This window comes from Bubalus bubalis, chromosome 23 (genome assembly GCF_019923935.1).
Source record: "Bubalus bubalis isolate 160015118507 breed Murrah chromosome 23, NDDB_SH_1, whole genome shotgun sequence".
NCBI classification, from domain to species: Eukaryota; Metazoa; Chordata; class Mammalia; order Artiodactyla; family Bovidae; genus Bubalus; species Bubalus bubalis.
In genome coordinates, this window is record NC_059179.1 from 3320622 (window position 1) to 3608979 (window position 288358).

Genomic DNA, 288358 nt, shown 5'->3' on the forward strand with positions numbered 1-288358 from the left:
TCATGCTAATCTTTTCTGTATCCTTCCAATTTTAGCATTTGTGCTGCTGAAGTAAACACAGGAAATGTTGAAATGTTTCTTTTGAGCACTAATAAGGACACCCACTGACCACAGGCAGAGGTCAGTCCTGGTCCAGGTGAGTGGCATGTAGGTTTTCCAGGAAGGCAAACAGAGCTCAGTTAGAGCCCACAAAGTGTGCTGTGTGGCTTTGGGTTGTGGGGAGGGTTAATTATGTGTCCTGATGGAGGGGTGGGATGAAGATGGGCTTAGATGCACAGAGCCATCAGGAGCTCAGAGAATTCCAGAAGAACCAGGTGCTATGAGCTGCTTCACAATCATTCATCCCAAAGGACGCTGAATCTCACGGGATTTGGGGAATTCTAGGTGCACGCCAAATAAGGGGAGGAGTAACAGGCAAATTTGGGGAAGGAAATGGCAACCCACTCCAGTGTTCTTGCCTGGAGAATTCCAGGGACGGGAGAGCCTGGTGGGCTGCCCTCTATGGGGTCATATAGAGTCGGACACGACTGAAGCGACTTAGCAGCAGCAGCAGCAACAGGCAAATTTGGCCTTGGAATGCAGAATGAATCAAGGCAAAGACTAATAGAATTTTGCCAAGAAACTGCACTGGTGATAGCAAACACCCTCTTCCAACAACACAAGAGAAGACTCTACACATGGACATCACCAGATGGTCAACACTGAAATCAGACTGATTATATTCTTTGCAGCCAAAGATGGAGAAGCTCTATACAGTGAAGAAAAACAAGACCAGGAGCTGACTGTGGCTCAGATCATGAACTCCTGATTACCAAATTCAGACTTAAAATGAAGAAAGTAGGGAAAACGACTAGACCATACAGGTATGGCCTAAATCAAATCCCTTATGATTATATAGTGGAAGTGAGAAATAGATTTAAGAGACTGGATCTGATAGATAGAGTGCCTGATGAATTATGGAATGAGGTTCGTGACATTGTACAGGAGACAGAGATCAAGACCATCCCCATGGAAAAGAAATGCAAAAAAGAAAAATGGCTGTCTGGGGAGGTCTTACATATAGCTGTAAAAAGAAGTGAAGTGAAAAGCAAAGGAGAAAAGGAAAGATATAAACATCTGAATGCAGAGTTCCAAAGAATAGTAAGAAGAGATAAGAAAGCCTTCCTCAACGATCAATGCAAAGAAATAGAGGAAAACAGCACAATGGGAAAGACTAGAGATCTCTTCAAGAAAATTAGAGATACCAAGGGAAAATTTCATGCAAAGATGGACTCGAAAAAGGACAGAAATGGTATGGACCTAACAGAAGCAGAAGATATTAAGAAGAGGTGGCAGGAATATACAGAACTGTACAAAAAAGATCTTCACCACTAAGATAATCACGATGGTGTGATCACTGATCTAGAGCCAGACATCCTGGAATGTGAAGTCAAGTGGGCCTTAGAAAGCATCACTACGAACAAAGCTAGTGGAGGTGATGGAATTCCAGTGGAGCTATTTCAAATCCTGAAAGATGATGCTGTGAAAGTTCTACACTCAATATGCCAGCAAATCTGGAAAACTCAGCAGTGGCCACAGGACTGGAAAAGGTCAGTTTTCATTCCAATCTCAAAGAAAGGCAATGCCAAGGAATGCTCAAACTACCGCACAACTGCACTCATCTCACACGCTAGTAAAGTAATGCTCAAAATTCTCCAAGCCAGGCTTCAGCAATACGTGAACCGTGAACTTCCAGATGTTCAAGCTGGTTTTAGTAAAGGCAGAGGAACCAGAGATCAAATTGCCAACATCTGCTGGATCATGGAAAAAGCAAGAGAGTTCCAGAAAAAAACATCTATTTCTGCCTTATTGACTATGCCAAAGGCTTTGACTGTGTGGATCACAATAAAGTGGGGAAAATTCTGAAAGAGATGGGCATACCAGACCACCTGACCTGCCTCTTGAGAAATCTGTATGCAGGTCAGGAAGCAACAGTTAGAACCAGACATGGAACAAATGGTTCCAACTAGGAAAAGGAGTATGCCAAGGCTGTATATTGTCACCCTGCTTATTTAACTTATATGCAGAGTACATCAGGAGAAGCACTGGATTGGAAGAAGCACAAGCTGGAATCAAGACTGCCAGGAGAAATATCAATAGCCTCAGATATGCAGATGACACCACCCTTATGGCAGAAAGTGAAGAGGAACTAAAAAGCCTCTTGATGAAAGTGTTAGTGGAGGGTGAAAAAGTTGGCTTAAAGCTCAACATTTGGAAAATGAAGATCATGGCATCCGGTCCCATCACTTCATGGGAAATAAATGGGGAAACAGTGGAAACAGTGTCAGACTTTATTTTTCTGGGGTCCAAAATCACTGCAAATGGTGACTGCAGCCATGAGATTAAAAGACACTTATTCCTTGGTAGGAAAGTTATGACCAACCTAGATAGCATATTCAAAAGCAGAGACATTACTTTGCCAACAAAGGTCCGTCTAGTCAAGGCTATGGTTTTTCCTGTGGTCATGTATGGATGTGAGATTTGGACTGTGAAGAAGGCTGAGCACCAAAGAATTGATGCTTTTGAACTGTGGGGTTGGAAAGACTCTTGAGAGTCCCTTGGACTGCAAGGAGATCCAACCAGTCCATTCTGAAAGAGATCTGTCCTTGGATTTCTTTGGAGGGAATGATGCTAAAGCTGAAACTCCAGTACTTTGGCCACCTCATGCGAAGAGTTGACTCATTGGAAAAGACTCTGATGCTGGGAGGGACTGGGGGCAAGAGGAGAAGGGGACGACAGAGGATGAGATGGCTGGATGGCATCACTGACTCGATGGACGTGAGTCTGAGTGAACTCCAGGAGTTGGTGATGGACAGGGAGGCCTGGAATGCTGCGTTTCATGGGGTCGCAAAGAGTCGGACACGACTGAGCGCCTGAACTGAACTGAACTGAACTGAGGTGAAAAACGTCCATAAGTTCCAGAGGCCTTCCTCCAAGACTCACCTGTAAGGAGTCTGGTTCACACCACCCATAAAACAAACCCCGATCCTCATGGAAGTTTTCCCCGACCTGCAGAGTCTTAGTGGGGCAGAGCCCCCTCAGACGTGCCTGGAGAGGTGAGAATAGGCCGTGTAGCTGCCAGACCAGTGGCCATTTTCCGGAGCAGGAGAGTGAATGGGTCATGCCTAGGACCCAAATCTTTAGCTTTTCAGGCCAGGACAGTGGAGTCCCAATTTTTTATTAGCCAAGTCCAAGGTGAAGTCCAAGGCCAGGACACCCCGGACTGTGCCATTCCACTGCACACCCTTGGTTCAGTTGTTTCTCCTGGCTGCTGAGAGGTATCTAGGATTTGTGTGGGAGGCCATGGTCGCCTCTCCTCCTAACAGCAGCCTCAAGTCATTAATTTCTGTTTCTGACCCAGCTGAGTTGCCAGTAGTCTGCTGGGGATCTAGACTCTTCACCTAGGCTCCTCCATCAGGACATGTGCTCCTTTGAGTGTCATGTGAGATGCCGATGTACTGAGGCCAAAGTCTAATACAGGTGAGTGGAGTGTGGGGTTTCCCAAGAAGGCAAAGGGCGCAGTTAGCTCCTGAAGAGTGTGTTATACAACTTTTTGTTTGTGACGGGCTTAGGTGAGGGTCTCGGGATGGGGAGGATGGGCAGAGATGCACTGTGTCCGATAGGAAGAGGCAAATAGGAAGTAAAGGACAGTTATTGAGAAGTGAATAGATTTCTTCGAGTGTTCCAGGCTACTGTTTGGAAAAGAATTCTAGACTGTATTAGGCAAAATGAGGACCCAAATAGAACATGGAAATCGCACTGAGTTGGAGAAGTAGAGACTGAAGTTCCAGAAGTCAAAGCAGTTGGAATTTGTGAGACAGGGAAGAAGTTCAGTTCAGTTCAGTTCAGCCACTCAGTGGTGTCGGACTCTTTGTGACCCCATGAATCGCAGCACGCCAGGCCTCCCTGTTCATCAACAACTCCCGGAGTTCACTCAGACTCATGTCCATCGAGTCAGTGATGCCATCCAGCCATCTCATCCTCTGTCGTCCCCTTCTCCTCCTGCCCCCCAGTCCCTCCCAGCATCAGAGTCTTTTCCAATGAGTCAACTCTTCGCATGAGGTGGCCAAAATACTGGAGTTTCAGCTTTAGCATCATTCCTTCCAAAGAAGTCCCAGGGCTGATCTCCTTCAGAATGGACTGGTTGGATCTCCTTGCAGTACAAGGGACTCTCAAGAGTCTTCTCCAACACCACAGTTCAAAAGCATCAATTCTTTGGCACTCAGCTTTCTTTATAGTCCAACTCTCACATCCATACATGACCACTGGAGAAAACATAGCCTTGACTAGACGGACCTTTGTTGGAAGTTATTTCTCTGATTTTCAATATGTTATCTAGATTGGTCATTGGAAAAGGCAATGGCACCCCACTCCAGAACTCTTTCCTGGTAAATCCCAAGGACGGAGGAGCCTGGTAGGCAGCAGTCCATGGGGTCGCTAAGAGTCGGACATGACTGAGCGACTTCACTTTCACTTTTCACTTTCATGCATTGGAGAAGGAATGGCAGCCCACTCCAGTGTTCTTGCCTGGAGAATCCCAGGGATGGGGGAGCCTGGTGGGCTGCCGTCTAAGGGGTTACACAGAGTTGGGCAGGACTGAAGTGACTTAGCAGCAGGTTGGTCATAACTTTCCTTCCAAGGAGTAAGCTTCTTTTAATTTCATGGCTGCAGTCACCATCTGCAGTGATTTTGGAGCCCCCCAAAATAATGTCTGACACTGTTTCCACTGTTTCCCCATCTATTTCCCATGAAGTGATGGGACCAGATGCCATGGCCTTCGTTTTCTGAATGTTGAGCTTTGAGCCAACTTTTTCACTGTCCTCTTTCACTTTCATCAAGAGGCTTTTTAGTTCGTCTTCACTTTCTGCCATAAGGGTGGTGTCATCTGCATATCTGAGGCTATTGATATTTCTCCTGGCAGTCTTGATTCCAGCTTGTGCTTCTTCCAGCCCAGTGTTTCGTATGATGTATTCTGCATATAAGTTAAATAATCAGGGTGACAATATATAGCCATGACATACTCCTTTTCCTATTTGGATCCAGTCTGTTGTTCCATGTCCAGTTCTAACTGCTGCTTCCTGACCTGTGTATAGGTTTCTCAAGAGGCAAGTCAGGTGGTCTGGTATTCCCATCTCTTTCAGAATTTTCCCCAGTTTATTGTGATCCACACAGTCAAAGCCTTTGGCATAGTCAATAAAGCAGAAATAGAGTTCCAGTTTTTCTGGAACTCTCTTGCTTTTTCCATGATCCAGCAGATGATGGAAATTTGATGTCTGGTTCCTCTGCCTTTTCTAAAACCAGCTTGAACATCTGGAAGTTCACAGTTCATGTATTGCTGAAGCCTGGCTTGGAGAATTTTGAGCATTACTTTACTAGCATGTGAGATGAGTGCAGTTGTGCATAGTTTAAGCATTCTTTGGCATTGCCTTTCTTTGGGATTGGAATGAAACTGACCTTTTCCAGTCCTGTGGCCACTGCTGAGTTTTCCAGATTTGCTGGCATATTGAGTGTAGAACTTTCACAGCATCATCTTTCAGGATTTGAAATAGCTCCACTGGAATTCCATCACCTCCACTAGCTTTGTCCGTAGTGATGCTTTCTAAGGCCCACTTGACTTCACATTCTAGATGTCTGGCTCTAGGTGAATGGTCACACCATCGTGATTATCTTGGTGGTGAAGATCTTTTTTGTACAGTTCTTCTGTGTATTCTTTCCACCTCTTCTTAGTATCTTCTGTTCTGTTAGGTCCATACCATTACTGTCCTTTATCGAGCCCATCTTTGCATGAAATGTTCCCTTGTTATCCCTAATTTTCCTGAAGAGATCTCTAGTCTTTCCCATTATGTTGTTTTCCTCTATTTCTTTGAATTGACCGCTGCAGAAGGCTTTCTTATCTCTTCTTGCTATTCTTTGGAACTCTGCATTCAGATGTTTATATCTTTCCTTTTCTCCTTTGCTTTTCACTTCTCTTCTTTTTACAGCTATTTGTAAGGCCTCCTAAGACAGCCATTTAGCTTTTTTGCATTTCTTTTCCATGGACCTTTTAGAACTAACACCCAAAAAAGATGTCCTTTTCATTATAGGGGACTGGAATGCAAAAGTAGGAAGTCAAGAAACACCTGGAGTAACAGGCAAATTTGGTCTTGGAATATGGAATGAAGCAGGGCAAAAGCTAATAAAATTTTGCCAAGAAAACGCACTGGTCATAGCAAACACCGTCTTCCAACAACACAAGAGAAGACTCTACACATGGACATCACCAGATGGTCAGCACCAAAATCAGATTGATTATATTCTTTGCAGCCAAAGATGGAGAAGCTCTATACAATCAACTAAACCAAGACCAGGAGCTGACTGTGGCTCAGATCATGAACTCCTTATTGCCAGATTCAGACTTAAATTGAAGAAGGTAGGGAAAACCACTAGACCATTCAGGTATGACCTAAATCAAATCTCTTATGATTATACAGTGGAATGAGAAATAGATTTAAGGGACTAGATCTGATAGATAGAGTGCCTGATGAATTATGGATGGAGGTTCATGACATTTTACAGGAGACAGGAATCAAGACCATCCCCATGGGGCGTAGTGGGGGGAGCAGAAAGAAAGGGAAGGAAGTGGCACACAAAGAACTCTGGTGGTTGCAGAGGGATTCTCTGATGATATTAGCTGAATACTATCCATGCAGTGGTTTCAGGAAACTACCAATGCCAGGAAAGAATCAGAGAAAGGAATAGTTAATCTTTGTATATCAAGTACACTCAAAATTTGCTGATATCCCATTGATTATAATGCAAAGCCCTCCTAGATATGGAACAGCTGTGCTGTGGAGTGAATTGTATACCTCATAAATTTCTGCTGAAGCCCTAACCTCTGTTTCTGTGAAAGTGAACTTACTTGGACATGGGGTCTTTTTAGATTTATTAAGATATAAAATGAAGTTATACTGGATTGGTGTCCTTATAAGAAGAGAAGAGACACAGAGACAAACACACATAAAGAAGAGAATCTCCTGTGAGGACAGAGACACACTGAGGGAAAAACTTCCATGGGACAATGAAGGGAGATATCGGAGTTTGTAGCTGAATGCTAAGGAATGGTAGGGATTGCCAGCAATTATGAAACTATAGCCCTTATGACACCTGATTCTTTAATTTTAGCCTCCAGAATTGTGAGGAACTATATCTCTGTTGTTTTAAGCCACCTAGTTTGTGAGAGTTATTTTGTAGCATCTCTCAGAAAGTTTTATAGACTGGTAGAGTCCTTAAGAAAATACCAAATTAGCCATAGAATAAAGACTGTTCTAGTACCACTCTGATATAATTTAGTCCACAACTAATCAAGTTGAAAGTTAAAAACAAGAATTCACAGGATCAGAATAATCCAATGAACTGAACTATATCCCAGAAGAGGACCCAAATAAAATTAAAATATTTTAAAAAACTCCACAAAACTTGAAATTCATACTGTCATGCCATCAAACATGTCCAGGTATGCAAGAAGCAGAAAATATAACATAACCAGGAAAAAGGTCAATCAGAACTAGAAAGCCCAGAGCTGATAAATTTTTAAAATAAAGATATTGAAATGGTTTTATAAATATACTTCACATATTCAAGATGAGAGATAAAAGCATTAATATGATGAAAGAGCTGCAGGATATGAAAACAATTCAGATAGAAATGAAAAATACACCACCTTTGAAGATCCCTGGAGAAGGGAATGGCTACCCACTCCAGTATTCTGGCCTGGAGAAGTCCATGGGGCCACAAAGAGCTGGACATGACTGAGTGACTTACACTTAATGAATATACATTGTATAGGATTAAAAACAAATTAGTTTAAATTTTTTTAAAAAACATGAAACTTGCAGCTATAACATTAGACACTATTCAAAATAAAACAAAGATAGAAAAAATAGTAAGAAAAAATGAAGAGTATCAGTGAGCCTCAGGAAAGCAGCAAGTGTTTTAATATCTCTGTAGTTGAGTTCTAAGGAAAGGGGTAGAGATGGAGGTGAAGAAAAATCATTTAAAGAGATAATGACTGAGTAATACTCCATTGTGGTATGAGGAGGGAGGTGGGAGGGGGGTTCAGGATTGGGAACACATGTACACCCATGGCAGATGCATGTTGATGTATGGCAAAACCAATACAATATTGTAAAGTAAAAATAAATAAATAAATAAAAATTTAAAAAAAGGAAAAAAATAAAGAGATAATGACCATAGAACTATGCAATATTATGAAAATTGTAAACCCACAAATACAAAAGACTTTGTCTTTTAAGTATTGAAAGAAAAGGAAATCATTTTCCTGTTTTCAAAAATGAAGACTCACATAATTCAGAAATAGAAAAATGGAAAGAATTTTTTTCAGTGGATCAACAATAAAGAATTTTAAAGGAAGTCCTTCAGACAGAATGAACATGATACCAGGTGAAAATTTAGTTTTATACAAATGAGGGAAATAGCAGAAATATACATATGAATGAAAATATGTTTTATTTTCATATTTTTAATTGTTTTAGATTAAGTGTAGAACTTTTCTGTCATTCCAAAGAGTTTCGTAATCCCCTTTCAGTCAGTTCTCTCCTTCTGGTTCTTGGTTTCTATTACTTCAGTTTCACCCTTCTTAAAATTTACATAAATGCAACCAAAGCTGTATTTAGTAGCTATACCTGGATTTCTTCACTTAGCGTAACGTTTTGGAGATGCATCTCTTTTGTTCCATGTATCAGTGCATTCACTATCTGATGGATATTTGCATTATTTCATGTTTTGGGCTTTTATTAATAAAATTATATTGATATTTATGTATCTGTCATATCTTCTTGATGGGAGAGTGGATAGGATAAGAAGTCAGTGTATATTTGCCATTATAAGAAACTGCAAAATTATGTTCTGAAGTGGCTGTGCCTGTACCCTGTGCTCAGTCACTCAGTTCTGTCTGATTCTTTGCGACCTTATGGGTTGCAGTCACCAGGATCCAATGTCTATGAGATTTCCCAGGGAAGAATACTAGCATGGCTTGCCATTTTCTCCTCTAGGGGATCTTTCTGGCCCAGGGTGTCAAAACCATGTCTCCTGTGTTCCTGCATTGGCAGGCAGATTCTTCACTTCTGAGCCACCAGGGAAGTCCAAAGTGGCTATACCACTCTCGGTTCCCAAAAGCAATGTATGGAAGTTTCCATCACTAAATATCCTTGCCAATATTTGGCATTTTGAGTCTGTTAAATTTTAGCCATTATAGCGATGTCCCATTGTAGATTTAATAGCCATTTTTCTAATGATTAGAGATGTTAAAAATATTTTCACCTACATATTTCCAGTCCACATGTAATTTTTGGTGAATGATTCATTTAAATTCATTGCCTTTTAAATAAAAAATTCTATTTTTCTTATCATGGAATTGAAAGTGTTCTTTATATATCTGTAAATAAGACCTCTATGTGTGGTAATCATTTTCTATGTGTATATGGGTAGTCACTTTATTTTCTTAACATGTCTTTTTTTTAAAAAGTAGAGTTAATCAATTTTTCTTTCATGCTTTTATTTTTATGAAACACTTTCTTAACTCAAAGTCATTGCATTTACATTTTTTCTTCCAGGTTTTTACAGTTTTTAATTCTGTCACTTAGGTCTATGACCCACTTAGAGTTAGCTTTTTAATGTGGCGTGAGCTCTGAGTCTAAATAGGTGGGTTTTTTGCTTTTGTTGTTTAGTTTTCATATGATATACATTTTTTCATCCCTACTTGTTGAAAAGGTTATTGTTTACTCTTTGATTTCTCTTTTTATCTTTGTAAAAAATATGAATGATTCCATATGTATAATTCTAATTCTTAGATTTTATTCTAGTGCATTAGTTTATGCACTCTTCTTAAGTCATTAGCATGAAGTCTTAATTATTGTACCTTTATAATAAACAGTGTACTAAGATAGCTTAAGCCTTCCAAGTTTGGTCTCATTTTTCAAAATTGTTTGTGTCATACTATATTCTTTGAAGTTCTACATCACAGGTATATGCAGTAGTCAAAACTCATTCAATTGTAAATTTAAAATAGGTGATTTTTAAATTTCATGTTAATTATACTTTTAAAATGTTAGCAAAGAAGTCTGTGAACTATAATTTTCCTTCTAGATGCACCCCATATCTTGCTTCTTTGCTTTGTACAGCATATTGGCTGATTTAAAGAATGTGTGCTGCCAAACTATATATGGAGTGTGCCTTTCATCAAAGGACTACTCAGTTAAAGCATGGGAGGACTTACTATTATGCTGTGATCAAATGGAAATAAATCAATGTTTTCAATTATGCCTTTACTTAAATGTGGAAAGTTCTAATTTCACATTTGACATTTTGAGGGAAATAAGAGAATAGATGACAATTTTAAGGAAGTTTTTATAAGATGTCATTCCAAAATAGATGCTGATATGACACTGTTTAACTAATTCACTTCCTCTTTCATCATTGTTACTTGATTTAGGAACTGATAAATGTTACCTACTAACATTATCCAGTAATATGAGGGAATTTCTGGGAAAACAAAACCCAAAATAGAAACTGAAAAGCAAAGGTTACTGTAAAGTATAAATAAAGAAAAATAACACAAATATCAATTAGATTCTACAAATTGTATAAACCCCATGAAGCAGTAAGCTCCCATGAACACTGAGTTTATGTACTTGTGTTGATTATTGACAAGGCAAATACAACTGAGACGTTTCAGTCTGGAAAACAAAAAGCTGTAAACCTTCACACTGACCCTTATGGAAGCAGTTTTTAAATGTTCTTCCATAGCAGAAATTGTAGGAAAGAAAATGTGGTATTGAAATTCTGTCAGGCACTATGCCAAAAATTAGTGATACGAAAAGTAATTTTTGCCTCCACTGTCACATGGCTTTTCCCCCTCATGTACTTTAACTCTGTGTTTCTTTGCCTCCTCTTACAAGGACACCAGTCATATTAAGTTAGGAGGCAATCTTACTCCAGCATGACCTCATCTTAATTTAACTAATTTCATATGCAATGGCCTTATTTCCAAATAAGGTCATATTATAAGGTACTGGGAATTAGGATATTAAAATATTTTTTGTGAGGAGACACAATTCAACCAATAACAATCAGCTTCTATGGTCATTCATAATGTTTTTTATTGACATCTTAAATAATCGCCTTCACATAACATTAGTTTGTGTGCTCTATGAAAGTTGAAATTACTCATTTTTGTATCACTAGTCCTTGGAATAGTCCCTGACACCCAGTGAAAGCTCAGAAATTCAAAGACATTTACATAACGTCCAGCTATAGCAGTATGAAGTCCAAATAGGGTGACATCATATTTCACCTTTTACTAGTGTTTTCTTGTCTTTTCATACTTCATAAATATGATAGTGCATATAAAGGGTTTACCAAGTTGTGTAGTATACAGGAAGCACCCAATAAATAACCAAACTAGTATGATTATAACTCTATTTTTATTTATTTTTCATTTCTCTACTTTCAATACCCAAGTTCTCCCTACTTCAATTACACAGATATCTTAGTTTAGGAAATGATAGTAGGTGAAATTACAATTTAAAAATAATGGATGCATGTTTAAATAGAATTAATAAAAAATCATAAGGAACCAGATGTCCTCTAAGGACATCACTTTTCCATAAAATATCCTGCCTGCTAGCTGGTATGCTCTTAAGTTTAGTTCAGTTCAGTTGAGTCACGCAGTCGTGTCTGATTCTGCGACCCCATGAATTGAAGCACACCAGGACTCCCTGTCCATCACCAACTCCCGGAGTAAACTTAGACTCACGTCCATCAAGTCAGTGATGCCATCCAGCCATCTCATCCTCTGTCATCCCCTTTTCCTCTTGCCCCCATTCCCTCCTGCCCCCATTCCCTCCCAGCATCAGAGTCTTTTCCAATGAGTCAACTCTTCGCATGTGGGGGCCAAAGTACTGGAGTTTCAGCTTTAGCATCATTCCCTCCAAAGAAATCCCAGGGCTGATCTCCTTCAGAATGGACTGGTTGGATCTCCTTGCAGTCCAAGGGACTCTCATTAGTCTTCTCCAACACCACAGTTCAAAAGCATCAATTCTTTGGCACTCAGCTTTCTTCACAGTCCAACTCTGCAAAAACCATAGCCTTGACTAGATGGACCTTTATTGGCAAAGTAATGTCTGCTTTTCAATATGCTGTCTATGTTGGTCATAACTTTCCTTCCAAGGAGTAAGTGTCTTTTAATTTCATGGCTGAAGTCACCATCTGCAGTGATTTTGTAGCCCCCCAAAATAAAGTCTGACACTGTTTCCCCATCTATTTGCCATGAAGTGATAGGACCAGATGCCATGGTCTTAGTTTTCTGAATGTTGAGCTTTAAGCCAATCTTTTCACTCTCCTATTTCACTTTCATCAAGAGGCTTTTTAGTTCCTCTTCACTTTCTGCCATAAGGGTGGTGTCATCTGCATATCTGAGGCTATTTATATTTCTCCCGGCAATCTTGATTCCAGCTTGTGCTTCTTCCAATCCAGCGCTTCTCATGATGTACTCTGCATAGACGTTAAATAAGCAGAGTGACAATATACAGCCTTGATATACTCCTTTTCCTATTTGGAACCAGTCTGTTGCTCTATGTCCAGTTCTAACTGTTGCTCCCTGACCTGCATATAGGTTTCTCAAAAGGCAGATCAGGTGGTCTGGTATTCCCATCTCTTTCAGAATTTTCCCCAGTTTATTGTGATCCACACAGTCAAAGCCTTTGGCATAGTCAATAAAGCAGAAATAGATGTTTTTTTCTGGAACTCTCTTGTTTTTCCCATGATCCAGTGGATGTTGGCAATTTGATCTCCGGTTCCTCTGCCTTTACTAAAACCAGCTTGAACATCTGGAAGTTCATGGTTCACGTATTGCTGAAGCCTGGCTTGGAGAATTTTGAGCATTACTTTACTAGCATGTGAGATGAGTGCAATTGTGCATAGTTTGAACATTCTTTGGCATTGCCTTTCTTTGGGATTGGAATGAAACTGACATTTTCCAGTCCTGTGGCCACAGCTGAGTTTTCCAAATTTGCTGGCATATTGAGTGCATCACTTTCACAGCATCATCTTTCAGGATTTGGAATAGCTCAACTGGAATTCCATCACCTCCACTAGCTTTGTTCATAGTAATGTTTTCTAAGGCCCACTTGACTTCACATTCCAGGATGTCTGGCTCCAGGTAAGTGATCATACCATCATGATTATCTTGGTGGTGAAGATCTTTTTTGTACAGTTTTTCTGTGTATCCTTTCCACCTCCTCTTAATAGCTTCTGTTAGGTCCATACTATTACTGTCCTTTATCGAGCCCATCTTTGCATGAAATGTTCCTTTGGTATCTCTAATTTTCTTGAAGAGATCTCTAGTCTTTCCCATTCTGTTGTTTTCCTCTATTTCTTTGCATTGATTGCTGAGGAAGGCTTTGTTATCTCTTCTTGATATTCTTTGGAACTCTGCATTCAGATGCTATATCTTTCCTTTTCTCCTTTGCTTTTCGCTTCTCTTTTTTTCACAGCTATTTGTAAGTATGCTCTTCAGATCAGATCCGATCAGATCAATCACTCAGTCGTGTCTGACTCTTTGTGACCCCATGAATCGCAGCACGCCAGGCCTCCCTGTCCATCACCAACTCCCAGAGTTCACTCAGACTCATGTCCATTGAGTCAGTGATGCCATCCAGCCATCTCATCCTCTGTCGTCCCCTTCTCCTCCTGCCCCCAATCCCTCCCAGCATCAGAGTCTTTTCCAATGAGTCAACTCTTCGCATGAGGTGGCCAAAATACTGGAGTTTCAGCTTTAGTATAATTCCTTCCTAAGAAATCCCAGGGCTGATCTCCTTCAGGATGGACTAGTTGGATTTCCTTGCAGTCCAAGGGACTCTCAAGAGTCTTCTCCAACACCACAGTTCAAAATAATCAATTCTTCGGCTCTCAGCCTTCTTCACAGTCCAATTCTCACATCCATACATGACCACAGGAAAATCTATAGCCTTGGCTAAACGAACCTTTGTTGGCAAAGTAATGTCTCTGCTTTGGAATATGCTATCTAGGTTGGCCATAACTTTCCTTCCAAGGCGTAAGCGTCTTTTAATCTCATGGCTGCAATCACCATCTGTAGTGGTTTTGGAGCCCAGAAAAATAAAGTCTGACACTGTTTCCACTGTTTCCCCATCTATTTCCCATGAAGTGATGGGACCGGATGCCATGATCTTCGTTTTCTGAATGTTGAGCTTTAAGCCAACTTTTTCACTCTCCACTTTCACTTTCATCAAGAGGCTTTTGAGTTCCTCTTCACTTTCTGCCATAAGGGTGGTGTCATCTGCATATCTGAGGTTATTGACATTTCTCCCGTCAATCTTGATTCCAGCTTGTGTTTTTTCCAGTCCAGCGTTTCTCATGATGTACTCTGCATATAAGTTAAATAAACAGGGTGACAATATACAGCCTTGATGTACTCCTTTTCCTATTTGGAACCAGTCTGTTGTTCCATGTCCAGTTCTAACTGTTGCTTCCTGTCCTGCATACAAATTTCTCAAGAGGCAGATCAGGTGTTCTGGTATTCCCATCTCTTTCAGAATTTTCCCCAGTTTATTGTGATCCACACAGTCAAAGGCTTTGGCATAGTCAATACTAAAAGAGACTTATACCTTTGTGGTACTTTTAATGAAAAAGATAAATATAAACTGCTACAAAAAGACCCCTGGAGTAGGGCATGGCACTCCAGTATTCTTGCCTGGAGAAACTCATTCACAGAGAAGCCTGATGGGCTATAGTCCATAGAGTTGAAAAGTTGAACACAACTGAAGCCACTTAGCCTGCATGCATAAAAAGACATTTTAAAAAGTCAATTAATTCAAAAGGAGGGATGAAAATGAAGGCATCACAAGATTACATTTCAGTTAACCCTTTAAATATGAAGGGACAAGTGGGACAGTGATATTTCAGAACAAGAGTACAAAGGCGTGAAAGCTCTAGTTAGAGAATCATGAGTAAGCATGAGGGACCAAAACATGGGATTAATTAAGGGCATCGTATGGAGAGATGCTCCTGCCAAAGATGATAAAGACCATGTTGCAGTTATGCCAATTTCTATACTGAGAATTTTCTTTGAAGTATCAAAGGCTACTTGATGAGATCTAACTTGAGAAAGATAATTTGTGGGAAGAACTGATTTCAATGGAGGAGCATGTTTTCAGAGCTGTTGAATAATGCAACAATGAAATAAGTAAGGCTAGAATCAGAATAATTGCAGGGGGATTGAAAACAGAAATGACAGAATTTAGTGCTATTTTCCTGGTGGTTCAGACAGTGAAGAATCTGCCTTCAAGGTGAGAGATGCAGATTCGATCCCTGGGTAGGGAAGACCTGTTGGAGAAGCAAATGGCTACCTACTTCAGTATTCTTGCCTGGAGAATTCCATGGACAGAGGAGCCTAGTGGGCTACAGTCCATGGGGTTGCAGAGTCAGACATGACTGAGTGACTAACACTTTCACTTTTCCTAGGTAATGTCTATAGAACACAATTTTAATTACATGTGTTGGTGGATAGTATTTAACAGTAATAACATAAATTCAGTAGGGTTGAAGTCAAAATCTCATATAATGGTTATTATCAACCTGACTTTTGACAAATATTGAAGTCTGTATATTTTTGGGGTATTTCCAGTGTATTTTAACACATTATAAGAATTCCTTAAAGCTAAAAGAAAAACTAGTTAAGTGCTTTTATCCAGAATTTCCAAATTTGTTTGGTCAAGGAGCCCTTTTTTTCATGTAATACCTACCTAAGTAAAAATATTCCAAATAAAAAGTGGATGTTGTTAAAACATAAAATTTCTATATTACTATAAACACTATGCAATGCACAGCTCTAGAGTGAATGTATTCTGGGCTGAAGATGAGACTACAGACACAATTCTGTCCTATTAGTTTAGAATTAAAACCAAATGCGGTTACATAAAACAATAACAGGGCTTCCCTAGTGGCTCAGTGGTAAAAGTATCCTCCTGTCAATGAAGGAGACACAGGGTCCTTCACTGGGTTGGTAATATTCCTTGGAGCAGAAAATGGTAACCCACTCCAGTCTTCTTGCCTGAGAAATCCCATGGATGGAAGAGCCTTGTGGGCTACAGTCCATGGGATTGCAAAGAATTGGACACAACTTAGTGACTATACAGCAACAAAACAGTAACACTGTAAGTACATATTTATCACTGGAGAACTCATTTCAACTTTAAGATCAGATCAGATCAGATTAGTCACTCAGTCGTGTCCAACTCTTTGCAACCCCATGAATAGCAGCATGCCAGGCCTCCCTGTCCATCACCAACTCCCGGAGTTCACTCAGACTCACGTCCATCGAGTCAGCGATGCCATCCAGCCATCTCATCCTCTGTTGTCCCCTTCTCTTCCTGCCCACAATCCCTCCCAGCATCAGAGTCTTTTCCAATGAGTCAACTCTTCGCATAACAAAAACAGTGAAAAATTATAACTTTTGAGTATAATTGCTAGCTTAAAAGTTAAATTAATTGCTTTATCACATCTATGAAGAGACATAAAATTGTGTAATTAACATCCCTTAGGACTAGTGTATTGTTAATAATAATGTTGCATCTTCTAGTGCACCAAGATTTAATGTTGTAAAACAAATTCACTTACCTATAATACATATGTTAACAGACTTTATCAATTATTGACTATAAAAATTTTCTCCCTCAAGAAAAATTCCTGAAATTCAAAGACTCATTTAAATATGTCTACTCCATTATTAATTTTGTAAAATTAGAGATTGCATTACATTGTCAGTATAATACTTAACTAACAGGCTTATTTCTAAATTGTTAAAGCAATAACACTTGAGAAACAGTAAGAAAATGAGAAATAGCAATACCATTGTATTATAAAAATGCAAAGTTTGTTTATATTGTCAAAAATCTACCACTCAGGTTTTTCTCTTGGCTGGTTATTTTCCCCTTTCTCTTCAACTTCACTGCCTTAGATAATAAGTTTTTATACAAAAGCAAGCATGATAATTGATCAAATTCTTATAGTGCTGTGAAAGGAGCAATCATAGTTCACTAAAGTACAAAGTAAGGCCATTTTTTTAAATATTGTTTACCACTGATTATCCTTCACCAGGCAAATCTTTCCTGATTGCCTGAGGAGATTTCTATTGTGGTCACATAATATTTATTATCTTTTTTTGATGTTGCTTGAAAATTCTATAGATTTTAATTATTATGAAGGCAGTATAATTCCTTGCCCTATGTTCTGTGACTCAGAAGGTAAAGAATCTGCCTGCAATGCAGGTAACATGGAGACACAGAATATGTGGGTTCAATCCCTGGGTCAGGAAGATCTCCTGGAAAAGGAAATAGCTACCTGATCCAGTATTCTTGCCTGGAGAATTCCATGGACAGAGGAGCCTGAAGGGCTATGGGGTCACAAAGAATTAGATACACTAAGCAACTAACATGCACACACATGGAATATAGAAAGATAGTGTCAACGATGCTATGTGCAGGACAGTAAAGGAGATACAGACATAAATAACAGATTTTTAGACACAGTGGAGAAGGAGAGGGTGAGATGATTTGAGAGAATAACATTGAAATATATACATTACCATATGTAAAATAGGTAACAAGTGGGAGTTTGATGTATGACACAGGGAACCCAAAGCCAGTGCTCTGTGATAACCTAGAGGGATGGGGTGATGAAAGAGGTGGAAGGGGGATTTAAGAGGGAGGTGACACATGTATACCTATGGTTGATTCATGTTGATGTATAGCAAAAAAATCACAATATTGTAAAGTAATTATTCCCCAATTAAGAATATATATATATATGTGTGTGTGTGTGTGTGTGTGTGTGTATATATATATATAAATGTACACACACACATATATATATATATATATATATGATGAAAAGTAGAATCTTGCCTAATGGATATCTGACTCTAGCTAGAAATTATATTTAAAGCAATTTCATTGTTTTTTCTCCTGCCTCCCTCCTTTCATTTTTCCTTTTTTTTTTTTTAAACACATAAGCAACTATTTTTCTGAGCACATAATAAAATAGGAATCTTCATATTTTTTTCTGGAAAGCAAATGGTAATGCGAATCCAGAGTTTCACAATTTCATAGATTTAATGTAACAATATCAATTCTGTAAATGCACCTGTTTGTTAAAGCTGCCTAAACAACTAAGCCAGACTAGTGTAACTTGGTATTTAGTCTCTAAATTGTATCTGACTCTTTTGCAACCCCATGGACTGTAGCCTGTATGGCTCCTCTATCCATAGGATTTTTGCAGACAAGAATACTGGAGTGGGTTGCCCTTCCCTTCTCCAGGGGATCTTCCTGATCCAGAGGTCGAACCCATGTTCCCTGCATTGCAGCCGTATTCTTTTACCACTGAGCCACCAGGGAAGCCCCAATGTGGCTTAAACAATGGAAATTTGTTTTTTTCACAGTTTAAAAGGCTGGATGGCAGTGATTTTCATTTCCGCTGAGCCTTTTCTCCTTGAATTGTAGATATCTCCTTTTTTGTGTGTCCTCACATGGCTTTTCCTCTATGTGCATCCATCTTTGGTGGTTATTTTTTATGTGTTCCAATTTCTTCTTATAAAGACATCAGTAACAGTGGTTTTGGTTTCATCCAAAGGGCCTCACTTTATCTTTATCACCTTGAAAGCCTTCTCTCCAAATACCCTGACATCCTAAGGTACTGGCTGTTAGGGTTTTGACATGGAATTTTGAGGGAGTGTAATGCAACTGATTGGAGAAGGCAGTGGCAACCCACTTCAGTACTCTTGCTTGGGAAACCCCATGGATGGAGAGCCTGGTAGGCTGCCCTCTATGAGGTCGCACAGAGTCGGATACGACTGAAGTGACTTAGCAGCAGCAATGCAACTGATTCTAGAACTCTAAAGTTCTACATAAATAAAATTGGGTAAAATTTATGTAAATAAAATTTCTTGCAGCATTATTACTTTTTTAATTTGATTTTTTTTTTATAGCCCTTGAAGGTTCACAGCAAATTAGGGAAGAAGGTACAGAGAGCTCTCATTAGCTTGCTGCTCCACACATAATGCTTTCTCTTCCATTCTTAACATACCCCTCCAGATTTGTACATGTTAGAATCAATGAACCTACACTGACACATCCTGCTGCTGCTAAGTCACTTCAGTCGTGTCCGACTCTGTGCGACCCCATAGAAGGCAGTCCACCAGCCTCCCCCGTCCCTGGGATTCTCCTAATCATCCAAAATTCACAATTTGTATTATGATTTTCCCTTGGTGTTTTATACTGTATTGGTTTGGGAAAATGTATACCATTCATCCATCATTGTTGTATCTTGCAGTGCATTTTTACTGCCTGAACCTCTGTGTTCTGTCTGTTTTGTCTCTCTCCGCCTCTACCAACCACTGATCTTTTTACTGCCTTCATAGTCTTGCCTTTCTAGAATGTCATGTAGTTGGAATAATAAAATATGTAGCCTTTCCAGATTGGCTTTTTTCACGTAGTAATAGTCCGTCTAGTCAAGGCTATGGTTTTTCCAGTGGTCATGTATGGATGTGGGAGTTGGACTGTGAAGACAGCTGAGCCCCGAATAATTGATGCTTTTGAACTGTGGTGTTGGAGAAGACTCTTGAGAGTCCCTTGGACTGCAAGGAGGTCCAACCAGCCCATTCTGAAGGAGATCAGTCTTGGGTATTCTTTGGAAGGACTGATGGTAAAGCTGAGACTCCAATACTTTGGCCACCTCATGCGAAGAGTTGACTCATTGGAAAAGACTCTGATGCTGGGAGGGATTGGGGGCAGGAGGAGAAGGGGACGACAGAGGATGAGATGGCTGGATGGCATCACTGAGTCGATGGACGTGAGTCTCAGTGAACTCCGGGAGTTGGTGATGGACAGGGAGGCCTGGTGTGCTGAGATTCATGGGGTCGCAAAGAGTCGGACACGACTGAGTGACTGATCTGATCTGATCTGATCTGATGTTGAGGTAGGTTCCTTCTATGCCCACTTTTTGAAGAGTTTTAATCAGAAATAGGTGCTGAATTTTGTCAAAGGCTTTTTCTGCATCTATTATCTTTCAATTTGTTAATATGGTGTATCACATTGATTGATTTACATATACTGAAGATTTCTTGCACTCCTGGAATAAACCCAACTTGATCACGGTGTACAAGCTTTTTGATGTGTTGCTGAATTCTGTTTGCTAAAATTTTGTTGAGAAATTTTGCATCTATGTTCATCAGTGATATCAGCCTGTAGTTTTCTTTTTCTGTGTTGTCTTTGTCTGGTTTTGGTATCAGGGTGATGGTGGCCTCATAGAATGAATTTGGAAGTGTTCCTTCCTCTGCAATTTTTTGAAAGAGTTTTAGAAGGATAGGGATTAGCTCTTCTCCAAATGTTTGATAGAATTCTCCTTTGAAGCCATCTGGTCCTGGGCTTTTATTTTTGGGGAGATTTTTGATCACAGCTTCAATTTCAGTGCTTGTAATTGCGCTGTTCATAATTTCTATTTCTTCCGGGTTCAGTCTTGCAAGACTGAACTTTTCTAAGAATCTATCCATTTCTTCCAGGTTTTCTATTTTATTGCCATATAGTTGTTCATAATAGTCTCTTATAATCCTTTAAATTTCTGCATTGTCTGTTGTAACCTCTCCTTTTTCATTTCTAATTTTTTGATTTGATTCTTCTCTCTCTCTCTCTTTTTTTTTTTCCCTTGATGAGTCTGGCTAAGGGGTTGTCAATTTTGTTTATCTTCTCAAATAACCAGCTTTTAGTTTTATTAATCTTTACTATTGTTTCTTTCATTTCTTTTTCATTTCTTTTTGCTTGGATCCTTATGATTTCTTTCCTTCTACTAATTTTTTTTTTCCTCCTCTTTTTCCAGTTTCTTTAGTTGGAAAGTTAGGCTGTTTATTCTATGTTTTTCTTGTTTTTTGAGGTAGGATTGTATTGCAATAAACTTCCCTCTTAGAAGTGCTTTTGCTGCATCCCTTAGGTTTTGAGTTGTTGTGTTCTCATTGCCATTTGTTTCTAGAAATTTTTTTGATTTACATTTTGATTTCTTCAGTAACCTGTTGGTTATTTAGAAATGTGTTGTTTAATCTCCATGTGTTTGTGTTTCTTACAGTTTTTTTCTTGTAATTAATATCTAGTTTCATAGCATTGTGGTCAGAGAAGATGCTTGATATGATTTCAAATTTCTAAAATTTACTGAGGTTTGATCCACGGAGAGAGATGTACTCCATGTCCACCTACTCCTCTGACATCTTGTTCTCTCCTGCTTCCAAGTTTTGACCATTATGGATATATGTATATGTGTGGATATGCATTTTCAACTCTTTAAGGTAAATACAAAGAGCACAATTGCTAGATAATAAGGTAAGAGAATGTTTAATTTTGTAAGAAACTGCCAAAGTGTCTTCAAAAATGACTGTACCATTTTGCATTCCCATCAGCAGCGGATGAAATTTCCTGTTGCTCCACATCCTCACTGATATTTGCTGTTACCAATGTTCAGAATTTTGGCCATCCTAATAGGTGTATAGTGTTATTTCATTGTTGTTTTAATTTGCATTTCACTGATAACATATGTGAAGAGCAAATTGACACATTGGAAAAGACCCTGATGCTGGGAGGGACTGGGGGCAGGAGGAGAAGGGTCGCAGAGGATGAGATGGCTGGATGGCATCACCGACTCAATGGGCATGAGTTTGAGTAAACTCTGGGAGTTGGTGATGGACAGGGAGGCCTGGCGTGCTGCAATTCATGGGGTCGCAAAGAGTTGGACACGACTGAGCGACTGAACTGAACTGAACTGAACTGATAACATAGGATGTAGAATTTCTCCTTTGATAGTGTATTTTAAGGTCTTTTATCCATTTTTTAAAAAAAAAAAAACTGGGTTGTTTATTTACTTACTGTTGAGTTTTAAGAGTTGTTTGAATATTTTGATAATAGTACCTTATCAGATGTTTACTTTGCAAATATTTTCTCCCAGCTCGTGTCTTGTTTCCTCATTTTCTTAACATTGTCTTGCAGACCATAAGTTTTGAATTTTAATGAAATTCTGCTTATCAGTTATTTGTTTCATGGATTATGCTGTGTTATTGTAGCTAGATATGAAAGGTTGTTGCTGAACCACGAAAAGACGCCGGGATTCTTGGCCTCCAGAGGAGAAGAATTCAATCCGAGGCCAGAGACAAGCTTGATTGCTCAGAGCTTTTGTATAATAAAGTTTTACTAAAGTATAAAGGAGATAGAGAAAGCTTCTGACATAGGCATCAGAAGGGGGCAGAAAGAGTACCCCCTTGCTAGTGTTAACACTGGAGTTATATATTCTCGAATGAATCAAAAGAACGTCTGAAGGTTGTAAAGACCTCACCAGACCTACTCCCATAATTTACATTTTAAGATAACAGGATTAGCCAGAAGGTTTAATCCAGAGACTGTCCTCAGGCAGGATACATTATTGTTATATAATCCTAAGGAATGTAAAGGAAGAAAAAAAAAGTGTGTCTTTTCTTCCTCCTTGAGAATTCCAGACCCTTCTCTCCTTGGAAACCCCTAGACTTCTTATCAACCTGCCTAGGAAATGACTCAGTCAGTTGCCATACTAAAGTCATCTAGATTTTCTCCTATGTTATCTTCTAGGAGTATTATATGTTTACATTTCACATATATATCTTTCATCCATTTTGAGCAGTCTTGTGAATTCAGTAAATCTATTCTATATTCTTTCTTTCTTTCTTTCTTTTTTTCGCATGTTGGATGTCAGATGTCAATTGTTGAGTGCCATTTGTTGAAAACACCTAATTGTCTTGCCTCTGCCCCTTTGTCAAATATCATTTAGCTTATTTATGGGAGGCTAATTATGAGCTTTCTATTCTTTTCTATTGATCTGTTTGTCTCTTCTTTAACCAGTATCACTTGATTACTGTAGCCTTATAGTAAAACCAAAGTCAGATAGCATTAGTCCTCTGATTTCATTCTTATCAATATTTGTGCTGATTATTCTGGGCCTTTTGCCTCTCTAACATACTTTAGAACCAATTTGCTGATATCCACAAAATAACTTGCTGGAATTTTGGTTGAATTGTACTGAATCAAGCTGGGAAGTACTGATGTCTTGACAGCATTGAGTCTTCCTATCCATGAACATGGAAGCACTCTTCCTTCATTTTGTTCTTTAATTTCATCCATCAGAGCTTTGTAGATTTTTGTATACAGGTCTTGTACATATCTTATTAGAGGCATACCTAAATATTTTGGGTGTTTTTGCTGCTAATTTAAATGATATTGTGGTTTTAATTTGAATTACTTTTGTTTATTGTTGGTACATAGGAATGTGAATGACTTGTATGTTAAACTTATATCCTGCAATCTGCCATATTGCTTACTAGTTCTCAATATTGTGGGGGCCCTTCTATCATTGAGTCCCTTGGGAGTTTTAAACTTTAAGACTTCTCTTCACTGAATCCGCAGCAATTCGTCTTTTATAGTTCAAATTTGTCTCCCCTGGCTTTGGTTCCATTTGTACTTTCTGCTTTTGAGGCTATGCTCTATTAATCCTATCTTGACTCCATGTATTCACCTGTCTGTCTCTCTACTCTTTGGAGTAATGGTTTGCTTTGTGCCCTCCCCTCTCTTAGAGATCTAAGAATTTTTATAGATTTTTTTTTTTTTTGGTTTAGTTTTCTTTTTTTTCTTTCTTTCTTTCTTTTTTTTTTTTTTTTTTTTTGCCTATTGCTAAGCAAGTGTGTCCCTCAGGGATAAGTTAGCAAACTAGACTCCAGTCAGCAATATTTGACTGGGTAGCTTTAAACTTAGAATAGATTCATGGATTTTCTTGGCAACCTTGGCTTTCTCAAGAGACAAAGTCAGAATGTCTTTGTAAAATATTTAATTCATTATCATAAATGTATAGATATCAGTAGAAGCAGCTTTTATGTTCAGATTTTAAAAAACTTGTCTAGGAATAATTTTAGATTTACCAAAAAGTTGCAAAGATAGTATAGAGGCTTCTCAGATACACTTTATCCCTAATGTTAACTAAGGCGCCAACATTGGTTGGTTTTATTAATGCAACTCTAGACTTTATTTGGCGGAGAAGGCAATGGCACCCCACTCCAGTACTCTTGCCTGGAAAATCCCATGGACGGAGGAGCCTGGTAGGCTGCAGTCCATGGGGTGGCTGAGGGTTGGACATGACTGAGCGACTTAACTTTCACTTTTCACTTTCATGCACTGGAGAAGGAAATGGCAACCCACTCCAGTGTTCTTCCCTGGAGAATCCCAGGGATGGGGGATCCTGGTGGGCTGCTGTCTATGGGGTTGCACAGAGTTGGACACGACTGAAGTGACTTAGCAGTAGCAGGATCAAGTGGTGACTTCCAAGTTCCTTACGTGAGGAACCAGAAACTGAAAGTTGCAGCATTATTCTTTTAAGGTAGAAACTTGAGAATAGACTAGACCCTAACATTGCCTAGAAATAGATGATACTTACAAAAATTATGTTACATACACATAAATTTAATATTAGTCACTAAAACAAGGTTCAGAAACTATTTTAATTATATGAGAATACAATAGTTTGCTATATAAAAATTTCAAAAATGTATATTCAATATGTTTCAACTTTTGTCACATATACAAATAGAAAAAATATTTCAAAAATTAAAAATTATCATAATTTTCAGTTAGGATGTTTATAAGCAAGATTTTTTTCCTTATATTTTGTTCTATCATTTTAAAGCATTATACCATTTAAAATGAAAATATATTTTGAAATATACTCTTGCTTTCATTAAATTCAAGTTTCAAATTAATGAGAATATAAATTAAAATTTCTATATGCCTAAATATAAAAACATTATTTTAATAAACTATCAGTCTCATAAAATATTGTTTATCCCTTTAAGACTTATTTAATCACAATGTTAAAATATAAATAAGAATAACTCAATATAAAATACATAATTCAGCTGACTTTAGGTAAATTAACAATCTTTAAGTGTCAAAACTATGTTTTAAAACCCTGGTCATTGCACATGTAAGCCTGTTTTATTTTCATACCACACTTCTTTAAGATATTACAAATGTCAGCAATGGCCTTAGAGGAAGACTGCCAGAGAAGAGAAGTTCAGTTCAATTCAATTCAGCCACTCAGTCGTGTCCGACTCTTTGCGACCCCATGAATCAAAGTACACCAGGCATCCCTGTCCATCACCAACTCCTGGAGTTCACTCAAACTCACGTCCGTCGAGTCGGTGATGCCATCCAGCCATCTCATCCTCTGTCGTCCCCTTTTCCCCCTGCCCCCAGTCCTTCCCAACATCAGAGTCAAACCTTCGCATGAGGTGGCCAAAGTACTGGAGTTTCAGCTTTAGCATCTTTCCCGCCAAAGAACACCCAGGACTGAAGAGCAGCGGCTGCACTTTGCTGGAGCAGCCATGAAGAGATACCCCACGTCCAAGGTAAGAGAAACCCAAGTAAGATGGTAGGTTGTTGAAGAGGGCATCAGAGAGCAGACACACTGAAACCATAATCACAGAAAACTAGTCAATCTAATCACACTAGGACCACAGCCTTGTCTAACGCAATGAAACCAAGCTATGCCCTGTGGGGTCACCCACGATGGGCAGGTCATGGTGGAGAGGTCTGACAGAATGTGGTTCACTGGAGAAGGGAATGGAAAACCACTTCAGTATTCTTGCCTTAAGAACCCCATGAACAGTATGAAAAGAGAAGAGAAAGGTAGTTAAAAAGTGAAACTGTCTTAGCTTCTGGTATTTAGTAGGAATTATATTACAGTATATTAGTCTGGCCTTGAGAAAATAGAAAAAGAACAGAGATATCAGGCAGAGGATACCACAGAGCTTAGTCAACATCTCTTAGTTCTTAGAAAGAGCTGTTTAAGAAAGTTCCAAGGAAATGTAACCTGTGGGTCTGGGTTTATTGTTTTTTTTTTTTTTTTTTTTTTTTTTTTCCCCCTAAGGTTATTTAGGCCAGAGGTTTGCAAATCTTTTTTGAAATAAGAGTATCAGAACTATCCTAAGTCTTTACACCATAAATCAAGATTTTTTTAAAAAAATTGAAGTTGTATCATGCTTCAGTTGTGGCCATAGGTGAAGAGAAGGGCAGGATTTATATCCATACACTTGCCTTTAATTGCTAGACTATCTTTCTTTTACTTTGGTGTTTTTTTTTGTTTGTTTTTTTTTGTTTTTGTTTTTTTTTGCTATTGATTCTTTAAGAATGATAAAAGTAATCATTTCTCTACCAGTCAAACCACACAGTGCTTTATATGTCACAAATATATAGCTGGACCATAAAGGGTGAAAGCATAGGTTATAGTCTTTAATATTTTTACAGACTAAATATTTTTCTGGGCTATAGTTTGGTATAGCCACCCTTGTTCTTGAACTGATGGATGCATTATAGTGGTATTCTTATAAAATTAAAAGGATCTCATGAACAATGGAAAGAAAAATCAATACATTACATCATGGAACAGGGACTTAAAATCAAAGCTTTCTATTGAAAGATATAGGTTTCTGTACATGCTTTAGAAATTTCTCTTTATATAGTACTGCCTAATATTGCTATTGATTTTCTAAAAAGAGGCTTAGAAACACAAGGTGCTTGGAGTATACTTCTCCAATTTTCCTAAGCTTGTGAAAGATTTCATTTTGTGTTTTCTAACCAAAACTTAAAATTATAGAATGTTTACATTCCATTCTGTACTTATAGCCACTTTATGAAGGAGGATTGACCTTGCAGAACTAAGAAGCAGAACAACACCTTATGGAGTAGTCTCTACTGTTTGCTATGCTTATTCAGCAATTCAGTAGACTGAAGACTGAGTAATTTCTATCGTATTTCAGACCATGTGAAATACGAGACTGACAGGAGGTAATTGAGCTAACAAAGATCCACAATATGGCTTGTTTTCTTTACTATGTTCAATCAGTTGAAGAGATAACATTTCTTTATTATACCTCAGAATTTCTTAAGAAAACAGCCTCCACAATTTTTATTTACAGTTGTGTTCATCCCCTGAGATATAATCTTCTGTTCCTCACATTTCTTCACAAACTTTTGTCAAGACAGTTAACAAAGGATATGATTGCTATTCTACCTATGATCAGTTAATAACTACTCTTTAATTAATTGAACTATTATATCATTATATTATCATTAACATGTGAAAGAAACAATCTGGAAAAACTGTGCTTATTTCAGTCTTGAGGCCACAAGTGCAATTTAGTTCTATCTGCCAATAACCAATGCAAAATTTTCTTCTTTATTACATTAATTTGAATAAATCAACCACTTTTAAAATACATTCAAATACTGCATCCATCAGTTTTCTTACATCTTCCATAGTCTTTTTACCAAATAAAATTATATGTATATAGAAGTATTTTATAATATAAATCTATTATTTTATCATTAGTCAAATAAATTGCCTCATTTATATTTTTAAAATCCCATTAGAAGCAACCTCAGGTGTAACTGAAATGCAGGAACCATTTGTCAATGGAGAACAGAAGTATTTTGTCAATTTTGTACATCCTTTCCCATTCTTTTTAAACAGAATCAAATTCTAAATTTATCTTCTTTCTGTAGAAACCCTACTTTTAAAACGTACCCTTACAATTTCTTACCTAGATCAAGATGTAGTCCTTTATCTCTACTTCAGAGTGTTTGTTTTGAATATAATACTGTCAGTTTTGTCCTCTATTTTCTAAAACTTCAGCTAGGTTTTAGTTAACTTATTCAAGTGAAGTGTAAAGACTAAGGTAAATACAACAACTTCATTAACATCTTAATTCCTTCAAATTATTATCTACATAATCACTTGGGATAAGTTCAGCTCAGTTCAGTCGGTCAGTTGTGTCTGACTCTTTGCGACCCCATGAATTGCAGCACACCAGGCCTCCCTGTCCAGCACCAACTCCCAGAGTTCACGCAAACTCACGTCCATCAAGTTGGTGATGCCATCCAGCCATCTCATCCTCTGTCGTCCCCTTCTCCTCCTGCCCCCATCCCTCCCAGCATCAGAGTCTTTTCCAATGAGTCAACTCTTCTCATGAGGTGGCCAAAGTACTGGAGTTTCAGCTTTAGCATCATTCCTTCCAAAGAACATCCAGGGCTGATCTCCTTTAGAATGGACTGGTTGGATCTCCTTGTAGTCCAAGGGGCTCTCAAGAGTCTTCTCCAACACCACAGTTCAAAAGCATCAATTCTTCGGGGCTCAGCTGTCTTCACAGTCCAACTCTCACATCCATACATGACCACTGAAAAAACCATAGCCTTGACTAGACGGACCTTTGTTGGCAAAGTAGTGTCTCTACTTGGGATAAGAGAAAAGAATTCAATCCTAAAACTGAAAACCTGAATAATAAATGTTTAAACCATAAACTTCCATCAGAATGACAGTCTTGATTGTTATGGACATCATGTCCATTCCTCACATGGTATGATGTTAGGGATATCCCATCCAGTATGTCACATTACACTTAGTTATCATGTCCCCTAATGCTCATTTTTTTCTGTGACAGTTTCTTAGACTTTCCTGGATTTTGATCACCTTGATGTTTTTGAGGATTCCTGTCCAGATAATTTGTAGATGTCCCTCAGCTGATATAAGTCTGATATATTCTCATAACTATAATGGGGTTGTGTATTTTAGGGAGGAAGATAATAGAGATAGGTTGTCATCACATCATATCAAATGTATATACTATCAATATGATGTATTGAGGTAAAACTTGAAATCTTACTCACTTGTCAGATTTCTCTTCTTACTGTTGTCCCCTATGGCAACAGTAAGTCATACCAGGAATCTAGCCTGGGGAGGATAGTCTGATAGGTCAGTTCAGTTCAGTTCAGTCACTCAGTTGTGTCCGACTCTTTGCGACCACATAAATTGCAGCATGCCAGGCCTCCCTGTCCATCATCAACTCCTGGAGTTTACCCAAATCCATGTCCATTGAGTTGGTGATGCCATCCAGCCATCTCATCCTCTCTTGTCCCAATCTCCTCCTGCCCCCAGTCTCGCCCAATATCAAGGTCTTTTCCAATGAGTCAACTGTTCACATGAGGTGGCCAAACTATTGGAGTTTCAGCTTCAGCATCAGTCCTTCCAATGAACACCCAGGACTGATATCCTTTAGGCTGCACTGGTTGGATCTTCTTGTAGTCCAAGGGATTCTCAAGAGTCTTCTCCAACACCACAGTTCAAAAGCATCAATTCTTCAGTGCTCAGCTTTCTTCAGAGTCCAAATCATGCATTCATGACCAATAGAAAAACCATAGCCTTGACTAGACAGACCTTTGTTGGCAAAGTCAAGTCTCTGCTTTTATGATCCTAGTTTTCTGAATGCTGAGCATTAAGTCAACTTTTTCACTCTCCTCTTTCACTTTCATCAAGAGGCTTTTTAGTTTCTCTTCTCTTCCTGCCATAACGGTGATGTCATCTGCATGTCTGAGGTTATTGATATTTCTCCCAGCAATCTTGATTCAAGCTTTTGCTTCTTCCAGCGCAGTGTTTTTCATGATGTACACTAAATATAAGTTAAATAAGCAGGGTGACAACATACAGCCTTGATGTACTCATTTCCTATTTGGAACCAGTCTGTTGCTCCATGTTCAGTTCTAACTATTGCTTCCTGACCTGCATATAGATTTCTCAAGAGGCAGGTCAACTGGTCTGGTATTCCCATCTCTTTAAGAATTTTCCACAGTTTATGGTGATGCACACAGTCAAAGGCTTTGGCAGTCAATAAAGCAAAAAGAGATGGCATTTTTGGAACTCTCTTGCTTTTTTGATGATCCAGTGGATGTTGGCAATTTGATCCCTGGTTCCCCTGCCTTTTCTAAAACCAGCTTGAACATTCGGAAGTTCATGGTTCACGTATTGCTGAAGCCTGGCTTGGAGAATTTTGAGCATTACTTGACTAGTATGTGACATGAGTGCAATTGTGTGGTACTTTGAGAATTCTTTAGCATTGCCTTTCTTTGGGATTAGAATGAAACTGACCTTTTCCAGTCCTGTGTCCACTGCTGAGTTTTCCAAATTTGCTGGCATATTGAGTGCAGCACTTTCACAGCATCATCTTTCAGAATTTGAAATAGCTCAACTGGAATTCCATCACCTCCACTAGCTTTGTTCATAGTGATGCTTTCTAAGGCTCACTTGACTTCACATTCCAGGATGTCTGGCTCTAGGTGAGTGATCATACCATCGTGATTATCTTGGTCATGAAGATCTTTTTCGTACAGTTCTTCTGTGTATTCTTGCCACCTCTTCTTAATATCTTCTGCTTCTGTTAGGTCTATACCATTTCTGCTCTTTATTGAGCCCATCTTTGCATGAAATGTTCCCTTGATATCTCTAATTTTCTTGAAGAGATCTCTAGACTTCCCTATTCTGTTGTTTTCCTATATTTCGTTGCATTGGTCGCTGAGGAAGACTTTCTTATGTCTCCTTGCTATTCTTTGGGACTCTGCATTCGGATGCTTATATCTTTCCTTTTCTCCTTTGCTTTTCACTTCTCTTCTTTTCACAGCTATTTGTAAGGCCTCCCCAGACAGCCATTTTGTTTTTTTGCATTTCTTTTCCATGGGAATGGTCTTGATCCCTGTCTCCTGTACAATGTCATGAACCTCCGTCCATAGTTCATCTTTCTATCAGATCTAGTCCCTTAAATCTATTTCTCACTTCCACTGTATAATCATAAGGGATTTGATTTAGGTCATACCTGAATGGTCTAGTGGTTTTACCTACTTTCTTCAATTTAAATCTGAATTTGGCAATAAGGAGTTCATGATCTGAGCCACAGTCAGCTCCCAGTCTTGTTTTTGCTGACTGTATAGAGCTTCTCCATCTTTGGCTGCAAAGAATATAATCAATCTGATTTCAGTGTTGACCATCTGATGATGTCCATGTGTAGAGTCTTCTCTTGTGTTGTTGGAAGAGGGTGTTTGCTATGACCAATGCATTCTCTTTGCAAAACTCTATTAGCCTTTACCCTGCTTCATTCCATACTCCAAGGCCAAATTTGCCTGTTACTCCAGGTGTTTCTTGACGTCCTACTTTTGCATTCCAGTCCCCTATAATGAAAAGGACATCTTTGTTTGGTGTTAATTCTAAAAGGTCTTGGAGGTTCATAAAAGCGTTCAACTTCAGCTTCTTCAGCATTACTGGTTGGGGCATAGGATTGGATTACTGTGATATTGAATGGTTTGCCTTGGAAACGAAAGGAGATCTTTCTGTCATTTTTGAGATTGCATCCAAATACTGCATTTTGGACTCTTTTGTTGACCATGATGGCTACTCCATTTCTTCTAAGGGATTCCTACCCACAGTAGTAGATATAATGGTCATCTGAATTACATTCTCCCATTCCAGTCTGTTTTAGTTCGCTGATTCCTAGAATGCCAATGTTCACGGTTGCCCTCTCCTGTTTGACCACTTCCAATTTGCCTTGATTCATGGACCTAACATTCCAAGTTCCTATGCAATGTTGCTTTTTACAGCATTGGATATTGCTTCTATCACCAGTCACATCCACAGCTGGGGATTGTTTTTGCTTTGGCTCCATCCCTCCATTCTTTCTGGAGTTATTTCTCCACTGATCTCCAGTAGCATATTGGGCACTTTCCCACCTGGGGAGTTTCTCTTTCAGTATCCTATCATTTTGGCTTTTCTTACTGTTTATGGGGTTCTCAAGGCAAGAATACTGAAGTGGTTTGCCATTCCCTTCTCCAGTGGACCACATTCTGTCAGACCTCTCCACCATGACCCGTATGTCTTGGCTGGCTCCACAGGGCATGGCTTAGTTTCACTGAGTTAGCCAAGGCTGTGGTCCATGTGATCAGATTGGCTAGTGTTCTGTGATTATGCTATCAGTGTGTCTGCCCTCTGATGCCCTCTCACAACACAGACCATCTTACTTGACTTTCTCTTATCTTGGATGTGGAGTATCTCTTCACGGCTGCTCCAGCAAAGTGCAGCCGCTGCTCCTTACCTTGGACGAGGTTGCCCCTCCTGACTTTGAACGTGGAGTAGCTCATCTCAGCCCTCCTGTGCCTGTGCAGCTGCTGCTCTTTGGGCATGGGTTTGCTCCTCTCGGCTGCCGCCCCTGTCCTAGGAAGTGGGGTAGCTCCTCTCATCCGCTGCCCCTGACCTCGGATGTGGGGTAGCTCCTCTCGGCTGCTACTGCACTATCGCAGCCTGGTACTCTTAGTCACTGCTGGTCTCGAGAAGAGTCTGCTAGGTAGGTAAGTTTAAAATTCCACAATGTTCTTGTAATAAAATTTAATGTTTCTTTCTTCGTTAAACTTCCTTATTGCTGTAATTTCTTGATTAGGTTCTAGAGTCCTGAAAATTTGTTTCTGAGTTTAAAACAGTTATTACTAGTTTAATCATGGCTTTAGTGGATAGATGGAATTTTGGAGTTCCCTATTCCACTCCTTTCAGGTTGTTATACCAAAATGAGCATTATAGTATAGGGATAAGGGGGGAAACATTATAGATGTTCAGTAAATATTAGAGAATTGGCACTGCAATTCCTAAACCATGAATGAAGGGATATCATAAACAAGAAAGACTTTCAGTCTTGAACTATTCTGGAAAATGTTGGGGAAGGATAGGTTAGTTGTAAGGTCTTTGGTGTCACTCTGTGGATTTATCCCATGAAATGCATAGCATGACTCTCATTCTCTATCATGGGACTGAGCAATATCTTCTAGTTGTATAATATTACCCCCTCTGCAGCAAAAAATTAGAAAAAATTATTTTCAGACAATAAGTCGGCTCCCCAGTTACTAGCTCCTCTATATTCAGTTCAGTACAGTTCAGTCACGCAGTCAAGTCCAACTCTTTGCAACCCCATGAATTGCAGCATGCCAGGCCTCTGTCCATCACCATCTCCCAGAGTTCACCAAAACTCATGTCCATCAAGTCGGTGATGCTATCCAGCCATCTCATCCTCTGTCGTCCCCTTCTCCTCCTACCCCCAATCCCTCCCAGCATCAGAGTCTTTTCCAATGAGTCAACTCTTCTCATGAGGTGGCCAAAGTACTGGAGCTTCAGCCTTAGCATCATTCCTTCCAAAGAAATCCCAGGGCTGATCTCCTTCAGAATGGACTGGTTGGATCTCCTTGCAGTCCAAGGGACTCTCAAGAGTCTTCTCCAACACCACAGTTCAAAAGCATTAATTCTTTGGTGCTCAGCCTTCTTCACAGTCCAACTCTCACCTTCATACATGACCACAGTAAAAACCATAGCCTTGACTAGACGAACCTTTGTTGGCAAAGTAATGTCTCTGCTTTTCAATATGCTATCTAGGTTGGTCATAACTTTTCTTCCAAGGAGTAAGCGTCTTTTAATTTCATGGCTGCAGTCACCATCTGTAGTGATTTTGGAGCCCAGAAAAATAAAGTCTGGCACTATTTCCAATGTTTCCCCATCTCTTTCCCATGAAGTGATGGGATTGGATGCCATGATCTTCGTTTTCTGAATGTTGAGCTTTAAGCCAACTTTTTCACTCTCCACTTTCACTTTCATCAAGAGGCTTTTGAGTTCCTCTTCACTTTCTGCCATAAGGGTGGTGTCATCTGCATATCTGAGGTTATTGACATTTCTCCCGGCAATCTTGATTCCAGCTTGTGTTTCTTCCAGTCCAGCATTTCTCATGATGTACTCTGCATATAAGTTAAATAAACAGGGTGACAATATACAGCCTTGACGAACTCCTTTTCCTATTTGGAACCAGTCTGTTGTTCCATGTACAGTTCTAACTGTTGCTTCCTGACCTGCATACAAATTTCTCAAGAGGCAGATCAGGTGGTCTTGTATTCCCATCTCTTTCAGACTTTTCCACAATTTATTGTGATCCACACAGTCAAAGGCTTTGGGGCAGCAGAGGGCAAACACACTGAAACCATAATCACAGAAAACTAGTCAATCTAATCACACTAGGACCACAGTCTTGTCTAACTCAGTGAAACTAAGCCATGTCTGTGGGGCAACCCAAGACGGGCGGGTCATGTTGGAGAGATTTGTCAGAATGTGGTCCACTGGAGAAGGGAATAGCAAACCACTTCAGTATTCTTGCCTTGAGAACCCCATGGACAGTATGAAAAGGCAAAATGATAGGTTACTGAAAGAGAAACTCCCCAGGTCAGTAGGTGCCCAATATGCTACTGGAGATCAGTGGATAAATAACTCCAGAAAGAATGAAGGGATGGAACCAAATCAAAACAATCCCCAGCTGTGGATGTGACTGGTGATAGAAGCAAGGTCCGATGCTGTAAAGAGCAATATTGCATAGGAACCTGGAATGTCAGGTCCATGAATCAAGGGAAATTGAAAGTGGTCAAACAAAAGATGTCAAGAGTGAATGTCGACATTCTAGGAATCAGCGAACTAAAATGGACTGGAATGGGTGAATTTAACTCAGATGACCATCATATCTACTACTGTGGGCAGGAATCCCTCAGAAGAATTGGAGTGGCCATCATGGTCAACAAAAGAGTCTGAAATGCAGTACTTGGATGCAATCTCAAAACGACAAAATGATCTCTGTTCGTTTCCAAGGCAAACCATTCAATATCACAGGAATCCAAGTCTATGCCCCAACCCGTAACGCTAAAGAAGCTTAAGTTGAACGGTTCTATGAAGACCTACAAGACCTTTTAGAACTAACACCCAAAAAAGATGTCCCCACGCTCAAGGTAAGAGAAATCCAGGCACCTATAGACATTGTTTAATAGAAAAAATGAAATGACTTCTTCAAATTACTGAACACTATCACTTTTCTAAACCAAGACTGAGTTTGAATCTAGAAGAGAATATAGTATCCAAGTTTCCAATTCTCTTGCTTATTATCTCTGAAACTTGTTATACCTGTGTTTGTGAATATTTAAATTACCCTGTCTCAATATGCCATAATGATTTGTTTGTGCATACATATCCCAATCTATTTTTCTGAATCATACAAAGGACATTACATACATTTATGATAATGTAATTCCAGAAATGACAATCAACCACAATACCACTTCTTTTCACTGCTTTATGCCATTCATTAACAAATTAACTCAGGCCTGGTAATGAATATTAGGATTCACCTCCGTTACTTGTTGCATTCCTTATCTCCCTGATTTTATGTTTAGTTGTTACTCCATTGAATTGTTTCCTTTGAAATACAATGCATTAAATTCCATAAATCTTAATCATATTAAGATTATTCTAAAAATGAATTAAAATGATGTGAAAATGACTGCTTCTATCAGACATCATGGTACAGTGAAAAAAGTAGTAAGTGCACTATTTTGTGGATTCTAACATAATCCACAGAGGATTAACTCAAAGTACAGCAAACAATAGTTGTTTAGTTGCTAACTCATGTCTGACTATTTGCCACCCATGGACTGTAACCTGCCAGGCTCCTTTGTTCATGGGACTTTTCAGGCAAAAATAGTGGAGTAAGTTGCCTGTTCGTTCTCCAGGGGATCGACCCATCCCAGGGATAGAACCTGTATCTCCTGCATGCATTTCTTGCATTGCAGATGGATTCTTTTACCACTGAGCCACAGGGAAGCAAAACAATAGTTACTGACCATTTAATAAAAGATATCCACAGATACCTAAATAAAATTATTATTCATATAATGCATTTTGGTAGCACTATGGTAATTTCAAAACTGAATATCTGTGATAAGAATATTTCTATATTTGAAATTCCAATAGCTCTATGAATTATGAGTCTTTTAGAAGTGACTCATTTAGAGATTGAATTATTAGTGCCAGTACATATTTTAAAATTGTATTCCAAGTTACCTGGATGCTCTAAGAATATTGGTCTAATACTGCTACATGAGAATTTTATGTACCTCTGAAAATGTTCCTAGACCCAAAACCCAAAAGTAATTTCTCCCATGGCTACTAGTTACATTTAGTCATCTACTTTAAAAATATTTTCTTGTATATATCTCTCTTCCCCTCAAAAAATGAGCTAACTCCATTCTTTTATTATGCTTGCTTCATATTTCTATTGCAAGTTTCTAACTTGTTGTCTATTATATTTCTATCAATCAGTAAATATTTTGAATGGATTCATCAAGAGATGATTTCACTATTTTCTCATTTATTTTATTGTACCACTTCTCTCATTGGAGAACATCTCTCAATTATTCTTCACTTGAAATGTGTTCAAAGGCTAATATCATGATAAATACTTACTAATAAGAATCACTTGAAGGGTCAGAATATTTAGATATCACCAGACTGAAGCCTGATGATTACTCAAAGAATTATATAAAATATTATTTTGATGCTGAAAAATGCAGAAGAGATTATAAATATAATTTACTTATTTTTATATAGCATATATAATATATAAAAGTATATATAATGTCTATGATTTTTTTTTACAATGGAAAACTTGTCCTGGAATAAAAATGAAAATATTAGCACATATGTAGTGCATTACATATTAACAGATATGTAGTACAGAAGCTAAAACTATTGAGAATTGAAGTTTCCCTCAGATTATGAAATAAAATGTGGAGGAATATGTTTGGATATTATTAAACACATCAACAGCAATCTAAAATTATACCATGGTCAAGGAGCTTTCATTGCCCAAAAATAGTAGTTAGGTTAAGGAAGTTGCATTTGTCCAGGAAGGCAAAACATTTGCAAAAGAGCAAACTACCTGAGAGTTTTGTGATAACAGGGTGGGAAGAGGAAAAAATAAAATGTAAGATAACGTTGCTGTAAATCTGTTCCATGCTCTGTCTTATCTGTGAAAGTAATTAATTTAAGGATGTACTTCCAGGAGGAAAACAAAAATATGTCATGTTTTTTGGCTAAAGTTGCTGATTCAGTGAATTTTAACAATGTGGATGCAGTTTTATTTTTTATTTTTTAAATTGGTGTATTGACCTTAAAGATTTGTGGATTGCCTACGCCAACTTTCAGAAGGATAAAAAATAGTTCATCAACCTAGTGGTAGATTTATAGAAAGAGAAAAATATTTTGTTCAGTCAGACTGATGTGAGAAGGACAGTTGGCTCAGCTGTTTTTGAAAAAGGGGCTATATCTAAGATATAATTCTACAGTATTAGAAAATGTAAGGACACTTCTGTGAAAATATAAGTTTCTAACTCTACATTTATGGCTTCCCCAAATAGTCCCCACTTTTAATCGCACTTTAGGGTGTGACTTTTCCATTTACTGACTATTTTTTCTGTTTTTATTTTGTTTACTTATTTTCAAAGAATATATAAAAGCAATGTATGCACCTTTGGAAGCTATAACAAAATTTGACATACTTTTTTCCTTTTAGTATTTAATGAGATTATAGCCCAGTTGTTTAGCATTTATTTTTTCCCCTATATTGTGGATAAACAGCCATTTTATGAGCCTATGTTTCTCTGCCTCCAAGTGAAATAGGTAGGTACTGTTTTTTAGGTTGTGATTGTTGCATTTCTCATGCTGAAGGCTTTTTCTTCCACCTAAATGTTATTTTAATAAGAACAGCACTTGAACTCTCTGAGCCCCTATTACATTCTTCCTTTCAACAAGTGAATTAAATAATAAACAAAAATGAACTTGTTTTGCTTTTTCCATCATAAATGAAAGAACAGAACTGCTGCTGGGGCAGAAGGTGATTTTGAAGTTTAAGGCAATTCTTTACAGTGTTTTCCCTGGAGTCTTGCTATATGAACTTGTTCAAGTTCAGGACATTTGACGGTTTACTGTTAAGCTTTTGGGAAGTTCTGATTCCACCTGTAAGTAATAGCCACTAATAGCAAATAATTCAACCTAGATTTAAACATGTCTAGTTTCTGTTGTATGGAATACCTTTAGTCTTCCCTGTTTACCAGCTTACTACTAAGAGCTCTCAAAGGGGCTATTTCTTGGGGAAACACTAACTAATTTGATTCTTGAAGAAAAAAACACACACACAAACAAAACTCTCCTCTTGTGTGTTTGTGTGTGTGTGTGTGTGTGTGTGAAACTAAGAACATATTGTTTAAACTTACCTAGTACTCCTCTTGGAGAAGGCACTGGCGACCCACTCCATTACTCTTGCCTGGAAACTCCCATGGACGGAGGAGCCTGGTAGGCTGCAGTCCATGGGGTCGTGAAGAGTCAGACACGACTGAGTGACTTCACTTTCACTTTTCACTTTCATGCATTGGAGAAAGAAATAGCAACCCACTCCAGTATTCTTGTCTGGAGAATCCCAGGGATGGGGGAGCCTGGTGGGCTGCCGTCTAAGGGGTCACACAGAGTCGTACACGACTGACGTGACTTAGCAGTAGCAGTAGCAGTACTCCTCTAAATTCTCAAAGAAAGCATTCACTTTGTTCCTAAGCTCACCTCACAGTTAAAAATCAGAAAAATTTTGAGGAATATATATATTTTCAAGCATTGAGGTAATGCACTTTTAAGAATGAGAATGTGAAACTTCAGTTCTGTTCAGTTCAGTTCAGTCGCTCAGTCGTGTCCAACTCTTTGTGACCCCATGAATCGCAGCACGCCAGGCCTCCCTGTCCATCACCAACTCCCAGATTTCACTCAGACTCACGTCCATCTAGTCAGTGATGCCATCCAGCCATCTCATCCTCTGTCGTCCCCTACTCCTCCTGCCCACAATCCCTCCCAACATCAGAGTCTTTTCCAAAGAGTTAACTCTTCACATGAGGTGGCCAAAGTACTGGAGTTTCAGCTTTAGCATCATTCCTTCCAAAGAAATCCCAGGGCTGATCTCCTTCAGAATGGACTGGTTGGATCTCCTTGCAGTCCAAGGGACTCTCAAGAGTCTTCTCCAACACCACAGTTCAAAAGCATCAATTCTTTGGCGCTCAGCTTTCTTCACAGTCCAACTCTCACATCCATACATGATCACAGGAAAAACCATAACCTTGGCTAGACGGACCTTTGTTGGAAAAGTAATGTCTCTGCTTTTCAATATGCTATCTAGGTTGGTCATAACTTTTCTTCCAAGGAGTAAGCGTCTTTTAATTTCATTGCTGCAGCCACCATCTGCAGTGATTTTTGGAGCCCAGAAAAATAAAGTCTGACACTGTTTCCACTGTTTCCCCATCTCTTTCCCATGAAGTGATGGGATCGGATGCCATGATCTTCGTTTTCTGAATTTTGAGCTTTAAGCCAACTTTTTCACTCTCCACTTTCACTTTCATCAAGAGGCTTTTGAGTTCCTCTTCACTTTCTGCCATAAGGGTGGTGTCATCTGCATATCTGAGGTTATTGACATTTCTCCCAGCAATCTTGATTCCAGCTTGTGCTTCTTCCAGCCCAGCGTTTCTCATGATGTACTCTGCATGTAAGTTAAATAAACAGGGTGACAATATACAGCCTTGAGGTACTCCTTTTCTTATTTGGAACAAGTCTGTTGTTCCATGTACAGTTCTAACTGTTGCTTCCTGACCTGCATACAGATTTCTCAAGAGGCAGGTCAGGTGGTCTGGTATTCCCATCTCTTTCAGAATTTTCCAGTTTATGGTGAACCACACAGTCAAAGGCTTTGGCATAGTCAATAAAGCAGAAATAGATGTTTTTCTGGAACTCTCTTGCTTTTTCCATGATCCAGCAGATGTTGGCAATTTGATCTCTGGTTCCTCTGCCTTTTCTAAAACCAGCTTGAACATATGGAAGTTCACGTATTGCTGAAGCCTGGCTTGGAGAATTTTGAGCATTACTTGACTAGCATGTGAGATGAGTGCAATTGTGTGGTAGTTTGAGCATTCTTTGGCATTGCCTTTCTTTGGGATTGGAATGAAACTGACCTTTTCCAGTCCTGTGGCCACTGCTGAGTTTTCCAAATTTGCTGGCATATTGAGTGCAGCACTTTCACAGCATCATCTTTCAGGATTTGAAATAGCTCAACTGAAATTCCATTACCTCCTCTAGCTTTGTTCATAGTGATGCTTTCTAAGGCCCACTTGACTTCACATTCCAGGATGTTTGGCTCTAGGTCAATGATTACATCATTGAGATTATCTGGGTCACGAAGATCTTTTTTGTACAGTTCTTCTGTGTACAGAAGGTCTTTTTTGTACAGTTCTTGCCACCTCTTCTTAATATCTTCTGCTTCTCTTAAGTCCATACCATTTCTGTCCTTTATCGAGCCCATCTTTGCATGAAATGTTCCCTTGGTATCTCTAATTTTCTTGAATAGATCTCTAGTCTTTCCCATTCTGTGGTTTTCCTCTATTTCTTTGCATTGATTGCTGAGGAAGGCTTTCTTATCTCTTCTTGCTATTCTTTGGAACTCTGCATTCAGATGCTTATATCTTTCCTTTTCTCCTTTGCTTTTCTCTTCTCTACTTTTCACAGCTATTTGTAAGGCCTCCCCAGACAGCCATTTTGCTTTTTTGCATTTCTTTTCCATGGGAATGGTCTTGATCCCTGTCTCCTGTACAATGTCACGAACCTCATTCCATAGTTCATCAGGCACTCTATCTATCAGATCTAGTCCCTTAAATCTATTTCTCACTTCCACTGTATAATCATAAGGGGTTTGATTTAGGTCATACCTAATCAAGTTTTCCATACTTTCTTCAATTTAAGTCTGAATTTGGTACTAAAGGATAATGGAATTGTAAAATAGCACTGATATAAATTTTTATTTTTAAGAAAATAGAATATTGATATAAGGCCCCAAATTATTCATTGAAGAAATCACTTTAATACCATTCTATGATGTCCTTAGGGTCAAGAAGTATTAAGATCAATAACATTAAATATTCCTAGAATTGATGTCCCTATGTATACTGTTCTTCCCAGGTGGTTCAAGTGGTAAAGAATCCACCTGCCAATGCAGAAGATGCAAATCCCCTGGAGAAGGACGTGGCAAACTAATTTAGTATTCTTGCTTGGGAAATACCATGGACAGAGGGGCCTGACAGGCCCATGGGGTTGCAAAAGAGTCAGACATGACTTAGTGAGAAGGCTTCCCTGATCGCTCAGTTGGTAAAGAATCTGCCTGCAATGCAGGAGACCCTGGTTCAATTCCTGGATTGAGAAGATCCCCTGGAGAAGGGATAGGCTACCCACTCCAGTATTCTTGGGCTTCCCTTGTTATTGAGCTGGTAAAGAATCTGCCTGCATGTGGGAGACCTGAGTTTGATCCCTGGGTTGGGAAGATTCCCCCGGAGAAGGAAATGTTATTCACTCAAGTATTCTGGCTTGGAGAATTCCATGTGCTGTGTAGTCCATGAGGTCACAAAGAGTTGTACATGATTGATAGACTTTCACTTTCCTAAAACATGTAGAATTAGTGAATCATTATTTTGGATTCAAATTATTGATGTAAATCAGTATATAGAAAATGCTATGTGCTACCATTTTTAAGAGTGATGATAATACTATATGAGATAAAATTTCTGCTATTAATGAATATGTTACATAGTTGTAAACATTGGCTATATACCTAAGAGAAAAAGGTGACTAATAATAATAACTCCATTCTTTTTACCCATACTAAGTATGTGACAGGTACTATTAACACACACATATATGTGTGTATATATAATTCCCACAAAAATTAAGTGACATGATCCACAGTTTTCAGGTAAGAAAACAGCAATAGTGTGGTGTTAAGTAATTTACTTAAAGCTTCACAACCCGTAAGTGTGAAGCTGAGATTTTTAACCTCATTATTACAGCTTTGCAATTAGTGTTCAAAACTACAAGGCTATTCAGTGTCTGAACATTTCACTCTTTTATCAAGAAATCATACAGAAACTATTGTTTTTCTCCATTTTACAGATGAGAGAACTGAGGCTTTGAGTATTTCGGTATTTGCATGAGATCATATACATAGTATACGTATATTCTGAGTTGTATCCTCTCTTAACCTGTTTTGCCATAGGTTATGGTAGAAGATTAACAAAAAGAGTTATAAATCTGATTACTGTTGCTACTTTATATTACATGATAAACATTTTCAGATTTGTATTAGTATAAAAATGTAGGAATTCAGTTGGGAAAAATGAGACTTGAGTCAATCATATATGAACATATGATGTAAATTACTTTTTGATAAAATAATTTAACTTTGAAAAATCATTATATAAACACTATGGCAGTTCAGTTCAGTTCAGTCACCCAGTCGTTTCTGACTCTTTGTGACCCCATGAATCACAGCATGCCAGGCCTCCCTGTACATCACCAACTCCCGGAGTTTACCCAAACTCATGTCCTGCTGCTGCTAAGTCACTTCCATTGAGTCAATAATGCCATCCAACCATCTCATCCACTGCCGTCCCCTTCTCCTCCTGCCCTCAATCTTGCCCAGCATCAGGATCTTTTCAAATGAGTCAGTTCTTTACATCAGGTGGCCAAAGTACTGGAGTTTCAGCTTCAACATCAGTCCTCTCAATGAACACCTAGGACTGATCTCCTTTAGGATGGACTGGTTGGATCTCCTTGCAGTCCAAGGGACTCTCAAGAGTCTTCTCCAAACACAACAGTTCAAAAGCATCAATTCTTCGGTGCTCAGCTTTCTTCACAGTCCAACTCTCACATCCATACATGACCACTGGAAAAACCATGGCCTTGACTGGACGGACCTTTGTTGGCAAAGTAATGTCTCTGCTTTTGAATATGCTATCTAGGTTGGTCATAACTTTCCTTCCAAGGAGTAAGCGTCTTTTAATTTATGGCTGCAATCACCCTCTGCAGGGACTTTGGAGACCAAAAAAATAGTCAGCCACTGTTTCCATTGTTTTCCCATCTATTTGCCATGAAGTGATGGGACCAGATGCCATGATCTTCGTTTTCTTAATGTTGAGCTTTTAGCCAACTTTTTCACTCTCCTCTTTCACTTTCATCAAGAGGCTCTTTGGTTCTTCTTCACTTTCTGCTATAAGGGTTTTGTCATCTGCATATCTGAGGTTATTGATATTTCTCCCAGCAATCTTGATTCCAGCTTGTGCTTCTTCCAGCCCAGCGTTTCTCATGATGTACTCTGCATATATGTTAAATAAGCAGGGTGACAATATACAGCCTTGACGTACTCCCTTTGCTATTTGGAACCAATCTGTTGTTTCATGTCCAGTTTTAACTGTTTCCTTCGTGACATGCATATAGCTTTCTCAAGAGGCAGATCAGGTGGTCTGGTATTCCCATCTCCTTCAGAATTTTCCACAGTTTATTGTGATCCACACAGTCAAAGGCTTTGGCATAGTCAATAAAGCAGAAAGAGATGTTTTTCTTGAACTTTCTTGCTGTATTGATGATCCAGGAGATGTTGGCAATTTGATCTCTGATTCCTCTGCTTTTTCTAAAACCAGCTTAAACACAGTCTAACTCCACTAAATTTCCACTAAAACCTCAAGCAGATTCAGTACCTCTGAACTGCTATGTCCCATGAATTGAAAATAATTGAGTTTATTTGTTCATGTGACTGCAAAGTGACTCAGAATAAGAAAAAAAAAAAAACAAAAAAAACAAAAAATTAAGTTGTTATATACTTCTTTAGGTTTATAATTTTATGATATTTTCTGATTTTCCTTATTTTTCATTTCTCTAGCTTCCCTTTTCTGCCTTCTTTTTGATTATTTGACTAAGATACCATCATCAAAGTGAAACAGCAAACTACTGAATGGGAGAATAATTTGCAAATCATGTATCTGATAAGGGGTCAATATTTAGAATATATAAAGAACTCATACCACTAAATATCAGAAAAAAACTAACAAACCAATTAAAAATAACAGAGGACCTGAATAGACCTTTTTCCAAAGAAAACGTATAGATGACCAATAGGTACATGAAAAATTGTTCACTATCACTAATCATCATGGAAATATGAATGAAATCCACAATGAGATCACCTCACACATGTCAGAATGACTATTATGTAAAAGATAAGGAATAACAAATGTTGGGGAAGATTTGCAGAAAATGGAATTTTTTTGGTGCACTGTTGATGGGAATGTAAATTGGTACAGCCACTATGGAAAACATGGAGGTTCAACAAAAAATTTTAAATGGAGCTATCATATGACTCAGCTATTTCACTTCTGAATATTTATCCAAATAAAAAGAAAACATTAATTTGAAAAGATTTATGTACCTCTTTGTTTATTGCAGCATTATTTATGATAGCTAAGATATAGAAACACCAAAGTATTCACTGGTGGATGGATGAATATAGAAGAAGTCACTCACACACACACACACACACACACACACAAAATGGAATACTGCTAGCCATGAAGGGAATGTACTCCTGTCATTAGCAGCAATAGGAATGGACCTCAGGTGAATTTTGGTCAGTGAGATAAGTGAGGTGGAGAAAGACAAATACCATGTGATTTCACTTGTATTTTGAATCTAAACAAAAGAACAAACAATATAAACAAAAACAAACTTACAAATGCGCAGATACAGAGAACAGGTTAGTGGTTACCACAAGAGAAGGGGAAGGAGCTTGGGAGTAGGTGAAAAGAGCAAAGGGGGTCAATTGTATGGTGATGGATGGTAATAAGACTTGTAGGGCTAAGCACTCTATGGTATATACAGCTGTTGAACTTTAATATTGTATACCTGAAACATTTTATTTTTTAAGAAGTAAATTGTTGATACTTCCAAAAAACTATTAAACATAGTTTGATCTTTTAAAGTACAACTATAAAATAAACCTTCACAAAGTGAAATTTTAACTGAAGAACAAGATTATCATAACATTGTATCCAGGTTCCTGCTCCACATCTATTTCCTTCTCTTTCCATTGCTTAAATGGATAACAATTGTCTTGAGTTTTATGATTAGAATTCCCCTTGTTACTTGTATAAATTTATTACATATGATTATTTATATTATGTTGATTAGGTTTTTATCTTTATAAATAGTACCCTACTTTATGTAGCCATTTGGGAATTTTATATTCACTTAACATTGTTTTTCTAAGCCTTACTTGTGATGCATAGATCCATATTTCATTCACTTTAATTGGTGTATAACATGTTAACTTATTCAATCTTCTGTTCATTATTTGTTTTACAGGAATTCTGTTTTGATTGCAAATTAATAATATGTATTTTATAAAAGCAAAGAAGAAGTTATAATATCTCATAGACCTTGAAGGAGATTACTATGAATCACATGATTTTGTATTCTTATTATTATCTATTTTTGGCTTTTATATGTATCCCAACATATTTTTAATGGAGTTTATATGCTAAGGTATATTGGAAGGACGACCCAGAGGGATGGAATGGGGAGGGAGGAGGGAGGAGGGTTCAGGATGGGAAACACATGTATACCTGTGGCGGATTCATTTTGATATTTGGTATAACTAATACAGTTATGTAAAGTTTAAAAATAAAATAAAATTTAAAAAACAAAAACAAACAAACAAACAAAAAAAGTACTTTTATATCATAGAATATATTTCTGCTTGAAAGCATTTTGGAGTCATATATCCAATACCCTCATGTAACAGTTGAGAAAACTCATGTCAGGAGAAGTGAAGTTACTTGGTGAAGGTTACATAGCTTGTCAGCAAGTTTTCCAGCTAAGTAGCTTAATGTTTTAAACTGTAATGGAAACATCACAAATCCATTCCTAGTGGAGCACAGTTCAGTAAGGAACATTTATCTTGGAAATCATCTAGTGGTTTTGTTTATACATCTACCAGTAGAAATATATAGATTGCATGTGAGTATATATATATATACATATATATGCACACACACACAGAAACAAACACACACATATATATAATATATATATATATACTACTGCATACCCAGAAGTTATTTACAAAATCTGGAAACATTATATAATTCAGAGATTCTTTTAAGGACAATGTAGATTTAAATCTTGTCTTTCCCAACTATCATATCCATATATACTATAATTTTGTAAAACCAACAATATGCATCATTTATCTGTAAGATTTCCTTTTGAGAAACAAAATAATATACTTAAAAGTAAATAAGAAAATACATGATTTTTTCCTATCAAATTTTCAAAGATTAAAAGAAATGATAGAATGCGTGCATAAGAATTTGAGAAAAATGTTTATTCCCTGAGGCACTATAAAATAAAACAATATTTCTTCCTGGAATTTGGTAGTATGTATCTATTTCTGCTTTATTGACTATGCCAAAGCCTTTGACTGTGTGGATCACAATAAACTGTGGAAAATTCTGAAAGAGATGGGAATACCAGACCGCCTGACCTGCCTCTTGAGAAACCTGTATTCAGGTTAGGAAGCAACAGTTAGAACTGGACATGGAACAACAGACTGGTTCCAAATAGGAAAAGGAGGACATCAAGGCTGTATATTGTCTCCCTGTTTATTTAACTTCTATGCAGAGTACATCATGAGACACACGGCTGTAAGAAGCACAAGCTGGAATCAAGGTTGCTGGGAGAAATATCAATAACGTCAGATATGCAGATGATACCATCCTTATGGCAGAAAGTAAAGAGGAACTAAAAAGCCTCTTGATGAAAGTGGAAGAGGAGAGTGAAAAAGTTGGCTTAAAGATCAACATTCAGAAAAGATGAAATTAGTACTTGTATTTCTTTTGGGAACCATTTATTATATCAACAGCTTCATATCAAGGGCTTCTTTTTTTAGCCAAGTGCCAAGCGCAAAACTGTGTATTCCAATGATGTGTACAAAAGCTTTATAAATGTTAGTTAAATAAACAGCTTATTCATTGCATCATATCCTATTCATAACACAAGACATGGCACAAAAATATTTCAGTTTAGATTTATGATTTTTTTTTTCAATTATAATGGAGAACAAAATCTAATGGCATATCACACTCAAACTGCCCAGGGGAAGGAAGCTTTTTTAATGGATACATTGAGAGTAGCTATGAGGGGTTGCTTGTATTATTATCAATTGTTTATTCCAGTTCTTAATATCAAATGCTTATTATCTATTTCTATAATATTTCTTTAAACATTTCGGGCCCTTGCCTGAATAAATGTGGCAGAAGGATCACTGTGTTTTGCAGAAAAAAGCTCATGAGTATTCTGATCAATTCAGAATACCTAAATTGATTACTCTTGGGACAAGTTGTGTTGGAATCATCATTTTAAGTCTTTGACATCATCATGTAGCTCCAGATTAGTATATAAAATAGTTTACAAAGGTCAAACTAAAACAGAAATGTTTGTGATTACAATTATAGCCAATGTTTTGAAGCTGATTGCATGATAAAAACTCTGATTAACACATTGCACTACTAAGGTAATCAGCTTGTTCCAGTTGGCCCAAGACTCCTGGTTTTAGCACCAGAAATCCTCTGAACTGGGAATCTCGGTCCAGGCAACCTGGGTTAGTTGGTTATCTACAGGACAGTGTTATTTCAACACTGGTGACTTAATTCTGGGCAACTCTTAGTTTTGAAGTATTTGGTGTAAATACAGCCTTTGTCTATGTTTAAATATTCTGACAAGAGTCTGTAGTTGTATTAAAGTGTTCATAAGAAATGATTATTGTATTCTCTGATCACAGATATGTAAATAAATTTATATTAGTTTTACGCATAAGAATACATTGGTTGGCTCAATGAAGGTTCACCTTTGTTACAATACTATTTCTGCAGCCTATTATAGCAAAACATTTTGTTAAAACAAAAACTTAGCTATGGTGATTTTTAAAATTGATAGAATTGGCTTTTATTTATTAATACATCCTCTAGATAACAAAAAAAAGCCATATACTTGCTTTTATAGATTGTATTTTTAAGACATCCTTTTAATATATATATATATAGATTATAAGGAAATAGTTCTCTTTCCAAAGTGCTCTGGTGAAATACTTAGGTCAGGTTGTCTTTTTCTCTCTGGAAGTATATTTTACCTGAAAATCTGCTTGTTGAAAATCCTGGATTTTAAGATGTGATGTGGGTGGTGTTCCTTGAGAGAAATATTTAAGATAAAAGAGGTGTCCGAATTTGACTTGAGAGATATATTTGTCATGCTAAGTGAACCAATGGTGCTCTGGCCTTGATTAACCTCTTTATAAAGAACTCATCTCTTGCTAAGTGAAGTTGGTTGGACCGTATATAAGAAAAACATCCTTAGTAGGTTCACATTGTTCGTGCTGTCTCCAGAACTGTTCTCATTTCCTTACCTCTCACTCTTTCCAGTCCCTTGTAATTATGCCCCATTATCCATCCACCTGTTTTACTATTTTCCCATTTATTCTCTATTCTTGATTTTGTTTACACCCTTCTTCTAATGTTGCATAAATTTTCTAGTGCTCTAACTCAGATTTTTCCTTTGCTCTATCTCAAGTCTTCATCAAAGACTGACAATTTAAAAACAAACATTTTTTCATTAATCAAATTGTCAGGTGCTAAAAGATATGTATTCTCTTTTAATGGTCATTAATGATAAGTTGGTGATGGACAGGGAGACCTGGCATGCTGTGATTCATGGGGTCGCAAAGAGTCAGACATGAATGAGCGACTGAACTGAACAGACTGAACTGAATGATAAGTCACCAGGCAAACTACCTTTTCTCCCCTATTCCACAAAAACACTATGACAAGTAGAGAGGTAACATATTACATAAAAATAAAACATTAAGGAATGATATTATAGAATAAAACATTTATTTAAGTTCATGCAAGATCATTTATATTAACAGGTTTATTAGCTAGTGTCTAGCAGCAAAATTGTCATTCTCATAAAAGCAACAATAGTATTAATAAAAATATTGCAGATTTGTAAAACAACGTGATTTTGCATAAATTTTTCATATAGCCCTTATGAACCCTCTTGATATATATATATATACAGGTGAGTACTATCTTTTAATTCTTTATGGGGAAAATTACATGAGGATCAAGAGGTTTTCAATCCACATTTTCTAACTTCAGACCAATGAACTTTACTAAGGAAATTCTACAAGTGAATTCAGAAGGCTGCCTCTAGAACCTTCTAAGAATTGATAAATTACTCTCTTTGAATAATCTTGGCTTGAGCTGACTTTTAGTTCTTAATCTTAATCAAAATAAAATGCAATCCAATGCTAAAATAAACCATGGCATAAAGTTCTGCTATGACATCTGTTCTCTTGGAAATCACAGTTTGGTTCTGTTGCTGTTGGCTATGGACTTTACTCCCAGTTCAGGTCCCAGAGACCAAGACTGGCCCATCTTCCTGTTTACAAATATTGACAGTAATGTGGAGTCCATAGCTACCAGATCTAATATTTTGGGTATTGGCATCAACCTATATTATGCATAAACATGTCCTACTGCTCACTTCTTTGGGGAATATAGCTATTCTGAGGACAGTCAGTTCCTCTAGCCCTCGTCCTGGTCCTGATTTATTCTAATGCATACTTCTGCCAAGAAAACTCACTTTTACCTCACAGTTAACTCCGTGACTTATATAGAAATGCATATTTAATATCTACTTGTTTATTACTTCTATATAAAATAAATTCTGGATAAATATATTAATTACTGTGTCCTCTTCAAAGAATAATATAAAGCAGTTTTTAAAATATATTTAAATGCTATTTGAGAAATTTATGTGAAAATAATCTATTAGTGTAATGATAGGGGCCTTAGTAGCCTAAAATTATTTTCTATGTCAGATAATTACACCTGAATTTACCTCTTGACTGCAGGGGAAAATTGGCTGTTTTGGTATCTATGTATTTATTTTTAGATAGAAATTTTGTTTAATCTAGAAAGTACTCATGTTTAAATGGAATATTCTTGATTTAGCCTTCTTTATTAACATGTTGTCATTTACCTGAGTCATTAGTTATGTCTGGCTCAAATGTTCCTTCATATTATACCTAGTTATGGAAAACTTGGGCTATTTGCATGTGAATATAGAATCAAATTATTTAACTGATGGCTATCATACTAAAACAAAACCTGTTATGTTTTTCCAAGGATGTGAGAGAATATATGTTGCATAAAGAAAACTGAGATGAAGAAGTTTGCCATAAACCAAGAGAAGTATACTGTTTTTACCTTAACCTCAAAATACATCTAGCATGACTGTGTAAAAACATGAAACGTTCTTTTAAAAGGATTTTTCCCAAATTGATTTTCATGGGTTTGAAACTTGTATTATATTATGTATTTCAAGATCAAATGAACCAGTTTACGCATAGTGAAATTCAGTGAAAATTAATGAGAGTTTTCTTCTTTGAGACCTAAATTGTTCCTACCTAGATTAAGTTACATACATATTTGCATTAACTTATTTTTTTGCTTTATTGAAATCTTACATTTCTGGATTTGGCTCTCTCAGGGTTTTTATGTTTCACCATAGAACTTTGTTCCCTTCACTTCAGTTGTTAAACAAAATTTTATTATGCTGAATTCTTTGATTTTAGTAATTAAAGAAAATTATAAGATATACTAATTTTATTTTTTCTGGGTCATTATAAAATGTCTAATTTTTTCTTTGTATGCAATTATTAGGAGAATTTTTGGTAAAATAAGCTTTTTTTAAATAAAAATATATAGCTTTCCCCCAGTTTTCTTAAAATATAATTTATATGCAGCCATTGTTATTATTCATAATTTTTATGTTCTTAATGATATTTTTGTTAAATATATCTGAAATAAAATGAATTACTTAGGGAAAAATTATATTGGAAGATTGATCCTTTCTCTGATCCTGTGCTGTGCTGTGCTCAGTCGCTTCAGTCATGTCTGACTCTGTGATCCGCCGGATTCCTCTCTCCATGGGGTTCTCCAGGAAAGAATACTGGATCCCCTGGAGAAGGGAATGGTTACCCACTCCAGTATCCTGGCAGGGAGAATTCCATGAACTGTATATGGGGTCTCAAAGGGTCAGACAAAATTGAGCAACTTACACTTTCACTCCTCTTTCAAGTAAATATAAGATACAACTAACTTCAGTTTTGTTTTTTTTGTTTGTTTTTTTTTTTTTTTTGTATTGTGCCCTTTTGTGACTGGCTGATTCCAGTTAGTATAATGTCCTTGAGGTTCATCTACATGATAGTACATTATAGGATATTCTTAATTTTTTTTTTTAAATTGTAGAATAATTGCTTTACAATGTTGTCTTGGTTTCTGCTGTACAACAATGTGAATTAGTCATAAGTATACATGTATATCCCCTCCTCCTTAACCCTCCTTCCCAATTCTCACTTTTGCGAAGCACTGGTGAATTTCTGAAGGAAGCAAGTGGAAGGTAAAATGAATGTGCAGAAGGAGAGCAGAGACCGAGTAAACTCACTTAGAATTAAAAATAGTAACTGGTGCACTGGGATGACCCAGAGGGATGGTACGGGGAGGGAGGAGGGAGGAGGGTTCAGGATGGGGAACACATGTATAGCTGTGGCAGATTCATTTTGATATATGTCAAAACCAATACAAGATTGTAAAGTTAAATAAAATTTAAAAAAAATTTATAGATTGGCAGAAACAATTATGCAGCCCCTGAAGCTGGTATGTTAAGGTAACATCATTAATGCTACATATGATGATTTTTTAGTAGTTATTTGACATAACCTTTACTGCTTTCCCTAGAATATATCAGTAATTTTATAATAATTTGTCTGTAAGCAGAACATTGAATTTATTAACCACAGAGTGATTCATTTAATTCTATTTTCATGTAAGTGTATAACTTAAGTGAGATCTAAAATGTTGTCTACCCAAACTCTAAAGCAAAAACAAAAATGTACAAAATAAAAATCAGTATTCTAATAAATACATGTGAATTAAAAAAAATAAAATAAAAAAAATAGTAACTGGGAAAAGTGGAATGGCTTTTTCTGTCCACTAATTGTCTAAGGGATCAGTTTCTAATTTTGTTTTGTTTTTCTAAGCTTGCATTATAAGGCTTCATATTATTATTTTTTTCTTTTTCTTCTTTAGCGATTAGATCAGGTAAGAGACATATAGTTGTTGCTGTCAAGTGCTTTTCTGGAAGATGACCTTCATTTATACTCTACTTGTAGGGTTCTTGACTAGCTGAGCAAACTGATACTGCTGTATGATTATTAACTAGATTATATCTAGATATTTTTAGTAAGAGCCTAATTTTAAATTTTATTTTACTCCTTTTCAATGTTTTCTGTAGTACTTACAACACAGAGTCTATGATTTACCTCTGTACCGCGCATATGTGAATGTTCTGACCCAAGGGTCAGATGCAGAACATTATTTAAATATGTTCTGTCATGCAGTAATGCATAAGGATTACGAATGAGCAAAGATCCTACTCAGTAAAAAGGAATAACATTTACATTGAAAAGATTAATAAATTCTTAAAATTTCAGCCACACAAAAATGATAAAATACAATGGGATTTTCAAATGTTAAATAAAACATCTGTGCTCAATAGACCATTGCTCCGAGCTAAAGCAATCTTTCTGTGGAAATCAAAGGTAATAGTAAAAGAATGCAAATGGTCCAAAACACAGCTGCTATTGCTGGAAAAAGTTATTAAAAGTCCTCTGAACTTGGCGTTTTAAGGAGTGTGGCATATTACCTATCACCACGCAATTTACTCTTAGGTGTAATATTGATCTATCATGTGCACATTGAGTAGTGGATGTGTAATTTAGACATATCTAACTTTCATCAATACAGACACCTGAGAATCATTCTTGATACCTCCTCCTTCCTCAAACTTGGGCATTCCAGTAATCATCATATCCTGCTACTTCTGCCTCCTATATAAAAAATCAGATTTCTATTTCCACTTACCAAAAAAATGTTCAAACAACACATCTGAGTTTTGAAATTTCTCTTTCAAATTTCACTATTTGAAAGAGAAAGTGTTAGTTAGTCAGTTGTGTCCAACTCTGAGATCTCATGGACTGTATCCTGCCATGTTCCTCTGTCCAAGGAATTCTCCAGGCAAGAATACTAAAGTGGGTAGCCTTTCACTTCTTTAGGGGATCTTCCCGAATCAGGGATTGAACCTAGGTCTCCTATATTGCAGGCAGATTTCTTAACCATCAGAGCCACCAAGGAATCTAGACTAGTTTTAAGTTGATGATTCTCAAAGCAGAGTGACATATGTGATCCCACTTGGAAAATGTGCCAATTTTTTGATTTAGTTCTATTTACTTATTAACAGAGGTATGTTATACATTAACTTTTTAGGGTTGCCATAAAAAATTTGTGATAAAATTGATAGTTTAAAATATCAGAAATGTATTCTCTGGAGTCAGAAGTCTATACTTCCTTCTTGCCTCTTCTAGCTTCTCGTGGACAAAGATGTTCCTTGGCTTGTGTCAGCATCACATCAATCTATGCCCCTCTGTTAATGAGGTCTCCTCCTTTGTGTGTTTTCTCTCATTTTCTTCTCTATAAGAAAACATGTCGTTGGTTTTAGGGCACACCCTAATCTAGGATGATTTCATCTCAAGATTCTTAATACATGTGCAAAAACCCTTTTTTCAAACAAAGTCACAATCCAAGGTTCAAGGGTCATACCATTTTCATAGATTCAGTAGCTAATTAAGTGGTGATAACTTTCATCTTTGTTTTCAAGTTTGGCTTTCTGACATTAGGATGATTGAAATACTGCTTATGCTGGGATTTAAATCCTACCAAAATTTAAGTCTTGCCTACTCTTGGGTTTAAATTCTCACCACAAAGGTCTCACAGATACACATGCAGTATAGTCAGAAAAACAAACAAATTATGACAAAAGGAGTATATCACTATTGCTCTCATAAGAAGATACAGAGTATTGAAAAGAGCTTTATGAACTCTGGACACATTGCAAGATGATGAAATACGGAGGGTGGAGAGTTGAATAATTGTTCCATGGAAAGGTGACAGGAGTGATGAATAAATGAAGTTTATCTTTTTTTCATTTGTTTTCTGACTTTATGCCTTCATTAAAACGTGTCTAAATGCCTCCATCAATATTTTTAAATATTTTGAAGAGACACAAACCCATTATAAGTAATAGATAGTGATTTCAGGTTAATCCCAACCATCAAAGATCATTTGTAGATTTTTTTCCTAGAAGTATGATTCCAACCTGGATTGATAATACTTTCCCATTTTGCTTTTCTTTTTCTCTCCCCAAATATCTTCTTAAGGATTTTTAAAAAATCTCATGTAGACACTTGTATCAATTACAGTTTACCTTTACCTGGTTCACTATAACTTATTTCTTACTAAAGAATTATATGGAAAACAAGATTTCACCAAATACTCCATTGTTTCTAAATATTATATGCTAGGATTTTCTTATTCTTTAAAAGACATTAAGCAACACTAACTTATGAAATATATAATATAAAAAAGATTAGTGAAATATGGGTAAATAGCTTATCATAGGGAGAATGAACCTATACTGTGATGGTCATTCATATGTTTAACATTTTAATTTATTTTCCTTGAGTAGAAAAGATATATAGGCTAATAACTGTGAAAATAACAAACACATAAATTTTACTGATGTGATAGAAAAATACTAAAATGAAAACACATCTTTTTCTACTAATTTAGTGTACTTCCCAGAAATAAACCATCACAAGTCCTTTATAGAATCAAGGCTATAGCTTAGCTTGTGAACTATGCTTGCCCATTACAAAGGGAACTAATGCATTTTCCCAAAGTATGGATTCTGTTTTCTGTTGTGCATCAGCAGCAGTTTTTTTCTTTTTCTTTATGTGGCAATGTGTAGAAAAACTCAATTTAAATTCAGTTCTTTGGTTGATTTTTGCCATACTTGTTCAATGCAGTTTAGTCACTTGGTTGTGTCCAACTCTTTGCGACCCCATGAACTGCAGCACGCCAGGCCTCCATGTCCATCACCAACTCCTGGAGCTTACCCAAACTCATGTCCATTGAGTTGGTGATGCCATCCAACCATCTTATCCTCTGTCGTCCAAATCTCCTCCTGCCCTCAATCTTTCCCAACAGCAAGGTCTTTTCAAAAGAGTCAACTCTTCGCATCAGGTGGCTAAAATATTGGAGTTTCAGCTTCGACATTAGTCCTTCCAATGAACACGCAGGACTGATCACCTTTAGAATGGACTGGTTGGATCTCCTTGCACTCCAAGGGACTCTAAAGAGTCTTCTCCAACAGCACAGTTCAAAAGCATCAGTTCTTCGGCACTTAGCTTTCTTTATAGTCCAAATCTCACATCCATACATGATCACTGGAAAAACTATAGCCTTGACCAGACAGACCTTTGTTGACAAAGTAATGTCTCTTCTTTAGGATATGCTGTCTAGTTTGGTCATAACTTGCCTTTCAAGGAGCAAGATGGCTCCAATCACCATCTGCAGTGATTTTGGAGACCCCCAAAATAAAGTCATCCACTGTTTCCATTGTTTCCCCATCTATTTGCCATGAAGTGATGGAACTAAATGTCGTGATCTTAGTTTTCTGAATGTTGAGTTTTAAGCCAACTTTTTTACTCTCCTCATTCACTTTCATCAAGAGGCTTTTTAGTTTTTCTTCACTTTCTGCCATAAGGGTGGTGTCATATGCATATCTGAGGTTATTGATATTTCTCCCGGCAATCATGATTCCAGCTTGTGTTTCTTCCAGACCAGCGTTTCTCATCATGTACTCTTCATATATGTTAAATAAGCAGGGTGACAATATACAGCCTTTTCCTATTTGGAACCAGTCTGTTGTTCCATGTCCAGTTCTAACTGTTGCTTCCTGACCTGCATACAGGTTTCTCAAGAGGCAGGTCAGGTGGTCTGGTATTCCCATCTCTTTCAGAATTTTCCACAGTTTATTGTGATCCACACAGTCCAAGGCTTTGACATAGTCAATAAAGCAGAAATAGATGGTTTTCTGGAACTCTCTTGCTTTTTTGATGATCCAGCTGATATTGGCAATTTGATCTCTGGTTTCCTCTGCCTTTTCTAAAACCAGCTTGAACATCTGGAAGTTCACGGTTCACATATTGCTGAAGCCTGGCTTGGAAAATTTTGAGCATTATTTACTAGCATGTTAGATGAGTGCAATTATGTGGTAGTTTGAGCATTCTTTGGCATTGCCTTTCTTTGGGATTGAAATGAATACTGACCTTTTCCAGTCTTGTGGCCACTGCTGAATTTTCCAAATTTGTTGGCATATTGAGTGCAGCACTTTCACAACATCATCTTTTAGGATTTGAATTAGCTCAACTGGAATTCCCTCACCTCCACTAGCTTTGTTTGTAGTAATGCTTCCTAAGGCCCTCGTGACTTCACATTCCAGGATGTCTGGCTCTAGGTGAGTGACCACACCATCATGATTATCTGATGAATCACCATGAAGATCTTTTTGTAAAGTTCTTCTGTGTATTCTTGCCAGCTCTTCTTAATATCTTCTGCTTCTCTTAGGCCCATACAATTTCTGCCCTTTATTGAGCCCATCTTTGCATGAAATGTTCCCTTGGTATCTCTAATTTTCTTGGAGAGATCTCTAGTCTTTCTCATTCTATTGTTTTCCTCTCTTTCTTTGCATTGATCACTGAGGAATACTTTCTTTTCTCTACTTGCTATTCTTTAGAACTCTGATTTCAAATGGGTATTTCTTTCCTTTTCCTCTTTGCTTTTCACTTCTCTTCTTTTCACAGCTATGTAAGACCTCCTCAGACAGCCATTTTGCTTTTTTGCATTTCTTTTCCATGGGGATGGTGTTGATCCCTGTCTCCTGTACAATGTCACAAACCTCCATCCATAGTTCATGAGGCACTCTATCAGATCTAGTCCCTTAAATGTATTGCTCACTTCCACTGTATAGTCATACTTGTATGGTATTTCATTATAAGACATACTTGTGGGGTATTTCATTATTATATTTTCAAACTACATTTCTATCTTAAAATTGAAAATATTCAATAGCATCAACCAACTGTCAGGGAGTGGAATGGAGAGAGGATGAGGAAAAAATAGGAAGTGGTAAATCACTAAAAATAGGAAGTGTGTTAGTATTGAGCCCTAGAATTTGTAGTGTTTTTAAATAAGTGTGGAAAGATATTCAGATATTTAATTTCTTATTTATATTTGAACAAGCTACTTTTGCTCTCTTTTCCATAGTTTCTTCACTGAAGACTACTACATATATTCAATATTGTTTCCCAGAGTTTTGATAGTGTGCTTGAAGGCTTATTTTTAAATCCTTGTCTCTCCAGTATGCAATTTAATCCTAAGTTTAAAAATTAAACATTTAGAAAAAAGTAAGATAATAGTATGTATTAAGATCATGTGCTATAAATATCTTTCATTAATGATGATTCCAGGATAGGTTGTTATTTTCAAGCTGTAATCTCAAAATGATTTGTAGGGAGTGATTTTAGTAAAATGATTTTGATTTAATTTTACAGTAAGTAAGTCACATGAGTCTTATATAGGAAGATTATTAGATAGTGTAATTAATGGCTTCTAAAGCTCAGTCGTGTCTGACTTTTTGTGACCCATGGACTATAGCACACCAAACTCCTCCGTCCATGGGATTCTCCAGGCAAGAATACTGGAGTGGGTTGCCGTTTCCTTCTCCAAAATGCCCAGTTGCATAAGGTTTTAATGGTTTGTAAAAATGTTCAATTTCACATCATAATTTTTCATTGTCTATAGGAAACAGTCTTTGTGAGGTAATGCTTGTGTATCCTCATTGATTTAAAAATTAGATGCTAAAAAATTATATGCTTTCTGTGGAGAATGCTTTTAGTAATGGAACATGGAATTACTATATATGAAGAAGAGCAAAATTCAGTAAGTTTCATAAATGAAATATAGCAAAAAAGGGCAATTTTTTAGTGTTTGTGTGAGGGACCTGAATAAATCATCGGGATAGCTTATGGATGTCAAAACTAGGAGCAGAGAGTAGTACAAAGTAGGAAAATGGAGATGCAAGTTATCCTTCCACAAGTATACACATGCATAATATATTTTGGAATAATCAGTCATTGTTATACTGCCTAAGTCCAGTAACTTAGTTGTCTGTTTCCTGCATTCCCTGAGTCAGGTCAACCTTCAGGTTGCATATCACGTGGAGAGACTCCTGGCTACATAAGTTTGGAAAGGAGCCATTGGTCCTTAAAGCTGCTATGATTATTTACTCTGTCATTAGTCAAATGGCTCTGAACCTTTAAGAACTGATCCAAGGACCAGGAAAACAGTTGGCGTGATGCATAAAAGTAATATCCCAGAAGATTTTGAAATTCAGTATTCATGGAATTACCAGATATATTCAGTTTTACTTGTGTGAAACTTATTGCATCTCTTCTTTATTTTCCCACTTTCTCATTGTTCTGTTTCTTTTGTTTTATGCACTGATGTGTTATCTGTCCAGCTTTGACATTTCTGTTTATAAAAATAAACATTTTTATTTAAATAAGGATTAATGGTCTACAAGTCTCAAGTCATCAGTCAAAGATCCTGAATTACAATGTAGCTATGCAGACCTAGGCCTCTTCCCTATCTTCACTCTTTTTCATTGTAATACTTTCTGGGTTCCTGTAGTTAAGATAGAGACCACTGTTCATCAAAATTTCCTAGTATTTGATTGACCACAAAGTGTCCACCATGCTATGGTAGTCCAGTAAAGTGAAGTCACTCAGTTGTGCCTGACTTTTTGTGACCCCATAGCTTACCAGCCTCCTCCATCCATGGGATTTTCCAGGCATGGGATTTTCACAGGCATTCCAGTGAGTTGCCATTTCCTTCTCCAGGGGATCTTCCTGAGCCAGGGATCGAACCCCCATCTCCCAAATTGCAGGCAGACACTTTACTGTCTGTGCCACCAGGGAAGTCCAGTACAGTAAGGTCTGTATCAAAATTGACCTAGAGAGGATTTTTACTGATTTTGCAAAACCTAACATCAGTATAACTCCTAATGTTCCTATCATTATTTATTTATTTTTCCTTGCAAACAAACAGAGTTGGCCTCTGGAAATGTGTTCGTATGTTTAGTAGAGATAGGAGGAACTGAAAGCACCTTTCTTAGCAAGGCACATCTTGTTGCTAAATCTTCAATTCTTTGTCCTAAGAAAGCCTATCTCTCTTGCAAGCTGTGATTTGGTGACCTTCAAGAGTTGCTTATGAACAGTGATTTTACTGGTACACATAAGGCTTCAGGCCAACCTTCAAAATATTGAAAATGTATATCCTTCAACTTTTATGCTTATAATTTTGGGGGGGGAGGCTTTTTTTTACTTGGAAGCATATTTCTTTAACAGAAGCTGCTTTCATTTCTAGAAAAGTATTATACTAACATTAAGCCACTTCCAGGTTTGAAAGTCTTTGGCCTTTCAAACTACTCAGATTTGTGCTTATTACATTTCAATAACCAATTTCTATATTATAGTTCATATTTAAATCGTTACTAACTTTTGCATCAAAAACCAGATTATTAACTAGTGATCCATGATTCATTCAGTGTGTGCTACTCTAATTTGCTTCACTCTTGTCTGATCCTTTTTGACCCCAAGAACTGCAGCCTACCGGGCCCCTCTGAAGAATCATGAGATTCTCTAGACAAGAATACTGGAGTGGGTTGCCATTCCTTCTCCAGGGGAACTTCCCAATCCAGGGATCGAAACTGAGTCTCTTATATCTCCTGCATTTGGCAGACAGGTTCTTTACCACTAGCGTATGCCTCCTTTCCTGCTGTCTTTCATCTATGTTGCTTTTAAAAGATATACATCTTGTGTGTGACCTTACCCTGTATAAATTTCTAAAAATTAATAAGCACTGGATAGACATTGTCACAAATGGATTTGAGGGTTTTCCTCTTCCCATGTTTTTAGAGAGCTGGCAAGTAAATCTCCTTTATTTTTTGAATATTTTATTTACTTAGAACTATTCAGAAAATGAGTTTCTTGAAAGATTACACATTTGTTGGAAATAGTTTCTTGTGTGGATTAAAAGTAAATTTGGTGTTTGAATGATCAATTGTATTATATGTATATAGTAGAAGAGAAGTGAAAGGCAGGGGAGAAAGGAAGATGTACCCAAGTGAATGCAGATTTCTGGAGAATAGCTAGGAGAGATAAGAAAGGCTTATTAAATGAACTATCCAAAGAAATAAAGGAAATCAACAGAATAGGAAAGACTAGAGATCTTTTCGAGAAAATTGGAGATATCAAGGGAATACTTCTTGCAAGAATGGGCATGATAAAGGACAGAAATGGTAAGGCTGTAACAGAAGCAGAAGAGATTAAGAAGCGGTGCAAAGAATACACAGAACTATACAAAAAAAGTCTTAATGACCCGGATAACCATGATAGTGTGGTCACTCACTTAGAGTCAGACATCCTGGAATGTGAAGTCAAGCAGGCCTTAGCAAGCATTACTATAAACAAGGTGAGTGGAGGAACAGAATTCCAGCTGAGCTATTTAAAATCCTAAAAGATGATGCTGAAAAAGTGTTTCACTCGATATGCCAGCAAATTTGGAAAACTCAACAGTGACCACAGGACTGGAAAGGTTCAGTTTTCATTCCAATCTCAAAGAAAGGCAATACCAGGGAGTGTTCAAACTACTACACAATGCATTCATTTCACATGATAGCAAGGTCAAGATCAAAATCATTCAAGTTAGGTTTCAGCAGCACGGAACTGAGAATTTCAGATGTATAAACAGGGTTTAGAAAAGGCAGAGGAAGGAGAGATTAAATTGCCAACATCTGTTGGATCATAGAGAAAGCAAGGGGGTTCCAGGAAAACATCTACTTCTTCTTCATTGACTGTGTTAAAGCCTTTGAGTGGATCATAACAAATTGTGGAAAATTCTTAAAGAGATGGGAATACCAGACCACCTTACCTGTCTCCTGAGAAATCTGTATGCAGGTCAAGAAGCAACAGTTAGAACTGGACATGGAAAAAAAGACTGGTTCAAAATTATAAAAAGGAGTACATCAAGGCTATATATTGTAACCCTGCTTATGTAACTTCTATGCAGAGTACATCTTGTGAATGCCATGTTGGATGAATCAGACACTGGGATCAAGATTCATGGGAGAAATATCAGCATCCTCAGATATTCAGATGATACCACTCTAGTGGCAGAAAGTGAAGAGAGGTTAAAGAGCCTCTTGATGAAGGTAAAATAGGAGAGTGAAAAGCTGGTTTAAAACTCAACATTCAAAAAACTAAGATCATGACATCCAGTCCCATCACTTCATAGCAAATAGAAGGGGAAAAAGTGGAAGCTGTGACAGATTTTCTTTTCTTAGTCCCCAGAATTACTGCAGATGGTGACTGCTGCTGCTGCTGCTAAGTCACTTCAGTCATGTTCAACTCTGTGTGACCCCATAGACGGCAGCCCACCAGGCTCCCCCGTCCCTGGGATTCTCCAGGCAAGAACACTGGAGTTGGTTGCCATTTCCTTCTCCAATCCATGAAAGTGAAAAGGGGAAAAAAAAGCCTACTAGGCTCCTCATCCATAGGATTTTCCAGGCAAGAGTACTGGAGTGGGGTGCCATTGCCTTCTCTGGTGGCCCGGAAATTAAGAGACACTTAGCATGCTGCAGTCCATGGGGTTACAAAGAACTGGACAAGACTGAGTGACTGAACAACAACAACTCCTTGGAAGGAAAGGTATGACAAACCTAAACAGTGTATTAAAAAGCAGAGCTATCACTTTGCTGACAAGTGTCCATATAGTTGAAGCTATGCTTTTTCCTGTAGTCATATACAGATGTGAGGGTTAGACCATAAAGAAAGCTGAACACCAAGGAACTGATGTTTTCAAATTGTGGTGTTGGAGAAGACTCTTGAGAATCTCTCGGATGGCAAGGAGATCAAACCAGTCAACCCTAAAAGAAATCAACCCTGAATATTCATTGGAAGGACTCTTACTGAAGCTCTAATACTTTGATCACCTGATGTGAAAAGCTGACTCATGGAAAAGCTCCTAAAGTTGGGAAAGACTGAAGGCGAAAGGAGAAGGGGACAGCGGAGAATGATATGGTTAGATAGCATCACCGACTCAGTGGACATACATTGAACATTCTCCAGAAGATAGTGAAGAACAGAGAAGCCTGGTGTGATATAACATAGCCCATGGTGTTAAGGATCAGACATGACTTAGTACCTGAACAACAAGAACAAATCGACTAGCTATGAAATAGCAAAAATAAATATAAGATAAAGGGTTTGACAACCCACTCCAGTATTCTTGCCTGGAGAATCCCATGGTCAGAGGAGCATGGCAGGCTACAGCCCATGAGATTGCAAAGAGCTGGACATGATTGAAGTGACAAGCAAGCAAAGACTTTGAGGTCAATATACTATTCTGCCTTGCTTTCCAGCTGCCTTTATAAAGACTTGATTTCATTGGGATTATCCAGATATCATTTTGAAATAATCGTACCAGAAGTTTTATTTCCAGGTTATTATGATCAGATTTGGTGAACAAAATCAAGAGTCCATTACATTATATGGGATGGTGATAAATCTTGTCGGAATTTGTTATTTTGCTTTATAAATTAAGTGCTTACTTGATCTGATAAGTGGACAAAGCCTCCATAAAGATAATAATACAGCCTTAGTTTTGTGAAAATATTAACACTCTAAGAACTGCTACATTACTTCGAATTGAGGAACAATACCAGGTTACAGTTTTTGTCCAGAAGTTAAAGAATGGGTGAATATTCATTAGGGAAACCATCACAAAGAAATAGTTTCCAAAAACAGAACGAAATCAATGAAAGGATACTGAGGCCAATGATGAATGTAATATTTATAATTTATTTAGACAGGTTACATTTTATTATCTTAGCCAAATCCTTGTAAACTTGCAGTCTAGGGTGTTCTGATATTATTTTCATCAGATGTCTTCACAGCAGAGGAAAATAAATGATTACTATATTTGGAGGTAAATCCCAGAGTTAAAAGTCTAGAGAGCTAAATTTAACCTAATATGACAAAATACTAGTTTGTTCTGAAATGTTAGGGTTTCATAGAATATGCAGTGTCAAAAATGTATGAATACAGGGACATTTCATCTAGAAGTAGAATGTAGTAGCAGAAATACATTTATCCTAGGAAAACAAAAAATAAAAATCATATATTTAAACACCAAACAAATATATCAGAAGCTGTAATGTGCAAGTTACTTTCCCAGGTGATGTATGTTCAGTCGCCCAGTTGTGTCTGATTCTTTGTGGCCCCATGGACTGTAGCCAGGCTCCTCTGTTCTTGGTATTATTTCAGCAAGAATACTGGAGTGAGTTGCCCTTTCCTCCTCCAGTGCATCTTCTCTACCCAAGTGTTGAACTCACAGTCACCTGCGGCCCCTGCATTAGCAGACAGCTTCTTTACCACTTAATCACACAGAAAGCCCGTCTAGGTGGTAGGGGAGATTTAAATAAAGAAAAAATCTTGAAAGCCTATAAACTTTAGGATAGTTGGTTTAGAGATTAAAAACACAAATATATGAAAACTAAATATAAGTAAATGTTCATCAGAAGGTACTACATAGAAATTATCTTGACTTCATAAAAGAAAAACTCAGATGCTCACATACAAGGGAAAGCAAAGTGTTACACTAAAGGAAAAATGTTTTTGGCATCAACATTACAAGAGAAAATGGGCAGTTGAATAACTTCATCAGGTATCTAATATATGTGTCTACAATCCTCCTGCTAACAGCTATCATTTTAGACAATTTAACTGTAATCAACTTGTTTTTATTTTTTCACAATATTCTCAGACTTTAACAAAAAACAGCTTTACAATAGCATGTCACCCTTCTGCATTATATGACATTCATCTTCCTTAATAAAACTTTGTTCTATTCATATTCATATTTCAGTGATGAAACTAGCTATTCTTGTAAATTAAATACTTTTATTTAAATTGTCATCTAGAAGCTAATCTGTTTTAATGAATATTATCATAGAATGTCCTTTCCTGTCCTCTCCACAATGAAATTGTAAGAGAAAGAAAAATAAACTGGAAATTCAGAGACACAGATTTCAGCTTTCCCCTGAAAACTGGTTTGCAGCTGGGGATTTTAAATGCCAGATAAAAACACCACAGAGAATGAAGACAACATGTGAGAAAATATCTAAAAAGAAGTATAAGGTTGGTATATCAAATGACAGAAAGCAAAAGGTTCTTTTCTTTCTATTTGGCTTGGGGACAACTTGTAGCATTAGTTTCCCAAGGAAAAGAATCTAGATGAAAAGCAGTTCAGCAAGGAATACTGAGAACTATATACTGAGGTGTAGAGGTGCCTTGGAACTGCTGCGTTTAGCAGCGAGCAGTTGTTTTGAAACAGTATCTTGACCACATTCAAACTTTGTGATTTCTAAATTCCAAGATATTGCCTAGTCCTAGTTCAGTTCAGTTCAGTCACTCAGTCGTGTCCGACTCTTTGCGACCACATGAATTGCAACACGCCAGGCCTCTCTGGCCATCACCAACTCCCGGAGTTCACCCAGACTCATGTCCATGGAGTCAGTGATGGCATCCAGCCATCTCATCCTCTGTCGTCCCCTTCTCCTTCTGCCCCCAATCCCTCCCAGCATCAGAGTCCTTTCCAATGAGTCAACTCTTCGCATGAGGTGGCCAAAGTACTGGAGCTTCAGCCTTAGCATCATTCCTTCCAAAGAAATCCCAGGGCTGATCTCCTTCAGAATGGACTGGTTGGATCTCTTTGCAGTCCAAGGGACTCTCAAGAGTCTTCTCCAACACCACAGTTCAAAAGCATCAATTCTTCGGCTCTCAGCCTTCTTCCCAGTCCAACTCTCACATCCATACATGACCACAGGAAAAACCAGAGCCTTGACTAGACGAACCTTTGTTGGCAAAGTAATGTCTCTGCTTTTGAATATGCTATCTATGTTGGTCATAACTTTCCTTCCAAGGAGTAAGCGTCTTTTAATTTTGTGGCTGCAGTCCCCATCTGCAGTGATTTTGGAGCCCAAAAAAATAAAGTCTGACACTGTTTCCACTGTTTCCCCATCTATTTCCCATGAAGTGATGGGACCGGATGCCATGATCTTCGTTTTCTGAATGTTGAGCTTTAAGCAATCTCAAATTTCTACTAAGCTGAAAAGAAGTTATGGAGTTCTAAATTCTTAATACTCTTGATCACACTGTTTCTCTGGACTTTATGTGCTTGAGAAGATGTCAGTCTTTGGCAGATGTTTATGGTGATTTGTAGTAACTAAGTCTTAAATTTCACTTTTAATCTGAGCCCATCCCACCAAAGGTTCATTCCTAAATTTGTTAGTAGCATACATGTATGAAAAGAAATTAACATGGATCACTTCAATCTAGGAAAACAGGTCTTTCATCCCTAAAATACAAAGCAAGAGAGTCCTCAGGCAATAACAGAACAACTGTTCTCATGGACATCTCATTCTAGAATGGTTTTAATAAGCCTCTGCATTGCCCCTTCTATATCAAGTCTGATATATATCTGCATTCTCCCCACATTGGGTTAAAAAATGAAATATCAAAAAGTTATTCATCAAAAATGGAATATCACTAAATATTGTGCACATACAAAGCAAGAGCTTGCTCTGTAAAGCTGGAGATTTTCAATGATTATATGTTTCAGATTTGTCGTTCTAAGAAGAGGTTATCACTTTGGTTTGAGTGTCTGACCTCTCGTATCACTCTGAGCTCACAGCTCTGAACTTGTCTTTTTGTACCTCTAAAATAGATCTAAAAACATTTTCTACCCTCTGGAAAAATAATATCCTTCTACCAGAAGGACAAGGAGTATCTGGTTTCTAATATTTCTGCCCCTCTGAAGTTTACTAATGCCAGTGGTCACAGTTAAACATTTCTTCTCAAATATTTGTGTGTGTCTTATGTTGTTGTTATTTTAGAAAACAAGGGCCAGCATAGTAAAATAGCCATTAAGCCAATATGGTTGTTTTTCTTTTAATTAGTAGGAGATATTTTGTAACAAAAGATAATAAAGTCAAGTAATGAAGTCAGGTTTTATATTTTTTTCTTTTTCTGCACTGTGGCTAATATTCAGTCATAATATAATTAACTCTGTCTAGCTGTTTTACCTATTTGTGGTATTAAAAAAAAAAAAGAAAGAAAGAAAAAACAAACCCTTGATTTCAAGAAGCAAAGTAGGGACTTCCCTGGTGGTCCAGTGGTTAAGACTCCAGGAACATAGATTAGATCCTTGGTTGAGGAACTACGATCTCGCATGCCCCACAGCACCCCACCCCCCTAAATAAAAACAAAGCAAATGTTCTCCATTTTAAGCTCTTTCTGATCATCCTTAACCTGATGTTTCCAAAAAAGCATTAATAAATCCAGTATTTACAATATCTTTCAGAGGTAATGTCCTCAGTGACACTGATTCCAAATGAATATAAATGATAAGTACTTCAAATTGAAATTGAAGATAACTTTTGGGGCTTGGCAAATTCACCATATTTTGTTTAACTGTCCAAAGCTCATCTTTATGAGGTGAGATAAAAGTCTTCTAAAAGTATAATGATTATTAATTGTTTTTCTTTGAGCATCCTTCATTTCAAGGCAGTCTATCACTTCATGGCAAGCCTGCCTCATTTGTTCATAGGTACAAATAAAAGATAAAGGTCTTCATACAGTCCATTCCTTATTTTCATGATGTTTTCTTTCACTCTATTATTTTGTCACACCATTTCAGGTCTGTTTGATTTGTCTGTACAGAAGCAGTGTTTATAATCCATTTTATTTAGCTGTTTATTTGTGCAGTGTGTTTTGTATGAATAACATTTTATGAGTGTGGCATAAGTCACCTTGGCCTAATAAATGTTTTATTGAACAGAGTTCTATCACACATAATTCTATTTAGAAAATACCACTTTTGAGATTAGGCGTTAAAGGATAATTTCACCACTATAGTTGTCTTGTATTTTGTTTTGCTTTTTTCCAGTTTCTTAATTATAAAATTCAGGTACAGTCTGTTTTGTTTTTTTTTTTTAACTGAAGTAGAGGTACTTATACTTTCCAATGTAAAGAGTGAGAGAAAGAGAAAGAGAGAAGGAGACAGAGAGAGATTAAAAAAACAAACACACACATAATCAGGATGTGTATCCTTAGAATAGCAGTTGATAATGAAACCTCAAAATCTTAAGAATGAAAGCCTTGGACTTAGACTGTCCAGATTAATATCATGACTCCATCACTCAATATCTCTGCTATTTTCACAAAGTCAAATAATTTCTGTTATTTTAGGTTTTCTCTTCTGTAAACAGGAATATCTCTCTCATAATCTTCTTAGGAGTAAAACTTGGTATAATCCATGAGATTATTTGGTAAAATACTTGAAAGAGTAAATTCTCCCCAAGTTAGTTATTGTTAATATAAAGCAAGGAAGAGAATACTGGCATTTTTAGGTCCACATGAACTTCTTTCTTTTGATGGTGGACGTGAAAGAAGTACAATAATGATGAAACTTTATTGCCAACAATAGGAATACACTTTTGTTACATTCCAGCTCTATAATTAAATGTAAGCTGAAGTAAAATTATTTAATCTCTTGGGCACCAACATCCCTCATTGGTAGATGCTTCATGGTCAATGTGTTGGTAAGGATTGTGTCACTGAACAGGAGTCTAACAAGAACCACTGCAGAGATGGATTAACAGTGTCTGTCATGGCAAAGCATGATAAGTTGCAATACAAGTTCAGTGTGTTTGATCACTTTGTTTCAAACATGGTTGTTTCTCTTGCAGTTTCTTTTCCATTCCAGGCCACTTTGATGGAAAAAAGAAATATGAACAGTTGCTCACTAATTATAGATGTTCTTTAGCATTCTTCTTGGAGAGGAAGCAAAAACAAAACAGAGGAAAAATATACAACCTTGCTTCTTGTTGTTATTGCTATTCAGTCACTAAGTTGTATCCTACTCTTTGTGACTCCATGGACTATAGGATACCAAGTTTCCCTGTCCTTCACTATCTCACAGAGTTTGATCAAATTCATGTCCACTGAGTTGGTGATGTTATCTAACCATTTCATCCTCTGCCATACTCTTCTCCTTTTGCCTTCAGTCTTTCCCAGCATCAGGGTCTTCTCCAGTGAGTCAGCTCTTCACACCAGGTGACCAAAGTACTGGAGCTTCAGCTTCATAATTGGTCCTTCCAATGAATATTCAGGATTGATTTCCTTTAGGATGGACTGGTTGAATCTCCTTCCTGTCCAAGGGACTCTTAAGAGTCTTCTCCAACACCACAGTTCAAAAGCATCAATTCTTCAGCACTCAGTGCTATTTATAGTCCAACTTTCACATCCACACATGATTAATAGTAAAACCAGAGCTTTGACTAGATGGATCTTTGTTGGCAAAGTAATGTCTCTGCTTTTTAATATGCTGTCTGGGTTGGTCATGACTTTTCTTCCAAGGAACAATCGTCTTTTAATTTCATGGCTGCAGTCACCATCTGCAGTGATTTTGCTGCTGCTGCTGCTAAGTCACTTCAGTCATGTCCAACTCTGTGTGACCCCATAGACGGCAGCCCACCAGGTTCCCCGTCCCTGGGATTCTCCAGGCAAGAATACTGGAGTGGGTTTCCATTTCCTTCTTCAATGCATGAAAGTGAAAATTGAAAGTGAAGTCATTCAGTCATATCCGACTCTTAGCGACCCCATGGATTGCAGCCTACCAGGCTCCTCAGTCCATAGGGTTTTCCAGGCAAGAGTACTGGAGTGGGGTGCCATTGCCTTCTCCGCAGTGATTTTGGAGCTCCCAAAATAAAGTCTATCACTGTTTCCATTGTTTCCCCATCTATTTGCCATGAAGTGATGTGACTGGATGCCATGATCTTAGTTTTCTGAATGTTGAGCTATAAGCCAACTTTTCACTTTCCTCTTTCACTTTCATCAAGAGGCTTTTTAGTTCTTCTTTGCTTTCTGCCATAAGTGTGGTGTCATTTGCATATCTGAGGTTATTGATATTTCTCCAAGCAATATTGATTCTAGTTTGTGCTTCATCCAGTACAGCATTTCTCATGATGTACTCTGTGTATAAGTTAAATAAGCAGGCTGACAATATACAGCCTTGACGTATTCTTTTTCCTATTTTGAACCAGTCTGTAGTTCCATGTCCAGTTCTAACTGTTGCTTCCTGACCTGCATACAGATTTCTCAGGAAACAGGTCAGGTGGTCTGGTATTGCCATCTCTTTAAGAATTTTCGTTTGTTGTGAGCCACACAGTCAAAGTTTGGCATAGTTAATAAAGCAGAAGTAGATGTTTTTCTGGAACTCTCTTGCTTTTTCCTTTTTTTTTTTTTAAACTTTACAATATTGTATTGGTTCTGCCATATATCAAAATGAATCCACCACAGGCATACATGTGTTCCCCATCCTGAACCCTCCTCCCTCCTCCCTCCCCATACCATCTGTCTGGGTCGTCCCAGTGCACCAGCCCCAAGCATCCAGTATCGTGCATCGAACCTGGACTGGTGACTCGTTTCATATATGATATTATACATGTTTCAATGCCATTCTCCCAAATCATCCCACCTTCTCCCTCTCCCACCGAGTCCAAAAGACTGTTCTATACATCAGTGTCTCTTTTGCTGTCTCATATACAGGGGTATCGTTACCATCTTTCTAAATTCCATATATATGCATTAGTATACTGTATTGGTGTTTTTCTTTCTGGCTTACTTCACTCTGTATAATTGGCTCCAGTTTCATCCACCTCATTAGAACTGATTCAAATGTATTCTTTTTAATGGCTGAGTAATACTCCATTGTGTATATGTACCACTGCTTTCTTATCCATTCATCTGCTGATGGACATCTAGGTTGCTTCCATGTCCTAGCTATTATAAACAGTGCTGCGATGAACATTGGGGTACACATGTCTCTTTCAATTCTGGTTTCTTCAGTGTGTATGCCCAGCAGTGGGATTTCTGTATCATAAGGCAGTTCTATTTCCAGTTTTTTAAGGAATCTCCACACTGTTCTCCATAGTGGCTGTACTAGTTTGCATTCCCACCAACAGTGTAAAAAGCTTCCCTTTTCTCCACACCCTCTCCAGCATTTATTGCTTGTAGACTTTTGGATCGCAGCCAATCTGATTGGCATGAAATGGTACCTCATAGTGGTTTATCTTATATTAAATTCCATCCATTTTGGTCAAAATCACTGAATTCTGTTCTATTTTCTTTGGTAATAGACTTTTTTTTTTTTTAAGACATCCTTTTTGAAGTGTTTCAGTAACTTTAAAACCATTTTTCTTTTTAAGGGAAAGTAAATTCTTTTAGTATTATGTTCTTAAAGTTACAACTAAAATGTGAAATTCATAAAGCTGTATGTTAGACAAGTTAATTTCTGATGAGTTTAAAATGTTCTTAGAATGAATTGAAATTTTTAAGACATATAAATATTGGTATGTATATCTGTATATGTTAATATCTAAATATGTGTGTATATATATGTGTGTGTGTATATGTATAAATATAGATATATGGATTTCAGAATATATGAATTATCAAATAATTATGTGATATTTTAATAAATCTATACTGACCTATGTTTCCTTCCTTTACTCTTTTCTTTGCCCCAGAAAGAATCATTTTCAAATCTCATGGCTTATTTTTGCATCCCTTCATATCTTTGAACAATATTCTTACATTTCTAGAGTCCCTTGGACTGCAAGGAGATCTAACCAGTCCATCCAAAAGGAGATCAGTCCTGGGTGTTCATTGGAAGGACTGATGCTAAAGCTGAATACTTTGGCCACCTGATGTGAAGAGCTCACTCATTGGAAAAGACCCTGATGCTGGGAAAGATTGAGGGCAGAAGGAGAAGGGGAGGACAGAGGATAAGATGGTTGGATGGCATCATTGACTCAATGGACATGGGTTTGGGTGGACTCTGGGAGTTGGTGATGGACAGGGAGGCCTGGTGTGCTGCGCTTCATGGGGTCACAAAGAGTTGGACACGACTGAGCCACTGAACTGAACTGAACTTATCTTTAACTTATAAATATTAGATATTGATTTTTTTTTTATCCTGTGGAAGATTAAGATTTAGCATTCCTTAACTACTTACACACACTCTCCTATACTCATCTTCCCTCTATCACTGTATCATGAATTTAATCACTATACAGTTTCATTATGCTATTTCCAAAGAAAAAATTATACAGGTCTGTGCCATGCAGTATCCTATGATTGCTGGGGCTTCCCCTGTTGCTCAGCTGGTAAAGAATCCACCTGCAATGCGAGAGACCTGGGTTCGATCCCTGGTTTGGGAATATCCCCTGGAGAAGGGAAAGGCTACAGTCCAGTCTTCTGGCCTGGAGAATTCCATGGACTGTATAGTCCTTGGGGTCACAAAGAATCAGACAGGAATGAGTGACTTTCATTTCCCTTACAGCATTTTGTGTCTTGGTTACAATGGTCTTTTATGTTTCCACATACGTAGTTTTTTGTGTCCATATCTTAAATTTAATCCATGTCTAGATAGAAATGTCTATCTCAGTTTTGTTAAACTTCCTTTAATATGTGCTGATAAATTAGATAATTCATTATTTATTTATTTATTTTTAAGACGTTTATCCCAGAGCCCTCTGATCATTTGAACCTTACACAGTGGCTTCCTACGCAGATACAGAGTTGTCATATAGATGTTTCTTCAAGCTTATTCTGGAAATTGTTCTTTTCTGTTTTCTATCTGAGTTGCCTGTTTTCTGAAGCCCAAGACTTCTTTATTCTCAATTATTTCTTTATTATGATGTAAAACATTCTCTAATATGATGCTATGACAAGGTCATTGGGTGGCAAATTTCTGAGAATTTATATATTTGAAAATAACTCTACATACCCTCCCCAAACACACAACATTATTTGTTGATATTGTATATGTTAAACATATAAAGGGAGATTGGTTGAATATTAAAATGTAAGGCTGGAAACAGTGTTCCCATGGAATACTGAAGGCATAGTCCATTATGTTCCAGCTTTTAATACTGCTGTTACTTCATTGCCATTCTGATTCATGATACTTTGTATGAAATTATATAATTGGAATGTATTTTTTTTGTCCTAAGTTCTGAAATTTCATATTGATGAAATATTGTGTTAGGTTAATTTTCATTCAATTTGAGAAGAACTCAGATTACCAATGGCTCAGTGGTAAGAAATCTGCCAGCAATGTAAGAGGCATGGCAGAAGCAGGTTCAATCCCTGCGTCAGGAAGATCCCCTGGAAGAGGGCATGGCACCACTCCAGTATTCTTGCCTGGAAAATATCATGAACAGAGAAGCCTGGAGGGCTACAATTTATGGGGTCACAAGGAGTCAGACATGACTGAAGTGTCTGAGCATGAGCACAGATTGCCATCATAATCTAAAAGTGTCTGTCTTTTAAATCTGTGAAATATATTTGAATTATTATGATTTTAATTTTTAACTGAATTTATTTGAAAAAAAAAAGTATAATCACATGCAGAGTGTACTATAATGTCACAACCAGGATTTTGTGATTAAATGTTGTTGTTCAGTCACTCAATAATGTCTGACTGTTTATGACCTCATGGACTGTAGCATGCCAGGCTTCCCTATTCTTCCCCATCCCCTGGAGCTTGCTCAAACTCTTGTCAATTGAGTCGGTGATGCCATCCAACCATCTCGTCCTCTGTCGTCCCCTCCTCCTCCTGCCTTTAACTTTTTCCAGCATCAGGGTCTTTTTTAACGAGTCAGCTTTTTGAATCAGGTGGCCAAAATATTGGAGCTTCAGCTTCAGCATCCGTCCTTCCAATGAACACCCAGGACTGATCTCCTTTAGGATGGACTGGTTGGATCTCTTTGCAGTCCAAGGGACTCTTAAGAGTCTTCTCCAACACCATATTTCAAAAGCATCAGTTCTTCACTGCTCAGCTTTCTTTATGTCCAATTCTCACACCCATTCATGACTACTGGAAAAACCATAGCTTTGACTAGACAGACTTTTGTTGGCAAAGTAACATCTCTACTTTTTAATATGCTGTTTAGATTTGTCACAACTTTCTTCCAAGGAGTAAGCATCTTTAAATTTCATTGCTGCAGTCACCATCTGCAGAGCTTTTGGAGATGCAGAAAATAAAGCCTGTCACTGTTTCCATGTTTCCCCTTCTATTTACCATGAACTGATGGGACCAGATGCCATGATCTTAGTTTTTGAATGTTGAGTTTTAAGTCAGCTTTTTCACTCTCCTCTTTCACCTTCCTCAAGGGGCTCTTTAGTTTCTATTTGCTTTATTCCGTAAGGGTGGTGTCATCTGCATATCTGAGGTTATTAATATTTCTCCCAGCAATCTTGATCCCAGCTTGTGCTTCATAGAGCCTAGCATTTCTCATGATGTACTCTGCATATAAGTTAAATAAGCAGCATCACTATATACAATCTTGATGCACTCCTTTCTTAATTTTGTCATTGATATAATCAAATAATTTTATGCAGATTTTCTAAGTTTTACTTGTATACAAAATGTGTGTGTGTAGTTCTATACAATATATTCATCATTATAGTCAAGATATTAACAGTTCCATCACCACAAGTGTTTCTTGAGTTTTCCTTTTATGAAGTCGTCAACTTCTCTCCTATATCTCTTTCATCTCCAACTCCTAACAACAAAAAAATATGCTCTTTACAAATGGTGTCATTAATCGTTTATAAGTGGAATCAAAGAGTATGTAAGCTTTTGACGTTGACTTTTTTTTCACTTCGTATAATTCCCTAGAGATTTATCCAAACTCTTGCACATATCAGTAGTTTGTTCTTTTTTATTGCTGAGTAGCACTCCATGGTATGGATGCTCTGCTGCTTGAATAAAAATTCACCTGCTGAGGACTTGTGATTTGTTTCCTGTTTTTGGTTATTAAAAACAAAGCTACTCTGAACGTTCATGCATAAATGTTTGTGTGAGCATAAATTTCCTTTTATCTGGGATGAATGCCAAAGAATGCATTTGCTGGGTAATATGGTAATTGCATTATCAGTTACATAAGCAACTGCCAAACTACCAAGGCAACAGTAGTACTTTATATTCCCACTAGTAATGTAGAAGTGATTCAGTCACCAATTGCTCACCAGCATGTGGTATTACCATACATTTTAGTTTTAGCCATTCTGATAGGTGTACAGTGAGATCTCATTGTGGTCATTTATATTTTGTTATTGTTGTTTAGTTGTAAAGTTATATCCAATTCTTTGTGACCCCATGGAATACAGCAAACCAGGCTCCAGTGTCCTCCATTATGTCCTGGAGTTTGATCAAGATTGTGTCCATTGAGTTGGTGATGCTATTTAACATCTCATCCACTCTGCCCCCTTTTCCTTTTGCTTTCAATCTTTCCCAGCATCAAGATCTTTTCTAATGAGTCAGCTCTTCCCATAAGGTTGAAAGTATTGGAGCTATAGCTTTAACATCAGTCCTTTCAATGAATATTCAGAGTTGGTTTCTTTTAGGATTGACTAGTTTGATCTTCTTGCAGTCCAAGAGACTCTCGAGAGTCTTCTCAAGCACCATAGTTTGAAAGCATCAGTTCTTTTTTTTTTTTTTTTTGAAAGCATCAGTTCTTGAGCGCTGACCCTTCTTTTATGGTCCAACTCTCCTGAATGTAAATGACCACTGGAAAACCGTAGCTTTGACTATATAGACCTTTTTGTCTCTTTTTAAAAATGTTCCTTAGATTTGTCCAAGGAGCAAACATCTTTGAATGTCATGGCTGTAGTTACCATCTACAATGATTTTAGAGCCCAGGAAATTATAATCTGCCACTGCTTCCACTTTTTTTCCCCTCCTATTTGTCATGAAGTGATGGGACTGGAGGTCATCATCTTAATTTTTTGAAGGTTAAGGTTTACACCAGCTTTTTCACTCTCCTTTTTGACCCTCATCAAGAAGCTTTTTAGCTCCTCTTCACTTTCTACCATTTGGATGATATCATTTGCATATCTAAGGTCCTTGGTATTTCTTCTAGCAATCTTTATTCCAGCTTGTGATTCATCCAGCCCAGCATTTCACATCATGTACTATGCATATGGGGGCTTCCCTAGTGGCTCAGTGGTCAAGAATCTGCCTGCAATGCACGAGCCACAGAAGATGCAGGTTTGATCTCTGGGTTGGGAAGAACTCTTGGAAGAGGGCATGACAACTCACTCTAGTATTCTTGCTTGGAGAATCCCATGGACAGAGGAGCGTGGTGGGCTGCAGTCCATAGGGTCACAAAGAGTTGGATAGGACTGAAGCAACTTTTCATGCACTTGCACTCTGCTTATGAATTAAATAAGAATGGTGACAATATACAGCCTTATTGTACTCTTTTCCCAATTTTGAACCAGTCAGTTGTTCCATGCCCATTTCCAACTGTTGGTTCTTGATGCACATACATGTTTCTTGGGAGACAGGTAAGATGATCTGGTACTCTTATCTCTTGAGGAATTTTCCACAGTTTTCTGTGATCCACACAGTATCAAAGGCTTTAGCATTGTTTATGAAGCAGAAGCATTGTCAATGCAGCAGAAGTAGATGCTGAACGTAGTTTTCCTGGAACTCTGTTACTTACTCCATGATTCAACAAATGTTGGCAGTTTGATTTCTGATCCTCTGCTTCTTTGAAATCCAGCTTTTACATCTGGAAGTTCTCGGTTCATATATTTCTGAAGCCTAGCTTGGATGATTTTGAGCATAACCTTGCTAGCATGTGAAATGAATACGATTGTATGGTAGTCTGAACATTCTTTAGCATTGCCCTTCCTTGAGATTGGAATGAAAACTTTTACAGTCCTGTGGCCACTGCTGAGTTTTCCAATTTTGATGACATATTGAGCATAGTACTTTAACAGCATCATCTTTTAGGGTTTGAAATAGCTCAACTAGAATTCTGTCACCTCCACTATCTTTTTTTGTAATAATGCTTCTATAAGGCTCACTTGGCTTCACACTCTAGGATATCCAGCTCCAAATGAATGACGACACCATTGTGGTTATCTTGGTCATTAAGACCTTTATTTGTATAGTTTTGTGTGTATTCTTGCTATCTCTTCTTAACCTCTTCTGCTTCTATTAATTCCTTACCATTTCTTTCTTTTATTATGTCCAACCTCACGTGAAATATTCCCTTAATATCTCCAGTTTTCTTGAAGAGATCTCTAGCCTTTTTCATTGTACTGATTACCTTTATTTCTTGCATGTTCATTTAAGAAGGCCTTCTTATCTTTCTTTGCTGTTCTCTGGAACTTTGCATTCAGTTGAATATATATTTCCCTTTCTTCCTTGCCTTTTGCTTCTCTTCTTTACTCAGTTATTTGAAAAGCCTCTTCAGATAACCACTTTGCCTTTTTTCTTTTCTTTTTTTGGGGGGATGGTTTTGGTCACTGTCTCCTGAAAAATGTTATAAACTTCTGTCCACAGTTCTTCTGTTAACAGTTCTCTCTACCAAATCTAATCCCTTGAATCTATTTGTTACCTCCACTGTATAATCATAAGGGATTGATTAGGTCATAGCTGGATGACCTAGTTGTTTTCCCTACTGTCTTCAATTTAAACCTGAATTTTCCAATAAGGAGCTCATGATCTGAGCCACAATCAACTCCAGTTCTTATTTTTGCTGACTCTATAGAGCTTCTCCATTTTCTACAGCAAAGAACACGATCAATCTGGTTTCAGAATTGACCATCTGGTGATGTTCACGTGTAGAGCTGTCTCTTGAGTTGTTGGAAAGGGTGTTTACTATGACCATTGTGTTATCTTGGCAAAACTCTGTTAGCCTTCATCCTTCTTCATTTTGTATCCCAAGACTATTCTTGCCTGTTATTCTAGGTATCTCTTGAATTCCTACTTTTGCGTTCCAGTCCCCTATGATAAAAAGGACTTTTTGTTTTTGTGTTTTAGTATTAACTCTAGAAGGCATCATTCTTTTCATAGAACTGCTCAACTTCAGCTTCTTTGGCATCAGTGATTGGGGCATAGACTTGGATTACTGTGATGTTGTATGGTTTACTTGTTAATTAATGATCTTGAACCACTTTTTATATATATAGCGACTATCTTTGTATTCTTGTCAGTGAGTTATCTGTCTCCAGTTTTAACAATGAAATAAAACTTAAAGTTTTGCTTTGAGTTATCTCTTGTTTATTGTAGTGGTGTATTGCTTAAGTTTATACTCAGTCTAAAACTCTGTAGAAAGCCCTGTTATAGCTTCTGAATCATCTGAACCTTGTTACAGAAACAGATACAGAACCTTGTTACAGAAACAGATTTCATATCTTTTCCCTTCTCTCCACCCTAAAATCTCTGGCTTCTCATCAATGAGCCAAAATATGGTTTCATATTCAGGACAGCAGGGTGTTGGGACTCATAGTAGAATAATGAATCATTTTCTTTAATATTTCATCAATATATGTTTACCTTGAGTATTGCTCTCTTTAGTTTCAGTTTTTATATAGGAAAGAGAATATCAATGCCAACCCTTTATTGATATACCAGGCATTCTGAGGTGTATTCACAATGTAGGTGACCTCTACGCAGCTATTCACTAGAGTATATTCACATTTTTCTTCCAATAATACAGAATAAACAAAAATACTTTAGCTTAGAAACAACAAACCAAGTAAGCCAAAATAGTTATTATCAGTGGTTTTATAATTAATCTGGCTTTAGGAGAACATTTTCTAGCCATCAAATGTAATTTATAGACAGCTATTGCAAATGTGGTTTCTTGTGCTCTTACTATAAATCTGTTTAATCATAGTTTCTGAGGACAGACCCTGTGAAATCATACTGCTCTAACTTCTAGCGATAGTGTTCTTGATATAAAATCAACTTTTTTTATTTTTAAAGATCAGACTGTTTGTGGAAGTAAATGAATTCTCATTGGTTATGGGAGTAAATGAGTCTTATGAGATGGAAATGATTTCTTGGCTACTTTAAGGCTTTATTGACCAAAGGGTAACTGAAAAAATGTTCGGGATGCAAGTGATGACTTCAGTTGAAATAACTGGATTTCATCCCTCTAGAAATTGCCAGGAGGCGACAATATTTGCTGAGATGGTGGTACAGTGGTCTCATACCTCTCAAGAGCTTTTGAGTATAGCGGAAGGTTTTATATCTTGAAATCAATGTGAAAAAATTCTATTAGAAGTTATTTTTTTATATATTCTACTCTTTCCACAGTAATCTATATGAAAAGACACTTAGAGTAGAAATCATGCCAATTTTAAATAGACAAGCAAGACAATAGTACATGTAATTGGTGCAGGGGTTAGTAGTCAACAGCCTGTTGCTCTGGCTAAGCCACGAGAAAATCACCATGGGAAAACTATAAAAGCAAAATATAGCAATACAGCATAACCCAAATAAAAGTACATTGGGTTGATCAGTTGGGGTTGTCACGCCCTGCTAAGCTAAGGAAAAACATAATGTGGACCTTGGAATGCCAGGTCAGTGCAAGTTCAGACCACTGCTTGTGCACACACTATGATCTCTAGCTAGGTGATAGGCCTTGTACAAGAAAATAACAAAGATAGTTTAAAGTAATCAATAAAGTGGGAGATGTGACAGGGGACACAGGAGGCTGACTTCATCGTAACACAACAGATACTTTCTGCTTGGCAGGACACTAAATAAAAGTGATGTGGTTCCAAGGAACAGGGCTCTTGACCCAAGAGGTCTTAAGTTCCCCGGTCTTATATATAATATAATTATATTATTTATAATATAATATAATTATATATTAATTATATTATAAATTATAATTATTGTTAATATAATATTAATGTTATTTATTATATTAATTACAATATTAATACATTACAATAATTATATGATTATAATATTAATATATTATATTAACTACATATTAATTATTATTAATATATTATTAATATGTATAATATATACTCATATATAGTATATCAGTATATATATATTATAAATAATATATATTATAATATATAACATATTATATAATATACATAATAATAATATATATTATAATATATATTATATATAGTATATATAAAATTATATAATATATAACATAATAATAATTATATATATTATATTATAATATATTATATTATATAATATTATATATTTAATATATATTATATATAAGATATATATTAATATAATATATTATAATAATATATTATATATAATTAATATAATATTATATATCATATATTATATTACATAATTCTATAAATAATATATATATAATAATATATTATATTATAATATAATTTTTATTATATACATTATATAATATATTATAATATATATTGTATATTATGATATATAATTATATAAAATGATAATATTATATTATATATAATAGTGTATATTATACATTATATTAATAATATGTAGTATTAATATATATTGATATATTATATTAACATTATAATTATATATATTTATTATGTATTATATATAATTATTATATATATATAATTATCACATATAATTATATAATTATAATGTATTATATAATAATTATAATCAAATAATTATAATCAATAAAAATTGATATTAATATTATATTAAGTATAATTAATATATAATTATAATTATTATATTATATATTATAATACATGCTATATATTACATTATAAAATATTATAATATATATTATGCAAATTATGTATTATAGATTATGTATTATATTATATAATATATATTATATTATATATAATTATACCCACTCCAGTGTTCTTGCCTGGAGAATCCCAGGGACGGAGGAGCCTGGTGGGCTACCATCTATGGGGTCGCACAGAGTCGGACACGACTGAAGTGACTTAGCATAGCATAGCATAGCATATATAATTATATATATAATATGTATTTAGAATATATATATTATACATAATATATTGTATTATAATTATATATTATGTATTATATTATATATTATATATAAGATATATACATATTTATATATTATATGTTATATGTTATATATTATATATATAGAAAGTACACATATATAATATATATTATTATATATTATATATATAAATTGCACATATATATTATATATTATATAATATAAATTACATTATATAATATATTTGTATCTATTATATATAACATATATATTATTATATATAATTATTATAATATATATAATATATTATATAGTATATAATATATATTATATTATATATCATATTATAATATATAATTATGATGTATAATATAATATAATATGTATAGTAATATATAATATATAATATTATAATATATAATATTATATATTTGCAATTTATATATATATAATATGTAATATATATAATATATATATAAAGTGCACATACACATAGGCAGTTATACCTGAGTGTATTCCTGTTTCATCAGTGCTGGAGAAAATACAATATGAATCTTTAAACTGTCATATTCTGCCCTCAAATATGCTACTACATGATCCATGTAAAGACATTTACTTATAAAATGCTATTTATTCCCTACCCCCATGTTTCGGTTGTCTTAAGTTTTACTTATATATATGTCACAAAACATATATATTGTTTTGCATTTAACAGCCAATGTTCTTGTTCATGTTTGCCTAGATATTTAATATTTTGCATTCTTTCCTACAGATCCCAAACTCCATCAACCATCATTTCTCTTCATTGTGAAGAACTTTTGTGTGCATATCCTGAGGAGGAAGTGTGAAAACGCATTATCTCATTGTCTGTTTGAAGATATCATTATTTTGTTTTCCTCATTTTAAAGATAATTTTATTGGATATAGAACTTTTGGTTGGACAGATTTTTTCATTCCTCATGTATCATGTGATAGTTTTACTCCTGATACTTCTATTTACAACTGTTTTATAGTTTTCCTCTTTGGCTGAAAGTTAATATTTCTGGACAAGTTTTTTATGTCTTTATTACAACTATTTTATACTTTCTCTTACCATTCCAATATCTGAATAATTTCTTATGCTGATTCTGTTGATTTTTAGTCTCTTAAACAATTGCTACATTTTTTCCTATGTATTATAATCTTCATTTATGCCACTATATATATATATATACACATATATATATATGTATGTATGTATATATATATATATATATATATATAGCACTGTTTTCTGCCAGGCAGCTAGAATGAGATCTGAGTCAATCTCATATGCAGTTGATGAGGACCCAGGCTTTGTTGCAGTTTTACTTTGGTGCAATTCTCTTCAAATGTTTGAAAGAGGAATCAGGTCTGTCCCTTTGATTAGATAAAAAATTAAGCAGTAGTAAAATACTGGAGGGGCTTTCACAATGGCTTTAGTAGTAAACAATCTGCCTTCAGTGCAGGAGATGCAAGAGATATGGGTTGATCTTCCTATCTCTTGATAGGAAGAACCCCTGGAGGAGGAAATGGCAGTTCACCCCAGTATTCTTGCCTGAAAAAAATTTCATGGACAGAGGAGCCTGGTGGGCTACCATCCAAAGAATAGGACACGATTGAGTGACTGAGCATGAGCAAGAACAAAATATTGGAGATTCTTCTAGGTATTTTTCACAGCTGAGATGCTCACTTCCAGAGCTGAAGGAGGTGTCTTTCCGCTTTATAGCCCAGTTAGCAGATTTTTTGGTCACTGGAAGTTACTTTTACTCTCTTCTTCCTTCTTTTTTCTTCTTCTTAGGAATCTCCTTCAGTTCTCACGTTCCTCTCTTAGTATTGCAAAGGCTTTGGTCATGTATTCTTGAAAAAATATGTAACATATTGAAGGATTCTCCAGCCTCATTGTCAGTTACAGTTATTTCAAGTTGGAAGGGCCTCTGATGAATTATACTCAGCTTTTTTTTTACCTTGCTTCTGCCTTCTGATGGAGTAGTATGCTTGTGAAAAGCTTGTGCAGCCTCATAGGGATATCTCTCAGCTGTTATTTTTAAAGTTGGCAGGAGGATACAAGCATGTTTTATTAGTCAAGTTCCTTGGAAGTCTAATCTATCATGGTGGTTTGTGATAGTTTAGAATCAAAGATTAAGTTCAAAGTTCCTTAACAATCTGGGTGATTTTGCCATGGCTTGTTCAATGCAGATTTCTCTTCCTCACAAAAGTTAACTTAAAAAAAAAAAAAGTCAAAACCTTAAAGTTGAGAGTTGTATTTTATTTTCATATTATAAAGCAGGAAAAATGGGGAACATGGATGCTAAATGGAGATAGCAAACAGCTAGGATTTGAACTAAGGGTTTTCTGATTAAAAATCCCAAGTTATTAAGTACTAAAATTCTGTGCTTCTTCTCTTATCCTTCTCAGGAAAAAAAAAAAAATGTGTTTGTGTGTGTTTCTGTGCTTTTTTTTTTTTTTTGCAAGAGAAAGTAGGACTCCAGGTCAGTAATTCATAATTCAATTTCTAATAATGTATAACAATAACAATATACTTCTGCTCAGAGGTTAAAGCGTCTGCCTCCAATGTGGGAGACCTGTGTTCGATCCCTGGGTTGGGAAGATCCCTTGGAGAAGGAAATGGTAACCCACTCCAGTATTCTTGCCTGAAGAATCCCATGGACGGAGAAGCCTGGTAGGCTACAGTCCACGGGGTCGCAAAGAGTCGGACACGACTGAACGACTTCACTTCATTTTCTGCCTTCTGTGTACCAAGAAGATCTCCTGGAGAAGGAAATGGCTCTTTAAAGCAATCATATGGCATCATTGAGACTGAAGACTGACAACCAAAATATTCTAAAACTCTTGATGGGTCAAATTGAAATCATAATCTGGGAATCTGTAATCATTGTAATTGTATTTTAATGCAGTAACTCCCCTTTCCTCCACAAAATGAGACAAAAGAAACTAGACAAATATAACAAAATGAAGACTGAACTTCTGTAGATTTCAGCTTCAATATTTAGAATTTCATAAAGTAAAATAAAATGGTAAGAGCATGCTTGAAAGGACTTGTTGAAGATTATCTTTCTCCATTCTCTTTATGATTCTATTGAGTCAGAAAGGTAGAGGAGGTAGCAGTAGATTTAACCAGCTTCCAGCAAAAAACACTTAGTTGTAGTAGATGGATTTTATTACCTCTTAACTGAATAAAATCTTTTTTTTTTTCTTTTCTTTTGGTAATATAAGGGGAGAGGAAATCGTATGAGGGAAATACATGACATTTTTGCTAATTTGGAATGGAAAAATAGAGGATTTTCATCTAACATTGTAAACGCTCCTGATCCATAATGAAGTTCTATTTTTTTTTATAGCTCTTGTCTCTACCTTATTTGTCACTATTTTAGAATAAATATATCTTTCTCAACCTGATTATAAACAGCTTAAAGAAGCAAGCTTGTCTTTTGTGTTCATCTTTGTATCTTGCATATGATAGATATTCAAAATTGATTGCTGAATGAATGATGAGTACAAATGACTTAGTGTATTACTTTGCACATAATTATAATGTTAAGTAAATTTAAATAATGTTAAATTATTTTCCTTGTAATAGCAAAAGATTACCTTTGGAATGTAAACTCTCAGTAATCAATTCAAAAGCATAGCATGCTGAGAATGGAGGGGTTTATGGCTTGAAAATTTTAATTTAGTGTACAAAAATAAGTCCATGGTAAGAAGGAGGAGCCATTGAGATTGTTTATTGTTGGTTGTTTCAATTAATTAATTTGTGGGGGGAAAAGAGCAAAAGCCCAATTATAAAATTCTCAGTGTAGAATTTTGCTTTACATACCTATTTCCTATCAAAACCTAGGACTGTGTCTGAAATAGAGAAGGTACTTAGTGAATGTTTACAGAGTGAGGAACTGCAGGTGTGTATTCAGTCTATGCACAAATGGTTGTGGTAGGTAACATAAAGATCAGGAAGCAATTTGAACACAGTTATCATGAAATCTAAGTGTCATTATCTGTAGTTATATTCCTAAAAGGGAGAGAGAATCTCTTAAATTATCATAAGCATCTTTCATTGTCATACCCTAGGCCCCACCCAACCTTCTAACATCACCCTGTTGGTATCCTTAAAGTCAGTAAATCATCAAAAATGGATTTGAGGATGCAGTCTAATTTGGGGCATTTCACTGTACTTATGAGTCTGAAACAAACAAGACACCGATACCAAATGTTTACAACATCCAGAAAATCACTATGCACTTCATTTAAGATTCACTTTTACTCTGGATGTTTAATCTGGAGGTTAAAATTGACAATGTGTACTTCTGCTAATTGATACACCAGAGATTTGCAAATCTCAGACAGTATCATTAATAATTTCCTGCCAGCAGCTCATGGCATGATCATTAGTAACGATGGACTTCACACTGGTGAGCTCTGACAGCAGTCGTCAGATTGTGCCAGCATTTCCATTCAGAATCCCTTGTCTCCTGTTGAGTGTGCAGAGTTGGACAGAATGCAAGAAGAAGGTGTCCATGTTCAAGTGATACCACTGGGCAGTATGTCAACTGATGGCATTTTCTCTGCCTACACTGAAAGAGCTCAGTGGGAGATTGAGTCCACATAATACCAAAAGCAATTAAGATAACAGACAATTATTGTGTTTCCTGTTTTTTTCACCTGTATCAAGTTAGAACAGGCATGCTTTAAAAAAAAAAAAAGCCTACAAGCAGTCTGCATTGCTCTGTACACTTGGGGAGACTGTGTGAAAGCTTCTTGGAAGAGTTTTAGTTAGTCAATTTTTTTCATTCTTAAGGAACAGAGTTATTCAATTAGAATATTTATAAATAGAAGCAATTCTACAGTTAGAGATATTGACCAGTCGTTAAAGATCTTCCTTGGCTGGTAGTTTATGAGATATTTTTTGAAATACAGTTTGGTTTTTATGTGAAGTACTCATTTAGCTAAAATTTTATCTCAGCTTCTCAATCTTGCAATTATTAATATGAACAACTACAAATCTTGACCATTCTGCTCCATGTTCATTTGATTTGCCCAGTGTTCTGCAGATTAGGGGGAAAAAATTCCTCAATCCAAATGAATGTACGGATGTGGAGGCACTGGCTGATAAGAGCCATATTTTTCTTCCAATAACATTTACTTACACTTTGTTTTTATTCCTTTAAAATGCAAATGCTTTAACATGTCATTTTCTAATTCATACTGATACTGAATTCATGAAAAAAGAGCTATGTGAAAGTCCTTTCTATTACATATGGAAAACATTTAAGTATGTAAAACTTGGCTTTATTGTTTTCAAAATTATGTAGGTTGTGCATTCTTCGTGGCTATCCTTCAATTTCTTATTCTGAATATTTCTTATTCTAACTATATGCTATGCTAAGTCACTTCAGTCGTGTCCGACTCTGTGTGACCCCATAGATGGCAGCCACCAGGCTCCCCCCTCCCTGGGATTCTCCAGGCAAGAACACTGGAGTGGGTTGCCATTTCCTTCTCCAATGCATGAAAGTGAAAAGTGAAAGTGAAGTCGCTCAGTCGTGTCCGACTCTTAGCGACCCCATGGACTGCAGCCTACCAGGCTCCTCCATCCATGGGATTTTCCAGGCAAGAGTACTGGAGTGGGGTGCCATTGCCTTCTAACTATAGTCATCTTTATTTGAATACAAGTCCTTCTTGTTTGCTTTTCTTTTTTTTTTTTTCTTTTTTATCTCCATCAGTCTCTACAGAGCTCCATGGTTCTGAAATACAAGCCACAGTGCACTTAAATAGAGGAATATATGGTTGGGGGAAAGTTGTTTATATGGCTTGTCCAGACTATCTCGCTGAGTCCAATTTCACAAGCTATTAACATTTTGAAAGGAAGCAATTAATTTGGCTGTCATATTCTAGAAAGGGGGACAAAATGTTAGAAAATACTGTTCAGTTGCTTTGGAAGAGACAGCTTGGTATAAGATGCATTTATATTATTATAAATTGAGGAAATACATTCCAAGAAAGAGGTGAAACATTATCTTTAAAGTTATTATATTTATTAATTTCAGGAACTTCCTTTTTGTCCTTGGGGAAGTACCAGGACAAATTAGAGAAAGCAACGTAGACAGCATAGAGAGCATTATAAAACTCAGCAATAAATAAGAACATGTAGGACATGTGGAATGAGATGCATGTAACTAGGGAGACTATAAAGCATTATAGAATTAGTATCAGGGATTCTAAAACATAGAAGGATATTCTGTTGGACGCGTTCAAAGACCACAAGTTGAACTTTAAATGTAACAACTGTTGTAGGAAGGGGGACCCCTTCCAGGGCCTGAAACTGGGCTCTTGCCTAACACTTGGAAATGAATTGTTCCAGGAGACACATGTGCTGACAAAGCAAGAGATTTTATTGAGAAAGGGCACCCAGGTGGAGAGCAGTAGGGTAAGGGAATCCAGGAGAAACTGCGTGGCTCACAGTCTCAGGTTTTATGGCGATGGGATTAGTTTCCAGGTGGTCATTGGCCAATCATTCTAATTCAGAGTCTTTCCTGGTGGTGCACGCATTGCTCAGCCAAAATGGATGCTAGCGAGAGGGATTCTGGGGAGTGGACGGACACCAGGTGCCTCCTTTCGACCTTTTCCAAACTCTTCCGGTTGGTGGTGGCTTATTAGTTCCATATTCCTTATCAGGATCTCCTGTCATAAAACAACTCATGCATTTGGTTATTATAGTGCCTGGCCAGGGTGGGCAGTTTCAATCATTGTGCTTCCCCTAACACAACCACATAAGAATAGCAAGTGAGCAGGATTTGACTAGCTACTTAGAACTAGTGATAATTATTTTAAAAATGAAAAGTAGAACTATATATTGTTAACTTTTATTTTTATATTTGATTTTTAAAGTTGACATATGTTTGCATTTCATAACATGGCCATGTATCCCACATATTAAAAAGACTGTATCATTAATTTTGCAAATTTATACAAATATTTCAGGGCTTCCCTGGTGACTCAGTGGTAATGAATCCACTTGTAAGGCAGAAGATGTGGGTTCAGTCACTGAGTCAAGAAAATCCTTTTGTATAGCCTATATTTTAAAATTACTAATATATTACTTTACAGTAATGATTGACACTGATTGATTTTCTTGCCAAAAAAAAAAAAAAAAGAAAGAAAGAAAAAAACCAAACACACAAGATAAATTAGTTCAAACACAGGAAAGGTATGAAAGATCTTAAAGGAAAATAAATACTGTACCCTTAAGCTAAGTGATATCCTGATCCCATTTGGCTCCTCTGATTGTTTCCTAGTGCCCTTCATTCCCTTGATTTTTCTTTTTTTTTAAAGTCTGTCTAACCAGGTTTTCAAATATCAGAAGAGCTAGTAATGAGGAGCCAGTTTAAAGATATAGCATGAACTTTGAAATAAAGCATATATGGCTTGAAATTCCAGCTGTGTCACTTTAGTTTATTGGTAAGGACTGAGTAACCTCTTAGTGCCTCAGTTTCCTCAGCTATATTAAGAAGAATGAGTATATTATTTGGCACCTTGTAGTGGCTCAGAAAATGTTAAGTTACTTTCTTCTCCATTCCCCCATCTCTTCTGATTCTGGGCTAGCTCTGACTGCTGCTCTCATTGCTTCCCCTTAACCTACCTAGAGGTAGGTTGGCTAGAATTCAGACCAGGGTAGAACTTCCTAATATATAGTCATTTGTGTGTGTGTGTTAATTGTAGAGGGTGTTTTAGGTCTTCATAAAACAGGTGAAGTTCAGCTTTTCACTATTAGTGGTTGGGGCACAGACTTGGATTACTGTAATGTGGAGTGGTTTGCCTCAAAAATGAACTAAGATCATTCTGTGTTTTTGAGGTTGATCCATGAAGAAGATACTTAATGAATAATTTCACCTAATTTTCTAAAAGCAAAACCTTATTTTGGGTGAATGAAGGAGCAATGAATCACTGGAAAAATGATACAAAACCAAAAAGGGAGAAAAAACAACAACAACAACAACAAATAAATTCATGGGGAACTTTGAAGCTTGGAGTTTCCCTGTGTTGCAGTTCTCATAAAAGAAACATAAGTAGAAATAAAAAAGTCAAGAGGATGTTTTGCATGTTAGCTCCCCCCCCCCCCCATTCTTTCTTACTTAACATGGATGTATCTCTACATTTTTGGAGAGATAGGCTTGCTGGAGTAGCTCATATGCACAGAATAAAAAATGATTTCAATGCAGTATGTCTAAGAGAAGGAGATGAAGGGTATCTTTACTCAAGAGGCCAATAGTCTTGATGGAGAGGAAGGCAACAACAGAGTTTCCTAAAGTACCATGGAATGAGAAGTGAAAAGAAAGAATCTATGTGGATTCTCTGGCAAGGGCCCTGCTAGGAAATACCCCAGCTAGAGAGGGAGATCTGGACTGTAGGGGTCTGGGCAATAAGAAACATGACTGTCCTCTGACAGGAGGGAACTGCAGTAGGGGGGCTTAAATTCAAATTTTGACTCAAACACTTGCTAACAGTGTAACACTGTTTCTTATATTCCATATTTTTGAATTATATTGTCTTTAAATAACTAAAATAAATAATTTCACAGATATTCACATGTGAAGATAACATGAATGATCATGTATCAAGCCTATATCATATGTATTTGAAGTTTATTGATGAGAGAGAATAAAAAGAGAAAGATTGACTTGTTCTTTTATTCATTTAAAATATTTTTATATAATTTAAAGGTTACTTTCCATTTAAACTTACTAAAAAATATTGGCTAAATACCCTGTGTTGTACAGTACATCCTTGAGCCTGTGCTGTGCTGTGCTTAGTTTCTCAGTCAAGTCTGACTCTTTGTGACCCCATGGACTATAGCCCACCAGACTCCTCTGTTCATGGTGATTCTCCAGACAAGAATACTGGAGTGGGTTGCCATGCCCTCCTCCAGGGGATCTTCCCAACTCAGGTCTCTTGCATTGCAGGTGGATTATTTACCACATGAGCCACCAGGGAAGCCCAGGAATACTGAAATTAGTAGCCTATTGGGGACACTTTGCAACCCAGTAATTGAACCAGGGTCTCTTGCATTGCAGGATGATTCTTTACCAGCTGACCTACTCAGGAAGCCCTCTTAACACTTAATACTTTGTACTTCCTACTCCCAAATCTGTATATTTCCCACAACCACCCCACCACTAGTAAACACTAGTTTCTTCTATTTGTGAGTCTGATTCTTTAATGTTATAGTCACTATTTTGCTGCATAGGATTAACTTGTTCTTGATAGTCTTAGGGAGATAGAGAACTGTCTGGAGATTTAGAACTGTGAAAGAAAGCCCTTCATTCCCAGAAAGGCCCTTTTCCTTGCCTAGAAAGGTAGTAGAAAAATTCTAAGTAAAACTGATTTCAGTATCTCCTAAGGTAATGGTATGGATCTAACACAAGCTGCAGGTATTGAGAAGAGGTGGCAAGAATACACAGAAGAACTATACAAAAAAGGTCTTTATGACCCAGATAACCACAATGGTATGATCACTCACCTAGAGCCAGACATCCTGGAGTGTGAAGTCAAGTGGGCCTTAAGAAGCATCACTATGAACAAAGCTAGTAGAGGTGATAAAATTTGATCTGAGCTATTTCAAATCCTAAAAGATGATGCTGTGAAAGTGGTGCACTCAATATGCCAGCAAATCTGGAAACCTCAGCAGTGGCTACAGGATTGGAAAAGGTCAATTTTCATCCAAAGAAAGGCAATGCCAAAGAATGTTCAAATTACCACCCAATTGCACTCATCTCACACACTAGCAAAGTAATGCTCAAAATTCTCTAAGCCAGGCTTCAACAGTATGTGAACCATGAAGTTCCAGATGTTCAAGCTGGATTTAGAAAAGGCAGAGGAGCCAGAGATCAAATTGCAACAACCACTGCATCATTGAAAAAGCAAGAGAGTTCCAGAAAAACATTGACTTCTGCCTTACTGACTACACCAAGGTCTTTGACAATGTGGATCACAACAAACTGTGGAAAATTCTTCAAGAAATGGGAATACCAGACCACCTGACCTGCCTCCTGAGAAATCTATGTACAGGAAAAGAAACAACAGTTAGAACCGGACATGAAACAACAGACTGGTTCCAAATCAGGAAAGGATACATCAAGGCTGTATATTGTCACCCTGATTATTTAACTTATATGCAGAGTAAATCATGTGAAATGCTGAGCTGGATGAAGTATAAGCTGGAATCAAGATTGCTGGGAGAAATATTAATAACCTCAGATATGCAGATGACACCACCCTATGGCAGAAAGTGAAGAAGAGCTAAAGAGCCTCTTGATGAAAGTGAAAAAGAAGAGTGAAAAAGTTGGCTTAAAACTCAACATTCAGAAAACTAAGATCATGGCATCTGGTCCCATCAGTTCAGTTCAGTTCAGTTCAGTCACTCAGTTGTGTCCGACTCTTTGTGACCCCATGAATTGCAGCACGCCAGGCCTCCCTGCCCATCACCAACTCCCAGAGTTGACTCAGACTCACGTCTATCGAGTCAGTGATGCCATCCAGCCATCTAATCCTCTGTCTTCCCCTTTTCCTCTTGCCCCCAATCCCTCTCAGCATCAGAGTCTTTTCCAATGAGTCAACTCTTTGCATGAGGTGGCCAAAGTACTGGAGTTTCAGCTTCAGCATCATTCATTCCAAAGAAATCCCAGGGCTGATCTCCTTCAGAATGGACTGGTTGGATCTCCTTGCAGTCCAAGGGACTCTCAAGAGTCTTCTCCAACACCACAGTTCAAAAGCATCAATTCTTCAGTGATCAGCTTTCTTCACAGTCCAACTCTCACATCCATACATGACCACAGGGAAAACCATAGCCTTGACTAGACGGATCTTTGTTGGCAAAGTAATGTCTCTGCTTTTCAATATGCTATCTAGGTTGGTCATAACTTTTCTTCCAAGGAGTAAGCGTCTTTTAATTTCATGGCTGCAGTCACCATCTGAAGTGATTTTGGAGCCCAAAAAGATAAAGACTGACACTTTCCACTGTCTCCCCATCTATTTCCCATGAAGTGATGGGGCCAGATGCCGTGATCTTCGTTTTCTGAATGTTGAGCTTTAAGCCAACTTTTTCACTCTCCTCTTTCACTTTCATCAAGAGGCTTTTTAGTTCCTCTTCACTTTCTTGCATAAGGGTGGTGTCATCTGCATATCTGAGGTCATTGATATTTCTCCTGGCAATCTTGATTCCAGCTTGTGCTTCTTCCAGCCCAGTGTTTCTCATGATGTACTCTGCATAGAAGTTAAACAAGCAGGGTGACAATATACAGCCTTGATGTACTCATTTTCCTATTTGGAACTAGTCTGTTGTTCCATGTCCAGTTCTAACTGTTGCTTCCTGACCTGCATATAGGTTTATCAAGAGGCAGGTCAGGTGGTCTGGTATTCACATCTCTTTCAGAATTTTCCACACAGTCAAAGGCTTTGGCATAGTCAATAAAGCAGAAATAGATGTTTTTCTTGAACTCTCTTGCTTTTTCGTGATCCAGCAGATGTTGGCAATTTGATCTCTGCTTCCTCTGCCTTTTCTAAAACCAGCTTGAACATCTGAAAGTTCACAGTTCATGTACTGCTGAAGTCTGGCTTGGAGAATTTTGAGCATTACTTTGCTAGCGTGTGAGATGAGTGCAATTGTGCAGTAGTTTGAGCATTCTTTGGCATGATCCCATCACTTCATGGAAAATAGACAGAGAAACAATGGAAACAGTGATAGACTTTATTTTGGGGGGCTCCAAATCACTGCAGATAGTGACTGCAGCCATGAAATTAAAAGGTGTTTGTTCCTGGGAAGAAAAAGCATGACCAACCTAGACAGCATATTCGGAGAAGGTAATGGCAACCCACTCCAGTACTCTTGCTTGGAAAATCCCATGGACGAAGGAGCCTGGTAGGCTGCAGTCCATGGGGTTGCGAAGAGGCGGACACGACTGAGTGACTTCACTTTCACTTTTTACTTTCATCCATTGGAGAAGGAAATGGTAGGTCACTACAGTGTTCTTCCCTGGAGAATCCCAGGGACAGGAGAGCCTGGTGGGCTGCCATCTATGGGGTCGCACAGAGTCGGACACGACTGAAGCGACTTAGTAGCAGCAGCAGACAGCATATTAAAAAGCAGGCTCATTACTTTGCCAACAAATGTCCATCTAGTCAAGGCTATGGTTTTTTTCCAGCAGTCATGCAAGTGTGGATGTGAGAATTGGAGTATAAAGAAAGCTGCTGCTGTCGCTTCAGTTGTGTTGAGAGGACTCTTGAGAGTCCCTTGGACAGCAAGGAGATACAACTAGTCCATCCTAAAGGAAATCAGTCCTGAATATTCATTGGGATCATTGATGATGAGGCTGAAACTCCAGTATTTTGGTTACCTTATGTGAATAACCTACTCACTGGAAAAGACCCTGATGTTAGGAAAGATTGAAGGCAGGAAGAGAAGGGGACGACAGATGATGAGATGGTTGGATGGCATCACCGATGTGATGGACGTGAGTTTGAGTAGGCTCTGGGAGCTGGTGATAGACAGGGGAGCCTGGCGTGCTGCAGTCCATGGGGTCACAAAGAGTTAGACATGACTGAGTGGCTGAACTAAGGTAATGGTGATATACTGTGCATATAGTGATGTCATAAGTAAGGTATATTAGAAATATTTTCCTCAAAGAATTGTCACACTGTAATAGGATGATATACTGTAATGTAATGTTGTATAAAGGAACGTAAAATTTTATGGATGTCGAATATTTTTATGTGAATAAATTTTATGAAATGAGATAAAAGTAAGAATGGAATATAAAGAAGAAAGATTAGAATTTCTGCCATAATCTGCTTCTTAGACATGAAATTATTTTAAGGAAAAATGTTTACAAAGCCTTCCATTTTTCAACCCTTCTCCACTATTTTCCTCTGCACCTAGAACTACAATACTTTTTTCAAACAACTAAAGTAATTTTTCTTTTGACAACTTTTGTTATAGACACGAAAATTCAAATATAAGTAAAACATAAAAAAATTCAAGTTGGAAATTATAATAAGAACTAAATTAATTTTACCTTCAAAATCTTGACATTTTAAATCTACATCATATGCAAGCAAACACGTGTCAATAAATTTATATTTGAAGTAATTGTCGATTAAATGTGAAGAGATAAAAATCAAAACACATTTTTGATTCTAGTTGCTTTTCTTTGTTTCTTTTATCCTAATATATCCTGGAATTATCCAAAAGAAACAGAAAAGTAGCTAGAATAACATGTTGTTTTGAACACTGCATATATCATTAAAATTAAATTAGCACTGAAACATTTAAATTATTAATTCATTAATATTAATTTCTTAAATGGTTGTTGTTGTTTAGTCACTAAATCATGTCCAACTGTTTGTAACCCCATGAACTGTAGACCTCTAGGTTTTAGATGGTTACTTCTTTGGATTTTCCAGAAAAGTCAGCATTCAATGATATTCCCTATAATAAATAACAAAGAATCTTAGGATATCTTAGAATCAGGAAACAGTTTTAGTTATAAAAAAAAGTCATCTTTTTAACCTTAAAAATGATGATATGGAGTACATCCATTCTTTGGAAGTTCAGGAAATTAAAAACCATTTTTTAAAAAATTCACACTTCTATTTGAAGTAATTCTCTTAATCTATTTCACTCAACTCTGGTGGTTGCAGTGTGGAAGACTGCAGGAAAAGTTTAGTAGTCATCCTTTTACAACTTCTTATAATAGTACTTGTGTAATTGCATATTAAATAATTATCACAACTTTATTTCAAACACAAAATTATTATATACTATAACTAAGGGATAGAAAAAGCATGGCCAATATTTTTGGCTATTGTGTACAGTGAATCAAGATATGTAGTTTTTTTTTTTTTTTTTTAATTTGGAAGTATTGATCCAGCTATAGCTCTTAATTTGAATGTCCACTGATTAATGATTAATGAAATGTTAATTAAGTTCAGTTCAGTTGTTCAGTCATGTCTGAATCTTTCCTACCCCATGGACTGCAGCATGCCAGGCTTTCCTATCCATCACTAACTCCCAGAGCTTACTCAAACTCATGTCCATCAAGTTGGTGATGCCATCCAACCATCTCATTCTCTGTTGTCCCCTTCTTCTGCTGCCTTCAATCTTTCCCAGCATCAGGGTCTATTCCAATGAGTCAGTTCTTTGTATCAGATGGCCAAAATATTGGAGCTTCAGCTTTGGCATCAGACCTTTCAATGAATGTTCAGGATTGATTTCCTTTAGGATGGACTTGTTTGATCTCCTTGCAGTCCAAGGGACTCAAGAGTTTTCTCTAATACCACAGTGCAAAAGCATCAATTCTTTGCTGCTCAGCATTCTTTATAGTCCAACTCTCACATCCATACATGATGAGGGGAAAAACCATAGCCTTGACTAGACCTTTGTTGGCAAAGTAGTGAGTCTGCTTTTTAATATGCTGTCTAGGTTGGTCATAACTTTTCTTCCAAGAAGCTAGTGTCTTTTAATTTCATGGCTGCAGTCACCATCTGCAGTGATTATTATGTTATACTAATCATGGTCTTCTGCAATCTAAAGCCTAAATTATTATTTTCATTTTTTTGAGTCTAATATTTTTTGCTGTTGTTGTTATTATTTATTTATTTATATATTTTTTTACTTTACAATATTGTATTGGTTTTGCCATACATCAACATGCATCTGCCACGGGTGTGCACGTGTTCCCCATCCTGTACCCCCCTGCCACCTCCCTCCCCATACCATCCCTCTGGGTCATCCCAGTGCACCAGCCCCAAGTATCCTGTATCTTGCATCAAACCTGGACTGGCGATTTGTTTCTTATATGATATTATACATGTTTTAATGCCATTCTCCCAAATCATCCCCCGCCCCCCACAGAGCCCAAAAGACTGTTCTATACATCTGTGTCTCTTTTGCTATCTCACATACAGGGTTATCATTACCATCTTTCTAAATTTCATATATATGCATTAGTATACTGTATTGGTATTTTTCTTTCTGGCTTACTTCACTCTGTATAATAGGCTCCAGTTTCATCCGCCTCATTAGAACTGATTCAAATGTATTCTTTTTAATGGCTGAGTAATACTCCCTTGTGTATATGTACCACAGCTTTCTTATCCATTCATCTGCTGATGGACATCTAGGTTGCTTCCATGTCCTGGCTATTATAAACAGTGCTGTGATGAACATTGGGGTACACGTGTCTCTTTCCCTTCTGGTTTCCTCAGTGTGTATGCCCAGCAGTGGGATTGCTGGGTTGTGTGGAAGTTCTATTTCCAGTTTTTTAAGGAATTTTTGAATAGTGGTTGAGATTTTATTCTGGCATATTCTTATTAAGTGTATATTAAGAACATCAAGAATAAAATGATTTACTTAAATAGTGCTTAAATAACACTTGAATTAAATTTCTTAGCATGATCGCTAAAGACACATCTTATATTTACCTTCAATTTTTTTTGTCTCCTATATTACAAAAAAGTAAATGGACAAAACAATCAGCCACCACTCTCTTCCTTTCATTTCATCATCTTCAAATAACCTGAATATTTACCTTATGAAAAGATAACTTCTCCAGAGCAGACATTCCCTTAGGGAAAACTAGGTTATACTGAGAAATAAATAAAGCAAGGGTTTAAGCTTTAATCTTAATGAATTATACTGAGATGACTTCAGTATAACTCTCCCATAAATTCTTCTGTATATATTTGAAGAAAGAAAGAGAAAAAGAAGGAAAAGAGGGAATGCTGGGAGGGAAGGAAAAAAGGAGAACAAAAGGAAGAGGAAAAGGGGAGTGGAAAGAAAGAGATGGAATAGGAGGAGGAAATTTTATTCTGTAATTATTAATGAAAATAAATATCTATTCATGTTAAACTCAAGTTCTAATCTCTACATCAATCCTCCAAGAAAAATGTGCTTTGAAGACCTGCAATTCAACTTCTAGTCACTATTCTTTATCCCAGTCCTTCTTCAATAGTTTTCATATTGTATATCTTTTCATTTCTTTTTTAAAAAAATAATTTAATTGATTAGGTCCTTTTATTTTTGGCTGTGCTGAGTCTTCTTTGCTGTGCGGGCTTTTCTGTATTTGCAAAGAGCAGGGGCTACTCTCTAGCTGTGGTGCATGGGTTTCTCATTGCAGTGGCTTCTTTTATTGTGAAGTATGGGCTCTAGGGAACAAGGGCTTTAGTAGTTGCTGTGCTTCTGCTCAGTAGTTGCGGCTCCCAGGCTCTAGAGCACAGGCTCAACAGTTGTGGCTCAAGGTCTTAGTTGCTCCGTGGCATGAGGGGTCTTTCTGGATCAGGGATCAAACCCATGTCTCCTGCATTGGTGGGCAGATTCTTTACTGCTGAGCCACCAGGGAAGCCCCCTCCATTTCTTTTTGACTGATTAAGAGTAAAGCTTATTTAGTTTCATTTACTCAAAATAACCACCAAGAATTCAACCAGAGAAATGTAAACACAATGTACATAAAGTTTGATCCTTGTGTCAGATCATCCAGATATTGTGGATACTGCTTCATGAACCATCCAGACATTTTCTCTGTTGTCTATCCACAAGTTTTGTTGTGTTTATATGGTCAAAAGCTTTTATTTTCATTTCTTCTGGTTGTGTGTGAAATATCATGAGACTAGAGATGAATGAGTTGGTGATTATGAATGCATTCTTTGGGCTTTCCAAGCTCAGCAGATGTAACAAGCAATATTCCCTGAATTGCAAGCAGAAAGACTCACATCTGCTAAATTTACAAGAATCACAATTTTAACAGCAATAAACAGCTACAATGAAGTTCAGCCCTGTCTTTAAGGAAAACTGTGTTAGCAAGTAAATAAGAGAAAAGAAAGTTTTCATCATGACCAAGAAGGCAGTTTTTGTCTTCCTTTGAACTAGCACGTTTCGTTTGCTATTATGACAGATATCTGAGAAATGCAGGGGGCAAACTGCTTTATATCTATAGACAACATGTTGAGAAAAATATGTGACTCCAGTATTTATAAGTACCTATCACTTCTTGGCTAAGTAGTATATTTTCTTTAGAGCTAATCAGAAATCAGGAGTCAGGTTGTAATTGACATATTATATCCAAAACTAGGATTTAAAAATTTCTGCAAGAAAGGTTTGATATTTCCTTTGTGTAAGTAATTTTTAACAGAGAAAATGTATAGAAAAGTTAAAAGTTACAAAGTATATTTAAATTTTTTGTATCACTTGGAACTAATCCTTAACTAAGATTTAGATGTTTGTTTCCTACAAAAAAGGCTATTCTTCTACACAACTGCAGTGTAACCCAGGAAATCACCATTTATACATTATATTCTACCCCTCATACACCACTGGAGTTTTGTCTAGTGTCAATATAATGTCTTCCATGCTTTTGAATTGTGGTGTTGGAGAAGACTCTTGAGAGTCCCTTGGACTGCAAGGAGATCCAACCAGTCCATCCTAAAGGAGATAAGTCCTGGGTGTTCATTGGAAGGACTGATGTTGAAGCTGAAACACCAATACTTTGGCCACCTGATGAGTAGAGCTGACTCATTGGAAAAGACCCAGATGCTGGAAAAGATTGAGGGCAGGAGGAAAAGGGGACGATAGAGGATGAGATGGTTGGATGGCATCACCGGCTCGATGGAAATGGGTTTGGGTGGACTCCAGGAGTTGGTGATGGACAGGGAGGCCTGGCCTGCTGCAGTTCATGGGGTCGCAAAAAGTCCGACACAACTGAGCGACTGAACTGAACTGAACTGATAGTTAAGGGATCAAATTCAGAATTTTTTTTTTTTTAACTTTTGTCACTTTGACACCTGAAAAAATTCTGGAACATTTTTACAGATCTCCCTTTAATTTGGGCTTTTGTCTTGTTTCTTCATCGTTAGTGTAAAGGTGTGCATCTTTGGCAGGAATGTCGGAGAAATTCTTCATTTCTTTCATTGCTTCCCAGATTTTGACTTGTCCTACTAATGATGCTGTTTATTTTCATCATTTCCAATAGGTGGTGTCTGCAAAGTTTCTCTGATGTAAAATGTATTCCCTTTTCCTTTGTAATTCATTTTTTTTGAGGAAATACTTTGAGATGATATGAGTATTTTATTCCTATCAAATGGTCAGTTTAATCTTTATTAATATATCACATAAACTCATGGTTTCCTGTATTATACAAAGAATGGCAGTCTGTTAATATATATGTGGGCAGACTGGGATTACCATTGCCTTCCCTCTGCCTCCATATTTAAGGCCTTGGCTGCTCCTCCGTGTGAATGCGTTACTCATCCTGTTCTGAGACACCATGCTAATCCTGTCCTCTGTGGCCTGGACCTCCTCAGCCTACATATATCTCCCTCCTCCTATATGTATGTTTGCCTTCCTCAGGTTGCCTGTAGTCTGCCCCATAAAAATTAAAATGTTTATTCTTTGCAAGCTTACATGAATGCATGAAAGGACAGGCTACATTCTGGGAGAAAACTTATGAAAGCTACAAATCCTTTAAAGACTCAGTATCTAGAACGTATCAAGAACTACCAATGGTAAAAAATAAATTACACAATTAGAAAACAGGCAAAAGATATGAATAGGCCACTGAGTAAATATTTGAAATCAAAGCTTTCCCATATTTTAGATAAAAATGATAGTCCTGATATTTAGTCACATTGCAAAAATACATAGTGTGTGTGTATATATATATATATTATATTTATTTATAATACATGTATGCACATATATCATGTTATATTTAATATACACATATGTATGATAATGCTGATGGATCAGACAGTAAAGAATCTGCCTGAAATGCAGGAGGCCCAGATTTGATCCCTGGATCGGGAAGATCCCCTGAAGAAGGGAATGTCAACCCACTCTAGTATTCTTACCTGGAGAATCCCATGGACAGAGGATCCTGGCGAGCTACAGTTCATGGGCTTGCACAGAGTCAGGCACAACTGAGCAATTAACACTTTCACTGTCATAATAAATATATAGCGTATTTATGTGTATATGTGTGTGCATGTGTACACATTATGTTTGCTAAATTGTAGGAAGATCACAATTAAAATGAATAAAGGATAGATCTACAAATGACAAGCACAAGATTAAAATTTATGATCAAAATTTGTGTGTATCAGGGGTCAACTTACTACGTGGGAAGTTTTTTTTTTTGTTTTTTTTTTTAACTTTTGTAAATAAACTTTTAGTGGAACACAGCCATTCTCATCCCTGTGGGTATTTCCTTTGGCTACTTTTGTGCTACAGGAGCTGAGTTAATTGCAACATAGATCATATGGCCTGCAAAGCCTTAAATGTTTAACAGCTAGCCCTTCACAGCAAAAGTTTTGGCAACTCCTTACTTACTTGGTTAGTATTCACAATGTCAAATAATGCCAGTATTTGTATCTCTGATTCTCTAAAGACACAACTCATTTTAGTTTTAATCACTAGTGTTAATTTTACTCCCTTATTCAATTTAAATTCTTAACTTTCTCCAAGTCTGCTACTTCTTGCTATTTGTAGTAACTAACTAGCAATGCTTTACATCTCAGATTGTCTGATAAATACTGTACAGACGAACACTTCATTATCCATAGAGGATGACAGTATATGTCCGCCTAGGAATCTGAATATCTCTTGAAAGACATAGAGAAAACTGAGAGCAAATATGATGTGTTCACCGTTGGACACAATTTTGCTACATGATTTAGACTCAGTTTGGATTTTTTTGTGCTTTTTTTTTCACTATTGATAGCATCTTCAAGTTAGGTAAAAATGTTAATTAAAGTTCGGTTTTCATTGTTCAAATGACAGGATAAGTGTTTATTCAAGGATCTCATTGGAATTTAAAATAACCAAGAAAGGTCACTCTAAGAAATTAGAGTTCTAAAACAACTTATTTTCCCTCTAAATCTCAGCAGTATTAGTTTTCTCCCGTTATTTTTTTTTTGCCATTATAATCTGCATAAATGGAATGGAGGATACAGCTGAGTATCTCATTTAAGAGCAGGACTCCTTTTAAAAGTTCATTATATTAAATTTATAAAAATAATGTGACATCATAACCTGTATAATGTTTTAATGGTTGTCACAATAAGTCACTTTGCCAACTTCTTGGTTTAGAATTGGTATGAATTTCTTATACAGTGGCATTCTTTTCTTCATTTGAAAAACAAATCTTAATTAACAGCATACAAAATTATATTTTTAAAAACATAATTAGAATAAAATGTTACATTAATATAGTAGTAAGCCAGTCTGTGTATGTGAAAGTCGCTTAGTTGTGTCCGATTCCTTGAGACCCCACGGACCATAAAAGTCCATGGAATTCTCCAGGCCAGGATACTGGAGTGGGTAGCCTTTCCCTACTACAGGGGATCTTCCTAATCCAGGGATCAAACCGAGGTCTCCCACATTGCAAGCAGATTCTTTTCCAGCTGAGCCACAAGTGAAGTCAATAAGTCAGTCTAGAATATTTCAAAATCATCCCCAACATGGAATATATTTAAACTGCTCTAACAATATCATCAGTTTTTAATGGGAGGTAAATCAATGGCTTTCAAATCCCTCTCATCATTGTATATAAGAAATACACACAAAAAAGAAAAGTATATGTTAAAGTAGACATATACACAGATAATCTTGATTCCCTTTGATGTTTATAGCATTTAATATAAAATTTAAAAGTTCAATGTCAGAAGTAGTCTATTGCTCTTTAAACATATCACAGCATATAATACACACTTATTTTTGTAGCATGTAATATGTACTTTTTCTTTTTTGCAGAACATTGTGGATGTACTTAGACAACAAAATAAAATGTTAGTGATATGGGCACTATACCTTCTTGCAATAAGTTTCAGCATGAAGTATTCACTATGTCTCTTGAAGAACATATTAGATAAAAATGCAGCTTCAATATTTTCAAAGTGAAATTTAAGTTTTTTAAGTTAGACTCTTTTAAAAAATTCAGTTCCCCAAATGCATTTTCCCCACAGTCAAATTTTTCAATTAAAAGTAATATTTTCAAATTACATTGTTAAACATCTTGTAAAAGAAAATAAAAATGTACCATACAATAGGATTTTCATTTATAGGAGCTTTAGGAGAAACAGAGAAATTAAAAGAAAAATGAAACTAAAAAGACAATAGGTATCTCTTGTGTTTATATTCACCAGCATTGATGTTTACTTTTAGAACTCACAAGATCAGATGCATGATGGTCACCTAATTGAACTCCTTAGTTTATCCCTGAGCACGGAATCTTCTTTTTCAGTTTCCTGTGAAATTTAGGTATTGCTTTCCTAATACATCATGTCAAACAAGCTTGGTGTCTTTGATAAAGAGATGGATGTTAGCTATGAAAGTACTTTCACTCATATGTCAAAACTGTGCAAATATTTAAAGAAAAGGAAATGACACCAGAGGTTTAGGGCTGACATTAAATGGTAAGGGGTATAAAACATTCATGGAAGAGTGGGGGTCTTTAACATTCTCTGTGAAAAAAAAAATTTCAAGAACTATAAAAAGGAAGATCTTTTGTGTCTTGCAAGTTTTCTCTAGAGTATAATGAATGCCCAGAGTACCATAATTTTTTAAAATTATTCATTTAGAATGATAAATCAACTTTCTTAATTCTACATTCATGTTCACTATACAAACACCGATTATAGTTTGATTTCTTGTTAGAAATTTTACTAGAAGACAAAGACATGCAGATAAGCCATTTGAGTATCTACTGTACTTGAAATTAATAATTTTTATTGAAATTAATACTTTGGCATTCTGTATGTGTTTTAAACTATAACAATAGGAGCATTTATGAAAACAAAGGTAACTGGAATTAATGAATATGTCATCCATTTCTCTTCTTATTGGACAAGCAGGATATTATATTTTTCTGATAATATTTGTATCCATTCAGACACACCTGTTCATATATTGCTGAAAGGGAAATGTTAACATTTTGACTTATTTTGTCACTTATTAGCAAAACATAATGCATCTATCTAAAATGGACATTTATGGTTGCCATATAAATTTGCAAAGTTCAAAAGCTATAGAATCAAGTCATTTAATTTCCTATAATTGTATGAGAATATATCAGAGTTCAGCAAAGTTGTTTATCTTTATCATATCATTTGTCTCTTTGTGTAAAGATGTAGGGTATATTTCAGGAAATCCTTGAGTTTGTCATATAATTCACCTTAAATAGAGTAGGCCCTCAAAGATAGTACAAACTGCTGGCTGGTTTACATTCATGGTTTGATAGATTGGGGAAGTGTTTCTGAAGAGGTTTTTGAAGGTAAACTTAAATTCTTAAGTTACTGTTTTATTTAACTGAAGTATAGTTAACTTACAATATTACAGTTGATCCTTGAGTAACAGGTGGGTTAGGGTGCCAATGATTCATGCAGCTACAGCTTGTCACTGGCCTTCAGTGTACTCTGTTCCTCTTTATACATGATTCCACATTTGCAAATTCAACCAACTTTGGATCCTGTAATCCTGTAATTATTATTTTACTGTTTAAATTTATTTATTTTAATTGGAGGCTAATTACTTTATAATATTGTATTGGTTCTGCCATTATTATTTAAAAAAATGCATGTATGAGTGTTACCAGGAAGTTTAAACCCCTGTTGTTCAAGAGTCAAATATATATTAGTTCCAGGTATACAACATAGTGGTTTTGATCACCATATTAAGTCTGCAAAGTATCCATCACCATATAAAGTTATTATAATATTATGAACTATATTGCCTATGCTGTACTTTGCATTCTTCTGACTTATTTTATTTTTTATTGAAGTACAGTTAATTTAAAACTTTATTGTGTATTAGTTTCAGTGTCAGAGAAGGCAATGGCACCCTACTCCAGTACTCTTGCCTGGAAAATCCCATGGATGGAGGAGACTGGTAGGCTGCAGTCCATGGGGTCACCAAGAGTCAGACACGACTGAGAGACTTTCTTTTCACTTTTCACTTTCATGCATTGGAGAAGGAAATGGCAACCCACTCCAGTGTTCTTGCCTGGAGAATCCCAGGGACAGGGGAGCCTGGTGGGCTGCCGTCTCTGGGGTTGCACAGAGTCGGACACGACTGAAGTGACTTAGCAGCAGTTTCAGTGTAAAACACAGTGATTCAAAATTTTAATAGATTATCCTCCATTGATAGTTATTATAAAATATTGGCTGTAGTCCCTGTGCTGTACAACATATCCTTGTTGTTTATTTATTTTATACATAGTAGTTTGTACTTCTTAATCACCTTCCTCTGTCTTGCTCCATCTGTGTACTCCTCTGCCTTCTGGTAGCCACATGTTTGTTCTTTGTATCTGTGAGTTTGTTTCTGTTTTGTTATATTCATTTATTTGTTTTATCTTTTAGATTCCACAGGTAAGTGAAAACATACAGTTTTTTTGTTTCTTTGTGTGCCCTACATCACTAAGTGTAATACCCTCCAGGTATATCCATGTTGTTGCAAATGGAAAAATTTCATTCTTTTTTATGGTTGAATAATATTGTGAGTATGTGTACCCCACATCTTTATCCTTTCATCTCTTGATGGACACTTAGGCGGCTTTCATAGATTGGCTTTTGTAAATAATGCTGCTATAAACATTGAACTGCATGTGTCTTTTCAAATTAGTGTTCACTTATTTTATTTTTTGGCCATGCCAGACAGCATGTGGCATCTTGGTTTCCCAACCAAGGATTGAACCCACATCCCCTGCATTGGAAGCATAGAGTTTTAATCACTGGACAATCAGGGAAGTTCCACTTATTTTGTAACTGCAAGTTTGTACTTAAGCCTCTTCACATGTTTTGCCCAACTCCTCACTGCTTTGTCAATCATCAGTTTGATCTCCCTCTGAGTCTCTTTTGGCTTTATTTTGTTTGTTCATTTGCTTTGTTTTTTAGATTCCACATAAAAGAAAAATCATTCTCTATTTGTCTTTACTTTTAGAATAATATTCTCTAGGTCCACTCATGTTGTTGCAAATGACAAGATTTCATTCTTCCTATGACTGAATAATATTCTTTTGTATATATGTATGCATGTATATGTATGTATGTATGTGTATGTATATATATATATATATATATATATATATATATATATATGTATATATCTTCCTTCCTTCCTTATCCATTCCTTCCTTATCCATTCATCAGCTGATGGGCACTTAGGTTGCTTCCATGTCTTTGCCATTGTAAGTATGGGTCCACTAAACATAGAAGTGCATGTATTTTTTTAAATTCAGATTTTTGTGATTTTTGATAGATACCCAATAGTAGAAATTACAGATTGTATGGTAGTTTAGTTTAATTTTTTTGTTTTTTGAGGAAATTCCATACTGTTTTCCATAGTGACTACACCAGTTTGCATTCCCACCAGGAGTACATGGGAGTTCCCTTTTCCGCATCCTCACTGATACTTGTTACTTGTCTTTTTGTCAGCCATTCTGACAGGCTTGCAATGATATCTCACTGTGGTTTAGATAGGCATTTTCCTTATGATTAGTGATGGTGAGCATCTTTTCTTGTGCCTGTTGGCCATATGTATATTTTCTTTGAAAATATGTCTATTCAAATCCTCTGCTTATTTTTAATTACATTTTTTATATTAAACTGTATGAGTTCTTTGTAAACTTTGAATATTAACACCTTATAGAATACAGTATATGCAAATATTTTCTGCCATTCAGTAGGTTGTCTTTTCTTTTGTTAATGGTTTCCTTTGCTGTACAAAAGCTTCTTAGACTGATGTAGTCCCATTTGTTTTTCATTTTTTTGCACTAGTTGTCCTTGATTGGGTAGTCAGATCCAACAATTATTTCTTAGGTAGATGTCAAAGAGTATTCCACCTAGGTTTTCTTTTCCCCTAGGAGGTTTATCCTTTCAGGTCTTACATTTTAGTCTTTAAAACATTTTAATTTTAATGTTGGATAAGGTGGTGATTCAGTTTGATTATTTTAGAGGTTGCTGTCCAGTTTTCTCAACATCATTTATTGAAGAGGTTGGTTTAACTTCTTTATGAACTTCTTTAGCTTTTTCTTGTCAGGAAACTCATTATCTCTCTTTCAATTCTGAAAGGGTCTGTGTACTTTCTTGTTATGTTCAGCCTGTATTTGTTGTGACCATGCTGTTGCTGGCCCCCAGTTCAACTGTGTGGCTCCTCTTTCTCCTACAGTCTGCCCCCATGGTGGGTGAGGTTGGTTCAGGGACTAGTGTAGGCTTCCTGGTTTGAGGGACTGGTTCCTTTGCTGTAGTGGGTAGAGCTGAATCTTTTCCCTCTGACAGCAGGGCCACGTCAGGTAGCGTGGTTTGGGCTGTCTATGAGCTTAGTACAACTTGAAGCAGCATGTCTGCTGATGGTTGGGACTGTGTTCCCATCTTGCTGGTTGATTTATATGAGGTGTTTAGCACTGGAGCCTACAGGCAGTTGGGTGGAGCCAGGTCTTAGTGTTGAGATGGATACCAAGCCAATCATAGGGATTTAATCCATGCCTTGTACAGCTGCATAAAAGAGATTTCTGTTCCTCTTCCTTAGTCCCACTGCCCCTCAAAGCTTGATTTGTGTTCACCGTCAGCCTCCACAGAGTGAGAGTGTCTCAGATTGGTGCCTGGTAAAGGTCTCTGGGATGGAGATTTGCAGACAGGACCTTCCTTAATGAGTGCTCTGTGGTTAGACAGATGGAACCACCAACAGTTACCTAAAAGGTCTCCACCAAGAGGTGGGAGCTCAGATGGCTCTTTAGAATTGTACAGTATTTTTATTTTTTAAAATTAATTTAATTTAATTTTATTTTTTAACTTTAAATATTGTATTGGTTTTGCTATATGTCAAAATGAATCCTCCACAGGTATACATGTGTTCCCCATCCTGAACTCTCCTCCCACCTCCCTCCCCATACCATCCCCCTATGTCGTCCCAGTGCACCAGCCCCAAGCATCCAGTATCATGCATCGAACCTGGACTGGCGACTTGTTTCATATATGATATTATATATGTTTCAATGCCATTCTCACAAATCATCCCACCCTCTCCCTCTCCCACAGAGTCCAAAAGACTGTTCTATACATCAGTGTCTCTTTTGCTGTCTCATACACAGGGTTATTGTTACCATCTTTCTAAATTCCATATATATGCGTTAATATACTGTATTGGTGTTTTTCTTTCTGGCTTACTTCACTCTGTCTAATAGGCTCCAGTTTCATCCACCTCATTAGAACTGACTCAAATGCATTCTTTTTAATGGCTGAGTAGTACTCCACTGTGTATATGTACCACAGCTTTCTTATCCATTCATCTGCTGATGGACATCTAGGTTGCTTCCATGTCCTGGCTATTATAAACAGTGCTGCAATGAACATTGGGGTACACGTGTCTCTTTCAATTCTGGTTTCCTCAGTGTGTATGCCCAGCAGTGGGATTTCTGGGTCATAAGGCAGTTCTATTCCCAGTTTTTAAGGAATCTCCACACTGTTCTCCAGAGTGGTTGTACTAGTTTGCATTCCCACCAACAGTGTAAGAGTGTTCCCCTTTCTCCGCACCCTCTCCAGCATTTATTGCTTGTAGACTTTTGGATCGCAGCCGTTCTGATTGGCGTGAAATGGTACCTCATAGTGGTTTTGATTTGCATTTCTCTGATAATGAGTGATGTTGAGCATCTTTTCATGCGTTTGTTAGCCATCTGTATGTCTTCTTTGGAGAAATGTCTACTTAGTTCTTTGCCCCATTTTTTGATTGAGTCATTTATTTTTCTGGAATTGAGCTGTAGGAGTTGCTTGTATATTTTTGAGATTAGTTTTTTGTCAGTTGCTTCATTTCCTATTATTTTCTCCCATTCTGAAGTCTGTCTTTTCACCGTGCTTATAGTTTCCTTTGATGTGCAGAAGCTTTTAAGTTTAATTAGGTCCCATTTGTTTATTTTTGCTTTTATTTCCAATATTCTTGGAGGTGGGTCATAGAGGATCCTGCTGTGATGTATGTTGGAGAGTGTTTTGCCTATGTTCTCCTCTAGGAGTTTTATAGTTTCTGGTCTTACATTTAAATCTTTAATCCATTTTGAGTTTATTTTTGTGTATGGTGTTAGAAAGTGTTCTAGTTTCATTCTTTTACAAGTGGTTGACCAGATTTCCCAGCACCACTTGTTAAAGAGATTGTCTTTATTTATTATTTTTTTTGTATTTTTTTAAATTTTATTTATTTTTTAAACTTTACATAATTGTATTAGTTTTGCCAAACATCAAAATGAATCCGCCACAGGTATACATGAGTTCCCCATCCTGAACCCTCCTCCCCACCCCCCCATACCATCCCTCTGGGTCATCCCAGTGCACCAGCCCCAAGCATCTAGTATCGTGCATCGAACCTGGATTGGCAACTCGTTTCATATATGATATTTTAAATGTTTCAATGCCATTCTCCCAAATCTTCCCACCCTCTCCCTCTGCCACAGAGTCCATAAGACTGTTCTATACATCAGTGTCTCTTTTGCTGTCTCGTACACAGGGTTATTGTCACCATCTTTCTAAATTCCATATATATGCGTTAGTATACTGTATTGGTGTTTTTCTTTCTGGCTTACTTCACTCTGTATAATAGGCTCCAGTTTCATCCACCTCATTAGAACTGATTCAAATGTATTCTTTTTAATGGCTGAGTAATACTCCATTGTGTATATGTACCACAGCTTTCTTATCCATTCATCTGCTGATGGGCATCTAGGTTGCTTCCATGTCCTGGCTATTATAAACAGTGCTGCTATGAACACTGGGGTACATGTGTCGCTTTCCCTTCTGGTTTCCTCAGTGTGTATGCATAGCAGTGGGATTGCTGGATCAGGAAGAAATGAAGAACCCCAGGGTTAGTAGAAGGAAAGAAATCTTAAAACTTAGAGCAGAAATAAATGCAAAAGAAACAAAAGAGATCATAGCAAAAATCAACAAAACCAAAAGCTGGTTTTTTGAAAGGATAAATAAAATTGACAAACCATTAGCCAGACTCATCAAGAAACAAAGGGAGAAAAATCAAATCAATAAAATTAGAAATGAAAATGGAGAGATCACAACAGACAACACAGAAATACAAAGGATCATAAGAGAGTACTATCAACAATTATATGCCAATAAAATGGACAACGTGGAAGAAATGGACAAATTCTTAGAAAAGTACAACTTTCCAAAACTCGACCAGGAAGCAATAGAAAATCTTAACAGACCCATCACAAGCACGGAAATTGAAACTGTAATAAAAAATCTTCCAGCAAACAAAAGCCCAGGTCCAGACGGCTTCACAGCTGAATTCTACCAAAAATTTAGAGAAGAGCTAACACCTATCCTGCTCAAACTCTTCCAGAAAATTGCAGAGGGTGGTAAACTTCCAAACTTATTCTATGAGGCCATCACCACCCTAATACCAAAACCTGATAAAGATCCCACAAAAAAAGAAAACTACAGGCCAATATCACTGATGAACATAGATGCAAAAATCCTTTACAAAATTCTAGCAATCAGAATCCAACAACACATTAAAAAGATCATACACCATGACCAAGTGGGCTTTATCCCAGGGATGCAAGGATTCTTCAATATCTGCAAATCAATCAATGTAATACACCACATTAACAAATGGAAAAATAAAAACCATATGATTATCTCAGTAGATGCAGAGAAAGCCTTTGACAAAATTCAACATCCATTTATGATAAAAACTCTCCAGAAAGCAGGAATAGAAGGAACTTACCTCAACATAATAAAAGCTATATATGACAAACCTACAGCAAACATAATCCTCAATGGTGAAAAATTGAAAGCATTTCCTTTAAAGTCAGGAACAAGACAAGGGTGCCAACTTTCACCATTACTATTCAACATAGTTTTGGAAGTTTTGGCCACAGCAATCAGAGCAGAAAGAGAAATAAAAGGAATCCAAATTGGAAAAGAAGAAGTAAAGCTCTCACTGTTTGCAGATGACATGATCCTCCACATAGAAAACCCTAAAGACTCCATCAGAAAATTACTAGAACTAATCAATGACTATAGTAAAGTTGCAGGATATAAAATCAACACCCAGAAATCCCTTGCATTCCTATACACTAATAATGAGAAAACAGAAAGAGAAATTAAGGAAACAATTCCATTCACCATTGCAACGGAAAGAATAAAATACTTAGGAATATATCTACCTAAAGAAACTAAAGACCTATATATAGGAAACTATAAAACACTGGTGAAAGAAATCAAAGAGGACACTAACAGATGGAGAAATATACCATGTTCATGGATTGGAAGAATCAATATAGTGAAAATGAGTATACTAGCCAAAGCAATTTATAGATTCAATGCAATCCCTATCAAGCTACCAACAGTATTCTTCACAGAGCTAGAACAAATAATTTCACAATTTGTATGGAAATACAAAAAACCTCAAATAGCCAAAGCGATCTTGAGAAAGAAGAATGGAATTGGAGGAATCAACCTGCCTGATTTCAGGCTCTACTGCAAAGCCACAGTTATCAAGACAGTATGGTACAGGCACAAAGACAGAAATATAGTTCAATGGAACAAAATAGAAAGCCCAGAGATAAATCCATGCACCTATGGACACCTTATCTTTGACAAAGGAGGCAAGAATATACAATGGATTAAAGACAATCTCTTTAACAAGTGGTGCTGGGAAAACTGGAAAAGCACTTGTAAAAGAATGAAACTAGAACACTTTCTAAAACCATACACAAAAATAAACTCAAAATGGATTAAAGATCTAAACGTAAGACCAGAAACTATAAAACTCCTAGAGGAGAACATAGGCAAAACACTCTCTGACATACATCACAGCAGGATCCTCTATGACCCACCTCCCAGAATATTGGAAATAAAAGCAAAAATAAACAAATGGGACCTAATTAAACTTAAAAGCTTCTGCACATCAAAGGAAACTATTAGCAAGGTGAAAAGACAGCCTTCAGAATGGGAGAAGATAATAGCAAATGAAGCAACTGACAAAGAATTAATCTCAAAAATATACAAGCAACTCCTACAGCTCAACTCTAGAAAAATAAATGACCCAATCAAAAAATGGGGCAAAGAACTAAGTAGACATTTCTCCAAAGAAGACATACAGATGGCTAACAAACACATGAAAAGATGCTCAACATCACTCATTATCAGAGGAATGCAAATCAAAACCACTATGAGGTACCATTTCACACCAGTCAGAATGGCTGCAATCCAAAAGTCTGCAAGTAATAAATTCTGGAGAGGGTGTGGAGAAAAGGGAACCCTCTTACACTGTTGGTGGGAATGCAAACTAGTACAGCCACTATGGAGAACAGTGTGGAGATTCCTTAAAAAACTGGAAAGAGATTGTCTTTAATCCATTGTATATTCTTGCCTCCTTTGTCAAAGATAAGTTGTCCATAGGTGCATGGATTTATCTCTGGGCTTTCTATTTTGTTCCATTGAACTATATTTCTGTCTTTGTGCCAGTACCATACTGTCTTGATGACTGTGGTTTTGTAGTAGAGCCTGAAGTCAGGCAGGTTGATTCCTCCAATTCCATTCTTCTTTCTCAAGATTGCTTTGGCTATTCGAGGTTTTTTGTATTTCCATACAAACTGTGAAATTATTTGTTCTAGCTCTGTGAAGAATACCATTGGTAGCTTGATAGGGATTGCATTGAATCTATAAATTGCTTTGGGTAGTATACTCATTTTCACTATATTGATTCTTCCAATCCATGAACATGGTATGTTTCTCCATCTATTAGTGTCCTCTTTGATTTCTTTCACCAGTGTTTTATAGTTTCCTATATATAGGTCTTTAGTTTCTTTAGGTAGATATATTCCTAAGTATTTTATTCTTTCCGTTGCAATGGTGAATGGAATTGTTTCCTTAATTTCTCTTTCTATTTTCTCATTATTAGTGTATAGGAATGCAAGGGATTTCTGGGTGTTGATTTTATATCCTGCAACTCTACTATATAGAATCATACAGTATTTTTAAACTGAATTATTGACTGACTTCTGTGGTAAGGTTTTCAACCACTATTATAAATTTGATTGGCTTTATCATCTAAAAATTCACTAAAGATACAATCTACACAGTAATATCACTCAATAGATATGCTGTATATTTGTCACTTAATAAATGTCTTATTTTTTAATCTTTTAAAAATCAGAACAAGCTGTTTTATACACATTTATATAAATTGAAATGGTAATATATTGAAATATTATCACAGCATTGGTACATTTTAATTTTGAGACTCTCAAAGTCTTGATAAGAGGAAAGAAAAAAATAGGCTTAAATCCTTTAACAATATAAGCATCTATTTTCTCTCACATTATTTATTGATTAAGAATTTAATAGTAGCTCAGCTATATAATTATGTCTTAGGGTCTCTTAGAGTTTGCAGTGAAGACACTGGCTGGAGCTGAAATTATTTGAAGGTTTAACTGGGAATGGAAGATCATTTTCCAAGGTAATTTATTAAAAATTCCTGACAAGTTAGTCTTGCTGTTGACATGAAGCTTCAGTTCCTTGCCCTATAAGCCTTTCCATAGTACTTTTCGAGTGTCCTCATGACATGCAGCTGATCTCTATAGCAAGTGACCCCAAAAAGCAAGGCATAAGCCACAATGACTTTTATGACCTGGCTTCAGAAGTCAGACCTGCCATTTTTACAGTATCCTGTTGGCTACACAGGTAAGCCCCATTCAGAGATAGAGAAAACTACACAAGGAACTTTGATCCTGAAAGAAATGTAATATATACCAGATAGTACATAGTCAATCTCAGCACTTCACTGAAATAACCCCCAGGAATTTATTTACCTTCTCTCTACCTTTTAAATTATTTTTTGTGATAGTCTTTGTAGAAAGTATATTTCCAAAATATAGACATTTCTGTATAGTTTTGCCTTCAGGGTTTTTAAGAATTGCATGCAATGGAATATTATAAGTGAAAAACTGACTGTAAACAAAAAGTACAGATACATTGTATTGCTTCATAAATATAAATATTCATTTTGTAGAAAAATATTATTTTGTTAGTTTTGATGTTATAAATTAGCTATTTCCTTTTAATGAAATTTTCTCTTGAATTCCAATCAGTGAAGTTTGTAGAGCAAACTCTTCCACTCCACACAGATACATCACAAGCCCCAAGCCTTGTCAAGTGGCAGTCTTTCCTTAACTATAAAATTAAAGTGTGTCATCTGTCTCTCCAAATCTCTTGACATGTCTGTGCTTTGCAGAGTGTAGATTTTGTGAACTCTCCTTTGCAGTTAAGGAATTGTCACATTTATATATTTTTATAGCTTTCACTTCAGTGAATTATTGACTATCATATGATGGCAATATGTATTATTAAAAATATAATTGAGGAATTCCATAGCATTTTTGCCAACTACTTCAGTGTTTTGTATTAAGAATGACCATTTTTAGCAGAAATACTCTCCTCAAGACCCTGCAGTTGACCTTGTGCTTGCCTGTTTGGTGAATTGAAAGGTCAGGGCACAGATGCAATGTCAATTTTTGATCAGAAAAAAAAAAAAAAAAAGAATAAAAAAAGGTACAAGTAGTAGTCTCATTCCTTATTGACAGAACATTTTTAAGCCCATTTGAGAGAGACTGTCAGCTCTCTGCAAATGTCAAGTCCATGCCTGATGCTTCTGGACAAATGAAGAGTAATACTTAGAAAAGTGTAAAGAAGGTTAAGTTTTTATTTGGAACCCTTACACATTCCCTTTTGTAAATCTCCCTTCACTTTTATATCCTTATTCATTGTGAACCTTTAAGATGCAAAATATTAAAACTATTAGATGCAAGCCCTATGCAGATCAGGAAGATAATAACAGCACACATGTGAAGTATGATGGATATTGAAGGAAACTTGAGTGTGTATGTGTGTACCTATATTTTAAGACATGAAATTTTCTTTTGTGTTTTGATGTGGCTACACTTCTTTGTGAGCTGTATGCTGCTAGAAATTCCAGATTTTCAAGAAAAACTAGAAATCTATAAGTGACATATTTTAATTGGCTTAATTTTTATAAGATATAAATAATGGTCAAATAAAAAATGATATATGGCAAAACCAATACAATATTGTAAAGCTTAAAAATAAAATAAAAAAAAAAAATAAAAACAACCCAAAGAGGGGAAAAAAAAAAAAATCTGACTGAATTATAGACATGCCTCAGTTCAGTTCAGTAGCTCAGTCGTGTCTGACTCCTTGTGATATAACAAGGAGTGTCATGTCATAGACTCCAGCATGCCAGGCCTCCCTGTCCATCACCAACTCCCAGAGTTTACTCAAACTCATGTCCATTGAGTCGGCGATGCCATCCAACCATATCATCCTCTGTCATCCCCTTCTCCTCTCACCTTCAACCTTTCCCAGCATCAGGGTCTTTTCTAAGGAGTCAGTTCTTTGCATCAGATGCCCAAACTATAGGAGTTTCAGCTTCAGCATCAGTGATTCCAGATTCCAATGAATATTCATGACTGATTTCCTTTTGGATCGATTGGTTGGATCTCCTTCCTGTCGAAGGGACTCTCAAAAGTCTTCTCCAACACCACAGTTCAAAAGTATCCATTCTTTAGTGCTCAGCTTTCTGTCTAGTCCAACTCCACATCCATACATGACTATTGGAAAAACCACAGCTTTGACTAGATGGACCTTTGCTGGCAAAGTAATGTCTCTGCTTTTTAATATGCTGTCTAGGTTGGTCATAGCTTTTCTTCCAAGGAACACGCGTCTTTGAATTTCATGGCTGCAATCACCATCTGCAGTGATTTTGGAGCCCCCAAAATAAAGTCAGCCATTGTTTCCACTGTTTGCCTATCTATTTTCCATGAAGTGATGGGACCAATGCCATGATCCTCGTTTTCTGAATGTTGGGTTTTAAGCCAACTTTTTCACTCTCCCCTTTCACTTTCATTAAGAGGCTTTTTAGTTCTTCTTTGCTTTCTGCCAAAAGAGTGGTGTCATCTGCATATCTGAGGTTATTGATATTTCTCCCGGCAATCTTGATTCCAGCTTGTGCTTCTTCCAGCCCAGCATTTCTCATCATGTACTCTGCATAAAAGTTAAATAGGCAAGGTGACAATATACAGCCTTGACATACTCCTTTCCCTATTTGGAACCAGTCTGTTGTTCCATGTCCAGTTCTAACTATTGCTTCCTGACCTGCATACAGGTTTCTCAAGAGGCAGGTCAGGTGGTCTGGTATTCCCATCTCTTTAACGATTTTCCACAGTTTGTTGTGGTCCACACAGTCAAAGGCTTTGGCATAGTCAATAAAGCAGAAGTAGATGTTTTTCTGGAGCTCTCTTGCTTTTTCAATGATCCAGCGTATGTTGGCAATTTTATCTCTGGTTCCTCTGCCTTTTCTAAACCAGCTTGAATATCTGGAAGTTCACAGTTCACATACTGTTGAAGCCTGTCTTGGAGAATTTTGAGCATTACTTTGCTAGTGTGTGAGATGAGTGCAATTGTGCAGTAGTTTGAGCATTCTTTGGCATTGCCTTTCTTTGGGATTGAATTGAAAACTGACCTTTTCCAGTCCTATGGCCACTGCTGAGTTCTCCAAATTTGCTGGCATACTGAGTGTGGCACTTTCACAGCATCATCTTTTAGGATTTGAAATAGCTCAACTGGAATTCCATCACCTCCACTAGCTTTGTTCTTAGTAATGCTTTCTAAGGCCCACTTGACTTCGCCTTCCAGGATGCTTTGCTCTAGGTGAGTGATCACACCATCATGATTATCTGGGTCGTGAAGATCTTTTTTTGCATAGATCTTCTGTGTGTTCTTCCCACCTCTTCTTAGTATATTCTGTTTCTGTTAGGTCCATACCATTTCTAATCTTTATTGTGCCCATTTTGCATGAAATATTCTCTTGGTATCTCTAATTTTCTTGATGAGATATCTAGTCTTTCCCATTTTATATAGACATGCCTAGATTATCTTAAATCTTGAAACTGTTCTTCATGGCACTAGCATGGCCAAATTTAAAAATATGCTTAGCTATCTCAAAGAGTTGTAAAGTTCATTTGATATTCAGGTGGTAGGAGCAGTATTTAAAAATGAAAGAAAATTATTTGGCAAGTATAATATTTATGATAAAAATAAGCTCATTTATAGTAAATACCAGAGTAAACTATGCAACAATGTGTAAGTAATCTAAGATGTACAATTAAAAATTTTAAAAATGCTATTCACTCATCTTTTATCTATTTATTTAGGAATAAAATTCCATTACTTGGAGATATGGCTTAAGAGATGTATTGAGTATTCATAGTATGACAAGTCCAAATGCTTTGACTGAAATGTCATGTCAGTTTAGGTAAAAATAAATGGCCTAGAATTTCCAGTACCAAAGCATCACCACTCAGTGAATTTACCAAGGTCTTAGTGACTACTTAGAGTGAATAAATCATAAGAAAACTAATCAAATAAATTTTCCCTGGATACTCTTAGTATCCTTACTTAAGTTAAAGTGCACAATCTGATGTTTTGGACTGGCCAGACTGAAACCACATCTCTTGCAGATGATATATACATTCTTTTCAGCACCAATTACTGTTCCAGGAGCCAAAATATCTTATAATATTTAGCAGAAGTAGTTTTTCTTGACAAGAATCCTGGGTCGAGTCAATTAACCTCTTAATTCTCAGCATCCTCATTTATTATTTTTCTTTTTAAAAAAAATATAGGAATATTATAATTTCTAGTTTCTATTCCTGAAAAATAATTTTTAAATGTATGTCATAGAAGTAGAAGATCATTTGGTAGAGACCTGTCACCTCGGGGAAAGTGAGAAATGTATTGTTACAGTAGAAATGTAGTTTTGGTGATGCTGATTTTAAATACACTGATATTAAGAATAAAATCACTTTTGTAACATGTTTACTACTTCATCCCCTACAGATAAGGTAAGGTTTTGCTTATTTAATTAATCAGGCATCTAAATTATTTAATCTTAAATAACTTAGAAAATGCCCAATTAATACATAATGAATTCATACATAAGTCTACCAGATATCTTTGGTCTATTCTTAAGAATCTTAAAGAGCTAGTCATGATTTGCTGTATTATTTACTATACTCACTAGAGAAAAAATAATAAATATTTGATAATATAAAGAATAAATTTAAAATGCACATTACTCTACCACTCAGTTATAAACACAATATCATAGTGGATTTCCAAGTTTGCAATACATCTATAATTTTTTCCCATTTAGTGTTGGTATAGCTCACATATGCAATAACTTATTTTTCAATTAGTTTTGTAATGTACGTGTGTCATATAATTTGTAAAGTTCTCATAAACAGCATATCATTGCAATAAAAACTTCTATAACCAGTAACAAATTACCAAAAACTTAGTGACTTAAAACAACATAAATTTATTCTTACACAGTTATGAGATTCAAAAGACTAAAATGCCTTTAGAACCTAGCATTTCTTCTGGAGACTGTAGAGGAGAATCTGTTTCTCTGCATTTCTAATTTTAAAGGCAGCCTGCATTTCTTGGCTTGTGACCTCTTCTCCATCTTCAAAGCCAGTAGTCTAGAAATTTTTCTTCTCTTATTTCCTTCCTCCCTCTCATAAAGGACCTTGTAGGTTTTATCAAGCAGATTTAGAGAGGATAATTGAGGATAGCTAATTTCAAAATTCTTGATTAAATCTCACCTACATCATGAGAAACGCTGGACTGGAAGAAGCACAAACTGGAATCAAGATTGCCGGGAGAAGTATCAAAAATCTCAGATAGGCAGATGACACCACCCTTATGGCAGAAAGTGAAGAGGAACTAAAAAGCCTCTTAATGAAAGTGAAAGAAGAGAGTGGAAAAGTTGGCTTAAAGCTCAACATTCAGAAAACGAAGAGCATGGCATCTGGCCCCATCACTTCATGGGAAATAGATGGGGAAACAGTGGAAACAGTGTCAGACTTTATTTTTCTGGGCTCCAAAATCACTGCAGATGGTAACTGCAGCCATGAAATTAAAAGACACTTACTCCTTGGAAGGAAAGTTATGACCAACCTAGATAGCATATTGAAAAATAGAGGCATTACTTTGTCAAAAAAGGTCTGTCTAGTCAAGGCTATGGCTTTTCCTGTGGTCATGTATGGATGTGAGCGTTGGACTGTGAAGAAAGCTGAGTGCCGAAGAATTGATGCTTTTGAACTGTGGTGTTGGAGAAGACTCTTCAGAGTCCCTTTGACTGCAAGGAGGTCCAACCAGTCCATTCTGAAGGAGATCAGCCCTGGGAGTTCTTTGGAAGCAATGATGCTAAAGCTGAAACTCCAGTACTTTGGCCACCTCATGTGAAGAGTTGACTCATTGGAAAAGACTCTGATGCTGGGAGGGATTGGGGGCAGGAGGAGAAGGGGATGACAGAGGATGAGATGGCTGGATGGCATCACTGACTCGATGGACATGAGTCTGAGTGAACTCTGGGAGTTGGTGATGGACAGGGAGGCCTGGCGTGCTGCAATTCATGGGGTCGCAGAGTCGGACACAACTGAGTGACTGTACTGAACTCAACTGAACTGAAAATCACTGCAGATGGTGATTGTAGCCATAAAATTAAAAGACGCTTACTCTTTGGAAGGAAAGTTATGAGCAACCTAGACAGCATATTAAAAGCAGAGACATTACTTTGTCAACAAAGTTCTGTCTAGTCAAGGCTATGGTTTTTCCAGTAGTCATGTATGGATGTGACAGTTGGACTATAAAGAAAGCTGAGAGCTGAAAAATTGATGCTTTTGAACTGTGATTTAGAGAAGACTCTTGAGAGTCCCTTGGACTGCAAGGCGATCCAACCAGTCCATCCTAGAGAAGATCAGTCCTGGGTGTTCATTGGAAGGACTGATATTGAAGCTGAAACTCCAATACTTTGGCCACCTGATACGAAGAGCTGACTCATTGGAAAAGACCCTGATGCTGGTAAAGATTGAGAGCAGGAGAAGTGGGTGACAGAGGATGAGATGTTTGGATGGCATCACTGACTCAATGGACATGAGTTTAGGTAAACTCCGGGAGTTGGTGATGGACAGGGAGGCCTGGTGTGCTGTGGTTCATGGGATCACAAAGAGTTGGATACGACTGAGCAACTGAAACTGAACTGAACTGATTAAAACTAGGCAACTGACATGGGTACATTGTGGTCATGATTACAGGGCAAGCTGCGTTGTATCAAATATGGGCCTCCCTTGTTTGTGAGAAAGCACAGCTTTTGGAGCCTTTGGGATATGGGTACTTTTGAATTTCTGTTTACTTTCTTTAAGATTCCCATAGTTCACAACATGAATACAGCAGACAATATTCATTATTGTTATATTTTCTCTGGGAACTTCTCAGGTGTTGCACGGTAAAGAATCTGCCTGCTAATGCCAGAGATGCAAGAGACGTGAGTTTGATTTCCGGATGGGGAAGACCCCCTGGAGAAGGAAATGATAACCTGCTCCAGTATTCTTGCCTGAAAAATTCCATGGACAGATGGGCCTCGAGGGCTATGGTCCGTGGGGTTGCAAAGAGTCAAACATGACTGTGCATGCATGCAGATATTTTCTCTGGGATTTCTTCATAACTAATGTGCAGTGTGGGAAGTCATTAATTTTAAAGTAACTCAAAGATATTAAAAGAGGTTCTCAGGGAATAGGGAACCAAAGCTATGTTACTCTAATAACCTTTAAAAAAAAAAAAACTTTTAATTTTTTAAAGGGTTTAGATTGGAATAATTCCTAGTGAACCTCATGTTTGACATTCTGTGATTCTGTATACCTTCAAGATATAAGCATTAAAGTCTGAGGAGTTTGCATATGATATGCCTAATTTGACAGTTCTCATTTAGAAACTCAAAAACATCCCTCTTGCCAAGAGAAGATAGTCTTGTTAAATACAATTATATTTTACTTTATCTAAGTGATACTAGTAATCTTATTCAAAAGATAAGCAATAAAATGATGATATGAAGAATATCTTTCTGATATGTGGGAAAACACATTATTTGCTCTATGATTACATGTATTATCAGAACAAAAGCTGTATTTATTTTGACTGTCAATCATTTGGATGTGCCAGTGACATTATAGGATGTCTTGATTTAGACATGAGTGTCTAACAAATATATTTGCTTCTTCCTTTGTTCTAAATATGCTAAATTCTTTATGGAAAATTATAAAAAAGGTGAACTAATTGCTAGACTCTGATATTTTAATATAAAAGCATATGAAAAGATAAATCATTGCCATAGGAACAATTCCACTATTCTACAGTGTAATTATCATTGTGATAAAAGATCCAGATTTTGCTCCTTATAACAACAATAACTTGTTCTTAAAATTCATTCTGCCATATATCTTTTAACAATAATATCTGAAACCTTTTAAAAAGCAACACTGTAACAAGACTATGAATTATATGGAAGTTTTTGAGGGTATATGTTGGTATATTATTTTATTTAAAATATTTTTTTGACTATCAACTATTTGATAGGTACTGTGGCTTAGAATCTAAAATATCACTAGCCTCCTTCTTCTGGTTCTCACTATTCATGCCTCTTTACTCTAAAGTTTAATAAAACAACATGAAGTTCAAATACCCATCACTTTTCTTTGTGGCCACCATTCCTTGCTTCTTTGTTGTATACCTCAAGACCTTACAGACAAACACAGACACACCCTCTCACCTTTTCCCTCTGTAAATTACTCAAAATGAACAGGTTAATTATAGTACATGAGGTAATACTGCCAAACATAATCAATAATTCTACATTTAGTGTGATTTTTATGACAAAATGCAATTATTTATAATTGATTCTTATATGCTTAATGCTATTGAGTATAGAGCTTAGCTAACAATAAACTACAATTTATCTATAAATAGTATCTGTAATAATTAGATAATAGGGAATCGATCACTTTTGTATAAATAAGCAAATAGTTTTTTGGTTTTGTTTTTTTAATTTAAGGTAAGCAGCTTTCTCAAAAACACAGACATACACACACACACACACACGTGATTCTTATAGCTTAGAAATTAGCACATATTAAAATGACGGAGGATGCGATGTTTGGATGGCATGGCCAACTTGACTGACATGAGTTTAAGCAAGCTCCAGGAGTTGGGATTGACAGGGAGGCCTGACATGCTGCAGTCCATGGGGTCGCAAAGAGTCGGACAGGACTGAGGGACTGAACTGAAGTGAATGCCAGAGTACAGAGCTTCCCAGGTGACTCAGTGGTAGAGAATCCTCCTGTGTATGCAGGAGAGGCAGGTTTGATCCCTGGGTTGGGAAGATCCCTTCAAAAAGTTGTTGCTGAATGACCCAAAGACACCGGGATTCTTGGCCTTCAGAGAAGAAGAATTCAATCTGGGCCCAGAGATGAGGCTTGATCACTCAGAGCTTTTGTGTAATAAAGTTTTATTAAAGTATAATGGAGATATAGAAAGCTTCTGACATAGGCATGAGAAGGGGGCAGAAAGAGTACCCACTTGCTAGTGTTAGCCATGGAGTTATATACTCTCTAATTAGTTATTAGAAAGAAAGTGAAAGTGAAGTCGCTTATTCGTGTCCGACTCTTTTCGGCCCCATGGACTGTAGCCTACCAGGCTCCTCCCTCCATGGGATTCTCCAGGCAAGAGTATTGGAATGGGTTGCCATTTTCCTTCTCCAGGGGATCTTCCAGACCCAGGGATCAAACCCAGGTCTCCCGCATTTGGGGCAGATGCTTTAACGTCTGAGCCACCAGAGAAGCAGTGAATCAAAAGAATGTCTGGAGATTGTAAAGACCTCACTAGACCTACTCCCATAATTTACACCTTAAGATAACAGGATTAGCCAGAAGGTTTTTTTTTCCAGAGACTATCCTCAAGCAGAATATATTATTGTTATATAATCCTAAGGAATGTAGAGAGACAAAAAAGTTTGTCCTTTCCTCCTCCTTGAGAATTCCAGACCCCTCTTTCCTTGGGGACCCCTGGACTTGTTATCAATCTGCCTAGGGAATGACTCTCTCATTCCCCCCTTTTCTTTTAGGAGAATTATGTTACCAAGGAAAAGGGGCATTGTTTTCTTTCCATAATTACTTCCTGCTGTTTAGGGGCATGGTCCCTAAAATTTTAAGGCAACATATTCTCCTAACCCTAATAGTGAGGGTCTATGATCCAGGAACCTCGAGTAATAGTTGGAGGAGGCTGTGGCACACATAGAGCTTGGACAACCATTTATAACTTAAAAGCTTTTAGACGGTTAGAAAACCCCATTATACAGTTACAGACGTAAGGCAAAATAGTCATTAAACCAAGTTAAAATCAAAATGAAAAGTCACATTATCCATAGTTACATCAGTCTATCTTAAGGTTGTTTAGTTCAGTTCAGTTCAGTTGCTCAGTCATGTCAGACTCTTTGCCACCCCATGAATCTCAGCTCCCCAGGCCTCCCTGTCCATCACCAACTCCTGGAGCTCACTCAGACTAACGTCCATTGAGTTGGTGATGCCATCCAGCCATCTCATCCTCTGTTGTCCCCTTCTCCTCCTGCCCTCAATCCCTCCCAGCATCAGAGACTTTTCCAATGAATCAACTCTTCGCATGAGGTGGCCAAAGTACTGGAGTTTCAGCTTTAGCATCATTCCTTCCAAAGAACTCCCAGGGCTGATCTCCTTCAGAATGGACTGGTTGGATCTCCTTGCAGTCCGAGGGACTCTCAAGAGTCTTCTCCAACACCACAGTTCAAAAGCATCAATTCTTCGGTGCTCAGCTTTCTTCACATTCCAACTCTGACATCCATACATGACCACTGGAAAAACCATAGCCTTGACAAGATGGACCTTTGTTGGAAAAGTAATGTCTCTGCTTTTCAATATGCTATCTAGATTGGTCATAACTTTTCTTCCAAGGAGCAAGCGTCTTTTAATTTCATGGCTGCAGTCACCATCTGCAGTGATTTTGGAGCCTAAAAAAAAAATAAAGTCTGACACTGTTTCCACTGTTTCCCCATCTATTTCCCATGAAGTGATGGGACCAGATGCCATGATCTTCATTTTCTGAATGTGGAGATTTAAGCCAACTTTTCCACTCTCCTCTTTCACTTTCATCAAGAGGCTTTTTAGTTCCTCTTCACTTTATGCCATAAGGGTGGAGTCATCTGCATATCTGAGGTTATTGATATTTCTCCTGGCAATCTTGATTCCAGCTTGTGCTTCTTCCAGTCCAGCGTTTCTCATGATGTACTCTGCATGTAAGTTAATCCTGAAAGATGATGCTGTGAAAGTGCTGCATTCAATATGCCAGCAAACTTGGAAAACTCAGCAGTGGCCACAGGACTGCAAAAGGTCAGTTTTCATTCCAATCCGAAAGAAAGGCAATGCCAAAGAATGCTCAAACTACCACACAATTGCACTCATCTCACACGCTGGTAAAGTAATGCTCAAAATTCTCCAAGCCAGACTTCAGCAATACGTGAACCGTGATGTTCAAGCTGGTTTTAGAAAAGGCAGAAAAACCAGAGATGAAATTACCAACATCCACTGGATCATGGAAAAAGCAAGTTGAGTTCCAGAAAAACATCTATTTCTGCTTTATTGACTATGCCAAAGCCTTTGACTGTGTGGATCACAACAAACTGGGGAAAATTCTGAAAGAGATGGGAATACCAGACCACCTGACCTGCCTCTTGGGAAATCTATATACAGGTCAGGAAGCAACAGTTAGAACTGGACATGGAACAACAGATTGGTTCCAAATAGGAAAAGGAGTATGTCAAGGTTGTATATTGTCACCCTGCTTATGTAAGGTTGTTAGATGTCAGTTTAAGAAGAGGCATCACACGCAATTGTTGTCGAAGGTATTCACAGACTTGGCGAAAGTCTTTCCCTTGAAGTGGATATGTCCACCACCAGAAGTCTTCCACTGATGAAGAAGGGAGCATTCCACAGACCCAGCAGCTAGATTGATTGTGAAATGCTGCATAGGAGTGAGCCCAGGACAAGAAGGCATTGTCTTGAGGATCAAATGGAAGACTCAGGATTGTTGGAGTCAGCAGAAGTAGGCTCACATAGATTATCAGGCCCATCTGAAAAGTACAAAGTAAGAGCATAGAAAGTAAAGACATAAAATGATGCCACTTAGTTCTGGTCAGGGTGCCACCTCTTAACTCGAGTGTGATGTACCCACGAATCAATTCCTGGCACTTTGACAGCTGTGGGAAAAGAAAGAATAACCCAGTAAGGGCCTTCCTAGGGGGGCTCAAGGGATGGGCCCCCAGACCCCAATGTTTTTATGAGGACCTCAGTTTCTGGCTCAAAGGCTTCCTGGCTAGAGGCTTGCTTAACTCAGAGGCTGGGTCAGGAGTCGTCTCCGGGAGTTCTGTTAATGCCTATTGAAAAGCTGAGAGCTGAGTTACATAACTAGCTAATTCCAAGATTTCAGGGTCTATAACAATGTTTGGCCTTCCATAAATACATTCAAAGGGGGACAGTTCAATCCCTCATTAAAGCTATGGTAGGGCTTTAATCCAGTTGTCCTGTGTTTCTTGAGTTAATTTCTGCAGATGTCTTTTGATAATGTCACTACCTTTTTCAACCTTTCCTGAGAATTAGGGTTTCCAGGAACAGTGTAAGTGATATTCTATTCCTAGAGCTAGGGTTATCATAACTTTCTTTCCAAGGAGTAAGCGTCTTTTAATTTCATGGCTGAAGTCACCATCTGCAGTGATTTTGGAGCTCCCAAAAAAAAGTCTGACACTGTTTCCACTGTTTCCCCATCTATTTCCCATGAAGTGATGGGACTGGATGCCATGATCTTCGTTTTCTGAATGTTGAGCTTTAAGCCAACCTTTTCACTCTCCTCTTTCACTCTCATCAAGAGGCTTTTTGTTACTCTTCACTTTCTGCCATAAGGGTGGTATCATCTGCATATCTGAGGTTATTGATATTTTTCCCGGCAATCTTGATTCCAGCTTGTGCTTCTTCCAGCCCAGCATTTCTCATGATGTACTCTGCATATAAGTTAAATAAGCAAGGTGACAATATACAGCATTGAGGTACTCCTTTTCCTATTTGGAAACAGTCTGTTGTTCCATGTCCAGTTCTAACTGTTGCCTCCTGGCCTGCATATAGGTTTCTCAAGAGGCAGGTCGGGTTGTCTGGTATTCCCATCTCTTTCAGAATTTTCCCCAATGCATTGTGATCCACACAGTCAAAAGCTTTGGCATAGTCAATAAAGCAGAAAGAGATGTTTTTCTGGAACTGTTTTGCTTTTTCCATGATCCAGCGGATGTTGGCTATTTGATCTCTGGTTCCTCTGCCTTTTCTAAATTCAGCTTGAACATCTGGAAGTCACAGCTCACGTATTGCAGAAGCCTGGCTTGGAGAATTTTGAGCATTACTTTACTAGCTTGTGAGATGAGTGCAATTGTGCAGTAGTTTGAGCATTCTTTGGCATTGCCTTTCTTTGGGGTGGAATGAAAACGGACCTTTTCCAGTCCTGTGGCCACGGCTGAGTTTTGCAAATTTGCTGGCATATTGAGTGCAGCACTTTCGCAGCATCATCTTTCAGGATTTGAAATAGCTCAACTGGAATCCCGTCACCTCCACTAGCTTTATTCGTAGTGATGCTTTCTAAGGCCCACTTGACTTCACATTCCAGGATGTCTGGCTCTAGGTGAGTGATCATACCATCGTGATTGTCTTGGTTGTGAGGATCTTTTTAGTATAGTTCTTCTGTGTATTCTTGCCACCTCTTCTTAATATCTTCTGTTCTGTTAGGTCCATACCATTTCTATCTTCTATCAAGCCCATCTTTGCATGAAATGTTTCCTTGGTATCTCTAATTTTATTGAAGAGATCTCTAGTCTTTCCCATTCTGTTGTTTTCATCTATTTCTTTGCATTGATTGCTGAGAAAGGCTTTCTTATCTCTCCTTGCTATTCTTTGGAACTCTGTATCAGATGCTTATATCTTTCCTTTTCTCCTTTGCTTTTCACTTCTCTTCTTTTCACAGCTATTTCTAAGGCCTCGCCAGACAGCCATTTTGCTTTCTGACATTTCTTTTCCATTGGGATGGTCTTGATCCCTGTCTCCTCTACAATGTCATGAACCTCAGTCCATAGTTCATCAGGCACTCTATCTATCAGATCTAGTCCCTTAAATCTATTTCTCACTTCCACTGTATAATCATAAGGGATTTGATTTAGGTCATAGCTGAATGGTCTAGTGGTTTTCCCTACTTTCTTCAATTTAAGTCTGAATTTGGCAATAAGGAGCTCATGATCTGAGCCACAGTCAGCTCCCAGGCTTGTTTTTGCTGACTGTATAGAGCTTCTCCATCTTTGACTGCAAAGAATATAATCAATCTGATTTCGGTGTTGACCATCTGGTGATGTCCCTGTGTAGAGTTTTCTCTGGGGTTGTTGGGAGAGGGTGTTTGCTATGACCAATGCATTCTCTTGGCAAAATTCTATTAGCCTTTGTCCTGCTTCATTCTGTATTCCAAGGCCAAATTTGCCTGTTACTCCAGGTGTTTCTTGAATTCCTACTTTTACATTCCAGTCCCCTATAATGAAAGGGACATCTTTTTGGGGTGTTAGTTCTAAAAGGTCTTATAGGTCTTCATAGAATCGTCCAACTTCAGCTTCTTCAACGGTTGGGGCATTGACTTGGATTACTGTGATATTGAATGGTTTGCCTTAGAAACGAACAGAGATCATTCTGTCGTTTTTGAGCTTGCATCCAAGTACTGCATTTAGGACTCTTTTGTTGACTATGGTGGCTACTCCGTTTCTTCTAAGGGATTGCTGCACACAGTAGTAGATATAATGGTCATTTGAGTTAAATTCACCCATTCCAGTCCATTTTAGTTCGCTGATTCCTAGAATGTCGATGTTCACTCTTGCCATCTCCTGTTTGACTACTTCCAATTTGGCTTGATTCATGGACCTAACATTCCAGGTTCCTATGCAATATTGTTCTTTGCAGCATCGGACCTTGCTTCTATCACCAGTCACATGCACAACTGAGTATTGTTTTTGCTTTGGCTCCATCCTTTCATTCTTTCTGGAGTTATTTATCCACTGATCTCCAGTAGCATATTGGGCACCTACTTACCTGGGGAGTTCCTTTTTCAGGATCCTATCATTTTGGCTTTTCATACTGTTCATGGGGTTCTCAAGGCAAGAATACTGAAGTGGTTTGCCATTCCCTTCTCCAGTGGACCACATTCTGTCAGTGACAAACAAATTAAATTCTGACCCTGTGGGCAAGCTCAAAGCAGGAGCTTGCAGGAGAGCAATCTGAAGAACCTTAAAAGCCTTTTGAGTTTCTGGAGACCAAACCAGTTTGTCGGTTTGGCCCTGCTGAGTTTCAGCTATAAGTTTATATAAAGGCTGGGCAAGTTCCCCATAACCCGGAATCCAAATGCAACAGTAACCTGTCATTCCCAAAATTCCTCTCAATTATCTTAAAGTCATAGGTAGGGGATGATTTAGTATAGGTTTAATTCTCTCAGTGCCTATGGCCCTAGTCCCTTCTGGTATGATTTGGCCCAGATATCTAACAGATTGTTGACAACTGAGATTTTTCTCTTGATGCCTTGTAACCACAGCCTGCCAGAAAGTTTAAGAAATCTTCTGAGGCTTATGAACAAGCTTCCTCTATCTCAGCACAGAGCAAAATATCATCTACATATTGTAACACCACTGCTTCAGAGCTATTAAAGTTTTGTAGATCCCATGACAAACTTTGTCCAAATAAGTGAGGACTGTCACAAAATCCTTGGGGCAAAACTGTCCAGATTAATTGAGAAGCTGGCTCCGTAGGGTCCACAAAGGCAAATAAAAATTGACTTTCCTCCGCCAAAGGCACTGAATAGAAGGCATCTTTCAAATAAATTACTGAGAAATATTTGGCTCGTTCAGGAATTTCAGACAATAGAGTATAAGGATTAGGCACCAAAGGGTGTAAAGTAACTACAGCCTCATTTATTATTAATAAATCTTCAACTAGTCTCCACTTACCATTTGATTTCTTTATACCCAAAATAGGAGTGTTGCATGGACTGTTACAGGGAAATAATAGTCCCTGCTTCTTTAAATTCTCAATGATTGGTTTTAACCCTTCCTTAACCCCAGGTTTCAGTGGGTACTGCTTCTTATGTGGAAATAATTGCATGTCTTTGAGCTTGACAACTACAGGGATAGCATTTTGTGCTCGACCCACAAATTTTCCATCAGCTCATACTCTAGGATTTGCATTTTGTTCAATTAAAGGGAGAGAAAGGGAAGCCTCCATATTCATGAAAACAGAGGCATGGACCTTGTTCAGTATATCCCTCCCCAAAAAGGGTGAGGGAGATTCTGGCACAATCAGAAACTCGTGTGAAAATAGCACAGAGTCTCAGTTATAGCTTAAAGAACAACTGAAGTAATACCTTTTGGTTCATCAAGACAGTCTCATTATGGAAGCGGATTGAGAAGAAAGTGGCCAGGGGCTTCAGTAAGCATGGAGTAAGTTGCCCCAGTACCTAAAGGAAATCGACGGATTGGCCCCCCACAGTTACTAATACCCAGGATTCCTCAGGTGTAATTAGGATGGGAACTTGTGTGGGGACCCCCGGGCACCTTCAGTCCTGATTGTCTTGAAGGTCCGACCCCTGAAACCTACGCTTCTGGGGACAGTCTCTCTTCCAGTGTGGTCCTTTGCAGACCTGACATGGAACCAGGGATGTCTTAGATGCCTGAGGGCAATGCCGCTTGAGATGCCCCTCCTTTCCACAGTAATAACCAGCCCATCCCTTTTCACCTGGGTCCCTCTGGGCATTTTTCTCAAGCTGTTTAAGAAAGTTTTTCATAGCCATATCTGAATAACCTTTAACCTCAGAGATGCTCTTGGAGCTAGAGCTCCATCTAGCTTCCAAACTTTCCATGCCTAGTGAGGCTAGGCGCTTCTTGACTACCAATCCAAGCTTGGAATGTAGGTAACAGTACACAGTAACAGCGTAGATCACAAGTCCCTTGAAAGTCTATGATCCGACAGATGAGGTTAGTACTTCTAATTCCCAAGGAGTTATGAAATGGTCAGAGAGACCAAAAAGTTTGACCGAGAAAGGAGAGTTCAGTCCACATGCTTTGGCCATTTCTGATCTGTTCCCAAAGTAGACATTGGGTGCCTCTTGGCATTGGCAGGTCAGTATAACCCCCTGACAGGTTTCTGCCATAAGGCATATGAGGTTGATGCGGAACCGCAGAGCAGGGCTTCTCAGTTGCTTCACGCAGGGCATTTCATTCATTCACACAAGCACACAGTAGAGTTAGTAAAGTACAGCAGAAAACGTGTTCGCTAGGAGAACAAAGAACTAGAGCTCCAAGCATCCTTACCTTGTCCTGAAGAATCCCAGATGAGCCACCAAATGAAAGGTTGTTGCTGAATGACCCAAAGACACCAGGATTCTTGGCCTCCAGAGGAGAAGAATTCAATCCGGGGCCAGAGAAGAGGCTTGATCCCTCAGAGATTTTGTGTAATAAAGTTTTATTAAAAATAGTATAAAGAAGTTAGAGCGGAGAAGGCAATGGCAACCCACACCAGTACTCTTGCCTGGAAAATCCCATGGACAGAGGAGCTTGGTAGGCTGCAGTCCATGCGGTCGCTAAGAGTCGGACATGACTGAGTGACTTCACTTTCACTTTTCACTTTCATGCATTGGAGAAGGAAATGGCAACTCACTCTTGCTTGGAGAATCCCAGGGATGAGGGAGCCTGGTGGGCTGCTGTCTATGGGGTCACACAGAGTCAGACATGACTGAAGCAACTTAGCAGCAAAGGAGATAGAGAAAGCTTCTGACATAGGCATCAGAAGGGGTCAGAAAGAGTACCCGCTTGCCAGTGTTAGCCATGGAGTTATATACTCTGTTAGTTATTACAGTGAATCAAAAGATTGTCTGGAGGTTGTAAAGAGCTCACTAGACCTACTCCCATAATTTACACCTTAATATAACAGGATTAGCCAGCAGGTTTTTTCCAGTGACTATCCTCAAGCAGGATATATTATTGTTATATAATCCTAAGGAATGTAGAGAGACAAAAAAAGTTTGTCCTTTCATCCTCCTTGAGAATTCCAGACCCCTCTCTCCTTGGGGACCCCTGGATTTCTTATCAATCTGCCTAGGAAATGACTCTCTCACCTTGCAGAAGGAAATGGCGACCCATTCTATTATTCTTGCCTGGGCAATCCCATGGGCAGAGGAGACTAGTTGGTTACAGTCCATTGGGTTGCAAGAGTTAGACACAACTGAGCACATGCACGTGCACACACACACACACACACACGCACGCACGCTAGAGGATAGAGTAGATTCATTAGATTTCTTTTAAAAAAGTATTTGCTTGAGAGTGATTTCCAGAGGGAGCACCGGTATTTATTAAGTACTATGTGTTTTTTGAGTCACTAAGTCATGTCTAAACATTTGTGACACCATGAACTATAGCATGCCAGTCTTCCCTGTCCTTCACTATCTATGCGTTTAAAATTGTTCTAAAATATTCAGAAAAAAATCACAAAACAGTTTGTCTATAAGGTGTATTTAGCTTATTTTAAGAAGTAAATCAAGTCACATGAAGTTAATAGTCAAAATATAGCTTTATGTGAAATAGTAAAGACACTCTATAGTTTTCTAGGTCAGAATAAATGAAAAAAGAAACCATTTAGTCAACAGCATCTTAGGAGATTTTATTAATTGCAGATAATCCCCAATTACTGGTTTTATGTAAAATTCCCTACCAAATATCGCCTAATATGGGGGCTTTTTATCCATTCAATAAGCTTAAAATGTATATAAACTTCTTTAGTCCCATATCACTCTGAACACCCAACATTCACTTCCTCTGTCTTATTCCCATTTAACTGTGGGAGACTTCCCTAGTAGCTCAGATGGTAAAGCGTCTGCCTACGGTGCGGGAGACCCGGGTTCAGTACCTGTCAGGGAATGTTTGATGGGAGGATTCCTATGTGCTGTTTCTCATAAATCCTCTGTTCCTTATCAGCTTGTGCCAGAAGCAAGTAGAACTACAAGCAGCTCTCAAAGACTGAGGTCACTGTGTGAGGCAGGGTTGGGTCTCCTTTAGTAAACATTCTCTTTATGACAAAACTGCTTAGTCTCATCCCTCTTTTTCTTGAGATATGGATTGTCTCTTGACCTTGTGACCATCATTATCCCTTGTTCCCTTGGTAATGGTTACTGTACGTTTGGTTTTCTGATCTTTATTACTGATGAAAGAAATTTCTTGTGCTACAGCCTATATATACTCACAGAAAAATCATTTAAGCACCTTTGCTCCATCAGAGCTTAGGTCGCTGTGTCATTTCTCTCTCTCTATTTCTCTTTCTCTCTCTCTCTCACACTCTCTGGCTAATTCTCTGGAGTGTAGAGACCCGTCATGCTCATTCTCCTGCCCGGGCTTCTAAGACCCTCTTGTGAAGGAACTCTGTGCCTTCACCCCCTCGAGAAGGCACCTGGTGCCTTCCTTCATAAGTGATGCAAGCTCTGTACCAAGAGTTTTACTGGTTTTCTGCATAAATCAGGGAATAACAGCCTCTTTCTCTCTTTCACTTACTTATCGTCAACTCTGGACCACAAGGTTCCGGTCCATTAAGGTCCCCAACAAATCCCTGGGCCGGGAAGATCTCCTGGATAAGGAAATGACAACCCACTCCAGTATTCTTGCCTGGAAAATCCCATGGTTGGAGGAGCCTGGTAGGCTACAGTGCATGGGGTCACAAAGAGTTGGACACGACTGAATATCTTCACTTCACTTCACCTCACTTCATAGGGGACTGAGATTGTGTAAGCAGAAGGGCATGCTTTTTTTCTATAACTAAATGACATAATACTTCACAGGAATTTTACTGCTCTTTCCTCTTTTCCCATTATTTACTCTAGGTTTTATGAATGCAGACAGCTTTGCTCATCATTCTCAATTTCATTTATGTGCCAGACCTTTGCTCTGCACATACTTGTCATTTAATAAATATTTTAAAGAATGAAAGAAATAGTCTACTTCATTTCTAAGTGAGTGCTCTTCAAAATTGCGCTACAATTATTGTCTAATTTTAGACTTTCAGGGGAGCTTATAAATCATATCATCCACACATTTGATTGTACTAATGAAAAGTTTAATAATTTGTCAAGGGAAACATAATTAGGTAAGTGAAAACTTTACAACTTACTCCGGGGGGGTGGGGGGGGGGTGGTTTCTATTCCTTCCAAGACTAAACCTTGATTTTCTCAGGGATCATTTCTATTAATATATAAGACTTTCAAATCCCATTCACATTAGTTTACTTTAACCTATTGTGAATGTTCAGTCTAGGTAAGCTTTGTAGCACCCTCATTATATGTTGCACATACTTAGCCTTTGATTATCTAAAAATCTAGGTCTTTTCTCACATGGGATAATGCTGTATTTCTCTATATTACATTATGTGTTAATGCTGTGCACTGAATTAATAGCCAAAGTTTTTATAGCATACTCTGTTGGAGAAGGCAATGGCAACCCACTCCAGTACTCTTGCCTGGAAAATCCCATGGACAGAGGAGCCTGGTAGGCTGCAGCCCATGAGGTCACAAAGAGTGGACCATGACTAGTGACTTCACTTTCGCTTCTCAGTTTCATGCATTGGAGAAGGAAATGGCAACCCACTCCAGTGTTCTTGCCTGGAGAATCCCAGGGACAGGGGAGCCTGGTGGGCTGCCGTCTATGGGGTCGCACAGAGTCGGACACGACTGAAGTGACTTAGCAGCAGCAGCAGTAGTTTGATGCTGACATTTTGTTTGTTTGGAGGCTTCTCTCTGGTATACTAAAGTGAACATGTTGGCAATCATCTTACTTGTAGATGTTGTAATACTAATTATTGGTAGAGAACCCTAACTCCACTAACATAAAATGGCTTTATGTACTCTAACAAATTTCCAATGAAAAATGTGGGTGATCTCTAATTTCTATGCAGGTTAACATTAATAACACTGAAACAATATACAGATTGTAAAGAACAACAACAACAACAACAAAACAAACAGACAAACAAAAACTATGATGAATTGGGGTTTATTGAGAAATGATTAAAATCCATTTAGCAAGAGTCTTACATATGGATGTGCATAAAAGTATGTGTGAGTGTTTTATACATAAGTACAAGAAGCGAATACTGTACAGTGCTGTGCTTATCACTTTGTTGTGTCTGACTTTTTGTGACTCCATGGACTGCAATATGCCAGGCTTCTCTTTCCTTCACTATCTCTTGGAGTTTGCTCAAACTTATGTCCATTGGGTCAGTGATGCCATCCAACCATCTCATCTTCGGTTGTCCCCTTCTTCTCCTGCCCTCAATCTTTTCCACCATCAGAGTCTTTTCCTCTGTTGACTTTTGCATCAGGTGGCCAAAGTATTGGAGCTTCAGCTTCAGCATCAGCCCTTCCAATGAATATTCAGGGTTGATTTCCTTTAGGATTGACTGGTCTGATCTTGCTGTCCAAGGGACTCTCAAGAGTCTTTTCCAATACCATATGCAAAAGTATCAAATCATTGTTTTATACTTAAAACTAATATAATATTTTCAGTCAACTATACTTCAATTAAAAAATGTAAAATGAAAATAAAAGAACAATCAGAAAATAAAACAAAGTAGTAAAGGAAAATATTAATATATAGGTCATGAGTTCAAATGAAATAATCCAACTAAAGTGCTCAAGTCATGAATTAATAAAAGGGATAAAACACTGAGTGGCCATTAACTATGTATTAACTTTTATTGCTATTACCACAATTTTCACAAAATATGGTTCTTAAGAGAAGTTATCAAAAGTTAAAAAATATGATAATTACAACCAGGAAAAGATTTAAAGTGGTTTCTAACAAATGACATAAATTTTAAAAAAGAGGAATAGTAACAGTTTAGGAGAAAGTATATTGAAGTCTTACTAGTAGATATGTTAGCAAGATCACATGCCCATTAATATTTTATATGTAATTCACTATGTTTTCCATTATCCTTGGAAAAAATAGGCATTTTTTCAATAATTAGGGAAAAATGCCCTACTGTGATGCCTACAATACAATATTGTTTATTGTCATACACTATGGTAAGATTTACATGAAATTTATTACTTAATTCTTAGAAAATATGAATTCTGTAACATATAATAAATGTATTCAAACACAATATGTTTCTGTCTTCTTTATAATAACATTCAGTTCAGTTCAGTCATTCAGTCATGTCTGACTCTTTGTGACCCCATTAACTGCAGCACAACAGGCTTCCCTGTCTATCACCAACTCCTGGAGATCACTCAAACTCATGTCCATGGTGTCGGTGATGCCATCCAATCATCTCCTTCTCTGTCTTCCCCTTCTCCTCCTGCCTTCAATCTTTCCCAGCATCAGGATCTTTTCCAAGCAGTCAGTTCTTCGCATCAGGTGGCCAAACTATTGGAGCTTCAGTTTCAGCATCAGTCCTTCCAATGAATACTCAGGACTGATTTCCTTTACGATGGTCTGGTTGGATCTCCTTGCTGTCCAAGGGACTTTCAAGAGTCTTCTCCAACACCACAGTTCAAAAACATAAATTTCTCAGTGATTTAGTTCCGTTCAGTCGCTCAGTCGCGTCCGACTCTGCGACCCCATGAATCACAGCACGCCAGGCCTCCCTGTCCATCACCAACTCCCAGATTCACTCAGACTGACGTCCATCGAGTCAATGATGCCATCCAGCCATCTCATCCTCTGTTGTCCCCTTCTCCTCCTGCCCCCAATCCCTCCCAGCATCAGAGTCTTTTCCAATGAATCAACTCTTCACATGAGGTGGCCAAACTACTGGAGTTTCAGTTTTAGCATCATTCCTTCCAAAGAATACCCAGGACTGATCTCCTTCAGAATGGACTGGTTGGATCTCCTTGCAGTCCAAGGGACTGTCGAGAGTCTTCTCCAACACCACAGTTCAAAAGCATCAATTCTTCGGTGCTCAGCCTTCTTCACAGTCCGACTCTCACATCCATACATGACCACAGGAAAAACCATAGCCTTGACAAAACGAACCTTTGTTGGCAAAGTAATGTCTCTGCTTTTGAATATGCTATCTAGGTTGGTCATAACTTTCCTTCCAAGGAGTAAGCGTCTTTTAATTTCATGGCTGCTGTCACCATCTGCAGAGATTGGCTTTCTTTATAGTTCAACTCTCAAATCCACACTTGACTACTGGAAAAATCATAGCTTTGACTAGACAAACCTTTGTTGGTAAAGTAATGTCTCTGCTTTTTAGTATACGGTCTAGGTTGGTCATGATTTTCTTCCAAGTAGCAAGTGTCTTTTAATTTTATGGCTGCCATAACCATCTTCAGTGATTTTGGAGTTCAAAAAAATAAAGTCTCTCATTGTTTCTAATGTTTCCCCATCTTTCTGCCATGAAGTGATAGGACCAAATGCCATGATCTTAGTTTTCTGAATGTTGAGTTTTAAGTCAGCTTTTTCACTCTCCTCTTTCACCTTCATCATGAGGCTCTTTAATTTCTCTTTGCTTTCTGCCATAAGGATTGTGCCATATACATATGTGAGGTTATTGATAATTCTCCTGGCAATCTTGATTCCAGCTTGTGCTTCATCCAGCCAGAATTTTGCATGATGTATCCTGCATATGAGTTAAATAAGCTGACTGACAATATACAGTCTTGATGCACTCCTTTCCTGATTTGGAACCAGTCTGTTGTTCCATGTCCAATTTTAACTGTTGCTTCTTGACCCGTGTACAGATTACTCAGGAGGCAGGCAGGGTGGTCTGATATTTCCACCTCTTTAAGAATTTTCCACAGTTTTTTTGTGATCCACACAGTCAAAAGCTTTGGTGTAGTCAAAAAAGCAGAAGTAGATTTTTTTTTTTTTCTGGCACTCTCTTGCTTTTTCTATCATCCAATGGATGTTGTCCTCTGTCTTTTCTAAATGCAGACTAAACATCTGGAAGTTCACAATTCACGTACTGTTGAAGTCTATCTTGGAGGATTTTGAGCATTACTTTGCTAGTATGTGAAATGAGTTCAATCATGCAATGCTGGATGAATTTGAACATTCTTTGGCATTGTCTTTCTTTGGGATTGGAATAAAAACTGAACTTTACCAGTCCTGTGGCCACTGCTGAGTTTTCCACATTTTCTGGCATATTGAGTACAGCACTTTCATAGTATCATCTTTTAGGATTTTATATAACTTAGCTGGAATTCCATCATCTCCACTAGCTTTGTTCATTGTGATGCTTCTCAAGGCCCATTTGACTTTGCCTTCCAGGATGTCTGGCTTTAGGTGAATAATCATACCATCGTGGTTATCTGGGTCATGAAGATCTTTTTTGTATAGTTCTTCTGTGTATTCCTGCCACCTCTTCTTAATATTTTCTGTTTCTATTATGTCCATACTGCTTCTGTCCTTTATTGTGCCCATCTTTGCATGAAATGTTTCCTTGGAATCTCTAATTTTCTTGAAGAGACCTCTAGTCTTTCCCATTCTTTTGTTTTCCTCTCTTTCTTTGCATTGTTCACTCAAAAAGGCTTTCTTATCTCTCCTTGGTATTCTTTGGAACTCTGCAATCAGATGCTTATATCTTTCCATTTCTCCTTTGCTTCTCACTTCTCTTCTTTTCTCAGCTATTTGTAAGGCCTTCTTAGACAGCCATTTTGCCTTTTGCATTTCCTCTCCCCTCCCCCCCAACCCCCGCCGTAGGGATAGTTTTGATCACTGCCTCCTGTGTAATGTTATGAACCTCCATCTGTACTTCTTCAAGCACTCTATCAGATATAATCCCTTAAATATATTTGTTACTTCCAGTGGATAATTGAAAGGGATTTGATTTAAGTCCTATCTGAAAGGCCAGTGATTTTCCCTACATTCTTCAATTTAAGTCTATTTTTCAATAAGTTTTTCATGATATGAACAAGAGTCAGCTCTCAGGTTAGTTTGTTTTTTTGCTGACTCTATAGTGCTTCTTCATCTTTGACTGCAAAGAATATGATCAATCTGATTTTACTATTGACCATCTGGTTATGTCCATGTGTATAGTTGTCTCTTGTATTGTTGGAAAAGGATGTTTGCTGTGACCAGTGCATCTCTTGGCAAAACACCATTAGCCTTTGCCATGCTTCCCTGGGGGTTCTCAATCCCTTTGCCGGATCCCAAGGTTGGGAATTTGGCAATAAAGAGCTCCTTATTGCCAAATTCAGACTTAAATTGAAGAAAGTAGGGAAAACCACTAGACCATTCAGATATGACCTAAATAAAATCTCTTACGATTATACAGTGGAAGTGAGAAATAGATTTAAGGGACTAGATCTGATAGATAGAGTGCCTGATGAACTCTGGAATGAGGTTCGTGACATTGTAGAGGAGACAGGGATCAAGACCATCCCCATGGAAAATAAATGCAAAAAAGCAAAATGGCTGTCTGGGAAGGCCTTACAAATAACTGTGAAAAGAAGAGAAGCGAAAAGCAAAGGAGAAAAAGAAAGCTATAAGCATCTGATACAGAGTTCCAAAGAATAGCAAGGAGAGATAAGAAAGCCTTCCTCAGCGATCAATGCAAAGAAATAGAGGAAAACAATAGAATGGGAAAGACTAGAGATGTCTTCAAGAAAATTAGAGATACCAAGGGAACATTTCATGCAAAGATGAGCTCGATAAAGGACAGAAATGGTATGGACCTAACAGAAGCAGAAGATATTAAGAAGAGGTGACAAGAATACACAAAAGAACTGTAAAAAAAAGATCTTCATGACCAAGATAATCAGGATGGTATGATCACTCACCTAGACCCAGACATCCTGGAATGTGAAGTCAAGTGGGCCTTAGAAAGCATCACTACGAACAAAGCTAGTGGAGGTGATGGAATTCCAGTTGAGCTGTTTCAAATCCTGAAAGATGATGCTCTGTAAGTGCTGCACTCAATATGCCAGCAAATTTGGAAAACTCAGCAGTGGTCACAGGACTGGAAAAGGTAAGTTTTCATTCTAATCTCAAAGAAAGGCAATGCCAAATAATGCTCAGACTACCACACAATTACACTCATCTCACATGCTAGCAAAGTAATGCTCAAAATTCTCCAAGCCAGGCTTCAGCAATATGTGAACCGTGAACTTCCAGATGTTCAAGCTGGTTTTAGAAAAGGCAGAGGAACCAGAGATCAAAATGTCAACATCCACTGGATCATGGAAAAAGCAAAACAGTTCCAGAAAAATATCTATTTCTGCTTTATTGACTATGCCAAAGCCTTTGACTGTGTGGATCACAATAAACTGTGGAAAATTCTGAAAGAGATGGGAATACTAGACCACCTGACCTGCCTCTTGAGAAACCTATATGCAGGTCAGGAAGCAGCAATTAGAACTGGACATGGAACAACAGACTGGTTCCAAATAAAAAAGAGTACGGCAAGGCTGTATATTGTCACCCTGTTTATTTAACTTTTATGCGAAGTACATCATGAGAAATGCTGGGCTGGAAGAAGCACAAGCTGGAATCAAGATTGCCAGGAGAAATATCAATAGCCTTAGATATGCAGATGACACCACCCTTATGGCAGAAAGTGAAGAAGAATTAAAAAGCCTCTTGATGAAAGTGAAAGAGGAGAGTGAAAAAGTTGGCTTAAAGCTCAACAGTCGGAAAACGAAGATCATGGCATCTGGTCCCAGGAAATAGATGGGGAAACAGTGGAAACAGTGTCAGACTTTATTTTTTTTGGGCTCCAAAATCACTGCAGATGGTGGCTGCAGCCATGAAATTAAAAGATGCTTACTCCTTGGAAGGAAAGTTATGACCAACCTAGATAGCATATTCAAAAGCAGAGACATTACATTGCCAACAAAGGTCTGTGTAGTAAAGGCTATAGTTTTTCCTGTGGTCATGTATGGATGTGAGAGTTGGACTGTGAAGACAGCTGAGAGCCAAAGAATTGATGCTTTTGAACTGTGGTGTTGGAGAAGACTCTTGAGAGTCCCTTGGACTGCAAGGAGATCCAACCAGTCCATTCTGAAGGAGATCAGCCCTTGGTATTCTTTGGAGGGAATGATGCTAAAGCTGAAACTCCAGTACTTTGGCCCCCTCATGCGAAGTTTTGACTCACTGGAAAAGACTCTGATGCTTGGAGGGATTGGCGGCAGGAGGAAAAGGGGACGACAGAGGATGAGATGGCTGGATGGCATCACCGACTCGATGGACATGAGTTTGAGTGATCTCTGGGAGTTGGTGATGGACAGGGAGGCCTGGTGTGCTGAGATTTATGGGGTTGCAAAGAGTCAGACATGAGTGAGTGACTGAACTGAACTGAACTGAATGTTGGGAAATCTCTTGTGTACTCTAAACCTTTTGCAAAAGTGCAAGAACTTCTTTGGTATAATTATTCTCCAGCTTGTGGGTGATCTGCTTGTTGGTTCCATAGTGGAGCTAATGGTGACCCTCATCAAGAGGAGTTATGTCACACGCCTCCCAGGTGTACTGCAGCCAGAGACCCTGTCCCCGCAGCCAGCTTCTGCTGACTCATGTCTCGTCAGGAGACAGAGATTCAAAGGTAGGTCTGGCTCACTCTCTTGTGGAAGCAATTGCTCCTTTTCCTGGTTCCTGGTGCACACAAGCTTTTGTTTGTGCCCTCTGAGCATCTCTCGAGAGTATGAGATTTGATTTTAAATGTGATTGCACTTCTCCTGCCATCTTCTTGGGGCTTCTCCTTTGTTCTTGGATTCAGGGTATGTTTTTTTTTGTTGGTATCCAACATTCTCCTGTTGATGGTTGTTCAGCAGCTAGTTGCAATTTCAGTGTGTTCTCACAGGAGAAGATGAGTGCATGTCCTTCTACTCCACCATCTTACTTACTTAGGCCATAAGCAGGTGTGAGATTAGTGAAACAGTAAAGTTCATAGTTTGGGTTTTTGCTTCAGTCTCATCTTATACCAACAGGTTTTTCATCTTCTTTATCTTGAGTTAATGCATCTGCTAGGTTTTATTCTAAAAATGTGACTTTGGAATAAGTCATAGCTTTTCTGTGTTATAATCTGGTGCCTACCCCCTTCCCTATAATTATTTTTTTAGTTATTGTCTTTTATGGAAACTCATAATCAATGTTCTTGTTTAAAAAAGTCTTTCAATAAAGGTGGTTGTTAATATTTCACTCAACAATCTGATGCAGCAATTATGGTATGTTATTATAAAACTTTTTTAATCATATAAATATGGGAGAGTAAGTTTAAAATTTTCATTAGTAAATATTATAGCTTCTTTGATTATAATCACCTTATCTATAGAAGGTTGATGGACCTATAGGCACAGGACTCAGTAGATATGTTTGGGAAAAGAATGATATAATTTAAATATATTTATAACATATTTATAAAACTATGTATGAAAGACACATTTCTATTTATCTTCATTTTAAAGTTACACTCAGCCATTCAACTAGTACCTGATGATGTTTCCTATTGCTCTCAAAAGAAATGGGCTTACTATTATTTTCTGGTATCATCTGATAAACTTAGATAATTACTGAATCAGTCTTTCTAGGAACTTGCAAAAGAAAATAAAAAAAAATTGAAACCTTATTAATGCTAATAGGTCACTTTGGTAACAGGAAATTATTGCATCCACTGAGTCCTGTTGCCTAGAACATTGACCTTGTAACTTAAAACAGTTAATATAATTTACCTATTAGAATTTAATTACAACTAGTATTGTGTTCTCTTGAAGAAATGTGTTGCTTATTTTCAGATGGCAGTAAACACTCTCAGTCTCTCATCTTCACATTTGCTTCAGCAAGTCGTGCGACAGTAGTGTTATTTAGATGGTTACTATTGGCTGCCTTCATTGCTGACTTAGTCAATTTTGACCCTCAACAACCAGCTTGTTAGAGACCAAAGATTATGCAGGCAAATATAGGAGTGTTATATATGACTATCCAAATAAATAGGTCAGTAAATAAGGCAAGAACAGCATCACCATCATGTTCATTTGTCACTGTTTACTTGTTGGACGTTCTTCCTCTAAAAGTGATTAGCAATCAACTTAAAGTTAAGTCAAGCATACAATATGTGGATGGCCTACATGGGGCTTATAACTACTCACTACCCACTCATTACTCATTCAAATGCTGTATTATCTACTAGTGGCATGCCAATGTTTATTACACCTGTAGCAGAGAATTTTAAAAGAAAAAAAAATCTTTCTATCATAGGACATAATTATTTTCTATAATTTGTGCTATCTCAGAAAAGTAGTTGTTTTGTTTTTTACTTTTGTTTTTAGTTCTAAAGAGACAACAACCCAAGACATACAGATAGCCTCACAGACTATGAGAAGATACTTAACATCACTAATCATCAGGAAAATGAAAATCAAACTCACAGTGAGATATAACATCACATATGTTAGAATGACTATCAACAAAGAGACATGAAAAATATGTGTTGGTGAGTATGTGGAGAAAAGGGAAATGTGTACACTATTGATGGGATTCTAAACTGTTACAGCCACTATGGAAAACAATATGGATGTTCCCCAAGGGATTAAAAAATAGAACTATAGTTGAATCCATTGTTCCATTTCTAGATATTTACCATAGACATAAGAAAATGAAAAGATTAATTTTCAAGAAATTAAAATTAAAATTCAAGAAAGATACATGTACCCCAATGTTCACTGCAACACTCAACCATAAAAAGAAGGAAATTATGCCATTTGCAGTAACATGGATAAACCTAGAGATTATAATACTAAATGATATATCAGAAAAAAAAACAAATATTATATCACTTATGTTTGGAAGAAATTATGCTAAAGCTGAAACTCCAGTACTTTGGCCACCTCATGTGAAGTGTTGACTCATTGGAAAAGACCCTGATGCTGGGAGGGATTGGGGGCAAGAGGAAAAGGGGATGACAGAGGATGAGATGTCTGGATGGCATCACTGACTCAATGGACATGAGTTTGAGTGAACTCCGGGAGTTGGTGATGGACAGGGAGGCCTGGCATGCTGCAATTCATGGGGTTGCAAAGAGTCAGACATGACTAAGCAACTGAGCTGAACTGAACTGAACTGATATGTGGAATCCGGAAAAAAAAAAAAAAAGGTACAAATGAACTTATTTAAAAACAGAAATAGACCCACAAACATAGAAAATAAATTTATGGTTAAGAAAATGGAGGGGGAACAAATTAGGAGGATTAACATATACACAGAACTATACATAATATAGCCTGGAGGAGGACATGGCAACACTCTCCAGTATTCTGGCCTGGAGAAGCCCATGGAAAGAGGAGTTAGAGATCTACAGCCCACAGGGTTACATAGAGTTGAACATGACTGAAGCCACTTAGCATGCACATACATAGTAGAGATAACCAACATGCACCTATTGTATACACAGAGAACTATAGTCAGTATTTTACAATAACCTATAAGAGAAACGAATCTGAAAAAAGAGTAGATAGGTAGGTAGGTAGATAGAAGCATAACTGAATCACTGTGATACCCCTAAAACTTATATGACATTGTAAATCAATTATACTTCAATTACATAAAGCCAACTGACAATGAAGCTTAAGCACATTCACAAAATACCACAACAGCATATAATTAGCATTTTAATGAATAACTGGTTACTGCAGCCTAGTAAAGTTGACACATCAAAAGATCATCACTCATTGCGGTATGTGAAAGTGAAAGTGAAGTCACTCAGTCACGTCCGACTCTTTGCAACCCCATGGACTGTAGCCTACCAGGCTCCTCAGTCCATGGGATTTTCAAGGCAAGAATACTGGAGTGGGTTGCCATTTCCTTCTTCAGGGGATCTTCCCAACCCAGGGATAGAACCTGGGTCTCCAGCATTGTAGGCAGACGCTTTACCTTCTGAGCTACCAAGCTGATTTTTCACGTTAACCAATGTTGCAAACCTAGCTCGAGGATTATAGTTATTCTTTTCATTGTGAAAATAATGAAGCAAACTTCGAGAAATAGTATCACTTGCTCAATGTCATAAAGCTCAAAAGTGATGAAGCTCAAACTGGTACCCATGTCCTAAGACTATAATGTTGTCAATCTAACTCTCGATTAAAATACTAAAGTTCTAAGTAATATTTTAAAGCCAGAAAGAGCTATAGAAGAAAATATAGTAGTTTTATGACTATTAAATTTTAGAAGTTGTTAAAAATAAGGTAGAAAGAACGACAGGCTTTTTTGTTTTGCCAAACAAATGCAAATGAAAAAATAAATATAATCAAAATCACTATATTATCATTAAGCAACTTTTAACTCCAAGAAACTTAAAGGACATAATCTTAAAGTACTATACAATTTGTCTCCAGAAAGTAGATGGTATTCTTTAATGACGAGAAGATACATTGCAATTATATTCACTTTTCCTCATTTGATTATCAGCATATTAAAATGTCTCAGACTTTCATTGGGGAACTTCTGGTTTGTAAATAATAATGTTGACAGAGGTTGGAGGAAGGGAGAGAAAGTGATAGAGAGAGGGAGAGACAGGATATGTGTATAAAGGAATATGAGGGCACAAAAATTACTAAAGAAATTGTAGAGAATTCACTCATCTGGAAAATATAAAAAAGCAGACAGTTGACTTTATCTACAACCTAACTAAAATGCTTTAAAGCTAATCCTGGGAAAAGACTCTCCTTATAAAGTTTTTAAAAGAACTGAACGTCAAATTTCCATTTGTATTTATAAATAAACCGAACTTCTGTTCTACAACTTCTCTTTCAGATTCACACTAGTGAAAATGACATTCTGAAACACCACTGGCAAGATAGTTGCTGGTGTAAGAATAATGAAATATGAACCACAAAGCAAAGAAAGTTAATAGTCAAATTAATTAGATACTTGTATTAATATATATTTTATATATGTATACTATGAAAGCAATGCTATATTTCTTAGAATGTCATTTTGATATTGAAAAACTTTACAAAATCCCTGAATGTAATGAAAAGTCTGGCGTTTTCAGTAATAAACTCTAAGGAAATACTAAAATGTGGAAACAGAGGTGAATAGAAACAGGTAATATATTTAATATTTAGAAGACTCTGTAGGTAAATGGCACCCTGACTGTTCAATTGTCACAGAAACTGTGTGGAGTGCCAAAGTACAGGTTGCTGTTGAACATCTCCCCTGCACATAACATTCAAATACCAGCATTACATGATCACTAATTGTTGGCATAGCAAGAGTACTGACCATAGTTCCATAAACATACCAGGGAGGCAGGTTACGGAGAGATTTGACCACAGGGTGGAATTTGTTTAAGGTCATGCTTTGATGTTTCAGTTTCTAAGAAAAAGTAGATAGTTTGTTCGTAAAGCAAAAGACTTTTATATTTAGAATTTCATGAGTGAATATTAAGGGTTACTATTACAATGTTAATAATTGATTGAGCTTTAAAATAAAAACCAGAATGTACTACATTAAATTTAGGTAATTTGGCATAATAACAATGGACAGTGACTTCACTCAATAATATGTTTTATAATTTTGAAAATAAAAAAATAACACTACTTTTTAATTCTAAAACATGGAACAACAGACTGGTTCCAAATAGCAAAAGGAGTATGTCAAGGCTGTATATTGTCATCCTGCTTATTTAACTTATATCCAGAGTATATCATGAGAAACGCTGGGCTGGAAGAAGCACAAGCTGGAATCAAGATTGTGGGGAGAAATATCAATAGCCTCAGATATGCAGATGACACCACCCTTATGGCAGAAAGTGAAGAGGAACTCAAAAGCCTCTTGATGAACGGGAAAGTGGAGAGTGAAAAAGTTGGCTTAAAGCTCAACATTCAGAAGATGAAGATCATGGCATCCGGTCCCATCACTTCATGGAAAATAGATGGGGAAACAGTGGAAACAGTGTCAGACTTTATCTTTTTGGGCTTCAAAATCACTGCAGATGGTGACTGCAGCCATGAAATTAAAAGATGCTTACTCTGTGAAAGGAAAGTTATGACCGACCTAGATAGCATATTCAAAAGCAGAGACATTATTTTGCCAACAAAAGTCCATCTAGTCAAGGCTATGGTTTTTCCCGTGATCATGTATGGATGTGAGAGTTGGACTGTGAAGAAAGTTGAGCACTGAAGAATTGATGCTTTTGAACCATGGTGTTGAAGAAGACTCTTGAGAGTCCCTTGGACTGCAAGGAGATCCAACCAGTCCATTCTGAAGGAGATCAGCCCTGGGATTTCTTTGGAAGGAATGATACTAAAGCTGAAACTCCAGTACTTTGGCCAACTCATGTGAAGTGTTGACTCATTGGAAAAAACTCTGATGCTGGGAGGGATTGAGGGCAAGAGGAGAAGGGGATGACAGAGGATGAGATGGCTAGATGGCATCACCGACTCGATGGACGTGAGTTTGGGTGAACTCCGGGAGTTGGTGATGGATAGGGAGGCCTGGTTGTGCGGCGATTCATGGGGTCTCAAAGAGTCGGACACGACTGAGCGACTGAACTGAACTGAACTGAAAAATTAAAAATGTGATTCTATCCTTGTAAAATGTGAACAAGATAATTATGGTAATCTGATATATATTTTAAAATTTCATGAGTAAAAATGTCTTGCATTAAGTTCAAAAAGTATTATGATAAGACTTTAACCATACAAGCTGTAATTTAGGTCAGAACTGCTCCTTCTGAACTTCAGTAGCCTCTTTTGTCAAATGAAGGGTTTCTCTCTCTGGTCTGTAAGGATTCTTCTTTGTAAAAGGAACATTTTTAGCTTCTAGAGAAGAAAACTACACATTTCTAATAACAATTGATTTGAATAGTAACATCTTATCTACTAGATGTTCTAACTAAAATAAAAACATTTCAAATTTTTATGGCAAACTTAGCCAAAATTTTCAAGTTAATTTTTCAATATTGATTGAGTGATTATATAAATATAATGGGTACCCCAACCAGAATGCTAGAGGTGAATTAGTAAAGATGTTGACCCTTGAGAAAACTACAGTAAAGCAGTCATGACTGTAAATTAATCATCTAAATTAGTCTGTGTGAATCTATTAAAGAAAGACACAGAGATGGATAGATGAAAATAGATTGATATACCACATTTTCCTACCAAAATACCAAAGAAACCAAAGTTTCTTCATATACCAGGACTTTTTCCAATAGTAAAATTCTAAACTCATTAAAATGTAAAAATCTGAATATAAAGTTCTTTGGTTGATCTTAGTAACATGTGTAATACATTTTTGTCTCAACTTTGGTTTTGTTCTTTTGTCTTCAAAGTTTCAACAGGCTTCTTTCAACTTCAGAGCTTAACTTTTAAAACCTATACTTTAAAACTTAAATTCTTCTCATTTAATCTAATCTATGTATATCTTTGAAAAAGTTATAGTGAAAGCACCTGATTACATATCAGTGAAAATTTTACTTGTCTTTGAAAGTAATATATTTAATGAGTCAATTTATTCTTGGGTTCATTCCAGGTTAACAGTGTAATTTACACATTAGTTCTGGGTTTTATGCTTTTGTTTTTTATTTTTATTTTTTTGTCTGCTGTAGGTATTTGTAATGTTGGGTTTTCTTTGTTTACTTTTCTTGTTTTGTCAGTTTTGCTGGACCAAGAGGCCCAGGTATCTGGTCAAACGTAAATCTGCATGTTTCTGTGAAGGTGTTTTTAGATAATACTGACATTTAATAGTTAACCTTTAGTAGATTTTGAGTAAAGGGGATTGATTTCTATAATGTGGGCCTCATCCAATATGTTAAAAGTCTGAACAAAGCAAAAAAGCCCAGCATCCCTAGAGCAATAAAATATTCTTCAGCAAATTGCCTTCAGGCTTCACCTGTGACATTTGCTTACTGTTTCTATAGCAGATGGGTTTCAGACTAGCATTGAAATATCAGTTCTCCTAAGTATCCAGCTTTTTGGCCAGTCCTGCAGAATTTGCATGTTGGACTTACCAGCCTCAATAATTGTGTGAGCTAATTTGTTTAAAATAAATCTACCTGTATTTGTATCTATATTTATACCTATGTCTATGTGCTTATGTGCTCAGTCATTCAGTTATGTCCAACTCTTTGTCACCCCAACAGGCTCCTCTGTCCATAGGGATTCTGCAGGTAAGAATACTGGAGTGGGTTGTCACGCCCTCCTCCAGGGATCTTCCCAACCCAGGGATTGAACCCAAGTCTCCCCCATTGTAGGAGGATTCTTTATGTTTGAGCACCAGGGAAGTCCATCTATATCTAAAGTTATATCCTATTGCCTCTGTTTTTCTAAAAATGCCTAACATAGATTCAGTACAGAGTGAGGGATTAATGAGGAATAAAATCTTAAGGGTACACTTTCAAATCAGTTCTGGATGTTCTGTATCCTACAAAGTAAAAGGAGATAGTAAAATAACAAGAGACAGAAAATTGAAGTTTTCCTTGTGATAAGTATGGTAGGCAAACTTCAAAATCCCCTCCTGTCTCTTGGTATTCACAACTTTATGTAATCCTCCTCAATTTGTGTTTGATCTGTACCTAACCATTGCTTTTACCTAAAAGAATAAATTACCAGTAAAGGGATATCATTTTCATGTTTAGGTTACAAAAGAGTAGATAGTCCACTTACTAGAATTCTCTCTAAATTTTGCTAGTATTCTCCCTTGCCTCCTTGCTTTCTTGCTCTGGTGAAGTTGTTTGACACCTTTTGAGACGCTCCACTGAGAAGTCCATGTTGCAAGCAACTGAAAGAGACCTTTGTTCCATAAATTCTGAGTAACCCAGGCCTTAATCCAACAAAGTACCAGAAACTGAATCTTGTCAGCAATTAAGTGAGTTGTCCTAGAAGTGGATTTTCTCCAGTAGAGACTTCACATGAAACTACATCCCTAGTTAACACCTTGATTGCAACTTTGTGAGACACAGGAATCTAGCTAAGCTGTATCCAGATTCTGGACCCACAGAAACTTTGAGATGTGGTTGCTTATTAAAATGCTAAATTTTTGCATAATATATATTTATTATGCATTAATAGATATATACTTGTCTGTTAATAGAAAAATAAAAAGCAATACATAACTTAAGAAATTATTTCAAATGTATCTAAAATACGTAATTTGTTCCTTATTTTTAGCATGGATAGTAAAATAAATTATTTACTCTGGAGATAATTACAGTTTTGGTTAAGTAACAGAATTTAAAGGCCCACCTGTATTTTTTTCCTCTCCTATTTTATACACTGTTTACAAATTTTAAATGGTTATTACTGTTAATCAGAAACAACAATTTTATGATAGGCAAATGTTTTCTAATAATTTTTCTGTAGCAATTGTTATCCTATATTGAGTGGGAAAAATAATTAAAGTTAAAATATAGTCAGTATTATTCCCCCAAATAATGCAGAGGAAAACTAATTATTCTTGATTTAATGAAGATGATCTGGTAGATATATAAATGTTATTTAATTGAACCTGATGTCCTGTTAAAAACACAGAGTGAAAAAAGAGGAAAATGATATTTCTAATTCTATGACACATTTGCACATTTTTGTTTCTTACCAATCTATTTTCTGTCAATATAACCTAGCTTAGTGTTTATAGAATCCTGTGTAAATAAGATTATTGATTTTGTTCAATTGTGCCTTCTTTTATTCAGTAAAATTATTTAGGGTTTCATCTACCTTGCTGTTTATATCAATAAGAAAGAAAGAAGGTTAGTCACTCAGTCATGTCCAAGTGTTTACAACCGTTTGGACTTTAGCCTCCCAGATTCCTCTGTCTATGGAGTTTTACAGGCCAGAATACTGGAGTGGGTTGCCATTCTCTTCTCCAGGAGATTTTCCCAACCTAGGGATCAAACCTGGGTCTCTCACATTGCAGGCTGATTCTTTACCATGCGAGCCACCAGAGAAGCCTATATATCAATAAGTCCATTTCTTATTATTGCTGAAAAGCTTTTAATTATATGAATATATTACAATTTGTTTATCTATTCACCTTTACAAGGACATCTGACTTGTTTTCAGGTTTTGGCTAGCAAAGATAAATCTGCTATAAATGTCTGTGTACAAGTCTGTATGGACATGTTGTTCAGTTGCTCAGTTGTGTCAGACTCTTGGACACCTCATTATAGAACTCCAGGCTTCCCTGTCCTTCACCACCTCCTAGAGCTTGCTCAAACTCGTATCCATTGAGTCAGTGATGCCATCCAACAGTCTTGTCCTCTGTTGTACCCATCTCCCCCTGCCTTCAATCTTTCCCAGCATAAAGGTATTTTCTAATGAGTTGGCTCTTCACATCATGTGGTCAAAGCATTGGAGCTTCAGCTTAAGCATCAGTCCTTCCAATGAATATTCAGGGTTGATTTCCTTTAGGATTGACAGGTTTGATCTCCTTTCAATCCAAGGGACTCTCAAGCGTCTTATCCAACACCACAGTTAAAAAGCATCAATCTTTCTTTGTCGTTCAACCTTTTTTAGATCCAACTCTCAAATCCATACAATGACTACTGGAAAAACCATAGCTCTCACTATAGAGCTTTGTCGGCAAAATATTGTTTCTCCTTTTTAGTATGCTGTCTAGATTAATTGTAGCTTTTCTTCCAAGGAACGAGCATCTATTAATTTCATGGCTGTGGTCACCATCTGCAGTGATTTTGCAGACCAAGAAAATAAAGTTTGTCACTGTTTCCATTGTTTCCCTATTTTTCTGCCATGAAGTGATGGGACAGAATGCCGTGTTCTTCGTTTTTTGAATTTTGAGTTTTAAGTCAGCTTTTTCACTCTTGTCTTCCACCTTCATCAAGAGGCTCTTTAATTCCTCTTCTCTTTCTGCAATAAGGATGGTGTCATCTGTATATCTAAGGTTATTGATATTTCTCCTGACAGTCTTGATCCCAGCATATGCTTCATCCAGCCCGGCATTTCACATGATGTACTCTGTATATAAGTTAAATAAGCAAGATGACAATACACAGCCTTGATGTACTCCTTTCCCAATTTTGAATGAGTCCATTGTTCCATGTCTGGTTCTAACTGTTGCTTCTTGACTTGCATACAGGTTTCGCAGAAGGCAGGTAAGGTGATCTGGTATTCCCATCTCTTTAAGAATTTTCCAGTTTGTTGTGATCCACAGAGTCAAAGGCTTTAGCATAGTCAATGGAAGTAGATGTTTTTCTGGAATTCTCTTCCTTTATCTATGATCCAATGGATTTTGGGAATTTGATCTCTAGTTCTTTTTTTTTTTTTTTAATTTTATTTTATTTAACTTTACAATACTGTATTGGTTTTGCCATATATCAAAATGAATCTGCCACAGGTATACATGTGTTCCCCATCCTGAACCCTCCTCCCTCCTCCCTCCCCATACCATCCTTCTGGGTCGTCCCAGTGCACCAGCCCCAAGCATCCAGTATGGTGCATTGAACCTGGACTGGTGACTCGTTTCATATATGATATTATACATATTTCAATGCCATTCTCCCAAATCATCCCACCGTCTCCCTCTCCCACAGAGTCCAAAAGATTGTTCTATACATCATTGTCTCTTTTGCTGTCTCGTATACAGGGTTATTGTTACCATCTTTCTAAATTCCATATATATGAGTTAGTATACTGTATTGGTGTTTTTCTTTCTGGCTTACTTCACTCTGTATAATAGGCTCCAGTTTCATCCACCTCATTAGAACTGATTCAAATGTATTCTTTTTAATGGCTGAGTAATACTCCATTGTGTATATGTATAACAGCTTTCTTATCCATTCATCTGCTGATGGACATCTAGGTTGCTTTCATGTCCTGGCTATTATAAACAGTGCTGTGATGAACATTGGGGTACACGTGTCTCTTTCTCTTCTGGTTTCCTCAGTGTGTATACCCAGCAGTGAGATCACTGGATCGTAAGACTGTTCTATTTCCAGTTTTTTAAGGAATCTCCACACTGTTCTCCATAGTAGCTGTACTAGTTTGCATTCCCACGAACAGTGTAAGAGGGTTCCCTTTTCTCCACACCCTCTCCAGCATTTATTGCTTGTAGACTTTTGGATCGCAGCCATTCTGACTGGCGTGAAATGGTACCTCATAGTGGTTTTGATTTGCATTTCTCTGATAATGAGTGATATTGAGCATCTTTTCATGTGTCTGTTAGCCATCTGTATGTCTTTTTTGGAGAAATGTCTATTTAGTTCTTTGGCCCATTTTTAGATTGGGTCATTTATTTTTCTGGAGTTGAGCTGTAGGAGTTGCTTGTATATTTTTGAGATTAGTTGTTTGTCAGTTGCTTCATTTGCTATTATTTTCTCCCATTCTGAAGGCTGTCTTTTCACCTTGCTTATAGTTTCCTTGGTTGTGCAGAAGCTTTTAAGTTAAATTAGGTCCCATTTGTTTATTTTTGCTTTTATTTCCAATATTCTGGGAAGTGGGTCATAAAGGATCCTGCTGTGATGTATGTCAGAGACTGTTTTGCCTATGTTCTCCTCTAGGAGTTTTATAGTTTCTGGTCTTACGTTTAGATCTTTAATCCATTTTGAGTTTATTTTTGTGTATGGTGTTAGAAAGTGTTCTAGTTTCATTCTTTTACAAGTGGTGACCAGTTTTCCCAGCACCACTTGTTAAAGAGATTGTCTTTAATCCATTGTATATTCTTGCCTCCTTTGTCAAAGATAAGGTGTCCATATGTGCGTGGATTTATCTCTGGGCTTTCTATTTTGTTCCATTGATCTATATTTCTGTCTTTGTGCCAGTACCATACTGTCTTGATGACTGTGGCTTTGTAGTAGAGCCTGAAGTCAGGCCGGTTGATTCCTCCAGTTCCATTCTTCTTTCTCAAGATCGCTTTGGCTATTTGAGGTTTTTTGTATTTCCATACAAGTTGTGAAATTATGTGTTCTAGCTCTGTGAAGAATACGCTTGGTAGCTTGATAGGAATTGCATTGAATCTATAAATTGCTTTGGGTAGTATGCTTATTTTCACTATATTGATTCTTCCTATCCATGAACATGGTATATTTCTCCATCTATTTGATTTCTTTCACCAGTGTTTTATAGTTTTCTATATATAGGTCTTTAATTTCTTTAGGTAGATATATTCCTAAGTATTTTATTCTTTTCGTTGCAATGGTGAATGGAATTTTTTCCTTAATTTCTCTTTCTATAACACCTATACTACTCAAACTCTTTCAGAAAATTGCAGAGGAAGGTAAACTTCCAAACTCATTCTATGAGGCCACCATCACCCTAATACCAAAACCTGACAAAGATGCCACAAAAAAAGAAAACTACAGGCCAATATCACTGATGAACATAGATGCAAAAATCCTTAACAAAATTCTAGCTATCAGAATCCAACAACACATTAAAAAGATCATACACCATGACCAAGTGGGCTTTATCCCAGAGATGCAAGGATTCTTCAATATCTGCAAATCAATCAATGTAATACACCACATTAAAAAATGGAAAAATAAAAACCATATGATTATCTCAGTAGATGCAGAGAAAGCCTTTGACGAAATTCAACATCCATTTATGATCAAAACTTTCCAGAAAGCAGGAATAGAAGGAACATACCTCAACATAATCAAAGCTATATATGACAAACCCACAGCAAACTTTATCCTCAATGGTGAAAAATTGAAAGCATTTCCTCTAAAGTCAGGAACAAGACAAAGGTGCCCACTTTCACCATTACTATTCAACATAGTTTTGGAATTTTGGCCACAGCAATCAGAGCAGAAAAAGAAATAAAAGTAATCCAAATTGGAAAAGAAGAAGTAAAACTCTCACTGTTTGCAGATGACATGATCCTCTACATAGAAAACCCTAAAGACTCCACAAGAAAATTGCTAAAACTAATCAATGAATATAGTAAAGTTGCAGGATACAAAATCAACACACAGAAATCCCTTGCATTCCTATACACTAATAATGATCTCTGGTTCTTGTGCCTTTTCTGAATCCAGCTTGAACTCCTAGGGGTTCTCAGTTCATGTACTGTAGAAGTCTAACTTGGGGAATTTTGAGCATTATTTTGCTACCATGTAAAATGAGTGCAAACATGCGGTAGTTTGAACATTCTTTGGCATTGCCCTTCTTTGGGATTGGAATGAAAAGTGATCACTTTTCCAGTCCTGTGGCCATTGCTGAGTTTTCTAAATTTGCCAGCATATTGTAATGATTTATGATTTACTTTTTCATGAGTGAACCCTTCAGAGTAGAATGACTGGAATGGGTGCTAAGAATATGTTTATCTCTTCTACAATATAAGAAACTGCCTCACTTCTTCTCAAAGTAGTTGTGTATTTTACAATTCCAACATATAGCTGTATATATGTCTACATCAATATCTACATTATATTTGTATATGTGCATGCATTTATTTGTGAAATCTGATAGCCCTGAGTTTAAATTCTATCTAAAATATAGTATGATGTTATAGTAATAAGTTACTTATTTTTAATATTAATTTTCATAATGTTATAATTTGTCACTTCCACTGTATAATCATAAGAGATTTGTTTTAGTCCATACTTGAATTACCTAGTGGTTGTCCCTACTTTCTTCAATTTAAGTCTGAATTTGGCAATAAGGAGTTCATGATCTGAGCCACAGTCAGTTCCTGGTCTTGTTTTTGCTGACTGTATAGAGCTTCTCCATCTTTGGCTGGAAAGAATATAAAGAGTTTGATTTTGGTATTGACCATCCGGTGATGTCCATATGTAGAGTCTTCCCTTGTGTTGTTGGAAGGGGATGTTTGCTATGACCAGTGTGTTCTCTTTTTCAAAACTTGATTAGCCTTTGCCCTTCTTTATTCTGTACTTCAAGGCCAAATTTGCCTGTTACTCCAGGTACCTCTTGACTTCCTACTTTTGAATTCCAGTCCTCTATAATGAAAATGACATCTTTTATTGGGTGTTAGTTCTAGAAGGTGTTGTAGGTCTTCATAGAACCATTCAATTTCAGCTTCTTAAGCATTACTGGTAAGGGCATAGCCTTGGATTACAGCGATACTGAATGGTTTGCTTTGGAAATGAACAGAGATCATTCTGTCATTTTTGAGATTGCATCCAAGTACTGCATTTTGGACTCTTTTGTTGACTATGATGGCTACTCCATTTCTTATATGGGACTCCTGCCCACAGTAGTAGATATAATGGTCATTTGAGTTAAATTTACTCATTCCAGTCCATTTTAGTTCACTGACTCCTAAAATGTTAATGTTTCCAGTCTTGCCAACTCCTGTTTGAGCAGTTTCAATTTACCTTCATTCATGGACCTAACATTCCAGGTTCCTATGCAATATTGTGAAGATCTTTTTTGTATAGTCCTTCTGTGTATTCTTGCCACCTCTTCTTACTATCTTCTCCTTCTGTTAGGTCAGACATCCTGGAATGTGATGGAGGTGGAAGTGATGGAATTCCAGTTGAGCTACTTCAAATTCTAAAAGATGAAGCTGTGAAAATGATGCACATAATATTCCAGAAAATTGGGAAAACTCAGCAGTGGTCACAGGACTGGAAAAGGTCAGTTTTCATTCCAATCCCAAAGAAAGGCAATGCCAAAGAATGCTCAAACTACCACACAATTGCACTCATCTTACATGCTAGCTTAGTAATGCTCAAAATTCTCCAGGACAGGCTTCAGCAATACGTGAACTGTGAACTTCCACATGTTCAAGCTGGATTTAGAAAAGGTGGAGGAACCAGAGATCAAATCACCAACATCTTTGGATCATGGAAAAAGCAAGAGAGTTCCAGAAAAACATCTACTTCTGCTTTATCGACTATGACAAAGCCTTTCACTGTGTAGATTACCACAAACTGTGGAAAATTCTTCAAGAGACGGGAATACTAGACCACCTGACCTGCCTCCTGAGAAATCTGTATGCAGGTCAAGAAGCAACAGCTAGAACTGGGCATGGAACAACAAACTGGTTCCAAATTGGGAAAGAAGTATGTCAGGGCTTTATATTGTCACCCTGCTTGTTTAACTTATATACAGTGTACATCATGAGAAATGCTGGGCTGGATGAAGCACAAGCTGGAGTGAAGATTGCCAGGAGAAACATCAATAACCTCAGATATGTAGGTGACACCACCCTTATGGCAGAAAATGAACAACTAAAGAGCCTCTTGATAAAAGTGAAAGAGAAGATTGAAAAAAGTTGGCTTAAAGCTCAGCTTCAGAAAACTAAGATCATGGCATCTGGTCCCATCACTTAATGGCAAACAGATGGGCAAACAAGGGAAACAGTGACTGACTTTATTTTGGGGGGCTCCTAAATCACTGCAGATTTTGACTGCAGTTTTGAAATTAAAAGACACTTGCTTCTTGAAAGAATAATTATGACCAACCTAGATAGCATATTAAAAAGCAGAGATATTACTTTGCCCACAAAGGTCTGTCTAGTCAAAGCTATGGTTTTTCCAGTAGTCATATATGGATGTGAGTGTTGGGCTAGAAAGAAAGCTGAGCACCGAAGAATTGATGCTTTTGAACTTTAGTGTTGGAGAAGACTCTTAAGAGTCCCTTGGACAGCAGTGAGATCCAACTAGTCCATGCTAAAGGAAATCAATCCTGAATATTCACTGGGAGGACTAACGCTGAAGCTGAAACTCCAATATTTGGCCACCTGATGCAAAGAACTGACTCATTTAAAAAGACTCTGATCCTGGTAAAGATTGAAGGCAGGAGGAGAAGGGGATGACAGAGGATGAATTATTTGGATGGCATCATTGACTCAATGGACATGAGTTTGAGTAAACTCTGGTAGGTGGTGATTGACAGTGAGGCCTGGCGTACTGCAGTCCATGGGGTCACAAAGAATCGGACACGACTTAACGACTGATCTGCACTGATGCAATATTGTTCTTTACAGCATAGAACTTTACTTCCGTCACCAGTGACATCCACAACTGGGTGTTGTTTTTGCTTTGGCTCCATCACTTCATCCTTTCTGGAGGTATTTCTCCACTGTTCTCCAGTAGCATATTGGGCACCTACCGACCTGGGGAGTTCAACTTTCAGTGTCCTTTTTGCCTTTTCATACTGTTCATGGGGTTCTCAAGTCAAGAATATTGAAGTGGTTTGCCATTCCCTTCTCCAGTGGACCACATTTTGTCAGAACTCTCCACCGTGATCCATCCGTCTTGGGTGGCCATGATTTCATTGAATTAGACTAGGCTGTGGTCCATATGATCAGTTTGATTAGTTTTCTATGATTGTAGTTTTCAGTCTGTCTGCCCTCTGATTGATAAGGATAAGAGGCTTATGGAAGTTTCCTTATGGGAGAGACTGAATGAGGGGGAAACTGGGTCTTGTTCTGATGGGCCATGTTCAGTAAATCTTTAATCCAATTTTCTGTTGATGGGAGGTACTGTGTTCCCTCCCTGTTGTTTGGCCTGAGGCCAAACTATGGTAGAGGTAATTAAGATAATGGACCTCCTTCAAAAAGTTATGTGCACCACTGCAACAGTCAGTGTCCCGACCCTGCATCAGGCTGCCACTGACCCACGCCTGCGCTGGAGACTCCTGGACACTCATGGGCAAGTCTGGGTCAGTCTGTTGTGGGGCTACTGTTTCTTTCTTCTGGGTCCTGGTGCACACAAGGTTTTGTTTGTGCCCTCCAAGAATCTGTTTCCCCAGTCCTGTGTAAGTTCTGGTGGCTCTATGGTAGGATTAATGGTGACCTCCTCCAATAACACATATGCCATACCCAGGCCTATTGCACCCAGAGCCCCTACCCCTGCAGCAGGCCATTACTGACCCATACCTCTGCAGAAGACACTCAGACACAGTTCAGGCTCAGTCTCTGTGGGATCTCTGGGTCCTGGTGTGCACAAAGTTTTCTCTGTGTCCTCCAAGAGTCCGTTTCCCCAGTCCTATGTAAGTTCTGATAGGCCACTGCTGACCCGTACCTCCACAGGAAATGCTTAAACACTCAAAGTCAGGTCTGGCTCAGTTTCTGTGGAGTCTTCTGGTGCACACAAGGTTTTGTTTGAGCCCTCTGAGCATCTCTAGCAGGTATGGAGTTTTATTCTAAATTCAATTTTGACCCTCCTACTGTCTTGCTTGGGCTTCTCCTTTGCTCTTGGATGTGGGGTGTATCTTTTTGGTGGGCTCCAACATTCTGTTGACGGTTGTTCAATAGCAAGTTGTAATTTTGGCATTCTCTCAGGAAAAGATGATGAGCACATGTCCTTCTACTTTGCCATCTTAGTTAACTAAGTGAACAATAATGCTGAAGAGGTGGCAAGAATACACAAAAGGACTATATAGAAAAGATCTTCATGACCCAGATAACCACAATGGTGTGATCACTCACCTAGAGACAGATATCCTGGAATTCAAAGTCAAGTGGGCCTTAGGAAGCATCAGTACAAAAAAAGCTAGTGGAGGTGATGAAATTCCAATTGAGCTATTTCAAACCCTAAAAGATGATGCTGTGAAAGTGCTGCACTCAATATGTCAGCACATCTGGAAAACTCAGCAATAACCATAGTAATGGAAAAGGTCAGTAGCCTACCAGCCTTCTCCATCCATGGTATTTTCCAGGCAAGAATGCTGGAGTGAGTTGCCCTTTCCCTTTCCAGGGGATCTTCCTGACCCAGGGATCGAATGTGGGTCTCCCTCATTGCAGGCAGACTCTTTACTCTCTGAGCCTTTAAAAACCATCATTAGACTTACCTCTCTGGAATAAATACCACCAGGGAATTGAGAATAATTCTTTTTATATATTCATTAACTCTATTTGCTAATATTTTGTGTTTTGAGTCTATATATATGGTCCATGATTCTCTTTCTTTCTTTCTTTTAAACTGTCTTTAGTGTTAAGGTAATCTCAGCTGCACAAATTAATTGGGAAATTTGTCTTCTTGTTTTTCTAGAATTGGATCCAAGACTTCTTTGTTCATTTGGTAGAATTCTTCAAGGAAACCCTCTTGATCTTGGAATTTCTTTAGAGAGAGAGTCTTAAATACAATTTCAGCTTCTTTAATACTGATGGGGCTCTTCAAATTATGCACTTAATAGTTGGTGAGTTTTGTAATTTTGTGTGTGTGTTTTTTGTATTTTTGAAGAATCATTACATTTAAGATATAATCATATATTTTGGCTAAGTCTCCCAGCTCATTTTTTGTTTTATGTTTGCTCCTTTGGTTTCCATTTCTGCTTTCATTTTCCTAATTTGTGTGTGTTACTCAAACCGCTTTTACAAATCTATTTTGTTTTACATACAGTATTTTTGAGTGCCTCTATTTATGTAGCTTTCAAATAATAGCTCTAAGAGTTATATACATATAAACAGAGATAAAGATAAACTATAGATAGAAATGTTGATGTAGATATCATAGTCTTTTGGTGGTGTCATTTCCCAAGAAAGAATGAAGTATATAAGCGTTACCTCCTTCTACATCCCTTTACAGCTTCTTTCTATTTATAATTATGTTATTTTCTCAACATTCATTAAAAACCATATCAGAGAGTTTTATAATTTTGTTTCAATTGTTAAACACAATTTAAAAATTCAAGAAGACAGCACAATCCATTTTGTTTGCTCATTTTTTGCTTACTGTACACTTCTATCTTTACTGATGCCTAGGAGGTTCGTGACATTGTACAGGAGACAGGGATCAAGACCATCACCACGGAAAAGAAATGCAAAAAAGCAAAATGGCTGTCTGGGGAGGCCTTACAAATAGCTGTGAAAAGAAGAGAAGTGAAAAGCAAAGGTTAAAAGGAAAGATATAAACATCTGAATGCAGAGTTCCAAAGAATAGCAAGAAGAGATAAGAAAGCCTTCCTCAGCAATCAATGCAAAGAAATAGAGGAAAACAACAGAATGGGAAAGACTAGAGATCTCTTCAAGAAAATTAGAGATACCAAGGGAATATTTCATGTAAAGATGGGCTCGATAAAGGACAGAAATGGTATGGACCTAACAGAAACAGAAGATATTAAGAAGAGGTGACAAGAATACACAGAAGAACTGTACAAAAAAAGATCTTCACGAAGAAGATAATCACGATGGTGTGATCACTGACCTAGAGCCAGACATCCTGGAATGTGAAGTCAAGTGGGCCTTACAAAGCATCACTATGAACAAAGCTAGTGGAGGTGATGGAATTCCAATTGAGCTATTTCAAATGCTGACAGACGATGCTGTGAAAGTGCTGCACTCAATATGCCAGCAAACATGGAAAACTCAGCAGTGGTCACAGGACTGGAAAAGGTCAGTTTTCATTCCAAACCCAAAGAAAGGCAATGCCAAAGAATGCTCAAACTACTGCACAATTGCACTCATCTCACATGCTAGTAAAGTAATGCTCAAAATTCTCCAAGCCAGGCTTCAGCAATACATGAACCATGAACTTCCTGATGTTCAAGCTGGTTTTAGAAAAGGCAGAGGAACTAGAGATCAAATTGCCAACATCTGCTGGATCATGGAAAAAGCAAGAGAGTTCCAGAAAAACATCTATTTCTGCTTTATTGACTATGCCAAAGCCTTTGACTGTGTGGGTCACAAGAAACTGTGGAAAATTCTGAAAGAGATGGGAATACCAGACCAACTGACCTGCCTCTTGAGAAATCTGTGTGCAAGTCAGGAAGCAACAGTTAGAACTGGACATGGAACAATAGACTGGTTCCAAATAGGAAAAGGAGTACGTCAAGTCTGTGTATTATCACCCTGCTTATTTAACTTATATGAAGAGTACATCATGAGAAATGCTGGACTGAAATAAGCACAAGCTGGAATCAAGATTGCGGGAGAAATATCAATAACCTCAGATATGCAGATGACACCACCCTTATGGCAGAAAGTGAAGAGGAACTCAAAAGCCTCTTGATGAAAGTGAAAGAAGAGAGTGAAAAAGTTGGCTTAAAGCTCAACATTCAGAAAACGAAGTTCATGGCATCCGGTCCCATCACTTCATGGGAAATAGATGGGGAAACAGTGGAAACAGTGTCAGACTTTATCTTTTTGGGCTTCAAAATCACTGCAGATGGTGACTGCAGCCACGAAATTAAAAGATGCTTCCTCCTTGGAAGGAAAGTTATGACTAACCTAGATAACATATTCAAAAGCAGAGACATTACTTTTCCAACAAAGATCTGTCTAGTCAAGGCTATGGTTTTCCCTGTGGTCAGGTATGGATGTGAGAGTTGGACTGTGAAGAAGGCTGAGTGCCGAAGAATTGATGCTTTTGAACTGTGGTGTTGGAGAAGATTCTTGAGAGTCTCTTGGACTGCAAGGAGATCCAACCAGCCCATTCTGAAGGAGATCAGCCCTGGGATTTCTTTGGAGGGAATGATGCTGAAGCTGAAACTCCAGTACTTTGGGCCGCTTCATGCGAAGAGTTGACTCATTGGAAAAGACTCTGATGCTGGTAGGGATTGGGGGCAGGAGAAGAAGGGGACGACAGAGGATGAGATGGCTGGATGGCATCACTGACTCGATGGACCTGAGTCTGAGTGAACTCCGGGAACTGGTGATGGACAGGGAGGCCTGGGGTGCTGTGATTCATGAGGTTGCAAAGAGTCGAACATGACTGATCGACTAAACTGATCTGAACCGAACTGAATGATATCTTAACTTACTGTTTCTTTTCTGTTTAGATGACTTTTGTAGACATTCATTTAAGATAGGTCTGATAATGACAAGAATCTGCCTGCCTAAGTAGGAGACACAGGAGATACGGGCTTGATTCCAGGGTCAGGGAGATTCCCTGGAGCAGTAAATGGCAACCCACTACAGCATTGCCTAGAGAATCCCATGGGTCCAGAAACCTGGTGGGTTACACTGTATGAGGTCGCAAAGAGTCAGACATGACTGAGTGGCTGAGCATGCATGCATGATAATAAGTTAGATCAGCTTTCCTTCATCTGGTAATGTCTTGATTTCCCGTTCATTACTGAAGTTTATTTACATTGCATATAGGATTCTGGGTTGACAATTTTTTGAGCACATTAAATACATTGTGCAACCTCCTCTTCTCTCATGGTCTTAGTTGGAGAGAAATTCCTGTCATTTAAATTGTTTTCCCAGTTGTTAAATTGTGATTTTGTCTTGCTGCTTTCAGTATTTTAACTTTGGTTTCAGAATTTCAACTATCATGTCATGTAGATTTCTTTTAATATATCCTATTTTGGATTCATTCATCTCCTTAAATCTGCAGGTTAATGTCTTTTGCCAAATTTGGAAAATTTTAGCCATTAACTCTGCAAGTATGTTTCAGTTTCTCTTCACTTTCTTCTACTCCTAGGACTGTAATGCTTGATATTTTATTATAGTCTATTCATTTATTCCCCACTGTTTTACCTCTATTGTTTCAGTAATTTATATTGTTCTAGATTCCACTTCAATTATTCATTCTTCTACATTCTGCTTTAAAGTCCATTCACTGAGTTTTTATTTCAGTTACTTTATTTACATTTGATTCTTCTTTTTAATTGTAATTTATTTGGTGAAATGTTCTATTATTTCATGTGTTTCAATTGTATATGTAATTGTTCTTTTCTTAGTAATTTTGTTATGGCTACTTTGCAATCTTTGTCTGGTAGCTAAGTTCTCTGTCACCTCAGCATGTGCATCACTGAATTGTCCTTTTAAAATTCTGTTTGAAATCATTCTGATTTTTGCTGTGATGTGTGGTTTTCAATAGAAAATTTCATATTTTGGATATTAGGTTATGAGCTTCTGGACCTTATTTAAGTCCTCTGTTCTAACTGCCTTTCTCTGATACTGCTCTGTTGCAGGAAGTAGGGGGCCTCACGTCTTTACCTAGAAGGTGAAGAAGTGCATTTTCTCTATTCAGCCTGTATAGACTTGGAGGAATCCTCATTAATTTTGTGTGGGTGGTAGAATCAACTTGATTCCTCAGGGTTGTGGGCTTTTTATCCCCCTTTGGGGATGAATATCCCAATCCCTGTCTGTCTATCTCTGACTTCACCCTAGTTTGCATGGTAGGCACCTTGTTACATCTTGGTCAGGGTAGAATAGCAGGCTCCCCATTTGGCCTTCTTTGGTGTGGGTCAGTGTACAACCTCTATTTTTCTGTGATATCTGTCTGGATAAGAACAATTATTGTCTAAATGTTTTCTAGGCCTCTAAATATATATATGCCATGCACACTTCAGAAATCTTTATATTTGATCTTATAACAGCCCCATAAAGTTGATACTACAGTTGTATCAAAGAAATCAAAGAGAAAAAAAAAATTGTTTGCCTAATGATCTAGGGCTTATGCTAAAGCTGAAGACATTTCTCATATAACATTATGAGAAACATTCTCATATTTCTCATATAATATTTCTCATTATACAGAGGAATGTTTTCTCTGTAGTTCTTTGGTAGAAGGATTATGCCTATTGTTGTAACTTCAACATTGGTTTCTTCAGTCATAACTTTATCTGAGTCAAAAAATACCCAGCAAAATCACTGATGTGCCCTTTCTTGAGTTTGAGGTCTTCAGAGAGTCTAGCTGCTTCTCTATACCTTTCAGAGAGAGTGTGTATAGATATATAGACTACTATGATTAATGTCCAGCACTTTATACTATATTTAGTGGGAGTAATAGGGACAAGTATGCCTATTTTATCTTCCTGGAAGTGCTTTATAGCCTAGTTTTTAAAAGTTTTGTCTCTGAAATAAATGATCATGGATACAAATTCTGGTTCTGTTATATGAAAAATCTAGTCCATTGTTGTTCAGTTGCTAAGACCTGTCCGACTCTTTGCAACCCCATGGACTGCATCATTCCAGGCTTCCCTTTCCTTCACTGTCTCCTGGGGTTGGCTCAAATTCACGTCCATTGACTTGGTGATGCAAACCAACCGTCTCATTCTCTGTTGCCCCCTTCTCCTCCTGCCCTCAATTTTTCCCAGCATCAAGGTCTTTTCAATCACGTGACAAAATTATTGGAGCTTCAGTTTTAGCATCAGCCCTAGATCATTAGGCAAACATGTAATCCTTTTTTTTTATCTTTGATATATTTAATACTACAGTTGATATCTCTAGTATCAACTTTATGGGGCTGTTATAACATCAAACATAAAGATTTCTGAAATGTGCAGGGCATATATTTAGTATTCAATAAATTTCAGCTACTATACATTTTCTGTATATTCAGAAATTTTATTAAAAAAGTTAATTGTGAGAAAAAGAAATAAAACAGTAAATTGAATATATTTAATTCTGAGTATCACCTACTTCAATATTTTGTTTTCCATGAAGACCCTATTCATAATCAGCTTTTATTTTCTCAGCTACTTTTGGATAGCATGTGTACCATCGCTGTCATTGTCCTGTTGCTGTTACCTGGATTTCAAATTTCCTCTCATCAGTAACTACAGTAACTATAAATTGTGGTGTAATATAGCTCTGGAACATTTCCTCTTTCTGCCTTTGTTGAAATTGACATTTTAACTCCATAAGTTCAGCACACAGTATTGCTCTAGATCCTAATTTTATCACATTTCCTGCTTAAGCAAATTGTTACTCTCAGTCAAGGGACAATCCTTATGTGCAAAAACATGTGGAAAAATATTTGTGTCTTTCTCAAAAAATTTCTATTTCTTTATCAGTAAAAAAGTAGTAGTTTGTTCTGAAAGTATCTTTATAATATTTTAATAATAGTATAGAGTTAAAATGCTCAACAATTGAGTACTGGCATTTGGCATGATGCACCAGTGTATTATTTTAATGGATTTTTAGACTCAGTTCAGTTCAGTTCAGTACAGTCGCTCAGTAGTGTCCAACTCTTTGTGACCCCATGAATCCCAGCACGCCAGGCCTCCCTGTCCATCACCAACTCCCGGAGTTCACTCAGACTCACGTCCATTGAGTCAGTGATGCCACCCAGCCATCTCATCCTCTGTCATCCCCTTCTCCTCCTGCCCCCAATCCCTCCCAGCATCAGAGTCTTTTCCAATGAGTCAACTCTTCGCATGAGGTGGCCAAAGTACTGGAGTTTCAGCTTTAGCATCATGCCTTCCAAAGAAATCCCAGGTCTGATTTCCTTCAGAATGCACTGGTTGAATCTCCTTGCAGTTCAAGGGACTCTCAGAGTCTTCTCCAACACTACAGTTGAAAAACATCAATTCTTCGGTGCTCAGTTTTCTTCACACTCCAACTCTCACATCCATACATGACCACAGAAAAAACTATAGACTTTACTAGCAGGACCTTTGTTGGCAAAGTAATGTCTCTGCTTTTCAATATGCTATCTAGGTTAGTCATAACTTTCCTTCTAAGGAGTAAGCGTCTTTTAATTTCATGGCTGCAATCACCATCTGCAGTGATTTTGGAGCCCAGAAAAATAAAGTCTGACACTGTTTCCACTGTTTCCCCATCTATTTCCCAAGAAGTAATGGGACCACACATCATGATCTTAGTTTTCTGGATGCTGAGCTTTAACACAACTTTTTCACTCTCCTCTGTCATTTTCATCAAGAGGCTTTTTAGTTCCTCTTCATTTTCTGCCATAAGGGTGGTGTCATCTGCATATCTGAGGTTATTGATATTTCTCCCGGCAATCTTGATTCCAGCTTGTGCTTCTTCCAGCCCAGCGTTTCTCATGATGTACGCTGCTTATAAGTTAATTAAGCAGGGTGACAACATACAGCCTTGACATACTCCTTTTCTTATTTGGAACCAGTTTGTTGTTCCATGTCCAGTTCTAACTCTTGCTTCCTGACCTGCCTACAGATTTCTCAAGAGGCAGGTCAGGTGGTCTGGTATTCCCATCTTTTTCAGAATTTTCCCCAGTTTATTGTGACCCACACAGTCAAAGGCTTTGGCATAGTCAATAAAGCAGAAATAGATGTTTTTCTGGAACTCTCTTGCTTTTTCCATGATCCAGCAGATGTTGGCAATTTGATCTCTGGTTCCTCTGCCTTTTCTAAAACTAGCTTGAACATCAGGAAGTTCACGTTTCACGTATTGCTGAAGCCTGGCTTGGAGAATTTTAGCATTACTTTACTAGCATGTGAGATGAGTGCAATTGTGTGGTAGTTTGAGCATTCTTTGGCATTGCCTTTCTTTGAGATTGGAATGAAAACTGACCTTTTCCAGTCCTGTGACCACTGCTGACTTTTCCATGTTTGCTGGCATATTGAGTGCAGCACTTTCACAGCATCATCTTTCAGGATTTGAAATAGCTCAATTGGAATTCCATCACGTCCACTAGCTTTGTTCGTAGTGATGCTTTCTAAGGCCCACTTGACTTCACATTCCAGGATGTCTGGCTGTAGGTCAGTGATCACACCATCGTGATTATCTGAGTTGTGAAGATCTTTTTTGTACAGTTCTTCTGTGTATTCTTGCCATCTCTTCTTAATATCTTCTGCTTCTGTTAGGTCCATACCATTTCTGTCCTTTATCAAGCCCATCTTTGCCTGAAATGTTCCCTTGGTATCTGTAATTTTCTTGAAGAGATGTCTAGATTGCTCATTTATTGAGCAATCAAACAGATCTCATTGATTGCTGAGAAAAGCTTTCTTATCTCTTCTTGCTAGTCTTTGAAACTCTGCATTGAGAAGCTTATATCTTTCCTTTTCTCCTTTGCTTTTTGCTTCTCTTCTTTTCACAGCTATTTGTAAGGCCTCCCCAGACAGCCATTTTGCTTTTTTGCATTTCTTTTCCATGGGGATGGTCTTGATCCCTGTCTCCTGTACAACGTCACAAACCTTCACATTCATGAGGAGGAGCTACACCACGGCTGAGGTCAGGGGTGGCAGCTGAGAGTGCCAGGCTGCGACGGCGCAGGAGCAGCAGAAAGGAACCACTCCTCATCCGAGGTCAGGGGCAGCGGCTGGGAGGAGGTACTCCACACCTGAGGAGCGGTGGCTGCACCTGCGCAGGAGGCCCCAGAGGCGCTACTCCACGTTCAACATCAGGAGGGGTGGCGGTGAGGAGATACCCGTCCAAGGTAAGGAGCAGCGGCTGGACTTTTCTGGACCAGCCCTGAAGAGATACCCCACGTCCAAGGTAAGAGAACCCAAGTAAGATGGTAGGTGTTCCGAGAGGGCATCAGAGGGCAGACACACTGAAACCATAATCACAGAACACTAGTCAACCTAATCACACGGACCACAGCCTTGTCTAACTCAGTGAAACTAAGCCATGCCGTGTGGGGCCACCCAAGATGTACAGGTCGTGGTGGAGAGGTCTGAGAGAATGTGGCCTACTGTAGAAGGAAATGGGAAACCGCTTCAGTATTCTTGCCTTGAGAACCCCATGAACAGTATGAAAAGGCAAAATGATAGGATACTGAATCAGGAATTCCCCAGATCAGTAGGTGCCCAATATGCTACTGGAGATCAGTGGAGAAATAACTCCAGAAAGAATGAAGGGATTGAGCCAAAGCAAAAACAATACCCAGCTGTGGATGTGACTGGTGATAGAAGCAAGGTCCAATGCTGTAAAGAGCAATATTGTGTGGGAACCTGGAATGTTAGGTCCATGAATCAAGGCAAATTGGAAGTGGTCAAACAGGAGATGGCAAGAGCGAATGTCGGCTTTCTAGGAATCAGCGAACTAAAATGGACTGGAATGGGTGAATTTAACTCAGATGGCCATTAAATCTACTACTGTGGGCAAGAATCCCTTAGAAGAAATGGAGTAGCCATCATGGTCAACAAGAGTCTGAAATGCAATATTTGGATGCAATCTCAAAAACAACAGAATGATCTCTGTTCATTTCCAAGGCAAACCATTCAGTATTACAGTAATCCAAGTCTGTGCCTCAACCAGTAATGCTGAAGAAGCTGAAGTTGAATGGTTCTATGAAGACCTACAAACCTTTTAGAACTAACACCCAAAAAAGATGTCCTTTTCATTATAGGGGACTAGAATGCAGAAGTAGGAAGTCAAGAAACACCTGGAGTAACAGGCAAATTTGGCCTTGGAATACAGAATGATGCAGGGAAAAGGCTAATAGAGTTTTGCCAAGAGAACACACTAATCATAGCAAACACCCTCTTCCAACAACACAAGATAAGACTACACATGGACATCACCAGATAGCCAATATCGAAATCAGATTGATTATATTCTTTGCAGCCAAAGATGGAGAAGCTCTATACAGTCAGCAAAAACAAGACTGGGGGCTGACTGTGGCTCAGATCATGAACTCATTATTGCCAAAATCAGACTTAAATTGAAGAAAGTAGGGAAAACCACTAGACCATTTTTAGGGTAGTCAATTAAAAAAAAAAAATTGAATCGTTAAGAAAACTGGTGAAGCCAGTATATTGAAAAATCATGAACATAACATTTTTTTAATTTTTATGTTTCCTGATTCTGTTTCAGGTCTTATCAAACCCAAACTACCCTTCAACAATTGCTTCCCAATCTGAATAAAAATAAAAAATTGCTTTAGCTCAAAAGAAGCTTTCATTCTCAAGCTAGTATTCAATAATGTTCATTTTGTTTTCTTTCTGCATCATGGCACCCCACTCCAGTACTCTTGCCTGGAAAATCCCATGGATGGAGGAGCCTGGTAGGCTGCATACAGTCCATGGGGTCACTAAGAGTCAGACACGACTGAACGACTTCACTTTCACTTTTCACTTTCATGCATTGGAGAAGGAAATGGCAACCCACTCCAGTGTTCTTGCCTGGAGAATCCCAGGGATGGGGGAGCCTGGTGGGCTGCCGTCCATGGGGTCTCACAGAGTCGGACATGACAGAAGAGACTTAGCAGCAGCTGCATCTTAAGAACAATTTGTTCAACAGGAAATTATCTATTTGGCTTTCAGACCAGTAGGAGGCATCATTAAGCTCAATGAGACCTCATCTATATGCAAGAAAGTATTAAACCCTAGCATCACCAACATGAAGCTACTTTGATGGGTTTCAGTTTCCTCTCTGGAGCTCAATACAACAAGCTTAATAGGTGACACAAAAAATATTTTATATGTAAAAGCCCAGAGGGTCTTTTTCAATGTTGTTAAATTTGGTGAAGAGATTGTGACATCACAATGTATAATACTACAGCAGCCTTAGGTTCAGCATTATGATTTTCTGCAAAATTTTTCTAGTACCTTCTGAATGAAGAGTTCATTTTAAAACAATCAATCATGTCAATGATTGAAACGCAGCACGCCAGGCCTCCCTGTCCATTACCAACTCCCGGAGTTCACCCAAACTCATGTGCATCGAGTCAGTGATGCCATCCAGGCATATCATCCTCTGTCATCCCCTTTTCCTCCTGCTCCCAATCCCTCCCAGCATTAGGGTCTTTTCCATTGAGTCAACTCTTCGCATGAGGTAGCCAAAGTATTGGAGTTTCAGCCTCAGCATCAGTCCTCCCAATGAACACCCAGGACTGGTCTCCTTTAGGATGGACTGGTTGGATCTCCTTGCAGTCCAAGGGACTACACATTAACTGCATATAAAGAAGAATCACTTCATATATTTATATAACCATTGTTGAAACTAGAAGAAACTTAAAACTATAATAAAAATATAAAAATGTAAACTATGGAGAGAAGCTTAATTGCAAATTGTATCAAAAGTTGTAATATAGATGCCTTTAAAAAGGCAAGGTTATATTAATTTTTGTAAAAAGGAGATTATAGTATGATTTAACATTAACATTCAAACACTAATTTAAATTGTGCATATATTTTTCTCATTTCTTATTGAATTTATGATCATTGATGGGTCACTTAAGTAATTGTAAGCCACACTTTAAAATTTATGTCCTATTTAATGTGCTTAAATATTACTGTATCAGAACTTATATTTTATTAATATTTTTAGTGTAGAAAATTTAGACTGTGCAAGCTTGTAAATCTGTAAAAGATACATTACTAATTGTTTACAATATGAAATAGTTTAAGTACAAACATATCTTGTAGTCTTGTAAATTGACCATCTGGTCAAAAAAGTTTTATTAATTGAAATACAGCATTAAATGAAAATATTTTAATTCAGCATTTATCTTTCATATTGAAAACAAGGGATCCTCATACCACTGATTGTTAGACTATATTTAACTAAGAAAAATAAAAATTGTTTTGTGTGACTGCCCTTGAAATTACATAATATATAAATATGTTGTGACCAACTTTTTAAAATATCTGAGTTTCAAAGGCATGTTAATAGAATCCCTCAAAAAATCAGCCATAAAAATGACTGAAATGATACTTTTATGGCCAAAAAAAGGAAATTATGAATGACTTAATAACCTGATTTATAAATATAATTATTTTAAATAGTTTAATCAATTAGTTTGGTAAGAAAACATATTTGTAGTTTTTATAGTTTACCAGCTATGCATCAAGTTGAGGAAATCATTCATCTGTAGGAGTGGGTTTCTGTTTTACTGTTGTTAGTGTTTTTTAGATATATAAAATGCAAATGATAATTATTTAAGTATTTCATAGGTTGTTGGATAGGGAATTCTAGTTACAACACAAGCTAATGGTTGTCTAGCAAATATTTTTTCTATGAAAAGCTTTATTTTTACAGCAGTTTTAAGTTCACATCAAAATTAAGAGGGAATAATAGAGATTTCTCAGATTTCTCCTGACTCCACACATGCATAGCCAACCATATTATCAATATCCCCCAGTGGAGTGGTATGTCTGTTAAAATTGATGAGCGTACGTTGACTTATCATTATTGTCCAAAATGCATAATATATGTTAGAGCTCACTGTTGGTTTTGTTCATTCTTCGGTTTTAGACAAACGTAATTATATTTGCCTATCATTATGGAAAATAATACAATATTCTGAGTTAAAAACGTAAATAGCAAATTAAAATTCTAAATATATTCAGATCATACAAAAGAAGACAAAAAAAGAGAAAGAACAGAATCGAAATCGGGAGGTAGAAACAGAAAAAAAAAAAAAAAGAACATAATAAAATGGTAGACCTAAATCCCAGAGAAGGCAATGGCAACCTACTCCAGTACTCTTGCCTGGAAAATCCCATGGATGGAGGGGCCTGGTGGGCTGCAGTCCATGGGGTCGCACAGAGTCGCACACGACTGAAACAACTTAGTAGCAGCAGCAGACCTAAATTCAACTATATGAATCCTAAATTAAATGTTGATAGGATAACTGTATAATGCCATACTGTATGAAAATCATAGAAGGCCCCCTCTTGTCACCTTCCAGTCATTATCTACACAATATTTTCCTGATATCTAACAAGTCTTTTTTTTTTTTTTGTCTGTTCTAAAACTTCATCTGATTACTATCTTACAATATGTAGTCCTTTGTGTCTGATTAATTTCACTTTGTATTGGGCTTGTGACATGAATCCATATTGTTGCTGGAAGTTACTGTTTATTTTTATTTCTGGATAATAATTCACTTTACAAGTAAATCAAACACATTTATTCATTCTTCTGTTAATAGGTATTTATGAAGTTTATCAAGATTGCTGGGAGAAATATCAATAACCTCAGATATGCAGATGACACACCCGTATGGCAGAAAGTGAAGAGGAATTAAAAAGCCTCTTAATGGAAGAAAACTAAGATCATGGCATCTGGCCCCATTATTTTGTGGGAAATAGATGAGGAAACAGTGGAAACAGTGTCAGACTTTATTTTGGGGGGCTCCAAAATCACTGCAGATGGTGATTGCATCCATGAAATTAAAAGACGCTTACTCCTTGGAAGAAAAGTTATGACCAACCTAGATAACATATTGAAAAGCAAAGACATTACTTTGCCAACAAACGTCCATCTATTCCAGGCTATGTTTTTTTTTTTTTTTTTTCCAGTGGTCATGTATGGATGTGAGAGTTGGACTGTGAAGAAAGCTGAGCACTGAAGAATTGATGCTTTTGAACTGTGGTGTTGGAGAAGACTCTTGAGAGTCCCTTGGACTGCAAGGAGATCCAACCAGTCCATCCCAAAGGAGATCAGCCCTGGGTGTTCTTTGGAAGGAATGATGCTAAAGCTGAAACTCCAGTACTTTGGCCACCCCATGCGAAGTGTTGACTCATTGGAAAAGACTCTGATGCTGGGAGGGATTGGGGGCAGGAGGAGAAGGGGACGACAGAGGATAATATGCCTGGATGGCATCACCAACTTGATGGACATGAGTTTGAGTGAACTCTGGCAGTTTGTGATGGACAGGGAGGCCTGGCGTGCTGCAATTCATGGAGTCGCAAAGAGTCGGACACGACTGAGTGACTGAACTGAACTGAACTGAATGAAGTTTATGGTTTGAACAGTTAAGAATAATAATCATATGAGCATCATAATATGCATGCACACATTTTAAACATACATAAACATTACAGTGGAACATATACATAAAAGTGACGTTGTTGCATCATAAGGCTATATGTTCATTTCTACAATTACTCGCAGTTTTCCAAAGTGTTTCTATCAATTTTTTTGTCTGCAGAAAAGATGTTCCTGGTGTGCCTCACATTTATTCTCAAAACTTGGTATTATTTGATTAATTCAGCCAATCTCTTTTGCATGTAGTCATATTTTTTGCAGGTTTTATTTTGCATTTTCCTAATATCTACTGAAGATTAGAAGTTATGTATTTATTTATATTTATATATAGTTAATCCAATCCCATTTATCACTAAAACAATAATTTCCATTGCACTGAAGTGTCATATTTGTCCTAAATCAAATGACAGAATATATGTGGTCCAATTATGAATTGCTTATGCAGTTTCATTGATCTAATTTTTCTATCCCTATATAAATTACATTTTAATCCTGATGATAGTCATTTTTTAATCCTGATGATAGTCATTCTCCAATTTTTAGAAGGAATTTCTTCATTATTTCAGCACCTAGTATGCTTATTTTATAGATGTTTAAAATTTTATTGTATTAATGATGTGTTATTAGTCCTAGGTATCCAGTTTACAATTGTGTTAAATACATTTCTGGAATCTACTTAGATGGTTAAGTTTTCTCCTTTTTACTAATATGTTGAGCCCCAGAGATTAATTTTCCAATGTTAAACAATTCATACAATAAATTCCACTTAGTCATAATTCATTGCTTTATTTATGTCAATGGAATCAATTTTTTATACTTCATAAAGTGCCGAATTTTTCATCAATATTCATGAGAAATATTATTTTATAATTTATGACTTTTATAATCTTTGTCATGTATTGTTTTGTTTTACTGGATTTATCTCTGCCCCTTAAAATCAACAATTATAGCAAAATTTTTCATTAAATTAACATCAAGCAAAAACTTGCACAGACACTTTATTAAAAAGAGTGTTATGTACAAATGGACAATAAGCACTTGAAAAAGTTCTGATCATCATTTCTATTATACAATTGGAAATTAAACTGCAGTATGATAGCGTTTCATACTCACTGTGCTCAGAGTTGTGAGTTACCAGACAGAAAAATAGTTTGAAATCCTGTTTCAATTTATTTCTCCCTCTAGGATTTTGAATCTAACTTGGTTTCTCAAGTCCAATTTCTACTAAGGCTTCCTAAACTACACCTTAAGGCTTTCAAGCATGACACTTTGTTTTTCAGATATTTTGCCTTAACTCTTTCAGTCTAGTTCAGCTCAGCTTTCCCAATTCATGAAATGATCTGGTGAGCAAAACAGTTCTAATTCTAAGCCTCTAGCCAAATACACAGCATGGATTATTGACTGTAAGGTCAGCTGTAATTCTCAATGCACCTCCACAAGCATCTTGCCTTTTTGAAATTTTTCTCCTCCTAAACATTGTCCTCTCTAAAATCCTCGGATGCCTTCAAGTGTATTATTTGCTGTTTAAAGGGGAACTTTAGTCTCCTAAGTACTATACAACCCTACCAAGTGTTATTTAGAAGTATCATTTTTTCACAGTATATATTTAATGTAAAAGATATTTTTTTGATATGTTTGGAAGCTGAAAAAAATTAAATGCCTATTGTGTACTTGACCCTGTGTCAAGTAATGGGAATACAGTATTTTTCTAAGAGATGATATCATGATCTTCCTGAATCTTTTCTACCGGGGTCCAGCCCCAGTTAGATCCAGGGATTCCCTCGGGAGGACGGCTTTGGTGATTAAAAGGATAGATAAAAGGAGAAAGACACAGAGGCTTGACCTGACTGGTTTACGTGGGAAACTAATAAAGTTTGTGACACCGAACTTGCTCTGAACACGGAGGCAGCAGGCACCCTCTTGAATAGCTGAAGGTGCCCCACTTTAGGCACCTTCTTGAGTGGGTCTTAGAAGCCCAGACAGGTAAGTGGTCTCAGAGAGCCCCCACGCACGGATCAGTCACCCTGAAGGAAGAACAGCGAAGAAAAGGAGAGAAAAGGAAACAAGAAAGAATGACATGGGGAGACCAAGCCTGATGAGCAAGGCCCACAACTTAATTTTCCAAAGTAGTTTTTATACCTTAAGTTGTGCATAGAGGATAATGGGGGGATGGGGGGGCGGGAGGGCAGGGGAGGGGGGTAGAGTCATGCAAGGTCACCAGTCCTTGACCCTTATGGAAGCCAGGCTTTCTTTCTGCAAACTTATCATATGCAAAGGCTTTAGGTGATTTACATCATCTTCTGGCCAGGAGGCCTGTTAACTTTTATGATCCTTTCTTCAGAAAACTTATTTTTCTCTAAAGGTGATTATTCTAAGGTCAGGCGCCACCCTCCGAAAGCATTAGATAAAATTGCATTCCTATAGGGCAAAAGTGTGGTGGGATATAACAAGAAAAGAATTAACTCAAGGGTCCAAGGTTACAAACATTAAAGCTATTACTTACATTTCTATATACCAACTATATTAATCAATACACTCCCAGGGACACAATAGGTAAGGGATATGGAAACTTGGCAGCAAGCATTAGCTCAACAAAGAAATCCTCTACTAGTTCTATTCTAACAATTTTAACTCTCTGAGAAGCTCTGCATTGTTAGAGTATTTTAAGCTTCCCGTGCCTCTCGTGGTTGGGAGGCTGTGAACAATCACATGCGTAGCTGCAGGAGTCCGAACAAACCTGTCAGGCAAGCTAGAAAGTCATCAGAGGGGTTTGAATTGAAACACTCCTATTATGCCCAGGAGACTTATTAACTAGAGCTCTAAGTTGATTTTCTTCAGAGAAAGGTGGTCAGGGATAGCCCCCCGTTAATGTCAGAAGAGTTGGTGAAAGTCGTGAATAGTAAAACAGATTTTGGTTTTGGAGTAGATGCTTGGGCAGGTCCAGGGGGCCTCTCGAGTCCTGATTTGCCTTTGCCTTCAGGGCCTCTCCGCACGACCTTTGTCATGGGTGGGAACTCCCGTGCTGGCTCCCAGCACTTTTCTATGATGAAAAGCAGAGATGTAACCAAGTCAATCACACAGAAAATGCTTCATAAAAATAAAAATCAATATTCTAAACAGGAAAATACTTTTCTCCATTTTATAGGAGTTTGTTTAGTAATTTTATTAGTTAAGTCATCCCTCATCTATCACAAACATTTCATCTTTTACCCAGAGAAAACTTCAGACACAGGAATGTTAATGTCTAAAGAATTGCTTTAGAAGAAATAAAATTTCTCTAAGAATTATCTTGTCAATATTAATGACTGCAAAAAGTAACACTAGATAAGAATGTTAGAATAATCTTGTGTATACCTAGCATATACTGTGGTTGAATCCCTTAGTATTAGAGGATTTCTTTTTCATTCCTTTTTTTTTTTTTTTTCTTCATTCCTCTTTAAATATGTGCAGGAAGCAGATGACATATCCAGTTATTAACAGTTGTCAAAACAGGTAAGAAGTAAGAAATATTTAAGGGCTATTTGGTTCTAGGGAGCAATATACATCCTGTTACATAGGGAATTAACCATGAAGCTCTCATTATGAACTCATTAGTTTTAATGAGTATTTGTGGCCAATCTGAAATTTTCACATTGAATCAGCATGAAGTTATGTAGCATAGGTGTTTAGTTGTCAGTGGATCTAATGTTTAATGTGAATAGATGAAAAGACTTCAGAATAAAAATCTATCATTTGCAAAGATAGAAAAGTGGGAGAATGGCATTGAAACATGTAAAATATCATGTAGGAAACGAGTTGCCAGTCCAGGTTCGATGCACGATACTGGATGCTTGGGGCTGGTGCACTGGGACGACCCAGAGGGATGGTATGGGGAGGGAGGAGGGAGGAGGGTTCAGGATGGGGAACACATGTATACCTGTGGCGGATTCATTGTGATATTTGGCAAAACTAATACAATTATGTAAAGTTTAAAAATAAAATTAAATTAAAAAAATAAAAATAAAATAAAATTTTAAAATAAATAAATAAATAAATAAATAATATTTTTATGTTAAATTAGAAAAATGTAAGAAAACTTGAAGAGTCTATTGTGTAAAACTTGATTCCATCTCATTTATGACATGTGTAGATGTATGTTTTTGTATAATTAGCAGTGATACATTAAAATGTTCATAAATTTATAGTGTCAGTATTTTTATTACATATGTTGTAATCTTCAGTATGATTATTTTTATTCAAATATGATTCATAGAATAAAATTCATTTTCTGATACCTAAGCTTTAAAACTTTCTTCATTAATATGCTTGCAATAAAAAGTCCCCAGTATACTAGGGGACACTTCAATGAGTGTGAATGCATTTGTTATTTTTATCTTGTTCAGATGAGGCAGTTTCCTTATCTTGTTATGTAACCAAAAGTAGTAGTAAATAAGCACAGTAACAAACATATCTGTACTGCCTTTGACTAGCCACATTTATCTTAATGTTTCATTATTTTTGTGTACAACATTTGCAGAAATCACTGAAGAAACTTGATACTGTGTCCTGGAAACTCCAGAGAGATATTTTATTCAGTTTGTATTTTGCAAGCTACTGGAAAGATACCTCATAGTGACTATCCGAATGTATCACATATAATGTCTTAATGAGTTTGAAAGTACACTTGTTTGTAGTATTTAAGCTTTACTCCATTGTTTGTTGTTCTCATTTGTCTAGCAGTTATATTCGTAAGCATGTGCATGCTAAGTCGCTTCAGTTCTGTCTGACTCTTTGTGGTCCTATGGACTGTAGCCCGGCCAGGCTCCTCTGTCCACGGAATCCTCCAGGCAAGGTTACTCTAGTGAGTTGCCATGCCCTCTTCCAGGGTATCTTCCAACCCAGGGATTAAACTGATGTCTCTTATGTCTCCTGAATTGGCGCATGTTTCTTTACCACTAGCGTCACCCCAGAAGTCCCATATTAAGTATGATTTCCTACAAAAAAAACCACCAGGTGTCCAACCATTAAAAAAAAAAAAATCATATTCATTTGAAGATTTCAAAATCTGCATTGAGAATGTATGATTAGTTTTGTCAGAGGAAAGCCAGTATGTTGATTATATCAAATGTCTGCTCATTGGAAAATAAATAATGCCATCACTGTACATGTGAGTAAATAATGTCTACAACCATGCAAACATAATTTTGAAGTATGTGTATGTCTTCTTACAGTTCATACTATCATGGACAGGCTGTATAACCTTAACCTCTGATTTCTGATAGATAGCAGATACAATAGTAATATTGTGTGTTTTCAGTATAAAAGGAAACAAAGGATGGACTGTATTAGGAATTTGAACTCAATAAATATTGAGCCTCTGTTTTTTACACTTTTGCAAAAAGCAACATCATTTGTATAGCATAGTTTGCCCTAATGTCATGTTTCTGGTTTTCTAGATCTGTGTTGGGGCTTGGAAATTTCATTTATAGAAAAGCATGTGGTACTTGAACTCTGAACTATAATACAACATATGTGACCCTAGAAATACTGCTGTTCATATTCAGAGTGAAAAATTAAAGCTAGCTTTAGTATAGATTCTAAAAAGGTAAATAAAACTTCAAAATTAAAGGGGGAAAAGTAAAATAAATAAATTTATTTTTTTAATAAATTTAAAATATATCCTCATATAAAACTATCGAGGAGAGCTTGTGCTTCTCATTTTTTAATGGAGGGTAATTGCTTTACAGTGTTGTGTTGGTTTCTGCTATACAACCTTCAGTTCAGTTCAGTTAAGTCGCTCAGTTGTGTCCGACTCTTTGCGACCCCATGAATCGCAGCACGCCAGGCCTCCCTGTCCATCACCAACTCCCGGAGTTCACTCAGACTCACGTCCATCAAGTCAGTGATGCCATCCAGCCATCTCGTCCTCTGTCGTCCCCTTCTCCTCCTGCCCTCAATCCCTCCCAGCATCAGAGTCTTTTCCAATGAGTCAACTCTTCGCATGAAGTGGCCAAAGTACTGGAGTTTCAGCTTTAGCATCATCCCTTCCAAAGAAATCCCAGGGCTGATCTCCTTCAGAATGGACTGGTGGGATCTCCTTGCAGTCCAAGGGACTCTCAAGAGTCTTCTCCAACACCACACTTCAAAAGCATCAATTCTTTGGCGCTCAGTTTTCTTCACAGTCCAACTCTCACATCCATACATGACCACAGGAAAAACCATAGCCTTGACTTGACGGACTTTTTTGGCAAATAAATGTCTCTGCTTTTGAATATGCTATCTTGGTTGGTCATCACTTTCCTTCCAAGGAGTAAGCGTCTTTTAATACAGTCTTAGGTATACATATATTTCTTCTCTATTGAACACTCCCTCGCACCACCCCCCTCCCCTGCCCCACTCCATCCCACTCTAGATTGTCACAGAGCACCAAGTTGAGCAACTTTCCACTAGCTGTTTTACATATGGTAATGTATATGTCTCAGTGCCAATTTCTGAATTTGTCCCACTTTCTCCTTCCCTGACTGTGTCAATGAATCTGTTCTCTATGTCTGCATCTCTATTCCTCCTCTGCAAATAGTTCACCAGTACCATTTTTCTAGAGTCCATATATATGCATTAATAAATGACATTTGATTTTCTTTTTCTGACTCACTTCACACTGCAGGTTCACAACAACAGGCTTGAGGTTCATCCACCTCACTAGAACTGACTCAAATTTGTTCCTTTTTATGGCTAAGTAATATCCCATTGTGTATATGTACCACAACATTATCCATTCATCTGCCAATGGACATGTAATTTGCCTCCATAGTCTGGCTACTGTAAATAGTGCTGCAATGAATATTGGGGTGCATGTGTATTTTTGAGTAATATGCTTCACTTTTTCTTTAATAAAAAGACTCATTCTTCTTTGCATCTTTATTTCAAGCACTAATTTAGCAATTAATGAGTTAATACAAAAATTCAGCTTTGCTTTAATATGAAGTCTCAAAAACTTACTTGTGTGTTTTCTTGCAAAGGATGCATTTTGCTTTCTTAAGAAAATGTTGGAAAATGTTATATTTTCTGTGATTCCATTTGCAGCAAAGTCCAAAAATTTTGTTTCCAAAAAATATACATTAAATAAGCTATCATTTCTTAACACTTTTAAAAACTAAAATTATTTTTTATTTATCTATGTTCTCTATTAGAAATTATTTTTTAACATTGGATAGTTTGACAAGGATTTACATGATGAAGTGGAAGAGAAACAATTATCCAAAAACATTTTGCAAAAAAGTTCCCTCAGTTATATGCAATTTTCATATTTTCTACATTATCTGCAATTCTGACAAACTTCTTTTGTTGTATATACAAATTTTTTCAGATCAGATTAGATCAGTCGATTAGTCGTGTCCGACTCTTTGCGATCCCATGAATCGCAGCACGCCAGGCCTCCCTATTCATCACCAACTCCCGGAGTTCACTCAGACTCACGTCCATTGAGTCAGTGATGCCATCCAGCCATCTCATCCTCTGTCATCCCCTTCTCCTCCTGCCCCCAATCCCTACCAGCATCAGAGTCTTTTCCAATGAGTCAACTCTTCGCATGAGGTGGCCAAAGTACTGGAGTTTCAGCTTTAGCATCATTCCTTCCAAAGAAATCCCAGGGCTGATCTCCTTCAGAATGGATTGGTTGGATTTCCTTGCAGTCCAAGGGACTCTCAAGAGTCTTCTCCAACACCACAGTTCAAAAGCATCAATTCTTCGTTGCTCAGCCTTCTTCACAGTCCAACTCTCACATCCATACATGACCACAGGAAAAACCATAGCCTTGACTAGCGGGACCTTTGTTGGCAAAGTTATGTCTCTGCTTTTGAATATGCTGTCTACGTTGGTCATAACTTTCCTTTCACAGAGTAAGCATCTTTTAATTTCATGGCTGCAGTCACCATCTGCAGTGATTTTGGAGCCCAGAAAAATAAAGTCTGACACTGTTATGAGTATGAAAATTATAAATCCTATATATCATACTTAAGTATCAATGTAATAGATGCATTTTAGTATATGCCAACTGACTCTAAGACATATTTATATATTAACTAATCTCAGCACTCAGATTAATCAATTGCTTTACATTGTTTCGTTATCCTTCATCCTTAATATAAAGGCTTTGATGTGTCTATATTTCTGAGAACATTGCAAACCTATCATCAGTTCAAGATAATCATATAGTCTAGCTGTCAAATTCTACTTATTTCTAGTGAGAATATTATTAACAGTCAAATTGTACCCAGGAAGGTACAGCATTCAGTGTTAACGCATATATCAAGAGATAGTCAGCAAGACTTAAGTTTTCTTAACATGTTAACATAATTAATAAAATAATTATTGTATAGGAAATGCAAATAAAATTTTGAGTAAAAATATTTCCATTTTGTGTATTTGTTTAATAAAATGTCCCACATATACTTATTTTTGCTTTGTTCTTTTTTCCTTTATTTTCATTTTTGACTTTTAAATAATATGGATTGGGCAAATAACACCTCTTTCATATTATAGAGTAAATTTTATAATTTTCCATTTTCATATACTTATGTAAATCTCATTATTTCTTTTTCCCTTTCTCTCAGTCCCTTATTCTTATCCTTTCCCTATTAAATGTTTGTATTCCTTTAGCAATTTTTGTTATTGTTGTTTTTGTCTTTTTTCTTTCTTTCTTTTAATATAGCCAAAGACTTGACAGAATACTATTTTGAGAAGAAAGAGGGATGTTTTTAATGTACTTATATCCCAAAGCTAGCATTAAAAACAATATCAAATCAATGGTTTAATAATATATAAAACATGGTTGTGCATAGTCTGAATTGTTTTTTGTCTTATAAAAATTATTTTTATTACTATTAATAATATAACAAGGGGCCAACTATCATAATGTTATTGTTCTGTGTAAAAAAATGTTTTCTTGAATTTGCATTTTCCCTTTCCTAATAATTACTTCTATATATCATTCTGCTACTTGAGTGTGCTTTTATCACCTGTAGTTTACAAAACCCTATGCAGCAATATTATAGTTTGCTACTAGTTCTTATATAAGCAATGCCAGTGATATCCTTCTAGCTTAGCTTCAGATTTCCAGAAATGTATTTTGTTTAGCACTATGACTAAGTAAGTAAATTAAGAACAAGCCTATCAGATTCTCTCTCTTAATACATGCACACACATACCACACATACACATACATATGTGGAAAATTCTTAGAGATAGAAATACCAGACCACATCGCCTACCTCCTGAGAAATCTGTATGCAGGTCAAGAAGCAACAGTTAGAACTGGACATGGAACAACAGACTGGTTCCAAATCAGGAAAGGAGTACATCAAGGTTGTATATTGTCACCCTGCTTATTTAACTTATATGCAGAGTACATCATGTGAATGCCAGGCTGGATGAAACACAAGCTGGAGTCAGGATTGCCAGGAGAAATATCAATAACCTCAGATATGCAGATGGCACCACCATTATGGCAAAATGTGAAGAAGAACTAAAGAGCTTATTGATGAAAATGAAAGGAGAGTGAAAATGTAGGCTTAAAGCTCGACATTCAGAAAACTAAGATCATGGCATCCGGTCCCATCCCTTCATGGCAAATAGATGAGCAAACAATGGAAATAGTGAGAGACTTTATTTTTGGGGGCTCCAAAATCACTGCAGATGGTGATTGCAGCTATGAAATTAAAAGACACCTTTGCCAACAAAGGTCCATCTAATCCAAGCTATGGTTTTTCCAGTAGTCATGTATGGATGTGAGAGCTGGACTGTAAAGAAGGCTCAGAGCTGAAGAATTGATGCTTTTGAACTGTGGTGTTGGAGAAGACTCTTAAGAGTGCCTTGGACTGCAAGGAGATCCACCCAGTCCATCCTAAAGGAAATCAGGCCTGAATATTCATTGGAAGGACTGATGCTGAAGCTGAAACTACAATATTGTGGCCACCTGATGCAAAGAACTGACTCATTGGAAAAGATCCTGATGCTGGGAAAGATTGAAGCCAGGAGGAGAAGGGGATGACAGAGGATGAGATGGTTGGATGGCATCACCAACTCGATGGATATTAGTTTAACTCTGGGAGTTGGTGATGGAAAGGGAAGCCTGGCTGAGCTACTAAACTGAACTGAACTGATACATGAATTTCCTCCGCCAAGGGATCTTTCAGACCCGGGAATCAAAGTGTTATTTCCTGCATTGCAGGCAGATTCATATATATAATTATATATATATAAATATATATATATTTAGTTCAGAAATGTCTCAGCAGATGTAATTTCATAAACCTTCAATTAGAGTCAAAGTTTTCAATTCAGTGAACTCCTTTATGTTTCTGTTTAGCCTGAATATCATGAAATACTTTGTGGAAGAAAGAATCTGGGAGTTATGGTACACCTCAAGTAATGAAGCCTTTTGCTTAATGTTCTGATTATAATTCTACTTTTCTCATTTTTTTTTAATAGGGTTTTAAATCCTTATAATGTCTTCATTTTTGCTGCCACTTAAAAGTCCTAGACCTACCCTTATGTTTTTGCTGTGCTTTGTTTATGAAAGCAGATTGTGTCTATGATACACAGTCATGTACTTGTTGGATATGCACGTTTTCTTGTGAAGTAGAATATTAGCTAGTTTTGAAACATAAATTAATACAAATTTATTTAATTTCAACTTATTCAAAGTCTTTTTTTGCCCAACGAAATCTTAGCTGTATTTATGCTACTAAGTATGTGTGTATTTTCTGTTTATTTTTGTTTTGGCTTGCACTAATACAGTTTGTTAACAGAAAGCAATAATTTGAGGAGACGTGTTCATAGATGGTGACCGCTCTTCTTTCAGATACTGTCAGAAGGAGCGAAGATGACATTCTCAACCTGCCTGATCCATTTTCATTCCTGAATGATCAAGGGCTCTGAGGGCTAAGTGTGTCACAGGTTAAGGGTTCTTTGTTCTACTTGCTATTATGACCCAGAGTTTGATGTTTAAGACAGTGTTGCCCAGCTCCTTGCAACTCTGAACCATGCCGTAGGTGGCCAACATGTTGGCATGTGGAAAGGATTCATTTTTGTCTGACTTCAATGTTATTCCACCACTGACCTGACAGATGATTTCCTAGCCAGAGAGAGCAGTCATGTGGATAAAAGTATCATTAAAGGTTGCAAAAATGTGGCAGACACCAAATACATTCTCTCATTTAGCTACCTAAGGTCTGAAGCTGATGACCTGTTCTTTCTTCTTTTCCTTCTTTTTGTGAAATGCCATTACTCTGTATTTTCTTTGGGCTATGCCATGAGAAAATTAATTGTTTTTTATGTACAGGTATGTAAATATGTTATTCAGTTCAGTCGCGTCTGACTCTTTGTGACCCCATGGACTGTAGCACACCAGGCCTCCCTGTCCATCACTAACTACCAGAGTTTGCTCAAACTCATGTCTATCAAGTCAGTGATCCCATCCTACTGTCTCATCCTCTGTCATCCCCTTCCCCTCCTGCCTTCAATCTTTCCCAGCATTGGGGTCTTTTCCAATGAGTTGGCTCTTTGCATTAGATGGTCAAAGCATTGGAACTTGAGCTTTAGCACCCATCCTTCCAATGAATATTCAGGGTTGATTTTCTTTAGGATTTAAATGAAATCTGTTACTGTTTTCACTTTTACCCCATCTATTTGATATGAAGTGATGGGACCAGATGCCATAATCTCAGTTCTTTTAATGTTTAATTTTAAGCCAGCTTTTCACTCTCTTCTTTCACCCTCATTAAGAGTCTCTTTAGTTCCTCTTCACTTTCTGCCATTAGAGTCATATCATCTGCATATCTGAGGTTGCTGATATTTCTACCTGTAATCTTGATTCCAGCTTATGATTCATCTAGCCCAACATTATGCATGATATACTCTGCATAGAAGTAAACAAGCTGGGTGATGATATGCAGCCTTGATAAACACCTCTCTCAGTTTGGAACCAGTCTGCTGTTCCGTGTCTGGTTCTAACTGTTGTTCTTGACCTAAACAGGTATCTCAGGAGGCAGGTAAAGTGATCTGGTATTCCCATCTCTTTAAGAATTTTCCAGTTTTTTGTGATACACATAGTCAAAAACTTTAGAATACTCAGTGAAGCAGATATTTTTCTTGAATTCTGTTGCTTTTTCTATAATCTAGAGGATATTGACGATTTGATTTTTGGTTCCTTTGCTTTTTCTAAATCCAGCTGTACATCTGAAAGTGCTCAGTTCACACACTGTTGAAGCCTGGTTTGAAGGATTTTGAACACAGCCTTGCTAGAATATGAAATGAGCACAGTTGTATGGTAGTTTGAATATTCTTTGGCATGTTCCTTCTTTGGGATTGGAGTGAAAACTGACTTTTTCTAGTCCTGTGGCCATTGCTGAGTTTTCCAAATTTGCGGCATATTAAGTAATCACTTTCACGGCATCATCTTTTAGAATTTGGTATAATTTTGCTGGAATTCCATTACCTCAACTAGTTTTGTTCATAGTAATGCTTCACAAGGCTCACTTGACTTCACATTCCAGGATGTCTGATTCTAGGTGAGTGGCCACATCATCGTGGTTATCCAGGTCATTAAGACCTTTTCTGTATGGTTATTTTGTGTAGTCTTACCTTTGCCTTTCTTTTTCTTTGGTATGGTTTTTGTCACCGTCTCCTGTACAGTGTTACAAACTTCTGCCCATAGCTCTTCAGGTACTCTGTCTTCCAGCTCTAGTTGCTTGAATCTGTTACTTCCACTGTATAATCATAAGGGATTTGGTTTAGGTCATATTGGAATGGAATAGTGTTTTTCCTTATTTTCTTCAATTTAAGTCTGAATTTTGCAATTGGGAGCTCATGATCTAAGCCACAGTAAGCTCCAGGTCTTGTTTTTTCTGACTGTATATGGCTTTCCCATCTTTGGCTGCAAAGAATATGATCAGTCTGATTTCTATATTGACCATCTGGTGATGTCCATATGTACAGAAGTTCTTGTGTTGTTAGAAGAAGGTGTTTGCTATGACCTGTGTGTTCTCTTAGCAAAACTCTGTTAACCTTTGCTCTGCTTCATTTTGTATTCCAAGGCCAAACTTGCTTGTCACTCCAGGTATCTCTTGTTGCTTGTCACTCCAGGTATCTCTTGACTTCTTACTTTTGCATTCCAATATCCTCTGATGAAAAGGACTTTTGTTGTTGTTGCTGTTAGTTCTAGAAAGTCTTTAGTTCTTCATAGAACCATTTAGCTTCAGTCTTTGGCATTAGTGGTTGGGGCATAGACTTGGGAAGCCCACGTACAATAATCATTTAATGTCAGTAATTTTGTAGTTATGCCCAACTTTAAGAAAACTTGGTAAAGAGAAACCAGGATATTTTAATGCCACCACCTTGTAGAAGAAAAAGATTTAGTTTTAGTTCTCTTACAATGATGTTGTAGTTGATTGATTTGTAGGATAATTAACCAGAGTGATTCATAATTTTTAACATGTAATTTATGCTATATATCTTGTGCTTTGAAAGATGGAAAGTCTTCTAGCCTCATCCATCAGAGTTCAGACAGAAGAAGCAAGAAGAATCACAGTTCCAGAGGAGCTAAGAAAAAAACCATATTACAGAATATTAATCACAATGAAAAAGCAGAAAGTTATGTCCCAGATAAAAGGACAAGATAAAATCCTAGAAAAACAACTAAAGAAAGCAGAAATTTGCAACCTTCCAGAAAAAGAATTCAGAATAATGATAGTGAAGATAATCCAGGATCTCAGGAAAAGAATGGAGGCAAAGATTGAGAAGATCCAAGAAATGTTTGCCAAAGACCTACAAGAACTAAAGAACAAGTAAACAGAGATGAATAATACACTAGAAGGAATCCATAGCAGAATAACTGAGGCAGAAGAATGGATAAATGACCTGGAGGACAGAAGGGTGGAAAACACTGCTGCAGAATAGACTATAGAAAAAATAATGAAAAGAAGTAAAGACAGCCTAGGAGACCTCTGGGGCAAAATTAAACACACCAACATTCGCATTATTGGAGTCCCAGAAAGAGAAGAGAGAAAGAAATGACCTGAGAAAATATTTGAAGAGATAATAGCTGAAAACATCCCTTAAATGGGAAAGGAAATAGTCAACCATGTCCAGGAAGCATACAGAGTCCCAGGAAGGATAAACCCAAAGAGGAACACACCAAGGCACGTAGTATCAAACTGACAAAAATTAGAGACAAAGATAAAATATTAAAAGCAACAAGGGAAAAATGACAAATAACACACAAGGGAACTCTCTTCAGGCTATATCAGCTGATTTCTTAACAGAGACTCTCAAGCCAGAAGGGAAGAGCACCGTATATTTAAAGTGATGAAAGGCAATAGCTTATGGCCAAGAATACTCTACCCAGCAAGACTTTCATTCAGATTTTATTGAGAAATCAGAAGCATTCCAGACAAGCAAAAGTTAAGAGAATTCAACACCACTAAACCAACTTCACAACAAATGCTAGAGGAACTTCTCTAGCATGGAGACACAAGAGAAGGAAAAAGACCTACAGAAAATAAACCCAAAACAATTAAAAAATGGTAATAGGATCATGCATACCAATAATTACCTTAAGTGTAAATGGATTAAATGTACCAATCAAAAGACATAGACTTGTTGGGCAGATGAAGACATGTGCATGTATGCACTTCCATTTAACCATATCACTCTTTTTGACTCCATCAAACTCTATGTAATTGTTTTATATTGTTAAATTAATCATGTTCCCATTATGGCTTGCAGTTATAGTTATCTTTTATATTTTGTCTGGCTATTGATTGTGAAAACTGATAAGCATCTTTCACTATTGTGATTATGTAACTATTACTCATTTAATACCATTATATCATTATTGGTCAACAGAAAAATAATAGAATTCTAAATCACCAGAACTATGATTTAGTAGAAAAACCTGTAATCACTTCTTAAAATCCAGATGAATATCAGAATTATCCTGAAATTTTTTGAAAATACAAATGCTCAGGTGTGTTTTGTTTTGTTTTGTTTTTTCTCCAGAGCTCCAGATTTGTTTCTAATGAGCAGTCATTTTTAAAAACAACTGGACTATACAATGATTTTTTTTTAATATAGTTTGTTTCACTTTTACTATTTCATATTCAGCACTACCATTTAATTTAGTTTATGTTTTCCAACTTCTCCATCTTCTTGTTTTATTTGAAGTTCTGTCTCAAGGCTTTATCAAGCATAGTAGAACAGTTTCTGAATACATGTTTATAAATAATATGTATATATATGTGTGTGTGTGTGTGTGTGTGTGTGTGTGTGTTAGGACACTTAGGAATTTTTGTCTAACTAAAAAATTTATGACATTTTGATTCCACTTATTTGACTTAGTATGAATAGAATGCTAGATTTCTAATTAGAAAAATAAATATGCAGCAAGCAACAAAGGTTTACTGTATAGCACAGAGAGCTATATCAGTATTTTATAATAAATAAAATGGAAAATAATTTCAAAAATAATATATGTGTATATGTATAACTGAATCACCTTGAAACATTGCAAGTCAACTATCAGTTCAGTTCAGTCGCTCAGTCGTGTCCAACTCTTTGCAACCTCATGAATCACAGCACGCCAGGCCTCCCTGTCCATCACCAACTCCCGGAGTTCACTCAGACTCACGTCCATCGAGTCAGTGATGCCATCCAGCCATCTCATCCTCTGTCATCCCCTTCTCCTCCTGGCCCCAATCCCTACGAGCATCAGAGTCTTTTACAATGAGTCAACTCTTCGCATGAGGTGGCCAAAGTACTGGAGTTTCAGTTTTAGCATCATTCCCTCCAAAGAAATCCCAGGGCTAATCTCCTTCAGAATGGACTGGTGAGATCTCCTTGCAGTCCAAGGGACTCTCAAGAGTCTTCTCCAACACCACAGTTCAAAAGCATCAATTCTTCAGTGCTCAGCTTTCTTCACAGTCCAACTCTCACATCCATACATGACCACAGGAAAAACCATAGCCTTGACTAGATAGACCTTTGTTAGCAAAGTAATGTCTCTGCTTTTGAATATGCTATCTAAGTTGGTCATAACTTTCCTTCCAAGGAGTAAGCGTCTTTTTATTTCATGGCCACAGTCACCATCTGCAGTGATTTTGGAGCCCCAAAAAATAAAGTCTGACACTGTTTCCACGGTTTCCCCATCTATTTCCCATGAAGTGATGGAACTGGATGCCATGACCTTCGTTTTCTGAATGTTGAACTTTAGCCAACTTTTCACTCTCCACTTTCAGTTTTATCAAGAGGCTTTTTAGTTCCTCTTCACTTTCTGCCATAAGGGTGGTGTCATCTGCATATCTGAGGTTATTGATATTTCTCCCGGCAATCTTGATTCCAGTTTGTGTTTCTTCAAGTCCAGTGTTTCTCATGAAGTACACTGCATATAAGTTAAATAAGCAGGGTGATAATATACAGCCTTGACGAACTCCTTTTCCGATTTGGAAACAGTCTGTTGTTCCATGTCCAGTTCTAACTGTTGCTTCCTGACTTGCATACAGATTTCTCAAGAGGCAGGTCAGGTGGTCTGGTATTTCCATTTCCTTCAGAATTTTCCACAGTTTGTTGTGATCCACACAGTCTAAGGCTTTGGCATAGTCAATAAAGCAGAAATAGATTTTTTCTGGAACTCTCTTGCTTTTTCCATGATCCAGTGGATGTTGACAATTGGATCTCTGGTTCCTCTGCCTTTTCTAAAACCAGCTTGAACATCAGGAAGTTCATGCTTCACATATTGCTGAAGCCTGGCTTGGAGAATTTTGAGCATTACTTTACCAGCGTGTGAGATGAGTGCAATTGTGTGGTAGTTTGAGCATTCTTTGGCATTGCCTTTCTTTGGGATTGGAATGAAAACTGACCTTTTCCAGTCCTGTGGCCACTGCTTGCTGCTGCTGCTGCTAAGTCACTTCAGTCGTGTCCGACTCTGTGCGACCCCATAGACGGCAGCCCACCAGGCCCCGCCGTCCCCTGGATTCTCCAGGCAAGAACACTGGAGTGGGCTGCCATTTCTTCCTCCAGTGCATGAAAGTGAAAAGTGAAAGTGAAGTCGCTCAGTCGTGTCCCACTCTTAGCGACCCCGTGGACTGCAGCCTCCCAGGCTTCTCCGTCCATGGGATTTTCCAGGCTAGAGTACTGGAGTGGGGTACCATTGCCTTCTTGCTGGCATATTGCATGCAGCAATTTCACAGCATTATCTTTCAGGATTTGAAATAGCTCCCCTGGAATTTCATCACCTCCACTAGCTTTGTTCCTAGTGATGCTTTCTAAGGCCCACTTGACTTCACATTCCAGGATGTCTGGCTCTAGGTCAGTGATCACAACATCGTGATTATCTGGGTCATGAAGATCTTTTTTGTACAGTTCTTCTGTGTATTCTTGCCACCTCTTCTTAATATCTTCTGCTTCTGTTAGGTCCATACCATTTCTGTCCTTTATCGAGCCCATCTTTGCGTGAAATGTTCCCTTGGTATCTCTAATTTTCTTGAAGAGATCTCTAGTCTTTCCCATTCTGGTGTTTTCCTCTATTTCTTTGCACTGATCACTGACGAAGGCTTTCTTATCTCTTCTTGCTAGTCTTTGGAACTCTGCATTCAGATGTTTATATCTTTCCTTTTCTCCTTTCCTTTTCACTTCTCTTCTTTTCACAGCTATTTGTAAGGCCTCCCCAGACAGCCATTTTGCTTTTTTGCATTTCTTTTCCATGGGAATGGTCTTGATCCCTGTCTCCTGTACAAAGTCACGAACCTCAGTCCATAGGTCATCAGGCACTCTATCTATCAGATCTAGGCCCTTAAATCTATTTCTCACTTCCACTGTATAACCATAAGGGATTTGATTTAGGTCATACCTGAATGGTCTAGTGGTTTTCCCTACTTTCTTCAATTTAAGTCTGAATTTGGCAATAAGGAGTTCATTGAGCCACAGTCAGCTCCTGGTCTTGTTTTTGTTGACTATATAGAGCTTCTCCATCTTTAGCTGCAAAGAATATAATCAATCTGATTTCGGTGTTGACCATCTGGTGATGTCCATGTGTATATTCTTCCCTTCTGTTGTTGAAAGAGGGTGTTTGCTATGACCAGTGCATTTTCTTGGCAAAACTCTATTAGTCTTTGCCCTGCTTCATTCCATATTCCAAGGTCAAATTTGCCTGTTACTCCAGGTGTTTCTTGACTTCCTACTTTCGCATTCCAGTCCCCTATAATCAAAAGGATATCTTTTGGGGGTGTTAGTTCTAAAAGGTCTTATAGGTCTTCATAGAACCGTTCAACTTCAACTTCTTCAGCATTACTGGTTGGGGCATAGACTTGGATTACTGTGATATTGAGTGGTTTGCCGTGGAAACGAACAGAGATCATTCTGTCGTTTTTGAGATTGCATTCAAGTACTGCATTTCGGACTCTTTTGTTGACCATGGTGGCTGCTCCATTTCTTCTGAGGCATTCCTGTCCACAGTAGTATATATAATGGTCATCTGAGTTAAATTCACCCATTCCAGTCCATTTGAGTTCGCTGATTCTTAGAGTGTCTACATTCACTCTTGCCATCTCTTGTTTGACCACTTCTAATTTGCCTTGATTCATGGACCTGACATTCCAGGTTCCTATGCAATATTGCTCTTTACAGCATCGGACCTTGCTTCTATCACCAGTCACATCCATAGCTGGGTATTGTTTTTGCTTTGGCTCCATCCCTTCTTTTTTTCTGGCGTTATCTCTCCACTGATCTTCAGTAGCATATTAGGCCCCTACTGACCTGGGGAGTTCCTCTTTCAGTATCCTATCATAGTCAACTATACTTCAATAAAATGTATATATTAAACAAACAAAAAAAAATAAAATCAACATATATTATTTTATCACGCACATAATGCAAAAAAAATGCTATACTGAATTATGGATATTACAAATTCTAAATTTTAATATTGAACTTACATATTTTTTAGCAGTTCACACACCATAACAATTAAAATGTAATTATCATATACGAATTGATAGCTTTATGTTCTCAGATATTATATAATAATGCTGAAAAACCAATCATGACATAATTAGCCTGAAGTAATTTTAGGTCTCCTGTTTGCTTGGTTAATTTAAAACTGTTTTTATTCTTAAATTACAGTAACCATAATATCTAGCTTAGTTGGATGAAGTATTTTAGTTTTGCTTGCTTGCTTGTATTATTCTTCATTCCCTAGAAAACAGAGGATAGTTTGTTTTGTATTTAAAAAAAAAAATGTTTTCTAAATAAATCAAGAGCTTTGCTCAGCATAGATTGGAAGGTGTTCACATGAATGGTCAGCAACTAAAGCACTTAAGTTTGGAAGACACTGGTGGAAAAATTTTCTTTTAGTCGTTTTTAACCAGTAATACCACCACAGCTACTATTGCTGCAATCTCTAGTGGCACATCAGTAGGGGTTTGATTAATCTGAATCTGAAGATCTTAACTACAAGAAATATCAAAAGTATTTGAGAACTACATTGGAAAATTATTTCATAATTTTCATTGTTGATTATTTTATCTTTATGAAAGATACAGTTAACCTTCCTCAATGATACTGAAAAATGTTTTTGTCTAATTATCTTGTCTGTTGCCTAACAGAGTGCTTGAAATGTAGTAGGAATCAAATAAACTTTTGTTAAATAAGTGGAAGATAATCACATTTATATAGTACTTCTGAAATAACACACTAAAGACTAGTTAAGATCCTTCCTTTGCATCAATTTTAGACAATTATGGAAAATATCAGCTATGTAACACGGACTTAAGTTTTAATTTCTGTCTGATGCCTCAGTCTCCCAGATAGGAACAATGCTCTTAATGTATCAGCTGCACTGATCACATTGCATTTGTGTTCTATGAACTTCAGTGAATTTTATTTGGGTTATATGAATTTATGTCTCTAATTTATCCCTTTCTTCAAAGTTAGGGTTATGGCTATTATGGAAACTTCTTTTTGTATGTACCAACTCTGTAACTAGTTCATTTCTGCAAATGATCCTTAAGTTTAAATTAATGCAAAATTATCTGTGGATGAATCTCAGATATTCAAGTTTCTATAAATCAATCTTCATCTTAATCTGCTTCAGAGGTTAAATTCTTGATGTTTAGATCAAAATGCTCCTACCCTTCACTTCCCATAGTCTGAAGGGGAAATTATTAAGCAATAATTTCTGTGTGTGATGGCTATGTTCCAGTTTAAGTTTAAATAGACAGCAAATTTGTGATATTTTATCACATTCCACATAAAGATTTATATTTCAATCATTAAAAGGTTGTAAAAATATTTCTTCCAAAATTCAATTATAGCTATGCTGTTTTGTTTAGGTTTTCATCTTTCCTTTACAAATTAATATAATCCTCCTAAACTTCATTAAATGCTTCAACTCAAAGTGATATTATTGGTTGTCCTGCATTAGGCTAACACTGAGATGACATTGTATCGGAGAGTAATTATTTCAAAATGTGTTCCAGGAAAAACTGGTAAAGGAATCTGAGAAGCAGAATAGTGAAGAGGAAGAAGGAAAGCAAAAAAAAAAAAAAATAATAATAAGGAGCTATTTCATGTGATGTTCCAGCTTTGACCTGATTTTGGAGATATTCTAGACTGTCAGTTTGACTACAGAGTTTGTTCTAGCTTGAAGTAGTCAATCAGTTCAGTTCAGTTGCTCAATCAGGTCCTACTTTTTGCGACCCCATGAACTGCAGCACGCCAGGCTTCCCTGTCCATCACCAACTCCTGGAGCTTACTCAAACTCATGTCCATAGAGTCGGTGATGTCAGGCTACAGTTTTCATATTCTTATTGCAGTTGGTGATTGACTGTGAGCAGTCATTCTGCCTCTTAGGCATTTGTTCAAAGTGGTTCCACTTGTCCAAATTTCCTTTCCAAGAAGTTTTGATGATTTGAACTATTAGGAAAGACACTAGCGAGAGCTGGGAATGGACTTGCATAATCAATAAAAGGAATTTGAAGGGGATCTGGCTAGAATACTAACATATTCTACAATAGTCAACCCCTTGAACTGCCCAAACCCAATGATTCTTGAATTGAGTATCTTCCATTAAGTCTCAGAATCTATGGTACTGTTGTTAGCTGCAATTTAGGGGAAAACCCACCAAAGATTTAGTAAAATGACATAACTACAGCTTCTGCAGTTGCAGCTGATCCTGAGGCTGTGGTTAATACTCATAATTTCTTTTTCTATTCTCCCTTCTAAATTATTTTCACCTGAATTAGCATTTACTCAGATCTGGGTGGGTTATACTCTGGCAGGGATGACACATATTTTAATCCCTGAAGTTTTGACCTGAAGGTTATTGTGAAACACTAAGAGATACCCAAATGATAACCATATGACAATAATAATTCTCCCTACCCTTATTATGAAACAAGTCTAACTCCTTCTAATGATCATTGTAAATCTCTCTTTTCAATAGAGTAACTCATTTCTTTGTTAATCCATATAAAGCAAGAGGAGCCCTCATATCAGAATGTAGCTATATCTTTAAGTTTAGTAAGTATCTTAACTTATTCTTAGGTGGAAGTTCACTTTTGCATTTGTTCTCTGATGGAATTAATGAGGCTATGCCCAATAATATCTGCCTATGAGTATAAAGTTCAATACTCTTTGATGAAAATAAGCATAAAGAAGCTTTTAAGAAATACATTCTTCCCATCATATGCACACACAAGCACATGCTTGTTCACACCACACACACACACACACACACACACACACACACACACAGGCACTCATATATTTGAATTTTCAGAAGAAGAGGAGAGAAGCAGTATTTGAAATTATAGTGTCCATGGCTTTTTAAGAACTGATGAAAGTTAAAAAAAAAAAAAAAAAAGAAAGGCTTTTATGTAGACCCTAAGAAGAATAAATCAATAAATAAGTACAAAGGATATCACACTTGGACTCATTATGATACAATTTTGAAAATGAAATGTAAAGAGAAGCTTTTTAAAGTAGCTAAATGACATAAATGGAAGAAAAAATACTTTAAAAAGAGCAACAATTGGGACGATAGCTTATGTTCTAAAGGAAAGAATAGAATAAAAAAGGAAATGGGAAGTTATCTTCAAAATCTTCCGGAAGATAATGGTTAACTTAGATTTTATACCTATATGAAATATACCTTAAAAATGTAAAAAAAAAATTTTACTACAGTGATTTGTAATTTTTCATGTACAAATCTTTTACTGTCTTGGATAAATTTATTCCTAGTTATTTTCTTTTTATATATGCTATTATAAATGGACTTTTCCCTTAGCTTTAGTTTTGTATTATTTATTGCTTTTGTATAGAAATACAACTAATTTTGCATGTTGATATACCCTATAACTACTTTATAATTTTATTGAATTTGTTTATTTAGATGTAGTAGCTATCTTGAGAATTCTTTGGGATTTAATTATCTTTGTGATTCATTAGGATCATGTGATTTGTGAACAGAAGTAATTTACTTCTTCCTACTTGAACTGGATGTTGTTCACCTTTGTCCTACCTTATTTTTATACCTAGAAATTCCTGACCAATGTTCATTAGCAATGGAGACTCTGTGTATTGCCTGAACTTACAGGCAATGAGGATAATCTATAATTTGTTACTTGTCTAATTTTTAAACAGACTAAATGATGCTAAAAAACACAATTAGTGCTGGAAATAATACAATTGATCTTTGAAATATTCAATAAAAATTGATTAAAAAGGTATGACTGTATATTTTATGTAAACTCTGTATAACTGTTTAAAAATTTTGAGTGGCAAAAAGTAGTCTGTGGATTTTTTTTTTTTTAAGTGAGTCTCATTTTCTTTGTGTGTATCTCATCTTTCCCTGAAGTTGGGAAATATTGAAGGCAGGATGAGGGGGGATGACAGAGGAGAAGCTGGTTGGATGACATCACTGACTGAGTGGACATAAATTTTAGCAAGCTCTGGGAGATGGTGAAGGACAGGGGAGCCTGGCATGCTGCAGTCCATGGGATTGTGACAAGTTGGACGTTACCGAGTGACTGTAAAACAACAACAACATATGGGGAAAAAAATACATTAAATAGGTTATTATTTTTTTAACACTTTTTTAAAATAAAATTCCAATCCCCTTTGATGAAAGGACTTTTTTTTTTTTTTTTGCGTTAGTTCTAGAAGGTCTTTTGGTCTTCCTAGAACCATTTGACTTTAGCTTCTTTGGCATTAGTGGGTGGGGCATAGACTTGGGAGGCCCATATATAATAATTATTTAATGTCAGTAATTTTGTAGTTATGCCCAACTTTAGGAAAACTTGGTAAAGAGAAACCAGGATATTTTAACACCACTACCTTGTAACTATCTAGTATCTACCATATTATAAAGTGAATCTGCCTGCAATGCAGGAGACCTGGGTTCAGTCCCTCAGCTGGGGAGATTCTCTGGAGAAGGCAATGGCAACCCATTCCAGTATTCTTGCCTGGAGAGTTCCATGAACAGGGGAACCTGGTGGGCTGCAGTCCATGGAGTCACAAAGATAGACATGACTGAGTGACTAAACCACATACATTATATAGTGAACTCCTTTCAGGCATAGGCTAGGTGTTACTGTTTTTGTGTTTCAATGCACTTTTAGAAAAATTCCTGTTATGTAACAGATGCTCCATAGATGTTTGTTGAATTGAACTGACTGTGAAATTTGATAAGTTCTCATTTCACCATGAGCACAACACAGCTTCTGGAAGCATGATGGTGATGATACATAGCGACTTTCTGTAGATTTTTAAAACTAAAATGTCACAGATAAAAGTATGGATAAAATGAGATGTCTTGTAGTTATTAAAAAAGATAGTTTTTAAATGACTATGAAGGTGTATAATTTTCAGTATCACATTAGGTGTAATTAATTTGAGATATATCCAGTAAAATTACTTTTCCAGTTGTGCCTTATCTATAAATAATATAAAAACTTAGAAATTCTATTTCACCAAATCCCCTATGAATTGTTTCTCCACTTGTCTTTTTCTAGCATTGATTTTCATGTCTACATGACACTTTTAAATTATGCTACAAAAGAAAGATTCTTAAACATGAAATTAGATGTAATATAAATGTAGGAGACCTCACTATGCTTTTATTGGGTGCTGAGATTTTGGTCCACTTTAAAAGCAGAAACAACCACTCCCTTGGTATCAAAGAAGGAAAATAATTGCTGTAGTAATAAATGGGTAGATATTTTTATTATATTAGTATAAGGAGAGAAGGAGGAAAAGACAGTTATCTCTAGCATGGAAGCACTTTGATATGGGCATAAGTCCTTTTTCAAGGTAAAGATAAGCCTTGGTATTAGGAGTACAAAATGAAAGGTAGAAAAAGGCAGGTGGTAGATGAAGAGAGATACTGACATCACGAATCAAAGAGAAAAGAACTCTTGAATATTAAATGGCCTAAAAATATCAAAAGTTAAATTAGATCTAAAATTCAATTTTCATTTCCTCCTTTCAGAATCCCTTTAAATATTTTATACCTTATGATGTCTCTTTTCTGCTGCTGCTAAGTCACGTCAGTCGTGTCTGACTCTGTGCGACCCCATAGATGGCAGCCCACTAGGCTCCCTTCTCTGGGATTCTCCAGGCAAGAATACTGGAGTGGGTTGCTATTTCCCTCTCCAGTGCATGAAAGTGATAAGTGAAAGTGAAGTCGCTCAGTCCTGTCCGACTCTTAGCGACCCCATGGACTGCAGCCTACGAGGCTCCTCCACCCATGGGACTTCCCAGGCAAGAGTACTGAAGTGGGTTGCCATTGATGTCTCTTTAGGCTTTGTTATACATGTTATATTTTACCATATCTTCTTAGATAAATTTGAAAACGTGGGACTATGATTTGTTGTTGTTCACTCGCTAAGTCATGTAAATCTCTGTGACTCATGGACCGTAGCTCATCATGCTCTTCTGTCCATGGGATTTCCCAGGCAAGAATATTGGACTGGGTGACCATTTCCTTCTCCAGGTGATCTTCCTGACCCAGGGATCGAATCTATGTTTCTTGCACTGGCAGGCAGATTCTTTGTCATGGAGTCACCAGACAGATGTTAATGTGTCAGAGTCAAATGTTGCTAATATTAGAGGGGGGGCCAGGTGAAGGGGTGTGACAGTTCCTATAATGCTATCCCTTCTGTGGAAAAAAAGTTATTCAATACACATAGTGGCATATTATTGTCATTTTCATATATTATGAGCTGTTATGAAAAGTAAGGTGAAGTCATTCAGTCATGTCTGACTCTTTGCCACCCCATGGACTGTAGCCTACCACACTCTTCCATCCACGGGATTTTCCAGGCAGAAGTACTGGAGTGGGTTGCCATTTCCTTCTCCAGAGGATCTTCCCAACCCAGGGATCAAACTCAGGTCTCCTGCATTGTAGGCAGACTCTTTATTGTCTGAGCCACCAGGGAAGTCCTTGAACTGTTTTATATATTTATAATACACCTCTATTATGTACACTGTAAAGGCAGATGACAATCATATACAGATAAAATATATGCTGATATAATTAGCATAGAATAAGTAGGCAGCATGTGGCATATTATTTAAAAATATTTTCCAAAATTTGATTAACTTGGTTTAATTTACAAAAGAGTAAATTCCTTGATATCTTCATAGACCTCAACACATATATATTTTTTCTATATTAATAGTGCTTATTGTATAGATTATTTTATCTGAATAAGGTAGCAATGCCTGTAAAGTATATAGCTTAAAAACTGTCCCATTAGAATAATCCATAAACATTCATTACATGCTTACAAATCATACATGAGTATAATATTTTTAATGTATTTAGCCAGAAAATGAGACTAATAGAAAGCAACATTTTAAAATGTTTAACGCTAAGGTCTTTATATAATTACAGATTTGGGGGTTCCAAGAAAATTTAATATATTCGATATGTTAGCCTCAACTTGCAAACAGAGGAGGAAACTAAGATAGGTTAAGTGTTTTATGTGAGTCCATGGGTGTTCAGCTACATGTTATTCTTGGTCATTAAAAAGGTTAACTTTCATAGTATATCAAATCCCATCTCTGTTGAAGATGAACATTTTACATTATGTGGAACAGTATATTTAGAGAACTCAGGGACATACTTACTGATGCCAGGGAAACAGTTACTTCCCTTTCTAATCTATAATGAATGAAACGATTGAAAGTGTGAGAAAATGAAAATAGTGGAACGACAAAAATAGTAATTTTATTGCAAAATAATTCTTGGTCTTATTTTATGTTAGCCTATGAATTAAGGTCATGCTCATCTGATCTACGAATAAAACACATCTTTACAACTGACATACCTACTTGATCATAAAACCAGCAGCCTCAAATTTGATTACGTGGCAGTATGGTTATGTCAATTAGAATTATCAATCCTGTATTTCAACTACCTCATTAAAATAGATGACCAGAGTCTCTATATGGTTATAATGATAGAAAAGCACAAATAGTCTTGCACTACATAAAGTAGTATACTTATTGAAATGGATTAGTTGCAGTGGAAAATGTTATACAACTAAACTATGTATTCAGTTCAGTTCAGTTGCTCAGTCGAGTCCAACTCTTTGCAACCCCATGAATAGCAGCATTCCAGGCCTCCCTGTCGACCACCAACTCCCAGAGTCCAAACAAACCCATGTCCATCGAGTCGGTGATGCCATCCAGCCATTTCATCCTCTGTCATCCCCTTCTCCTCCTGCTTTCAACCCCTCCCAGCATCAGGGTCTTTTCCAATGAGTCAACTCTTCGCATGAGGTGGCCAAAGTATTGGAGCTTCAGCATCAGTCCTTCCATTGAACAATCAGGACTGATATTCTTTAGGATGGAATGGTTGGATCTTCTTGCAGTCCAAGGGACTCTCAAGAGTCTTATCCAACATCACAATTCAAAAGCATCAATTCTTAGGTGCTCAGCTTTCTTCACAGTCCAATTATGTATAATTAAAAGCAAAAGAAGCTATATTGGGCAGCTATTTCAAACTGTGTATTAATATCTGGTAGTAAAAAGGGGAAATTCACATATTGATCATCTTTTATGTGCTTTTTTTTTTCTTTTTATACAATTATCTCATTTCAGTTTAATCATTCAGTTGTGTCCGATTCTTTGTGACCCCATGGACTGCAGCATGCCACTTTTCCCCATCCATCACAAACTTCCAGAGCCTACTCAAACTTATGTCCATCAAATCAGTGATCCCATCAAACTATCTCATGGTCTATTATCTCCTTCTCCTACTGCCTTCAATCTTTCCCAGCATCAGGCTCTTTTCCAATGAGTCAGTTCTTTACATCAGGTGGCCAAATTATTGGAGTTTCAACTTCAGCATCAGTCCTTCCAATGAATATTCAGAACTTAGTTCCTTTAGGATGACTGGTTGGATCTCCTTGCAGTCCAAGGGACTCTCAAGAGTATTCTCCAGTACCACAGTTCAAAAGCATCAATTCTTTGGTGCTCAGCTTTCTTTATAGTCCAACTCTCACATCCATACATAACTACAGGAAAAACCATAGCTTTGATTAGATAAACCTTTGTCAGCAAAAAATGTTTCTGCTTTTAAATATGCTGTCTAGGTTGGGCATAGCTTTTCTTCCAAGGAGCAAGCATCTTTTAATTTCATGGCTGCACAGTCACCATCTGCAGTGATTTTGGAGCCCCCAAAAAGAAAGTGTGTCACTTTTTCCATTGTTTCCCCATCTATTTGCCATGAAGTGATGGGACCGGATGCCATGATGTTAGTTTTTTGAGTGGTGACTTTTAAGATAGCTTTTTCACTCTCCTCTTTCATCAAGATGCTCTTCAGTTCCTCTTCGCTTCCTGCCATAAGGGTGGTGTCATCTGCATATCTGAGGTTATTGATATTTCTCTGGGCAATCTTTATTCCAGTTATCTATTGATAACACAACAGTTATCTATTGTGTAATTTATTTAGCTAGTGAGAGAGTCAATTCCTAGCTAGGTTGATAAGAAGTCTGGGGTTCCCAAGGAGGAGCGAGAGGTCTGGGGCTCTCAAACAGGATATAGGGGTCTGGAATTCCCAAGGAGGCTGCTGCTGCTGCTGCTAAGTTGCTTCAATTGTCTTAGACCCTGGCTTCTCTGATAGCTCAGTTGGTAAAGAATCCGCCTGCAATGCAGGAGACCCTGGTTTGATTCCTGGGTCAGGAAGATCCCCTGGAGAAGGGAAAGGCTACCCACTCCAGTATTCTGGCCTAGAGCATTCCATGGAAAGTCCATGGGGTCACAAAGAGTCAGACACGACTGAGCCACTTTCACTTCACTGTGCAACCCCATAGATGGCAGCCCACCAGGCTCCACCATCCCTGGGATTCTCCAGTCAATAACACTGGAGTGGGTTGCCATATCCTTCTCCAATGCATGAAAGTGATAAGTGAAAGTGAAGTCACTCAGTAGTGTCCAACTCTTCATGACCCCATGGACTGGAGCCTACCAGGCTCCTCCGTCCATGGGATTTTCCAGGCAAGAGTACTGGAGTGGGTTGCATTGCATTCTTCTCTCAAGGAGGCAGAAAGGACAATTTTTTTTTTTTTTAACTACATTCCTTAGTAAGGATTATATAACAATAATGTATCCTGCTTGAGGATATGTTTCTCCTTCCTGAAAACCTTTTGTTATCTTAGAATGTATATTATGGGAGTGGGTCTAGTAAGATCGTTACAACCTCGGGACATTCTTCTGATTAATGGTAATAACCAAATAAAAAGTATATACTTCCCTTGCTGAGACTAGGGCTTGGAGCACTCTCCGTCCCTCTTCTGATGTATATGTTGGAAGCTTTCTCTGTCCCTTTTCATACCTTAATAAAACTCTGCTACACGAAAGCTCTTGAGTGACCAAGCCTGGTCCCTGGTCCCAAAGAGAAATCTTCTTCCTCAGAGATAGCAAATCCGACACTATTCACTGTAAGCTATCACTAGTTCCCTATTGTTGGTCACTAGAATCATTTTCAGGTTTTGTTTGTTCAACCATTGCCTGAGTTAAGGTTTATATAAATATCATTTGTACAAGTGCACCTATTGGTATACAGATATGGAGGGATGTTTGTAGGACAGAGTCTAGGAGAGTGGTTGTTGGTTGAAAAAGTAGTGTATGTTTAAAGCTGTTCAATGATGCCAGAATTTCCTGCAAAGACATCATTTGCTCCCTCTCTCCCACCCACCAAAAAAAGAAAAAAAAGGTGATCAAATTCTCACAAATGGCTAAGAGTATAAATGATTCCTTTCTGTCTCCTTCTTCTCCTTCTCTTTCAAACATTTCTTTCCATAGCTTCTAAGTATATTTTTAATTTAACTTATATTTTCAGTGTTTCAGGGCTTCCCTGATAGCTCAGTTGGTAAAGCATCTACCTGCAATGTGGGAGACCTGGCTTCGATCCTTGGATTGGGAAGATCCCCTGGAGAAGGGAAAGGCTACCCACTCCAGTATTCTGGCTGGAGAATTCCATGGATTGTATAGTCCATGGGGTTGCAAAGAGTCAGACATGACTGAGCAGTGTTTACTTTCACTGTCAATGTTTCAGAGCTGGAGAAGTGGATTTCTATCACTCTGAGCACTAGTCTGATAAATTTATAGCATAAACAAGAAAACATGTGTGTATTCTTGGGAAATATTCCACTATATAGTTTGTTTTTCTCCTTTTCCTATACTGATATTTATTAGTACTTTGATCAGAGAAATCTAAAGTGTGCTGTAATGGAGGGGTTTCTGGAACTCCAGGCTGTCTCTGGACTGTAGATTGAAAAGCTCCAGCTTGTCATACTGAAGCAGGAACGAAGGCCACTAGCCTCTCTAGTTAAGGATCTTGCATTTGGACAGCACTTATAGGCATTTCAGTAATGACAGAGTCCTCTACTCAATGGAAAGGGTCTAAGGGCTGACGTGAGAGGGAGTTACAGGAATCTGAAACTCCAGGGAGAAAAGAATGAGGACTGGCTGATGCTGTGGGTGCATTCTTGGCTGGTAGGACCTGGTTTGGTGGCTTTAGTGACTGCTGATTTTGTTACTGCTGCTGCTTCATCATTTTGATCCACCAGTTCTTGAAGCAAATCTTTTCTGTTGACTCCAGTAGGCTGAGTTTTAAAGCAAAATCTCTCTGGGGGATTTTACCTGGAAACATGTTGCAGCTAAACAGAGCCTCCAACTCCTCATACTGTGTGTGGATGAGGATGAATGAGGTGCATCCATGAGACTTCTTCCATTTTGTAGGACCAACTGGTATCTGTGAATCATCCTGGAAGTTCATGCTGGAATCATCCATATAGACAAAAGGGTCTAGCTGGGGATTCTTTTGGACTATTTTGTTCATGAGGGATGCTGACATCTGGCAAGGAAAGCCTGTCATGAATTCCCTTGGAGTGCCCATTTTCAAGCCTGCTTTATGTGTCTCTGGAAATGCAGTTCATTTAATGTGCCACCCTACAGGTTTTAAGATCCATCTATGTCCTTTGGTGGTGGTGGAGGTCATGTCCAACTCTTGTGACCCCATGGACTGTAGCCCACCAGGCTCCTCTGTCCATGGGATTCTCCAGTCAAGAATACTGTAGTGGGTTGCCATTTCCTTCTCCAGGGGATCTTCCTGACCCAGGAATCGAACTCTGGCCTCCTGCATTGCAGGTGGATTCTTTACTAACTGAGCTATGAGGGAAGCCCCTCTCTGTCCTTTAATATACTTTAGTTACATGGACAGAATTAGCCACAGACAAAGAATATATTAAATTGGGATGTATATCATTGGACTTCTAGGTATTACCTGATTGTGTTAGCCCTCTCTTCCTACCCAAATATTAACACACAGAATCTCATTAGAGGGCATGGCAAACATACACACTAATTAATATAAGCTATAGAGTATTCTAATGCTAAACTTTTCAGATATTCAGCATATCACCTTCTTGTATCAGAGAAGTTAAATTTAACACCTAAATATTATGGGAAAAAATACTAGAAACAGTGATACATTTGATAGTGTCATTAGTGTGTGGGTCTATTTTTGCTATTATGGAAAATAGAAATGAAACATTTTAATAGAAAGAAAAATGTTATTATTTGTTTCTTTGGAATATGACATTTCTAGCCTATAAAGAAATATTGTTGAGCTTGTTTGTCTGATTTTTATCTATATTAATGTTTATGCTAAGAATTTAGTTTAAAAAAGTTTTACCAAGAATAGTATTTATTCTTTTTGATTGATCAATGAATTTCATTTCACTGCATTTAGTTCAAATATATATACAAAGATTTAATAATAGAATGATTCATCAGATTCTGATCATTATCTTTCTAATATCTTTCCTAGTTGGAGATTGTGTGTAGATCAAGGCTGAGAGGCCTCACTTTGAAGATGTTTACTATTCCCTGTGCAGCTACTTCATTTTGGGGGCTCTGCCCATTCAGTTTTTGCTGCCTTAACTTCTTATATCCAGCTTCCTAAATCATTGATTCTTCTGGTCACTGTTTGCATCTTTTTCTGTGCTGTAGTCTTGACATATCATTTTGGAAACTGGTACACACTCAGGATTCATTTTGTTTGCCTCTCTTCACTTCAGCATTCAGACGTACACTGTCTGTCATCTGCTCTTTTATGTACCTTGTCATTTTTCTAGTTATTTAAGGCAGAACGGCAAATATGGACTATATTATTTCATCTTGTCCAAAAGTAGTAGTCTGTTCCTTATTATTTTAATTTGATAATGCATGTAGCCTATTCCAATAAATTTATAAATATAATTTTATTCTAAACTTAGAGAAAAATGAAAATCATTGTGCTAATAGCAAAAATGTACTCTAATCTGTAATTTAATATCTCTACCAATGTATATGTAAATGAACTTCATTAGCTATTAAGGCATTTTTTAAGTTCTTAAGGAAAAGTGAATTAGTTTGTAATGACAAATTCTTATTTTATCATAATAAAATACATACACATATGGAATGTGGTCATATTGTGGCAGTAAGAACACTTTATGGAATTAATTCAGAATTAGTCATTTTAATCTCTGCTGGCTGTGTGGTCCTAGGCAGATGTGATGTTTTTAGTAACCCTAAGCCAAATATTCAAACTCTCAAGGCTATGCGTATATTGCTTTTCTGAAAACAAGGGAATGTGTTGTAACAATATATAGGACAATGTTGCCTTCATAGTGTGTTTTGTAACTTATGAAAGCCAGTTCAGTAACATGTGGATGCTTTCACATTTTTCTCTCCAGCTTTCTTTACCAGCTATGTTTAAAAGTCCTTTATAAATATCCCTCAGATTTAAATCTGCTTTGATATATTTTTTGGGTTTAGAGTATGAGTTACTCTTTAAAAGTATAAACATTAATTCTATATCCATTCCAATTTGTTGTTGTGTGCTTTTCCTTTCACTTCTTAATCTGATTAAAATATACTGACTATAATACCACATCAAGAAAAATCTCTCCAGGAATGTACATATCACATTGTCACTATAGATAATATGACTATGGGGTGGGGAGACAAATGGGATTAAAAAAAATATCATCTTCTTATCAGTTTAGGACTTTTCTTTAGAAACATTATGTATTTGGGTTTAAATAGCGTTGTCAGAGATCTTCCTTGGTGGCTCAGATGGTAAAAGTGTCTGCCTACAATGCGGGAGACCCGGGTTCAATCCCTGGGTCGGGAAGATCTCCTGGAGAAGGAAACGGCAACCCATTCCAGTACCCTTGCCTGGAACATCCGATGGACGGAGAAGCCTGGTAGGTTACAGTCCGTGTGGTGGCAAAGAGTCGGACATGACTGAGCAACTTCACTCAGCATTGTCAGAAGTTTCAAGTAAATAAGATACATTAGGTCTGTGATTCATTTAAACTCTGAAAACTGGAATAGGTTTTGGATTTACATATTCAGTGCTTCTCCTGTATTACCATATAAACATTACATATGTTAATTACTTCATATTTCCTTTTACCTCTCCTCTCCCATAATGTGATTGTGATTGCATTAAACAGGCCTATGTTGCTTACTTCTTTTCTAACTCTAGTGTTAAGCACAGTTATCAGTGTATAATAGTAGCTTAATGGCTTAAAATATTATACATGTTGAATTGCTAAATAGTGTGTAATGACTGCCAGTGTTCTTAAATGTGGATAGATGTGCTTTTATTCAGCACGATGCAGACTCAGAAATCGACAGAACTAAGGTGCAAATGTTAAGGATTTGGGAAGGACAAGTCAAAACTTACTCCTATAAAATAGGGAAAATTTTCTAGTGTTTTTTGAAAGACAAAATATTGAAGTGCATGATGGGGTATGAAGGACTTTTGAAGAAAAAGTGAAATACTTAGGATCCTGATTTTTCATTAGGTCACTGCATTTGAATCTTTCAAAGATATAAATACTTTTAATGTATATATTTTAATATATATGCATATATAATTGCATGCTTAATAAGGTCGACTTAAAATTTATACACCTAATATTAACAGTTCACATAGTCTTTATTTCATCTGAATTGGGTGGTTTAAGTCAAACTATTTTTAAAAAAATTATTTGGTAACTTCAGTTATTGCCAAATGTTTTTGTTTTTCATTTAATAATAGAGTAACACTTTGCTCGGGCAGTTGTTCCAGGAGTCTTGTAAAATGCAAGTAATTTTGGGTTTGGGGACACATGTAAAAGCACTACTGAGCAGAGAAATTCACTACACTGATTATTATTATTTTCCTTCACTCAAATCAAAAATAATCTAGGAATGTTTCTCTGTGAAACAGATTTTTTTTTTTCATAATTTACATATGGAAGTATGCCTAAGTGTTTTGTAGCCATACTTCTAGCTTTAAAATTTACCACACAATTGTGTGGTAACCCAACTTCAGTTGGGTTAAGGGCAACTGTGTGAGCATGGTGTACTTTTTTGTTTTGTTGTTTTTGTTTTTTTCTTTTATTCTGTTTTAAGGTGAGCAGTTAGAGACCAAGCCCTTTCTCCAATTAACATATAACATTTTGAAAAAGACGATAATATCTACCATCCCAAATGATCAAATGACAATTGAAGATATTATGGATCAAAAGAGTCATACAACCAGTACTGTATACTGCTAGAAGAACAGCAATTCTCAGAGGCAATGATTATTATGGATATCGTTTTAGGTCTTCAGTCCATGCTTTCTATGAGCACAAATGTGTCAATTGTTGATGCCTTTTTTTCCTTCTTGATCTGGGTAGAGACCTGGGTACTATTATACCTAATAGTTGAGATGGCTGAATGCTGTTAAGTCACTTCAGTCGTGTCCGACTCTGTGTGACCCTATAAATGGCAGCCCACCAGGCTCCCCCGTCCCTGGGATTCTCCAGGCAAGACACTGGAGTGGGTTGCCATTTCCTTCTCCAATGCAGGAAAGTGAAAAGTGAAAGTGAAGTCACTCAGTCATCTCTGACTCTTAGCAACCCCATGGACTGCAGCCTACCAGGCTCCTCCATCCATGGGATTCTCCAGGCAAGAGTACTGGAGTGGGGTGCCATTACCTTCTCCTGAGATGGTTGAATATAGTGACTTAAATGCAATTGGATCTGAGGGAATGGAACAATCAATTCAATATGTCAGAAGAGAGACCATGTGTGCCTAACAAGCTATTTGACAAAAACTGCTGATAAGATCAATGTGTTCTCCTACACTTGCTAATTTAGGTCTTAAATTTTTCTTGTTAACCAGATAGGGAGAGTAGAAGAGGACACTTCATTGTGGGCCTAAGTTTTTGGTAAAGACACAAAAAATAATCTGAGGTCTTATCTGTGACAAAAACAAGTTTGTTGAAGAAAGAACAGAAAGAACACCTTAAGGGAGGCATGGGCCAAGCCAGGAGAGACACTGGTGCCTGAATGATAAAGTACAGGGTTTTTAAGACAGGGCTTTTACATATTCATCTAGGCAAGCGTGGACTGACTGTTTTAATTGACAGTTGCAAGTTACACAGCAACAGGCTCCATTGTGCATATCTTTCCCATAATTCAGTCTGTTATAATCAGATATATGTATGTATAGAATATTTATGAACGCTTAATAGGCTCCTGGCTGCCTAAAGTCACTTGAGGACACAGCTGTGCATAAGGGGTGTTAGAATTGAAGTCTGTATAGTTATTTTGTAGCATATTTGTGTGCTCTCCTGGGTCCTTTCTAGGGCGGGGTTTAGAGATTACCTTGAATCTAGGCAGCCCCTCATTGCTCATGCCTAACTTCCTGCCTAACATTTATTATATGATATATCTTAAATCAAAGGTTTTTCAGTGTACCCAAAAAAATAGCAAGTTAGATAAAAGAATGTTTTTGTTTGTTTTGTTTAAATCTGTTTTGGCTAAATCTGAAAAAATTAGAATTTATGTAAAAAATGAAATAATTAACTATTAAAAGCATATTCACAGTTCACATTTCTCCCTGCACCTTTAATTTTTTCCTATATCATGTTCAAACTGTGAATTTATTTCCACAAAATTTTTCACTTTGACAAGTATGTTGCCAAAGAATGCGCAAACTACCGCACAATTGCACTCATCTCACACTCTAGTAAAGTAATGCTCAAAATTCTCCAAGCCAGGCTTCAGCAATATGTGAACCGTGAACTTCCTGATGTTCAAGCTGGTTTTAGAAAAGGTAGAGGAACCAGAGATCAAATTGCCAACATCTGCTGGATTACAGAAAAAGCAAGAGAGTTCCAGAAAAACATCTATATCTGCTTTATTGACTATGCCAAAGCTTTGACTGTGTGGATCACAATAAACTGTGGAAAATTCCATAAGAGATGGGAATACCAGACCACCTGACCTGCCTCTTGAGAAATTTGTATGCAAGACAGGAAGCAACAGTTAGAACTGGACATGGAACAATAGACTGGTTCCAAATAGGAAAAGGAGTTCGTCAAGGCTGTATATTGTCACCCTGTTTATTTAACTTATATGTAGAGTACATCAGGAGAAACGCTGGACTGGAAGAAACACAAGCTGGAATCAAGATTGCTGGGAGAAATATTAATAACCTCAGATATGCAGATGACACCACCCTTATGGCAGAAAGTGAAGAGGAACGCAAAAGCCTCTTGATGAAAGTGAAAGTGGAGAGTGAAAAAGTTGGCTTTAAAGCTCAACATTCAGAAAATGAAGCTCATGGCATCCGGTCCCACCACTTAATGGGAAATAGATGGGGAAACAGTGAAACAGTGTCAGACTTTATTTGTCTGGGCTCCAAAATCACTACAGATGGTGACTGCAGCTATGAAATTAAAAGATGCTTACTCCTTGGAAGGAAAGTTATGACCAACATAGATAGCATATTCAAAAACAGAGACATTACTTTGCCAACCAAGGTTCGTCTAGTCAAGCCTATGGTTTTTCCTTTGGTCATGTATGGATGTGAGAGTTGGACTGTGAAGAAAGATGAGTGCTGAAGAATTGATGCTTTTGAACTGTGGTGTTGGAGAAGACTCTTGAGAGTCCCTTGGACTGCAAGGAGATCCAACCAGTCCATTCTGAAGGAGATCAGCCCTGGGATTTCTTTAGAAGGAATGATGCTAAAGCTGAAACTCCAGTACTTTGGCCACCTCATGCAAAGAGTTGATTCTTTGGAAAAGACCCTGATGCTGGGAGGGATTGGGGGCAGGAGGAGAAGGGGACGACAGAGGACGAGATGGCTGGATGGCATCACTGACTTGATGGACGTGAGTCTGAGTGAACTCCGGGAGTTGGTGATGGACAGGGAGGCCTGGCGTGCTGAGATTCATGGGGTCACAAAGAGTCGGACAAGACTGAGCTACTGATTTGTTCTGATTGCATAATGTGTCAATAATGGTCTAGCTATTAACTCTGAGAAGAAAAGCTGATATTAGAAATGCAATGAAAATAATTTCTTACTCATAAGTTCTAAAACATCTTCCCTCTATCTCTCATTTTCCCTACCTTTGCATTTATTGATCTATATAGTATCTGTTTAAATGTAATTTTATTGTCATATGATTACAAACATGTAGGTAAGTCAATGGTGTGAATTGGTTTTATAACAGTCACTTTATAGTCTTGTCCTTGAATAAGGGTAAACAGGAACAATGTTCCTGGAGGTACCTTTACTCTTTGAAGTCTCATTTTTTCCCACTTCCAGTAATTGGGGCCAGCAGTGCCCTCTGGGAGGAGTGCCAGAGTCTGGTAATCCCTGAATGAGCCTGATCCTGTTTTATCCCTTTGGGATATTCTCTACTGAGTATGTGCAGTTCATTGGCTTCCTTGGGAAGCCCTGGAGAATACACCTTTGCTATCCTCTGGGGCCCAGATTCAGATGGACAGACTAATGAGTGCTCCATTTAAACTTGTCATAGGGATATTTTTTCATGGAAACTTGGGAGATTGTCTTACAGAATGCTGTGGACATGGCTGATTTTCAATGACTCTCATACTAATTAGACACAAAATGAGGACTCTAGCTGCTGCTGCTGCTGCTGCTGCTGCTGCTGCTAAGTCACTTCAGTCATCTCCGACTGTGTGTGACCCTATAGACGGCAGCCCACCAGGCTCCCCCATCCCTGGGATTCTCCAGGCAGGAACACTGGAGTGGGTTGCCATTTCCTTCTCCTATGCAGGAAAGTGAAAAGTGAAAGTGAAGTCGCTCAGTCGTGTCTGACTCTTCACGACCCCATGGACAGCAGCCTACCAGGCTCCTCCATCCATGGGATTTTCCAGGCAAGAGTACTGGAGTGGGGTGCCATTGCATAGTCCCTAATTAAAAACAAAATAAAGCAAAGTGAAAAAAAATTACATATTTTATTAACATACATGGTTTCTGATGAGAACTCTGCTGTTATTCTTTGCCTCTCTGTGAAATATCTTTTTTCTCTGGCTGCGTTTAAGATCTTTTCCTTATTACTTTTCAGCAATTTGATTATGATATGCCTTGAAAAAGTAATGATAAGCAGGAACATAGAAAATTAGTGAGATATCACAAAGATACCCTACTTAACATTGCTGTTGAAGCTTTGATGAAAATGATATTTGAGTCATGTCTTAAAAATATTGATCAAATGGGGACAAATTGAAAGCACATTCCAAGCAAAGGATACATTCATGGGTTATATTGGTGAACATAAAGTCAGTGGGGTTGAGGAAGTTTCAACACGGGAGTAGGGCCAGCCATAGGGATCATTTGCATGTGTATAGTTAGATATGTTACAAAAGAGCTAAGTAGACAAAATAAGGGCTTCCCTGATAGTTCAGATGGTAAAGAATCCACCTGCAATTCAGGAGACCCCAGTTCAATTCCTAGGTCAGGAAGATCTGCTGGAGAAGGGATAGGCTACCCAGTCCAGTATTCTGGCCTGGAGAATTCCATGGACTAAAGTTCATGGGGTCGCAAAGCATTAGACATGACTGAGCAAGTTTCACTTTTCAGATAAAATAAGCAGTTTGATACTCAAGTTAGCAGCCCTGAGGAGAGCTTAGGGCCTACATTTTTATTGAATAGGCGTTCTCAGTTGCTCAGTGGTCTCCCAACTTTGTGACCCCATAGATATTATATAAAGTTGGAGGGAAATTCCAGACTTTACTGATATAGAGAATTAAAAAATGCAAGACTGACTTAGATATTTACAGAAAGTTCATGATGACCAAGAATAACTTTCAGTTGTATTATCAGCGTAGTCTCCTACCTAATCTGTCTGTTCTCCAGTTTACCCTGGATGCCACTACTGCTTTTATAAGTATAATACATGTTCATACACACACACGCACACACACAAACACATAGTAAATTTGTTTTTTTTTTTTTTTTCAAAAGATTTTAATAACACTCTACTATCTATGGTATGGCAACCCACTCCAGTATTCTTGCCTGGAGAACCCCATGGACAGAGGAGCCTGGCAGGCTACAGTCACAGGGTCACAAAGAGTCAGACATGACTGAAACTACTTAGCACAGCACATAGCACACTGTCTATGGAATCAAATTGAAAGTCATTTGCCTTATAATCCAAAGGATATCATTTTTACACTCAATATGTTTGTGTCATTAATTTTATTCATTCAACACTCCAATCCATTTTGGTTCATGGGAAGGAAGCATAACATTATGTCTGTCTCAGGAATTTTTATTCCTCAAAAGTCACAAAGTTCTTCTCCCATGTATTCTAGATTCAGGAGCATAGTCTAATATCCATATGATAACCTTCCTAGATAGTGCCCAAACGTTATGTTTATGATTTTTATAATAATGAACATTTTTATATATTAATAGATTGACTTGTATTTAGTAAGTAAACATACATCTCTCCCATAACTTTTATGTCAAGTGACATAACCTCAGAGAAATGTGAGCAAATTAATAACATGTACTTGAAATGATATGAGCTTCCCAAGGTGGAACAGTGGCAAAGAATCTGCCTGCCAGTGCAAGAGACATAAGAGGCATGGGTTCATTCCCTGGGTCAGGAAGATCCCCTGGAGTAGGAAATGGTAACCCATTGCAGTATTCTTGCCTGGAAAATTACATGGATGGAGGAGTCTGGCAGGCTACTGTCCATGGGGTCTCAAAGAGTCAGACACAACTGAGTGACTGAGCACACACTTGAAATGAGATAAAAGTTTTATAATAGTGTATTTTGAGTTAAATAAATTATACAAAATAAATATTGTTGGCTCAACTGTATAAAGTATTTGAACAGGGATTTAAGGACTTCAGACTTCCTATTGAGTTTGACCAATCAAGACCCTGGCAGAAGATGAGAGATAGATTGGAGAGTAAAATCTGGATATCTATTTCTGACTTGTGTCTGTAAGAAGGCTGGATGTGTCCTTCACACAAGATTATTACTGACAGAACTCTCTCCTCCCCTCTTTCTCCTGGATTCTAATTACCACTTCTACTTTTGTCCTTGGGGACTGCACGTTATTACTTCACAGCTGCTAGTAACTCCAAGTTCTGCACTTTTTATTGTGGTTCCTCTACCACAATTTCAAAATATCCCTTTACGAATCACATCCTACTCACTTACCATATTAGGGTGATTCTGTTTTCTCTCTGTTTCTTCATAACATTATAAAAATATGAAATTATTCTGTGTGCTGATTTACTTTTTACTATATTTCTGCCCACTAAGGTATAAACTCCCTAAGGACAGGGACTTTTTCTCTCTTGTGCTTCTGATAGAGTTAAACAGGCAGGGAAGACTATTGCAACAGAGAAAAGAGATTTAGTTCATGTCTTCTGAGACAAGAAGTTAAAAAAAATTTTCAAGGAGGGAGAATTTGGACAGATCTGGTGATCTAGTGGAGAAGTGTTGAAGGATGGTAGAGAGGAAATTGGTCAAAGTGGTTAGGCCATCTCTGTTAGTAATCTACATTCTCACAGAAACTGGGAGATAGGGGTGTCATATTTGTTATTGATTACATCTCAAAGGTATGACTTCCAAGTCCTGGGGAAAAGTAGTCCTCACATGTAAAAGTGACAAGATGCTTTTTAAAAGATAGAATGGAAAAAAAAAAAAAAAAAAGAATGGGAAAGACTAGAGATCTCTTCAGGAAAATTAGAGATACCAAGGGAACATTTCATGCAAAAATGAGCATAATAAAGGACAGAAATGGTATGGACCTAACAGAAGCAGAAGATATTAAGAAGAGATGGCAAGAATACACAGAAGAACTGTACAAAAATGATCTTCATGACCCAGATAATCATGATGGTGTATTCACTCACCTAGAGCCAGACATTCTGGAATGTGAAGTCAAGTGGGCCTTAGGAAGCATCACTATGACCAAAGCTAGTGGAGGTGATGGAATTCCAGTTGAGCTCTTTCAAATCTGAAAGATGATGCTGTGAAAGTGCTGCACTCAATATGCCAGCAAATTTGAAAAACTCAGCAGTGGCCACAGGACTGGAAAAAAAAATCATTTTTTCATTCTAATCCCAAAGAAAGGCAATGCCAAAGAATGCTCAAACTACCGCACAATTGCACTCATCTCACATGCTGGTAAAGTAATGCTCAAAATTTTCCAAGCCAGGCTTCAGCAATACATGAACCATGAACTTCCAGATGTTCAAGCTGGTTTTAGAAAAGACAGAGGAACCAGAGATTGAAGTGACAACGTCTGGTGGGTCATCGAAAAAGCAAAAGAGTTCCAGAAAATCATCTATATCTGCTTTATTGACTATGCCAAAGCCCTTTGACTGTGTGGATCACAAGAAACTGTGGAAAATTCTGAAAGAGATGGGAATACCAGACCACCTGACCTTCCTCTTGAGAAACATATATGCAGGTCAGGAAGCAACAGTTTAGAACTGGACATGGAACAATATAGACTGATTCTAAATAGGAAAAGGAGTATGTTAAGGCTGTATATTGTCACTCTGCTTATTTAACTTATATGCAGAGTACATCATGGAAAGTGCTGGGCTGGAAGAAGCTCAAGCTAGAATCAAAATATTAATAACCTCAGATAAGCAGACGATACCACACTTATGGCAGAAAGCAAATAAGAACTAGAGAGCCTCTTGATGAAAGTGAAAGAGGAGAGTGAAAAGGTTGGCTTAAAGCTCAACATTCAGGAAACTAAGATCATGGCATCTCGTCCCATCACTTCCTGGCAAACAGATGGGAAAACAGTTGAAATAAAGTGGCTGACTTTATTTTTTTGAGCTCCAAAATCACTGCAGATGGTGAGTGCAGCCATGAAATCAAAAGACACTTCCTCCTTGGAAGGAAAGTTATGACCAACCTGCTGCTAAGTCGCTTCAGTCGTGTCCAACACTGTGCGACCCCATAGACGGCAGCCCAACAGGCTCCCCCGTCCCTGGGATTCTCCAGCAAGAACACTGGAGTGGGTTGCCATTTCCTTCTCCAATGCAGGAAAATGAAAAGTGAAAGTGAAGTCGCTCAGTCGTGTCCAACTCTTTGAGACCCCATGGACTGCAGCCTACCAGGCTGCTCCATCCATGGGGTTTTCCAGGCAAGAATACTTGAGTGGGGTACCATCGCCTTCTCTGATGACCAACCTAGACAGCATAAAAAGCAGAGACATTACTTTGTCAACGAAGGTCCCCAAGTCTATGGTTTTTCCAGTGGTCATTTATGGATGTGAGAGTTGGACTAAAAAGAAAGCTGAGCACAGAAGAATTGATGTTTTTGAACTGTGGTATTGGAGAAGACTCTTGAGAGTCCCTTGGACTGCAAGGAGAGCCAACCAGTCCATCCTAAAGGAGACCAGTCCTCGGTGTTCATTGGAAGGACTGATGTTGAAGCTGAGGCTCCAATACTTTGGCCACCTGATGTGAAGAGCTGACTCATTTGAAGAGACCCTGATGCTGGGAAAGATTGAGGGCAGGAGGAGAAGGGGATGGCAGAGGATGAGATGGTTGGATGGCATCACCAACTCAATGGACATGGATTTGGGTAAACACTGGGAGTTGGTGATGGACAGGAAGGCCTGGTGTGCTGTGGTTCATGGGGTTACAAAGAGTCGGACACGACTGAGTGACTGAACTGAACTGAAGATCTCAATAGGGCAGGAAAATATTTTTATTTGAAAATTTTAAAGTAAACGTTCTACAAAAAGGGAGTCAGGGGCCTGTACACAAGAAGAAACCTTCCGAAGTTCAGTCAATCTAGGCGGATCGTTAAGGTCAAGTTTTCTTGGTCCCTTTTCCATTGCTTTCTTACAAAGAATAGTGAACAGACACTGGCAGTGTAGCAAGAAATGAAGATATATCTGTCCCAGAATCATCCTGTTTTGATGACTATAGCTTTGTAGTATTATCTAACGTCAGGGAGCCTGATTGTTCTAGTTCCATTTTTCTTTCTCAAGATTGCTTTGGCTGTTCAGGATCTTTCGTGTTTCCATACAAATTTAAAATGTTTTTGTTCTAGTATTATGAAAAATGCCATTGATAATTTAATAAGGATTGTATTGAATCTATAGATTGCCTCTGTTAGTACAGTCATTTTAACAACATTGATTCTTTGAATACACAAACAAACTTTTAATATATTTTTCCATCTGTTTGTATAATTTTCAGTTTCTTCCATCAGCATTTTATAGTTTTTGGAATACAGGTCTTTGCCTCCTTACATAGGTTTACTCCTAGGTATTTTATTCTTTTTTGATGCAATGGCAAATGGAATTGTTTCCTAAAATTTCTCTTTCTGGTGTTTCATTATTAGTGTATAGAAATGAAACAGATTTCTGTGTATTAATTTTGTATTGTATAATTTAACCAAATTCAGTGATGAACTCTAGCAGTTTTCTGGAAGTGTTTTTAGGTTTTTTGTTTTTGTTTTTGTTTTATGTAGAGTGTAATGTCATATACAAATAGTGAAAGTTTTACTTCTTTTCCAATCTAGATTCATTTTATTTACTCTTCTTCTCTGATTGCTGTGGCCAGGACTTTCAAAACTATATTGAATAAGAGGGCAATTCTTGTCTCATTCCTGATCTGAGAAGGAATGCACTCAGCTTTTCACCATGAAGTATGATGTTAGCTGTGGTATTGTTGTATATGGCCTTTATTATATTGAGGAAGGTTCCCTCTATGCCCACTTTCCAGAGACTGATTATCATATATCAATAATGAATTTTGTCAAAAGCTTTTTCAGCATTTATTGAAATGATCATATGGGTTTTATTCTTCAGTTTGTCAATGTGGTTTATCATAGTGATTGATTTGTGGATATTTAAAAATCCTTGCATATATGGGATAAATCCTACTTGATCATGGTGTATGGTATTTTGCTGGTATTTTTGTTGAGGATTTTTGTGTCTATGTTCATCAGTGATATTGGTCTGTAATTTTCTTTTTTGTGTTCTATTTGTCTGGTTTTGGTTATCAGGATGAAGGTGGCCTCATAAAATTAGTTTGGAAGTGTTCATCTGCAATTTTTGGGAATAGTTTCAAAATGATAGTTGTTCACTCACAAAGCAGACATACAGATCAATGGAGCAAGATAGAAAGCCCAGAAATAAACCCATGAACCTATGGTCACTTAATCTACAATCAAAGAGGCAAGAATATATTAAATACAATGGAGAAAAGACAGTCTCCTCAGTAAGTGATGCTGGGAAAACTTAATGGCTACATGTAGAAGAAAAAAATTAGAACACTCTTCAAACCATAAACAAAAATAAACTCAAAATGGGTTAAAAACCTAAATGTGAGACTGGATACTATAAAACTCCTAGAGGGAAAACATACACAGAACACTCTTTAACACAGATCACAGCGATATCTTTTTGGATACATCTCCTAGAGTAATGGAAAACAAAAATAAACAATTGAGACCTAATTAAACAACAGCTTTTGCATAGCAAAGGAAACCATAGACAAAACGAAGGGCAACCTATAAAGTGGGAGAAATTATTTGCAAACAATGTGACCAATAAGGGATTAATCTCCAAAATATACAAATAGCTCATACAGCTCAATAAAAAAAAAAAAAAAAAAAAAAAAAGCATAAAGCTCAATCAAAAACTGGGCAGAAAATTTAAATAAACAATTCATCATACAAGACAAATATATAGCTAAAAGACATATGAAAATATGCTCGCCATCACTAATTATTCAGTTCAGTTCAATTCAGTCGCTCAGTTGTGTCCAACTCTTTGCAACCCCATGAACCACAGCATGCCAGCCTCCCGGTCCATAAAGAATACCTGGAGCTTGCTCACACTCATGTCCACTGAGCTGATGATGTCATCCAACCATCTCATCATGTCACCCCTTCTCCTCCTGCTTTCAATCTTTCTCAGAATCAGGATCTTTTAAAATGAGTCAGTTCTTCTCATCAGGTGACCAAAGTATTAGAGTTTCTGTTCAGCATTAGTCTTTCCAATGAATATCCAGGACTGATTTCCTTTGGGATTGACTGGTAGGCTCTCCTTGCAGTTCAAGGGACTCTCAAGAGTCTTCTCCAACACCACAATTCAAAAGCATCAATTCTTTGGCGCTCAGCTTTCTTCATGATCCAACTCTCACATTCATACATGGCTACTGGACAAACTATAGCTTTGACTAGACTGCCCTTTGTCAGCAAAGTTATGTCTCTGCTTTTTAATATGCTGTCTAGGTTCATCATAGCTTTTCTTCCATGGAGCAAACATCTTTTAATTTCAAGGCTGCAATCACCATCGGCAGTGATTTTGGAGCCCCCCAAAAGAAAATCTGTCACTGTTTCCACTTTTCCCCCATATATTTTCCATGAAATAATGGGACCAGATTCCATGATCTTAATTTTCTGAATGTTGAGTTTTAAGCCAGCTTTTTCTCTTTCCTCTTTCACTTTCACTAAGATGCTCTTCAGTTCCTCTTCACTTTCTACCATAAGGGTGGTGTCATCTGCATATCTGAGGCTATTGATATTTCTCCCAGCAACCTTGATTCCTTCCGGTGCTTGATCCAGCCCAGCATTTCTCATGATATACTCTGCATATAAGTTAAATAAGTTGGCTGACAGCATACAGCCTTGACCTACTCCTTTTCCCAATTTGAAACCTAGGTTTTTCCATGTCCGATTCTAACTGTTGCTTCCTAACCTGCATATAGATTTCACAGAAGGTAAGTAAGGTGGTCTGGTATTCTAGTCTGTTTAAGAATTTTCCATAGTTTTTTGTGATCCACATTGTCAAAGGCTTTGGCATAGTCAATAAAGCAGAAATATATGTTTTTCTGTAACTCTTTTGTCTTTTCGATGATCCAACGGATGCTGGCAATTTGATCTCTGGTTTCTCTGCCTTTTCTAAATCCAGCTTGAACATCTGGACGTTCTCAGTTCATATACTGAAGGAGCCTTTCTTGGAGAATTTTCAGCATTACTTTGCTAGTGTATGAGATGAATGCAATTGTGCAGTAGTTTGAGCATTCTTTGGCATTGGCTTTCTTTGGGATTGGAATGAAAACTGACCTTTTCCAGTCCTGTGGCCACTGCTGAGTTTTCCAAATTTGTTGGAATATTGAGTGGAACCCTTTAACAGCATCATATTTCAGGGCTAGAAATAGCTCAACTGGAATTCCATCACCTCCACTAATTTGTTCATATTGATACTTCCTAAGGCCCACCTGACTTTGGACTCCAAGATTTCTGGCTCTAGGTGAGTGATCATACCATCGTGGGTATCTGGGTCATTAAGATCTTTTTTGTGTTTTTTTTCTGTGTATTTCTGCCATCTCTTCTTAATATCTTCTGCTTCTGTTAGGTCCATACCATTTCTGTCCTTTATTGTGCCCATCTTTTCATGAAATTTTCCCTTACTATCTCTAATTTTCTTGAAGGGATCTCTAGTCTTTCCTTTTGTTTTCCTCTATTTCTTTGCATTGATTACTGGGAAAGGCTTTCTTCTTGCTTGCTATTCTTTGGAACTCTGCATTCAGATGAGTATATCTTTCTTTTTATCCTTTGCCTTTCTCTTCTCTTCTTTTCTCAGCCATTTTCAAGGCCTCCTCAGACAACCATTTTGCCTTTTTGCCTTTCTTTTTCTTGGGGACGGTCTTGAGCCCTGCCTCTTGTACAATGTCACAAACCTCTGCCCATAATTCTTCACACACTCTGTCTATCAGATCTAATCCTTTGAATCTGTTTGTAACTTACACTGTATAATTGTAAGGGATTTGATTTAGGTCATACCTGAATGGTCTAGTGGTTTTCCCTACTTTCTTCAATTTAAGTTGGAATTTTGCAATAAGGAGATCATGATCTGAGTCACAGTCAGCTCCTGGTCTAGTTTTTGCTGACTGTATAGAGCTTCTCCATCTTTGGCTGCAAAGAATATAATCAATCTGATTTTGGTATTGACCATTTGGTGGTGTCCATGTGTAAAATTGTCTCTTGGAAGAGGGTGTTTGCTATGACCACTGCATTCTCTTGGCAAAGTTCCATTAGCCTTTGCCCTGCTTCATTTTGTACTCCAAGGCCAAACTTTCCTGTTTCTCCAGGTATCTCTTAACTTCCTATATTTGCATTCCACCCCCCCTGTGATGAAAAGGATGTCCATTTTTCATGTTAGTTCTAGAAGGTCTTCATAGAACCATTCAACTCCAGCTTCTTTGGCACTAGTGGTTGGGGCACAGACTTGAATAACTGTGATACTGAACGGTTTGTCTTGGAAATGAAGAGAGATCATTCTGTCATTTTTGACACTGCACCCATGTACTGCATTTCAGACTCTTTTGTTGACTCTGAGGGCTACTCCACTTCTTCTAAGAGATTCTTGCCAACAGTAGTAGATATAGTGGTTATCTGAATTAAATTCACCCATTCCAGTCCATTGGAGAAGGAAATGGCAACCCACTCCAGTACTCTTGCCTGGAATATCCCATGGACTGGAGCCTGGTGGGCTCCAGTCCATGGGGTCGCTAAGAGTTGGACACGACTGAGCGACTTCACTTTCACTTTTCACTTTCATGCATTGGAGAAGAAAATGGCAACCCACTCCAGTATTCTTGCCTGGAGAATCCCAGGGATGGAGGGGTCTGGTAGGCTGCTGTCTATGTGGTCGCACAGAGTCGGACATGACTGAAGCGACTTAGCTGCAGCAGCAGCCGCATTCCAGTCTATTTTAGCTCACTGATTCCTAAAATGTCGATGTTCACTCTTTCCCTCTTCTGTTTGAGCACTTCAATTTGTCTTGAGTCATGGACCCAGCATTCCAGGTTCCTATGGAATATTATTCTTACAGCATCAAACTTTACTTCCGTCACCAGTCACATCCATATCTGGGTGTTGTTTTCACTTTGACTCCATTTCTTCATTCTTTCCGGAGTTATTTCTCCACTTATCTCAGTAGCATATTGGGTACCTACCAACCTGGGGAGTTCATCTTTAAGTGTCCTATCTTTTTGTCTTTTCATAGTGTTCATGGTGTTCTCAAGGCAAGAATACTGAAGTGATTTGTGATTCTCTTCTCCAGTGGACCACATTTTGTCAGAACTCTCCACAATGACCATCCATCTTGGGTGACCTTACACAGTATGGCTCATAGTTTCATTGTGTTAGACAAGGCTGTGTTCCATTGTTCAGTTTGGTTAGTTTTCTTGATTATGGTTTTCATTCTGTCTACCCTCTGATGAATGTTGACATCACAGATGATACCAATATAGAAAGGGAGTTTTGTGCAGAAATAAAATACATGTATATTAGATAAGTTAAAGCAGGTTTAGAACAGTAGGTAGAAGCCTCTGAATCATTTTGTATACTTTCTTGATTCGCTCTTTAATTGTACCTACAAGTCTCACTAGTCTGAGGCATGGAAGTGTATTTCCAATATCAGTGGTAACACATCTGTATAAGAACTAAAAATTTCAGTCTTCAGAATTATTTCATATGTGATTAATTTAAAGTAATTCAGGAAATACATTGTGTACATATATAAATTTTCATATGTGATTGGTGTCCTGTGGGTACATTATTCAGTTTCCATATCTACCTTTTAATGCATAAACTAAATTGAATAACACCACATGTCTGCTTCCTTTCCTTAGGGAATGTAAAAATCTTAACTGGTTAGCCTAACTTTCTTAGAAATAGATGGTATGCACTATAAGATAGCAGATACAAGCAGAAGTGAGGTTAATAAATTATGTGTTGAATTTCTAGCAGCTCATTTTCCTGTGAAATAGTGCAATACAATTTCAGCGACAAAAAGTTAGTTGAATTGTGTTTACTCTGGGTCTATTTACTTCTGCACAACAATTTAAAAAGTGATACCTTTGAGTCTGATATTAGATATATCTCATTTTTTCTTTTGCCTTTAATGCGTCTTTTCTGAAATGGCAAGCATACATCTTCTATTATTTTATTACTGTGTGTTTAAAATAACTTATCAAAATACCTTCTAATAATTTTAGTTATATATTATTTTCCCCCTTTCCTAATTTTCTTTTTGTTTTATATTTCAAAGAGAGTGAGAAAGGTAACATAATCTAAAAGATTAAAATTCAAGTGAAAAATATATTGAAGTTGCAGGAGTAAAAAAGTGCCTGGGGAAGTATTCTAAATCTTACGCAAGGGTAGTAGAGAAATAGCAACACATGATCCTTTTCAGTTGGTTACATGAGCTCTACTGCTCAAAGAACTAGATTAGATGATGAGACCATAGTATATAAAAAAGTTTTACATATTTAAAGAAATGGGAGTAGGGCAAAGAAATATAGAACACTGATAAGCTAGGAATTATTTCTAAGGTGATATGAAAAGATCTTTAAGAAGATTACATATTAACAAGATATGAAGAAATATTTCAAAAGAGGATTAATGTGGCCCAAACTGCATTGTAAATGATGTTAAATTAGTTAAACATAAATTATGGAGTGGAAACTCTTAAGTTGATCAAAAAATAAAAAAGTACACCATACAAGGTGAGTATGAATGGTGAGAATAATGTGTTAAACTGCAGGATTCATGAAAAGAGACTGTTTTGCAAGCTTTGAATGCCACACAGATGGAGGGCAAGTGATTCCAAGCGGATATAAGTCACATGAAACCTATTTGGAAGAATAGAAATAGAATCAAGTTTATTTTGAGTAGTAATGATACTGAATATAAGTTTGAGAGGTATTTCATTTTGAGTAACTCAGCATTTGGGAAGGGTTAGGGTTAGATTTTTAACTTAACAACAACAACAAAAACACAACTGAATCAGAGTTGGAAATAAATATTTAAGAACCATAAGACTGCTGCCAGTGAATACTGTGAATGGGATGCCCCCCCCAAAAAGAATATAAAATTATCTTAGATTCAATTTTCTATGGCACATAGAAGGTAACTTGTTAAGAAGATAAGTCATTCAATCGAAACCTTGCAGACTAGTAATTATCTTACCATGGACCTATTTTTTAGACCAGTAGGTTGAAATTCATATTATAATGGATTTGTAAAAGAAATATGAAGAGCTAAAGAGTGGGTTTTTAGGTGGTGCTAGTGCATTGGAGAAGGAAATGGCAACCCACTCCTGTGTTCTTGCCTGGAGAATCCCAGGGATGGGGAGCCTGGTGGGCTGCCGTCTATGGGGTCACGCAGAGTCGGACATGACTGAAGCGACTTAGCAGCAGCAGCAGCAGTGGTCAAGAACCTGCTTGCCATTCCTGGAGAATTCCATGGACAGAGAAGCCTGGCAGGCTGCTGTTCATAGGGTCACAAAGAGTCAGACACAACTGAGTGACTAACACACAACAACAATAGCAAAATAAAGAGTATGTCCTAGAATTTTGATATTTAAAAGGAGAAAAAAGATCAAGGGAAGCAGGTTAGAATATAAGGATTTTTAGGATGATGGGAAAACTTGATTTTTTGGTAAGGAATCAATTAATATGTAGAAATTAAAGACATAAATGGTATAATATATATCTGAAGAAATGAGGCATTGAGAACATAAGAAGTTATGTTAGTATCCTTTCCATTGCAAGGTAAGATATTTGAAAATAAGTTGCTGTTGCTAAGTCACTTCAGTCGTGTCCTACTCTGGGTGACCCCAGAGACAGCAGCCCACCAGGCTAGCCTGTCCCTGGGATTCGCCAGGCAAGAACACTGGAGTGGGTTGCCATTTCCTTCTCCAATGCATGAAAGTGAAAAGTGAAAGTGAAGTCGCTCAGTTGTGTCTGGCTCTTTGCGACCCCATGGACTGCAGCCAACCAGGCTCCCCTGTCCATGGGATTTTCCAGGCAAGAGTACTGGAGTGGGGTGCCATCTCCTTCTCTGGAAAATAAATTACACTAAGCCAAAAAACTGTGATTTGTAAATAATGGAAGTAATAGAGATTTATTCACTTCAGAAGATGCAAGGCTTGATCTGCCTGGGAAGCATACATGGCAGTTAATAGAAGGGCAACAAGACTTGGGTGTAAATTGCAAATAGGATTTGGGGTAGAAGCACAAGGTCAGTTCTACCCATGATTGATATTCAGTCCATACATACCAAAAAGGCTGTACTACCTGCAAAATTATTTTAAAAATACCCATATATCCATACTGACTGGTATGTAGCCACATGCATAACCTTCCAGTTGTCCTTTTGCTATCCAAAGCATTCCATTTCCCCTAGGAACTCTAAAATATCTAGCATGCAGATAAAAATACCAATAATTTCTGGCAAAGCCGAGGGACTCTAAGACCTGGCTTCAACTATAAGGTCTGTGTTATTTGGATAGGAGATGCTCTACCATTCTTGAGTATGGTGACTGTTGTCCATGGTTTTATCAGTGTAGGGATTAAAAATGCAGGAAAACACATGGGTCTATGATTTGAGAGCATTAACCAACTCAGCAGGAATTCCATAATTGCACCAAATAAAAGTCAAGTGTTTAATGAAGCTAATGTCAAGAAAATGAGCCAGGGTTTAAGAATCAGAGATGCAGGGTTTTAGTTTTATTTTTATTTTATATTGGAGTATAGTTGATTAACAATGTTGTGTTTGTCACAGGTGTACAACAAAAGTGATTAAATTATTCATGTATCTATTCTTTTTCAAATGCTTTTCCCATTTAGGTTATTACAGAATATTGAGCAAAGTTCCCTATACAGTAGGTCCTTGACTGTCTATTTTAAATATTGTAATGTGTACACAAGTTTCTGAAAGAGGTTATGGCCTGTGTCCAACCAGTCCTTTTGCAGTTGGTAAAGGAGTCTGACTTCTGAGGTGTTACTAATTGTAGAGCACCTGGCATCTACACTGGACCTGTTGTGACTTCTGAAATAGATTGAAATTATTTTTACCTATCAAATGACTAATATAATAGCATCTGACAATTTACTTCTTTTCCATGTATTCTGGAAGCATACTTTGGCCCTTGCACAAATTATAAAAAGGTGTCCCTATAGATAAACAATTCAAAAAGCATTACTCATTTTGGAGACAGTTAGGAAACAGTCCTCAATGGTTTGAGTTGATTCCTCCAAATTAGGGCTGCTGACTTTGTGAGCAGGGTATGAAATGGATTTCAAGTCCTGCCTGTGTCCCTTTCCCTACTACTTTCAGCAAGGTACAATCTGTACATTTGGACAGAGCAGCCCTATTTTATTTCCCCCATGGCTTCCCTCGTGGCTCAGAAGGTAGAGAGTCTCTGCCTGCAATGCAGGAGACCCAAGTTTGATGCCTGGGTAAGAAAGATCCCCTGTAAAGAAGGGAATTGAAACCCACTCCAGTATTCTTGCTTGGGAAATCCTGTGGACAGAGGAACCTGGTGGGATACAGTCCATACGATCACAAAGAGTTGAATACAACTGAGGAAATTACATACATACATATGTACTCACATAGCTTTTAAGGCTCTTGGGCTCAGTTGATTAAGTTGTAAGGTTATCTGCTGCTGCTGCTAAGTCGCTTCAGTCGTGTCCGACCCTGTGCGACCCCATAGACGGCAGCCCACCAGGCTCCCTCGTCCCTGATATTCTCCAGGCAAGAATATTGGAGTGGGTTGCCATTCCTTCTCCAACGCATGAAAGTGAAAAGTGAAAGTGAAGTCGCTCAGTTGTGTCCGACTCTTAGCGACCCCATGGACTGCAGGCTACCAGGCTCCTCTATCCATGGGATTTTCCAAGCAAGAGTACTGGAGTGGGGTGCCATTGCCTTCTCTGGGAAGGTTATCTAAGTTTAGCTTAATCTAACTTTTCTGAGAAGTTTACATCCAAGTAGCTATGGAGTAGCCAAAGTGAATTTTGCAACCTTTGTCTTTGCATCCTGGTGTTGAACCTGCACAATAACTCCTCATGTCCTCCTCTGTTCTGCTCTGGTCAGAATCCATTAGATATGTAGGGTTGACAACACAAGCTTTGAGCTTCGGGAGAAAGGTTTCAGAAGTTACCTTTAAAAAGTTTTCACTGTATCCCATTTAATACACAGTAGTTCTGAGTTGATTTTTCTTAAACCTCATATAAACTGCTTTTGTACATCCCGAGGTCCGTTGTTTATTATGTATATCCTTTATCTTAAGTTTTTTCCCCAAGAAGGTAAGCTAGTTTTTTCACATGTATACAATACACAAAAAATACATTATTTATGAGTTTGAATTGCATGGGCTCTCAGCTATCATACACATGCATTGCATTTTTTAATATATTAAGATTAAAAAATAAATTTTAAAATTTTGATTTTATTTTTCGAATAGATCTATGAACTGGATTTGAAAATGAATGCTTAAATCTCTAAGACCCTGTGACAGAACAATATTTCACTTGGGGTAAGCCTCTCTGGTGGCGTTCTGTTCCAATGCATCACTAGTACAATGGTGCTTTGAAAATATACTGCCTGGTCTCATCTGTCAGTGGAGCACTGGGGAGAGGACAGAAGTCAGTTCAGTTATTTATTAGTGCAATGTGTCATCACAGTGTCATCAACCGGTGCTCAAGTGTATTACCCCAGATATGAGATTCTGCACTTCTATTTTCATAAATAGAATTCTTGAATCCTGAGTGAAAAAAAAAAAAAAAAAAAAAACAAAGACTGATCATTGCAAGACTTGTCAAGGAAAAAGTGTTAAAATTGCAATTTGGATGCAAACTTGGCCAAAGATGTCAGTTATCAAAATGCAGATTGTATTGATAATTTAAATTTCCTTTTATAATGCTGCTACCTAGAAATTTTAATCACAAATTATAATTAGTATAATTTAAAATCAAATTAAAATTTGATTTTAAACCATGATTATTTTAACAAGCATTATTTTGGATCCACAGTTATTTTTGTTAAGGATTGCACTATTTGACTAATGGCTGTATCTCTAAACCAGTCAATGATGATAGGTGAGATGATTATGTAATAAATGGATGATTTTTCCCTTTAGATATATACTTTAAAAAGCTAGCCACATTTTTAAAATATAAGGTATTAATTTAACAAATATTCATTATGTTCCTATTGCATGTCTAATGCAATGGCAAGTTCTTGAGGAATAATAATTAATAATCTTTTAATCTAAGACATATATAGTATTTTGGTGAGAAAGAGTCATAAACTAATATAAGTTGAAGAAAAGACAAGCAGGTCTTGGTAATAGGATGACTGAGACTGATACTTTTTGTCAGGCTGTGGTGTTATTCTGTTGAACACGAATAATTGCATAGAACATCAACACGAGATGAAGTTACTCAGATCATGATGGAATCAAGCAAAAACAAGACCACTGTGCAGTCATGGGCGAGCATAGATAAAAATGAACATTATCCAACATATAAAATAACAACCCCCTCATTTTTCTGGCTAAAATAGTGACTGCTGCCTCTTTGCTATTTATAATTTTAGCTTTTCTCTAGACTGCCTTCTATAGATAATATTCATTAAGATACCCCACTCAGTTGTTTTGGTCTGAATGTTTGTATCCCCTCTCACCTTCAAGTTCATATGTTGAAATCTTAACCTCCACAAGTGATGGTCTTTGAATTGATCAAGTTATAAAGATGAGCCCCTCATGAATGAGATTAGTACTCTTACAAAAGGGATCCCACAGAACTCTCTTGTTCCTTTCTGATCTGTCTGATATTAGAAGAAGTCTTTCACCCAGAAGAGGACCTTCACTCAACCATGCTGGCTCCCTGGATTTGGACTTCCAGCCTCTAGAACTGTGATCAGTAAATCAGTATTTATAAGCCAGTCGGTCTATGATAGTTTGTTGTAGCAGCCCAAACAGGGTAAGGCACCAATCATAAAAATACTCCACTTTCTCACAACACTCAATCCAGAAGAAAGCTTCATTTCCTTAAACATACCCCAAGTTACATAACAGAGTAGCCCTATGAAAATGTCTTTTTCTAAAATGTTCTTGTTAAGACACTCCATGATGCCCCATGGAGTATGTTCTCCATTGCTTACAACAAAACAGGAACACACCTTGTTCAGCTACAATTGTATTCCTAGTGATCTTTGGCCAGATGGTATTGACAAAGGAATTATAATCAGAGGTGAAATAGATAATAAATGCTCTGTGAGCACAAAGAAGTTATAAATACACTTTGTGAGATGTGTGTATGAAAGAGATTCTTGGCGGAGAGAGAAAGTAAGGGTAAGGGCAATTGAGGCAGTTATTGGGCAAGGAGATGCAAGGAACTAATACTAGAATGATTGGAAAATGGTAGATAGTGGGTATATGAGAATTGAGGTGAACATAGGCAGCAAGAGCAAGAGGTTATTAAAGACAGAGGGAAATGCATAAGAAAATAATAATAATAATAATTATAACTTATTAAGAGTTTTATAAGTGTCAAGGTCTGTCCTACATGCTTTTCATTTATTTAGAAATTTGTCTGGTGACAGCAATGTGGACTGGGCACTATTATTGCTTTTATATTTGATCTGAGAAGTCTCAGGCAGAAAAATGTTGTGAAACTTTTCCAAAGTCACATAGCCAAGTGCCAGGACTTAGACTCACACAACTCTGATTTATAACCCATGTACATCAGTTCAGTGTATATCAGTCACTCAGTTGTGTCTGACTCTTTGTGACCCCATGGACTGCAGCATGCTACTTTTCCCTGTCCATCACCAACTCCCAGAGCTTACTCAAATTCATGTCCATTGAGTCAGTAATGCAATCCAACCATCTCATCCTCTGTCGTCGCCTTCTCCTCCTAACTTCAATCTTTCCCAGCATTAGGGTCTTTTCCAATGAGTCAGTTCTTCACATCAGGTCACCAAAGTATTGGAGTTTCCACTTCAGCATAAGTCCTTCCAATGAATATTCAGGACTGATTTCCTTTAGGATGGACTGATTGGACCTCCTTGCAGTCCAAGGGACTCTCAAGAGTCTTCTCCAACACCACAGTTCAAAAGCATCAATTCTTCAGAGGTCAGCTTTCTTTATAGTCCAACTCTCATATCCATATATGACTACTGGAAAAAACAGAGCTTTGACTAGATGGAACTTTGTTGGCAAAGTAACGCCTTACTTTTAATATACTGTCTAAGTTTGTCTTAGCTTTTCTGCCAAGGAGCAAGCACCTTTTAATTTCATGGCTGCACCACAATCTGCAGTGATTTTGGAGCCCAAGAAGAGAAAGTTTCTCATTGTTTCCATTATGTGATGGGACCAGATGCCATGATCTTAGTTTTCTGAATGCTGAGTTTTAAGCCAACAGTTTCACTCTTCTCTTTTGCTTTCCTAAAGTGGCTCTTTAGTTCTTCTTCACTTTCTGCCATAAGGGTGATATTATCTGTATATCTGAGGTTATTGATATTTCTCCCAGAAATCTTGATTCCAGCTTGTGCTGGAATTCATGTACATAAATGAAGATTTTTATTACTGACTACAGAATATAAAGCAAAAATATTCAGCATTGCCAGATTTTAAATTTCATTTTTTGTTGTCATATTCCAATTACAGTGAAGGAATAGTGCCAAAATGAATATTGGTTATCATGTGTATGCCATAGTTGAGTTTTTTCCAGGAGCTTGTATCAAAGTAATGAACAATGCAGGGACATTTCTAAAGAATCCACAGTAGCAATCCATGTGAGAGAGATATTAATAGAACACTTTGGCATGAGTCATAAAGAGACCACCATACCAGTTTATACCAGCTCTAATAAACTGAGACTTATTCTAAAATCTTTTCTCCCCATGTCCTCAAACCTGGAAAATTCAGAAATTTCAGAAAGAATAGGAATAAGATGTGTGGAGGAGAGCAAAATAAACTAAAATCCTTTTTGCACTTATAATACAGAATTATGGTATGATACATGGTATAAGAAAAGCTCTGGACCAGAGGGGAAATTGAAATTTTGATTGAAATTGGTATTATAGGTAGAATAATAGTCTTCCTAAGTTGTCATTAGTTCATTACTTAGTGTTAGTCACTCAATCGTGTCCTATTCTTTGTAGTCTCGTGGACTGTAGCCCACCAGGCTCCTTTTCCATGGAATTCTCCAGGCAAGAATACTGGAGTGGGTCAAGTTGCCATAGTCTAATTCTGAAACCTATGAATATGAGATATTATGTAGATTAAATTAAGAAAATATTTTCCTGGATTACCTGGGAAAGCCCAAAGTAATCAGATACATCTTTAAAAGGAGAGAACTTTCTTTAGCTGATAGCAGGAAACAGATGCAGCAGAAAGAGAATTCATAGAGATTCCAAGAATGAGAAGCATTTTGTATGCTGACTTAGACTCTAAGTTAGGCTTAATATGCAAGCATCAAAGCTCTAAGACCTAAGACTGGCCTCAAGCTGCTAATAAGCAAGAAAAAGGCAGCTCAGTCCTGTACTTGCAGGGAACTCAATTCTGCCAACAATGTGAGTAAACTTGGAAGCAGATTGATTTATCTTTGTGAAATCCAGTGCAGAGAAATCAGCAGAATTAATCTGGAATTCTGACCAAGATAATTGAGATAATAAATTTGTGTTGCTTAAGCTATTATCTTTTTGGTGATTTTTATAACAGTTATATTATATAAATATAATAATTTATATTATTATAAATAATATAATATTATAATATAATAACATTTATATTCGTTATAACTATATACAGTTAGTTTGGACTTTTTAATACTTCAAAATAAAACTTTTAATATTTGTAAGTACTAAAGAAAGTTAAACAGTTTTTTTTTTTTTCCTAAAGTTATCCATTGGAAAATAGGAGAGAAATTTTTTTAAATATATTTGAACACAGTTATAAGAATAAAAAAGAAGTTTCCTTGCTCATACTCATGTAATTCAGTCTATTCACCAACCTTCACATGAATTTTAGGAGATGACTTAAAAATTACTCAGAGGTATAGATTCAGGTTACAAATCTCCTGGGTGGTCTCCAAATTTCTAAGAAACACAATCTTGTCAAGAAACAGATCAGGAAGGTATCGAGTGAGAGTTCAAGTCAGGAACTGGGCACCTAGGTTGAGTCCATTGTGGACGGTGTTGTTTAAAGTAAGGTTATCAAGGCCTGAAATTCACCTGCAGTAGACTTGGATCATATAAAAGGCAGCAGAATTCCAGAAAAACATCTGCTTCACTGACTATGCTAAAGCCTTTGACTGTGTGGGTCACAACAAACTGTGGAAAATTCTTAAAGAGATAGAAATACCAAACAACCTTACCTGTCTCCTGAGAAACCTGTATGTAGGTTAAGAAGCAACAGTTAGAATTGGACATGGAACAAATGACTGAATTAGACATGGAACAAATGACTGGTTCCAAATTGAGAAAGGAGTCCTACCAGGCTGTATATTGTCACCTTGCTTGTTTCATTTATATGTTGAGTACATCATGTGAAATGCTGGGCTGGATGAATCACAAGCTGGAATCAAGATTTCAGGGAAAAATATCAACAACCTTAGATATGCCACTCTAATTGCAGAAAACTAAGAGGAATTAAAGAGCCTCTTGATGAAGGTGAAAGAGGATAGTGAAAAAACTGTCTTAAAGCTCAGCATTCAAAAAACTGAGATCACAGCATTTGGTCCCATCACTTAAGGGCAAATACACGAGGGAATAGTGGAAACAGTGACAGATTTTATTTCCTTGGGTACCAAAATCACTGCAGATGGTGACCACAGCCATGAAATGAACAGATACTTGCTTTCTGGAAGAAAAGCTATGACAAACCTAGACAGTGTATTAAAAAGCAGAAACACCACTTTGCCAACAAAGGTCTATATAGTCAAAATTATGTTTTGTTTTGTTTTTTCCTGTAGTCATGTATGGATGAGAGAGTTGGACCCTAAAGAAGACTGAGCACTGAAGGACTGATGCTTTGAAATGTGGTGCTGGAGAAGTCTCTTGTGAGTCCCTTGGACAGCAAAGGGATCAAACCAGTCAATCCTAAAGGAAATCAATCCTGAATATTCATTGGGATAACTGATTCTGAAGCTGAAGTGCCAATACTTTGGCCACCTGATGGAAAGAGCTGACTCATTGCAAAAAAAAACAAAAAACAAAAAACCTGATGCTGGTAAAGATTGATGGCAGGAGGAGAAGGGAATAAGAGAGGATGGTTAGATTGCATCACTGACTCAATGCACATGAGTTTGAGCAAAGTCTAGGAGACAGTGAAGGATAGGGAAATCTGGTTTGCTATAGTCCGTGGGGTCACAAAGAGTCAGACATGACTTAGCAACTGAGCAACAACAAGACTTTCCTATCTAATTCTGGAAGACATGATGCTCATCTTGGAAAATCACTCATCACAAGGCCAGAGGCCAAACATGCCAGTTCCTTAAGACCTGTGAAAGCCCCAAACCTAGGGCTTTAGAACAAAGACTTCTTAAGTTTAAGGTGAGAAAACACTGCACTGAGCAGGTGTTCTCCATGCTGATCATACTCTTCTCCCATTATCTGTATTTGAATCTATCTTTTTCAATTATTTTTTTCCTCTCCTCCTTTTGTTTTCTCCATCACAATCCATCTGCTCATTTCCATTTTGCCTGACAAACACCTTTTTTTTAGGTTAGTTTCTGGTTCCCAAATTATCTGAATAAAACAATCTCTATAGCAGAAATAAAAAAGATCAGGAAAAATATTTGTATAAAGAAATGATACTGTTTTATAAGTCAATTAATATAAGAAAGTTGCATATGACTTTCTAAACACATAAATAAAAGCCACATAATCATTGAGCATCAGATTTACTAGTGGGTTTGTTCTCTATTGCTATCACTTTTCATATGTTTAAAACTTGAACCAAGTTCTCAGATAAATATTTTATATATATTATCTCCTTAAATTTTTACAACACTTGAGATTGATTTGTATTCCCATTTTAAGATTAAGAAATTTAGCAGTAATATATAGTAGGAATATAGTTACAGTCAGCCAGCCAAATAACTAATATAGATGAAGTGCTTAAGAAAAAGAAAATAATTAGTTTCTCTAGCTACTGATAGAAAATTTCGCTAGACTGAATTGAAGAAACAACTGAACTATAGCAAGGTAACTAAAATTTTATCCCTTGTCATCTCTATACCTATGAGGGTTAGATGTATTTGGCTTATCCATGAAACAAATAAAACTAATCTCTAAATTGGTCCCCATTCATGAATATTCATGATGTCACAATGGTTCTAAAAAGCATAAAAGCTCAGTTTATTAACCAGGTATTTCTAATTATTTTATTTCTTATGTTTTTCTGCCTTAGTAATATCTGTGTATCATAATTTTAATTAATATGTTCATTTTATACTAGTTATTTTAGAAGTACAGCATACTTACATATACTTGATCAATCGTTTCTTCAAAATCAATGTTTTTAAACTTTATAAAAGTTTCCTCAATATATCTGAATTAATTTCATGTCCATATTCAGTTTGGACCCTCTTACTACCTTCTTTCTCTAAAAATTTAGCAAACAAGTCTTCTCTATTAGATTTCAAAAATAATGACCAGGCAGTAAAATATTTTTTCTAGAAGACTATATTCATCAAACTATGATATTTGTATGACAAGCTTTGTCTATTAATACATACATATATATATATATATATAAATCCAAAACTGTATTTCAAATACCAGTTCCTTAAATTGTGTAATTCTGTCAGTTTCTATTTTGTGATAGAAAGGAGAAATTACTGCATTTTTATATTACACTCTGAAGATGCTTTGTATTATTTGGGTGCCACCTTCACAGATGAGTATAATTATCATAATTATAATAAAACACTTCTGAAGATTGTATACATTCCTAAGTAAATAAAGAATAAATTCATCCATTCAAGCAGGGAAAATCAATTCTCTAAGGAGAAGAAAATTCATTATTCTGAAACTATAGCTCTCATGAAAAATGTGCACACCCAGAAACTAAATTATAGTTGAACTTTAAGCAAGAAAGGGGTTAGGGGTATGACTCTCTCCCTCCTTCCACATCACAGTGAAAAAATTCTGATACTGCTATCTCTGCTTCAGAAACAAAGGAACTGATAAATGACTCACACAGGGGCAGGAAGATGAAACAATTTGGACAGAACCAGAACTCAAAACCTAGTTCTTTTGATTCCACAATTTCTGACATCCAGTTAAACACAAAAATTTCCCACACTTAGTTAATTGAAAAATCTTTAAAAAGAAAAAATAAGCACTAGGTTTATTGAAAAAAAAAAACACAAAAAAAACCCACATATAAGTGGACCCATGCAGTTCAAACCCATGTTGTTTAAGGGTCAACTGTAAAACCTTTCAAAATTATTTTAGAAATGATATCATAATCATGTTGCTGATAACAGACAAGGAATATTGACCCCACCCATAATTTTATTTGTTTCTTTTTACTGTAATTTTCTTTCAGTTCAGTCCGACTCTTTGCGACCCCATCAATCGCAGCACACCAGGCCTCCCTGTCCACACCAACTCCTGGAGTTCACTCAGACTCATATCCATCGAGTCAGTGATGCCATCCAGCCATCTCATCCTCTGTCGTCCCCTTCTCCTCCTGCCCCCAATCCCTCCCAGCATCAGACTCTTTTCCAATGAGTCAACTCTTCGCATGAGGTGGCCAAAGTACTGGAGTTTCAGCTTTAGCATCAGTCCTTCCAAAGAAATCCTAAGGCTGATCTTCAGAATGGACTGGTTGGATCTCTTTGCAGTCCAAGGGACTCGCAAGAGTCTTCTCCAACACCACAGTTCAAAAGCATCAATTCTTTGGCACTCAGCCTTCTTCACAATCCAACTCTCACATCCATACATGACCACAGGAAAAACCATAGCCTTGACTAGACGGACCTTTGTTGGCAAAGTAATGTCTGTGCTTTTGAATATGCTATCTAGGTTGGTCATAACTTTTCTTCCAAGGAGTAAGCATCTTTTAATTTCATGGCTGCAGTCACCATCTGCAGTGATTTTGGAGCCCCCCAAAATAAAGTCTGATACTGTTTCCACTGTTTTCCCATCTATTTCCCATGAAATGATGGGACCGGATGCCATGATCTTCATTTTCTGAATGTTGAGCTTTAAGCCAACTTTTTCAATCTCCACTTTCACTTTCTTTAAAAAGTAGTAAAAATGTGTTTGACATGTTAACCAATGTACAACTGAAGGTTGCTAACATTTCATGCCCAGTATTTCTGCATTTACAGTCATATTGTTGAGAAGTGAAAAGTCTGATGATCTAGTGCTTTTTGGAAGAAAAGTTTTCCAGTAGTAAAGAGCAAAGAATCAGCACACTGTGGTGTAGGCAGCAGAATTAAAACTAGAGTTAGCATTATATTCACATTTTGAACAGATACACTCTTGTATTTGAATTACCTATTCAAATATACCAACCTGCACTACTCTCTTATGAAGTAGTAATAAATATGCCAGAAGTATTTTTCTGTTCTAACAATGATTGGATTACATGCTCATTCAATTCAGAGTTCATTAAACTGCAGGGTTAATCTTATATTTAAGTTAATGAGGTAGCATTATAGTAATCAAGTGACATATCTTTAAAGTGGCAAATGCTCATTAGTAGAGTGTTGGATAAATATGAAGTCTGATTTTGTATAATAAGGAAATAAAGCCTTAATACTTTCTATGTATTTTACAACATAGTTTGTAATCAGTGAGTTCTACATTAATATTATTGAACAAGAAGAGAAAAAAACAGATTCTATATAGAACAAGAGCTTGCACATCCGGTTTCTGATTTAAAACAGGATTTGTTTTTAACCCAATATCATCCATCATACTCAATTTTGTTGGCTAATTAGAATTTTTCTAATTTGGTCATTTTGTTTGTGATTAACTTGTAAACTTGTCTCAGACATATAGTCACATAGGCAAAAGGAGTGTAAACATAGTTCTGTATTTGGACAAATAAAATAACTCAGATGGCTCAGTGATTAAAAAAAAAAAAGTCTGCCAATGTAGGAGACACAGGAGATGGGTTTCATCCCTGGGTCAGGCAGGAAGATCCCCTGGAGAAGGAAGTGGCAACCCACTCCTGTATTCTTGCTTGGGAAATCCCCTGGACAGAGAAGCCTGGAGGACTACAGTCCATGAGGTCCCAAAGAGTCAGACATGACTTAGCAACTAAACAACAACAACATCTGCACAAATAAAATAACATTAAATTAAAATGGAAATGCAGAATTATTTTTATATAAAATAACTCATGCAATCCAAATTTGAAAATATTTTAAGATAAGTACTAAAATAAGAATATTTACTTTTGTAACATCTTACAGTTGAGAAAATACTACCTGTATCACCTTATCAGTCTCTCAGAATCAATTTCTAAGAGATTTTTCCATTTGCTCTGTGTGTTGTCACTAAAATTGTTATGAGTTTAAGCCAGAACAATTCACCCACATTCACTCACTGGTAATATGAAAATAATACCTATTTCCATATATTTGCATGTTTATTTTGCCAGCCAAATTAAAACCACTGCATTCAAAGAGCACACTTCACTCATATATGGGTTCTGCTTACACACACCACAAGTTATTGAATGGAAGACACTGTAAATGAAAAAGAAAAATACAAAAGGAAAAAATAGCCTCTTTTCCTCCATAGACTGGTTATTTTATTTTATATTTGTTCCTGTGCCCTTTGTGTGTGTGTGTGTGTGTGTGTGTGTGTAATAAAGTTTTATTAAAGTATAAAGGAGATAGAGAAAGCTTCTGACATAGGCATCAGAAGGGGGCAGAAAGAGTACCCTCTTGCTAGTGTTAACAATGAGGTTATATAATACAAAGAATGTCTGGAGGTTGCAAAGACCTCATCAGACCCACTCCCATAATTTACATCTTAAGGTAACACTGTCCTCAGGCAAGATACATCCTTGTAAAGACCAGGTCTACTCCCATAATTAACATTTTAAGATAACAAAAGGTTGAATCCAAAGACTGTCCTTAGGCAGGATACATTATTGTTATATAATCCTAAGGAATGTGGAGAAAGAAAAAAAGTTTGTCCTTTCTTCCTCTTTGAGAATTCCAGACCCCTCTCTCCTTGGGGACCCCCTAGACTCCCTATCAACCTGCCTAGGAAATGATTCTCATTCCACCCTTTTCTTTTAGGAGAATTATGTTGCCTGGGGAAAAGGGGCTTCGTTCTGGTTCCATAACTGCTTCTGAGCTGACAAGGAGCGTTGTCCCTAAATTGGTGAGGCAACATATTCTCCTAATCCTCATATTGAGGATATCTGATCCAGGGGCCCCAAATAGTAGTTGGAGGAAGCTACAGCAGTAGCAGGAGTCTGAGCAACCATTTGTAACTTAAAAGCTTTCGTGCGGCTAGAAACAAATCCAGTTATACAGTTACACATGTAAGGCAACATAGCCACATTAAAACAAGTTAAAATCAAAATTAAAAGTCGCATTATGTCCATAGTTAAGGTACAAAGTGTTGCACCAGTCCATTTTAGGGTTGGTAGATGTCATCAGATGAAGAAGAGGCATTGTATGTGATTGTTGTCGAAGGTATTCACAGACTTGGAGAAAGTCTTTTCCTTGAAGTGGAGATGTAAGACAGGAGTGCTCCACAGACCCAGCAGTTAGACCGATTGTGGAATGCAGCATAGGAGTGAGCCCAGGACAGGAAGACATTGTCTTGAGGATCCAACTGCAGACTCGGGATATTTGGAGTCAGCAGAAGTAAGCTCACATAAGTTATCAGGCCCATCCGCTGCCCTTTGCTTAACTCTAGAGCTCGGGTCAGAGCCACAAGCTCCGCTAACAGAGCACTGGTTCCCTGGGGGAGAGATTTTGCTTCCAAAACCTGTTCAGCAGTCACCATGGCGTAACCTGCTTTACGCTTTCCATTCCGAACAAAAGAACTGTCATCTGTAAATATTTCCATGTCAGGGTTGTCTAATGGGGTATCCTTTAGATCCTCCCGAGCTGCATAGTTTAAAGTTAGGAATTGAGAACAATCATGATCAGGTGTTTCATTTTCCTTCTCAGGAAGGAAAGTGGCAGGATTTAAATTGCCACAAACTTTAAGCTTAGTTACTGGTCCTTCTAACAACAATGACTGATACTTAAGAAGCCTACTGTCTGTCCTCCAAATATTAACCTTAGAATTTAAGATTCCACTCACATCTTGAGAAGTCAGTACAGTAAGGTTTCGTCCATTAATTATTTTTAAAGCTTCAGGTGCTAATAAAGCCGCTGCCCCAATTACTCTTAGGCGGTGGGGCCACCCACGTGAAACTACATCTAATTCTCTGCTTAGATAAGCAATAGGTTGCTGGTGAGGCCCTCGGGGTTGTGTCAAAACTCCCAATGCCACACCTTTTCTTTCAGTGACAAACAAATTAAATTCTTACCCTGTAGGCAAGCTCAGAGCTGGAGCTTTCAGGAGAGCAGTCTGAAGAACCTTAAAAGACTTTTGAGTTTCTGGAGGCCAAACCAGTTTGTCGGTTTGGGCCTGCTGAGTTTCAGCTATAAGTTTATATAAAGGCCGGACAAGTTCCCTGTAACCCGGAATCCAAATGCGACAGTAACCTGTGATTCCCAGAAATCCTCTCAATTGTCTTAAAGTCATAGGTAGGGGGTGATTTAGTATAGGTTTAATTCTCTCAGTGCGTATGGCTCTAGTCCCTTCTGATATGATTAGGCCCAGATATCTAACCTATCGTTGACAAAGCTGAGCCTTTTCTCTTGATGCCTTGCAACCACAGTCTGCCAGCAAGTTTAAGAAATCTTCTGAGGCTCGCGAACAAGTTTCCTCTGTCTCAGCACAGAGCAAAATATCATCTATATATTGTAACACCACTGCTTCAGAGCTATTAAAGTTTTGTAGATCCCGTGACAAACTTTGTCTGAATAAGTGAGGACTGTCACGAAATCCCTGGGGCAAAACTGTCCAGGTTAACTGAGAAGCTGGCTGCGTAGGGTCTTCAAAGGCAAATAGAAATTGACTTTCTTCCGCCAAAGGCACTGAATAGAAGGCATCCTTTAAATCAATTACTGAGAAATATTTGGCCCATTCAGGAATTTCAGACAATAGAGTATAAGGATTAGGCACCACGGGGTGTAAAGGAACTACAGCCTCATTTATTATTTGTAAATCTTGAACTAGTCTCCATTTACCATTCGATTTCTTTATACCCCAAATAGGAGTGTTGCAAGGACTGTTACAGGGAATTAATAGTCCCTGCTCCTTTAAATTTTCGATGATGGGTTTTAACCCTTCCATAACTTCAGGTTTCAGTGGATACTGCTTCTTATGTGGAAATACGTGTGGGTCTTTGAATTTAACAACTACAGGAATAGCAGTACTGATTTTTTCACATAACTGATAGGATATGTGTAAGAGAGATGTATAATGAAGAGAATCAGTTCAAGGGGATTTACTCAATTTACATATCATTAAACTGATCCTGACTCTTTGGAAAAAAGTAAATAAATAAAAAAATAAAACAAAAGGCCCAGTTTTTAAAGAAGATAACTCCTCTCTGATTTTTGTTGATGGTAGTGACTTCTCCATCTCTAAAAGGAATTGTATGAAGTTTTGGAATTCTAAATTACAGTATTAACTTTACATAAGAAATGAGTTTTCTGCCTAACTAAATATATTGAGCATATTTCCAAGAAATCTCTTTTTTTTTTTTAATTTTGTGATTGAGACTTCAAATATCCCCAAGTGCTTGTTTTTACTACTGTGCATTTTCATTTGTAGATTAACGGGTTAAAAGTCTACTTTTTCCGTATTACCAAAATTAGCATTGAGAATTTCTTCTTTTTAGATCAACTTTTCATTTTGCAAAGAGATTCATGTCAATAATTTCTTCATTTTAAATACTGACATCTCAGGTATAAAAGCAACACTTTACTCTTACAAGTTAAAACAATGAAACAAAATATATATATATATATATATATATATAAAATTTTGTAATTGCTGACCTGATAATTTGAACATCTTTTACACTTTCTAGTGTTGTTTAACAACAAACTGATTCTTTCTCTGAAAGACCCCTTTCAAAAGGATTTCTCCTTGAATTTTGTGACCGATTAATGTAAAAATGGGTGGATTTTTTTAGGTGACAGTGAAGGTAGTTTATGATTACCCTCAAATAAGCATATTTCTTTAGGTTTATTTTGATAAATTGTGGACAGATAATATTGATGCACTGTCTAAGGTAGATATATTGAGAGTTGATTTGTGGATTGGTTTGTTCTAGGTAAATAGAGAAAATATTCAAGAATGCTTCTTGTTTGAAATAGAGATTTCTAAGTCAAACTTCGGAGAAGGCAATGGCACCCCACTCCAGTACTCTTGCCTGGAAAATCCCATGGACGGAGGAGCCTGGTGGGCTGCAGTCCATGGAGTCGCTAAGAGTCGGACACGACTGAGCGACTTCACTTTCACTTTTCACTTTCATGCATTGGAGAAGGAAATGGCAACCCAGTCCAGTGTTCTTGCCTGGAGAATCCCAGGGAGGGGGAGCCTGGTGGGCTGCCATCTATGGGGTTGCACAGAGTTGGACACGACTGAAGCGACTTAGCAGCAGCAGCAGCAAGTCAAAATTGGAATAAGAAGATGCTAGAAAGCTTAGGAAAAAATGAAATGGTAAGAACAGCATCTGTCTATAAATGACACACTAGATTTTAATAGAGGAGACAATGAACAAATATATTCTGGGATTACAGATTATTTTGTATGTATACATATGTTATTTGTAGACATACTACTCTGTAGCTTCTCATACAATTAAGAATCATTCCTATACAGTTGAACTCCTTGATCAACACAGGGGTTAAGGGGGCCAGCCATCCATGTAATTGAAAATCCATGTGTAATTTATAGTTGGCCCTCCATATACTGTTTTGCATCTGTGAATTCAACTAACTGTGGATTGTGTAGTATTACAGCATTTTACTACTGAAAAAAAGTCTGTATAAGTGGATCCTTGCAGTTCAAACCCATATTGTTCCACAGTCGATTGTATTAAAAAAAATCACTTTTTTGGTTGTACTTACACAGTGTTATTATAAAGACAATGGGACTAAAGAACAGAATAATATTTGTATTAACTGCTGAAGACTTTTGAGAAAGACATGCATAAAAAAGAAGACTGTAGCACTAATATATCAGATACTCCAGAAATGCAGAAAGAAGTTAAGAAAACAGTAGAATCTGTGGTGGCAATATTTAAATTAGATTTAAAATCTCCGCAAAAAATGACTGAATAAAAAAGGATGCATTAAAAAGAGAACTGACAGAATGGAGTGAAAAAAAAAAAAAAGGAAATAAAATAAAAAGTGCCTTTTCAAAGTCAAGACTAATACTGGATGCTTGGGGCTGGTGCACTGGGACGACCCAGAGGGATGGTATGGGGAGAGAGAAGGGAGGAGGGTTCAGGATGGGGAACACATGTATACCTGTGGTGGATTCATTTCGATATTTGGCAAAACCAATACGATATTGTAAAGTTTAAAAATAAAAAAAAAAAAGTCAAGACTAAATTGAAAGTAACACAAGAGAAATTAAACACCAAAGATACTACTTTAAGAACACTATAACATGGGAAGGAAGAAGATAAAATATGAGGAAAGCAAAATGAAGAAAGGATGTTTTGAAACTTCAACAAAAAAGATTTTAAATGGAAGACGAAGATATACAGAAAACGGTAGAAAAGAAGAATGTTTTTTAAGGAAAAAAACAAATATTAAGAACCACAATTCAAGTAAGCTTCACTGAAGGAAAAGTGGTCTTGAAGATTACTGAAAGAACCACATACTTTGTAGACCATCATTCAAAAAGTCCATTAAGACTATAATGGAGGATAGGAACAGGTAATGACACTCACCAAAACTTAAATCAATTCAGACCTGAACTGTTTCAGTGTGAACCACTACTTAGTATACTAGAGGATCATAACTAACTAAGCTTTCTAGTATTTTTTTAAGACATGAATAATGTAAATAAAATAATTAGCAAACATGCCCTGCCTATCGTGTATAAAGCTATATTCAAATGTTGACAACACACAACAAATATTTGCTTTGTTGTGCTTAACAAATATCTGCTTAAGTGTATATGGAATATTTACTAAAGTTGTCCATGTTTTAAAGGTTAAAGGAAACCTCCACAAATTACAGAAGTTTTAAGAAATTTTAAATATAATGCTGACCACAGTAGAATTTAGATAGGAAAAAAAAAAAAAAAAAAAAGACCAAAAGCAAACAAACAGAAGGAGTATTTTCAGTATTTGAAAATTATGCAATACAATTCTAAACCATATATAGATCAATGAAGAAAAGTCTGTGAAAACTAGGAAAAGTCTATGAAAACTAAGAAAAGTCTATGAAAACCAGAAAAGAGTCTATTTAATTTTCAATTAAAATAATAAAGATGTTGCATACCAAAATGTGCAGACTACAGCTAAATCAATATTGCTTTAAAATCATATACTGGAAGCCAAAATGGATGAAAATAAATGTTCCCTTCCTTCTTCTCAAGAAGTGAGAAAACCTTATAAATAAAGCTTTTGAAATGAAGGAAATAATTAAGATAGGGAAAGAAAGCAAAAATTTAAATGTAGAATTGAGAAATCAATGAAGTCCAAAGTTGGTTGCTTTAAAAGATTGATAAATGATTAAACTCTGGTATGGTAGACATGATCAAGAAGAGAGACTACATAAAGCATAATTCTAAGAGATGGGAAAAGAAACATCACTATACATCCTACAGATGTTAAGAAATAAATATGAACAGAAATACCATGACCATGTTTATGTCAGTATATTAACTTGACATAAATATCTTAATCTTACCTGATAAACTCTTCCAACATTTAAATTGAAATAGCACCAGTTTTACTCTAAATCTTCTACACTGAAGAAAATATCAAGTGCTTCCTAACTAGTTTTGCACTACTGATTTAGCACTTAAAATATTGATTGCAATTCAATATATCAACATAAAAAGGAAGGGAGACACATGATTTATTTTCTACAAGTGCTGCAAAATACTAGATAACATTCATCAACCTGGGGTACGAGAAGCTGATGGAATTGGTAGTTCCTAGTAATGGAAGCTCCTAAAGAGATGATCTTGGATGGATAGTTATTTTTCTTTGTTCCTCTATTTTTAGAGATGAATTTTCCTGCCTTATGTCCACTTCAACTTCATTTTTTTAGTGGACTTTATCTTCTCACTGTCCCAATAAAGAAATGAGTCTTTTCCCAGAGTCCTCTGTTTTAAAAGCAAAAATGCAGTACCTTGAGATAAAGGAACGTATTACTTTAAATAATAGGAATATAATAATTGGAAATAATGTGCAAAGTGGTGGATATATATATACATCAAAAGAAAAAAAAAAGCATACAAATAAGTTAGTTGGTAAGAGATGTCTTTAAACAGAAATAACATGTTTCTGAACTAAGATTCCATTGAAATTTAAATAAATATTTATTAATAAACCCAAACTTTCCTTGGTATGCCATCACAGTATCTAGATTAAAAGTTGTAGTTTAATGAGCAAATTGAGGGCTAAAGTGGTATAAAGAGATTGGGTATGAGGATGTAGTCATCAGGCAAATTTTAAGTCAGTAAAGGAATTGTATAAAGGGTGAAAGAAGTAGACCCAAGAATGAAATTCATCTATGTTACACTAATGTTACCATTCCATCATATTAGGTGTTATCATCTCAAACAATATTGGAAGCAGGGTAAAAATGGAAGTTGAGAGAATAGTGAACAAAAGTAATCATTGAAGGGAAAACCTAGAGGAATATTAGATCCATAGAGTTATATACATATGGATATGGATATAGATGTGTACTTTTTTTGCACGTCTCAGTTTGAAATGAGGACTTGAGTGCATGTAATTTATTTGGAAGTTGATTCAAAAAAGTAGGAATAAGGAAATGGGAAATGAGACAAAATGAAGAGAAAGCCAATATTTAGTTATTTTACTAAGGGTACTGATTAAGAACTCAGCAAAATTATTGGAAGATTTTACAGAACACCTGTTAAAATTATCTGTGGGAAATTTGAGAGATTAAGTATTGAGAACTCCTTTTTCTACTAATTGAGAATTATTCCTCGGGGGGTGTTAATTCTTAATGTTCAGGCAGTATTTTTCACATAAGCTGATTATTTCCAAGGCTTTAGAGGACGCTCTGAGTCAAAAAAGTGGAAATACAAACCTCACATCAGAATACGGTGAGTTATTGTTAGTAGAAATAAGAACTGTCTTCTATCTACCATCAGGACTTCCCTGGTGGCTCAGATGGTAAAAGCATCTGCCTACAGGATGCGGGAAACCTGAGTTTGATCCCTGGGTTGGCAAGATCTGCTGGAGAAGGAAATAGCAACTCACTCCAGTATTCTTGCCTGGAAAATCCCATAGATAGAAGAGCCTGGCAGGCTACAGTCCATGGGGTCACAAAGAGTCGGACACAACTGAGCAACTTCACTTCTTCACTTCTGTCTACCATCACTGGCCTGAAATCACCTATGTGAAAGAATGCAATTATAGTCACCATAAGCATCTAACAGATGGAAATTAAATTAAACATTCTATTTATTAATAGTTTAAATGGCAATGGATGTGGAGGCAGGAGAAATTTAGTCCCAATAATTAGTTCAGGTATTCTTTGGATTTTTGACACTGTTGCTAGGTATCACTGTATCACTAACATACAGTGATAAACCAGCTCCTGCCCTCCAAGAGTTCAGAGTCTGCAGGCAAAGAAAGCACAGCCAGCCTGTTGTTAAGATACAGTGTATAAAAGTATATACACTACTTTTGAACTTTGGTGTTGGAGAATACTCTTGAGAGTCCCTTGGTCTGCAAGGAGATCCAACCAGTCCATCCTAAAGGGAATCAGACCTGAATATTCATTGGAAAGACTGATGCTGAAGCTGAAACTCCAATACTTTGGCCATCCGATGTGAAGAACTGACTCATTGGCAAAGACCCTGATGGTGGGAAAGATTGAAGTCAGAAGGAGAAGAAGATGACAGAGGATGAGATGGTTGGATGGCATCACCAACTCAGTGGACAGGAGCTTGAGTAAACTCCAAGTGTTGGTGATGGACAGGGTGGTCTGGCGTGCTGCAATTCATGGGGTTGCAGAGTTGGACACTGAGCGACTGAACTGAACTGATAAGACTGTATACAGGTGGTGTACACCATAACCTATTGGAAGGCATTGCCCTGAGGGACCTAAAAGTTTACTTGGGGCAGTGACTTACCAGATGAAACTTGAAAAATGAATTGAAATTATAAAGGCAAATTTGGTAAGGGAATATGTTCCATGCAGAGAAAAACTCATATCCTTACACAACCTTTTTTTTTTTTTTTTTCCTGTTTCTGTATTTTTTAACTGTTCTGAACTGGATTGGGACCTTAGAGGGCAGACCCTAGCATGCATTCATTGATCAATAAATGTTAACTTTTACTTTAGTCATCATCAGTATCTTTATCAATAAAATAATGTGCATCTTTACACAGAAGGAATGCTAACATTTCAGAATTCCTTTGATAATAGGATATCACAAATTAAGGTAGAGGTAATATTTAACATAATTTTCACAGAGGATCATATAGTAAGACCAGTGTGAATATTACAGTGAATAGCATAATGGTGCTTAGGTCTTTGTGTGGAAACAATAAAATATTAGAAAAGTTACCATCAAAGAATGCCTATGAGCCTGGAATTCAGCATCAGAAATGTCTGGGTTTCTGAGTCACTTTTCTACTTAACCTGCTTTGTGATTTGTAGCAATATTTATGCTTCTGTATATTACAATTTATCTATCTAAAAAATGGATGTAACTAGTTCATAGCTCATTAAATAGTTTTGAGGGTTAAAAAAAATCATTCCTGCAAAGCATTAAATTCACTGCCTAGTGCAAAATTACTTTTAAATTATTTATTGTTACTGCATTTTTTAATTTATTATTATTATTATTATTATTTTTTTTTTGCATTGCTTAAATAAGGAAATCAAACCAGGGCTTCCCTAATAGCTCAGTTGGCAAAGAATCCACCTGCAATGCAGGAGATCCTGTTTCAATTCCTGGGTCGGGAAGATCCACTGGAGAAGGGATAGGCTACCCACTCCAGTATTCTTGGGTTTCCCTTGTGGCTCAGCTGATAAAGAACCCTTCTGCAATGTGGGAGACCTAGGTTTGATCCCTGGGCTGAGAAGATTCCCTGGAGAAGCGAATGGCTACCCACTCTAGTATTCTAGCCTGGAGAATTCAGTGGATTGTATAATCCATGGGATCACAAAACACCACTGAGCGATTTTCATTTTCAATCAATCTACTAAAAAGATTTCTAAAGATAACATTGTTCTCCAGAATTAACAGCAGTAAAACTTCATTGTAAACAGTAGAATTAATTCCTTAAAGTTCTGGAGGTTAGAAGTCCGAGATTAGATTGCAGGCATGGTCAAATGAGGGCCCCCTTCCAGGTGACAAACTTCATGTATCATTGCGTGGTGGAGAGGATGAGAGAACTCTGTGGGATCTTGTTTATAACAGCAATCTTATCCATGGGGACTCCATCCTTGTGGAATAACTTTCAAAGATCTTGCCTTCAAATACATTCACCTTTGGGCTTCCCTGGTGGCTTAAATGGTAAAGAGTCTGCATGCAGTGTGGGACACCTGGGTTCGATCCCTAGATTGGGAAGATCCCCTGGAGAAGGAAAAGGCAACCCCCTCCAGTATTCTAGTCTGGAAAATCCCATGGATGAAGGAGCCTGGTCAGCTACAGTCCATGGGGTCACAAAGAGTCAGACATAACTGAGCGACTTCTCTCTTTTCGAGGTTAGAATTTCAGCATGTAAATTTTGAGGAGACACAAACATTCAGATCATAGCAGCTCTGTATGTGTGTGTGTGTGTGTGCGCTTGTGCATGGGCATGCATGTTCAGGTGTTTCAGTCGCTTGGTAGTGTCCAACTCTTCAACCCCATGGACTGTAGCCCACCAGGCTCCTCTGTCCATGGGATTCTCCAGGTAAGAATACTGGAGTGGGTGGCCATGCCCTTCTCTAGGAGATCTTCACTACCCAGGGATCTAATCTGGGTCTCCTGTTTTACAGGCAGACTTTTTTTTTTTTTTTTTATAAACATCTGAACCACCAGGGAAGACCAGCAACTATATATACAGCAATAATCCACATAGTGGTGAGAGATATATAGTCAGCTGGACTTTGTATAGTCAGATCTCATAGTGCTTACTATATTGTGACATTCCCAGTGGCCCAGAATTAAGATCAGTTACTCACTTTGAATCACAATGAGAATGACCTTCTCAGGGTAAAGGTGACACATATTGCCTTCTTCCTTGGTACTGAGAGGCCTGATGGAAATCAGGTTACTGGATCAATGGACAAAAATAAATTATTGTTCTACAGCTATCATTTAGGTCTGATAATGCTTTCAGTATATGTGCTTGAAAAACAAGGGTAAGTAATGTATTTTCCATTGACAGAGTGAGAAGAGTAGGAACTTCTCTTTATTGTAACTCTAATTTATAGGTGGAAAAAAAAGTTTTGTTTTTATTGTGTTGCAGACTACAGATCATTTTTGTGATTTCATTTCTCCAAACAGAAATTCTATTTAGTTCTGTGGCTACCCTTTTAGTTTGTTTCCTTGACATCTCTTACCTGAACTCAGATTGTCTTCAGGGTCTTACCACTGCTATGAATAATGCATGTAACCATTATAGTGAGCTTCCTACAATTCAATTAGGATCATGCCATCCTCTTGTTTGAAAACCTTGAAATGCTCCTCAAACAAAATTTGTATCTCTTAGCCTGACATTCACAGTCTTTTTAAATTTTGTTATAGCCACCTGCATTCTTTATATGTTCTTTCTTATCCTACATCCTATGGCACAGCCACATAATTCTGTTTATCTAACAAACTAACCATTTATTTCCTCAACTCCAAGAGCTGTTTTTCTCACCTGAAAACTTGCATTTTATATTTTTCTGTGAATAAATACTATCTATCCTTTTAAATCTCAGGTTAAAATCCTATTTGTATAGGTTACCCTGACTCTCATAATACAAACATATACTGCTTCTTCAACTACTGTAAGCTTCTAGTATAACACATCGATTTGTGTAAACACACTGATACTTTTTAGTTTTAATTACTCTTGATTGTAAGCTCCTTAGTCGACCAGCTCTGCCCTCTAAAACACATGTTTGCACATCGTAGGAACTCAACAAATATATATTTGCTGAAAAAGATGATCAGATGTAATAAGCTGTGGGTTAATAGTATTCACACTATACTTAGCTAAAATGATTTAAAATATTTCTTTGAGTTCATCTAAAATATAAATGTGCATTGGTAAACCCTACCTAGCTTAAAGAAGTCAACAGATTCTCTCTAGTCTAAGCAAAATACTAATTATGTCCAATAAAATGTTTACTGAGAAGAATTACAGAATCTTTGAGGGATTTAATCTACAAGGACTCCTAATTATCACCACAATAAACACTATAAATTATACATTTAAGTTTTAGATAATTATAAATGGATTTTTAAAATGTTTACCAGACAATGGATCTATATGACCTCTTGCTAATTAAGTATGTTGTAAAAAACACATTTTATTTCCTTGGTTTGATTGTGCATCTCTCTTATTCACCTTACAGTCAATAGGGGCTTCTGTCATAGAAAAGCATAGTTAATAAAGTCTCAGTTAAATCAATACAGTAGAGCTTTGAATAAAAATGATATATACTTACATTTCTGACTGAGAAAAATTACTGAAATATAAACTTCAAATAAAATGAAGAAAGGAAGAAAATTGTAATAAGCTGTACTATATGGCTCAGGGACTCTGAATTTCAATATTTTAAGACATTAAAATGTCCACGTTAGTTCTGAAATGTGTCACAAGGAATTTGTTACACAGAATGATTTATCAAAGTTTACAAATATTTTACCTTTTAATTTACTTACTAAAATATTGAATTTTTTTTTCAAAAATTGCTTTATTTTTGACAAAGAAGGCAAGAATATATAATGGGGCAAAGGTAGCCTCTTCAATAAGTGATGCTGAGAAAACTGGACAGCTACATTTAAAAGAATGAAATGAGAACACTTCCTAACATCATACACAAAGATAAATTCAAGATGGATTAAAGATCTAAGTATAAGACCAGAAATTATAAAACTCTTATTAGAGGAAAACAAACAGAACACTCGATGACACAAATCAAAACAAGTTCCTATATGAACCACCTCCTACAGTAATGGAAATAAAAACAGAAATAAACAAGTGGGACCTAATTAAACTTAAAAGCTTTTGCATAACAAAGGAATCTACAAACAAGGTGAAAAGACAACCTTCAGAATGGGAGAAAATAGAAGCAAAGAAAACAACTGACAGAGAATTATTTCCACAATATATAAGCAGCTCATACTAGCAGCCAACTAGTCTTTCCCAAACAAGGCAACTGTTTAAATTATAGCCAGTCAAGTAATTCCCTTGCTTTGCTTCCTCTTCTTCATAAAAGACTTCCCTCCTAGCTCTTGTTGGTGGTGCATTCCTAACCACCTTTGGTTTGTCGCAGGTTGATTCAAATCAGTGTATGCTCAAAAAAATTCTAGAAAATTTTAATGTCGTTCAGTTTAGTTTATAGCAATGTCTTCTCTGAGCATTTCACACTTTGTATGTGAAATGTGAAAATTTCCTTATGTTGTTCTTTTACTACAATTATTCCAAGACACTGAAGTCATGAGTGAGTCATAAACCAAGAGAATATTAAGGAACAGAGCAGAACAAATAAGAGTCAGTAGGCTGATGAGATATATATTATCATCTGTGTCTCCTTCCTGTACATATTCTGATTGGAATTCGTGCAACTTTGGATATTTCAATGGACTTCTGATGTGCTCTTTTAAAAATATGCCATATTTTTTATAGTTTGTTTTGTGATAAAACATTGAGAAACAGGAAGTGCATGCGTGCTAAGTCACTTCAGCTGTGTCTAACTCTTTGCATCCCCATGGACTGTAGCCCACCTGGCTTCCCTGCCCATGGGATTCTCCAGACAATAATACTGGAGTGGATTGCCATGCCCTACTCCAAGGCATCTTTCCAACCGAGGGATCTAATGCAAGAATCCTGCATCTCCTGCATTGGCAGGTGGATTCTTTGTCACTGAATCACCTCAGAATGCTACCCAAAATAGTGAAAGTTACCTTATAAATAGTGCACATGCCTTATGTAATCTAATGTAGAAAGGCACAGTCCCTTTGCAAGGTCCTAGAAATTATACGTCGGAGAAGGCAATGGCACCCCACTCCAGTACTCTTGTCTGGAAAATCCCATGGATGGAGGAGCCTGGAAGGCTGCAGTCCATGGGGTCACTGAGGGTCAGACACTACTGAGCGAGTTCATTTTCACTTTTCACTTTTCACTTTCATGCATCAGAGAAGGAAATGGCAACCCACTCCAGTGTTCTTGCCTGGAGAATCCCAGGGATGGGAGAGCCTGGTGGGCTGCTGACTATGGGGTCACACAGAGTCAGACACGACTGAAGTGACTTAGCAGCAGCAGCAGCAGCAGCAGAAATTATATGTGGTTGTTGTTGCTCAGTTCCCCAGTTGTGTCCGACTCTTTTCAACCCCATGGACTGCAACATAGCAGGTCTCCTTGTCCCTCACCATCTCCTGGAGTTTGCCCAAGTTTATATTCATTGCATCAGTGATGCCATCTAGCCATCTCATCCTCTGATGCCCTCTTCTCCTTCTGCCCTCAAGCTTCCCAGCATCAGGGATTTTTCCAATGAATTGGCTGTTTGCATCAGGTGGCCAAAATACTGGAGCTTCAGCTTTAGCATCAGCCCTTCCAATGAGTATTCAGGGTTGATTTCCTTTAAGATTGACTGGTTTGATCTCCTAGCTGTCCAAGCAACTCTCAGAAGTCTTCTCCAGCACCACAGTTCAAAGGCATCAATTCTTTGGTGCTCTGCCTTCTTTATAGTCCAGCTCTCACAACTATACATGACCACTTGGAAGACCATAGCCTTGACTACATGGACCCTTGTTGGCAGAGTAATGTCTCTGCTTTTCAACACATTGTCTAGGTTTGCCATAGCTTTCCTGCCAAGAAGCAATCATCTTCTGATTTCATGGCTGCAGTCACCATCTACAGTGATTTTAGAGCCTTAGAAGAAGAAATTTGTCACTGCTTCCACATTATTCCCTTCTATTTGTTATGAAGTAATTGGGCCAGAAGACATGATCTTAGTTGTTTTTTTTTGTTTTTGTTTTTGTTTTTAATATTTAGTTTTAAAGCAGCTTTTTCATTCTCCTCTTTCACCCTCATCAAGAGGTTCTTTAGTTCCTCTTCAGTTTCTGCCATTAGAGTGAGGTGTGTCTGGATATAATACCAATATATTGAGGTATATAAACACACACACACACACACACACACACACATTTACTCAAATGTAATGTTGTAACGTGTTCAAAAGCAAACATTTCAATTTAAATATAAATAAGTTAGAGTCTTATTTCTTATGAAAAATTTCCTTGCCTTTCTGATATTGTATAAAAAGGATAGTTGTTTGAATTAAGTAAAATAAAATATCATGCAACAATGTTGTTTCTTCCTTCAATATTGGTAGATTAAAACTAAATGTTCTGATGAAAAATATGAAAAATATTTACACTATTAAACATGCATGTGTCTTAAGTTAGTAACCAAAGAACTGAAGTTATAAAGGTCTGAGATTTTAACATAAGACAGAAATCAGAGGGAAGCTGGATTTTAGAATTGCCTTTTGCCTTAGAGTTTCTGACCATTATAAAAGAGAAAGTTCAGAGACTATTAAGCTGACCAGAAGCTTTCTAAAACTCATAGGCACAGGAGTTTTTGTCATTTCAAGGAAATGAAACCTAACTATAGTTCACAGGATTTGGGAAGGAACACTGAACATCATATACAATGACTAAACTTGTATTGAAAGTAGTTCAGCCCTCACTACAAGTAAAGCAAACTTTAATGTTGGGATCTCTAATTGGGTGAAGATCACACAGGACTGCGCTTCCCAGGTGGAGCAGTGATAAAGAATCCATCTGCAAATACAGGAGACATGGGTTTGATCCCTGGGTCAGAAAGATTCCCTGGAGTAGAAAATGGTCACCCACTCCAGTATTCTTGCCAGGGAAATCCTATGGACACAAGAACCTGGCAAGCTACAGTCCATGGGTCACAAAGAGTCCAATATCACTGACTGAGCTCACATGCACATAGGACTAATTATGCTCCTCAGAATGTAACAGAAATAAGTAAACATCATATCTTAAGAGGAAAAGCACCAAAAATTATTTCTAAACTTTACATCTATAGTATATAGTGCATAGTATATTGTAGAATCAGCCATTCAATGGAAATAAAAAAAAAAAAAAAGGTGATAAAAAATCGAGACAAGAGACAGAAAAGGAAAAAGAAACCCAAAGGTAATGGAGATAAAAGACTTTATAGTACACATTCTTGAAGTGGTCCCTTATATACACTTTTATAATAGAAGTTCCTTGAATAATGGCTGCATTTAGTGCCTTTTTTTTCCTATGAAATATATTATGGTAAAAGTGATATGAAATCCCTTCTGAGATTAGGATATTGAAAGGGTATGGCTTTTGTTTTGACTGTTCTGTCTTACTCTCTGGCATGCTCATTCTGAGCCGTCCACTGCCAACTTTTGACCTGCTTTCTAGAGAGTTCCATGTCACAAAGAACTAATGTCTTCACTCAGAAATGTTTAACCAGTTCCTACCACTGGCCCCTTAAGGGGGGTTTTAGTTAAGAACACAGGTTTGAAAGCATTTTTACATGTGTGCTAAGTCACTTCAGTTGTGTCCAACTCTTTGCGACCCCATGGGCTGTAGCTTGCCAGGCTCCCCTGTCCGTGGAATTTTTATGACAAGAACACTGGAGTGGGTTGCCATTCCCTTCTCCAGGGGATCTTCCTGACCCAGGGACCAAACCCATGTCTCTTATGTCTCCTACATTGGCAGACAGGTTCTTTACCACTAGCACCACTTGGGAAGTCCACTTTTAGTGCTTTTCTTATAGAGCCCTACAATATGGCTGGTAGACTGCAGTCATCGAATAGATATTTTTCAAGTGAATATATGAATGTTTAATGTGAGCAAAATTATGAAGATTAAAAGAAAATATGTAGTACATAGGTACTTTGATTTAATAATAATATTAATAGATCATAACCTCAGATATGCAGATGACACCACCCTTATGGCAGAAAGTGAAAAGGAACTAAAAAGCCTCTTGATGACAGTGAAAGTGGAGAGTGAAAAAGTTGGCTTAAAGCTCAACATTCAGAAAACGAAGATCATGACATCCGGTCCCATCACTTCATGGGAAATAGATGGGGAAACAGTGGAAACAGTGCCAGACTTTATTTTTCTGGGCTCCAAAATCACTACAGATGGTGACTGCAGCCATGAAATTAAAAGACGCTTACTCCTTGGAAAGAAAGTTATGACCAACCTAGATAGCATATTCAAAAGCAGAGACATTACTTTGCCAACAAAGGTTCGTCTAGTCAAGGCTATGGTTTTTCCTGTGGTCATGTATGGATGTGAGAGTTGGACTGTGAAGAAGGCTGAGCTCTGAAGAATTGATGCTTTTGAAGTGTGGTGTTGGAGAAGACTCTTGAGAGTCCCTTGGACTGCAAGGAGATCCCACCAGTCCATTCTGAAGGAGATCAGCCCTGGGATTTCTTTGGAAGGAATGATGCTAAATCTGAAACTCCAGTACTTTGGCCACCTCATGTGAAGAGTTAACTCATTGGAAAAGACTCTGATGCTGGGAGGGATTGGGGGCAAGAGGAGAAGGGGATGACAGAGGATGAGATGGCTGGATGGCATCACTGCCTCGATGGACGTGGGTCTGAGCGAACTCCGGGAGTTGGTGATGGACAGGAAGGCCTGGCGTGCTGCGATTGATGGGGTCGCAAAGAGTTGGACACGACTGAGCAACTGATCTGATCTGATCTGAACCATAAACTTTAGTTATGTGTAATATCACATGGTATGTTATTTTAGAACTTAAGGAGAGAGTGTAGAACAAATTGTATCATGACATTATTTCTCAAAGTGCCAATTTCAATCCATATTCTTGAATTGTATAGAGCCTGAGGCCATTATCTTCATGCAACCCCCAAACCATATTGTAGAACAACTAGGCTGATCATTTCAGCTCTCTTAGTGATTAATTATAGCTAAGGGAAAATCAATTGTACAACAATTTATATCAATTATTCAGAGCAGTGGGATGGCTAGGATATTGGTCATCACAAAGTACGATGAATAGCCAGAACCCACAGAGCAAGACTTCTTGATCCTCTGAGAAGTATAATTAACAACCTTCAAAATCCTAAGCATATGGTATGTGAGGATACACTTGAATTATAGAAAGTATGATTATTAATTGAGGTTGAGAAGTTATTAGTAATACTAATCCACAACATCAGTATTCTTCCATTGTATTACAGAGTCTACTAAAATTTTTATCTTGAACTTATAGCATTCAGAACTGTGAGAAATTATGTCAGTAAGCCATCCAGTCCATGATATTTTATTGTGTTAGTCAAAGTGATGAGTACACACACACACACACACACACACACCCCTCTCTCCAAAGGAAGTAACCCAAGGACCCATCCAGTTACTGAATCTAGCTCAGAGTGTAAGAGCTCTTGGTCCAGATATGACTACTCAAATTTGTGCATACTTTTTATCTCATCACTCCCATCAACCTACCTTGAATTTTTGCTAATGCTATAGCAGTTTTATCCAATGTGGTTTTGCATCATCATTGTAAATGTCAACAGAGTAAAAAGGAGACAAATATCTTCCCATTTTGATACTGAATAAAAATAATTTTTATCTTTAGGATACCATGAGAATCAGGGACCCTCAAAGTTCCAGAACCCTCTTGGGAAACTGCTGCATAGAGAAGTGAAGAGATAATATTTTTCTCAAATGAGAACTTCTGCTGTTTTTCTAGTGTTAAAAAACTGTGTGCTGGTCTCTGCTTATGGAGACAGAGAAAAAAGCATTGGCCAAAACTATAACTGCAAAGTGTTGATTAGGTCCCATAAGTGAAAATCGTCTGCTCTGTGTCACAACTACAGACATTCTCCGAATCTCATCCAACTTCTACCTAGATCAAACAAGTTAAAATGGAATATATTAACACTCTAATTTACATTTTACAAGTCTTTGAAAGTAGAACCAATGTTGAGGATCTCCACAGAGATGTGGTATGTATTTTGGGTTTCAGTTTTAATGCTTAGAGCAAGTTCTAGGCACTCACTTTGACTCTTCTTTCAATTTCAGTCCTCAATGCACAGATTATATTACCAATGGAGCAGTTACATTTGAAATATGCATTAAATAATGGGATAAATAATTTCAGATTAAGAACACTTTCCTGTTAATTATATTAAACAAGGCATTAAGATGTTTTTCCACCTACTTCAGTCCTGGTGGTTGGTTAATTAGATATCCCTAAAGATGCTTGTAAGCATTATCAGAAGTTTATCTCTAATACTGTTACCTCCTATGATAACTGTTATCACCTTGTCTCTTTTGGCTAAATGTCACTGCCTCTCCAGAATCTAATTATTTCCATTGAACTGAGAGGCCTGTTTCATAGCAGCATTGTCTGTCTTTGTCCCTAGTGACAATGAATGTCCTAGACATAGGGCAGTCATTATCACACTTCTCCAGAATGTCTGCATTCTCTTCATCACTGTCTTCCCCAGTACCTCAGTGAAAGAAGTACAATTTCCAAAGTCCAGATAGGGTATCCAATGAATGTATTTCATGGCAAGGGCAGAGAGTGTTCATAATTCCTGCTCAGGTGCATTTTATAACTTTGGGGGTTTACTGCTGTGTTTTCCATTATTTCTTCTTCAATAACAGCTGTATATGTGCATATGCTTAGCTGAAGTTAACTTACATGTATTCCACCCTTGTACGTTGTTAATTATACTTCTCAGAGGATCAAGAAGTCTTACTCTGTGGGTTCTGGCTATTCATCTTACTTTGTGATGACGAATATCCTAGCCATTCCACTGCTCTGAATAATTGATATAAAGGTAGTAACAGCAAACTGTGTTTGTAGGCATTGTTCACTGAATGTACTTGTAGGAAAGAAATCCAGGTTGCTAGAGTAGCCTGAGCCAAGGAATGCATTTCACAATTTTGTTAAATATTTATATTTTTAAATACTTTTATTAATTAATGAATATTAATGTGATCTGTACAAGAGGGTATATTTAACTGAAAAATATATGTAAATGTTTTAGATTTCTCTTAAAGATACATTTAAAGGTTTTGTGATGATACAGTTCAGTTCAGTTCAGTCACTCAGTCATGTCTGACCCTTTGCAACCCCAGGAATAGCAGCACACCAGGCCTCCCTGTACATCACCAACCCCCGGAGTTCACTCAGACTCATGTCCATCGAGTGAGTAATGCCATCCAGCCATCACATCCTGTGTCATCCCCTTCTCCTCTTGCCCCCAATCCCTCCCAGCATCAGAGTCTTTTCCAATGAGTCAACTCTTCCCATGAGGTGGCTTAAGTACTGGAGTTTCAGCTTTAGCATCATTCCTTCCAAAGAAATCCCCGGGCTGAACTCCTTCAGAATGGACTGGTTGGATCTCCTTGCAGTCCAAGGGGCTGTCAAGAGTCTTCTCCAACATCACAGTTAAAAAGCATCAATCTTCAGCGCTCAGCCTTCTTCACAGTCCAACTCTCACATCCATACATGACCACAGGAAACACCATAGCCTTGACTAGACGAACCTTTGTTGGCAAAGCAATGTCTCTGCTTTTGAATATGGTGTCTAGGTTGGTCATAACTTTCCTTCCAAGGAGTGAGCGTCTTTTAATTTCATGGCTGCAGTCACCATCTGCAGTGATTTTGGAGCCCCAAAAATAAAGTCTGACACTGTTTCCACTGTTTCCCCATCTATTTCCCATGAAATGATGGGACCAGATGTCATGATCTTCGTTTTCTGAATGTTGAGCTTTAAGCCAACTTTTTCACTCTCCACTTTCACTGTCATCAAGAGGCTTTTTAGTTCCTCTTCACTTCCTGCCATAAGGTTGGTGTCATCTGCATATCTGAGGTTATTGATATTTCTCCCAGCAATCTTGATTCCAGCTTGTGCTTCTTCCAGCCCAGGGTTTCTCATGATGTACTCTGCATAAAAGTTAAATAAGCAGGGTGACAATATACAGCCTTGACATACTCCTTTTCCTATTTGGAACCAGTCTGTTGTTCCATGTCCAGTTCTAAATGCTGCTTCCTGACCTGCATACAGATTTCTCAAGAGGAAGGTCAGGTGGTCTGGTATTCCCATCTCTTTCAGAATTTTCCCCAGTTTATTGTGATCCACACAGTCAAAGGCTTAGGCATAGTCAATAAAGCAGAAACAGATGCTTTTCTGGAACTCTTTTGCTTTTTCCATGCTCCAACGGATGTTGCTAATTTGATCTCTGGTTCCTCTGCCTTTTCTAAAACCAGCTTGAACATCTGAAAGTTGACAGTTCACGTATTGCTGAAGCCTGGCTTGGAGAATTTTGAGCATTACTTTACTAGCATGTGAGATGAGTGCAATTGTGCAGTAGTTTGAGCATTCTTTGGCATTGCCTTTCTTTGGGATTGTAATGAAAACTGACCTTTTCCCATCCTGTGGCCACTGCTGAGTTTTCCAAATGTGCTGGCATATTGAGTGCAGCACTTTCACAGCATCATCTTTCCGGATTTGGAATAGCTCAACTGGAATTCCATCACCTCCACTAGCTTTGTTCATAGTGATGCTTCCTAAGGCCCACTTGACTTCACATTCCAGGATGTCTGTCTCTAGGTCAGTGATCACACCATTGTGATTATTTGGTCGTAAACATCTTTTTTGTACAGTTCTTCTGTGTATTCCTGCCACCTCTTCTTAATATCTTCTGCTTCTGTTAGGTCCATACCATTTCTGTCCTTTATCGAGCCCATTTTTGCATGAAATATTCCCTTGGTATCTCTAATTTTCTTGAAGACATCTCTAGTCTTTCCCATTCTGTTGTTTTTTTCTATTTCTTTGCACTGATTGCTGAGGAAGGCTTTCTTATCTCTTCTTGCTATTCTTTGGAACTCTGCATTCAGATGCTTTTATCTTTCCTTTTCTCCTTTGCTTTTTGCTTCTCTTCTTTTCACAGCTATTTGTAAGGCCTCCCCAGACAGCCATTTTGCTTTTCTTTTCCATGGGGATGGTCTTGATCCCTGTCTGCTGTACAATGTCATGAACCTCATACCATAGTTCATCAGGCACTCTATCTATCAGATCTAGGCCCTTAAATCTATTTCTCACTTCTACTGTATAATCATAAGGGATTTGATTTAGGTCATACCTAAATGGTCTAGTGGTTTTCCCTACTTTCTTCAATTTAAGTCTGAATTTGGTAATCAGGAGTTCATGATATGATCCACAGTCAGCTCCTGGTCTTGTTTTGTTAACTGTATAGAGCTTCTTCATCTTTGACTGCAAAGAATATAATCAATTTGATTTCAGTGTTGACCATCTGTGATGTCCATGTGTAGCATCTTCTATTGTGTTGTTGGAAGAGGGTATTTGCTATGATCAGTGCATTTTCTTGGCAGAACTCTATTAGTCTTCACCCTACTTCATTCCGTATTCCAAAGCCAAATTTGTCGGTTAGTCCAGTTGTTTCTTGACCTCCTACTTTTGCATTCCAGTCCCCTATAATGAAAAGGACATCTTTTTTGGGTGTTAGTTCTAAAAGGCCTTGTAGGTCTTCATCGAACTGTTCAACTTCAGCTTCTTCAGCGTTATTGGTTGGGCATCGACTTGGATTATGTGATATTGAATGGTTTGCCGTGGAAACGAACAGAGATCATTCTGTTGTTTTTGAGATTGCATCCAAGTACTGCATTTAGGACTCTTTTGTTGACCATGATGGCTACTCCATTTCTCTGAGGGATTCCTGCCCGTAGTAGTAGATATAATGGTCATCTGAATTAAATTCACCCATTCCAGTCCATTTTAGTTCGCTGATTCCTAGAATGTCGACATTCACTCTTGCCATCTCTTTTTTGACCACTTCCAATTTGCCTTGATTCATGGACCTAACATTCCAGATTCCTGTGCAATATTGCTCTTTACAGCATCGGACCTTGCTTCTATTACTAGTCACATCCACAGCTGGGTATTGTGTTTGCTTTGGCTCCATGCCTTCATTCTTTCTGGAGTTATTTCTCCACTGATCTCCAGTAGCATATTGGGCACCTAATGACCTGGGGAGTTCCTCTTTCAGTACCCTATCATTTTTCCTTTTCATACTGTTCATGGGGTTCTCAAGGCAAAAATACTGAAGTGGTTTGCCATTCCCTTTTCCAGTGGACCACATTCTGTCAGATCTGTCCACCATGACCCGCTCGTCTTGGGTTGCCCCACGGGCATGGCTTAGTGTCATTGAGTTAAACAAGCCTGTGGTCCTAGTGTGATTAGATTGACTAGTTTTCTTTGAGTATGGTTTCAGTGTGTCTGCCCTCTGATGCCCTCTTGCAACACCTAATGGTTTACCCTGGGCGTGGGATATCTCTTTACAGCTGCTCCAGCAAAGCGCAGTTGCTGCTCCTTACCTTGGATGAGTGGTATCTCTTCACCGCTGCCCTTCCTGACCTTCAACGTGGGATAGCTCCTCTAGGCCCTCCTGTGCCCGTGCAGCCAACGCTCCTTGGACGTGGGGTAGCTCCTCTTGGCCACCGCCCCTGACCTCGGATGTGGGGTAGCTCCTCCTGGCCGCTGCCCCTGACCTCGAACTTGGGTAGCTCTTCCCAGCCGTTCCTGCACCGTCGCAGCCTGGCACTCTCGGCTGCTTCCCCTGACCTCGGACGTGGAGTAACTCCTCTTGGCCACCGCCCTTTGGGCATGGGGTCCTCCCGGCTTCTGCCCCTGACCTCGGACGTGGGGCAGCTCCTCTCGGCCGTGCTTAGTATGCCAGTTGCAGCCTCCCATGCTTAGTGCAATGATACAGTAGGGGTAGGAAAATAACCAAGAATGAAAAAGCTAATTTATGAGAGTAATCTTAATATAAAATAAATTTGTAATAAGAAACATTTTTTCTCTGAGTAACTCAGAGAAAAGTACATTTGATTTTATTTCTGGCTTCCACTATGGCTCAGTGCATAAAGAATCCTCCTGTAATGTAGGAGTCACAGGAGATGCTGGTTCAGTCTCTGTGTTGAGAAAATCCCTTGGAGAAGGGAATGGCTACCCACTCCAGTATTCTTGCTGGAGAATTCCATGGACATAGGAGTATGACAGGCTACAGTCCATGGGGTCACAAAGAGTCAGACATGACTGAGTGACTAACACTTTCAATTTTCATTATAATGTTAGCAAATTCAATTTCTATGTAAATGCTTTCATTACCCATAACCCATCAAATTAATTTCAGAATACACATAATTACCACTTGCTCACATAAATACAAGGTGATCCCTTCTGAGCCAATGAAAATGGTTCAAGACATAATCATGCTTATAATGTAGCTAATGACCATTCTGCTATTTTTGTTGTTGAGTCACTAGGTTGTGTCTGACTCTTTGCAAACCCATGGATTGCAGCAACCCAGGCTTCCTTGTCCTTCAGTATCTCCCAGAGTTTGTGCAAACTCGTGTCCATTGAATTGATGATGCCAAGTAACCATCTTATCCTCTGTTGCCCTCTTTCCCTCTTTCCCTTAGTCTTTCCCAGAATCAGGGTCATTTCCAATGAGTTAGCTCTTCACATCAGGTGACCAAAGTATTGGAGCTTCAGCTTCAGCATCAGTCCTTCCAATGAATATTCAGGGTTGATTTCTTTAGGATTGACTGGTTTGATCTCACTGCTGTCCATGGACTTATCAAAGGGCATTTTCCAGCACCACAATTTGAAAGCACCAATTCTTCCATCCTCATCCATTTTATGGTCCAATTCTTACATCTGTACATAACTATTGGAAAAACCATAGGTTTGACTCAACAGACCTCTGTTAGCAAAGCAACATCTCTGGTTGTAGGTTTGTCAGTGCTTTACTTCCAAGGAGCAAGCGTCTTTTAATTTCATGATGGCAGTCACTGTCCTCAGTGATTTTGAGCCCAAGGGAACAACAACAACAAAAAATTCTGTCACTGTTTCCATTGTTTCCCCATCAATTTGCCATGAAGTGATGGGACTGGACACCACAATCTTTGTTTTTTTAATGTTGATCTTTAAGCCAACTTTTAAAATCTCCTCTTTCACTTTCACCAAGAGGTTCTTTAGTGACTCTTCACTTTCTGCCATTTATATCACTTGCATATATGAGGTTATTGATATTTCTCCTGGCAATCTTGATTCCACCTTGTGATTCATCCAGCCAAGCATTTCACATGATGTACTTTGCATATAAATCAGATTGATTATATTCTTCACAGCCAAAGATGAAGAAGCTCTATACAGTCAGCAAAAGCAAGACTGGGAGCTGACTGTGGCTCAGATCATGAATTCCTTATTGCCAAATTCAGACTTAAATTAAATAAAGTGTGGAACACCACTAGACCATTCAGGTATGACCTAAAATCAAATTCCTTATGATTATACAGTGGAAGTGAGAAATAGATTTAAGGGACTAGATCTGATAGACAGAGTGCCTGATGAACTATGGACAGAGGTTCATGACATTGTACAGGAGACAAGAATCAAGACCATCCCCAAGAAAAAGATATGCAAAAAGGCAAAATGGCTGTCTGAGGAGGCCTTACAAATAACTGTGAAAAGAAGAGAAGCGAAAAGGAAAGATATAAGCATCTGAATGCAGAGCTCCAAAGAATAGCAAGGAGAGATAAGAAAGCCTTGCTCAGGGGTCAGTGCAAATAAATATAGGAAAACATTAGAATGGGAAAGACTAGAGATCTATTCAAGAAAATTAGAGATACCAAAGGAATATTTCATGCAAAGATCGGCTCAATAAAGGACAGAAATAGTCCTTTATTAGACCTAACAGAAGCAGAATATATTAAGAACAGGTGGCAAGAATACACAGAGGGACTGTAAAAAAAAAAAAAATCTTCATGACCCAGATAATCACCATGCTGTGATCACTCACCTCGAGCCAGATATCCTGGAACATGAAGTCAAGTGGGCCTTAGAAACATCACTATGAACAAAGCAAAATTCCAGTTGAGCTATTTCAAATCCTAAAAAGTGATGTTGTGAAAGTGCTGCATTCAATATGTCAGCAAATTTGGAAAATTCAGCAGTGGCCACAAGACTGGAAAAGGTCCGTTTTCATTCCAATCCCAAAGAAAGGCAATGCCAAAGAATGCTCAAACTACTGCACAATTGCACTCATCTCACACGCTAGTAAAGTAATGCTCAAAATTCTCTAATCCAGGCTTCAGCAATACGTGAACTGTGAAATTTCAGATGTTCAAGCTGGATTTATAAAAGGCAGAGGAACCAGAGATCAAATTGACAACTTCCACTGGATCATCAAAAAAGCAAGAGAGTTCCAGAGAAACATCTATTTCTGCTTTATTGACTATGCCAAAGCCTTTGACTGTGTGGATCACAATAAACTGGGGAATATTCTGAAAGAGATGGCAATATCAGACCACCTGAGCTGCCTCTTGAGAAACTTGTATGCAGGTCAGGAAGCAACAGTTAGAACCGGACATGAAACAATAGACTGGTTCCAAATAGGAAAAGGAGTACGTCAAGGTTGTATATTGTCACCCTGCTTATTTAACTTATATGCCGAGTACATCATGAGAAACCCTGGGCTGGAAGAAGCACAAGCTGGAATCAAGATTGCTGGGAGAAATATCCATAACCTCAGATATGCAGATGACACCACCCTTATGGCAGAAAGTGAAGAAGAACTAAAGAGCCTCTTGATTAAAGTGAAAGAGGAGGGTGAAATTTTTGACTTAAAAGTCAACAATCAGAAAACTAACATCATGGCATCCAGTCCCATCACTTCATGGAAAATAAATGGGGAAGCAGTGGAAACAGTGGCTGGCTTTATTTTGGGGGGCTCAAAATTACTGCAGATGGTGATTGCAGCCATGAAATGAAAAGATGCTTACTCCTTGGAAGGAAAATTATGACCAACCTAGACAGCATATTAAAAAGCAGAGACATTACTTTATCAGCAAAGGCCCCCCTAGTCAAAGGTTATGTTTTTTCCAATAGTCATATATGGATGTGAGTTGGTTTATAAAGAAAGCTGAGCATTGAAGAATTGATGCTTTTGAACTGTGGTGTTGGAGAGAACTCTTGAGAGTCCCTTGGACTGCAAGGAGATCCAACCAGTCCATCCTAAAAGAGATCAGTCCTAGGTGTTCATTGGAAGGACTGATATTGAAGCTGAGGCTCCAACACTTTGGTCACCTGATGCAAAGTGCTGACTCATTTGAAAAGACTCTGATGCTGGGGAAGATTGAGGGCAGGAGGAGAAGGGGATGACATAGGATGAGATGATTGGATGGCATCACCGACTCAATGAACATAAGTTTGGCTGAACTCTGGCAGTTGGTGATGGACAGGGATGCCTGGCTTGCTGTGGTTCATTGGGTCACAAAGACGCGGACATGACTGAGGACTGAACTGAACTGAACTCAACTCAACTCCACTCTGCATAATAGTTAAACAAGCAGAATGACGATGTGCGTCTGTGTACTCCTTTCCCAATTTTGAACCAGTTTATTTTTCCATGTCTGATTCTAACTGTTGCATCTTGCCTTTCATACATGTTCCTCAGGAGACAGGTAAGGTGGTCTGGTATTCCAATCTCTTTAAGAATTTACCAAAATTTGTTGTGATCCACACAGTTAAAGGCTTTAGCTTGGTCAATGAAGCAGACAAAACCTTGTGTGCAACAGGGTCCAGGGTAAAGGGGCAATGACCCCACAAAAATCTGATCCAGACTTGCCTGTGAGTGTTTGGGAGTCTGCTGCAGGGTCAGGGGCACTGGCAGCAGCAGTCCTGGGAGGCGCAGTATATGGGCATAAGTCCACTTGAAGGATGTCACTATTAGCCCTACCATAGGGACTGAAGACTCAGGACTGGGCTACCTCATGCCAAACTGAAGATGGGGAGAACAGCCCCACCCATTATCAGAAACTTGGATTATACATTTACTGAGCATTACCCTGTTCATCAGAGCAAAACCCAGTTTCCCCCTCAGCCAGTCCCTTTGAGTAGAAAGTTTGCACAAGCCTCTTAGCCTCATCCATCAGAGCACAGATAGAATGAAAATCACAATCACAGAAAAATAACCAAAACTGATAACATAGATCACAGCCTTGTGTAACTTAGTGAAACTATGAACCATGCCATGCAGGGCCACCTAAGACAAATAGGTCTTGGTGGAGAGATCTGACAAAACATGGTCCATTGAAGAAGGGAATGGCAAACTGATTCAGCATTCTTGCCTCGAGAACCCCATTGCCAGTATTCTGCTATTGGCAGAATTCAAAATCTGCGATATTATCTTGAGAATATTCAGCAAAAAATACTAGCAAAATACAAACTGTTAACCTACGTTTTAACTTTAACAACCTGGCTGTGTAAAGATTCTTAAATATGGTTTATCTGGTTAATTTTATGATTAATTTGGTAGATGGCACTTCTGAAATAAAATGACCTGAACACTTTGGCTAGAAATTCAATTAAAAGTGATTATTCCTGTACCTGCTTGTTCAGTATATACCTAAAGAAGTCACTACTACTTACGTTTGCCATTATCATCCCACTTTATTATATAATGTGTAGATAGTATTTAAAATTTCACAATATGCCTTTACCTTAATTAATGTAAATAGCTAAATGACAAGGATACCAAGGCAGAAACTACATCCTCTATGTTTCCATATGAAAGAATTGTTACTCACAAAATTTGATTGTCCAGCATCCAAGAACTGATCAATGGTAATGTTACAAGATAAACCCAAGCTTTCCAAAATGTATGCATTCATTTCTATAAATCTCTCAATGGTCAGAAGATGAACACTTCATACATTCAAAGAGATGGCATAAACAATATATATATATACACATATATTTTTGTAATCCGAAAAGGGATTTTGAAAATAAGAAAAACTGGATGTTAAAGCAATCAGCTCAGGAAAGCAAAAACATAAATGTATTTCTTATGTTGTTTTATATTTTAAAATATGGATCATTTCCCCTCCAATAAAAATAACCACTGTTTTTGGTTAAAAAGAGAAAATGAAGACAATTCGACAATGATTACTACTAGAGAAGATTTACTTTAAGTTTCTGTCCAAAATGCAATCTATTGACCTGTGATTGTACAGTTTAGAGAGAAAATGGGATCTCAGATTTTTTTTTTCTTTTCAAAGCAGGATGCCTGAAGTAGAAAGTACTAATTCATTTCAGTTCAGTTCAGTCGCTCTGTCATGTCCGACTCTTTGCAACCCCAGGAATCACAGCACGCCAGGCCTCCCTGTCCATCACCAACTCCCAGAGCTCACTCAGACTCACGTCCATCCAGTCAGTGATGCTGTCCAGCCATCTCATCCTCTGTCACCCCCTTCTCCTCCTGCCCCCAATCCCTCCCAGCATCAGAGTCTTTTCCAATGAGTCAACTCTTCCCATGAGGTGGCCAAAGTACTGGAGTTTCAGCTTTAGCATCGTTTCTTCCAAAGAAATCCCAGGGCTGAACTCCTTCAGAATGGACTGGTTGGATCTCCTTGCAGTCCAAGGGGCTGTCAAGAGTCTTCTCCAACACCACCATTCAAAAGCATCAATTCTTCAGCACTCAGCCTTCTTCACAGTCCAACTCTCACATCCAAACATGAACACAGGAAAAACCATAGCCTTGACTAGATGAACCTTTGTTGGAAAAGTAATGTCTCTGCTTTTGAATATGCTATCTAGGTTGGTCATAACTTTTCTTCCAAGGAGTAAGCGCCTTTTAATTTCATGGCTGCAGTCACCATCTGCAGTGATTTTGGAGCCCCCCAAAAATAAAGTCTGACACTGTTTCCATTGTTTCCTCATCTATTTTCCATGAAGTGATGGGACCAGATGCCATGATCTTCATTTTCTGAATGTTGAGTTTTAAGCCAATGTTTTCACTCTCCTCTTTCACCTTCATCAAGAGGCTTTTTAGTTCCTCTTCACTTTCTGCCATAAGGGTGGTGTCATCTGCATATCTGAGGTTATTGATATTTCTCCCGGCAATCTTGATTCCAGCTTGTACTTCTTCCAGCCCAGTGTTTCTCATGATGTACTCTGCATATAAGCTAAATAAACAGGGTAACAGTATACAGCCTTGACGTACTCCTTTTCCTATTTGGAAACAGTTTGTTGTTCCATGTCCAGTTCTAACTGTTGCTTCCTGACCTGCATACACATTTCTCAAGAGATAGGTCAGGTGGTCTGATATTCCAATATCTTTTAGAATTTTCCACAGTTTATTGTGATCCACACAGTCAAAGGCTTTGGCATAGTCAATAAAGCAGAAATAAATGTTTTTCTGGAACTCTTTTGCTTTTTTCAATGATCCAGTGGATGTTGGCAATTTGATTTCTGGTTCCTCTGCCTTTTCTAAGACCAGCTTGAACATCTGGAAGTTCACGGTTCACGTATTGCTGAAGCCTGTCTTGGAGAATTTTGAGCATTACTTTACTAGCGTGTGAGATGAGTGCAATTGTGCAGTAGTTTGAGCATTTTTTGGCATTGCCTTTCTTTGGGATTGGAATGAATACTGACCTTTTCCCATCCTGTGGCCACTGCTGAGTTTTCCAAATTTGCTGGCATATTGAGTGCAGCACTTTCACAGCATCACGTTTCAGGATTTGAAATAGCTCAACTGGAATTCCATCACCTCCACTAGCTTTGTTCATAGTGATGCTTTCTAAGGCCCACTTGACTTCACATTCCAGGATATCTGGCTCTAGATGTGTGATCACAACATCGTGATTATCTGGTTTGTGAAGATCTTTTTTGTACAGTTCTCATGTGTATTCTTGCCACCTCTTCTTAATATCTTCTGCTTCTGTTAGGTCCATACCATTTCTGTCCTTTATCGAGCACATGGATGGAATCTCAAAAACGACACAATGATCTCTGTTTGTTTCCAAGACAACCATTCAATATCACAGTAATCCAAGTCTATGCCCCAACCAGTAACGCTGAAGAAGCTGAAGTTGAACAGTTCTATGAAGACTTACACGATCTTTTAGAATTAACACTCAAAAAAGTTGTCCTTTTCATTATAGGGGACTGGAATGCAAAAGTAGGAAGTCAAGAAACACCTGGAGTAACAGGCAAATTTGGCCTTGGAATACAGAATGAAGCAGGGCAAAGACTAATAGAGTTTTGCCAAGAAAATGCACTGGTCATAGAAAACACCCCCTTCCAACAACACAAGAGAAAACTGTACACATGGACATCACCAGATGGTAATACCAAAATCAGATTGATTACATTCTTCGCAGCCAAAGATGAAGAAGCTCTATACAGTCAACAAAAACAAGACCAGGAGCTGACTGTGGCTCAGATCATGAACTTCTTATAGCCAAATTCACACTTAAATTTAAGAAAGTAGGGAAAACCACTAGACCATTCAGGTATGACCTAAATCAAATCCCTTATCATTTTACAGTGGAAGTGAGAAATAGATTTAAGGGCCTAGATCTGATAGATAGAGTGTCTGATGAACTATGGACAGAGGTTCATGATATTGTACTGTAGACAGGGATCAAGACCATCCCCATGGAAAAGAAATGCAAAAAGCAAAATGGCTGTCTGGGGAGGCCTTACAAATAGCTGTGAAAAGAAGAGAAGCGAAAAGCAAAGGAGAAAAGGAAAGATAGAAGCATCTGAATGCAGAGTTCCAAAGAAGAGCAAGAAGAGATAAGAAAGCCTCCCTCAGTGATCAATGCAAAGAAATAGAGGAAAACAACAGAAAGTATTAATAAGTATACAAATCTAATTCCAAAATCTCCTCTCTGTCTGGAAGAGTAAAATATCTACCTCTTTTACCAATCTACAAGAGTGTCTTCAACAATGTCCCTTCTATGCTTTACCTCTCTGAGCTCTTTTCAGTGTAGTCCTTTGAAGCTTTCTGGGACTCTTCCAGAAAGTGATGTAGGTACATGAAACTTACAGGTCACATTTCCTACATCATTAACGATGCTTGTTTAAAAGTCAAGAGTCGATACTCCCAAAATAATACTTGTGGATTTAGAGACTAATGATCTTATTTCAAGCAAAAATTTTGAGCATTTACAAACAGAAATGGAAAGGAAAGGAGGAAGGAAGGAGGGATAAAAGCAAGGAAAATAAAAATAAACTGCATCTTAGATTATATGTAAAGTATATAGAAAAATAAAGGGCATTTTTGCTGAAGAGTTTCTATACTATATTGTGGGCACAAATAGCTCTAATCATCAAAGGTATACAGTTCTGTTTTTCTGCTCAGTTTTATAAAGTATCTATAATTTATTTTAAAAAGAAATCAGAGTACATTCCTATTAGAATGGCAAAAATCCAAAACAATGTTAATACCAAATACTGATGAAAATGTGAAGCAAAATGAACTCTCATTCTTTGCCGGTGGGAGTACAAAATGGCACAGCCACTTTGAAAGATGATTTGAAAGTTTCTTACAAGAGTAAACATTCTCTTACTATACACTGTAGCAACTGTGCTATTTGGTATTTTCCCCCAAAAGCTGAAAACTTATATCCATGCAAAAATTTTGTACATGTATTATTATATAACTCTCAGAGCCTATTCAAACTCATGTCCATCGTGTTGGTGATGCCATCCAACCATCTCATCCTGTCGTCCCCTTTTCCTCCTACCTTCAGTCTTTCCCAGTATCAGGGTCTTTTACAATGAGTCAGTTGTTTGCATCAGGTGGCCAAAATACTGGAGTTTCAGCTTCAGCATCAGTCCTTCCAATGAATGTTCAGGACTGATTTCCTTTACGATGGACTGGTTGGACCTCCTTGCAGTCCAAGGGACTCTTAAGAGTCTTCTCCAACACCACAGTTCAAAAGCATCAATTCTTCAGTGCTCAGCTTTCTTTATAGTCCAACTCTCACATCCATATATGACTGCTGGAAAAACCATAGCCTTGACTAGACAGACCTTAGTTGGAAAAGTAATGTCTCTGCTTTTTAATGAGCTATCTAGGTTGGTCATAGCTTTTCTTGCAAGGAGAAAACATCTTTTAATTTCATGGCTGCAGTCACCATCTGCAGTAATTTTGGAGCCCCCAAATATAAAGTCTGACACTGTTTCCACTGTTTCCCCATCTATTTGGCATGAAGGAATGGAACTGGATACCATGATCTTTTCTGAGTGTTGAGTTTTAAGCCAACTTTTTCACTCTCCTCTTTCAATTTCATCGAAAAGCTCTTTAGTTCTTCTTCGATTTCTGCCATAAGGGACATTTTTCTCTAATCCAAGGTCAGAATATTTCTACTCCATTATGTAAAGCTTTTAATAAGTCTTATGGGACTACTTTTGTGATCTTAATTATATCATTGTACAAAAAGTTTTTCAGAAACACATTCAAGTAACATTCTATAAATTTGTTTATTCTGTAAACTGATATATTGCTGAAAATCCTAACTGCCAATTTATTCTATTCTTCTTGCATTTAATCATTAGAAGTTAAAATGTATTCTGTAAAGTATAAGAATGTCTAGACTTGTCTAGACTCTTAAAGACATCAGTACAAAGTGTTTACCAGCTATAATTACCATGACTGTACTTATCATTTTAGTTACAATTCTTTTTCTTTCCTTTCTTAAATAGACTATAATTATTCTTGTCAAGTCTGTGTGATTATATTCTTGAAAATCTTAGTTTGCCACTGGACCAAGCTATATTTTTAATGCTCATTTGAAATACAGATATAGAACATTGACTACATAAAAACAATATCCTCTAAATTGTTCTCCTCATTTAGTTCTTTAATAATTTCATTTTGTTTTTTTTGATATTATTCTTAAGCAGAATAACCATTTATTGTTCGCTCATCACTACCATGCTATTAAGCTAACAAAAGAGGTTAAGTTGGCCAAGAAATTGTATAATAAATCAACAGGATATGTCAATGAATATTTGAATATTTCTCTATCTAATCTAGTGTTTAGCTATGGATTTTCAGATTATTGGATAAAGCCTAATCAATAATTTTGATAATGTAAAAATAAATTAGCTTACTATTTCTATTTAATATCTTCTTAATATTTTTCTTTGCAAACATTAATTTTAGAAATCACCTAAAGCTTCCTGTTTATCTTTAGCACATAGTTTTAACAACTTGAAAAAAATTATATTTTTGATAAATTTGGTAGAAAGATTTATATACATGTGTACTAGATATATATTTTATCTATATTTATATATATGTGTGTGTAATAGATATATATTTACATATAAGTGTACTAGAAATGTTTTTCTCTAATGCAACAAGAAAAGGATGATTATTATTCATTCTTAAATTATAATAGCAACACGCAATATGGATGTCACTGTTATATAGACAGAAAGACTTGAGATCAAAAATAAAAATAAAATTTTTCTTTGTAGTCATGGGTATTTCAAATTTAAAGGTCATTAGAATTCATGTCATTACTTAAACTCTTTAAAAATCTATAGTGTACTAGAAAATAATTTATTTTTAGCTTTGTATGAACTATAACTTTGTTGTAAGAAAAGAAAATCCATATATCTTTGTGAAATTATCTTTAGAGTGACCTTTGTGTTCTTTGAATGTGTTTAATATTTATAGCAGTAACCTATTCACAATGTTGATACATTTTTTAACAAAAATAGAATGTAAATTTAATGTATCTTGTACAAATGCACATATTGAAAAAAATTTTATATTACTTTTCTTGTTAAAAACAATGACACATAATAAATTGTACTTGTTTATTAGGAAAAAAAACATTCTTATATATCATTTAAAAGTTCAATGTGTTAACACTAAAGTCTATGTAAATAATAGTTATGACATGAAACTTGTATATATTTAGTCAACATTGGTAAATTGTTATTTGAATATATGGTCTATATAATATATTTTTTAAGTATCCTTTTCCCATGCTATTTCCAAATATTAAAAAATGATATAATAGTTTATAAAACATTTAAGTATAGCTTATCAAATTTGGTTTCATTCTTTCTTTTTGTAAATGGGTAGTGAGCCACAATATCACAGTACTTTAAATTTTTGATTTTGGTTTTCTTTTTTTTTTTTTTTCCAACTTTTTATTATGACAAATGTTGACTATATGAAAAAGTATCAGAATCACCACAATAAGCATCTAGATCTTTCACCCAGAATAACCAGTTGTTAACCATGTTCCACATTTACTATCTTTTTTGAAATCCATCTACTTACCTACCTGCCTATCTATCTACACTGTTTAAAAGTAAATTTCATTTCTAGTATAGTGGCATTTGGCAGACACAATGAACTTTCATCAGGGTATGCTTAATAAAATATTTCTTAAGATCTTGTGTATCTGGTCAGCTGATTTTTTTTACAGACATGAAAAACACATGGAAAAATGATAACCTTTTCAACAAACCATTGCATATCCATATTGAAAAAATAAAAGCATAAAATTTGATCCAATCACACACTTATGAAAATTAATGAAGTATAAACTTGATAAATGTTTGTGGGCCCAAATATAAAATCTAGAGCTATAAAACTTCTAGAATATATCAGAACAATATCTGCTTGTCTATAGGGCAGGTAAAGTTTGCTTAAATAGAAAACCAAAGACATGACCAATAGTAGGACAAATTTACACATTGGATTTCATTGAAATTTAAAACTTCTGATCTTCAAAAACTCTTAAGTAAATCAAAACATAAGCCATAGATTGGAATAAGACATTTGCAAATTTTATTTCTGATAAAGTATTTTTGTCCTGATAATACAAAGAACTTTGTAAACTCAGCAAGAAGAAAACAAACCATTGGATAAATAATGGGTATTAGAAACAATACTTCATTAAAGAAGATATATGGGTGGAAATAAATATCCTCAGCATCCTTATTTATTTAGAAAGAGCAAATTAAGTCCACTGGAATGGGTTACCATTCCTTTCTCCAGGAGATTTCCGGACCCAGGGATTGAACCCCAGTCTCCCATATTGTTGCTAAGTCACTTCAGTCATGTCCAACTCTATGCGACCCCATAGACGCAGCCCACCAGGCTCCCTCGTCCCTGGGATTCTCCAGGCAAGAACACTGGAGTGGGTTGCCCTTTCCTTCTTCATCCCATATTGCAGGCAGACGCTTTACCGTCTGAGCCACCAGGGAAGTCCAAAAATGAGATAGTACCACAAAAAAATAGGAATGACCAAAATTAAAAAGACTGACCATATCAAGTGTTAACTATAATACAGAGGCCTGTAAAGTTTACAGTCACTGAGATTGTAATATGGTTCAGTTATGACAGTTCATCAAAGAAATAAACATACTTACATACTTATTGCCAAATTCAGACTTAAATTGAAGAAAGTAGGGAAAACCACTAGACCATTGAGGTATGACCTAAATAAAATCCCTTATGATTATACAGTGGAAAGTGAGAAATAGATTTAAGGGCCTAGATCTGATAGATAGAGTGCCTGATGAACTATGGACGGAGGTTTGTAACATTGTACAGGAGACAGGGATCAGACCATTCCCATGGAAAAGAAATGCAAAAAAGCAAAATGGCTGTCTGGGGAGGCCTTACAAATAGCTGTGAAAAGAAGAGAAGCAAAAAGCAAAGGAGAAAAGGAAAGATATAAGCATCTGAATGCAGAGTTCCAAAGAATAGCAAGAAGAGATAAGAAAGCCTTCCTCAGAGATCAATGCAAAGAAATAGAGGAAAACAACAGAATGGGAAAGACTATAGATCTCTTCAAGAAAATTGGAGATACCAAGGGAACATTTCATGCAAAGATGGCCTCAATAAAGGACAGAAATGGTATGGACCTAACAGAACAGAAGATATTAAGAAGAGGTGGCAAGAATACACAGAAGAACTGTACAAAAAAAAAAGATCTTCATGACCCAGATAATCATGATGGTATGATCACTCATCAAGAGCTAGACATCCTGGAATGTGAAGTCAAGTGGGCCTTAGAAAGCATCACTATGAACAAAGCTAGTGGAGGTGATGGAATTCCAGTTGAGCTATTTCAAATCCTGAAACTTGATGCTGTGAAAGTGCTGCACTCAATATGCCAGCACATTTGGAAAACTCAGCAGTGGCAACAGGACTGGAAAAGGTCAGTTTTCATTCCAATCCCAAAGAAAGGCAATGCTAAAGAATGCTCAAACTACTGCACAATTGCACTCATCTCACACGCTAGTAAAGTAATGCTCAAAGTTCTCCAAGCCAGGGTTCAGCAATACGTGAACCGTGAACTTCCATATGTTCAAGCGGGTTTTAGAAAAGGCAGAGGAACCAGAGATCAAATTGCCAACATCTGCTGGATCATGAAAAAAGCAAGAGAGTTCCAGAAAAACATCTATTTCTGCTTTATTGACTATGCCAAAGCCTTTGACTGTGTGGATTGCAATAAACTGTGGAAAATTCTGAAAGAGATGGGAATTCCAGACCATCTTATCTGCCTCTTGAGAAATTTGTATGCAGGTCTGGAAGCAACAGTTAGAACTGGACATGGAACAACAGACTGGTTCCAAATAGGAAAAGGAGTACGTCAAGGTTGTATATTGTCACCCTGCTTATTTAACTTACATGCCGAGTACATCATGAGAAACGCTGGGCTGGAAGAAGCACAAGCTGGAATCAAGATTGCCGGGAGAAATATCAATAACCTCAGATATGCAGATGACACCACCCTTATGGCAGAAAGTGAAAAGGAACTAAAAAGCCTCTTGTTGAAAATGAAAGTGGAGAGTGAAAAAGTTGGCTTAAAGTTCAACATTCAGAAACAAAGATCATGGCATTCAGTCCCATCACTTTATGGGAAATAGATGGGGAAACAGTGGAAACAGTGTCAGATTTTATTTTTTGGGGCTACAAAATCACTGCAGATGGTGACTGCAGCCATGAAATTAAAAGGCGCTTACTCCTTGGAAGGAAAGTTATGACCAACCTAGATAGCATATTCAAAAGCAGAGACATTTCCAACAAAGGTCCGTCGAGTCAGGGCTATGGTTTTTCCTGTGGTCATGTATGGATGGACTGAGTGCCAAAGAATTGATGCTTTTGAATGGTGGTGTTGGAGAAGACTCTTGAGAGTCCCTTGGACTACTAGGAGATCCAACCAGTCCATTCTGAAGGAGATCAGACCTGGGATTTCTTTGGAAGGTATGATGCTAAAGCTGAAACTCCAGTACTTTGGCCACCTCATGTGAAGAGTTGACTCATTGGAAAAGACTCTGATGCTGGGAGGGATTGAGGGCAGGAGGAGAAGGGGAGGACAGAGGATGAGATGGCTGGATGGCATCACTGACTGGATGGACGTGAGTCTGAGTGAACTCCGAGAGTTGGTGATGGACAGGGAGGCCTGGCGTGCTGCAATTCATGGGGTCACAAAGAGTCGGACACGATTGAGCAACTGAACTGAACTGAACAAATGACCCTGATATTTCATTCCAAAGAATTTAACCTAGAGAATAACCATCGGTGGCAGTATGAATCAATTGAACTGTAAAATGGTGCAAATGCTATGGAAAACAACAGGGCGGTTTCTCAAAACATAAAACTAGAACTGCCATATAATCCATTATTTTGGGTCTATATCCAAAAGTATAGAAGTTTTGATCTCTAAGAGCTTTTTGCCCATCCATATTTATTGTGGCACTATTCACAGCAGCCAAGAGGTAGAAACAACCTAAATGACCGTGTAGGGAAGACTGTAAAACAAAGATTGTATATATATCCAATGGAGTGTTATTTAACCTTATAAAAAGAAATTTTTGTCACAGATACAACCTGGATGAACCTTGAAGAAATTACATCAAGTGAAATAAGCCAGTCACTAAAGACAAATACAAGTCTGCCTAAATGAAGCATCTGAAGTAGATTCAAATAAATAGACAGTAGAATGGTGATTCCAGGGGATGTGGGGGAAGGAGAAAAGCAGAGTTTTTGTCTAATGGGTATAGAGTAGCACTACCGAATGATACAAAATGATTAAGGTGGTAAGCTTTATATTATGATTTTACCACAAGTTTTACAAAGGCAGAGCACTACCAGCACTCCAGTAGCTTTCTTAAACCCATCCTGTCAACATCTCACCTCTAAGATGAATATATTTTTATCTTATTTCTTGCACTGTGATCTATGAAGTTAATTTTTTCCTTTTTATAATTGGACTGTATGTGATGTACTTGGAGTATAAATATAATCATACAGTATTTTTTAACATAAACAGTTTAGGTCATCATTTTGTGAGCTGTTCTTGAAAGTACATGATAGTGCTTTCATTGCCTTTCACATATAGCAACACTATTCAATAGGATTTTTTCCATTAATAAACATTTTCTGTGTGAGCACTGTCCAGTGTGGTAGCTACTAGCTGCCTGTGGCTGTTGAATGCTTGATGTGTAGCTGCATACAGGATAACTTAGGTTTTAATTTTATTTAATTTTAATTACTTTAAATTTAAGTAGCCCCATATGACTAATGATTACTGTATTTGACAGTATATTTGTCAAGTTCCATTTTAATGAATATGCCAAAATATTTAACTATTTTTGTAGATATGCTTTTAAAAATTTTATTGGGGCATAGTTGATTTACAATGTTATGTTAGTTTCAGATATATAACATAGTGAATCAGAGATAGATATATATATATATATATATATATATATATGCACACACACATACATATATCCAGTCCTTTTTAGATTTTTTTCCCAAACAGGCCATTACAGAGTACTGAGTAGAGTTCCCTGTGATATACCATAGGTCCTTATTAGTTATCTGTTTTATACATAGTAGTGTAGTGTGTATATGTCAGTCCCAATGTTTTAGATTGCTTCTGCCTTTAGCCAATATGAATAATGTAAATATGAATGTCAGTGTACATGTTTTACATGAACGTGTACCTTTGTTTCTGTTACATGTTTTGAAATATATTTTTTGCAGCTTCATGAGATTATTCTAGTTTCCAAAATGTTTTTAAAATTTACACAGCCACCAGCAGCGTCTATGCCCCAGTTGCTCCATGTCATTGTCAAAGTTTGTCTTTGGCAAACATTGCTTATTTGTTTAATTTTAATCATTCTTCTAGGTAATGCATATCGTATTGTGTAGTTAAAATGTTTTATGTATGGCACTTGGTTATACTGATAATGAAGTTATTGAGTTTCTCAAGTGTGAATGTTATACCATTTTAGCTTTACTCTTAAATTGACAATTACTGATTTTTCATTTCTTTTTAATAGTTCTTTTAGTAGTTCTGTGTATTGTATGATTACCTAAATTCTCTTTCTCAGGAATATTTTAAAGTTCATATTCTCATTATATTTTTATTATTAACTGAATAATGTGTCATTTTCATTTAATTTTTTCTGAGGTCTTTACACCTTACTGAAATGAAATAATTACAAAGGTCCTTTAAATCATTTGTACATTCTTCTCTGCTTTGACTGAGGTCCTGGTTCTGTCTGTTATTATAAATGGCAAGAAAATGTAAATAATTGGAAACACAGCATGTATAATTTGTCAGCCTTTTCAAGATCAAGAACACAGCCCAGATGACCAATTTCTTTTCATCACTCTGTATGCCCATTGGTGTCAATTCTTCAATTGTTTTTCATCACAAGTGTATCTGAGTCATTGCAAGACATTTTGATTTGAATATTTATTTTTTCGTCTTGTATTTATTGGCAACTATTGAAAATAATTCAAAATAGGTCATAATTGGAAACCAGCTTCTAGTAACTTTATGTCTGATTTGGTAGCAAATAAATGTCCACAGCGATAATAACATAAGAAAATCAGCAGCAGTACATGTGATTGAGGATCAAAGGAAAGAGAATTTTCTGTTTAGTATATTAACCATTTTATAACTCTGTACATTTGCAAGTTAGGGATAATAAAGGCACTCATCATACAATTGTATTGTGAGGATTAAATGCATAATAAGTGCTTAAAACTGTGAGTGGTACACAGTAATATATATATATATATATATGGTAATCTTTACCTCCCCCCTTTTTTTTTTTTTTTTTGCCATATGGCATGTGGGATTTTAGTTCCTGATCAGGGATTGAATCCATGCCCCCTGCAGTGAAAGTGCAAAGTCTTAGCCACTGGGTCACCAGGGAATTCCATTTACCATAATTTGAAAAAAAATTACTAATCTTCATTGCATTAGTACCTACAACATTAATATTGTGATGTTTATATTTGAAATTTTTTGTGGGATTTGTTAGTTGTATTAGTCTGTTTGGGCGGCAGTAACAAGATACCATAGACTAGGTAGCTTAAACAACAGAAATTTCTCACAGTTCTGAAGGCTGAAAATCTGAGATCAGGGTGCCAACAGCTCTCTTCCTACTTTACCAATGACCGTCCTTGGCCCTCCCTCACATGGCAGAGAAAAGCAAAGAGTGACCAAACTCTCAGGTCGCTCTTCTGATAAAGGGCACTAATCCCAGCATGAAAGCTCCACTTTCATGACTTCATTTAACCTACTTACCTCCCAAAGGCCCCATTTTCAAATATCATTATACTGGGGGTTTAGAACTTTAATATGAATTTGCAGCTGAGGCACATATTTCAGTCCATAGCAGTAGTTGATAAAATTTAGAATTTGACTGATGGAATGTGGGAATGAAAGAAACCTTCTAGTAAAAGAATGAAGTATGAAGACAGAAACAAAGTAGTTTTTGTCCCAGAAAATGCTGCACAATGGTCTGATTCCCTTACAATTGATATTAAAAACAATATTAGAAGTACTTATAACCATAATAACAATACCAATTTGTATTTACCAAGTACCTACTAATTACATGTGACCAAGGGGACCTTAACATTTGCCTTAGTTTCACTAAATTTCAAACAGATTTCTTCTTTCCTCTAGCCCCTGGCTTCTGTCTCATTCTACCCATTATAAACTCTAGATGTTCTAACCCTTGAGGTACCTCTCATCACTTTTCTGAGAGTGCTTACTTTAGAGAACTTGTGAACTCTTTCTCTACCACTTCAAGAAGTTTTTTTTTTTTTTTTTTTTTTTTAATCTTCTTGTAGTTTTACAACCTAGGGCTATCTTTCTCAAGGACCTGGGAGCTATCTGTTTGAAATCAAATCATCAAGGAAGATAACTTCCCTGTCTCCCAATTTCTGTGAAAGAAAAGGATCCTAATTTCAGTGAAAGTCTTGCTCTAAGTAAAACTACCTTCAATTGTAAAACCACCTCCAGCCAAGAAAATGAAAGATTTCTTTTTGCTTTGAAGCCAATTAGTAAACAAAAACTGACTGTGATTCCCTGCTCCTCAACTCTTCAAAACATCCCATCCTTTATTTAAAGAGAGTTAAGTTCAGACTACAATTTGGATTCTCTTCCCTATTGTAATAACCTTGGTCACTGTACTATTTTATTTACACATTCAGTTCAGTTCAGTCGCTCAGTAGTGTCTGATTCTTTGCGACCCCATGAATTGCAGCACGCCAGGCCTCTTTGTCCGTCACCAACTCCCAGAGTTCACTCAGACTCATGTCCACCCAGTCAGTGATGCCATCCAGGCATCTCATCCTCTGTCGTCCCCTTCTCCTCCTGCCCTCAATCCCTCCCAGCATCAGAGTCTTTTCCAATGAGTCAACTCTTCACATGAGGTGGCCAAAATGCTGGAGTTTCAGCTTTAGCATCATTCCTTCCAAAGAAATCCCAGGGCTGATCTCCTTCAGAATGGACTGGTTGGATCTCCTTGCAGTCCAAGGGACTCTCAAGAGTCTTCTCCAACATCACAGTTCAAAAGCATCAATTCTTCAGTGCTCAGCCTTCTTTACAGTCCAACTGTCACATCCATACATGACCACAGGAAAAACCAAAGCCTTGACCAGACGGACCTCTGTTGGCAAAGTAATGTCTCTGCTTTTGAATATGCTATCTAGGTTGGTCATAACTTTCCTTCCAAGGAGTAAGCGTCTTTTAATTTCATGGCTGCAGTCACCATCTGCAGTGATTTTGGAGCCCAGAAAAATAAAGTCTGACACTGTTTCCACTGTTTCCCCATCTATTTCCCATGAAGTGATGGGACAGGATACCATGATCTTCATTTTCTGAATGTTGAGCTTTAAGCCAACTTTTTCACTCTCCACTTTCACTTTCATCAAGAGGTTTTTAGTTCCTCTTCACTTTCTGCCATAAGGGTGGTGTCATCTGCATATCTGAGATTATTGATATTTCTCCCGGCTATCTTGATTCCAGCTTGTGCTTCTGCCAGTCCAGCATTTCTCATGATGTACTCTGCATATAAGTTAAATAAGCAGGGTGACAATATAATAGTAGTCTATTATATAGTCATCTTAGCAGTCTTGAGAATGAATAATTTTTATTACCATTATCAAAATGGAGGACATGGAGGTATATGAATAGAAATTATGGAAATTGCCCAAAGAAATCCATATAGAAAAAAGATAAAGCCAGCTTTTGGCTCACAACAAATTATTGACTAAACTATCACTCTTTGTTCTTCCTTTTTGCTCATTAGTTTGTGCTATAAGAGAAATGACAAGGATAACTGTTCACAGTTCTTTTTTTTTTTTTATTAATTCTACCACTAAGTTGCCAGTTACCTTCACTATTATTTCCAAACTTCTACTCACATGTTAACTTCATAATTGTGCCTATTCAGCTTTTTAGGTTCAGTCATCATAGGACAAACCCTCATTTCTAACAGTGTAAATCTTCTACTTCCTTGCACAAGGTATGTGGACATTCTCCACAGAATTGGAAGCTGTCTACACAATAAAAACCAGTTTATTGAGGTTAAGATAATGACAGCTATACTCTCTTTAATATTAGACATGAGTTGTGTTTTAACTGTGTGTGTGTATATGTGTGTGTTTAGCATATCATCTTTTCATTTTTGAAAAGAAAAGTGAGACTCAGGATTAGATGGAATTTTTTTTTTTTCAAGATTAGTTATAGTGTTTTCTTTATTTTATTTTTTAACTTTACAATATTGTATTGGTTTTGCCATATATCGAAATGAATCCACCACAGGCTTACATGTGTTCCCCATCCTGAACCCTCCTCCCTCCTCCCTCCCCATACCATCCCTCTGGGTCATCCCAGTGCACCAGCCCCAAGCATCCAGTATCGTGCATTGAACCTGGATTGGCGACTCATTTCATATATGATATTATACATATTTCAATGCCATTCTCCCAAATCATCCCACCCTCTTCCTCTCCCACAGATGGAATGTTTTTTAACACTGATTCACTTAACTGGGCCTCATGCACAAGTACTGCTGCTGCTGCTGCTGCTAAGTCGTATCAGTCGTGTCCGACTCTGTGCTACCCCACAGACAGGCAGCCCACCAGGCTCCCCCATCCCTGGGATTCTCCAGGCAAGAACACTGGAGTGGGTTGCCATTTCCTTCTCCAATGCATGAAAGTGAAAAGTCAAAGTGAAGTTGCTCAGTTGTGTCCGACTCTTAGCAACCCCATGGACTGCAGCCTACCAGGTTCCTCCATCCATGGGATTTTCCAGGCAAGTACTGATATCATGTAATTGATACACATTTGCAAGAAATATATATATATATATATATAAAATTTTTTTTTTTTTACTTCAGTTATATCAGAGGAGAGAGAATGTCACATTTATAGAGAATAATGATTTGGCTGTGAAATGTAAGTGAACATTAAATGAAAGAAAGATGGTCAAGTGTTAAATTAAAATTGAATCAGATATTCTGTTCTTTGGTAAATTAATTCTGACATTTGAGAATAGTGGTTGGTCCAGTATCATAGGGAACACAAGTATCTGATATAACTAATCACAGTAAATAAATAATTTTAAGCTTATATTGTAACATACTAAGTAGAATAAACATTCTAAATAAGTAGCATTCAAAACTAAATTTATTTAGATATGTGAGGTAAACTGTGTATGTTGAATTTGTGAGTCAACTGACAGTTTTGTTTTTTTGTTATTATCTATGCTTATTTAAAAATTTTGATAGATAAAAATTTGAGTTATCTTAAAGACTTAGTATACTTAAAGATGTTATTGTATGGATCACTTTTGAATTATTTGCAGAAGAATGTGATCTTTGTCTTATAAAGTAAAAGATAAAAAGGTATATATAATATTTTACAAGCTATTTTGTTTTCTACTCCACTGCTTTTGACTACTGAGCACTATTTCTTTTCAGTTCAGTCGGTCAGTGGTGTCCAACCCTTTGTGACCCCATGGACTGCAGCATGCCAATTTTCCATGTCCATCACCAACTCCCAGAGTTTACTCAAACTCATGTCCACTGAGTCAGTAATGCCATCCAACCATCTCACCCTCTGTCAGCCCCTTCTCCTCCCACCTTCAATCTTTCCTAGCATCAGGGTCTTTTCCTATGAGTCAGCTCTTCGCATAAGGTGGCCAAAGTATTGGAGTTTCAGCTTCCACATCAGTCCTTCCAATGAATATTCAGGACTGATTTCCCTTAGGATGGACTGGTTGGAACTCCTTGCAGTCCAAGGGACTCTCAAGAGTCTTCTCCAACACCACAGTTCAAAAGCATCAATTCTTCAACGTTCAGCTTTCTTTATAAACCAACTCTCACATTCATACATGACTACTGGATAAACCATAGTTTTAACTAGATGGATATTTCTTGGCAAAGTAATGTCTCTGCCTTTTAATATGTTGTCTATGTTGGTCATAACTTTTCTGCCAAGGAGTAAGCATCTTTTAATTTCATGGCTGCAGTCACCATCTTGAGTGATTTTGGAGTCCCCCGAAAATAAAGTCTGCAACTGTTTCTACTATTTCTTCATCTATTTGCCACAAAGTGATGGAACCAGATGCCATGATCTTAGCTTTCTGAATGTTGATCTTTAAGCCAAATTTTTCATTCTCTTGTTTAACTTTCATCAAGAGGATCTTTAGTTCTTCTTCATTTTCTCCCATAAGGGTGATGCCATCTGCATATTTGAGGCTATTGGTATTTCTCCTGGCAATCTTGATCCCAGGTTGTGCTTCATCCAGCCCAGTGTTTCTCATGATGTACTCTGCATATCTTCCCTTGTGGCTCAGCTGGTAAAGAATCTGCCTACAATGTGGGAGACCTGGGTTTGACCCCTGGGTTGGGAAGATCCCCTGGAGAGGAGAAAGGATAACCACTCCAGTATTCTGGTCTGGAGATTTCCATGGGCTGTATAGTCCATGGAGTTGCAAAGAGTTGGACACGACTGAGTGACTTTCACTTTCTCTTTTTCATTCCGCATAGAAGTTAAATAAGCACGTTGACAATATACAGCCTTAATGTACTCCTTTTCCTATTTGGAACCAATCTAATGTTCCATGTCCAGTTCTAACTGTTGCTTCCTGGCTTGCATACAGGTTTCTCAAGAGGCAGGTCAGGTGGTCTGGTATTGCCATCTCTTTCAGAATTTTCCACAGTTTATTGTGATCCACACAGTCAAAGCCTTTGGCATAGTCAATAAAACAGAAAGAGATGTTTTTTTGGTACTCTCTTGCTTTTTCGATGACCCAGTGGATATTGGCATTTGATATCTGGTTCCTCTGACTTTTCTAAAACCAGCTTGAACATCTGGAATTTCACAGTTCATGTATTGTTGAAGCCTGGCTTTGAGAATTTTGAGCATTCCTTTGCTAGTGTGTCAGATTGGTGCAATTGTGAGATAGTTTGAGCATTCTTTGGCATTGCCTTTCTTAGGGAATGGAATGAACTGATCTTTTCCAGTCCTGTGGCCACTGCTGAGTTTTTCAAATTTGCTAGCATATTGAGTGCAGGACTTTCACAGCATCATCTTTTAGGATTTGAAATAGCTCAACTAGAATTCCATCACCTCCATTAGCTTTGTTTGTAGTGATGTTTCTTAAGGCTCACTTGACTTCACATTCCAGGATATCTGGCTCTAGGTGAGTGATTACACCATCGTGATTATCTTCTGGGTCATGAAGATCTTTTTTGTACATTGCTTCTGTGTACTTGTGCGCCATCTTCTTAATATCTTCCACTTTTGTTAGGTCCATACCATTTCTGTCCTTTATCATACTGATCTTTGCATGAAATGTTCCCTTGGTGTCTCTAATTTTCTTGAAGAGATCTCTAGTTTTTCCCATTGTATTGTTTTCCTCTCTTTCTTTGCATTGATCACTGAAGGAGGCTTTCTTATCTCTCCTTGCTATTCTTTGGAACTCTGCGTTCAAATCCTTATATCTTTCCCTTCTCCTTTGCTTTTCTCTTCTCTTCTTTTCTCAGCTATTTGTAAGGCCTCCTCAGACAGCCATTTTGCTTTTTTGCATTTCTTTTTCTTGGGGATGGTCTTGATCCCTGTCTCCTGTACATGTCACAAACATTGTCCATAGTTCATCAGGTACTCTATCTATCAGAGCTAGTCCCTTAAATCTATTTCTCACTTCCTCTGTATAATCTTTAGGAATTTGATTTAGGTCATACTTCAATGGTCTAGTGGTTTTCCATACTTTCTTCAATTTAAATCTGAATTTGGCAATAAGAAGTTCATGATCTGAGCCACAGTCAGCTCCTGGTCTTGTTTTTACTGACTGTATAGAGCTTCTCCATCTTTGGCTGCAAAGAATATAATCAATCTGATTTTGGTGTTGACCATCTGGTGATGTCCATGTGTAGAGTCTTCTCTCGTGTTGTTGGAAGAGGGTGTTTGCTATGACCAGTGTGTTCTCTTAGCAAATTTACATTAGCCTTTGCCCTGCTTCATTCTGTACTCCAATGACAAATTTGCCTGTTACTCCAGGAGTTTCTTGACTTCCTACGTTTGCATTCCGGTCCCCTATAAAGAAAAGGACATCTTTCTGGGAATGTTAGTTCCAGATGGTCTTGAAAGTCTTCATAGAATCATCCAACTTCAGCTTCTTCATCATTGCTAGTTGGGGCATAGACTTGGATTACCATGACATTGAATGGTTTACCTTGGAAATGAATAAATATCATTCTGTCATTTTTCAGATTGGATCCAAGTACTGCATTTTGTACTCTATTGTTGACTATGATGGCTATTTCATTTCTTCTAAGGGATTCTGCATCTATTCTAGTATATATAATGGTCATCTCAGTTAAATTCAACCATTCCAGTCCATTTTAGTTCTCGGATTCCTAACATGTTGATGTTCACTCTTGCCATCTCCCATCTGACCACTTCCATTTGCCTTGATTCATGGACCTAACATCCCAGGTTCCTATCCAATATTGCTATTTACAGCATCTGGCCTGGCTTCCATCACCAGTCACATCCACAACTGGGTGCTGTTTTTGCTTTGTCTCCATCTCTTCATTCTTTCTGGAGTTGTTTCTCCACTGATCTCCAGTATTATATCAGGCACCTACCAACCTGGGGAGTTCATCTTTCCGTGTCTTGTGTTTTTGCCTTTTAATACTGTTCATGGGTTTCTCAAGACAAGAATACTGAGGTGGTTTGCTATTCCATTCTCCATTGGACCACATTTTGTCAGAACTCTCCACCATGGCCCATTTGTCTTGGGTCTCCCTAATGGCATGGCTCATAATTTCATTGAGTTAGACAAGGCTGTGGTCCATGTGATTAGATTGGTTAGTTTTCTGTGATTGTGGTTTTCAGACTGTGTGCTCTCTGATGGAGAAGGATAAGAGCACTATTTATGTCTGCATATTATTTCCTTGTGAATATCAAGAATAAATTTCTGACTCATAGGTCTATGACTGCCTAGATTTGCGTGAGTAATCTAGACCTCCATGGCATCATTTATATTCAGGTCACCTATAGGTATTTCCTTGAGCCCATTTTTTGGGGGGATGGAAGACAAGAATACTAGAGTGGGTTGCCATTTCCTTCTGCAGGAGACCTTCCTGACCCAGGGATTGAACCTGGGTCTCCCGCATTATAGGCAGACGCTTTACCATCCGAGCCACCAGGTAAGTTCCTAGTGGTCCCTGGTGGCTCAGACAGTAAAGAGACTGCCTACAATGTGGGAGACCAGGGTTCGATACTGGGGTCAGGAAGATCCCCTGGAGAAGGAAACAGCAACCCACTCCAATACTCTTGCCTGGAAAATCCCATGGACAGAGGAGCCTGTTAGACTACAGTCCATGGGGTCGCAAAGAGTCGGACACAACGGAGCAACTTCACGTATAGGTATTTATCTTTGTTGTTGACTTACCCTGCAAAGGAAGTTATCAATTCAGGAAAAAAGTGGAGGCTCAGACATTATAAAGCTCCTGCTGAAATGTGTAAAACTCCACTACCAGGAAAATAATTTGAACCAAATCACTTAATTCCTTCTTGATCATCTGACAAAAAAATAAAAAATAAAGCTAGTGACATAACACATAATGTATTTTTGCATTACTGAGGTATAAAATACCCTGGACAGGCAGGCAATGAAAATGCTAAATAAGGCATATATGTAGCATATTCATTAAATATTCTATTAAAATTAAAATATTTTGAAGATAGAATATTTAACACTAAGAAAAGCCATACATTTTGGTTTGTTTTGAGGTAAAAAGAAAAAAAAGTTAATTGAATTTAAATAAAGTGTATAAAGTTGCATCACTTTTTTTCTGTGTCTGGAAATCACTTCTCTTGAAAATAAACCTTTTTGATCATGGATGTACAAGGCAAATGTTTCCTCACTTTTCTGTGTGAATCCCTTAATTGTGTAAAGAACATAAATGTATAGAATCCGTGTCTTCTCCTTAATAAACATGTATATGTTAGCAGAGCTGTGATCTTGCAAATTCAGAGTTTTATCCCCCATTCCATGTCTTTCTTTTCAAGACTTGCCTAGAAATTATTTTTTATTCTTAGAAGGGTGTGTGTGTGTGTGTTGTTGCTGTTGTTCAGTCACTAAGTCATGTCCAATTCCTTGAGACCCCCAAGAACTAAAGTATGCCAGGTTTCCCTGTCCTTCACTATCTCCTAGAATTTGTTCTAACTCATGTCCATTGAGTCAGTGATGCTGTCCAGCCATCTCATCCTCTGTCATCCCCTTCTTCTGTTGCCCTCAATCTTTCCCACCATCAAGGTCTTTTCCAAAAAGACTTGGCCACTTGGCTCTTTGCATCAAGTGGCCAAAGTATTGGAACCTCAGCTTCAGCATCATTCTTTTCAATGAGTATTCAGGGTTAATTTGTGTGTGGTGAATGTATGTGTGTGTGTGTGTGTGTGTGTGTGTGTGTGTGTGATATTGTGTTATTTGTGTTATGTATTTTTAAAGTGTTTCTTTATAGGAGTTCTGAAGCTGAAGCTTTTATAACAGGAGGGAAATATGCGCTTGGTATTTTTCTGACTGCCATATTGGAGAAAATATTATCAAATACTAGATTGATATTTCTAGTGTTGTCTGGATTAAATTGACTTTGTCTTGTATATCAAGCTATTTAATACTGTGTATATAAGTATTTGGGAAACGTATGCTTGCAATTAACAAGTATGATACATAGGGATAAAATCATGTCCTTAGGAGTTGCTCTAAGAGGAATAAATACTTACATTAGTTAGTACTCTGGGACAAATAAGTGTACAGATTTCCTTCCAGGACATAATGCTTGGCCTAGACTCTGAGGTATTATGCTGCTAAAAAAATTCAATTTTAGAAAGCTGAGATATTCACCTAAAATAGTGACCTGCCTTAGTTACAGGCTCTAATACTCCAGAAATATTCTGAAGCCCTATCTTGGCCTTCCCTGGTGGCTCAGACGGTAAAGCGTCTGCCAACAATGTGGGAGACCTGGGTTCGATCCCTGTGTCGGGAAGATCCCCTGGAGAAGGAAATGGCAACCCACTCCAGTACTCTTGCCTGGAAAATCCCATTGATGGAGGAGCTTGGTTGGTTACTGTCAATGGGGTCGCAAAGAGTCGGACATGACTGAATGACTTCACTATCACTATTATGTTTCAAAACCACTAATTATGAATATAGATTTTAATTACTTTATGTTTTCTTTTTCTTAATATTAGGCTTTTAATAATTTTGGTTAACAATTAGAGACCAGTTGTGTCCAGAAGTAGGTATTGGAGAGGTTCTGGGATTAATGACAGAGTAGCAAATACTCAGGCAATAAACAGGCTATAGTGGAATTGTTCTGGAATATACCTGAGCAAGTAAACTAGAGAATATGTCTTATTGCATATGAGTGTGATCGTACAGAGGGATTATTTTTTGCAATCATTGAGGTTAAAATATAATAAATAAATTTTATAATATTTTTAATGTAGGCAGATAGGCAGGGAATACATGATTGGTCAAAGTGACTAAAGAATTTTTATGTATCTCTCTGTCTCTAGAGATCTAAATTAGATTTGGAAGTCATCCTGGGTATGTGCGAGAGTAGCTACCCCACATCCAATCCTGAAAGATGATGCTGTGAAAGTGCTGAACTCAATATGCCAGCACATTTGGAAAACTCAGCAGTGGCCACAGGACTGGAAAAGGTCAGTTTTCATTCCAATCCCAAAGAAAGGCAATGCCAAAGAATGCTCAAACTACCACACAATTGCACTCATCTCACATGCTAGTAAAGTAATGCTCAAAATTCTCCAAGCCAGGCTTCAGCAATACATGAACCGTGAACTTCCTGATGTTAAAGCTAGATTTAGAAAAGGCAGAGGAACCGGAGATCAAATTCCCAACATCCGCTGGATCATCGAAAAAGCAAGAGAGTTCCAGAAAAACATCTGTTTCTGCTTTATTGACTATGCCAAAGTCTTTGACTGTGTGGATCACAATAAACTGTGGAAAATTCTGAAAGGGATGGGAATACCAGACCACCTGATCTGCCTCTTGAGAAATTTGTATGCAGGTCAGGAAGCAACAGTTAGAACTGGACATGGAAAAACAGGCTGGTTCCAAATAGGAAAAGGAGTTCGTCAAGGCTGTATATTGTCACCCTGTTTATTTAACTTACATGTAGAGTTATATGCAGCGTTTCATTAGAAATGCTGGACTGGAAGAAACACAAGCTGGAATCAAGATTTCTGGGAGAAATATCAATAACCTCAGATATGCAGATGACACCACCCTTATGGCAGAAAGTGAAGAGGAACTCAAAAGCCTCTTGATGAAAGTAAAAGTGAAGAGTGCAAAAGTTGGCTTAAAGCTCAACATTCAGAAAACGAAGATCATGACATCTGGTCCCAACACTTCATGGGAAATAGATGGGGAAACAGTGGAAACAGTGCCAGACTTTATTTTTCTGGGCTCCAAAATCACTACAGATGGTGACTGCAGCCATGAAATTAAAAGACGCTTACTCCTTGGAAGGAAAGTTATGACCAACCTAGATAGCATATTCAAAAGCAGAGACATTACTTTGCCAACAAAGGTTCGTCTAGTCAAGGCTATGGTTTTTCCTGTGGTCATGTATGGATGTGAGAGTTGGACTGTGAAGAAGGCTGAGCGCCGAAGAATTGATGTTTTGAACTGTGGTGTTGGAGAAGACGCTTGAGAGTCCCTTGGACTGCAAGGAGTCCAACCAGTCCATTCTGAAGGAGATCAGCCCTGGGATTTCTTTGGAAGGAATAATGCTAAAGCTGAAACTCCAGTACTTTGGCCAACTCATGTGAAGAGTTGACTCATTGGAAAAACTCTGATTCTGGGAGGGATTGGGGGCAGGAGGAAAAGGGGCCGACAGAGGATGAGATGGCTGGATGGCATCACTGACTCGAAGGAGGTGAGTCTGAGTGAACTCCGGGAGTTGGTGATGGACAGGGAGGCCTGGCATGCTGCGACTCCTGGGGTCGCAAAGAGTCAGACACGACTGAGCAACTGATCTGATCTGATCTGATATCTCAATTTCACAACTGAAAAAATATTCTCATGGTGAATTGTATACCTAAATTTCACAACTAAAAAAATATTCTCATAGTGACTTTATGTCTGAATTTCAATAACAACTCATCACAGGACAAATACTGAGCTAAATGTGAAATATTTCCTTCAAAATAATGATCATTTTTACTCTCACAGTGTGTCTTGCCATTTTGCTAGTGAATGATGAGTACAGAGCATCACTGACAATAACATTTCCCTATCAGAATAATTAGATGTGCATTCCCTAGTGCTACCAAAGAAATCAACCTGTATTTTATTTCTCCCTGTTCATTTCTCCCAGTTCTGAATTTGTGTTCTTCCTTAGCCCTAGCATACCCTTTTCTTTCCTAACTTTACACATACCAGTCATCCACCTAACATTCTGTAATGCCTTCCCTATTCATTCCGATTCAATACAATCATACATATGTTTGAAAACTAACATCTATATTGATTTTTTTTATCACCTCTTTTATTCCTTTGAAGGAGAAGGAAATGGCAGCCCACTCAGGTATTCTTGCCTGAGAAATCCCGTGGGCAGAGGGGCCTCGTGGGCTGCTGTTCATGGGGTCACACAGTCGGTAACGACTGAAGCGACTTAGCATGCATCGGAGAAGGAAATGACAACCTACTCTAGTACTCTTGCCTGGAGAATCCCAGGGACAGAGGAGCCTGGTGGGCTGCTGTCTATGGGGTTGCACAGAGTTGGACACGGTTGAAACGACTGAGCAGCAGCAGCAGCATTCCTTTTAAATAGCAAAGATTCCCTACAAAACCTTTTCCGGATTTCTAAAATAATTTTTGTTTTCTGACAGATAGCATACAACTGCAATTGTCTTTCCTTGTACCATATCAAGAACATGACCTGATGTCATCTTCTAAAATGAATGCTCCTAGAATTTACTATATCTCCCAAATAGCCTAAAACAGTAGTTTTGTTATTAATGGATGATGAGTACATATTGATTGAAATACTAAATTATTGGCAATCATAAAATGGCCAGATATAAATGTTTGTATGTTTCTAAAACTACAATGATAGTCTGTCAACTGTGTTGAATTCTCTTGATAGCAAAGTAATTAGTGAGGTTATAGGGAGGCAACAAATGGAATTTACTGGCAATTAACTTTTAAGATGCTGGGAAAAGTAATTATCATTTACACTTTGGCATAGAGGAAGATCCCTACATGTATCCCATAATAATAAATTGTAAAACTTAATATAAGTGAAAATTGCTTAGTTTTATTTTTAAGTAATGAGATAAAGGTAAATATATTCTTGCTTTCAGTTCAGTCCAGTTCATTCACTCAGTCGTGTCCGACTTTTTGCGACTCCATCAATCACAGCATGCCAGGCCTCCCTGTCCATCACCAGCTCCCGGAGTTCACTCAAACTCATGTCCATCAAGTTGGTGATCCCATCCAACCATTTCATCCTCTGTCATCCCCTTCTCCTCCTGCCCCCAATCCCCAGCATCAGAGTTTTTCCAATGAGTTGACTCTTCACATGAGGTGGCCAAAGTATTGGAGTTTCAGCTTTAGCATCAGTCCTTCTAATGAACACCAAGGACTGATTTCTTTTAGAATGGATGGTTGGACTCCTTGCAGTCCAAGGGACTCTCAAGAGTCTTCTCCAACACCACAGTTCAAAAGCATCAATTCTTCAGCACTCAGTTTTCTTCACAGTCCAAATCTCACATCCATACATGACCATTGGAAAAACCATAGCCTTGACTACACGGAACTTTGTTGGCAAAATAATGTCTCTGCTTTTGAATATGCTATCTGGGTTGGTCATAACTTTCCTTCCAAGGGTAAGTGTCTTTTAATTTCATGGCTGCAGTCACCATCTGCAGTGATTTTGGAGCCCAAAAAAATAAAGTCTGACACTGATTCCACTGTTTCCCCATCTATTTCCCATGAACTGATGGGACCAGATGCCATGATCTTAGTTTTCTGAATGTTGAGCTTTAAGCCAAACTTTTCACTCTCCTCTTTCACTTTCATCAAGAGACTCTCTAGATCTTCTTCACTTTCTGTCATAAGGTGGTGTCATCTGTATAGCTGAGGTTATTGATATTTCTCCCGGCAGTCTTCATTCCAGCTTGTGCTTCTTCCAGCCCAGTGCTTTTCATGATGTACTCTGCATATAAGTTAAATAAGCAGGGTGACAATATACAGCCTTGATGTACTCCTGTCCCGATTTGGAACCAGTCTGTTGTTCCATGTCCAGTTTTAACTGTTGTTTCCTGACCTGCATACAGGTTTCTCAAGAGGCAGG

General features: G+C 37.4%; 1 non-coding gene across 1 annotated transcript in view; it reads right to left on the bottom strand.

The window, feature by feature from the left end:
- LOC112581671 overlaps positions 1-59 on the bottom strand; it is a 107-nt gene extending 48 nt beyond the window's left edge. Inside the window, exon 1 of the small nuclear RNA XR_003106291.1 lies at positions 1-59. This exon is cut by the window's left edge and continues 48 nt beyond it. This is a non-coding gene — a small nuclear RNA (U6 spliceosomal RNA).
- Positions 60-288358: the final 288299 nt, after the last annotated feature.